This window comes from Cavia porcellus, unplaced genomic scaffold (genome assembly GCF_034190915.1).
Source record: "Cavia porcellus strain 051 isolate PalLab524CR breed Dunkin Hartley unplaced genomic scaffold, mCavPor4.1 scaffold_2, whole genome shotgun sequence".
NCBI classification, from domain to species: Eukaryota; Metazoa; Chordata; class Mammalia; order Rodentia; family Caviidae; genus Cavia; species Cavia porcellus.
Genome location: NW_026947485.1, coordinates 75,050,849 through 75,339,206, shown reverse-complemented (window position 1 = coordinate 75,339,206; position 288,358 = coordinate 75,050,849). Strand labels below are relative to the sequence as shown.

General features: G+C 44.6%; 5 protein-coding genes and 2 long non-coding RNA genes across 16 annotated transcripts; 4 read left to right on the top strand and 3 right to left on the bottom strand.

The window, feature by feature from the left end:
* Positions 1–57,984: 57,984 nt before the first annotated feature.
* Hif1an (hypoxia inducible factor 1 subunit alpha inhibitor) lies at positions 57,985–97,126 on the bottom strand. 2 transcript variants are annotated; one of them, XR_010045849.1, is made up of 10 exons: positions 96,917–97,126; positions 96,428–96,678; positions 93,914–94,062; positions 91,795–91,940; positions 90,914–91,020; positions 90,465–90,528; positions 90,114–90,224; positions 63,156–63,454; positions 62,066–62,862; positions 57,985–59,034 (listed from the first exon to the last, which is right to left on the bottom strand). XR_010045849.1 is itself a non-coding variant. In XM_005006067.3 (8 exons), exons 1-8 carry the CDS (start codon positions 97,091–97,093, stop codon positions 89,264–89,266), a joined length of 1,050 nt encoding a protein of 349 aa, XP_005006124.2. In that variant the 5' UTR covers positions 97,094–97,126; the 3' UTR covers positions 87,564–89,263. The 2 variants fall into 2 exon arrangements, 1 of the variants encoding a protein (XP_005006124.2); XM_005006067.3 differs by lacking the exons at positions 57,985–59,034; positions 62,066–62,862; positions 63,156–63,454 and adding an exon at positions 87,564–89,308.
* LOC134474920 (uncharacterized) lies at positions 63,678–68,446 on the top strand. Its single transcript, XR_010045856.1, has 4 exons — positions 63,678–64,053; positions 64,172–64,280; positions 64,834–64,941; positions 67,142–68,446. It is a non-coding gene; the product is annotated as an uncharacterized LOC134474920 (long non-coding RNA).
* A 6,031-nt stretch (positions 97,127–103,157) lies between the features above and the next one.
* Ndufb8 (NADH:ubiquinone oxidoreductase subunit B8) lies at positions 103,158–108,010 on the top strand. The gene is made up of 5 exons (XM_003475046.5): positions 103,158–103,307; positions 103,546–103,672; positions 105,157–105,256; positions 105,657–105,812; positions 107,825–108,010. Exons 1-5 carry the CDS (start codon positions 103,223–103,225, stop codon positions 107,915–107,917), a joined length of 561 nt encoding a protein of 186 aa, XP_003475094.1. The 5' UTR covers positions 103,158–103,222; the 3' UTR covers positions 107,918–108,010.
* A 183-nt stretch (positions 108,011–108,193) lies between these two features.
* On the top strand, positions 108,194–155,147 carry Sec31b (SEC31 homolog B, COPII coat complex component). 6 transcript variants are annotated; one of them, XM_063243933.1, is made up of 26 exons: positions 108,194–109,062; positions 111,895–111,981; positions 112,342–112,465; positions 117,530–117,725; positions 117,921–118,016; positions 119,029–119,169; positions 119,448–119,590; positions 120,686–120,785; positions 120,918–121,079; positions 121,597–121,728; positions 125,135–125,365; positions 127,238–127,312; positions 127,644–127,742; positions 128,233–128,332; positions 128,818–128,996; positions 129,247–129,373; positions 129,758–129,903; positions 130,599–130,772; positions 136,336–136,497; positions 150,385–150,463; positions 152,005–152,283; positions 152,606–152,664; positions 152,962–153,063; positions 153,391–153,507; positions 153,899–153,970; positions 154,131–155,147. In XM_063243933.1, exons 2-26 carry the CDS (start codon positions 111,903–111,905, stop codon positions 154,308–154,310), a joined length of 3,354 nt encoding a protein of 1,117 aa, XP_063100003.1. In that variant the 5' UTR covers positions 108,194–109,062; positions 111,895–111,902; the 3' UTR covers positions 154,311–155,147. The 6 variants fall into 6 exon arrangements, 5 of the variants coding, with proteins under 5 accessions (XP_063100003.1, XP_013013897.1, XP_063100008.1 ...); XM_013158443.3 differs by lacking the exon at positions 108,194–109,062 and adding an exon at positions 109,087–110,123; XM_063243934.1 differs by lacking the exon at positions 108,194–109,062 and adding an exon at positions 110,144–111,207.
* Positions 155,148–155,948: 801 nt separating this feature from the next.
* On the bottom strand, positions 155,949–214,711 carry Wnt8b (Wnt family member 8B). 4 transcript variants are annotated; one of them, XM_063243951.1, is made up of 8 exons: positions 214,093–214,711; positions 207,621–207,708; positions 179,644–179,717; positions 164,320–164,353; positions 160,864–161,002; positions 159,959–160,084; positions 159,179–159,321; positions 155,949–159,113 (listed from the first exon to the last, which is right to left on the bottom strand). In XM_063243951.1, the coding sequence occupies exons 3-8, from the start codon at positions 179,709–179,711 to the stop codon at positions 158,568–158,570; spliced, it is 1,056 nt and encodes a 351-aa protein (XP_063100021.1). In that variant the 5' UTR covers positions 179,712–179,717; positions 207,621–207,708; positions 214,093–214,711; the 3' UTR covers positions 155,949–158,567. The 4 variants fall into 4 exon arrangements, with proteins under 4 accessions (XP_063100021.1, XP_063100040.1, XP_063100029.1 ...); XM_063243970.1 differs by having other exon boundaries at positions 214,206–214,711; XM_063243959.1 differs by having other exon boundaries at positions 214,396–214,711.
* Positions 214,712–235,608: 20,897 nt separating this feature from the next.
* On the bottom strand, positions 235,609–249,466 carry LOC100718700 (acyl-CoA desaturase 1). The gene is made up of 6 exons (XM_003475055.5): positions 249,070–249,466; positions 248,175–248,457; positions 244,880–245,010; positions 243,317–243,522; positions 241,748–241,980; positions 235,609–239,481 (listed from the first exon to the last, which is right to left on the bottom strand). The coding sequence occupies exons 1-6, from the start codon at positions 249,091–249,093 to the stop codon at positions 239,282–239,284; spliced, it is 1,077 nt and encodes a 358-aa protein (XP_003475103.1). The 5' UTR covers positions 249,094–249,466; the 3' UTR covers positions 235,609–239,281.
* Positions 249,467–249,646: 180 nt separating this feature from the next.
* LOC106028816 (uncharacterized) lies at positions 249,647–253,794 on the top strand. The gene is made up of 2 exons (XR_001202436.3): positions 249,647–249,778; positions 253,490–253,794. It is a non-coding gene; the product is annotated as an uncharacterized LOC106028816 (long non-coding RNA).
* Positions 253,795–288,358: the final 34,564 nt, after the last annotated feature.

The following is a 288,358-nucleotide window of genomic DNA, read 5'->3' as shown; positions in this document are numbered from 1 at the left end:
GGTCATCTATTTAGAGGATAACAATATGCAGTGTAGCATCTATGGGGGTCTCCTTCTGAAGGCGATAGCCATTGTTAATTCCCTATCATCTTGTTTCAAAATTTTGCACCATTCTTATTGTTTTGTTTGGTTGAGTTTTATTCTATCTTGTTTGATTTTATAGCTGATGGCATGCGCAGCTATTTCAAAGGTAACAAGATATATTACAGTAGCCATTTTGGATTTACTATTATCTTGTTTTTGAAGTCCTGTACTGCATTCATTGGTTTGCTTTTATTGGTTCAATTCTGTTTCTGTTTTGTTTTATTTTACTGTGTCTGAAGGTATGAGTGACTATTTTGAAGGCAATAAGAGGCATTACTGAACCATTGTTGATTTCCTATTATCTTGTTTTGAAATCCTGTGTCACTGTCTTATTTTGATTGGCTTTATTCTGTTTTATTTTGATTAGTTTTATTCTCTTTAAAATAAGAAAAAATTAAAACAAAAACTTGAGTAGGAAGGGAATTGTGATAGACGATCTCAAAGCCAGGACCATGGCTGACATTTCCCAGTTGGGGTCACAGTGGGGAGAGGTGCCCCACGTCTCTGTCATTCATGGCCTCTCTGGGGTGCAGTGCTCCAGGAACATCCACGTGGCCGAATGGGGACAGACTCACAGTGGACTTGCCATGCAAGGTAGGAATTAAAACTAATTGCCTCTGAAAAAGGAAACGAGTTTTTGGCTCTGGAGGAGTTTTCATATTTTGCTTTGCAGATTTCTCTGTATTGTCACCTTTCACTTTGAGTTTATATTATGGCATAATTTAAAACTACCTGGGAAAAGCAGTCCCTCTGCTGCATGTGTGTGCTCCTGCTTACCGCCTCCTGCCCTCAATGGCCCTCTGTCTTGCTCTTGCTCTCTTCCTCCTGGGTCCATTCCAGCTGGGCCTTCCTGGGTATGAGCTGCCTGGCTGGGTCTGGGCTTCAGCTGATGGTGCTGCCTGCTGCAGCAGGGCCCCAGGACTGAGGGGAGCAGGGCAGCTCCGTCTGCTTCCCATATGGGAACATGGTCTGTCCCTGCCTGCGGGCCTCCTCCCTCCTGCCTCACATTGTCCCTTGCTGTCTCCTGCTGGCCCGAGCCCCCGCCTGCATCTTCCCTTTTCATTAGCCTCCTAGTGGTAGCCCCGGGCAAGACACAGGGGGCTGGGATGCTGTTTGCTCTTCCTGGCCGGGCCTGGCCAACTCACCCTGGACTTGTCCCAGCCTGGAGCCTCAGCCCAAGCCCTGGAGTGTGTTTGAGGATGGGCACCATGCTAGAAGAGCCTCAGTCACATGGGTGCCTCAGTGGCCCTGGCTCAACCCTCACACCCCTTGCCAAACCTCCATACTTAGAAATCTGAGCTGATGGGAATAGGCTGAGGTCTCTCCTCAGTTCTTCAGGGCTGGAGGCTGCCACTCTGGGGGCAAATTCAGGGGGGAAAGGGGTAGGTGGGAGTCCCCAGCTCTAGTAATAGAGCCTCTCTCCACGTGTTCAGGGACAGATTGGTTTGCAGGGTGCAGCATCTAGGAAAGACCAAAAGACAAACCCATGCCATTGGCTCAGTTCAGATCCTGCACCCTCATTCAAACAGCTGGATCCCTGTTGTCTGAGGGGACCTCTGTCTCTGCTCCCCACCAAGCTTCTCCTCTTCCAGAAGCTTCCCCACTGCCCTTGCCTTCTGACCGCGCTGCTGCCCTCTTGGGCCTCTGCCTCTAAGGTTGAGGGATGGAAGAGCTCGCCCCCCACCAAGGTCCCTGTGGAGAACATGGTTTGGGACCGTAACCTGATAGCCACCAGCTTGGGGATCCTCAGGGGTGGCAGCGGGAGCAGAGTGGGTCTGGCAGTCCCGATCAGGACAGAGGAAAAGCCTCTTGGCCTACACTGCACAGCCACACACACCCAGGGTATGTGCTGGTCAGTGAAGAAGACACAGAGCATGAAGTTAGGGTCCCGGCTCTCTACACTCACCCACCCACCACCCGCCGGGCTGGACATAGACTGCAGTTCTCTTTCAGCCTCAGTCTCCTTATCTGAGAAGTGGGTAGTGACAACCCCAACTCAGCTTTGGAGAAGCTCTAGGAAGAAAACACAGGTGTGTTAATGCAGGCATTGTGCAGCCTCTGGAGCTAGCAGGAATTCGTTTACCAGGATGTGGGATTTGTTTCTGGAAGTGTTTCCTACATGTTACACAGTGGCTTAGGGCTTTTAACAGGTAAGCGATTTATCCTTTGCAGCAATCCTAGGAAAGACTAGCTTACGTTATTCTTTTTCCTATTTTAAAGACAGGAAAGCTGAGATTAAATAACTTTCTCAAAATCACACAGCTAGGTCCTAGGTTCAGTTTCTGCCGTGACATGCCCTCGCCTGCCATAAACCCGTGTGAGTGGGTGCCTTGGCACCTGCGCCTGCGAACGCAGCAGAGAGGCCAGTCGGTGTCACAACTGGTAAGTGTGAGTGAAGCACGCACAGTGCAGTGATAGCAGCACAGGAATCAGCCTCAAGGAGCACCAAGCAAGGCTACCACGGGGCTCGGGCCGCACCTCAGAGATGAGTGGAGAAGAGCGGGAGCACCTGAGTGATGCCACCAGGGCCTTCTCGCTCAACTGTGAGCTGCATGGATGCATCCGTATGTTCTGTGCGGTGATCGGTATGTGGTGGTGTTTGCATATCTGTGCCTGTTTCTGTCCATCTACCCAACGCTTTGTCCATCTGCCCGCCCATCCACCCCTCTTTGTCGCTGGCAGCTGGGGTCATTGCCCTGCGACGTTTTCAGGACTGGTGCTCCGTTTCTTTCCAGGTCCTGGGATGTGCTCCCTGGAGTTCAGAGTGCCTCTGAGGGAGGAGGCCTTCCTGGAGTGTAGGCAGAGAGGCCTCCCCCCAGAGGATGGGCATTTCCTCTCACAGTGGGGCACCAAGAGGCCAGAAGAGTGCACTGTCTGTGTGTGCCGGCACTTGCCTATCCAAGTCTGGAGGAGCTGGTATCTTCAAGGTGTTTCCTGTAGGTTCCTCTTTCACATTTATTCACTTCTTCTGGAGGGGCTGCTAACTCGAGTTTAGACAGAGATCTGAACAGCTGAGCCGAGTTGCTGCTTCAAAGAGGATGAGAATGGTGGGTCAAAGAATAAAATATTGGGGAACAAAAAGGATCAAATTGGTATGACTGAGTTTCTTTTGGGTGGGTGCCAAGCTACCTGGCTGCAAGGGGTAAGTATTACCTTTTATCTTGAAGAAAAATGTGTGATGTTTAGACTGTCTCAGAACAAATAGGCCCGTGACTGATGGATAGTTTACCATTTATGTAGCTGGTTTCATGTACTTCTGACAGCTCAATCAGGATTCCAACAGTTATAAAAAATGATTTTCTTCTAGAAAGTTGCAGGAGAGAAGCAGATGCCTGTGCCCCTGCTGTGTGCCCACCAGACACCATACCTCTGGGTGAGGAAGATGTGGATGTGTATCATGGGACAAGGAGCAAGGGCCCCGAGTCCTCCAGGTGGCCTTGGGGTGCCTCACGCCCCAGCGCTGCCTTGGGAGCGTGTGGCTGGGTGAGCCCTGAAGGCTGTCTCAAAGCTATGCAAGCCCTCCCTGTCTTTAGAGCTGGGATGAGGGGACTGAACACCAGAAATGCAGGAGAGCTGGGCAGATAACCCCGTACTTGGATATTTGGGCTGTGTCTCCCCAACACCATCTTGCCTGTGATAAGCTTCTCTCAGTGGGCCAACTACCATGGAAACAAGACAAGTGTGGCCCTCCTGGCCCCCAAGTGGTGGATTAAGAAATGACAGTACCCAGCCCCAGTGGGAAGCTGGAAGGCAAGAGGCAGAATTTAGCCACTGTGAGTGTGCCGAGGGGCGTTTTGGATTTGGGGGGCACCTGCCTTAAAGGTATTTCACCACGTGAAAGTCCAGATTTGTGCCACAGACTAGTCAGAGGCTGAGATGGTGAAGCTGAGACATAAAAAGCCTCATGTGAAGGTTTTGTCCACACCGGCAGGAGGCACTTAGCTGGCACTGCCCATTTGCCTGGCACAGACCTGCCCTGGAGTCACCTCCCAGTCTCTGTGGTTCTGAGAGGACTAGGGGACCTTCCACATTAGTCCCAAGGGCCCAGGAGCTCATTACCCATAATTTGGGCTCATTACCCATAATTTGAGTGGAGTCTGGAGTCAGATTACCTGGGTTTGCATCCCTTCTCCCCCACCTTCTACCCATGTACCCTTTGGGATAACACTGAGCTTCCCTGTTCCTCAATTTATGCATTGAAAACTGAGCACATGTTACAAAGTTCTTGCTGACTTGCTGTGAGGACTCAGAAATAGCAGGACATAGTTGTGCAGCACGTTCTTGGCACATTGCAAATACTGATAGTTATTTCTAGTCCTCCTTCTTTATAACTACCATTCTGTTATTGCTGGCTGTATGCTAGCGTAGCTTAACATCTACTTATTCTAAACTGTATAAATGCAAAGCACTAGAATAGGTGCTGAGGACATATTAGTGGGAGACAATTATGATGGTACTCAACTTTTATTGATCCCCTCTCTAGCTAAAGTTCTGTTAAATACTCCACGATGTCATCATTCACAGAGGCCCTTGCCATCTGAAGCTGTCCCCATGGCATCTACATTGCCCTTGAGAAAACCCCTCTGAACCCCTGAGGGAGGGTGCTGCCCTTGTGCTGAGGGGAAGAAACGAAGACCGAGCAGGGTCAGACAGGATGAATGGGACTTACTTTTCAAGCCAGCTCTGTGGCTCTAGGCCTCTCTCTTTCCATCATAGTGTCCTGCCCCACATGGCTAAGAAGCCACACCTATCTCCTCCCAGGATGAGGGCTCCTGGGTGATGCCCTGGCCTTGAAGCACTTCTGTGGCTGGGTGCTCCAGGAAGAAGTCTAGGTGGTCTGTGTAATCGTATTTGTGAATCTTATGCCCAAGGGAGGCTGCTGGTGGCCTTGTGGTGTTGTGTGGCCAAGTCCAGACTTGGCTGGCATACAGGCAGTGTGACCTCCTGTGGTCATGTTCAGATGACCCCTGGTCTGTGTGGCTGTGAAAGGCTCAGGTCGGCATTGAGTAGTGTTGGTTTGTAGGACCCTGTCACCCTCTCCTGAAGGGAGGGAGAGCAGTGCTGAGAGGCAGATGGGTGGCCTCTGGGTAAATGCTTCAGTGGGCATCTCACAAGCCTGGGCCCTGCCTGCTGGCTGTGCGACTAGATGCTGGCTTTCGGGCCAGAAGATGGAGCAGCTTGCTGCTCAGATCCACTGAAGACGAGGACTTGTAGTGGGCACAGGCGGAGGGTGTCTTGTTGCGCAGGTTACAAATCAATTCATTACTGCTCTCACAGTTGCCTCTGATCTTCAAGGATTAGGGGTTTGATGAAGAGGATTCATTTCAAGAAATAAACCTTCTAAATTAACCACAAGATGAGAGAAATTTCTTTATTTAAAAGATGCTCAGGCCCTGCTGGTTTTGTTTCTTCTCTCTTTTTAGCACTGTATTAATATTCCCTCCTCCTCTCTACCAGCATGGTTTCTGTACCCAGGAGGCAGGACACCCTGGCCAAGTCTGTCTGCCCCATCAGTATCCACAGCCCTGGCCAGTAGTGGGGCCCATCCAGGTCCCCAGGCCCAGATAGACTTCCAGGCAGGTGGCCGTGAGCCTGTCAACAAAGCCACCACTGGCAGAGTGAGTGCTCTCCAGAGTTGGCTATTAATGTGAGCACTCGGCCCAAGATGTCAGCCGAGAGCAACAGGCCAGGGAGGGGCCCAGCCAGGTCACTTGGGGCCATCTCAGCAGAGGCAGTCTGTTCTCTACCCGGAAGCAAGCCTTTGGCCTTGGGCTCTACAAGCTACACCTTGTCTCCTGGCTGTGTGCCAATACACATCAGCTGTGTACTATTCCCTTGTCTTATAGGCAGGAAACTGAGGCTCTCTTGGATTGTACCTCTTGGAGACTTGGCAGGAAGCATGTGATGTACTTTGTTGGGCAACGTGAGGAGAGCCGAGCAGAGTATTTGCAAGGTGTGGGTAGTGACCTAGAAAAGTGCCGGAAGCCAGGCATAGTGGTACACGCCTGTAGTCCCAGCACTTGGGAAGCTGAGGCAGGAGGATCACCATGAGGCCAGCCCGGCTGCACAGTGAGTCATCCTGTGGCTAGTGACAGCAGGAAGCCATGCCCAAGCCTAGTCTAAAAGGGACAGAAGTGAATGGAGAGAAGTTACCCGGACCAAGAGACAGCTCTGTGTGGAGAAAGGTAAGCGATGCCATTGACCTGCAGAAGCCCAGGAGGGAAGAGTTCTTTGGGTTAATACCAAGGGAGCACCTCAGCGAGGTGCTTCTCGCAGGGCCCCAGCAGTGGCTGGAGACTGCCGTGAGGAGACAGACAGCCTGGGGAGAGGGGTAGACACCTGCTCATGCTGGCAGCGAAGGGTGTGCTGAGACTGAGACCTCCCCCCTGGTACCTGGTCCCCACCTGTCATGAGCGCTGCTGATGGAAGCCCAGGCTGAGGTGTAACCTAGCCTGCAGAGCACTTCCCTTCTCTGTGGCTACCTTGGAGGAACCAAATACTGGCATCTAACAGTGACAGGTGGCATGGACCTTTGGAAAGTGCCTGTGCCGTGGGACGATGAAGCTGTTTTGCTGTCAGGAGGTGGGGTCTGGCTGGAAGAGGCGCTCACCATGGGCCTGGTCCAGCAGGGTCTGTCTCCCTTCCTGATGGTTTCTTGACTCTGCTTCCTGGTTGCCACGATGTGAGCCGCTTTCCTCGGCTCAGACCCTGCCTGTGTCTTCCTGCCTTGGAACTAGCAAGCTACTGCTTGGAAATGTGAGGCAAAATAAGTCTCTCCCAGTGATGAGGAAAGGCAGCAGTACCCTGCTTCCCAAGGGGCGTGGGTGCACCAAAGCAAGAGCCTTCTGGAAACCCAAGGCTTCATCCAGGGAGAAGTCTTGAGACAAAGATCTGCCTTACACTTCCACAGACTCAGACCCAGCACAAAGCTTAAACAGTGCAGATGCCCTACTCGGGGAGGTCTCCATGCAGGCTGCTGTAACAAAGCACCTTACTGGGCTATGTATTTATTTAGAGACAAGAGCTCTCTAAGTAGTTTAGGCTGGTCTTGAGCTCACTATGTAGCCCAGGCTGGCCTCCAACTCGATGTGCTCTTTCTGCTAAAGCCTTTCAGGTGCTGGAATCCCAAGTGTGTGGCTCTGTACCAAGCTCACTGAGTAATTCACAAGCAACAGAAACCTGTTGCTTGGTTTGTTCTGGAGCTGGGAAGTCTGAGTCAGGTGCCAGTAGATGGGGTGCTTGAGGAGGGTGTGCTCTCTGTTTCTAGGGTGATGCTTTCTCACTGTCCTCACAAGTGAAAGGGACAAGATAGTTGCCTTTGACCTCTCTGAGCAGGGTGCTAAGCTCTTCCCAAATGGCCCACTTCTTACTGTAACCAGCATGAATTTTTGGGGCACTGACAGATCCCAGCAGAGGAATAGGAAACAACCATCCTTTCCTGAGCTCAGTGCTGCCTTGAGGTAAGATGAGCTGGGGAGTCCTGGGGAAACCTAGATTAGGGTCTCTTTTTTGGCTGTTCCCTCAAAAGGGAAGCTAGGCCAGAGATACTTACAGTGCAGACACACAGAGACCACACCAACATATAAAGCTGCACAGACACCTGGAGACCTGCAAGCAGGAAGACTGGCAGTCCCAGGGGAGACAGTGTGACCCAAAAAGGAGGGGCATCCTGAGCCTGGGGACTCAGGGAATCTGAGCTCCTGTGGCCTGGGAAAAATAGGAGACGGGAGTAGATAGGGCCTTTGGGGAAGAAGGTGGAATGGAGCCAGGCCGGTGAAGCCCTCCTTCTAGGTTCCATCCTGACTGGTATTGACCCACAGGCATTTTTCCAAAGCCTTGACCACAGCTGTCCTCATTTAGAGTAGGGTCTCAGCAGGGGGCCTTAACACCTGCCCTGCGTGGCTTCCTAAAGGGTTCTGAACTCCTAAACTCAGCCAAGGGTTCTGAACTCTGGCAGGTGTTCCAGCTCAGACACATACTCCCTCACCAAGAAGTCATAACCTAGGGAGGCTCCCCATCTACCCAGGCCCCCCAGCTCACTCTTCTGCAGACCGAGCAAGGAGGGAGGGGAAGAGGAGAAGGCCTTCTCGGCCTGGGCCCAGAACTGCCCAGGTGTGTGGGGGACCCTCTCACCATCTCATTAATGTGGAATTGTTTTTAGGTTAATAATCTTGTGTTAATTTTCCCTTAAAATATTGTCTTTGACCGTTAAATGCTCACACTGTTATAAAAAGAACGTAATAAATGATCTTGAAGCAAATTCTCCTGCCAAATGTCATAATTTATTTGCATAATTAGCTCTTAATTTTAATTCAATATGCAAATCCACACTTCCTTTCCCTTGCAGCCGCCTGTTTCCTGGCCAGGCAGCCATGAACTCGCTACGATGTTCTCCCTGGGGTGGGGGTGGGGGTGCCTTCTGGGACTGGAGCCCAGACCAGGGACTGGGACCCACAGACTCAACCAGACAGGCTCTGATCCACACCAGAGACGCAGGCTGCGAGATGGGCTTGCGTGGAGTCTGGTGGATGGAGGTCTCGGGTAGAGACCCCGAGGAAAGGCCACGCTCAGCACCTGAGATGCAGTCTCTGGAAGACACGCGCCACGCGTGAGCACGTGGACCGCTTCCATGATGTCACATGGCTTAGTAGAGGCAGGCAGACTGGGCATCCTTAGAGACAGCGACAGCACGGACGGTGGATGCACAGAGGCGTGGGCGAAACCGCAGACGGAGCCAGGCGCAGCCGGACCTCCTGCAGACGTGCACGGACCAGGACGTGGTGGCTCCGTCCACGCGAGCTGGGTGCACGTGGTCTCGGAGATGGGCACTCGTATAACCGTCGCAGATAGAAGCTCGGTAGCCTACTGAGAAGCCAAGGCGCTGCGTGCACACACATACGCACAAGGCGTGGAACTCGACCTGCAGATTCTTGGCGTAGGACCTGGGGCATTGTGGGCTTGCAGAAACAGCGTTCAGCTCAGTGCCAAGAGACCAGGCTCTAGAGCCAGAACCTGCTCTGCTCCTCACTTGCTACTGGGCTGTGAGAAACCATGTCATGATTAAAGGAAGTTACATTCTATTAGAATATAACTCACATGCCGTGCTAGGCACCTGAAGTGGATAAATCGATGACTTCTAGTATGTCCATAGAGTCGTACAGCCTTCACCACAGGGAAGCCTTGAGCATTTTACCCCCCCAAGCTCCCTTTAGTCTCTCCTGTTTCCCACCATCTTTCCCTTCTACCCCAGCTCTGAGCAGCTGCTGGTTTATTTTCTGTTACTTTCTGTCTTTATATGTGCACTTATTGTAGGCATCACATATATATGGCATCGTGCCATGCATGTTTTTGTGATTGACTTTTCTCACTTTACATATAGTTTTCTTCCTTTGTGGTGCCAGGGATTGAACCCTGGGCCCTGCACATGCTCAGCAAGTGCCAGGCTGAGCTGTCCCCGAAGTAATGTTTTCAGCATTCATCTCACGGTGTGGTAGGTGTCAGAACACCACTTGGCTGAGCAGCATTCCACCATGCGGCCAAGCACACTTTATTTATACCTTTGTCAGGTGATGGACACTGCAGTCTTCATTCACTTGTTTTTGTTTTTGCAGGGCTGGAAACGGGACCCAGGGCTTCCTGTGGGAAAAGTAGGTACTCTCCACCGAGGTGCACTCCTTGTCCTTTTCCTACTTTTTGACTCTCTGGAAGTACTGCTTTATATGTTTTTGTTTTTCTCAAACAGAGCCTCCATTTATAACCCAGGCCTGCCTTGAATTCAAGATCCTCCAGCTTTAGACTCCTGAGTGCTGGGATTACGAACATTTGCCACCATACCTGGCTATGATGTACATTTTTGTACTTTTTTTTGGACAGGGTCTCATTATGTAATTCCAGATGGCTTCAGCTTGCTGTGAATCCCAGGCTGGCATTGAATTCATAGTGCTTCTCCTGCCTCAGTTTCCTGAGTGCTGGGACTGCAAGTGAGAGCCATGCCTGGCCACATAGGTTTTCACTGCTCTTGATTTTGTCCCTAGCCCTGGAATCCCATCTGTCTCTCCAGACTCTGGCTTTCCTTGCTGTAGAATATGAGAGTCCCGGGGCTGGGGATTTAGCTCAGCGGTATAAGTGCCTGCCTTGAAAGCAGGCAGTCGTGAGTTCGATCCCTGGTGCCGATAAAAATGAAAAAAGCCAAAAAAAAAAAAAAAAAGAATAAGAGAGTCCCTTTCACAGGGTCCTCACAGGCTCCTTCAGCTACATTTGTTTATGGGAGTGTGTGTGGCCTCTGCCAGCAGGGACTGTAGCTCTTCTCACACAGCCAAACGCACATGCATGCACAGTTGCTAACAGGGCCACTGGATACGTGCGGTCCCCTCAACTGATCAGCCCATCAGGGACCTGGGACCAGGACCTGAAGAAGCAGATGGAGATGACTGTGATGGTGATGGGCAAGAGCATCCCACCCTGTCATGGTGAAGGGGTGAAACCTGAATGTGGGCCTTTGGGAGTCAGCCACCACGATGGAGAGAAGAGGCCAGGGGCTAGAGATGGAGGGCTCTGGACAGGACTCTGCGATCCCACTTCCCCATCCATGCCTGCCCTATCCGAGCGACTGCACCTAACCAGGGCGACTTTGTTCTCTGCCCCTGCCCCCAGGAAACCCAACCCCTCCGCGCTCTGTACCCCCAACCCCTACATGCTAAGGAGACAAAAAGGATCCTTTTCAGCAATAATTAAACCTCAAAGCCAGCAGCTCCTCCCAGGAACCTGATCGGGTCTGCCCTGGCAGAGCCCTGGGTTTGAGAGGGCAGGGAAAGGAGAGGAGGGGAAGGCAGGGATGACCAGAGGAGCAGAAACTCAGCTCATATACCCTCAAGCCTTGCGGACTTCCCAGGCATCACACCTGGGGGATATGGCCCATCACACCAGTTTGATCTTTGCTTCCCCTTCTTAGGAGAAAGGGTTGTAACACTGGGGCCTGATTAGCAAGGGTCTCTAACACACCTCTTCCTGCAAGTGTAGCACAGGGAGCGTGTGGGTTCCAGGGTGATATGGGGTGTGTGGTGTGTGGGTTCTGCGCGTGCCGTCCCCACCCCCTGCCGAAGCCCCTGCCGAAGGCTCGCTGTACGGCCTCAGTCGAGTTTCTAACCTGGAGTGATCACTTTCCTGATTTGCCACTTTAGTACTCTTGTTAATGAATTTTTAATCTTCTTAATGACATTAAACACGGAAAGTAATTAAGGAAAACAAGTTTGAAACTGCTGACTTCAACCCTTTATTCACAACTATTTAATGTAGAATTAATTTGATTTTGCCCATTATTCAAATGAACGCGCTACCTTCTCCTCGCCTGGGTTTGGCCCCACTCGCCCTCCCCCAAGTGCCCAGAGACCCCTGTTGAGATCCTCCTGTTGGCCCTGACCTGAGTGGGGGTGGTGAGAGATCTAGGGGCCGCTTCTGTGAACGACTTGCGTGTGAGCCCCAAGCTGGCCTCTGGGTGTATGGGGGGCACAGTGGCCACTGCAAGTCGGTGGAGGCAGAGGGGACCAGAAGCTAGAGGTAGACAGAGGGCCCAAAGGAGCCTGGCCACCATGGGAGGGTGCAGACCCATCCAGCCCCCTACAGGCCAGGTGTCCAGCCACAGACAGGGTCCGTAGCTCGGTGGCCTGTGAGCCTGGCTGCTGGGTGCCGCACACCTGGGTTATTCAGACCTTTAGGCATTTGTTCAGGTTTGTGGATGTTTAGCAGGAGAACATATGACTCTGCAGAGCACAGAAGACTCTGGCTTTGGGAGGCTCAGGGCTGGGGTGGCATCACACTGGTAGATCCATGATGTCTAATTGCTCTATTTTAGACCAAGAGAAGGAAGATTCTCAAACCCTGGGCCTCTGCTGTTATCCAGCTGAGGCTGCAGTGAGTGGGGCTTGGGTGCTAGAATCTGGTCCCATTCTGGGAGAAGCCAGGTCTGGTGGGAGCCCCTCTCCCTGAGCCTGGGGTGTGGTTGTGGCCTTCAGAAGGGCTCCTTCTTCTGTCTCAGGTCAGATGAAAGGGGCAGTGGGGCTCAGGGTCCTCCTCACTGGCTGGCGGGGGGTGTGCTCAGGAAAACAGTTACAGCACTATTCTCCCTGTGGTCGTGGCCCATGTGAGTGTGCCTGTGTTGAGGAGGCCACCAGGACAGGAGATGTGGAGCACACACAGCCTGGGAGGCAGCAGGGGACATGGGAAGGTTTGGCCTCCCACCCAGGCTGCCGGACTCAAGTCGTGATGCTGGCCTCCCAGCCTCCTGTGTGTTCCTCACTGCAGTGGGCAGATGGAACGTCAGGGGGCGCTGCAGGGCAGACCTGGCACAGCACCTGGCATGCATGCTGCTGGTCTTCCTGCCAGCCCTGCCCCATTGCTGCCAAGGCCCTACAAGCGAAGAGACAGGCCAAGAGAGTGCCTGAGAACCCAAGGACTTCTGGGGGCGGGGGCCTAAAGAGCATCTCAGCAACTGAATGCAGGTGTTTTGTGCTCCGGGCAAACGATTTGGGGATGAAAACACACAGTGTTGGGGCTGGAGATTTAGCTCAGCGGCATAAGCACCTGCCTTGCAAGCAGGTGGTAGTGAGTTAGATCCCTGGTACCCGATTAAAAAAAAAAAAAACGCACAGTGTGTGTGTTATTGTTGCCCCTGACTGATGTGCTTTGAAATTTTGTTGTAGTTTTTCTTCTTCTTTTTTTTCTTTCTTTTTATTCTTGAATAAAATGGATTTGAAAAAACCCCCACAAAGACCAACGAGGGTCTCAGCTAGTCTGAGGGTGGGGAGGGGACAGCTGTGGAGCTGCCAGCATGGAGAGCATCCTCTCTTACCCTGGCCAGCCCCTGGCCAGCTCTTTCTTGGCATTCCCTGAGTTATATCCCCAGAGGGGCTTGGCTTTCCCCTTCCCTTCCTCTGGCCTCCTCTCTCCAAACAGGCTCCCTCCAGCCCCTTCCCTCATCTCGGCCTGACCTACACCCCGCTTGCTGCACTCAGCTGTGACCGGCCTGAGCCGATGCGATTTGAGAGTCTCCCTCACCCCTGCCTCCCATTCCGGGGACTTTATGGGCTGAGACGCGGCTGCTGGCTTGCTCACTTTTCCCTCGCTCTCGCGCCTCTTTCCATCATTCCTCACGTCCCTGCCTCCCTCTTTCTTCCCTGCAAGGCCTGCCAGCTCTTCCCTCTATTCTTCTCTATCTCTGAGCCCATCTCTGCCTCTCTCTGCCTTTGAATTTTCTTGAAATACCATGGATTGCTTCTGTGGGTATGGCTGCCAGGGCAAACCATGGAAAGGAAAACCAGCTGAGCCCTGAGGGGTGCTGAAGGAACCCTCCCTCTAGGAGCCTGGCCAGGGGATCCAAAGGGAGACCGGAGCTCTGCCCACTTCCCCTCCTTACTGACATCCAGGGATGGCCAGGAGGGTTCTACCGAAGAGGACTGGACCAGTTTAGCACACCTAGGTCATCTCCACCCCTACGCACCACCCAGCTCACACTCATAAAAATCTCTCACAAAGACTCACACTACCACACACTCACACGACAAACTTATGCCTCACTTACATAGCTGTATACAAGCACAGACAGATGGGCACAGATGTGCACACACAAATATACACAGCCCCCCTCAGAGGTATGCATGTATGTGCGTGTGCGTGTGTGTGCGTGCACGCGCGCGCGCACACACACACACACACACACACACACACACACACAAGCAGAGATCCCACAGGCGCCCAAAAGCACAGGGCAATGATTAATGTCCCCTCAGAAAAAGAAATTATATCGAATAAATTAAACTACTGTGGCAGCAAATTGAAAAATAAGGATGTAAATGAGGTTTGAATACTTAATATAGAAGACAAGTGGGGAATGGGAAGAGATCGCTGGGTCCCCTGAGAGGGAGAGGATGGTCCCCCTGCCCCTGTCTCACTGGCTCCCGTCCAGAGACCCTAGACTGGGGTAACACCCATCGGCTTTAGGCAGTGTGGGCATGCCCTGCCAGGCTGCTACAGAGAAGGTGCCAAGCTTCCCGGCCTGAGCACCCACACTCTTCGCCCTGGGCGGCTCCAGGCACCACACTGTCCTTCTACAGGCTTGGCTCTCAGGAGCCCTCCCACACCTGCGCTGCCCTCGTGTCTCCTGCTCAGCCCCCAGCCACAGGCTCTCAGGACTCTTCCACCGCCCCCTCCCCCATGTAGGCTAAATCAGACACCCCAACACAAGACACTCTGCTCACACCCTATTCACACCCCACACACACTCATGGCTTGTCCAGACCCTCTGGCAGATGCGCACACACACATGCACATGCACACACACACGTGCGGGGTCAGGGGTCCATGGTGCCACTTCTGTGTGGCCCCCTGGACCTCCCTCTGGTTGTCACTTTTGTCTGGACACCCTCATCACCACCTCCCCTCCCCAAGCTCAGGGACCCTGGGCGCAGCCCCCACTCTAGCAGCCTGCGCCCACCCTCCTCCTCCGCGATGCCCGCTGTCGTCTCTGTTCATATATATTTAGTATTTATTTACAAGGCTGAGTTTTTCCCTGGGCGGGAAGCCAGCCGTGCACAGAAATCCTTAAGATGCTATAAAGCTGGTGAGGTATAAAATGGAAAGTGGTTAGTGCGCTGTTCAGAGATATCTCACCGGCGGCCCAGCCCGCACCCGGCCGCCCGCTGTAAATCTCCTGGAGTTTAGCGCGCTTGTTTGTGTGTGGCGGGGGGAGCAAAGGCCATGGCAGGAGGGGCCTCGCCTGACCCCGCCGCATGGGCTGTAGGCCTACCAGCGCCACTGTCCCCTGAATACCCAGGGCCACTAGGCCCAGAAGATTCCTCTTTGGGAAACAAAGTCTCCCAGATGGGTCTCTTTTGGGCTTTCCCCATCTCCAGGGTGGCCTAAACTCTCCTGCTGCACTGAGCAGCTCTCCCTCAGGGCACATGTGTGGATGCAACCTGCCAGTGCTCCCCACCCGGCAGTGATCCTCCCGCCCAGAGTCGCCTACAGACCTCTGCCACGCAGTATGCTCTCACAGGCATCATGTGTTTCCTGAGCCTCAGTTTCCCTTCCTTGACAGGATTTTAACAGTTCCTGTGTAGGTTCGAAGGGAAGAGCACCTCACCAAGTTCAGTGAATCCAGAGAATGGCTGCCCACCCATCTGCCCACCTTTGCTCACCCATGTACCAGTCAGTGGCATCAGGGCTTGCTTAGGCTGTGAGCGCTGGGCCTACTGCCCCTCTGCATCTTCGGTCTGCAGCTCTGCCACTAGGCTCTGGACTCCACTGTGGAATTTGCAGCCGGGAACAGGAGCTCAATTTAGGTGGGGCAGGGAGTCCAAATGTGGCTGTGGGCCAAGCAGCTGGTGCCTGGTTAACCCATCAGTGGCTGCTGTGGTGACTTGAGGGCTGCAGGAGGATACGAGGCCCTGTCTGCATCTGTGAGGGCAGCGCTTACCTGTGCTCTGCCCCCTGGGCCAGGGCTGGTGCTCAGGCACTCAGCAGGTGCCCTTGACGGATGAGTTAGGAAGGCTGGACTCTGCCACATTTCCTGCCCACTCCACAGAGGGGTGCCAGAGGGCCAGGGGTGATGTCAGAGGGCTCGTAGGTGTCACTGTACAGGGTGGGATGCTTAGAAGAGGCAAGTCTGTGTTGCAGGGCCAGGTCCTAGCCAGGTTTGCTGGGCAGGTTCGTCTGCTCACTCACTGTCTCACTTATGGCTGCTGAGCCTCCTGGGCAAGGGCCCCAGTGGACACAAATGGACCTTGCTTCATCCTGGCTCCAAGAAATCATAGTCTGGGGCCACTGTGTGGTGATCATAGCCACAAAAGCTGTATCAGGAAAGGCACACCCAGAGCCAGGAGGGCTGCAGAGAGGGGCAGAAAGGCTCCTAGAGAGCCCACTTGTGGAGGTGAAAGCGGGGCTGGCAGAGGGCAGCAGCTGCAGGGATGCTCAGAAGGTGGCCTCGGTCAGATTGCGTCTGGCCGAGCAGAGTGTGGACAGACATGATGCAGTGGGGACCGGAGGGTGCTGCCAGCCGGAAGGAGAGCATGCAGGCAGGGGGGGGTGCAGGTAGGCACACAGAGCAAGGAAGAGGCTGGGGAGGAGCCTCTTCACAGCTGCAAGTCCAAGTTGGCTAGCGAGTGTGAACCTGGAGGAGAGGGATGGGAAGGCTGAAGGGAGCACCAGGCAGGGCCAGATCACAGAGGGCCATGAATATCAGAGTAAGGAGTTTGTTCTTTCTTTAGTAGGCAATGGGGAGCCATTGAGGGGGTTTTGAGCAAGGGAGTGACATGATCAGAGCTGTGCTTTAGAAAATTAATCTGGCAGCAACGTGCAGAGAGAGTGGGAACAGTAGAACTTAAAGGCAGGGGCAGATGCCTCACCTGGTGCTGGGCATAAGTGCTGGCTGGCTTGAAGCAGCCCGGGAGAGCCGGGCCGGGCTCTCACAGCTGCAGTGTGCTGGTAAGGTTAGGTGGGTACAGAGATGGCAGGAGGCACCTCTGAAGTTGTTCAGTAGTTGAAGGTGAGGATGAGGGGGGAAGAGATGGAGGTGCAGAACAAGGCTACTGACAACACACTGGGTCTGGGCCATGTGCCACCAGGCAGCTTCCGAACCTGGGGTCAGGGCTGTGCTCTGCCCATGCGGCGGCTCAGGACTGGGGAAAGCATGGATGGGTAGCAGTGAGGCTGGGGGCTTTGGGGTTCCTGGGAGGCTGAGTGTAGGAAGCCAAGAGCTGACGCCTTGGCCGCACTGCCTCTTCCCTGGGATAGCCGTGCGTGGGAAGCTGTGAGACAGACAGTAGTGTGAGCCACGGGGGCTCAGTCCCAAGGATGATGGTTTCCCCAGTCTCTTGGGCTGGGCTGAGGGCTCAGAAGTCTGGGGCAGGGCACGGATTGGGAGCCAGGAGCTGGAGGAGGCAGCAGGGCAGGAAGGGGTGCTTCTGGGTGCAGGGACATCAGCACATGTAAATGTGACCTGCCCTTACTCTGTCTGGATAGGCAGGCTGCCAGGCTAACTAGGGAGGAAGTGATGGGTTCAAGAACCCAGCACACTCAGATCTCAGCTCACCTTGGGCCCCTTGAGGGGCTGTAAAGCCACGTGTGCTCTGCTCTCGGATGCAAGCTGCATGAGCTCCAGCTGTCCCTGAACATGCTGCTCCATCCTCATTGCCAGCACTGCAGGGTCCCTCTGATCTATGGCCCACAGCCTCTGTCCTCTGGTTACCCTGGTACCTAGGCTAGTGATGGCCAGGGTCCTCACTCCCAAAACCCTGGGGGCAAGAAGTGGCTGGGGATCAGGGAGCAGCGGGGATGGGACTCGGAGCCTGGCTCCTGTTTTGGAGGGGCAAGGCGCAGGAGGTGGTGTGGGCCCCCACCCTCCCGCAGGGGACTTGCAGTCCTAAATGCCCCCGCGCCTTCTCCATATTGTGGGAAAAGCTGCCACATCCATCACTGTCAGGCGCCGAGTTTGAATAAATTTGAATGCACTGAGCCGTGGGCTGCAGTTTCTATAATATCACTTTCCAGTTTGAATATTTCACTTACTTTTTTTTCAAATTTCTTTTCATCCAACAGTTTCTCCTCCTTTTCATCTACCCCACCACAGCCAAGCTCAGAATGTGGAGAAAAGATTGCACTGCGTGGAGCTGGGACAGGAAAAGGCCAGCCTTGCCCCACATGGGCACCTTTGCCCCCCACCCACGGGGACCTCATGGCCCACACTCTCTGCCCATGCAGATGGGGTGCACAGCCCACCTCTGCAGAGCCCTGCACCATGGCCCTTGCCTACTGCCTTCCATTGTGCTGTCTACCTGTCTTCTGAGCATTGATTTTGCCCAGACGCTAGTGGCTGATCACAGTTTCCCACTGGCGAGCTGCCCCTAAAGCTCCCAGCCGCCGTCCCTCTTCCTTTCCAACTCTGCTCCAGCCTGTCCCTCTGCCTCCAGCAGCTCTCCTCTCCATCCATTGGAGCAGTGTGGTGCCCATCCTGCTAGGCCTCCTGGGAAGGGCTGCTTTAAAGGAGGGAGGGAGAACTCCAGGGGACCCTGCAAGTTTCCTGGCACGAGCCCCATGTTGCTAGACCATGGCAAGTGCTACTTGCACTGCTGGCCATGGTCAGGGCAGTGGAGGGGTAGGCAGGAACAGAGGGCATCAGGAACGGGATGAGCCAACGTAGCATTTGCAATGATGTCCAAACAGAGACGGCAAGGGGAAGTTAAGAAGGGTCTAAGTCAGTCTTTCCATAGGCAGTTCTGGCCACACTGCCCTTGGCACCCCACCACACTGACGATCCTCAGAGGGCCATGGCCATCAATCCATGAGGCTCATGATGACCCTGCTGGTCTGTTAGTACCCTCTGCTGCCCGAGACACTCTGGCCAGCCAGGTGGACACCAAGAATCTCAACCATCTAGAAGGTTCTCATGATGTTGACACTGTGGCAGTCCCCTTAGGAAATGCCAGCTGTCCAGGCATCTCCTGTGAAACACAGCACCCATGCTGGGAACAGCACACACCTGATCCCAGGTGCCATGCTGCCCATGTCTGTGCATGGAAGTGGGGCAGCCGAGAGGCATGGAGGGAAGCTGGAGGCTGAATGCCTCGTAACAGTGGGCTCTTTGGAGCTGACAGTGCAGTTCCCACTGTAGGTCTGGTTCTCTGTGCTCACAGTTACAGTGGTGGGAAGGAGTAGGGACAGAGGAGGGGTGGTCACCGGGTGTCACTGGGGGTGGGCATGGAAAGAAACTGCCAGTAGGAGCCACAGTCCCCCCATCTTCCTTTTCCTTCCTTCCGCTTCTTCTCTCCTCTTCCTCCTTCCCCTTCTTTTTCCTGTTCTCCCATCCCCCTCTCCACTTCTGATACTGAGGACTAGACCCACTTGTTATTATGGAGGTAGGGTCTTGCTAAATCGCCCAGGCTGGGTTCAAACTTGTGATCTTCCTGGCTCAACCTTCCAAATGGATGTTGTTCTAGGTTTGTGCCATCATGCCTAGCATTAATATTTATTTCTAATATAACTTTGCATTTTACTATATTTGAAGGAGTTTGAGGGGGTTTAAGAAAACACACAGACACACATATACCAAAGTAGTTGAAGAAAAAGGAGAGCACTTTACCAAGCACTTCAGGCAAGAGAGAGATCAAAGACCAGGTGACCTGGTGGGAGCTTGTGTGCGTGCACGTGCACACGTGTGTGCACCCATGCGTGTGCAGTGCAGTGGAGGGGTGCATTGGCTCGAGCTGGGATTGGTGCAGATCTCAGGACTCCCGCACTGTGAGCTAGGTGGTTAGGAAGGGCTTCCTGGAGGTGGTAGAAGCAGTCGGGGCACAATTCCCAGCGGCAGCAGCAGAGCAAGCGAAGGCAGAGAGATGGTGCTGGATGCATGGCCAGTGCTGGGTGGGGTGGTTGGAATGGGAGGCATCTGGGCCAGTGACAGGTGGGGAGATGACGTGTTGGTGCACAGTGAACAAAGGCCAACTGGAAAGCCTGGGGTACTCAGGATGCAAGAGCTGGGAGGTGCCTAGCACTGGCCTGGCCTGACCCTGCTCCAACCCTGGCCTGACCCTGCTCTTCTTCACTTGAATTCAAACTCCAGCACACCTCCTCCTCCTGCAGCCACCACGAGGAGCCAAGGAGAGGCTGCAGGGGAGCGAGCAGCACCCACAGATCAAGGGAGCCCGCCTCCCAAGCCCCCAGGCCCGTGGTGGGAGGGAGTGCTGCGGAGGGAGCCTGGCACTGCACCATGACAGATGATTGACTCGAAACAATATCTAAGGCGATCAGGATAAAGTGCTGGCCATTTCAAGGCTCAGCAGAATTCAGATTCTAATTAGACTTCTCACCACATTCCAAATAAAAATGGTTCCCCTGGTATCCTCTTTGCCTATCAGGTGTCTCTCCCAGATCACTGGAACAAAACGCATAAAGAAAGTGATTAAAGCCATAACAAAGGCATAAAATTGGAATTATCGCTGCCACCACATCTGGGAGCACGGAGTGTCACCATACTGCCCCTCCTCCCAAACCCACACACACAGTGCTGTCCCACCCTGGCTCGGCTCTGAGCTGGGCACCCTGTGCTGTGACACAACAGAGCCAGAGGGAGGCAGCCAGGGAAGCCGGTGGGGCTGATCCAGCTGGGCTGACCCTTGGCAGGGGCTCAGGCTGGGTCAAGGAGGGAAGCAGTTGGCTTGAGTGTGTAGGCTTGTCCTGCTCAGGAGGGCTGAGGCTCTTGCCCTGACTGCACCACCTTCAGATGTGTAAAGTGTGCTCACATGCGTGTGCACACATGCACGAGGCTCACAGCACATGATGACTGTTGTGTGGCATCTGTCTCTGTAGGGAAACCCCACCCTTAGATGGACCAGTACCCTGTTCCTAGTCAGTGGGCCTGAGTTGGTCCCTTTTCCAGCCTACTTCCAACAGGGACACCTCTTTCTAGCGGCCACCAAGTCCCCACTGGTCCTCATAGGTCTCACTGCCAGGACACCATCCAGAGACCTCAGTCCCCAACAGCATGCTTGCACGCCCGAGGCCTGTAACAATGCCTGTGCATGTGCTGCATGCTCTGGGAACACGGCAAAGTCGCCCCATCTCAGGGTTCCCCGCTCCACAGTCTTGGCCTCCGAAGTCTCTGGCCTGCAGCATTCCTGTGTCCCCCGCAGCAGCCTGGTACCTGGGCCTGGGCCGCAGCTCTCCCTGCGTGGGGTGGGCAGACGGTGGGAGGTCCAGAGGAGGGTGAGGGAGTGGGAGCGAGGCTCTGAGCGGGGACGATATAAAATTAAAAGGTAAAAAGCAGGAACGCAAATGGAGGGTGCTTTCAGCTTTCACATTATTAATGACTCTTCAAAAAATCGGCGAGTTTTCCAATCTTCTCTGAGAAGCGCTTGAAGGAGCTCACAGATGAAACTGACCTTCAAAATGTTCTTTGGTCTTTAGTTAAGAAATTCGCTCGCCATTATGGCATCATTAGGGAAACAAGGATAAAATTACTCCATGGTTAATGACCTATAGTATCTCCCCACCAAAATTTGTTTCAGATCTAATAAAACTGTGCTTAACACACTCGGATGAGTTATGAGGACTGTTCTGCAGGGTATTAAAATGTGGAAAATAGATTTTCCGAAGCTGGGGGGACTGGACTTTTTGAATCAGATAGCAGAATGGAATTTTCTGGGCAATAAATTCTTCCATGTCTCAATTTCATCTCTCGTGTGCTCTCTCTCTCCTGCCTGCCTGCCTCTGCCTCTCTCTCCCTCCCTCCCTCTCTTTCTGTCTCTCCCTCCCTCCTGTACTGTCTTGCTCTCTCTGTCTCTTTTCCCAAAATCTTGAAGCAATACAGAAACCATTAGAATTTGAAGCCTATGAAAACTTTGAAAAAGCAGAGCGGCAAAGGCTGTCTGGGTGTGCGTGCGTGGATCTGCCCATCTTGCCAGAGTGGGGCGCGGAGATGGCTCCCCCACGGCCTCCCAGTGCCCACGCATACCCAGGGAGGGAGTGACACCCACTGTTTCTCCCTGGCTGGCCACACTGAGTTCTCGCCCATCACGGGCGCACACCTGCAGTGACTCTTGCTGGCCTGTTCCTTCCTGAGGCTTGACAAATCTCCGTGATAGGTGCCAGCCCTGAGGACTGCCCACCTCTGTGCACCCCGAACTACCAGGCATGGGGGGGGTGTCAGCTGACATCATGAGAAGGCCTGAGCTGCCTGTTGTGCACATGTGTGTATAGGAGTGTATGCTAACACTAGAGGCGGGCATACCCAGGTCCCCAACCCACAAGGCTGAAGGCCAAGCCCCAAGCCTCGGGCCCAAGCAGTGGCTTGAGGTTTTCCGGGGCTGGATGCTGCCGCGGAGAGAGGTGGCTGGCGAGGTAATGGCATTTTGCTCTCTTTAAACTTTAATCTTTCCTATTAATTCCCTGCAACTGGAGAATGTGTGAGAGTTAATGTTCCGTGAACGTGTTTCGCACTCGGCAGTCTCTTCGAGCTAATTACCTTCAGGTGCTAAATGGAGGGAAATTGCAATCCATTTGGATGTGAAAAAATTTCGCCTTCCCGTCCCCTGTGAGACATCCTTTTTCCTGAGTGCTGCAAAAAGAATGCTCTCTGGGTGGAAGTTTTTTTCCTAATGTTTTTTTTCTTCGGCCCTTTCCCCCACCCCCTTTCTCCAAGAGACCAGGTTTGTAGGATGACAGAGGCTGGAGGTGGAGGAGGTCAGGCGGGTGAGGATGGTGAGGGTCCGGTTATGGGGCAGAGCCTGGGAGGGAAGCACCTCATGTGCTGGAGAAGCCCGGCTGGGAGCCCGCCCTTCCCTTGGAGGCCCTGGAGTGGAAGTGTATTTACACGCTTAATAACACGCTTATTACCAGTGTTTCTCAGCTGCTAGGTTTTGAATACAGATATAATAGAATTTTATAAGGCACATAAAAGCTGTCCTTCTCTTGGACCCTGAACTGGGGTGGCTGGGGGCACAGAGGACAGGGAATTGAGGACAGCGAGGAGGAAGGGCCCTGGGCCGGCGGGGGGGTAGGCCTAGGTGCAGACGAAGATGGAGCAATGTCACTGTAACTTTTGCAAACCCCACTTCTTATCCTGAATGTGGGCTGCGTGCTGGTGGATGCTGGGGGTTTGTGGCGCTGTGCTTCACAGAGGACTCGGGCCTGCTCGCAGCTCTACGCCTTGGCTCTGCTGCATATGGCCGTGCTTGGGAAGGGATAGACTCTTCCCAGCGGTGGAGAGCCTGCTTCTGAAGAACATACTGGGAAAATAGGGAAGTGCTTTGGGTTTGTTTGTTTTAAAAACTTTCTACAACCTCCCTAGATCTATCATTCAGTAATGCTCAATATGTAACTGACCTCCTTTATCTATGCCTCTATTCCCTCTCCAGGGGTGGTGAGACAGATCACAGACATTGGTTAATTCATCTGCACAGTCTGCAAGCATTTCAATATGTTGTTAAAAGTTAAGAGCTTGTGCCAGCTGTGGTGGTGCACACCTCTGATCCTAGCACTTGGGAGGCTGAGGCAGGAAGACCACCCTGAGTTCCAGGCCAGCTTGGGCTACACAGTGAGTTCCAGGCCAGCCTGAACTACAGAGTGAGACTCTGCCTAAAAAAAAAAAAAATATATATATATATATATATATATATATATATATAAAAGATCCTTAACAAAAACACCATCATTTTATCTAATAAAAATTATCTATAAACTGAGTATGCTGACACAAAGCTATAATTCCAAGACTTGAGAAGCTGAGGCAGGAGGACCACTATGAGTTCAAGGCCAGCCTGAGCTACACAGTGAGCTCAGGTCCATTCTGAACTGCATAGTGAGAAGACCTTGTCTCAACAAAACAAAATGAAGCAAAATTACCAATAAATATTTGACTTATTTGTCTTTCAAAAAGCTAGCAGGATTTTGAATGTTTTTACCACAAAGAACTGATGTTTAATGGGGTATGTTTACTCTGATTGGAATATAATGCAATGTGCACATATATCAAAACATGGTATGTTACCCTGGAAATATGTACACTTTTATGTGTAAATTTTTTAAAAGAATAATGAAAAATTAAGTGTAAATATTACTTTCATCAAATCCCCATTCAGTGTTCAAATGCCCCTAAATGGAGTTCTAATCGAAGCCTACCTATTGTATGTAACTGAGGTGGGTGTTAAGTTTCTTTTATTCCATAGGCTATATACTTCCTTCTTTTTTCTCCGAGAAGGGTCTCACTATATTGGCTAGGCTGGTCTCAACTCTTGGAATCAAGGGATTCTCCTACATCGGCCTCAATCCCTTGGGCTACTGGGCCTGGCTTCCATTGTCCTGCAGTATATTGAAGAAAATGTGGCCCGTTTGTCCGGTGAATTTCCCTCAGTTTGGATTTTACCAGTTGTACCCCTGTGGCATCATTTAATACATTTCTCTGTCCCTTTGAATTGGTAGATTCCAGAGTTCATGGTATCGGGCCTGCTTTTTATTTTTTTGACAAGATTGTTTTATAAGTGGTACGAACATTCTTCTGCATCACATCAGGACTGTGTGTTCTCTCAGTGTCTTCATAATACTAGGGTTTATCAGTGGGTTTAGTTGCCATCAGCCTGGTTGATCCATTATGAAGTTCTCTGCAGCCTTTTTTTTTTACCCACTGATTTGACATTTACTACCACTGATGAAATCCATTATTTTACTGTGGGTTGCTGGATTTGTTTTAAAATTTTTTATTTTCCCCAACTTTTTATTTTGGAAAAGATTAAACCTGAGCCATAGCTCACTATCTTAATGAACATTCACACACTTGCTGCAATTCACTGATCCCCAGCCACTTCCCATACTCACTGGAGCTCTCCTGCTTTCTGAAACATTGCTTTGTTAATTGCCAACCAAATGCCATTCCACCCCGAAATACCTCAGCATTTATTTCTTTAAGGAAGCAATGTTTCCTGCATTTCAGGAAATTTAACGTTTATCTAATAGAGAGTCCATATTCAAAACCCCACCTTTCCCCAAAATAGCATCCCTCATAGCTACCATGACGCAAGTCCAAGATGTCACACTGTGTTTAGGTATTTTGTCTCATGGATTTCCTTCATCCTGGAATAGTTCCTCAGGTTTTTTTTTTCCCCCTCTTTTTGTTTTCTCTTTTACTCTCTCTCTCCTCCCTCTCTCCCTTTCTTCTTTCCCTCTCTTTCATGAATTTAGGAAGTTCTGGTGGAATATCTTCCAGTGTGAACCCATCTGGAGCTTCCTCATGATTAAATTCAAGCTAAGCATTGTGGGCAGGAATCTCCTCAGGTCAGTGATGCGTCCTACTTAGCTCGTCACAGAGGACAGGACATCAGTTTCTGCCGTTACTGGTGAAGGAGTTTGATCACTTTCAAGATGGCATCAACTAGATTCACCACTGTAGCAACACTTTTTCTTTTTTATGGGTAACATGCTTCCGGGAGAGGGGGACTTTTGACCCTGTGGACATGGGTATCTTTCATTCAGTGGTTCTAGCATCCACCAATGATCTTGTCAGGATTAGTGATAACTACAGTGATTACAAAGTGATGAATTTTATAATTCTACAAGTGTGGGAAACTTTATTAGCCGGTGCCCTTCTGCAGTAGTGTTCATCTGTAAATAGGGAGACTTCCCCACAGGAAGCCTTGCTAAGAATGATGATGAGGTGCTGATTAGGTCAGAAGAACGGTGCCCACAGAAGCAGTGACATCAAGCAGCAGCCCAGGGGCACCTGTGGCTCTCAGCGACACTTACCACAAGGCCAAGCATCCGTGTAGGCTATACAGGACCCCACCCCATGTGACCTGATGGTTTCTGGTTTCCTGGATCAGACAATATTCTCTGTGCTCATGAGAATATTACCCAAGGGAACAGGTGAATTCAGGGTACCAGGGGAATATAGGTAGCGGCAAGACCAGGCACACCAGAAGTCCACAAGGAACGTCCTCCATAGAATCAGCTGTAGCCAGTGTCCCTGAGAGCCTTGCCCCTGGTGCACCTCCAGAGTACACAAAAACTCATTCTAGTTCTTGCCTTGATGCCTCAGTTTGTTCTTTCAACACGTTTAAAATCCATGCATAGTTTACCAGGTAGTCTCGTGCTGTTAATGGTGTTCCTGGTGCCTCTGGTCTAAAAGGAGCCCATGGTGCCTGCTCAAACAGGGAAAGCCCAGGTCAGAGCCTTCCAGCTATGACCCCTGGGGGGAGCAGCAGATGACAGGCAGATTCAGGGTCTGCTCCGCGTGGGACGGGCCTGCCACTACATCGAAGCTGTCAGGCCACAGTGAACCAGTTCAGTCTGACAGTGGAAAAATCGCTAGATGACACTTTGTACCTGAGTGGCAATCCCTCCCTTAACTGATTCACATTAACAAAGCTGCAAATGGCAGAAAGTAACTGGGTTAGCTTACACACAAAAAGGCTTTGACTGAGGATATCTATGACTATCTTCCACTGCCAAGGTTGAGGACAGCAAGAGCCAAGGTGGCACTGGGCTTCTTTGAGATGCCATCAGTGCAACTCTACTTGTAAGTGTTCAGAACTCAGGCCCCACTGGTTTAAATTCTCCATCCTGAGGTCAGGAATCTGATTGGCTCACTTTTTACAAGGTATCTGTCCTTGTTTTAATCAATTGTGGCCAAATGTGGCTTGAGGAACCCATCCTTGGGGGTGGGGAAGAGTAGTTTCCAGAGGTGCTGGGTGTGCCTGGCTGGACAGACACTTCAAGAGACGCACACCACAGGAATAAGCCCACGAATGCTCCCAAGGATGAGTATACAGGGGTGCTTTGGAAGAACTGCTCTAGCTGGGCATGAAGGCACATACCTGTAATCCCAGCACTCAGGAGGCTGAAGCAGGAAGACTGCTTTGAGTTAAGAGGCCAGCTTGGGTTACATAGCAAGTTTAAGACCAGTCTGGACTATACAGTGAGACCCTGTCCCAAGAAACAAAAACAAACAAACAAGGAACAGTTGTATTATCAAGGCAACGGCCTTGGTCCTGGGGTGTGCTGGCCAGAAGTGAAGGATGAGACCAAAAAGGCCATGTTACCAACTCCCATGGGTCAACCACTGTGTACAAGGTCAGGAAGGACAATGCAGACAAGGGAATGTTCCCAGAGACCCAGTTCTGATGTCTGCAGATGTCTGGTTGGGTAGTGGCAGACACGAGTCTGGTCTGTCTTCAGAAGTAGGGACTTCTGTGGACGGTGAGCCTCATTCTGTTTCCCCCAACTTTTTTTTTCCTGACACTTGACCCACTAAAGGAGCACACAAGCTCTCTACTCTGCCCTTGTGTTCCAGGGCCCCTTCAGTCTCTCCCACCTGAGCAATGAGTTTGGGGGAAACACCACAACACAACAGCCATTCTGGGTTTTTGGTGGTGGTGGGTTGTTGTGCTTTGTTTGTTTGTTTATTTTTGATCTTCTGAGGGAAGATCTCACTATGTGGCCCAGGCTGGCCTCAGCCTCCCTAGTGCTGGGACTACAGGTGTGCACCCCCACTGAGGCCCATCCAGGGTATTTTTGACCACTACAGAGAACTGAGCGATTCTCCAGGCTGACTCTTTTTCCCCTTGCCTACTGTTGGGAAGCTCTGGTTAATAGTTTCATTTTCTCTTCCTAGATTTTATAAAATCCAAAACTAAAAGTTTGCACGCACCAGAGCCACACCACAGTCACAAAATGTGCTAAGAGGTTACAGGACCCCATCAGCACCTGTCTGGGCTCTCCGATGTGGGGCATTCTGCCCAGACAGGACAGGCAAGTCCAGTGCTGCTCTCACAGCTGGGGCAGAGGCCCGGCCTGGCCACTAGGCGGGAGCTTCTCACAGAACCTGTCCTTTCATCAGTGAGCAGCACTTCCCTGACCCTCGAATGCTTTGCTCTTACCATCTTATCAGAATGGGCAGCAGGCCAAGAGACGAAGGCCAAAGTGGGAAAGGGAATGTGAAAGTAAGTAGGATGCCTTCCATGCAGGTACCAACGCCCCAGGATGAATGTAAGCACCATGTACAGCAAACATGGGCTCACAAATAAACATTTGAACATTCGTCTGATATCAATATCGCTATCCCGATTGCCCTTTGGCTAATATTTGTCTAGCAGATCTTGTTCTATATCTGCATTTTCCTCCTTCCTGTGACTTCATGTCACAGGACATGTGACATGTGACATGACTGTGTTTTCTGCAAATCTTTGTGGTCAGCCTAGACCTGGATTTTTCAGAAATCCGACCTGAAAGTCTCCTTTGTTGGGCTGCCCTTAATGTCTGCAGGTATCGTGCTGCATGTTTCTGGATGTACTCTATCATCTCTTCTTCTATTTTCTATTTACCATGCTCAGTTTTGCTTTCCTTCTTTGCTTGTTCATTGTTCATGCTTTCTATAGCAACAATAATCTTTTATTTACTCTTTTTAAAAAACCTTTTACAAAAATTAGACACTTTAGTTCTAGAAAAACGAATCCATTTTAACTTTAAAGAAAAAACACAAGTAGTTAGTTGCCTTAGTAAGGGCTAAGATCAGCCTGTACTTTTGTTCTCCTTTTTTTTTTTTTTTTTGGGTCTTTTTCGTTTTTATCGGGTACCAGGGATCAAACTCAAGACTGCCTGCTTGCAAGGCAGGCGCTTATGCCGCTGAACTAAACCCCCAGCCCCTTTTTGTTCTCCTCTTTAACGGTAAAAGTGTCTTCGAATGTGAACAGATCCTTTCCATCTTTTTTTTTTTTTTTTGTACTGGGGATTAAACTTACAACCTTGTGCTTGCCAGGCAGACACTTATGCCACTGAGCTAAATCCTCAGCCTGATCCTTCCCATTTGTGTGGTATTTGATTAGTGTTAGAGTTTTCTGGCACAGTAGAGAAGCAGAAGGAAAGAAAAAGTGAAAGTGGCCATTTATTGAGGATGCAGAGAAGAGAGGGGCCCAAAACCCACAGGATTTAGCTTTTTTCCTGCCAATGGGACACAGAGGGACACAGGATTATACGACCTCTGACTGGAAGTGGTACATGGGGTGGGCATTGATGATGTACAAGGAACTAATTGGAATTCTTTTCATGCGTAAGCGGGAGAGAAAGTAACAATTTGGTCCAAAGGGGAAGCAGGGAGTGGCCGCCAGGGCAAGCGTTCCTGCTTTGGCCTTCTGCCATGTTAGACCATTGCCATAACTGTACAATAATTTATACTGGGGCAAGAACCTTTCAATTAGTATTTTAATTGTCCCATCCTCTTATACGCTTTCAAAATAGTCATCGTCACCATGACTATTATTATTTGAATTTATGTATATATTCACAATTTTTTTGCTTAATATTATTTCTATTGCCTGGTTTTTCCCCTTCGGGCTCAGTTTCCTTCTTGCTGAAATGCATGTGTTAGGAATTCTTTCAACAGAATCTGTAAGCTGTAAACTCTCTTTGGCTTCATTTCACTCCATGTTTTTCTTTTTCCAGTACTGTGGGATTGAACCTGGGGCCTCCCGCACCCTGAGCTCTATGCCCGACCCTTTTTAATTTACTCTGAGACAAGGTCTGGGTTAGATGCCCAGCCTGGCCTCAAACTCATCAGCATCCTGTCTCAGCCTCGCAAGAAGCTGGGGCTACAGGTGTCAGCCACCATGGGTGGCATTGGCTTTTCTATCAGTTGATAATGATCTTGGTTTAAGACCTTAGGTTCTTTTCTTGTTTTTATTTCTTATTAGTGTGTGTGTGTAGGTATGATGAGCATGTTCCTGTGAGTGACCCAGAATCCATACATAGCACACGTCAGTTCCTTCATTCCCTTTATCTCCGTCCACCTCCCCCTGTCCCTTGATTCTCTTCCCATTTGAAAAAGATGTTTCTCCACTTCCTGTTGCCTGTTGTTTATCTTACTCTTTGTTTATATTTTGGGTTTCTCATGTAAGAAAAACCACGTGATAGTTAAACTTGTGTGTCTGATTTATTTCACTTAACATCATGATCTCAAAGTATATCTATTTTCCTACAAATGACTTGTTTATCCTTGCTTATGGCAAAGTAGTAGTCCATTGTATATAAGTTTTCTTTACCCATTTTCTTCATCTATTCATTGACTGATGAACATATAGGCTACTTCCAAGATCTAGCTAATATGAATTGTTACTATAGACATGGATATGCATGTATCACTGTGATATGATATTCTAACTCCTTCAGGAAGATATTTAGAAGAGGAGTAGCTGAGTCAAATGGCATTTCTAGTTTTAGTTCTCTGAGGAATCTCCATACTATTTCTGTACTAGTTTACACTCCCACAAACAAAGTGGAAGAGCCCCCTAACCATACCACGCCTCCAAGATTTGTTGTTGTTTGATTTCTTGATGGCAGCCATTCTCTGTGGGGTGAGATGGAATCTCGTGTTTTCCTTGGCATTTCTCTAGTGGCCAGAGGTGTTGAGCATTTTTCCATGTACTTATTGGCCATTTGTACTCCTTCTGAGAAATGTGCATTTATTTCACTTGCCCATTTTTGGGGTCTTTTATTTGGAGAGGCTAACTTTTTTGAGTTCCTTATATATTCTAGATTTTAGCCCTTTCTCTGAGAAATAACTGGCACTGTTTTCCCATTGTACAGGTCGTGTGTTTACTCTATTGGTTGTTTCCTTTGTAATGCAAAAGCTTTTTAATTTGATATGATCCTCACGTGTTGATTCTCAATACTATTCCTTGTGCCATTGAGTTTTGTTCAGAAAATTCTTGCCTGTGCCTATTTTATCTGCTGATTAAATATTCTGGTTTTAACATTTATATCATTGATCCATTTTGATTTTAGTTTAGTACACAGTGAGAGACATGGGTGTAGAGTCAATCTTCTGCAGGTGCGTAGCCAGGTTTCACTGCACCATTTGTTACAGAGACTGTGGTTTATGGTTGACACGATGCGTGAACTTCAGAAGTTTAGAAGTTTAACTGAGAGACTCAGCAGAGAGCCAGGATCCTTACTTTGTGAATATCCTCATCCTGTGCAAGAGGAGGGCATAGAGATTTTGTGAGTGCTACACCTACCCAGGGCTGTGGAGGCAAGTGGCCTGTGTACAATATAAGGAAGAAAGAAAGGCTTGTTCTCCCACTTTTGTTCTGGCTGCTTTAACTGGCTGCTATCTTGAGGTGCTGCCCCTCAGCCGCGCCACCCTGCTTTGGAGCCAGCTGATTATGGACTGAAACCTCCACAGTGAACTAAATAAATCTTTCATTCCTCCATTTTGGGTGTTAGGTATTTTGTCCCAGAAATGAGAGAAAAGTACCAAGTTAGCTGTCTCTCCTCCAGTATGCGTTTTTGACGCCTTTGTTGAAGATCAAATAACCATATGTCCCTCCCGCATCCTCTATTCTGTTCCATTGATCCTCGTGTCTGTTTTTATGCCAGTACCATGCTGTTTTGCTCCTGTTAGATTTGTAATTAAACTCAATTCTGGGATGTGATGCCTACTGCTGTGCTTGGGGTTGCTTTTGCTATTCTGGGTCTTCTTTGGTTTGATATAAATTTTGGAATTCTTTTCCCTAATTTTCTTTTTTTTTTTTTTGTACCAGGAGTCAAACTTACGATCTTGTACTTGCCAGGCAGGTACTATGCTGCTGAGCTATATCTGTGGCCCCATCTTTTCCCTAATCCTGTGAGAAGTTCATTTGGTATTTTACTCAGATTGTGTAAAAATCTATATATTAAGACTTTAAGTTCTGAAGCACTTATTTCCTTCAGCTTTTTTGACTGCCACAGCTCCTTACAAGGCTGTTCCCGGCTGCTGGTCTTTTGCCGGTAGCCTTCCAGGCTTCTGTCTCTGATGGGCTCCAGTCTTAACACAAGGTGTCCAGGTTTCAGCGTATTTCTGTGTGTTCCTCTCAGATATCCAATTGTGTTTCTCACTGAGAGTTCACTTCTGTTGGGATCCATTGAAACTGGAGATTGAACACACGTGCAGGGCTATGGCATGGCCTGGCTGACCTGAGACAAAGAGACACTTCAAAGGGCAAGATAAGGTCACAGCTGAGGACACCAGGCTCCCACTTCACTGTAGCTACAAGCATTTCACTCTTGTAGTGAAATTCAGCAGGGAGGTCTTCTCATAAGATAGTTCTCCTAAATTAAACATAATTTGTTATTTGGCAAAGTCCTTGAACCACTCCCAAGGTCTATTCAGTTTCCTGCATTTTTTACTCTAACCCCTTCCTTGTTTGAAAAAAATAAATAAATGCAGGCCGCCCAGAGACATTCCTTGTCTTAGCCACCAGTCAAGAACTGCAGAGGGTTTTGATCCTCCTGGAGCCCTAAAATCACACCACTTATCTCATTTATTTAAACCTTTGCCATACACTCATTTGGGAGATTGGGGATCTGGCCAGGTCCCTGATACATTTCTACATTCAGTACTGACAATTTCTCCCTCATCTTAGCTTCACATATTTCATCTTCTGTGATTTCTAATGTTTGCCGGGCCCTTTTATCTACTCCTCATGTCTCTGAATTCCTTCATATTACCCATGACTTTAACTATGTGAGTTGTATTTTGGGTATTTTCTAATATGTCATCAAATTCACAGTTTTCATCTTTAGTAGTATTGTCAACTGTTTAACCCTTCAACACTGGATTATTTTTAACATTCTTTTCTAGAAATTCTACGTGGTTCTTTCTAAGCTCTGTGTTTTCTCTCCCATTACATCTTATTCTTACCTTTTAGATTTATTCTTTCCTTTCCTTTTTGGAGAACACTTTAAATACATTTTGTTTATTTATTTGTACTGGGAATCAAACTGAGAATCTTGCACTTGCCAGGCAGGCACTGTGGTGCTGAGCTACATCCCCAGCTAAATACATTTATTTGATCCAGTAATCTCACTATTGGGCATATACTCAAAGGAAACCAAATCAGGGTATAACAAGGCCAGGTCTGTTGGTGCACCCTGTAATTCCAGTACTTGGGGGGCTGAAGCAGGAGGATCACTGTGAATTTGAGGCCAGCCTAGGCTACACAATGAAACATTGTCTCAAAAAGAAAGGAAAATAAAAAGAAAAGAAAATCATTATAACAAAGATACATCTGCACTTCCATATTTATATTAGCAGCATTCATAATAGCTAAGATACAGAATAAACCTAAGGTATGGAGTAACCCATCAACAGATTCTTGGATAAAGAACATGCACATATACACAATTAAATACTACTCAGCCATGAAAGAGAAGGAAATCCTGTCACTGGCAACAAAATGGAAGAACCTAGAGTATGTATGGTAAGTGAAGTAGGCCAGACATGGAAGACATCCTCTCCATGTTCCATTCCCATGGGGAATCTAATGCAGTTACCTGCAGAGCAGTGGAGAGTAGAACACAGTGGCCAAGGGCTGAGGAGGGCAGAGGGAGGAGAAGCTGGTCAGTGGACACAAACTTACAGCTAGGTCAGGGGTACGGCTCAGCGGCACAGCGCCTGTGTGTCATTGATCCCCAGTACCAAGTTACGGCTAGACAAGAGGAGTGTGTCCCGGGGCTCCCTGCTCAGAGCCCAAAGAGTCAGGAGAGAAGCTTTCAATGTCCTCACTCCAAATCAGTAAGCGTAAGATGACAGACACTGTAGGCGCTCTGATTTGTCAACAATCACATCATACTTCATAAATGCCCCAATTATTATATGTCGATACAAAAATGAAAAATGAAAACACCCCAATACATATATTTTTGCAGTCTTCACGTGTATAGTTTTTTGGATTCTCCAGTATAGTATTGTTCTTTCTCTCTTTGTGGGTTTCACCATTTCTGAACTAGTTTGTCATTTTCTTTTCTTTTTCTTTCTTTCTTTTTTTTTTTTTTTTTTTTTTTTTGTCATTTTGAGGCAGGGTCTTATTATGTAGCCCAGGCTGGGGTCAAACTCCCAGTGACCTTCCTGCCTCAGCCTCCCAAGTGCTGGGATCACAGGTATCTGCCACCATGCCCAGGCTATTTTCTTGAATTGAAGTTCCTGCTCCTGGCAATGATGCAAGCCTCACTCACCAGTGACACAGGTCTTCAAGGTTGGCTCTTTTTCTGCTATCAAGCTGACAGCCTCTCCACCAAACCTGTCAGTGCGTGGAGACTTCCAGCTCCCATGTGGACAGGCAGCGCTCCATGGCCCCTAATGTCACACAGGGCTCATCCTAGTACCACTTGCTGGAGAGGCTGGGCTCCTGCTCCCACTGTGGTCACCCCCTCCATAACCCCAGCACTGTGATGGACACTGACGTCCAGGCCCAAGAGCTCCCACCGCGCACTTGGGCTTTGAGTTTCCCTCCATTCCTGGCACTTAGAGACTCACTGGTACTATTTTAGAGTGTGGTTCTCTACTTCCTGGTTTAAAATTTATCCCATGTAATTGTTATAAAATCTCTATTTCTAGAGGGTGATGTCACCCCCCAGCAGCTCAGGGTGCCTCATGGTTGAAATCTCTCACGTTTTTGTGTCTGGGATCCAGTCGCTGCCTCCTTAGATCATGAACTCCTGTGAGGACGATGTTTGTGCGTTAGATTTTTATCTCTCGAGGGCCTCGGCCAGTTCTACGCCAACTGGGTGCTTAGTAAATGCTGCAGCGATTCTTCATATTGTAACTATTTTCACTATTTCCAACCTCAGTGTTCAGGATGACAGAAAACCAGATTCTGGATCTGCTATGGGCATTTAAAGTACACAATCAGACTGCTCAGCCTTTGGCATTGCTCATCCGAATTTCATTATTCATGGACAACATCTTCAATCACCTTCAAGGACAAGTTATCATCTATTAGACCAATGTTTCTAAAAGTGCAAGTTACAATCCATTAGCATGAAATAGAACAAAATAGAACATAAAATATTAGTGTGTGGTACACACATGAGCATAGGTACTGCTTAATAAAACTGATCTCAGGTGTGTGTACATGCACAGGCACATGCGTGCATGTGTGTATGTTTACTTGGTCACTGTACAATGTGTATTTCTGGCTGTGGGTCTGGGTAAGACTGAGAGTCACTAATTAAGCTGGTTTTCTCTTAACCCCGAGCCCCCATTCAACCCACTCCCATTTCCAGCAGGCTAGTCTTTAGGATCAAAACTGACCTGCTAAGCCTGGAAAACTCACAGCCTGTCTCCTCCCAGAATTCTTAGAGCACTGTCAAGACCTAGATTGGAAGCACAGCAACCCACCAAGGACTCAGCGAGCCCACTGAGTATTACAATTCACAGAAGCTCCCTGTGCTCTGCTCCAAGCTCCTGTACTCACCCGTCACGCCCTCCTCTACTCTCTGAACGAGCTTTGGCCAACGCATAGTCTCTGGATCCCTTTGGTACAGCTCCCTAGGGTCTCGGTCTGCAAGACAGCTCCTCGCCATGGCTCTCAAGGCCACCATGTAACATCCACCTCTGGAGTCACTCCCTGCTCTTGTCATCCCAGGAAGCTGCCACTGTAGAACTCCCTCCTGTGGCCCAGAAGGAAGAAGCAACCACTGTAAAGATACCATTACTGAGGAGAACCCACGCTTGTCTTCCTCTGTGCCATCTCGAACATCTGCAGATTGTGCAGTGGTGCAACCCATTTCAGAAACAATGAACCCTACTATTAAGGGATTTGAGCCTCATTTAACTTCCATGGTCAGTGTATTCCAAGTTCCAAAGTAAAAGAAAGTCTGTCTTGGGGGCTATGGTGCATCCTTGTAATCTCAGCCACATGGAACAGAAAGGAGGATCGGAAGCTTGAACCCAACCTGGGCAACTTAGCAAGATCCTGCCTCAAAATAAAAAACTAAAAGGGCCGAGGAGGGGTTGGGGATTTAGTTCAGTGGCATAAGCGCCTGCCTTGCAAGTGTGTGGTCGTGAGTTCGATCCCTGGTACAGATAAAAAACAAAAAGACAAAAAAAAAAAAAAAAAAAAAAAAGAAAGAAAAAAAGGGGGGAGGGTATGTGGCTCCCTAGTACCGAAGGGAAAAGAAATACAAATCAGCAACCTAATACTTCTCTTTAAAAATAGAAATAGATGGCCTTTGTCAAGCTCCAGCTGTAAGTCAGATGCTTTCACTGCCATTATTTCCTTCAAGCATCACAGAAGCCCTATGAGGTGAGCATGGTTATCCCACTTTACAAGCATGGAGTGAGAGGGCCAAAGAAATTAAATAATGTGCTAGACTCACCTCCCTGATGAAAGGTCGCCGACTGGGAGCTGAGCAGACGGTTGCCCTCGCACTGACCACTGTCCTGTGCAGCCACCCGTGAGTGGCCACTCTGCTGACAGGCTCGAGGGCCCCAGGCCCAAGTCCCACAGTGCTGGTTCTTGCTCTGTGTGACTGGCCTGAGAAGCACAGTGGTCATCCTTATGTGTCCTTTGGTGAGCCGCTTAGTTCTCCGAACCTCGGGACATCCATCAGTACAAAAACTGGCCAGTCTTCCTCAGAGGAATGCTTCAGAGGAGACCAACTAACGATGAGGAAGGGTTTTGTAAAGCATGAGGGGCTGCACCAGTGAAATGGCTTATTACAGAAACCATATAATTGATTAGCTGACTGTGTCTGCATTTTCCCTGTCAGGTCGGGAATCCCTTCCTTGGCTCCTATTGCTCTTTGGATAAAACCCAAAGTGTGGGCTTGATCTGTGAGGCCAACAAGCATGATGTCACTTTTCTCATTGTATTCCAACTTTACTGAGCCCTCTGTTCCTGCCTCTGGGCCTTTGCATATGCTTTACCTCTGCCTGGACCACTTCCCACGTGCACCCACAGCCCCACTCTTCATCCACACTCTACCCGATGAGTTGTTCCTCCTGTGGCCAGCACATCAGACACTGGGGTAGTCTCAGACAACCTCACAGCTCTGTTCCAGCACCGTCTGCTTTCTGCATCCAATGATTACGGCTGTTCTGGGGTGGTGAGTGTCTTTCCAGCTCCAGCCTCTGGCAGTGCCCTGGGCACAAAGCAAAGGCTCCACAGATACCTGTTGGACGCATTCTAAAAAGTCAGTGAATGCGAACAGAAACTGCCTTACTCATATTTTAGCACCAATTAACTGTATGGCAAAAGCTTGTTATGCAGTAACCACCCTCAGACGGGCATTTTGGAGCATGAGGCTGGCTATGGTCTGACTGTATATGGTCTGACTGTATCTCCTAAGTGCATGTGCTGAAAACTTGGCACCTAAAGTGGCAGTGCTGGGGAAGACTGGGTTGCTCTCATGAATGGACTAAAGCCCCGTGGCAGGGCTTGGTTCATCTTGGCCCCTTCTCTCGCTCTTCCCTTTCTCTTTGCCCTTCCACCATAGGATGACAGCAAGAAGCCTGTTGCCACATGCCAGCCCTTGCCTTTGAACTTACCAGTCTTCGCAGTCACGAGCCAGCACACTCCTGTCCATTACAAATTACCCAGTCTGCAGTTACAGGAGCAAGACGAGGCCTGGCAAGTGTGCCGTGGTCTAAACGTGTGCCCCATTCATATATTGACTACAAATTCCTGATGGCAGTTGTAGGTGGAGCCTTGAGGAGTAATCAGGTCATGTGGCTGTGCCCTTGGGGATGGATTGGCATCCTTACAAGAAGTGGAAAGGAGACTGCTCTCCCCATTTGCCATGTGACCAGAAAGAGCAACCCTCACAACACAATTTGTTGGCACATTCACCTAGGATGCATGGCTTCACCCCTGGCAATGCATTTCTATGGTTCATGAACTACCCAGCCTAAGCCTGCTGGATATAAATAGGTGTTACATTCTAAGGATGGTGGCTATACCTGGAACCCCAGTTACTTGGGAGGCTGAGGCAGGAGGGCCAAAAGTTCAAGGATGGACTGGGTATAACTTGGTAAAACTCTGTCTTAAATTTAAAAGGCTGTGAATGTAGCTGAGTGCTGGGTTCAATCCCTATTAGCAGGAGAAGAAAAGTAATTACATGAAGAAAAGGTTTCTAGAGTCAGTCAGTTCAGAGAACAGAAGGTTAAACAAATGTAACAGATTTTAACCTTCAAAATTAAAACAAAAAACCCAGAGGAGTACTTAGAGTGATACCCAGGTCCCTGAGAGATGATACTGCAAAGCAGCCGGCCTGACATGCACAGGGCGAGAAATCAGCCTTCTTCAGGGTCAGCCTGAGATCGGCATGTGGCAGCTGCCTGGCCAGCCTGTCCTCGTGAGCAGTGATGTCACCCACTTGGAGAGCCGAGCTGGGGGTGAGGCAGCACCTTCATGCTCCCAAGGGCCAGGGGATGAGCATCCTTTTGCTCTGCCCATGGCCAGGAGGACAGAACTGTCCTACGCAGCAGATGAGACATGAGGAGAAAGCTGACTTTTGAGTCGACTTCTAAGCATTGATTAGATTACACAAACAGCATACACTGAGCACCCACAGCCCAGAAAGCACTTCAGGGCACAGAGCTTGGCTCTGAAGCTCAGTGTCTGGAGCAGAGACCAGCAGGTGAGGAGTTCGTGTCTATAGAGTTTGAAGAACTGGAAAGACACCAGATGCAGACACGAAGCTGGAGAGCTTTCTAGAAGAGACATGGAGCTCGGACCCAGATGAGAACAGCAAGGAAGGGTGTGCCGGGCAGGGGACAACTGGCAGGAAGTGGGGACTCTGCTCAGCTGGGCAGGAGACAAAGTGTTCAGGGGGCAGAGGAGAGAGCGCACCCAATCTCAGTCCCCACCGGAGTGGGGGCCCAAAAAAGTGGCTTCTGCCTTGCACTGAAGGAGCAGATGTGCTTCAGGAAGCAGGGCTTCCTGGGATATCATGAGCAGCCCAAAATAAGCCTGGGGTGGCAGGGGAACACAGCCTCTTCTAGGGCTGAGAGTCACCAGGAGGTGAGAAAGTGAGGTGCAGATAGGTGTGTGTGTGTGTGTGTGTGTGTGTGTGTGTGTGTAGAGCACATCCAGCAGGGGAGAGCTTGGCCCGGACGGTTCTTCCTCCTCAAGATACTAGGGCTCCGCTTGGCAGCTCTGAGGTGCAGATATATGGCTGCCAGAAAGGGCAGTGCAGAGGAAGTCTGGGAACAGGAACCCCTGGCTCAGCCGTGGGACCCCTGAACCCACCACACTCAGTCCACTTGAGGCTGAGGTGACCAGTGGTGGGAAGAGTTGGCCAGAGCAGCCTAGCTGCTCTGTAACTCTGCTGTTACTACACTGGTAGTGTTAGTCCAGACATTAAAAGTGTAACTTTGGCATCTACCCTTTATCTTGCAATTTTGTCTGTAAAATGGGATCATATTTTCTTTGAGGAATGATTGAGATATGTTTAGAAGCAGTTAGCAAGGTGCTTGGCACAAGAAAGCACTTGATAAGTTTTACTTACTATTTCTGATATTAAGACAGTATTTAAAATAGCCTGCATTTACCTGGCTCACTGGCAAAAGGGACAGTATCAATGCTTTGTGAACACACTGGTTTACATGCCTGGCTCATCGAATGTGCACAGTACGATGCAGTGAGGCTCTGCTCCCCTACTTGGTGGAGGTGCATGCTTACCGCGAGTCATTTGTGCTTAACTCAGCCTGTTTATACCAGCTGCACATATTATTCTTGCATAATTTAACTGAATGTTACATAAACCAGTAAAATATGAGCAAAAAGACTAATGCTGTTATTTGGAGAGATTCCATAGCAGCATGTTTCTTAGAATTTTTGTTATCAAATTACATATTGGTAGTTGGATGTGGTGGTGCACACCTGTAATCCCAGCACTCAGCAGGCTGAAGCAGGAGGATTGTTGAGAGTTCAAGATCCGTCTGAGCTCAAGGCCAGCCTGAACTGCAGAGCAAGACCCTGTCTCAAAAAGACAAAAAGACCAAAAAAAAAAAAAAAATTACATATTGGTGAGACAACTAGAAAAAAGGGAAAAACCATACAGAATTGAGGATGCTGTAGTTTTTCTTAAAGATGTCTCATTTCTCCATCTCTATTAAAGAAAGCAAAGTTGAAACCAACAGTCGAGGATTCTGTATAAGCTAATGGAGTCGTGGTAGTGGAGTGCCAACCCACAGATCCATCAGAAATGTCCCCTCCTTTTGTATTTATGATTTTAAAACTCCAGCAAGGTTCAGGTGAAGGTGAGGCCACAGTGATCATGGTCAGAGCCTGGGACAGATGGGCAGAGGCATCCCAGCACCAGCGCAGGGCTTGGGAAGGCTCCGTCCACCCAGTGAAATGTGAATACTGCACTTGTTCTCAGCTGACACAAAAAACCTTCATAGGACGGCAAACTTCACAGCCCACAAAAAACAGAGTTTAAAGGGGGAGACAGATAAGAAAGTTATTGAGGGTGGCCGGTGACATTCAGGGGCACCCAGTGCAGGTGCCAGCTTGGCTTCCTGGGCAGAGGAGCCATGCTCCTGGCCTCTCAGCTCTTTCCACACTCTCCTCTCATAGGAAGACCAGAGCCTTAGTGCGAGCTTGCCCCTCTTGTGTTTCCTTCGTTTGTTTGTTTTTATATTGTTGTGGATATCCACTTGCTCAGCACCACTTGTGGAAAAGACTGTTTTCTTCTGTTGAACTGCTTTTGTACCTCAAAGCTCAGCTGACATATTTGTGTGGCTCTACCCCTGGGCTCTGTGTGCGTCCACTGATGTGTGTGTCAGTGTGTGTCAATATCGCATAACCCTGGATGGTACAGTCACATGAACCTGGAAACTGTGTAGATCCCCCCGCCTTATTTTCCTTGTAAAAATTGTTACTATTTATTCTCACTCTTTTACCTTTAAATTTTAGAATGATCCTATTTATAGTCACATAAAAAAATCAGGCTGAGATTTTCACAAGGAATTGTGTTAGATCTGTATGTCAACTTCAGAACGACATTTCTTATATTGAGTTTTTCAGTTTGACATGATATGCAACATTTTTATTAGACTTTTCCTTATTTATTTACTTATTTTTAGATGATGTCTGGCCTTGAACTTCCAATTCTCCTGTCTGACTAGCTGGGATTCAGGCGTGTATCACCATGCCTGGCTTCTTTGATTTTTCTTCAGCATTTTGTAGTTTTCAGCATACAAGCCCTGCACATGCTTGCTGGATATATACCTGAACATTTTGAGTGACTATAAATTGTATTAATTTTAAATTTCAGCATCCATGTGTTCATTGCCTATATATAGACGCACGACTCATGCTTCTGTATGTTTGTTTATCTTTTACACTTCGACCTTGCTAAACTTACACATTATTCTACTTTTTCTAACAAGAGAATTAGAGGTTTGTTTGTTTGTTTTGTTTACTGAGGTAGAGTCTCACTGTGCAGTTTAGATCCATCCTGAACTTACATGAGTCCAGGCCGGCCTTAGATCCTGCATGGAGGCTGGGATTGCAGGTGTGCCACCAAGCCTGGGTTAATTTGAGATTTTTTTTACATAGAAAATAACATATTCTTTTTATCTGTGTGCTTTTTATTTCATTTTCTTGCCTTATGACTCTGGCTAAAACTTTTAGTTGGATTTTTTCAAACACATTTAAGTGGTTCACTGATTCTCCCTCAGTCTGTTAGCAGCTGCTTTGCGTATTGAACCAGCCTTTCACCCCTGGAATGTTCCCCAGCTCATCATGGTGTTTAGTTCTTTTTATATAATGCTGCATTTGGTTTGCTGGATTTTTGCACCTATATCTCAAGGGATATTTGTCTTAGTTTTTTTTTTTTTAATCTGTGGTACTATTTTTGTTTGATGGTGCCTGGGTAATATTAGTTCATGCAACTAATGGAGAAGCATTCTTGTCTCTTCTGTATTCTGGAAGAAATTACAGAGCATTGCTGTTCATTCTCCTTTTAACATTTGGTGAGAGTTTTGAGTAAAGCCACGTGATCCTGGAGATTTCCTTTCTGGAAGGTATTAAATTGTGAATTCAATTTTCTTTTTTAAAAATTTAATTAGTTTATGTTTCTCGTGTGTGTGTGTGTGTGTGTGTGTGTGTGTGTGTGTGTGTGTCTGAGACAGGGTCTCACTGTGCAGTTCAGGCTGACCTTGAGCTCATTTGGTAACCCAGGCTGGTCTTGAACTTGCAATAATCCTCCTGCTTCAGCCTCCCAAGTGCTGGGATTGGGGGTGTGCCACCATGTGTGGCCTTTTAAAATTTTTTTTGGTACCAACACTTGAACTCAGAACCTCGTGCTTGCCAGGTAGGCTGTTTCACTGAGCTATATCCTGGCCTAATTTTCTTAATAATTAAAGGGCTATTCAAATGATCTATTTCATGGTAATTTGGTTTTTTTCAAGGAATTTGTCCATTTCATATAAATTGTCAAATTTAAAGTTGAGAGTTTTTAAGTAGTATACTCTTATCCATTTAATGTCTGTGGGATCGTAATGATTCCTGTTTTAGTCCTGACATTAGTAATTATGCTTTCTTTTTTTGTCAGTCTTGTCAAAGGATTGTCAACTGACCTCTCAAAAAAACAAGTACTTAGCTAGGAGTGGTGGTACACACTTGTAATCCCAGCACTCAGGAGGCAGAGGCAGGAGGTTTGCTGCAAGTTTGAGGCCAGCCTGAACTGCATATGAAACTGTCTCAAAAAGACAAAGAACAAAGCAAAACAAAAACACTAGTTCTTTATTTCACTAACTTTCATGACTGTTTTTATATCCAGTTTCACTCACTTCTCATGTCTTTATTTATTTCTTTTTTTTTTTTAATTGGTACTGGGGATCGAACTCAGGACCACCTGCTTGCAAGGCAGGTGCTTATGCCACTGAGCTAAATCTCCAGCCCCTCATGTTTTTATTTCTTCCCTCTCTTGCTTTGTATTTATTTCACTATTCTTTCCCCCAAAAGCTTGAGGCAAGAGCTTAGAGTACTGGCTTGAGATTCTTTTTTCTTTTTGAATATATGAATTTAGTGCTATGAGTTTTCCTGCCACCACTGCCTAGCTGTGACCTATAAATTTTGATATGTTGTATTATTTTTATTTAGCTCAGGATATTTGAAAATTTCTTCTGTGATTTTTCTCTTTGACCTGTGATTTACAATTGTGCTGTTTCCAAGTGTTTAAAGATTTATTTTTAGCTTTTCATTATCAAGGCCATTTAAAAAAATTCCATGTGTGGTTAGATAGCACACTCCATATGACTCACTATGTAGCCTAGGCTGCTTTGAACTCACAGAGATCCTCCTGGCTCAGCCTCCTGAGTACTGGAATTCAAGCATGTGCCACTACACCCTGCCTAATGTGAGTTTAATTCTTTTAAAATGTGTTGAGCTTGTTTTGTGGATAATGGTCTATCTTGATATATGTGTTGTAGGAAATTCAAAAGAATGCATAGTCTACTATTGTTGGATGGAGTGTTCTATAAATCTTGATTAGGTCTTGTTGAATCCTGATTTTCTGTCTAATTCTCCTATCAGTTGTTGCAAGGGGGGTTTGAAGTCTTCAACTGTAATTGTGCATTCGCTTCATCATTCAGTTCTATGCAGTTTTGCTTCACATATTTTGACAGGATTGTTACGTCTTCTTGGTGGACTGACACTTTTATTATCATATCATGATCCTCTCTCTGGTAATTTTCTTCACTATGAAAGTCTGCTTTATCTGATATTGTAGACACTTGCCTTTTTGGACTTTTTTGATTAATATGTTTTCACCATACCTCTTTTTCATTCATTTATGTTTAACTTGCTTATAAGTTACACTGCTATGTTTGAAGTGAGTTTTTTGTAGATGATTCTTGGGTCCTTTTTTTTCAGTAGTGGGGATGGAACTCAGGGCAGGATTGTGGGCGTTCTACCTCCAAGCCATGTCAACCAAGTCACCAATTCTGACAAGCTCTGTCTTTTAGTTTGTGTACACATATTATTTACATTGACTGTAATTATTAATATGAAAGGGCGTAGGTCTGCAATTTTTGCTTGCTTCTTCTATCTTTTATTTTTCTTGATGTTCTGAGTGTTACTTTAACTTTTTCTAGAATGCTACTCTTATTTTTCTATAGTGTTTTGAAGGTATCTTTTTGTATAGCTTTTTTACTGTCAAGTATATACTCAGATCTCTATCTCTGTTTATCTTTCACCTTTCTACCTGCCTTCCTATATCTTTTCAGTCTATTGGCCATCATAATTTTTACAAATTCAAGTGAAATGTAGAAATTTTAGCCCTTCTGGGGCCTGGAATACACTTTAGCAGTACAGCACCTGCCTGGTGAGCAAGAGGTCCTGAGTTCAATTCCTGGCACCAAAACCAAACACAGCAAAAAAGAAATTTTATCTCCTTTGAAATCTTTTTATTCTTGACCATTTATAACTGTCCTAAATATTTCATTCACACATATCAGACAGTATTATAACTTTGGTTTGCAACAGTTAAGAATACTTTGGGATATTTAAGAGGAGAAGAGAAACCTATTGCTTTTATCCCTGGTTTTGCTCACTGTTTATTTTTCTTTCCTAGTGTTCCAAGTTTCGTTTCATTTCTTTCTTTTCTTTTCTTTCCTTTATCATTTTCTTTCTGTTTAGAAAACTTCCTTTAGCCATTTTTAGCCTAGATCTGCTGGTGACACATTTTCTTAGTTGTTCTTCATCTTGATATCCACCCCCATCTGATAAGAGTTATCACCCAACACCCATCATTTGCACACAGGTTCGCTCTGGTGTACACTCCTCTGGGGTACACTCCTCTGGTGTATACTCTGAGTGTGGACTGATGTATAACGCCGTGTACCAATGGTGACAACATTGTACGAATGCTTTTCTGCTCGCCCCTCCACCAACCCTTGAAGCCAGTCAACTTTTTATTCATCCTTTTATCCATAGGTTTGCCTTTTCTAGAATACAATATAGCAGGAATTGGATAGTATTTAGTCTTTTCAGACTGATGTTTTCACTTAGTATTACGCACTTGAGTTTCTTCCATACCTTTCCATGGCATATTAGTACATTTCTTCTTAATACTAAAAAATACCCTACCAAGACTCTGTGTGCTCCTGCTGAAGAATATCTTGGTTACTTTAGGGTTTGGGTAATTATGAATAAAGTTGTTATAAATATTTGATGCAGGATTTTTTGCATGGCTAAGTTTTCCACTCCTGTGGTAAACAGGAAGGAGTGTGATGGCTGGAATGTTTGATAATCTGTTTACTTTTGTAAGAAACTGTCAAAGTATCTTCCAAAATGGCTCTGTTCTTCACTCCTAAAAGACATTTTTGCTGGATATTCTGGATTGAAAGTTCTTTTCTTCAAGTTGCTTCCTTCTGGCTCCTGCGGTTTCTGACAAGAAGCCTGTGCCATTCGGACTTCCTCCCACCAACATGGTGTTGCTTCTCTCTCAGTGTATTTTTTTATCTTCATTGCTCGGGAATTTGACTGTGATGTTTTTGGGGTGGATTTCTTTGAGTTTACCCTCAACTTACTCAACTTCTTGGCTCTGTATATCTTTTGTGAACTTTGGGAGATTTTGGCCATTCTTTATTTTTTCAGCTCCACTCTTTTCTTTCTAAAACCCAATGACATAAATATTAGATCTTTTACTAAGGTCCCACAGCCTCTTTTAAGTGTATTTTCTCTCTATTGTCCAAAGTGGATAATTTCTCTTACTTTACCTTCCCACTTACTGATTTTTTTTTTTACACATTTTGGATTTTATTACTCTTTAGTGCTTATTACTTTTTTTGGGGGGGGGGGAGAGAATACAGTCAAATATGGCAAAACAAAGCTGTCAGTCAAAACCAAGGATAGACATAGCACATGGTGTAGAACAGAGTACAAGGTTATCAACAATGGTTATCAACGTTGTCTCTTGTTTCCTTAAAAAGAATTGTCTATCTCATTAGATATTATAAAGTTGGACAAAACAGTAGAGAACAAGACCAATAAAACTGAGGCATTGTAAACATTACAGGACTTCCAAAGGAGACAATAGTCAAACCAGAATGGGCATCTTAGTGAATCATATTGCCTTCAAAGTAGTTGCCTATACCCTCAAACTTGATACTATCATATAGAATGGAACAGAGTCTAATCAGTCAAAACAAGATCGTGGGAGTATTACAGGACTTCAAAAGAAGTTAATAGGAAATAAAAAAGAGTTACTATTTATATATCCTAATTTTTTAAATTTTTTCTTTAATTAAGACAAACATAAGAAATGACTAAATAATTTTTTTTAAAAGAATAAGGGGGAGATTGAGATAAAACAGGACATAACAATATAACAATGGAGGTCAAAGCATGACTGTTTCAGCAACCTAGTACTTCACCACCATATAACCCGACTTAATAGTAGTTACCATAGTGTCTGTCTTTTTCCTTGAAATATTTGGATAAAACTTCATATACTCTAGCTTCAAATCATTTACTGATTTTTTTCCCTCTCTACACTCTGCTTTAAGCCCCTCTGTTGAAGCAGACACTTCTGTTATTGTATTTCTTCTCTGTATCTTCTATTTCTTTGCTGAGACCACACTTTTTAACTTATTTCAGGTGTGTTGATAATTTCTGAAGCATTTTTGTGATGGATACGTTAAAATCCTTACCAGGTAAATCTAATGTCTTTGTCATCTCAGTGTTGGAGTCAGCTTGCTGGTCTTTATTCATTCAGTTTGGTATCTTCCTGGTTCTTGATATGAACAGTGATTTTCAACTGAAACTTGGACATTTTGGGTGCCACATTATGAGACTTGTGATCTTATTTGAACTTCCTTTTTGAGCTGAATCCCGACAACAGTGCTCTAGCAGGTGAAGGGGCAAGGCACCATCACACTCCTGCAGAGTGAAGCAGTTTCCCAGCTGGACTCTCCCCAGGCACTGCTGGCAGGTGTGGAGTTCTAGCTCCTCAGTAGGCTCTGATGCCACCTCACCAGCTAAAAGGGGTACTGGTGCCTGGTTGCTGCTGCCCCTGTGATCTCTAGTTGCACCATGGGGGATAGTTAAAATTCCTGACTTCGTTATGCTTCTGTTTTAGTTACTTTTCTCTCATTGCTGGGACAAAATACCCAATGCCCAAAATTAAAGGAGTAAAGGCTTATTTAGCTTACAGTTTGTGGGGGTTTCAATCCATAATAGTATCTGGCTCCAAAAGCAGGATAGCACAGCTAAGGGACAACTGTTTAATGCAGCAGAAGACAAAAGCAACAAGAGCAAAAGGAGGAGAAGAGCAGGCCTCTTTTCCTCTCTTATCATGTATGCAGGCTACCTGCCCTGGGCGGGGGGTGTAGCACTCATACCATCTCCATGCCCTCCTCCAGCACAGGTGTAGGGTGTTTACAAAGTGAGGAACTTCACCCCTTGCTGAGTCACTTAGTTAAACTTCTAAACTTCCAAGTTGACAAAATGTATTAACCATTACAATCCACTGCTTGTCAACTTGGCAGCCAGACACATTTCTTTGAACTAGTTTCCAGATACAAAGACATACTTATTTTTACCATTTCACAATTTGAACAGTATAACACAGGTTTAACAATTCTTAAAAATCACTATGAAGTCTATCAACATTATATTACGTTAGAACCAAACATTCAGTTCCAAGATCCCTAAAGACTCATGCACATCCATTTATGCAAAAGGCATTTAGTCCATTTAGTCCATCTCTAAGAGTTGCCCAAGTCTGAACAGTTTTGAGTAACAAATTCTCTATGCTACCACCATTCTGGAATATGGTGCTCTGAAGCTTTCTCCTCAGAACAAAGTCTTTCACTTTTTCAGATTTAAAGCCACAAAGGGTGGCGACTTGCTGCTTGTTATGATACCCACAGGCCCTCTTTAATATTCTCTTGTTCCTTCTCAGCAACTGAGATGTCTTCAACTCCATCTTCATAGTTCACAGCTTTACAGGGGCTTCCTTTCTGGCCAAAGTTAAATTACTCTTCTGGGCTCTCTGCTGTTGATTGTCTACATAGATCTGGGTAAAAGTCCCCAACAATAGCTTTGCTACCACTTCAACATTAGACTACCTTGGAGTTTCTTCTGTCCTGAGGAGAAACGATTGTGGAGCAGTAAGCAGCAGAGAAAGAGACATTCTGAGAGTCACTTCCCAGATGCTTGACTATAGCAATGTGAAGAAGACAAGAAGGAGAGAAGTAGACCCCCTGCACCCAGGAAGGATCTGAAGTCTGAGTTGGAGAGATAAGAAAAAAACTTCACTGAAGAAGAAGGAGGTAGCTGGCAGCACCTTCTCCCTGAAATGGGACTCACTGCACAAGAGGAGCAGTTCAAACCTGAGGACATAGGTGACTGCTGATGGCCCCGGAGGCCTCCATGGAGAGATGCAACAGTGGAAGGCAGCTGCAGACGTGAAGGACTGCACTAGTGGCAGTGAGTGCTGAGGGCTTGGTCATCCCATACCAAAGAGAGATTGGGCAGGAGCCATCTAGGAGAGGGGCCTGCTGAGCTCAGCACTCAGAGCTGCTGCCAGCTCCATCTAGTGGCTCCCAGCTGGCCTCAGCCCCATGGAAAATGTGCTGACTGCTGCAGGCAGAATGAATCTGGTCTTGGCCAAAATGTGCAGGCTCACTGAGTTCCTTCACTACCCCAGCAAAAAGCTGCTACTGGGTTGCTGGGGTAAATCTACATGGATCAGGACTTTGTTCCCACATGTTGTCTTCCAGCAACAGCAGAGCCCTGGAAGTGGACCTTCTTTCCCTCCTTTCTTATTTTTTGTTGTTGTGAAGGTTTTATTTTTGTTTTATGATTTTGTTTTTTTCCTCCTTCATTGTTTCATCTTGTTTTTGTATGAGTGAGAATGTAGTTTCTAGCCTCTTTGTGGGTGTGGTTCTGTTGTGCTCTTCTTTTTAATCTCTTCCTTCTCTTTTTCCCTCTAGTCTTCTGCACCAGTTTCCCAAAGTTAGTGTGATTCCCCTCTGTCCTCCAGTCTTACTTCTAATCGCTTCCTCTTCCTCCCTCTCTGTTTTCTCCTAACCCACTTAAAATTTTAACCTCTGAAGGCAAAATTGACATATTAAGGACTTATACACTGCATATAATTTTCTGGTTTGTTTTAGATGGTTATATAATTACAAATTGAGTTCATATGGTTAAACGTGGCAAATAAATGGTTGGCTTAGTTTATCATTTTCTAGGCTGTGTTATGACATTTGTTCTAAACATCTATTCTTCCTGGTGTTCTGAGACTGAAATTGACTAATGGTCACAGAAGATATTGTGGCACAGTGCCCAAGAACCAGGGTCTGGGCTAACAGATGGCAACTTCTCATCTCCAACAAGTTGAAGAGGTAGGAGCTTACAACAGACTCAAAACCCAAAAGCCAGCTACACCTGGAAGAAACCTCAGAGAAGTAGTCATTTCCTGGGGGTTCTAAAAACTAGTAATAAAGCAACCCACCATAGGCAATTACAAGCATCAACCCAGGAATAAACTAAAAAAAGAAAAAAGAAGAAAACATTTAAATAAGATGCAACTCCAGACACCCAGTTCACCAAAAGCAAACCCAGGGGGAATGGGACAATCTGAAAGCCACCTACCTGGCCTGCCTGAAGTAGTAGCAACAAAGCAATTGATTAAAGCTCTAGAAAAAAAATCAAATCAGGAATAATTTCTCAGATAACTGCAGAGATTTTGTCCATAAATAAAACCATGATTAGTGACTCTACAGTAGATACAGACAAAGCAAGCAAGGAGCTTAAGAAAGCCATAAATGCTCAGTATAGGAATAAAAAATGGAATCCATAAGGCAGATTCAAGCAGACATCCTGGAAAATAAAAATTCCATTGAAAGTATCTGCAGCAGATTAAGCCATTGTGAGGGAGGATCTCAGACAGAGAAGACAGCCATGAAAAGAATTATTTCTTAAAAATATTAAGGGACCATGAGAAATCAATCTAGCAGCAGCTAGATGAGGCACAGAAGACTAACTTAAGATTGATTGGAGTCAATGAAAAAGTAGGAGATAGAGTGAAGAGACAACCCACAATGTGGGAAAAACATTGGCCATCTGTTCTTCAAAGTATTATCATCGAGAACAGATAAGGAACTCAAAAAAACCAGACCTTCCAAATTTAAAGGTTCGATCCAAAAATGGGTATCTGAGATGAATACACATTTCTCAGATGAAGAAATACAAACAACAAATAAATATATGAAAAAATGTTCAACATCATTGGTCATTCAAGAGCCATGCAAATTAAAACAACACTGAGATTCCAACCCCCTCCCCCCAAGAAAGAATGGCAATAACAAATGCTGGAGAGGCTGTAGGGAGAAAGGAACCTTTCTCCACTATTGGTGGGAGTGTAGACTGGTGCAACCACTCTGGAAATCAATATGGAGATTCCTCAAAAAACTAGGAATAGAGGTCTTATTTGATCCAGCTATGCCCCTTCTGGGTATCTTCCTAGAAGAATTAAAAACATCATACCACAGCAATATATGTGCACCCATGTTTATAGCAGCACAATTTGTAATGGCCAGATCTTGGAAACAACCCAAATGCCCATTAACTGAGGAAAGGATAAAAAACCAATGTGGTCTTTTTATACAATGGAGTATTATTCAGTCATAAGTAACAATAAACTAGAAGCTTTTTAAAAAATAAACTGGAGACTTTTATAGGTAAATGGATAAAATTTGAGATCATACTCATAAGTGAAATAAACTAGATGCACATATGTAATCATTATATTGTTACCCTAGTGTGAGAAGCTGAAAGAGTAAATAAGATCCAAAATGTACAATAGATATTGTAAAAAGGGAAGGAACTGTTCAAAAGAAAAGAGATACTGAGATGGGGAAATGGAGAAAAGGAAGAGAAAAGCAAAAATGTGCGTGTGTGGGTGTGTGTGCACGTGTGCACGTGGGATAGTTAAGATATCTCTCAGTTCATTGAAAAGGAAGGTTTGTGCTAATACTGTTTGAACAATTAAATGCCAAAATCTTGTATTCTGAGTAAGTAATTTAACCTTTCCCTTATTCATTAAAAAATTATTTAATTTTTTTAAATTTTTCTTTTTTAAACCAAGGAGAAAAAAATCAAAGAAACTAGCAGGATATATTATAGTAACTTTTTTGATTTCCTATTAACTTGATTTGAAGTCCTGTAATACTCCCACTATCTTGTTTTGACTGATTAGACTCTGTTCCGCTCTGTATGATAGTATTAAGTATCAGAGTATAGGCAACTACTTTGAAGGCAATAAGATTCACATTGATGCCCATTCTGGTTTGACTATTATCCTCTTTTGAAGTTTTGTAAGGTTTACAATGTTTAGGTTTTATTGGTCTTATTCTCTACTGTTTAGTTCAACTTTATAATACCTAATGAGATAGACAATTCTTCTTAAGGAAGCAAGAGGAATTATGGTAACCATTGTTGATACCTTGAACTCTGTTTTTACATCATGTGCTATGTCTATCCTTGATTTTGACTGACAGCTTTGTTTTTATCATGTTTGATTTTATTCTCTTACAAAAAAAGTAATAAGATCTATGGGAGCAATAAAACCCAAAATGTATAAATTTTGTTGTAATAAACAGAGGGGAAAAAAAGAGATAACAATCCAAAATGTATTAACCATTGCTACCCTCCTATTATCTTGTTTTGAAATTTTATTTTTTTCTGTTTAAAAAATTAGAAAAAAAAAGAAATTTCTTCTTTCAGATTAGTCTGCTGCCCTTAGTCTCAATCTCAGGCAAAGTCTCTGGACATGAGCAATATGCAGACAAACTTCCTGCCAAGCCATAGTACACATTATCTGGAGTCCAACAACTAGTGCAGTCCTTCCCAGAAGAAACCTCCCGAGCCTGGTCTTTACTAGTTTTCTGGTCTTCTGAGCTCTGCGCAGAATTTCCCATACAGAGCAGCCTAAGGTGTTCAAGCACTACTCTTTCAAGTGACCTCTTCGAACTTTTCCAATCTTTTCCCACAAGCAATTCCCAAAGGCTCTTTGGTCAGGTACAGTCATAGCAACAACCCCACTTCTCTAGTACCAAATTCTGTCTTAGGCAGTCTCTCATTACTGAGACAAAATACCTGACACCCAAATTAAGGAAGGGAAGGTTATTTTAGCTCATCGTTTGTGGAGGTTTCAGTCCATAACTAGCAAGATGGCACCAGTTCACGGTGGCAGATGACACAAAAGCAACAAGAGCAAAAAGGGGGTGGAGAGCAAACCTCTGTGCCTCCCTTATACTGTGTGTTACCTGCACTAGGGCAGTGCAGCACTCACATCATCTCCATGCCCTCCTCTTGCCCAGGCTCAGGATGTTTACTGAGGGCCCTGGCCTCCTGTAGTGTCATTTAGTTAAGCTTCTAAACTCAAGCTGACACAATGTATCAGCCATAACAGCCTCTCCTGATGCTCCCCAGTATATGGAGGAAGGGGTGCCTTCTTATTGATAGCTCGGAGTGGATCCAGGCTTCCCACATAATCTCTGCTATTCATTGTGACTTTTTTTTTATTGATATCGGGGATCGAACTCACGACCAAGGGCTTGCAAGGCAGGCACTTATGCCACTGAGCTAAATCCCCAGCCCTAATCTGTGCTATTTATTATCTCCAGTAGAGATAAACAATCGGGCCTGACCTCCCTGTGGGAGCTGAGGTGCCTCAGTATAGCCCATGAGGACGGAAGTGTGGGCTTGCTCCCAGCTTTCCTTGGGACTAGACCGTAGCTTTGCCTGTGGTGTTTGGCTGGAGTAGTGATTGATGTCTAAAAGTTGTCTTTTTAGGCTACTCATTTCCTAAACTTTTGATTAGAACAGAAGGCTTGGGGCAGTTTAGTTTTGCTTTCTGGTCTGCACTTAGCACTTCCAGTTTACTGGCTTCTTTAGCTCTAAGTCTAGGATGTTGGGGTCAGTCACCAAGGAAACCCCGGAAACTCCTTGCCAGGTCATTTCCTGGGTTTATATTTCAGAATTTATACTTGCTTTATATGTCCAGGGGTTTTAGTTGTAATTTGTGGGAAAAGTAAAGTATGTCTACTCCATCTCTGAATGGAAACTCTTTTTTTGATCATTTTGATTCAAACATTCTGCTAATCTTCAGGACAAGCAGGCACCATGTGGCCTCTGCAGGGTGAGCAGGAATAAGCAGATCACAGGTTCCGTGCACCAGGCCCTCGTCACTCTGCAGGACACACAGCCATGCTCAGTAGTCTGCCATATGATGAGGACATGCCTTGGAATCAAGTGGAACCTATTTCTAACTCCAGCTCTGCCTCTTCCAAGCGCCATGACCCTAGGTAAGTTAGCTGAACCCTCTAAAACTAATCTCCCCCTATTTGCAAAATAGGGGAAAGATTACTGTCAGTCTCATAGACTGCTGGTGATTAAATGAAATAGTGTGTGTAAATCACTTTGTATAATGTCAACAAATAGCAAGTGCTTAGTAAATGTTAGCGGCTGTGGTTGTTCCCATAAGGCAGGTTGTGCCAAGTCTAATAATTTTCCCTTAGCCTTGTCTGCTCCAGATGGAGGCTGCCTCTTGACCCACTTTGTGCCTACAGCCTTTCTCTTTCCATGATCTACCATGGAAACCATTTTATCCCATGTCTTTTGGGAGAGGTCAAGGTGGGTGCATAAGATAAGAGGTGAAAAAATGCTGTTCTTGTTCCTCCTTTCCTTTATTTATTCATGCACCACTTCAGCAAATACCTGTTTACTGCTCACCCTGTGCTTGGCATCATGGGGGAAGCTTGCAATCTAGTGGAAGAGGCATCTACGTAATGACAAATTGGGGCAAACTCTAACTGTCAAGAAGGGTACAGTCAAAACCCTCAAAGAGGGATAAAGCACATTTAGAGAGAAGACTCAGGAAAGGATTCATGGAGGAGAGGGCACGTGAGTTGGATTTCAATACGTAGGCATGGAAAAAGGGCATGAGATGAACACAGAATACACAGGAAGGTATGACTTGTCCCTAGAAAGCAGAAAATAGTAACGTGACTGCATAAGGAACTAGAGGAGAAATTAAAAACTGTGCCAGGTGACTGAAATATGAGGTAAATGTTTAAATTTTTATTATACTAAAAGGTACATTGCCATTAATCCCCCTCAATATACCCTCCCTTTAAACACGGTTTAATCCCATTGTTCTTGCCAGTTTCTGAAGCAGTTCTGGAAGTCTACTTTCATGAGTGTCTTTAATAAGTATAATAAAAAATATGGTGAACTATTTCTCAAACTCTTTAATGAAATTGAAAGGGAAGCAATACTCCCAAATTTATTCCTGGAAGCAAGCATTACCTTGATACCAATACTAGAGAAGGACTCAACTAAGAAAGAGAATTACAGGCCAATTTCCCTAATGAACATTGATGCAAAAATCCTCAATAAGATACTGGCAAACAGACTACAACAAGTTGTCAAGAAGACTATACACCATGATCAAGTGGGATTCAACCCAGAAATTCAAGGATGGTTCAACACAAGTAAATCCATAAATGTAATTCGCCATATTAGCAGAGCCAAGGACAAAACCTTATAATCATCTCAATAAATGCAGAAAAAGCTTTTAACAAAGTCTATCACCCATTCATTATAAAACCCTACCCATAATTGGAATAGAGGGTCTTTATCTGAATCTATAAAAGCCATGTATGACAAATCAACAGCCAACTTTATACTAAATGAAAAAAAACTGTCCATTTATACTAAATGGACAAAAGCTTTCTCTCTAAAATCAAGAACAAGACAAGGATGGCCACTGTCTCCACTTTTATTTAATGTAGTCCTGGAAATCTTAGTTGAAGAAATTAGACAAGAGGAAGAAATAAAAGGAATAAAGATAGGGAAGGAAGAAGTTAAACTGTTATTATTTACAGATGACATGATACTTTACTTAGAAGACCCCAAAAACTCTACCAAAAGACTTTTAAATTTAATAAGCAAATTCATTAATGTAGCTGGTTACAAAGTCACTCAAAAATCAATAGCCTTCCTGTACATAAATAACAAACCCACTGAGAGAAAAATCAGGGAAACAATATCTTTTATAAATAGCATCCAAAAAAATTAATACCTAGGAATCAATCTAACGAAGCATGTAAAAGACCTCTACATTGAGAACTACAGTACTCTGAGAAAGGAAATTGAAGGGGATATTAGATAATGGAGAGCTATCCCATGCTCTTGAGTAGGAAAAACCAATATAGTGAAAATGGCCACACTTCCAAAGCTGTTATACAGACTCAATGCAATTCCAATCAAAATTCCAATAACATATCTCACAGAAATAGAGAAAACAATCCTAAACTATATTTGGAACCAGAATAGCAAAGGCAATCGTGGGCAACAAAGATAAGACCATGCTATCACAATCCCTGACTTGAAATTATACTGTAAAGCTACTGTGATAAAACAGCGCGGTACTGGCTAAAAACAAACAAAAACAAAAACAAAAAACAGATCCGAAGATCAATGGCACAGATTAGAAGACACAGAAACAACTTCAGATACACTAAGCCACCTGATCTTTGACAAAGGAGCCAAACACATTCACTGGAAGAAAGATACCCTCTTTAATAAATGATGCTGGAAAAACTGGCTCTGCACATACCAAAGATTAAAACTGGACCCATATCTTTCACCATGTTCTAAGCTAAAATCAGAATGGACCAAAGAGCTTAATATTAAAACAGAAACATTAAATATAGAGTACGTAAAGCTCTTTAAGACATTGGTGCAGCCAAAAACTTTACGCACAAAACCCTGATTGCACAGAAACTATCACAAAGAATCAACAATTAGGATCTCACTCTACTGAAACGCTTTTGACAGCAACAGAAACCACTAACAGAGTGAAGAGACAACCCACAACGTGGGAGAAAATGTTTGCCAGCTGTACCTCAGACAAAGGATTATTATCAAAAACATATAAAGAACTAAAAAAAAATCAGTCCTTTAAAACAGATTTAAAGACCCAATTCAAAAATGATCCTCTGAGATGAATACACATTTCTCAGATGAAGAAATATGAACAGTAATAAATACGTGAAAAAATGTTTAACATCACTGGTCATTCAAGAGATGCAAATTAAAACAACACTGAGATTCCATTTCCCCCAGAAAGAATAGTTATAATTAAGAAACCAAGCAATAACAAATTCTGGAATGGCTGTGGGGAAAAAGGAACTCTTCTCCACTGTTGCTAGGAGTGTAGACTGATGTAACCACTGTGGAAATCAATGTGGAGATTCCTCAAAAATCTGTTGACCCAGCTATTCTCCTTCTGGGTGTCTTCCCAAAAGAATTTAAAACATCATACCACAATTATGTATGTGCACCCATGTTTATAGCAGCACAATTTGTAATAGCCAGATCTTGGAAACAACCTAAATGCTCATTGACTGAGGGATAGATAAAAAAAAGAGGTGGTTGCTGGGGATTTAGCTCAGTGATATAAGCACCTGCCTGGCAAGCATGAAGTCATGAGTTCAATTCCCAGGATAAAAAAAAAAAAAAAAAAAAGAGGTGGTCTTTTTATACAATGGAGTACTATTCAGCCATCAAGGATAAACTAGAGACTTTTAGAGGTAAATGGACACAACTTGAGACCATGCTCATTAGTGAAATAAGTAAGACACACATGTGTAACATTGTATCATCTCATTAGCATGAGAAACTGAAAGAACCAAGGTATGTATATGTATATAAATATAAAAATAGTTAAGATAGTTATAGTACTCTTTCTCTGAGTTCACTGTGAGAAAGATTTGTGCTGGTGTTGTTCGTAACTGAATGCAGATGTCTTGTGCTCCGTGAATGATTTGGGGATAACAATGCACAGTGTAATACATTGTTACTCGCAGTTGACATGTTTTGAAATTTAGTTTTAGGAGTTTTTCTTCTTCTTTTTGTTTTTATCCTTGAAATAAAATGGATTTGGAAAAAAAATTCCGTGAATGCAGCTACCGTGTGCCATCCAGTGGAAAGGCAGCCTCACAAAAATCATGATGTGTCTTCATCCACCGTATCCAAAACTGCTGCAGAAAGGGCCAAGAATGATGGGATAAGTGTACTCACAGTGAGGGGAGGATTTTAAGAGGAATTAATAGCCATGTACTTTCTACTGTACTAAATTTAAAAAGTTAAGTATTTACCATATGTTTTAGTCATACTTTCTATGCTGCAACTAATATTAAGAGCTTTCAATGTCAGGTATAGCAGTCCAGATTAGAGCTATTAGCCATCAAATTACAGTAGCTTATACATGTACGATTATTTTTCCAAGTAAGATAATTTCAGAGTTTGAAAATCCAGGTTTGCCTGGCAGCTCCTCTGAGATCTAGGCTCCTTATATTCTCAGCAAGTGCTCATCTTTGTTTGCCACATAGCTCAAGATGTCCACTGGAGCTCCTGCATATAGCAGACATGGAGGAAGAAGAAAGGAAGATAGACCGTCCACCTAGTTACTACCCACTCCATGGAATGCTCCTGTTTACATCCCATTGGCCAGAACCTAGTCACATGGTCACTTGTCTGCAAGGCATGCTGAGAAAAAGAGTTTTAAAAATCCGGGCAAATTTGTCTCTAGATAAGATATGAGTTTTACTATCAAAGACAAAAGACAGAATGGCTCCAAGTAGAAAACTAGAACTCTCTGTGCTGTCAGAGAAAGGAGTTCAGACTAAGTTCAGTAGGCAGTGGGAGCCCTGGGGTGGATTCTCTAGTGGGAGGGAGACACAATCCAAGTTGTTTTGTCTGGGAGTGTGGAGCAGATTGTAGGGGGAGAGGATGAGAGCTGAGAGGCCAGTTAGGAGGTTAGAGGTAAGTTTCATCAGTTAAGGAGGAAAGAGATGAAGATATGCCAAGAGGAAGGAGAGACTGATTCCAGGAGTGCAGGGCAGCAGCTGACTGGATGTGAGGGTGTTGATGTGCTCCCTAAATTGGTGTTTCAATGGGAAATCACTGACAGCTGACTAAAGCATGTGGAATTGGACGTAGGGCCATTTTTTTTGTTGCTGTTTTTTTTTTTTATTTTTATTTTTTTTTTAAACAGAGCTCAAAAAGACTCGTGATTTTTTTTTTTTTTTCTTTTTCTCTTTTTGTGTTGGGGATCAAACTCATGACCTTGTGCTTGTGAGGCAGGCACTTAGGCCACTAAGCTAAATCTCTGGCCCCCTATAGGGCCATTTTTAGAAAAACAGAAATCAGAAGCAGAGTTTATTTGGGGCCAGGTGATGAGGATGGTTTAGAATGAGAAGTTCAGACAGAATACTGAGGTTCCTAAAGTGTACTCCCAAAGTGCACCAGCCCACCTGGGCACTTGTTAAAAATGCAGACTCATAGACCACATACCAATCCCACTGCAACAGAAATCTGTGTTTTTATAAACATAGCTGGATTTCTATATGTTAGCCTTAAATGATAGGAAATGAAAATTTACTACTTACAAGAGCATCAAAAATATTAAATATTGGAGGTTAATTTGAATAAAGATATATAAGAATCATATTCTGAAAATCATAAAATACTTCTGAGAGAAATGAAAAAGACCCAAATAACCTGAGAAACACTATGTTCATCCATTGGAAGACCCAGTTTTATTAAGATGTCAATAATCCTCAAGTTCATGTATAGATTCAGTGACTTCAATGCAATCGCAAAATTTCAGCAGGCTTGTTATTCACAGAATTTGACACAGAGGGGACAGGGATGTAGCTCAGTGGCACAAGTGCCTGCCTGGCAAGCATGAGACCGTGAGTTCAATCCACAGTACCAAAAAAAAAAGAAAAGAACTTGACACATGAGTTCTAAAATGCATATGGAAATGCTTAAGTCCTAGAATAGTCAAACAACAAACGTAGAAGGTGATTGAAAGGCTTACAGTACCTAAGTAAGACTTCAAGATATGGTACTGCAATGGGATACTGGTGTACAGACAGACAAATCAATGGAACAGAATCGAGAGTCCAAAAATAGACCTGGTATACATGGTCAGCTGACTTTTGATAAAAGGGTCAGGCAAAATCACGGGGAGGCTGATCTTTTCAGCAACCGATGTGGAAACCACTGGATAGTCACTGGATGTCCCAAAAAGAACATTAACCCTGCCCTGCCCTGACATCTTATTTTTTCAATTTAGTTATTTTTATCTTATTTTTTATATACATATACATATGCAAATACATATGTTGTTTCTTTCAGCTTCTCACACTAATGAGGCAATATGATCTTTACACATGTCCTGATACCTTTTATATGAAAATTAACTTGAAAAGGATCAGTGGCCCAACATAAGAGCTCAAACTGTTAGGTTTTTGGCATGGTTGAGAGACAAAGGGAGAGAGACAGATAAAGAGCCTTTATTGTGGGAACGGGAGGGCTGCAGAAGAGTGCAAGAATCCCTCAATATAGGGGCAGGTGGGCACAGCTTTTACAGAGTTGCACTGGGTGTGAAGGCTTGGCTGGTTGTCGAGTCTTGGAGAAGGCTTGGCACACGCGTGAAAAGGGAGCAGGAGGTTTATTTCTGGAACTAGAAGAAGAACATGGAAGTTACTTGTGGAGAGGTAAGTTGTTTCTCGGAGCCATTGCCAAGTTGGGTGGACGTCGTGTTAGACATGTCTGGCAGAACCTGTCAAAACCGCAAACTTCCATAAGAAAGCACAGGAGACAACCTTAGCAACTTGCATTTGACAAAGATTCCTTAAGTGAGACCAAATGAAACACGAACTATTTTAAAAGTCAGTAACTAGACTTAATCGAATTAAAATTATGTTGTTTTTGAAAATAAACTATAGGCAGAAAGAAATTATTTGAGAAATGTGTAGATATCCAATGAAGCACTTGTATTCTAGAATATATAAAGAACACAGGAGAATAGGAAGAAAACAGTCCAATTTTTAAACAAGAAAAGATTTGAACAGACACATAACACGAGAAGATAAAATGGATGATAAGTAACACCTAAAAAATTGTTCAACATGATTAGTCAATAAGATAGCAGAAAGTACCCCATAACGAGACACCACACTCCCACAGCAACGGCAAAGGGTAAGAAGACGGTCCCACTAGACAGATGCTGGCTAGAACACAGGGCAGTTAGAATTTCACACAGTGCTGGTGGGTATGTAAAATGGTGCAACCATTCAGAAAACAGCCTGGAAGTTTCTATAAAGTGGACCATACACTACCCTAGGACCTAGCTATCTACTCCCAAGCAAAAGAATAGCACAGTGATTTTAATAGCTTTATTTGTAATAGCCCTAAACTGGAAACAGCTCAAACGTCCATCAGCAGGTGAGTGGAGAAACTAATTGTTATATATTTGTTCAATTACTTATTACTTTAATAAAAAAGGATAAGCTATTGATATTATATATCAATATAGGTAAATTTCAAAATAACTATGCTGAGCCAGAAACAACACAGAGGACATATCATATAATCTAGCTACACAAATTCTAGAAAATGCATAGTAAGCCATACTGATAAAGACAGGGTCACAGTTACCTGGGTACTGGTTGGGTGTTGAAGAGAGGAAAGAACAGACTCTAAGCGGAACAAAGAGCTTTGCAGAGGCTGACGTCCATGGTCTCAACTGTGATATTCATGGGAGCATTTGCATCTCAGAACTCATCAAAAGGATGATTTAAGTACGTGCAACTTAGCTCACTGATATCCAATCATGCTTTAAACAACTTCTTCATCCCCACCCCAGGCCTACTGGCTGAATCAGAAACTCTGGGGGTACAGCCCAGAACTCTGTGTTTGACAAATTTTCAGGTGATTCTGATACACAGCAAAGTCTGAAAACCATGGATTTAGGCGGAAAATTCCCATCAGGTAGCTGAAATAAGGCTCTGGGATGGATTATACATTTGAGAGTCACTTGCTTGGAGGTCACAGCTTAAAGTTGTAGGAAAGTGAAATTGTAGGAAGAGGAGATTTAATGGCAAAGAACAGAAAGGAATAGGTGGGAACTTAGTGAAAATCTACTCTCGGGAGATGGGAGGAAACAGGAACAAGTGGCAGACGTAAGGTGCCAGTAGTCTGAGGCTACAGAAAGGGGTCTAACAGATACCAAAGAAGGGACTTGAAAATTCAGCGTGGCCAGGAATGATGATCGTGGTGTGGTTCTTCTATGTATGCTGTGCTTTCCAGCGTCCAGCCAGTCTTTGCGGCTGTCAGTGCAGAAGCCACACCGTGAGGGGCACACAGACACAGGCGGGCGAGCCCCAGTGGGCAGCACCCCTGGAGGAAGGAGCCCCAGTGGGCAGAGTCTTGCTTCTTCCCCCACTCATGTATGTGGTCAGCTCTCTCAAACTAAGACCCTATTCCTCTATTTTGAAAATGAGGATAAATGCTGCCCACCAACAGGGTAGAATCTTTGTGGCACATAAAATCCTGCTCCAAATGGATGACAGAGTTGTTAGTTTCTTTATGCTTTGCACCTCCACCTTGGACTCCTCATCCTACAGAAAAAGCAATTGAGGCCCCGGGAGGGTACCCTGCGAACCCAAGGTCACAGCACTGGTAAACACTCCGTGCCTGAAGGCCCACTGTTTACTCGGAACAGACAGCTGAGCGATCCAGGATGAGCCTCAGGGATGCTGCAGAATCCCGGAAGCATATGCAGAATGGGGAGAATCATGGCTTTTCCCGCTGAGCAAGGATCCAGATAGGACACAATGCATGTGTGGAGTCTGGCATTCCCACCCGGCCCTCCCATCATGCCTCTGCCAGGACACAGTGTTGCACTGCCCCTCTGATGACTTGCCAGGTTGCACCCCCAGAGACCTGATGCTCTCACCTCTGATAATTCACTCACTCTAACACGTGAGTGCTGGGCACAGAAATGGACCCAACAAAGATGCAGATTCTACCTTGAAAGAGTTTACCTTGAGAGAGGAGGCAGGGCAGAGTCAGAGTTGACACATACAAGACAGAGTGTGTCTGGAAACAGAAAAGGAGGTGCACAAACAGTGGTTGTTTGGATTGTGTTTAGTCCAGTGTGGTACTGCACACTTGTAACCCCAGCACTTGGGAGGCTGAGGCAGGAGCATTGCTACGAATTAAAGGCTAGCCCAGCCTACATAGTGAGTTCACGGCCAGCCTGAACTGCATAGTGAGACTCTCTCAAAAAGACAAAAAACAAAACAAAAAAACCATTTGTGTTTGGACTGGTCTCTGTGTGGACTCTGGCAATCTCCCTACACACATGTCCGTCAGAGATGCCAATTTTCAGCTTCCTTTTCTTTCTTCAAACTATCACAACCACCTCCCACCAACCACACTGGTAAGTGCTGTCCTCCAGTCAGCTCATTTATCGCCTCTCCAAGGCACCCAGGTGTGCTCATTGGGTCTCCCTCCAGCCTCCATCCACCCTCGGGGTCACAGTCATCCCTGTAGGCCTCTGTTTCCCCTCCCAGGGTCTCTGTAGCACTGTGTTTGCCACAGGCCCTGCCCAAAACGCTATGCTTCCTCTCCACTCCCTGGCCCAGGCCATGCACGCTTAGATTTTCTCAGATCGATCTCCGATCAGCTCCCCTCCCAGAAGTCCCACAAGAATCTCAGTGTAACCCACCCACGAGGAGCTCACCCTCTCCTGCCAGCCTGTTCCTTTTCTGGCTCAGGCCACAGACTCGAGGTAGCCAGGAACCCACCTGCTGCGTAGCCTCTCTCCTCAGGTGGGGCTGTGGCCTGTGAGCTCTACCTCTCTTCAGCCGACTTCCTCTGTAGCTGGCCCTGTTGCATCCCCTGCTACAACTGGTTGCAGTGGTCGAAGTCTTCACCAGGGCTGCCACCCTGCGACCTCCACGGCCCCACTTCACACTTCTTTGCAGCACTGTGGTGTTCCCACCTCACCAAGGGATGGGGGCACAGAGACACTGAGCAAAGTGCCCGCACCACAGCTAGAAAGTAAACGGCAGCACCAGGAGTGCCCTGAAATACAGCTTCAGCCGTGCCCTACATTGTCCTGAGACCCTCTGTGGAATCCTTGTCCCATCCATTAAAAACCCAAACCCACGCTGCCCAGTTGCTCCCAGGCTGGCCCACCCCTCCGGCAGCCTCTGTGCCTCAGGGGCCGCTCCCTCTGCCCTCTTGCCCTGCTCCTCACTGTGTCTGCCTCGAACAGCTTCCCCTGGCAGCTACCGGAATGCTCTACTAGGTGCCCTTCCACGGGACTCACCCTGATGCCTGAGGGTGTGGGCTGCAGGGCCGTGTCACAGAGGCTGTGGGGCACAGAAGTTGAGCTCTTGGCGCCAACTGGGGCAGATGCAACTAGGGGCCACTAACCCTAACTCCACTCTCTCCTTTCTGTAGGTTTTCATTCCAAAAGCTGGAGAGCACCTTCCCTAAGCATTTGGTCTTATTTTCTTTAAGACAGGGCAGGTGAGCCCTTCAGTCCTGATGGCTGCTCCCTGAAGAATCTTGAGGGTCTTCAAGAATCTTGGAATCTCTGGACAAGAATTTTGAGGCCAGTCAGGAGAACAGCAGAACAGTAACCCTCACCTTCTTCTACAGACAGAGCCAGGCCGTTCTGTACCCTGTTCACACTGACTCACCTCCCCCACCCCCCAACACACACACACACACAACAGTCCTGGAGGCAAGGAAATGGGACCCAGACAAGTAGTTCGTCTTAGGCCAACAGCTCTGAAGATGCAGAGCCAGAGCCTTGCACCCAAGCAGCCTGGCTCCCAGCACACGATGAGCTCTCAAGGAGGAAGATAAGTATTATTGGTTACTTACTATGTGCTTGTTTCTGTGCTAGTCTGCGGATGTTAAAGGTGAGTAGGATATGATTCCTGCCCCACAAAACTTGGTCATGACAAAGAGGAGGAAGGTGGAGGAGGCAGGGCAGGGGCAGGAGGCAGAGTTGGATATCCAGGTAGGTGTGGGAAGGCTGAGTGGACACATCAGGCCTGCTTGGAGAGTGTGGAACCCAGCAGGCAAGAGAGTCTAGTGGGGAGTCTTCCATGAGCCTCGAGGAGCCTGGGTCCCAACCGTGGAGCTTCTCACCTGGCCGGGTTGGTTGCCATCCAGAAGGCCTGTAGGGATGGGAGGGAATCAAGGTCATACTGGGAAGAGTTCTGAAGGCCACACTAAATCATCTTTGATCATTTGTTCAGAGCAGTGCTCCGGAAAGAACCACCGGGCAGATCACGAGGGGTGGTGATGGGCTGGGAGGCTCCCTTGCCTGCATGAACACCATGGGTCACCCTCTGCCTGCACCCCTGTGAAATCTTCCCCACTGCTCCCCTGGCACTGAAAGGCTGCTTCCCTGTGGAGTACAAGGGGCCACCCAAGAGTCATCAGCTCCTCCTGGTGCTTGGAAAGTGCCCGCTACACAGAATGAAACTCGATCATCATGCTGTAGTCCAGGGGGAAGTGGGCTGTCCTGGCACAGGAAGGGGAGGGCACAGAGAAGGCAGAGTGGGAAGAGGAGACAGCTGGACACAGAACATGTGGTGGCTGCTATGAGAGCATGCCTTCACCATGCCCAGGAGAAAGATGAGACCCAGGAAGGGTCAGGACAAAGGAACAAGCCATTGAGAAGACACCCCTGGAAAAGAGGTTTGTCCCCTGCAGCACAGGTGGTACCTGGCCCTCAGCAGGTGCAGCCATTTCTGAGTTGAGAGGCTTACAGGTGAGTCACAAAGCGGCTGAGAACTGAGATGGACACAAGAATCAAGGTTTTGGGTGGCGTACCTGGTGGCTTCCTTCCTGCTGCCACCTATTTGCCTCTGTTTCCATGCCTGCAACAGAATGGCTGGTTTTGAGTCTGCCCCCACTCTGGGAGTGAGCGGATCTGAAGGTTCTTACTTCACTGACCTAATCCCAGGTCCTCAGAAGCTTGGCAGGAAGCAAAGAGAGGTGAGTGGTCAGGAAGGGAATCCTGCACCAGGACTCAGTTGCTGCACTGGGGGCTGGGAGGCGGGGTGGGAGGTAGACAGGGTTTTCTGCCCTCCCATGGCTCCAGGCTCCACACCACCTTGCATCCAGGCTCTACTTTTTTTTTTTTTTTCTGTCATGCACAAAACCAAAAGATGCCTCAGTGTGTGTGTGTGTGTGGGGGGCAGAGTATAACAGGGTGTGGGAACACAGAGACAGGGGAGGAGGAAGAGGAGGAGAGGAGAAAGGGAGAAGGGATGCTCCCCAAACAAGAAAATTGTGTCATCAGTAGAGATACTGATCTGACAGCTGACAGGCACAGACATATAGGTGTCCAACACTGCTGATCTTCCCATTAGCTCCTCAGTTTATCTGTTTATATCTTTGTTCACTTTTGAACATTACACCCATTATTATTATACATTATACCCATTAATAATACTATTATTATTATTATCATCTATTATACCCATTTCTCTCCTTTTGATTTTTTTCAGTTTTGGATTTTTTCATTTTGTTTGTCTTGTTGAGACAGGGTCTTGCTATGCAGTTCAGGCTGGCTTTGAGCTCATTTTGTAACCCAGGCCAGTCTCCAACTTGCAATGATCCTCCTGCCTCAGCCTCCCAAGTCTTATGCTTACAGGTATGTACCACCATGCCCAGCTTTTTAATTGGTTTAAACTAGTCATATATCTACATTCCTAAGTTTGACTACAAATCTGTCTTCGTTCACCTGCCCATTTATTGTACTTATTTTTGATCTAACATTTGGCCATCCCTCCACCCATCCATCCATAATATATCTGCCTGCCTGCTAGTGATGGAGTCATCCACATTCATTTCATTCCCTCTCCGGCACATACGGCTGATTTGTGTGTTTACTGATCACTGCTTCCCTGTTCACCTGTTTCTGAAACAGGCATGTTGGTTTCCACATGAACATGCTACTCATCTGCTCCATGATGGCCCATCAACTGACTTGTTATATGATTTAATTATTTGTACCAAATTTGGTCTACCTTCCTATTGTTGGTCCTCCTGCCATTCTTTCCTTTTGTCCCTCTGTCTTTTCATCTACAGCCTACACTATGCCATTCATCCAGAAGATAAGTATTATTGGTTACTTACTATGTGCTTGTTTCTGTGCTAGTCTGCGGATGTTAAAGGTGAGTAGGATATGATTCCTGCCCCACAAAACTTGGTCATGACAAAGAGTGACAAGGAAACCAATTTTCATTGCACAGCGAGTGAAGGTTGAGGGAGTTCATGTGCAGCTGGTCCCAAGAACACTGAGGAGAATCCACATTACACTGGAGTCACTTGTAACAGGTGTCAGTGCTGGTGTGTCCAGCTGTGTCCGCCTGCCAGTCCTCCCATCAGTGCCCCCATGTTCCAATCCCATTTCCGCTGGCCTAATCCACCTATGCCCATTTGTCTGATTGCCTAGCCTTCTCACGTTGAAGAATGTGTTACAGGATCTTCATTACTGTTGCTGTTGTCAACCTATCAGTTAGGCTGTTATTGGTCATCTTCGTATGTGTACGTCTTTCTCTGTACTTTCCCTCCACTCATCCACCTCTCCATTTCTCCATTATTTGGCAAGTTTTAGTTGATTTGTCTAGCAACTCACCACAAACAACAGATGACCCTACCAAGAGGGGATTAGGCAATAGGAAAAAATGTTCCCTCATGTACACAGTATTCTGGGGTAGGGAGCCCCCAGGAGATCGGTGTGGCCAGCGGCATGGCACTCACAAACTTCTCTACTAACCTTCATATTTCAGCTTTGAACTCAGGATTCCAAAAAAGCTGCAGCATCTCAACACACTACATTTTCACTTAGCAACGCACAGAACTGAAGGAGAGAAGGGCATGTGCTTCCACGTGACCCTACTTAAGACTGAAGTAAATGTTTTCAAAGGGCTCCTAAACAGATCACTTGCCATATTTCAACACTGGAATTCTATTGTATGTCTTCTCCCCTCCACCAACAGAGTCTCACTATTAGTCCAGGCTGGCCTTTAATGCATAGCAAACCTCCTGCCTCAACCTCCCTGGATTATAGATGTAGACCACCACACCAGGCTTACAAACCCACTTTTTTTTTTTTTTTTTTTTTTTGTATTTTTACTGGTACCGGGGATCGAACTCACGACCACAGGCTTGCAAGGCAGGTGCTTATGCCAGTGACCTAAATCCCCAGCCCCACAAACCCACTCTTAAATCAGTCTGCAGCAAGGAAAATGGATTGATTAGGTTTCACCTCTGGTGTAAAGGAATGGTTCGACTTTCCCCAAAGGACTTGGGCTCCAAACACCAGGGAAGGGGGAAGAGGGAGGAGAGATAGACAGAATGGAGATGTGTTATGTACATGTACCAACCCCCCAGGATGTGCACAGTCATTATGTTTTGCAAACATGTGCTAATAAAAATAAATTTAAAAAAACACCAAGCAAAAGTGGGTTCCACTGGCAAGGAAGAAAATGGAATGGTGGTAAAGCTGCTCTGGACTCTGAGCTGTCCGTCCATCACCTCTGAGCAGTGGTCCCTCTGTCTATCGATTGGTCTGCTTGTCTGTTGGTTTATTTGTCAGTCACCTCTCAGGACCGCCCACCTGCCTGCTGATTCATGTCAGTCTGTGTGTCTATCTGCACATCCACTTACCCACATTTCTATTTGGCTTTCAGTCTAGAAATAAATCAACTTATCAGGTGGTGGGTGGTGTGCTTGGTCAGTATGTCCATCTATCCATCTCCCGTTTCTGTTCACTACGGCCCTTTCCTCACTTTCTCATCCCATGTTTAACAAATGGATGGTTTTTTGGTTTCTTTTTCCCCATACAGAATAGTCTGAAATAACCCACGAAACTCACTGCCTGACGCATGGACCACAGTGCCACAGCAGGAAGGACAGCAGGATGACAAGGTCACGGGCACTGGCACCCACCCTCAGGTGCACGATCTGACCCGCTCCCAGGTCTTGCTCCGGAGGAGGTGGGTACTCATGGGCACCACTTGCAGTGGCCAGGCCCTCCCTGCACGAGGGAGCTCATAGTGGACTCCCATCGAGATTCTCTTCATCCATCCTCCATTAATACTGCAGAGTACCCTATGCTGCAAGCCCTTTCTTTGTTCAGTGGCAGGAACACTGGGTGAACTCAGGTGCCCCTGCATGTGTCCTCACAGACACACGAACACACTCGGGCTCTTCCAGCCTTGGCAAACCTTTGTTGGGCCTAAAATATGAATGGTTCTTAAGTTAGTGCTGCTCACCCTACACACACCTATGGCTCACTGCTCTGAGTCCCCAACAGCACGGGACAGGGCAGTGACACAGGAATCTTTCTGCTCCCACATGCAGCTGTGGCTCCTTGCATGCCCTTGAGTGACCGTTTCCTGACCATGCAGTGCCCCTGTACAGACAGGGTAATATCTGGACTGCAATGACCAGAAATTCTCTCATCCTCTTTTGCGCCTCCTCTCACAACCCTCTAAGGCGCCAGAGTTACTTCTATTCTGTTTCTCACCGTGACCGTGTCTCCTTCCTTCCTCCCATCTCTGACTACCCGTGTATCCCCGGAAAGTCTCCCCGACTTCCTGCAGTGTGATTATGGATTGAGAGGGGGTTTCTGTCGCTGGTGTGTGTGTGGTGCTTGGGCTCATGTCTGGGTGTTTGCGCTGCTGTGCATCTGTGTGTGCGTCTACCGTGGGTCTCTTTATTCTCTCTCTCTGTCTCACGCACGCACTTGGCTCCCCTAATATGCTGAACGGGCCATTACACCTCTTGCATGCAGGGCTGGGGGTAGATGGGGGGACAGAGGGAGGCAGCAGGATTCTGTAAGAACATTAAATCCCAAATAAAGTAGAAAATATTTTTAAAATTACCGACTTCCCGTTTTCTCCGAAATGGAGTGAAACGAGGCTGGTCCCGAGGCGGGGGCTCCGCAGGGCCAGCCACTGGAAAGGGGCAGTGCTTTATTTTTTATTTTTGTAATAAGAGGAACTGAATTAGAAAAAACGGGGAAGGAAGAGCAGAGTCAGATTGTTAAAGGATTCAATGAGCTGTGGCCAATGTATTCGAAAGGTGCTTAAGGCAGCAGAGCCACTCACCAAACACACGCTTGCACACGCGCACAGAGTCACACAAATAGTCACACCAAGCACCACACACCACCAACACACTCACACCACCAAGACAAAGGCACTTCAGTCTCATGATGGGTCACACAAAGACATATCAGCAATCCACACACCCCTGCACGGCCAGTGCTCTGAGGTGCACGCAACTCCCTCAGGCAGCTCCAGCAACCTGAGAGACACAAAGAGGCCAGGGCAAGCAGCTCTGCACAATGAGAGCACGCATCTCGGTCCCACAGACCCATGTGGCCCACCACCGGGTCCATGCTCTTCATCACACCCGTCTCACACCTGTGTGCTCACAACAGACCTGTCACAGAGTCACACTCCCGAGCACCTGTCCCCTCAGCTCACTACCCACCAAGCCTGGCTTACCCAAAGGGACCTTTAGGCTCCCGGAGCCCCCACTGCTTCACACAGCACCCCACTTGCAGCTATTAACAATGAAATTGTGTGTGTGCTTCATCCAGCTGGTCGTTCCTGTCATTTAAACCTCACAACCGTCCTGTGCGAGCATCAGAAACTCACTTCTACCTTAGATGAGGTGACAAGGCTAACAGATAAATGTCCTGCGCAAAGTCACCTGGGAGCAGCAGGCCGAGCCAAGACCCAAGTCCCTGTTTTAGATTTCAGTTCCCACGCACAGGGCTGGCCAAGCACACACACAGAGAACATTTTCAGGAATTGATCCGGGGTTTCAGACACAGCCAGAGAAGTAACCTGCTTGTGCGCGTGCACATGTGCCCCGTGGTCCCTCTGGGTTCCGGGTTTTGCAGTTGTCCCCATTCCCACCCTGGGCCTCCTACGGCTGCAGCTGCGGAGCATCTCCGTTGTGTTCTTTCTCGGCTACCACACCCAGAAAACTCTCCTTTGGGGCCTGAGAAAGGTGAACTCTGGTTTCTCTGGGCCCAGTCCTCCCACACATTCTAACCAAGGGGACATTAAAAAGTGCTGACAGGGCAAGGGAGAGGCCACCTGCCTGCCCGCCAGCCCGGCCACTTTCATCTCTGCCGGCTCTGCCACTGTTGCCTGCCGGGCCTCCCCCCACCCCTTTATTACTCCACTCGTCTGCCAGTCCCTATTTTCCCTCTCCCCTTCAACTCCCCAACATCCTGAGCTACTAGCAGCAGCTCCACTGCCTACTCGAATCCCTCCCTACCCTCCGGGCCCTGAGAGAGCGCCCCCAACAGGCCCAGCTGCTCATGTTCCTCTGATGCACAGCAAGGGACCTGGTCTCTCTCTCCTCCACCACCCCCACCAGAAGGCAGAGGGACACATCACACCAACCTATCCTTGCTGGGTCAGGGCACACATCCACACACCAACAACCACACACTCACACAGCAAGACAGCACACATGCCCACGCAGCACTCCACTGCCACATGACCCTGTCACCTGTACCACACCACCACATGTCACAACACCAGCAAAGACATGGTCACACAAGAACACGGGGCAGTCACTCAGAGGACATGGTCTGCATATTCATGCACAGAATGGCCCAAGGCACCAGCATCATGGAGATGGACACACAGTCCCAAGCAACGTGGGTGGACCACAGTGACGATGGGAACAGTAGGGCCTGGATCAAAGTGGCACTAAATATTCAGATATTATTTATTTATCTTTGGTACTGGGAATTGAACTCAGGACCATGCACTTGCCAGGCAAGTGCTGTGCCTCTGAGCTTTATCCCTGGTCCCAATACTTTGATATTTTTAAGTAAATGAGCACGAGCAACACACTGACACATGATATGCACATTCATACACTATGATACACATATACACTCCTCACAAGTAGAACATATACTGTAGAGTGGAGACAAACTCAGCTAAGAACACCCAAGTAGCATGTGACCAAAGTCAGAAAAGCAGACAGAAGACTACAATGAATGCAAAGAACCCAGCTCAGATGAGGATGGGGACAGAATGTTACTCTTTGCTTCACACAGCACCCCACACACAGCTATTAACAATGAAACTGTGTGTGTGCTTCATCCAGCTGGTCGTTCCTGTCATTTAAACCTCACAACCGTCCTGTGCAAGCATCAGAAACTCACTTCTACCTTGGATGAGGTGACAAGGTTGACAGATAAATGTCTTGCGCAAAGTCACCTGGGAGCAGCAGGCTGAGCCAAGACCCAAGTCTCTGTTTTAGATTTCAGTTCAGAGACATCATTTTTTTTTTTAACAGATCTAATCCTGGAGTGAATCTCCAGCAATCCTTTCTCTGGCCCTGCCCTGCTCCCCCTGCCACAGGGCCTTGGCACACACTGTTGCCTCCTGGTCTTCTAGTGTACCTTTGGCTGTTGGCTCCCCAGTCCCAGTGAGGCTTAGCCCTGCCTGAGAAGGCTCCTTCTGCATGCCTTTTGTGCCCATGGCTGGCTTTGCTGCCCTTCCCCACGCCCTCCCTGAAGCCCGTGAAGGCACAGGACATCTCTTTTCTTGCCAGTCTCCCTGGCTGTCACCTCATAGTCCTGAGCATTTACTGCATACCTGACACATAGTAGGTATTTGATTGATAGCTGCTATATGAATGAATGGCAAACAAAGCATGTAAGAGAATGCTAAAGGGTGTTTTCAGTCAGGGGTTCAAAAGTGCTGGGATGGCAGAACCAGGGGGCCACAGGCAATCTTGAGCTCTGGCTCCTGCTTTGTGACCTGAAATGGGTCCCTTCGCCTCTCTGGGCTCTTTCCTGGCCTCTCAGCGAAGGGCTCGGCTCTCAGCGTGTACTCTATGGAACAGAGGGCCTCAGGAGCACTGAGGGCTGCTTGAGCAAGGCTTAGGGCTGGAAGTACAAAGTTCAGCCACAGCACTTCTGCTCTCAGCTGTGTGTCTGTGTACCATCACTGAACAGAAGGTTCAAAGCATCAAAATATCCTTCAAAACCCCTTGGCTAGGTGAACTCTGGTTTCCTTCTGGAATATCACGGTGAACGGAAGCAGGAATGGCTCTGACATTCTTATACCTGAGCATGAGCTGTTTTTTACCGCAGGGCCATCTCAGTAGATCCCCATCGGCAGGTTCAGCAGAACAGAGCAGTCAGAGCTGACCACCCCGACTGCAGCCGGTATCTTAGGAGAGGCTGTCTTAGGAGAGGCGTCTGCAACACTCCTGCCGATCCTGGACTTGTTAACAGACTCAAAGGGACCCAGGGCCTGCTGGCGAGGCAGCAGGGCAGCCCTGCCCAGGGGGACTGTGAAACACAATTCCAGGAAACACAAGCTGGGCCGAGGGTAGAGTGCAGGGGCCACACACACTGAGGACAGTGAGAGGAACAAAGGACAAGCTCTCATTCAAGTCACCCTGGGGAGCCAACCTTTATTCTCAGAGAGGGAGGCCAAGGATGGAGTCAGGGAAGGCCCCAGAGGAAGCCTGAGGAGGGAGGCTGGCCACAGGCCACTGGTGGATCTTCAAGTTCTCTGAGAAGGGAGGAAGTGGTCTCCAGCAGCATGTGTGCCTGTGTTGGGGGGGACTGAAGAGAGGTCAGAGAACAGAGCCGGCAAGGAGGGTCCTGGGAGCCTGTGTACTGAAGGAGAGACCCTCTCCCCATCAGCCCAGCATCCTTGCTCTCACACCCCTCTCCATCCTGCCTGCCCAGACTTTTCTGTGAACTCAGGCTGTACTGCTTCCAACTTTGCCCCTGCTGCTGTCACATCACTAGCTCTGGAAGCAGCCAGTTCCTAGGCCCCTTGCCCATAGCACAGGCACTGGCAACCCCAGAAGCGTTCGAGTCCCCAGTGGATCCTCTCCAGCCTCCAAGTATAGAGCTGGCCCTGTTCTGCCCAGAGTTTCTCAGCACTCCTCGTCTCCTCTGTCCCCTGAGATAAACTCATCTATAAGCAGGACCTCAGATTCCACCCCATAGGAGTGGACCTCCAAGGGGCACTAATTTAAATGTGCATTGAATACTCAACAAATGTGGATTGATGACACTCAAATCACCACTGTGGTCCTGGCTTCCAATCTACAGCACCAAGGCCACAGCAGGTATCTGCTCTCAGGGTCTCCATCAGTACCTTTGGCTCACAGCAGTCGTCTCGGGCCCCAACCCAGCCCACACCTCTCAGAATCCTCTTCCACTCATGCACTTACAGATCTGCCTGGCCTATTCTCCATTCTTTTGCCCTCACATTGGGCATCTTCCTTCAAATGTACCTCACTGTTGTCTCATCTATGCACTGCCTCCAGGGTGAGGACCTGCTTCTTCCAAAGGTCCCATATCTACCCCATCCTCTCCCTTGACTGCATGGGTGATCTTCCTGAAAGCATTACAGCAGCATCCAGAAGCCTGGGCTCTCCAGTGTGGTTCAGAGGCCAACATCAACCCAGCTCCCTTCATGGATCTGCCCTGCCATCCCCTCCAGGAAGTTTGGCTCCAACAGGTTCAGCTCTCCCTACCCCTCACAGATTCCAAGCTTACTTCAGTGCCGTAACCTACTCAAGCCACTCAAACCTGTGGGCTTGCTACTCTTCCAGAAAGAAGAGTGATTTTTGGCTGTTTCTTCTGTACATCTCAACTAGGGTACAACTGACCGTTGTCAGGATTCCTGGATCCCAACCCCTAAAAGCTCCTCCAGGCTACTATGAAGTAAAAATGTACCTGGTTTAGCACCACAGTGGATGTTCTTCTGTCACCACTCCCTGTGACCCTCTTTGGGTTACTAATGTGCCCCAGGATGTTTTTCACCGGCCTCCCAGGCCTTAAGTTTCTGGCTGATGGCTTAAGGGGTTGACAGTGACAACAGTGGCATTCCTCTGTAGGACTGTGCTAGTCACTGTTTCAAGTCCTTCTGTGCATTAATTTATGGGATGCTCATGACAACCCCAGGGGATAGTTATTTTTATAAGGAACTCAAGGGAGAACTACTGTCCTCAGGTGTTGTAGTCAGTGCTTACAAGAGAATAGATTTAATACAGGACACACAATTTATAGTATTATTTTGTAATGTTCACCCAAAGAATCAAATGCACAAAGTGCAAGAGACCTGTCCATGAACTAGTGATCCAAAGAATCCAGGTGAGGGCCTGGATCCCTCAGCATTGTCCTGCACGAGTCCAGCTAAAGACCTAGAGCCCATGGCAATGTCTTCTATGAGTCCAGCTGGAGGCCTGTAGCTCACAATAATGTGTTATACAAGACTGTATAGGATCTGCTCTGGAAAGGCCCAGAGATCAGTGGTAGAAGCTAGAAAGTCTGCACCAGCGAGATGAAGGATCTGTGCCAGCAGGTTGAGGGGTCTGCGCTGGAGCCAGGAAGTGACACCCAAAGCACCAGAGCTTCCCCGAAGAAAATTGCAGCCGTCCTCAGTGATGCTGAGGACTCGAGCTCCTCCAATGAACAGACAAGTTCGTATAGGATAACCAGTGAGACAAAATTTTCCAAAAGAATCAACTAGGACACCATCTTCCCTTCCAATTCTCTTTTTAAGCTGTTGGCAATAAACCTCAGATAGGCCATCCACACCCAGCACACTCACTCAGATCATGGGTGTTCCAAATTGACTGTTAGTTAATCTACCACTCCAGGTCACCTACCAAACAAATAGCTGGTAAAAAGGCAAAGCTCAAAGCCCGATGCAGGAGTCGAGAAAACAACTCTCAAGTAATAACCTGTACAATCTTGGCCAAATGACTCTTCTCTTTGAGCCTTAAGCTCTTCATCTGTAAAATGGTGATGGCAAAGCAGCATGCTGTCTATGAAGTCTGTTGGGAATTAGTGAGCAGAGAGTGGCGTGTGGAATAAAGTGGGTGCTCTGTTCTGTACCTCACTGCCATTGCTCCATCCAGGAGCTCGGATCAGAGGCTCGGATCTCTTCCCAGCAGCTCACCCTGACCTCAGGTCCTCAGAGCCTGTGCTGCACAGCTGCCCAAACCAGGGTCCATTCTTCCCCCAAAGGTTCCCCACTGCCCTCAGGATGGCATCGAGCCTGCTGTTAACAGTGCAGACCACAGCTGGCTGGCTCCATCCCACTCCCAGACACAAATGGCAAGTCCCAGCCTCGCCCCCCAAGGAGGCGGACATCTCCATTCTTCCTTGAACTCCCAGTCCAATCCTCCACCACAGCAATTCTTTCCCTTGCTCTGCATTCCCCCAGCCATCTCCAGATGACTTGCAGGAGTGGACCTTGACCTTGATCATTTTAGGAGACTGAAACCTGGGTCCAACCTGTCACATCTCTCTTCCTGTCTCTCTGGTTCGAACTTCTTCCAGGGCTTAGCTTTCCGATCCTTCTTCCCTTCCTCCTTCTGGAACTCAGCTCTTCCAGTGGCTCTAACAAAGCGCGGCTGCACTTCCTCCCTCCCTTTCAGCAGCTCCTACTGCTAGTTTCACTCCTTCCCTGCGACATGTTCTCTGTCGGGTGTGTTCACGGCTACCCCCAACATTCCTTCTCCGCCCAGTCCTCAAACCCCAGCTGGGCCCAGGCCCATAGTCCTACTGCAGGCAGACCCCTCTGCCTTTCTCGCTCTGACCCAGAGTGGTCCCTGCCCTCTAGCCAAGCTGGTCTTGTCACCATCCTCCAAACCTCGACTAAATCTAGGCTTCTCCAATGAATGCCAAGTTCATAGCAGGACAGCTGTACTCCCTTGTAGACCAATGTGACATCTTCGCCCACCCTGATAATGTTTTCACTTCTCACAAATTAATAATAAAATCACTAAAAAATAAACTCTACTCTGTTAAGTGGTCCTAGATGCCCCTTCTAGCTATCTTTCTCTCCCAGCTGCCTGCCAGCACAACTGCACGGCCTTTGCCTCTTCTTCACTCTGGCAGCTCCCTTTTCTCTGGGTGATGCATGCAGCGGAGCCTGAGGTGTACAGGGTTGACATTCACACAGGTGTACGCCCGCAGGACTAGGCTTGGGGATATGGCACTGGATGATGAAGTCCTTCAGCTCCAGTGTTCAAGTGTTTGAGATGTAAGGATTCTTTCCTCTGGGGAGATCTTCAAAGTTTCCTGGAGATGTCTTGAGTTAGCAGACAGCCAGGTGTTTACGAGCTACTGGCAGGAACACCCCCTTTTAGCAAGCTGAGACCCCCCAGAATGAGAGCTCAGTTATATTCTGTGTGAGGGAGGGTGAATGGGAGCAGGTCCAGGGGATGCCCTCTCCTCCAGTTCACTGGGAATCCAGGACGAACTTCTGAAAACCCCCCCCCCCATAATCTAATAGTCCTGTCCAACATACCCGCCCTCAGGTGAACCAGGAGCTTTCCTAGAAGCCCTTAAGCAGCAGCCCTCTTCTTTCTCCGTCCAAAGCAGAGGAGTCTGGTCCCAGGACTTGACACCTGACCACAGACCACAATGCACAGTTGCCCTGTGGGGCTTGGCTGAGCAGCATGTGCTCCCTTTCTGGTTCTCCTGGCTCCACTGGATACAAGAAACCCCCATCTCCAGCCTCTGAGAAAATCCTGCAGGCACCTTGACCCCTTCTACCTCTGTACCCAGCATACTCTGAGCCATGCCACTCAGCAACTCTGTAAACTCAACACTGATACTGCCACCCCCGCACCACTGTCCATACCCCATTGCCAACACCCAAACCCCACATGGCCCACAGTGCACTCCATGGCCAGGGCCCAGCATCCACCGGGAGGCTGCTGCCTTCTCACCCCCACAGTTTCCACCCTGCACCACGTTAGTCACCTGGAGAGCACGCCTGCCAGCTCTAGGCAGCTCAGGCTCATGAAGAGTACGCGCGGGGCCTATGTCAGCTTCTCAAAGGGCCGAGGATCCTGGACATCAGGCTCCCTCAGGAAACTGATCCAAAATACTTCCTAGGCCCCTCCTAGAACAAAACAATTTTCCCTATCAGCTAGCATACGCGTTTCTAGCTTGCTCTTCTTGTGATGCTTATAAATAATTCAGATTCAGTGCCCTTCACTACTAGCAACTCTATTAACTTGGCCACATTATTCTTCAGGCTTCTTGCTCCCCAGGACTCGATGGCTGGCCCTGGGTATGGAGCAGGCTTCAGGCAGTGGGTAGCACAGCAAACAGTTGTGGCCTGGCCACCCATCCAGCAGGCCCTGGCTCAGGATCCCTATGTGGAGCGAGGGCGCCACACTGTGGTCAAGTCAGGGGCAGCAGGTCCCAGGGGACAGCATGTTGGAGGTCCAGGGAATCAGGTTCCCTGCTACCTTACTGCCCCGTTTGCTCCATTTTCTCCCCACACCTATGCTGATCCTCATTCTAGGCACCCCCCATCATTTTTTGGTACAGGGGATCCATCTCATGACCTCACACTTGCCAGGCATGGGCCTCTATCCTAGACCCACTTTTACCTAATTGCTAATCACTGACATCAGAAGCCATGAGTCATGCACTCATGTCCCTGGGGAGCCACAGGAACTGGGAGAATGCAGATCCTTATATGTCTCCTAAATCCCTTAAAACGCTTCACTCCCACTGCCCTTGCCTGAGGTCAAATTATACCCTGCCCCCAATCCTTCATTCCAGAAATCTCAGTATCCTAGAAACTCTGGTACACATCTGACAGTCTTTTTACTACCATGCGGTCACCTGTCATATTATGTCATTTGTTACTAAGCCTAAAAGCAAACAAACAAAACAAAACCCCTCAGAATGGCAGAACCGTTCAGAGCAGGCAGGCTCAGCACTTCAGGCAGTGAGGCAAACGCCCCCCTTGATGTGGCCGCGCTGTCTGGGTTACCGTCACATGCAGTTTTACCAGGGTTAGCAGTCACATCACACAGCTGACTCCTATTGAGCTTGTAGTCAACTAACCCCCTAGGTCTTTCCTTCATGAACTGCTGTCAAGCCAGGCCCACCCTCCCCCACGCGGTGCTTATCATTGATTTTGTTTTAACCTAAGTGCAGGACTCTACATTTATCCTTGTTAAATTTAATCTTGTTGGTTCCAGCCCAGTGTTCTAGTCTGCTGAAATCATTCTGAATCCCGACTCTCTCATGCAAAGTATTAACTGCCCCTCCTAACTTGATCACCTGCAAACTTGATGAGCCTGCTGCCTGGTCAGTTGTCAATAGAAGTGTCAGACAGGACAGGGCCCCGGCGGAGCCTGGAAGCACCCTCCGAGACTGGGCTCATCCAGATGACCTGGACCCGCACATAGCCTCACTGGGCCTGGTTCTTCACCAAGCTTCAGAGCCATTTGGCTCACGTCTGTGCCACACTTACAGGGGTTCTGAGGGGCTCTGTCTGCTGCCATTGCTGGAAATGTTTCCTCCCTGAGGAGACATTTGTATGTCTCCATACTTGGTACCACCAATACCATACTTGTCACCCATTCAGACCTTTATTGTCACATGTCCACCCCTAACCTTATGGAACTACAGACTTCCAGGGGTGCCCCCTTCTGCAAAACTTGAGGCAGTATTTCAGATGCACCATTTTTGCTAGTCCATAAGCTACAATCTGTGGCTCCATGGAGACTTTCTGGCCTTTAGTTGTGTAGGGGCCTCTCTTCCCTTCTACCATCTGCCTCAAAGCTATGATTGGCCACTGCCTCCATCCTTGAGAACCCAAATACTTTCAAACTCTTTTCCCATGTTTCTCAAACCTTCAATAATCTGGTTTCCACCCCTCATCTCAGTAACCACTCTGCCCAGGCAGCAGGTGATGGTGGAGACAGGGGTGAAAGAGTCACATGCAGTCCAGAAACACTGGATATACACACTTTACAAAGCAAGACCTGAGGACTCCTCACAGACTAAAATTGGGCTGTGTTCCTGAGAAAGCTCACGGGAACTTAGACTTGAAGTTAGGGTCAGCCAAAGTGCATGGTCACAGAAGAGCACAAGCCTGGGGAGCGACGAGCCCAAGAATCTCGCACATTTCCACAGGGACTGGAAGATGCGTGCCAGGAGTGTGGGTGTTGAGAGCAGAGAGGACTGGGCCCGTGCTTTTTCTGAGCCCTTATCCTACGCACATGCACATGGTATCAGCCATGAGGAACCTTAGAGACCCAACTTCAGGGGTGTCTCTCCAGGTGACATGAGACATGACAGGTGTGCACCCGAAAACAGAAGAAGTGACCACTGCAATCAGCACAAAGCACCGACTGTCATGAGAAATGTGATTTCAATGCTGCCAGAGTGTCTGATTTTCTAGTGAAGTCCAAAATTTCTTTAGACGGAAAATTCTGACCTTTAACATTCCAGATTAGGTTTTTAGTTGGGGGGGAGGGGTACCACAGATTGAACTCACCACCTAGCGCTTGCCAGGCAGACGCTTACGCTGCTGAGCTAAAATCCCCAGCCCATAGATTAGTATTTTTTTAAAAAAACTTTTACTTGTTCAAGCAAACACATTTGTGGCTCTAATTTGACCAGCAGCAGTCATTCTTAACTGCTGGCAGTCAATCGCCAGGTCCTTGGAAAAGCGGGGTGACTTGGGTTAGGAGACTCTGAGCGCTTCGCTCACCATGCGAGTTTCTGTGTTCTACTGAAACAATCAGTGCTTGATTCAGCAGCACAAATACCGGAACAATCACTCGGAAAGTACTTTGGCTTTAAAGACATATTCGATTTTTTGCAAGTTACAAATCCCAAACTGTAGCTTTTCTAAGCTCTTAAATTTGGCTTACAAATCTGTTTTGCTTATAAAATGAAGTTTGATGTAATATTTGATCTATTACATTTAAATTCCTTTAAACACTTACATGGAATTTATAAGGTTAAAATATTCAATTTCTTTAAGTATTAAATTTACCTGACAAAAACAAATTTCTTATTTATGTAATTCTATCTTAATAATTTTATAAATAAATCATAAATCAGTGTAAAGATTTCAAAACTACATAAAAACTTAGCAAGATTTCAATGAAAAATTCAAGTACAAATACCCAACACTTTTTAGTTGCACTCACAAGGCAAACCTGTTTCTCAAACAAAATCTCTTCCATGTGTCAAGGACTCAGAAAACCAATTGCATAGATTCTATAAAGCAAATCTAATGTGGGTTTGATGTTCTTAAACATATCCTTTGTTCTAAGGTCTTCATAATTAAAAGATACTTATCTACCAAGAACCTTGTCTACTTCGGGTTACCTTCTCAGATGGCTGAGGTTGAAAATCAACCAGAAACACTGGTTGCACTGTTGCCTAGGCTCTAAAGGGACCCAGGAACTCTGGTCTAAAACCTTTAAAGCTTATCTCAGGGTTTCCGTTATATGCTGTGATGCTCTGTCAGCAGGTATTCTGGGTTGATATGCTCCAGCACCTAACAGCACTCTCATACAAGTCTAGAGCCCCACTTAATATATCATAACCTTGACTTGGTGGTTTATTTCCTTGGCTCCAAAAATAATTAGTTGACTTTTATGATTCCCATTTTTTCTGTTCTTTCTAATTGGACCACCATTTTTGATGTTTTAAGATGATACTGGACTGAATGCAAGATTTTTCACAACTCTGACCTGTAGTCACTGTTCATAAGGTACTATGGACAGAACTCTGGTCTTCTTGACCTCACCCTGATGCCCTGTTCTGGTCTGGCTCTTCCAGCACTCAGCACTCACCTGCTTTCTCAAAACCGATGCTCCATCTCAGCCCACCCACAACGACTAGAAGAGGAGGCTGTACTCCACATTGAGTCCTGTACTCCTCCTGTACAGGCCTGCCTCTTCTCGCGATTCTTCCCCATTCACACATTTCCTCAGGGACACTAGTGTCACTCTGGCAAAGAAGGGAAGGCTGGTACTTTTCACACTGAGACACAGACCTTCTTTTCATGCTGAGTAAACTGGATGCTTCCTATGGAGAAAGAGCTGGAAAACAGGGAACTAATATTTACTGAGCACTAATGTAATGGTTTCATACCCAACAGCCATGTGATGGGATCTGTTAAGAAACCCACACTCAGAGATCACAAACAGGAATCTGACAGACCCACTCTTAGGAATGGTAAAACCAAGGCTCAAAGCTAGTCTAGGGAACAAGAGTAAATACTTGCTGTGTAGCTGTTGTCTCTGGAGACAGGAGAAACCGATAGGAACACTGTGCAGAAGGCAGACCACCAGTCTGCCTAAAATGACAACAGCAACTAGTGATTTCTTACTCTTTTTTTTTTCTCTAAATGTATGTACTATTTCTACCTATTTTCTGTTTTGTTTAATCTTTCTTTAAATAAATAAAAAAAAAAAAAGCAAAAAACAAAACAGCAGGTTTTGCCTTCCCTAAGCAGCAAACATCCTGACCTTTGGAGGCCCACCATGTCCCTCAACCCATTGGCAGCAACGTTCCCTGGAACATACAAGGTAGTGCATGAGTTGAAAGCTCCAGCTGAGGTGAGGTATCCCCACAGAAGCAGATTCCAGGTTGAGATGGAAAGCAGGTATATGAGTGGTGTCTGAAGCCAAGTGCAAGGTCATTACATTGGCATTTACTCTATGACCTTATATGTGAACCCTCCTGAAATCCAATGGCACAATAACATCACTCATTGCAGTCAGATCTGTAGCACTGGTTCCTGTAGCTGACCTTGGTAACACTCTGGGCCTCACAGAAGCAATGACATGGCTTTCAATAGAGGACTTTGATCTGAAAGATATCCAAGGTATGCTAGGTCCAGTCCATCTACCCCTTAGTGCCACTGGGCAGGCCTTCATCAGCTGATTCAAGCTTACAGCAACATATTATGAGAGGACTCTGCATCTTATCACAAAAGGCCTATTTGGATCTGCTGTTCTCCTGCCAGCAGTCAGCCACAAGACTGGCCTCTCATGCCCGATTGTGTAGAGGGTTAATGAGTATCATAGTGGATATGTGCTTCCATTTTACAGGATGCTCAAGCTGAAGGCCAATAGCACCAGCAAAGCTTCCAGACCCAAGGTTGCCACTGCACATGAGCAAAAGACCAACAGCTCCTCTAGACTACCAAACAACCAAGGGCTAGCTTCCACATCTACAGACTAGACACAGGACAGTCTCTAGTCTCTCTAAAGATGATGGCTAGGAGGATGAGACAGTGACTGAGGACACCTATCAAATAACAAAGGAGCGAAAAGCAACTCCAGTCACAGTCTAGGGCAGGTGCCATCACTGCACAACTCCATGTGCTGCAGCATCTTGAACCCATTACTAGGCCCTCACATTGGTGAATCAGAAAAAACACAACACTGTCCAATGTTCTGATCACACAGTGGAGCTCAGAGACCCAACTGCATCATCTGGAAGCTACACCTCCACCAACCCAAGCTCAAGGCGCTCAAGTTGTTGATACACACCCTTGCAGGGCCACGATGGTTCATCCAACACAGGAGATCCACATGACATCTGTGGAGATGGTGACGAAGCTGTATGTTACTCACGCTGAGCTCACTGAGACATATATGAAACCCACAAGCGAAGAAACGACTCCTCCTGAGCAGGTGGAAGAAGTCACTGCTCATTGTATCTCAGGACACTGTGACCCAACTTTTCATGACCATAACAGGTCAGCCAGAGAAGACTATCCCCATGCTTGAGGACAGACACTGCTGTCAGGTCACTGAAACCTGAGCTGATGGCCTAACATCATCCTCATATTTCAACCAAAGCAAAGGATTTGCCCATCTTTGCCTAGCCACAAGACCACAACCAGCCCTACAGCAAACAGCATCCAACATAGAAATGCCCTGCACCCATGGAGCTGGGATGCACCCTACCAATCCACGGCAGTACCTGAACTGTCTCAGTCCCATCATGATAGCCAAGATGCATGCCAGGGAGCAGATTAACAGGGGCCAAGGCACACCACTTTGAAACTTACTCTTGCTCTCCACTCTGCTTTACGTTCTTACCTCGAAACTCCTACTAGTCAAGTACAGGCAGTGACTGTTTTGAGGAAAACGTTGCTTTAATAGTTTCTAGGAGCAGGGAAGCTTTTGGGAACTTCGGAACTTCTGTCCCCGAATTTGTCTGGAAAAGCTCTCCATGCTCCCACTCCCAGTAATACCCGACCACTGACATTTGATTCATAGTGTAGCACTTTCACGTGTATTGTCCTACCAACTCTGGAAGGGAATATTACAACCAACTTTAAAGATAAAAGCAGGCTTAATAGTGATCCAGAACTCAAAAAGGTGAGTTCCAGTCCAGCTTAAACTACAATAGTGAGACTGTCTCAAAAATCAAAACCAAAATATATGTATATACACACAGCAGGGGACTGGGGCGTAGCAAAATGACATGCCTGACCAACACAACCTGCATGGAGTACATGTGCATTCCACTTGGGTCCCCAACTGGAGTTGTTTCTACTCTGCAACTGCATTTACTCTCCAGCCTCATTTCCTGTTCTGGGGATGAGACAGTAACTGAGTCTAGGTCTAGGTCTTTCTTCCTATTCTTCAAGCACCCGATTCTGTTCTAGCAAAACCATCTCTATCCTCAGTCCTGCTCTTCATGAACTTCAGTCCCACCCCTTTTTCTTTCCATTTTGTGTCCCTCATCTGCAGTCACCTCTTCTGCTACTCCACAGTGGCTTGGGAGTCCACACAGCGTCAGAAGAGTCTTGTGGCCAGCCCTTGCATGGAGTGCAACCCTGCTTCTTGTGGGCTGTTAGCTGGCATTTGAGAAACATTCTCTGGGACCCTCCTAACAACGCTGCCGGACACACAGGTCTTCTCACAGCAAAGACACCGAGGACCTGTACATTAATTTACCTGAGGCTGCAGCGTGGTCAGCAAGTGGGGACTCAAGTCCTGGAATCACCTTCAAGCCTCCATTCTTGTCAATGCCGTCACACAAGTCCTCACGAGAAAATGGCCATGCCCACTGTAGGGATTTGCTCAAGTAACATGGTCAAAAGTGCCGGCCTGTAATTCTAGCACTCAGGAGGCTGAGGCAGGAAGGTAACCCCCAGTTCAAGGGCATCCTGAAATACACAGCAAGACCATCTCAAACAAACAAAAAAGTGCAACTCAAGTACATGGAAGCAGCCTTTTCAAGCTTAGTCTTTTGCTTGTGAGCAGCATGGCAGCTGGTGCCAATCTTGCCTCCTGCACCCTACCCATTGGGCTCACTGCACGCAGCCCAACACCTCCTTCCTGTCCCATTACCACTGACCTGCACACCATGTGCCTCTTCTGAGATCTGTCCTTGTACTCATGCAGGGGCAGGAGTTTGGGTATTTTACCATCAATGTTTCAGGTATTTTTAATATTAAAGAACTTGGAAAGAGCATCTCCTATTGATGGCAGCAATGATAGGGTGCTTTGAGAGCCCACTGAGAAGAGCTAGGAGCTGCTGGACAAGATGGGCCCCAAGACTGGACAAGGGGCCTTGGCTGGAAACCTCGATGAAGTAGACAGTGAGAGAGAGAAGCCTGAGGCCTCCAAAAGCTAAGGATGACAGCTGGTTATGACCTTACAAACATTCATTCACATAATCCTATCAAGGTAAGTAATGTTATCCCCATGCAAAAGAACTTGAATTTCAAAAAAAAGAACTTGAGTTTCAGGCAGTTTTGTCTGTTGCTCAAGGACACACAGAATGGCAGATCTAGTGTGCAAAGCCTTCTCAACCACTACCCGCTTGGCACTATATCCTATAGTCCAGAGGGAATAAACTCAGGTTAGGTATACATGAGATTTCATTAAGGAGCAAGCAGGACTGACTTCAGTGACCAAGTGAATAGATCTTAGGCAAACACAGTAGGATCCCACAATTGGCAAGAGCCAGGGCTGGGGATTTAGCTCAGCAGCATAAGTGCTTCCCTCGCAAGTGCGCAGTCATGAGTTCAATCCCCATACCAAAGGAAAAAAAAAAAGACTAGTACAGTCAAAGGCCAAAAAGTAGACACCTAAGGGCCAGAACCAGCCACCAACAAAAAAGGGTGACAGCACAGTGACTCCAGAACCTGCAGCCAAGGGAGAACGGGGCCCAAGGCATTTTCTTCACTCCAAGGCCAGTGCTGGGGGCACCAAAGGGGAACTGCACAGTCTTGGCTTGTAGTGGAGACCAAAGGAGGTGGCCAGGACGGGACAGTTCCTTCAATCAGAGGGACCCAAGGCCATTGAGAACTGCAGCTAGCCAGAACATACATCTGTCTGAAATCTGAGTGACCTGATTCATCCTCTTCCAACAGGGTTTGGTCCAGAAGTCAGAATGCCAAGGGGCTAAAAACAAGCGAGTCCAATTCATCTGCACTTCAAGATAAATGTAGTCAGCAACAAAACTGACTTTCAAAGATGTCTGTGTCTAAAGGGTCTTCTTGGGATCCATCATCTGGTCCTTTCCCTGGGATAATTCACATAACCCCTAAGAATGGAGCAATCTTTATCTTTGGACCAGGAGAAAGAGAAGCCAGAGGAGAAATGTATACTTTTTGCTTCTTCCTAACCCGAGTAAGAATTCTGTATCTTCCAGACATCAGCTCAGATCACCACCTCCTGTCTCATTTCACCTCCTGTGTCATTTCAGACACAGCCAATGTGTCCAAATACTTGCATCTATGGAGCTTCACTGAACTGCTGAGTACAACAGGCCTTGGGGAAGGGCTCCCTGGCGAACGATGACAGGAAACTTGGAAGAGCTAAAAAGGGAAGCTGGACATGTCAGAATACAAAGTGTGAGAGGACTCTCAAAGCAGTGGGGAAGAGACTAAAGGACAAGCAGCTGGAGGGCTCAAAGGGGAAGACATGCATTCAAAGCACAGGGCCACAAGCTACTCACTTCCAGATAAACTCCACTATGAGCCTCACCTGGGAAAACTGGTCAACGCCTTAGTCCTTGCTGAACTCTGCACCAGAATCTGAAGAGTGAGATACCCAGAGGTAGGAGGAGACTGCCCTATCCTCAAGAAATTCACACTCTGAGAACTACCACCACTCTCCATTCTGGAGGGAAGCTCTGATTTTAAGTAACCTTCTATAAACATGCCACAAAACTGAAGAACAAATGATGCAAGTTAATGTTGTCCTTGAAGTTTGAAGGGACAGACACAGGAGAGGAAAGACAACTCAAAGGAAGATCTAAGCTTATTGGTGGACTCAGCTTATTAGTAACCTCATCATGGGGCCACCAGGCTCGATGCTGAGTACAGTCGCCAGTGTGCCAGTGTTAGGAAAGCCTAGTGCTGCTGAGAGGCACGGAGTGGCTGTCCCTCCCTAGAGACCCAAGGTGCTCTGAGCAGCCTGGAAACAGCAAGCTGAGCTCTCCCCCAACTTCCTCCTCTCTAGTCTCTACCCTTGGTGTACCCAACCTATCAGATGGAGGGTGCCACCCTCTGCTGTGCCTCAAACTTTCCTTTCCTACCAAGCACAAGCTCCTGGGGTCTAAGACCAGGCTTCCTTCACACCACAGTGGTAGAATGCAACAAATACTTGTCAGGACTGCAGGATCCTAAGTGTTGACTATTACAGAAACATTTCCCCAAAACTGCAAACACATGTCAGAACTACCCTCATTCTTCTTTGCCCTAAGGCTTGTAAATTTGACACCACCCGTCTCTTTTTTGGCTCATGCCCAAAGACTGTTGCCATATCTACCTCAGACTGGGGACTCATCTTTGTTCAGAAGTAAAAGCTCCATCCACTAGTGAAAACACTCAGTGTATCTGGCCCAGGTGTCTCCAAGGAGCAGAAGCAATGTGTCCGTCGTCCCCTCCCCCCACCCCGCCACCAATATTGGGCCAGCCCATTGGTAAGAATCTTTTCCCCTATCTCCTAACAGATTCAGATTAATGATTGCTCATTCCTAATTGTCAAATTTCTTTTCCTTCATCCTGTGTCTAATCACCAGTGACAGAAACCATTACGCAAATGAGAGCAGACGACTTCCCCCAACTGTTCACATTGGTAAAAACCTTGTAATTTAGAGCTCTGATTTGTAGGGGAAGCTGGTCTCCCCCAGGCATCCTAGGCATCTGCTCAACTGATGCCCAGAACAGCCCCTCCTCCACCCCTGGACCGCCACCCCCCAACAAATATTTGACTTTACAAAGTAACAGTGTCTTCTGTACCTGGATGTGAAAATAGAAGCTTGCAACTTAGTTATCTCTGAACAGGCCCAAGTTCCCACCTTGTCTTGGCACATCCACCTTCCATGCTGCCAGCCAGGATATTAAGCAAGTATGCTAGCAGCAGTTTTTCCTGTCACAAGCCTCACCCTTACCCTTAGGTAAGCAAAGGAAGGAACCAACAACTCTCACCCCACGGAAGTGGCAGAATAATGAGGACTTCTGCCAGGCGTGGTGGCATACACCTGTGATCCTAGCATGACAGGCTGTGACATGGTTGCCTTGAGGCCAGCCTAGGCTACAAAATGAGTTCAATGTCAGCCTGCATTACACTGGGAGAACCTGTCTTAAAAAGGATTTAGCAATCTTAGCAACTAAAGCTTCAATTCCCTGATGTGGAAGCACCCCAGGAGGGCTACAGGACCTATTAAAGGGCACACAGTAATGCAACAGGACCTATAGCTCAGTTCTGAAACTGCTCTCAATATTTTTAACTCTTTTTTTTGGGGGGGGGGGGATGTGTACCGGGGATCAAACTCATGAACTCACACTTGCAAGTGCTTGTGCTGCTGAGCTACATCCCCAACCCCAGTATCCTTAACTCCTAACATGGCTCCCCAAGCAGAGTCCCCAGATGTCTTTAGCTGTACTAGAGGAGCTTTCACTGGAGCTGGACTTCTGTATCCTCCTGGGCTGTTCCCTGCAGATACCATCCCACGGATATGGCCCTACGAGAGGACCTGTGCTACAAGGCAGGGAGGGAAGAGAACCAACAGTTTGGTTGAGAGGAAGCAGCAGGGGATTTGCAGTCAAACAGCACTAGTCTGAACCTTGACTAACCCTAATCACTTATTCTCTGGAAGCCCATGTCTTCATCTGCTACATAGGAACATCTACCTTGCAAGTGCCTACAACTCAGGGTGGCTAGTTATTACCCAAGGACTAGGACCAATCCTGAGGTTTCCTCCTCCCTTCCTTTCCTTAGCTACAGCAACCTGGAAGGACCAACCAAGTGGCACCCAACTCCCTACTGCAGGGCACCGGCATCTTGGGAGGGCTGGGCCAGGAGTGCAGATCAGTTCCTGAGCATGAAAGTATCAGCTCCCCCCAAGGGCCACTGGGCCAAGTTCGGCCTCTATCTGCCTTACTCTCTTTGCTGTGCTTCTCTTTCCTGAAAGAGATGGAGGTACAGAGTGCACTGTAATCACGTTTCCCGGCATTGGCTGTATTTCAAAGAGCTATACTTGAGAAGGTACCATTTCTGCACAGCCACACTGCACCAGAGAACCCCAGAATGGAGTACTGAACACCCCTCCCCAAAATACACATACAGGTGCACACATGCATACACACAAATCTCAGTCCATCAGGGCACTGTAAACTGAGCTTTGGGGGTGAGAGCCACAGCTCAGATACTGGAAGTAAACCTTTGGTCAAAAAATAAAATACGGGTAGAAGTAAAATCAAAGACTTCAACTTCCTTTCCAGGGAGGAAAAGATGATGGAGGGACTGGAGGTGAGTAGATGCATGGCCACCACTGCCCACTTCCAAGGGCCTACTCTTACTGACCAGATGTGAATAATTGCCCTCTTTGTTGTGCAAAAACCATCTGCCCAGCTCTAAGCTACAGCCCCAAGACAGGTTCCCATAAGCATTAACAGAAGAGCAAGTTCTGCTTCCCTGTTTTGCCACTGCCCTGCCAGAGTGTCATATAATGCTATTGCAGATTCTAGCAGAGGTGCTGGCTATAGCCTCTACCAGAGGCAGGGCTGTATCTTTGCCCTCACCCTGAGGTGGATGAACTGTAGTGAGTTAGCTGCCTAAGCCCGATCCCATGTCATCTACTCAGTCAGGAAGCTCAACAGGAGTAGAGGATATGGCCCAGACAGGAGGGCACAGGGCCTAGAGGCTCTAGCCAGTCGGCCTCAGGCAGGTTGCACTGAGACCTGACCAACATACCATGGCTAAAATCAGAGTTAAAAAGCTATAGGCTAAGTCAGGCAGTACCTCCAGGGGTCACACTGCAGTGTAACATTGGACAAGGCAAGCAGTGGAGAACCCTGGCAAGCAGGGAGGCTGGCCAATGTGAACACACACATAAAAGTGTACACATGTACAGTGGCTCACACTCCGAGAGCCTAGAGAAGCCACAGCTAGGAGATCTCCCTTGATACCTAGACATGGGCAAGGGCTTGTACTGAAAGAGAAAAGCTGCATGTTTTCCTAATTTGGAACATATGCACAACCTTGGTTCATATGCTCCAAGGTTCCTCTCTATGTATGGCTTGAGCTTGTAGGTCCCAGATGGAACGGTATCTTCTCTTCTCCCACTGGAAAGCCATTGAGGCTCTCCAAGGCAAGCCTCTGGAACCTGGCTCTGCAGAATCTGGCAGAGGGTACACTGACCTAACGGTCAGACTTGCTGTGGCTCTGCAGCCTAACATGTAGTGGGGATCCAAGAACATCTCCTTTCTCTCAGGCTGAGGCACTGAGGCTGCAGGAGACAGGGCAAATAGCCAGAAGTGATACCCTGGCCCAGAGGGAAGGAACAAGGAACAGATAGCTATGTGTGTGCACGCACACACAACCCGAAGTTGACAATACTAACACACACAGATATGATGACAACCAGAAGCTGGGACTCCACACACTGAATGCAGGACTTGAGGGGACAGCGAGGAAAGGTGCTGGGGCTCTAGAGGCAAAGGTGAGAAGTCCCTCCGAATGGGAGTGGAGTGCAATCACCCTGCCTTGCCCCAAACACCTGGCTCCGGGGTCATGGCAAGAGTCCAGTCCATTAAGTGCAGCGTGCAATACTAGTGCTTGGAGTCTCCTGTCCTCATCAACGAAGCCGTGTGGACGGGACAGCAGTCACCTGGCAGGAGGCCTTGACCCCTGGCAGGCTAGTTGTATCGGCCCTTGATCATTGTGTTCAACAAGGGCCCCACCTGTAAAGAGACATGAGGAGCCAGTCAGAACTCCTGCTCCCTGTCCTACAATTGGACCCGATGTACCTAGACACATTCAATGTCCAGCCAAAGACGGAGACAAAGCTCTCATTCAATCTTGTGAACCCTCTAATCAATGTTCTTCCTGAAGGTCAATCCAGTATTCTGGAGCATGGCCCTTCCTTGCGGGGGTGAGGATGGTGGTTTCATCTTGTACTATCTTCCCTTTCACAATACCCTCTCTGAGCAAGCAGCAGCAAAAACATAGGCCAGTGGAGTTCGTAAGTTTTCACACACGGGTGCCTGCATGCTTCTTGATGTCCCCAAGGAATGTCGAACACTTTTACAGCCTCAACAAAAGGCCTTCTGCAATTGGGCCTGGTGCCATCTCTCAATCTCAGAGGCACCTGTGGCTACTGAGGCTCCTGAGGAGGAAGCAAGAGCATTTCAAATACACATATCTCCCATTTACCCAATGGACCAGTGATGCACCTGTGTGAAAAGCAGGTCTCAACGTGACCGAGCGCAGCCCTGGTCCAGTTGGGAGAGAGAATATAAAGAGATGCTTTACTGAACACTTCCCATTCCAAAAGAATCCCCTTGGGGATTCCCAGCTGGCACATAAGGCTCGAGGGGAATATTACTACTAGCTCGGAACAGATTATAATTGATCCGCCAGTCAAATCCAGCTCTTACCAGAAAACAAGAATTTTTAAAAACATACCCATAACCTCTGTGGAGAGAGAGGACATAGCAGACATCGAGACGAAGAAGGTAAGGAGGTGCCGCACTAGCTCTGACTTACCTCCTGTGGGTTCCCCAAGGCCTCTCCAAGCATCTTCTCAATGTTCCTCATTATGGCCACTTTCTGATGAGCTTTGAGAGGATATTCAATTCTCTTAGGAGTGGGAGCCCCCTACAAAGAAAGCAGAAGGTCAGAAAATGTTTTCAGCAGCGGTGTTCAGTGTCAGCTGACTGCTCCTAGTACCATTCTCCTTTCTAAGAAACTGATTCAATCTTCTTCTTTTTCATCTTTTCCCAAAGACCCTGGATCACTTCTAGGGATGGCCAACTACCCCAAGCCAGTCAAAATCATTCATTACATTTACCTCACCCCAGCCATAGTTTTATCAAAAAACTGAGAAAACATGTTCACCTTATACCAGAAATTCACAGTGATGGTAATCCCCCCATTCAGTAATGACTCTATATGATGCCACCTGCAAAGAAACAAACAGACCCTGGTTACTTTTCCCAGGGAGGAACAGGAAACTAAGCAGAGTATAAGAGAAGAGAGAGACAGAATAAAGACAGTATCGCTCTGCTCATCCTGCAGAACACACTGGGCTACTGGCAGCAGCGTTCAGTTGTCAAATCCCAAAGGATATGGACAGTCTCCAGGATCTCAAGGGATTTGAGGAACTGTCCTCCTCTCTTAAGAGACGGGGTTATCATCTCCCCCATGGTCAGTATGCTGACATTTGAATATTAACCTTACTGCACATATTATCGATCTTGTCTCAACTCAGAAAACACACAAATAAAGCTTTCCAGGGAATGAGAAAGTTAGCTCCCGGAGGGCCCAACCCATAGCCTCTTCCTCACCAGTACATTGGGATGTAAAGAACATCACCAGGGCCAACCACTGTTTCATAACCAACCACATTTTGGAAATTGGGAAATCTCTCGTAGTCAGGATTGTCAAAGTCCACCTAAGAGATTCAAGAAAAACAAAAAAGGTCAATCACCAGACTGTCATTAAAACAACCATGTACTATTACACCTTGATATGTTAAGTATCAAACTGGAAACATCTTTAGCTAGGCAGCAGAAAATGCAATGCATGTTTTGCTCTTAGAGAACAACGTAAGGCAGTCCAGGCTTGAGTGTTACATGAGTAAGAGTCCAAGGCTTCAGTGTGTGTGGTATCTCAAGACTACTCAATGACCTAAGGATGAGAAACCAGAACTCATCCATCTCCTAAACCTTCAGAAACTTTCCTCCCACAACAAATTCTAACCAACAGATTCCTACAAAGAGGGAGAGGATGTCTGTTGCTACTCATGCAGTCAACCAAGCCTCACTTAAATCCAGGAAATACGAGTAACATACTTTATTTACCTTTCCCTATATTAAAAAAAAAAAAAAAAACAGAATACATGACAACAAAAAGCAATGATTAAATCCAATGGAGACATATATACTCTGTTCACAAGCTTGTAAGCGAACCAACCAGAGTAACCAGAGCCCACCAGCATCAGTGACAGCCTGCTCCTGAGAAGAGCTCTATGGGCTGTTTCATGGTGACCACTTGAGGAGCCTGGAATATGTTGAGTGACTCTGGGTTTGCCTATAAAGTAACCAACCAATCTGTAATCCAAACCTCGCCTACCACCACAGGGAAGAGGAACACTGCTGCGGCTACTGCTTTCAAGGCATCCCTAGAATTTGGAGCTCCACGCCCTCTTTTGGTCACACGAACTCACCTGGCTCTGTCTGTCACATGGGTGATGGACAGGGTATGGATAGAGGCACTCAAACTGATCTGGTGGGAATAAGATGCATCGCTTATGGCCTTTTATCTGAGCAAAGAAGTTCTGTTGTTCATCATAGTGAGCAGGTGTCACATTTCCTATAGGAAAAAAGACATTTCTTTATCCAAAGTAGTGCATCTGCTGCACAGGTTCAACAGCCCTGGAGAGGAAACCCAGCATGCCTTCCCAGCTAAAGGTTTCAAGTCAAATTTTACGCAGAATCAGAGATACTGCAGTTACAACTCTTAGCAAATTAAACATTACTTGTTTTTGGAAACAAGGTCTTGCTGTGTAGTTCAGGCTGGCCTTAAACTCATTACTTAGCCTAGGACAGCCTTGAACTCACAGTGATCCTCCAGTCTCAGCCTCCTGAGTGCTGGGATTACAGACATGCACCACCACACCAGGCTTATGGGTTACATTTTTATGGGCAGTAATTATAGTAACTTTCATTGTAAAGGGTTCATGACCAATTAGCAAAGTACTGTAGACTTTCCTAAATGATGGCTGCTGTCCTTCCTGGAATCAAGGGCACACAAAACAGATTCAAGTCTCACAGGAGAAGATACTGTGTATATTTGTACTCTCCTTGACTGTGGCAACAATTCAAGGGAAGCAAGTCAGAAATGACTGAAATGACTACTACCAACAATGAACACATGATCTTCTGGAAGAGTTAGTCATTTTAAGTTGAGTGAATATGTCCTTGTGTTTTATAGTTCTCCCAGAGCCCAAGATTTTCAACCTGTGTTCCCATTTCACCGCACCTGTGAGACACAGAACTTCTCATAGCAGCATGAGACTCACTGGGGTTGCTGGCTCTCTCCAGGGAGAAGCATAAAGCACAAAGGGAGTATTATAAAATTTAAACAACCTTAACACATTATTTAAATGTTACCTTCCACAGTTCTGCCCTAAGGTATGTTCTACCTCATTTCTGTGTAACAGGCCACATCTATGCCCTCTGCACACTTCTGTAGGGCATGGAGTTTAGGAAACCTTCCCCAGTTCACTTGGGTGTGCCAAGAAAGCCACCTTCTTACGTGCTGAGTACATGGGTGCCTTCAAAAGACAGTTGTTCTTTATCTCTAGCTGAAGGATCCATCTCCCTGCTACAGGAAAAGAAAGCAATGGAGAAAGACTCAAGGAAACCAGAAGTGGCTCCTTCCTGGCGGGCCAATCAACCATGGGCTTCAAAGGACAGGTGTTAACTCCTAAGCTACACTGCTGGAAAACTTTATTAATCTACAACAAAGGATCCAAACCTGGAGAAAGGGTAACTGAAGAGACTCAGAACTCAGGAGTGAATGACAATGAACAATCACTCTCCTTCCTTGTTCAACAAAGTCTATTCACGATTTACTAAGCACCAACTGGGAGCCCGCCATGAGCTAATGCTAGAAATAAAATAAGACAATGACCCTCCCCATTAGTAATTCTCCTTCTCCTAATGGAATTAAAAAACTTTTTCTTCTTGCTCAAAAGTAGACAAACAAAACCCAGAAGATCATATTGATATATTTGCTTGTGTATACATAACATTTATTAGCAAAAAAAAATAAGCAGTAAATGCAGCCCCTTGAAAGAAGGGAACCAGGAGATTGGGAGATACAGAGGTGGAAGAGACACAGCCACATACCTATTTACACTTTTTTAATTTTGTGCCCCATAAATATATTACCCATTTAAAAAATAAGGTTGAATCTGTAAGTTTTGCCCTTTTTTTTTTTTACTGAGATGCAAATCTTCTGGATACAGACAGATCCAATGGACAGCCGGGGCATTTCAGAGGGGTCCCCAACATTTCAATATATGCCCTCACACAGCAGCTGAGAAGGGGAACAGGGAACTTTTTTTAGAGTGCATGAAACCAGTGGAACACACATTATCTCATTTCATCCTCACAGTTATCTGTGAGATATTATTGTGTCTCTTCTGCAGATGAGGAAGCTGACACTTAAAAAAACCCAGCGATTTACTCAGAGTCATGGAGCTAACTACTGATAGAGACAAAACTGGAAATCAATTTTGTATGATTCCAAGCCATGCTGCTTTCTGAAAGAGTTCTTACCTTCCATGCCAATGAGCAGCAGGTTAGAGGTTAGCTGTCCCCAGCCGCGCTTTCCCTGTTGCTTATTAATCCAGTTCCAGTTAAAACCCAAAAAGTCCATGACAATTTTCCTGCCCACGGTGTCATTGAGAGTTTGCTGTAGATACAACCTACATTCCCCAAGAAGAAAATTCCATCAATGCATGCACACAGCCCCTGACCTGTGTTCCTCATATCTGGAAATACAAACTCAAATCCACTTCAGCATCTCCCATAGAAAATAGCTATGGTCATGTAAATCTATAACCAACAAGAATTCTCACAGAACTGAGTTTTTCTTTCTTGAGACAGGGTCACAATGTGATGCCCAGGCTAGTGTTGAACTTCTACCTTGTCCTTCCAAGGAGCTGAGACCACAGTGGTACACTTCCACACCCAACTCAGAACTGAATTCTTTTTCTCCCCATTTTTGAGACAAGTCTCACTATGTAATTCAGGTTGGCCTCCTGCCCCTGGCTCCAGAGTGCTGAGAATACAGGCATGCACCACTCCATCCAGCTGAGAACTAAAGTCTTATCTCTTCTTCCCTGAACTCTATTCAACACTAAACTTTTAAAGAAGAGATTCTTATCCTTCTGGGTCATAGAATAAACCCCTTAAGAATCCAAAATACCTCTTAAAAGTGTACATACATACTGAATTTCTACACAATTTTAGTTTCCTGGAAGACTATTCACCAAAAGCCTAGAAAGGTAAATTAGCCAGATTCTCAAGGCCTAACATACCTCCTTTGGCCCTTGATAGCCACTCTCATAGACTGTAACATTGTTCACCTGCCAAAAGCTGGTCTATCCCCAGAGAACCTATTCTTTCATCCCTGCTTAAAGCCAGGCTTATTTCACTTACTTTGGCCAATGAAATACCCACTGACGTGAATTGTGTTTGAACGGTTTGTTTTCACTTTCTGTGGTGCTGGTAACTGGACCTATGTTAGGCACGTATACTACTACTGGGTCACATCCCCAGCCATTTTAATTTTTTATTTTGAGACAGAGTCTCACTAAACTGCCCAGGCTGGCCTTGAATTCGCAGGCTTTTAGTTTCAGACTCCCCAAGTACGTGGGATCACAAGTGCAGGCCGCTATGCCTACCTTTAATTTTAAGGAACAGTCCACACTCCCCATCTTTCTCCCTGCCACAACAAAAACAAAGTTGCAGATAGTAGCTACTAGAGTACAGGGTGGAACCCAAAAAGAAAAAGAGGACATGATCAGTGATGAACTTATAGTGACAGTGAGTAATAAGCCTTCATTTTTTGGGCCAATGAGTACTTGCTTGAAGCCTCATTTATCTTAACTGGTACAGGTATAGCAATCTACCTATAGCAGTCTTCGACACCAAAAGACACCTCGTTAGGTGCACGCCCCAGGACCCTAACATACCTGAGGAAGGTCACAAATTAATTAAGGGACAGGAAAACCCAGATATACTTAATTAATCCCTGCAAGAGACATCAGTAAGGGAGCAAACTTGAACAAGAGACTCAAATAGCCCTATCTTAGTCTAAGAACCCTACTTCAACAGGCTCAATGGCATTTCACTGCCCAAAATGGTAACAGTTAAGGTAATATTACTAGAAATGGTGATTAAATTGGAAACACTAGCTACTAGGAACCCTCAAGCCTCCAATGCAACAATTGGGATTCTCCCTAGACATTGGTAACATACATATTTATGTAACCGTTTTGAATCAAGAACATTCCCCAAACATGAATATGAAGTACTCAGTGAAAGAAAGTCCTCAGAGACAACATTACAGTGTGAGACTGAATGCAGTCTGGGACCTACACAAGGGCCGCCCAGGAAAAAGCATTCTCCCAAATGTACCTTGTGTTTGCTATCCCTGGTACATCACAGAACATCAGCTGTCCCACTTTCAACCTAAGCTGATCTGATCTTCTCTAGGCTTACAACATACCAGTATTCTCTAACCCAAATCACAACTATACAGCTTCTCAATCGAAACTGCCCCCACTCACCATGATACTCCAGGACAAAGGCTGTAAACTGGCAATCTTAGAGCTAGATACAGTGACAGGCATTTACTGTTTGGTTTCCTAACTCTTTTTTAAAAAAAATGCCTGAGCTGGGCAAGGTGACACACACCTGTGATCTCAGAACCTGGAAGCTGAGGTAGGAGGATACCCAAAGTTCGAGGGCGGCCTGAACTACACAGTAAGTAAGATCCTGTCTCAAACCCCTTCCCCAATGTGAAATACACAGCAGCTCACATATAAGTCAAGAGATTTTTAATTAATTCCTCATCTTGAGCTTCTTTTGGAAAATCAAAATGTCCAGTAACTATTGACTGCCATCTAAAATGGAATAAGCAGACTCAGCCCCTTAGAGAAGAACAGACAATTTCCTCAGCAGGAATTCAGAAATGCACAATACTAATCCTGCTCAACCAACTCTGCCCGAACCTTAAAAATGGATGCCCTAAATCCAATGAAAAGCCAAGGTCTTGGCACTTACCTGTCTTCCCCTCCTCGCTGCTGTATATCCTGCAGTTTCTCGACAAACTCGTGAAATTTCATTTCCTCTCTGTTGGACCTCGGCTTAAAGTTCTGGAAATTTGCCATTTTTTTCTCATCATAGTACAAGAACTTGTGAGTGCTGGCACTGTACACAGAGAAGTCTCCATTGCCAATATTCTCTTGAAGATATTCAAGGTCCCATTTCAGGGCAGGATACACAAGATTTGTGTCGGTTAGCACCACAGGCTCCTAAGCGAAAACATCAGGTGAAAAAAAAAAAAATCAAAGGACACAATCCCAAGAAACTGGGTTCTTCTCTCAGGGCTCCAACTATTTCCCAACTTCAAAACACTCTTCCCCGTCCCGCAGCGCAGAGCCCTCAGATCCCATTTCTCCTCCCCTTCCCCCACTTCCCCCTCCCCCCTCCCCCGCCCTCCGACCTCTCCCCAACCCAGTCCCTCCCCCGCCCGCACGGCCCCGCCCCCACCTCATTCTCGATGAGCTCCTCCGCCCGGGGATCGCTCTGGCTCAGACGTGGGATGGGGCGCGTCTGGAAGGTATAACTGCGCAGCTGGGACTCATCCCAGCCGGGGCCTAGCGCTTCGGCCGCCTCCCGGGGTTCTCCAGTGCTGGAGGTCGCAGCCGACGCCGCCGTCGTCGCCATCTCCGCCGCTGTGGACAGTCCCTCCGGAAGCAGGAGCCCCGCCCATTCCGGGCAAAAGCACAACGGCAACCATAGAGAGGAGCCGGAAGAGAGCGGTGCGGACACTTTCAAGTGTCGGGCCGAGGGTTGGGCGCGCCTCCTACTGGTGGCATACAGCGCTACGTCTTAGGCTACCTCCACTGGGCGGAACTGGGGCGGGACTTAAGTCCCTCCTGCTAAACCGACGTACCCTTAGTGCTCCAGGTACCCAGGCAAAGACAGGAGGCAAAGGAGGCAAGTCTAGCCAAGGGTTATACTTCTCGCCCTTGGAAGGGGAGAGAAGCAAAAGCGACTCCCCTAAGGAAGTCAAAGGAAAAGCAGTTATCACACTGATAGATGCTAAACAAAAGGAGCTTTGAAGGCCTAGGCAAAAGGTCTAAGGCAAGTTATTATTATTTTTTTGTTTTTGTATTTTTACCAGTACCAGGGATCGAACTGATGACCACACGCTTGCAAGGCAAGCACTTATGCCGCTGAGCTAAATCCCCAGCCCTGATCTAGGGCTAGTTAAATTCTTTTAAAATCAAAGGAAGAGCTGGGCGCGATGGAGCACCTATCATCTCAGCAGGCCGTGACAGGACATTAAATAAAATGTAAAATCGGGGCGGTATTCTTATTTTGTTTTATTTCGTTTTGTTTTTAGTGTCGTTTGATTTTTCTGTCTGGCACCATCTCCCCGGCTCGTATATATTCTTTCCATGATACTAGTATGGGCATTCTACACTTTCAAACAATCTTGATTATAACAGACTATTAATGCCTCTGTTGGTTATTTACACAGTTCCTATGGCTGGCTGTGAAAGGTAGAATTGTAAAATAGACCTCAAGTTTTGTACTCCATGGTGTAGATACCCTGTGTAAGTCTCTCCCCTTAAATAAGAGCAGGACTTGTGAATGTGATAGAATAGCACTCCTGCAGTTAAGAGTACATTACATCAGGGGCTGGGGATTTAGCTCAGCGGCATAAGCACCTGCCTTGGAAGCAGGCAGTCGTGAGTTCGATCCTGGTACCGATAAAAACGAAAAAGACACACACACAAAAAGAGTACATTACATCAAAAAAATGTAATTAAGATCTCAAATCAGTTAACTGAGTTAACAAGAGTAGTTCTTACTGCTTTAAGCCCTTTAAATCTCAGTGCAGACATCTGATACATAACTGGAAGATTTGAAGCCAGGACACAGGGCACATTCTGTCCTGTTTGCCTTGAAGGAGCCAACGGCCACATGGCAGGGACTGACAGGTGCTATGAGGGCTGATACAGACTCAGGTGACAGCCACCAAGCATGTAAAGAGCTTAGTCCTCCAAATGCAAGTAACCAAATTCAGACAATGACCACTGAGCACAGAAAGGCTGAGTTTCAGGTGCCAAGACAGCACCTTGATTTTAGCCTAGTAGTGTAACTGTGTAACCTGGGTCTGTGTCTCACTAAGTCAAAGCATGAAGTTGAGGATGAAAGAGGTAGACAGGAGCAGTGTTTATTAAGAAGAGCGGAGTAGCCCAAAAGTAAGTTCCTTTTCTCATTGCTAGGACAAAACACTAGGTACCACCAAGTTAAAGGAGGAAAGGTTTATTTAACTCAGTTTAAGAGGTTTCAGTTCATAGTCTTCTGGTTCCACAGTAAGCTGGTGTGGAGGAGGGGTTGCAGAGGAGAAATAGTCTAGGGCAAAGCAGGCAGGAGGCAACAAAGCAGCAGCAGCAGCAGCAGTAACAAGCCTACTTTTCCTTTCTCCCTTTATTTTCCGTCTGGGCTGTAAATCTGTTGGTTGGTGCCACCCACACCCAAGGCAGAGTTTCCACTATCCTTAATCCACATCTGTCTTAGTTACTTTTTACTTGTTGCTGAGACAAAATGCCTGAAGCCCAAGTTGGTAAAGGAAAGGTTTACTTCTTACAGTTTTTGGAGGTTTTAGTCCACACTCAGTTGGCTCCAAGGCAGGTGGGCATGGCTGGGCCACCATTCATGGCGGCTTCCAAACAGCAAACAGGAACTGGCAAAGAGCAAGACACACCTTTTTCCTGCCATTACATCACATTCTGGCTCCACCCCTATGTGGATGTAGCGCTGACACCATAAATCCAAGCACTAAACAATAAACCAATCACAAATGCACAATGCAAACTCATGAGGCCTGGGGACGCAGACATAAACCATGACAACATCCTTAATCCCACATCCACACACCCTAATCCAGCCAACTCCCACCTATGACCACATAAGGTTTTGGGGGAACAACTAGATATAAATCATAACAGTTGCCATGGGGACTCTTCATCTGGGAATTTTTAATGCCAAAAAGTAACCAGGACTGAGAGTCTGAGTCATACTAAGGTCAACCTATAGGACTAAAATAAGCTTATTTAAACTACAGATGGGCCTATGAGCAGTTGAGGCAGGTAGCAAATAGATATCTGCATGTGCCTTTGGGCCTCTATCCTACCCAAGTGGTTTATTAAAAGAATAAAATGAGAAGGAAAAATCATTTTCCAGACGTAGGAGCAAAAGTTGTTATCCATCACCTCGCTTGCTATGTTTCTGGACTTAATTGTTCACGCGGTTATGTTAATTCTTGACCTCCGGCTCCTGCTTATCTGACCAAGGCCTGGTTATCCTGACTCTGTTTTAGACCCAGTGTCTCTGTAACTGCTTGTTGTCTACCTAACTTGACTGTTTATAATAGTGGTATCCTGGCCAAGTATGGTGGTGCACACTTGTAATTCCAGGACTTGGGGGCCTGAGATAAAAGGATCACAGGGTTCAAGGCCAGACTGGGAGACATAGTGAGACCCTGTCTCAAAAATCAAAAAACAAAGAAAGAGAGAGAGAGAGAAACAAAAAAAGAAAGAAAGAAAGGATAATTGGTATTGTTTCTGCTGCTAAATTTATGGCATATTGAATTTTTAAATTTGTTATGCAGCAATAGAAACCAATACACTGGCATAACTATATAATTATGCTAAATAGTAGTTATGATATATCTGATAACAATTATCTCTATAAAAAGGATGACAATTAAGACCTGTTTTATCTGCAATGTTTGGATTTTTACAAGAATATATAAATTTGCCAGGTGTGGTGTACACACCTGTAATCCAGTACTCAGGAGGCTGAGGTAGGAGGGTTACTGTGGGTCAACATGGCTACAAAATGAGTTCAAGACTAGCTTGAAACATATAATGAAACCCTGCATCAAAAAAGAATATGTAAACTTATAATTTTGAGAATTAAAAATAAATTAGACATAAAAGACTCAAATCACTAAAATAAGGAATTGGCTGGGTGTGGTTAATCCCAGCATTCAGAAAACTGAGGTGGAATCACTGAGAGTTTGAGGCCAGCCTGGGGTACAAAGTGAGTTCGAGGGCAGCCTGATCTGCATAGCAAAATTCTGTCTCAGAAAGATAAAGCTAGACTAAACTAAAATAAAGAAGGAAGACAATATCACCAATGTTACAGAAATAAAAGGCAATATATAAGGAAATACTATAAACAATTGTATGGCAATAAATTAGAGAACCCAGATGGAATGGAGAACTTTCTAGAAAGAAACAAACTATCATAACAGATTCAAGAAGAAACAGAGAAATCTGAATAGACCTATAATAAGGTACCATCAAGAATCAAAAAACATCCAAGTTGGATGATAGATCAAGGTACATATAAATGTAATAAAAGTCTCAGATGACATTAGAAAGGGAATTTTCAGGTTCTTCCTAGTATACCCCAAATGTTCAAGTTAGAACAGATTCATTTTTACTCTTCCTAATAAAATTATGTTTTTGTTTTTATTTATTTGGTGTTTTGAGACAAGCTCTCACTATGTAATTCAGGCTGGCCTTGAACTCAGTTTGTAGTCTAGGCTGGCCTTGAACTTGCAGCAATCCTGCCTCAGCTTTCTCAGTGCTAGGATTATAGGCTCTTAAAAAGAAAAAACAAAAGGTACCTAGCATTAATTATCAAGGTAATGGAAATGCAAATGACAATGAGGTTTCAGTAGGTCCCCTAACAAATGTGTAGTGATAATCAGTGTAATAATATTGAGGTATAGGACCTACTGGGGGTTTTTGACCACAGGCCCCATCCTCATTAAGTGATCTAATGCCCACTATACGAGGGCTTGAGGCTGTTTGATCTTTTGCTTTCTCTTGATTGTGCTTTCTTTCCCTTCTTATACTGTTAGCCATGGAATTACGCAGCAAGAAGGATTTCATCAGACACAGCCCCTCAACCTTGGGTTTCCCAGCTTCTAGAACTAAAAGAACTTTTTAAAATAAATCATCCTAAGCAGATACCATTCACACCCACTATCATGACTATGATTTAAAAAAAGACGAAAAGAAATTGGAACACTCATATGCTGCTAGCAGGAACATAACTAGTTTACAAAACAATCTGAGAATTTTTCTGGAAGGTTGAAAATAGAATTACTGAATGCCCCAGCAACTGTTCTAGGTATATATCCAAAAGAATTGAAAACATAGATCCACACAGGACAATTGTATACGAATGTCTGTAGAAGCATTATTCAAAGTGCAAACAACCCAAATGTCTACTAGCTGATAAATATATAAATAAAATATTGTACATCCATATATTGAATATCACTGAGCCCTAACAAGGAAAGAGTGATATGTGGTAAAACATGAATAAACTTTGAAAAGATTAAACTAATTGAAAAACACACACACACAAGGCCATATATAAGATAACTGGAGTAGGCAAATCTACAGAGAAGGAAAGTAGATTGATGGTTGTCAGTACGTGGAAGTACAGGAAATATGCCAATTGTATGAGATTTATTTTAGGGTATAATGAAAATGTTTTAGAATTGCATAGTGGTGATGGTTGCAATATAAATAAATACACAAATAAATAAACAAGATCAACTGTTTCTTGATCCAAGATGAGATCCAGTGTACTGTTAGTGGACTGTAGATGTAATCCAATTATTTTGACATTATTCAACTAGTGATGCTCATTTATAAGAGGGAAAGTTGCTGTTCAGTAATTTTTTCCAAAATTTATGTATTGACCAGTATATATTTGTTTATACTGCTCTGATATATAGTTGAGAGTGTCTATAATAATGATTTTTGCAACTGGTGAGACGGTGTTCGACTGTGATCTCAGTATTACAATCAGTGTTAGGAGGATGAGGCAGAAGGATTGCCGTGAGTTTGAGGCCAGTCCGCTGGATGACATGGTGAGTTCAAAGCCACTTGAACTATATATTGAAACCCTGTCTAAAAAAAAAATTGCTTCAAAACAGTGAGTGATAACCCTAAAGTTTCTGGAAATTAGTGCAAATTATTCAACTCTTACTTGTGTGAAAACAAATTCATGCGCAAACATAATGTCTCCTATTCTATTAAGTTAGAGCTTGCCAATCATGGGCTGGTTTGCAAGCTGTGCATCCAAGTCCTGGTGAATCCAAGGTTTTGGGCTTTTTCTGGAGGCTGCCTCTGATAGGATTACAGCTGTTGAGTAGAGGTGACTGGGACTTGGATGCAAACGTGGACCGAAATAGGAGGCAACTCAAAGGTTGTGAATCGCGCAGAGCATCTAACGCAGGAGATGGACTAGTTTAGAGAATAGGAAAAAAAAAAAAAAAAAAGAAAGAGGAGGAGGAGAAGGAAGAAGAGAAGCAGAAGCAGAAACAGAATAAAAAGAAAACAAACAAAACCAAAAAAAACAAGCAAACTTGAGGGTTGGGTTTGAAAAATGAGTACGTTTCAGGATAGAAGACGTGTCAGTGAAGTACAGCAGAGGCAAGCAATCTGCGAGGAAAGAAATGCAAGTTTTATTAGTGTGTGCTTGGAGCCGAAGGCTCATCTGTCTACCTGAAATACTCAGTCCCTACACAACAGCCTGAACTATCAGAGTAATCACCCTGGCTTTTTCTCCTTTCTGCTGTCCTTCCTAGCCCCTGGTCTCCATTCACCTTCCAAATGGATTCCTTGATCCACTCCACCAGATGGAATCCTTAAGATTCGCCGTCCCCATTACGACTTGTGAGTAGGTTTGGCCCGGCGCAGCCGCCGTTCCAGTCCTTGCGCACGCGCAGAGTGAACTGGAAAGAAGGTGAAAATGGCGCGGCCCCAGGCAGTGGCTCTGGGCGCCCGTTGGCTTCAAAGCGTAGCTCGGCAGGTGGTGCCGCTGGGGGCACGGACAGGTCCGCGGGAAGGGACGCGGCGTCATTCTGGGAAGGAGGGGTGACTAAAATATGATGCATGGGCGGGTGGGGGATAGTAGTCCCAGCAGTGGCTGGGATCCCGGCGCGGGACTGGGAGATGAAAAGGTCGCGCGGGTCAGGCAAATTCCCAGGTGGGACTCTGCAGCTCCTGAAGCCTTAAGTTTTCCAGGCACCCAGAGAACAGGGACTGTCTGACCTGCCCTCTTCTTCGCTCCAGCCTCCCACATGACCAAGGACATGCTGCCGGGCCCCTATCCTAGGACCCCAGAGGAACGGGCGGCCGCCGCCAAGAAGTATAATATGCGTGTGGAAGACTACGAGCCTTACCCGGATGAAGGCATGGGGTGAGGCGGAGACTGTCTGCTCGCCGGCCGGGTCGCTATGAGACACATTGCTACACTGCTACATGGCAGGGGGCGGGCGGGGGGGGGGGCGGACGCTTTACTCTGACCCTTGCTGCGGAATCGCCTCAGCGTCATCGGTGTGGGTGCTTTTCTTGGTGGAGGGAGGTGGGAGTATGTGGGTGAGCAGCTGCAGCTGAGAGGACTTTAATTTTTTCCTTGGCTCAGGCTGTTTTTTCTCAAATGAGGAAGCCGAGGTTTTAATGACTCCCTCGAGGACTCCCATATAGCGGGAACCTTCCTTGGCTCTGTGCACAGCGCTGGGTTTCATTTAGACTGAGCATCTGCTGGGCTCAGGTGCTGACATCCAAACACATGACTAGGCTGGAACTGGACTCTTGTCATTAGAGTCTTATTTGTAGACGGAGTACTCTATATCTCTTTAACTTCATTCCCTTTCTGTTAGGGCTGAGGAAATCGTAACACTGTTTTAGGCAAACTAAACAACTAACTTCCATTCTCCAATTGATGTTACCTCCCCATATCTCCAGTACTGATGGTTACTTATGTGTAGTGATTACCATCACCTTTATTTTCTGTCCTAGCATCATTCTTTCAGTCTTGTTTTCAGCACTTCTTATTCTTGTTTTCCATCATTGTCTGTGACATATGTCTAGTTATCATCATTTCCTTTTTTTTTTTTAAACTATTGTGGGTAGGAGCAGCCCTGTTAACAGTCTGTTAAGATTTATGTGGATTTGTTGGGAAGAATACCCAACAAAGCAAGATGTCCCAAGAAGTGTTTGAAGCACAGAGATGTGTGCCAATTTCTGATTGAGAAATAGTTGCTATGAAAAGAATGCTTTTCTAATTTGTACCCTTTTTTTTTTCAGGTTAGCTAGATGACTTGGATTCAGACCTTAAGTTTTTGTTTTATTTTTTATCTGATGAAGGAACAGAATAATTACTAAATTTCCTTTTAGCAGAGGTATTTCAGGACTTTTTAAGTATATGACTTTTAAGTAGGTAAGACTAGGTTATAATTTTCATTATTTTTTAAAGACAGAGTCTCACTATGTACCCTAAACTGGCCTTGAACTCACAGTCTTCCTACCTCAATTTTCTAAATGCTAGGATTACAGGTGTACTCCACCACCATCGGCAGGAAAGTTTATATATTGTAATGTGTCAGAGTTTGACATGACCTTTTTTTTTTTTTTGGTACTGAGAATTGAACTCATGGCCTCTTGTTTACCAAGCAGATGCTGGGCCGCTGAGCTATGACCTCTTTCCTTGAGATGACCTTTTAATTACAATTTGGTTAGTTCTCTGATTAGTGATTAGAACTTGAGATCTTGAATTAAGAGTCACTTCCTCTGTTCTTAGGTAGAGTGGTTGTATCTATTACTTGATTCTCATCTCTGAAATGAGACTCTGCATTTTCTGACACTGCTCACAGAATTCCAGAAATTCTTTTTATTTTTCAGGTATGGTGACTACCCAAAGCTGCCTGACCGCTCACAGAGTGAAAGAGATCCATGGTATGAATGGGACCACTCAGACTTGAGGTTGAACTGGGGTGAACCGGTGAGAAAACTCATTTAACCTTCTATCTCTCCTACTTGCTATGTTATTTCTGAGACCTTCTCTAGCTGAAGTGGCACTTCTGTGTCCAAGTAATACTAAGCTTTTGTGCTCAAAGACACATGGTCCAGTAACCTAAGACTTGAAGTTCCACATTTGGCACATGGAATGGAGCTTCTGGAAATAATTAAAGTTCTTATTGTTGAAATTGTATACTTTACGATAGACCTGGCTCTAGTGAGCAGAGCCTAGATAGAGGCCAACAGCCAGCCCTGTGCTCAGACTATTACTCTTAGACTGCAGAATGCTGCTCAGCCTTGTGTCAAGCTTCAGTCATGCTGCATTGCCTGCTTGGCTTTTGTGGGAAGAGCATTTTGTGATATTTGCCTGCTTTCTGCTCCAGATTCATTGGCACCTAGATATGTTTATCCGGAATCGTGTGGACACATCTCCCACACCTGTTTCTTGGAATACCATGTGTAAACATCTCTTTGGTTTTGTGGCTTTCATGGCGTTCATGTTCTGGGTTGGGGAAATATTTCCCAGCTACCAGCCCGTGGTGAGTATCTGGAGGTAATGTACCCCAGGCACATTACTTGCTTTCCTGGGGGAATTAAATCTCGGGGATAAGGAGCCAGTCAATACCAAGCTTAGCTTTCAGGAGTTGTAGAAGATAGAGACGCTTCACCCATTGGCTTGAATAAGTATCAGAGTTCTGCTTCACCCCTACTTGGACTAATCTAAGTGAGAAGACACACTTTAGGACTAGGTGAGGAATGAGAATGTGGAAGCCAGCTAATGTTTAGAGTTGCCATTTATACTTAACTGTTATATTTTAGGGAGTGACCTTTTATGGTAGCATCAAAGAATCTAGAGCTAAAGTTTTATACTTGTTGGACATGTAAAGGGCATTGTCTGTAGGGTACTGGAAGCAATTAAGCATCTATTTTTAAGCTTAGGTATATTTTGAACAATGTAAAGGATATAGAAAGTATACTGGTATGTTAAAGAAACTTAAGAAAATTTAGATAAATGACATGCACAGCATGTGAACAGATATGTGGAAGTTAGATTTGAGTGTATGTATATGGTGTGTGTATTTCTATGTAGTAAAGGTATATGCAAAGTGGAATGAGCTGCTGTCAGAAAGTAGGGCTAATGCTAGATGCTAAAAATGGGATTTGGGTGGTGAAGCTGGATAAAAGATTTAGGGTAAGGGGGAAAAAAAGGAAAAGGAGTGATTTAGTGAAAGTGGGATAGATATATTAAATAGTTCCTAGATAACAAGCTGCATTGGTTCCTTAAGAGCTGCTAAAAATTCACATTCCTTGGCTCCACTTTTTAGAGTTCATAATTCAGTAGCTGCATGGTAGAATTTTAGGATCAGTATTTTCAACAGTCCCCCAGGTAATTCTGATGTGCATGTCAACTTGGAAGTCACTGTGTAAAAAAATATTGGGAAGTGATCTAGTTAGGTGAGGCAGTTATTATTTTTCTTTTTTGGTACTGGGGATTGAACTCAGGACCTCGTGCTTGCCAAGCAGGTGCTTGTGCTGTTGAACTAAACCCCTGGCTCCAAGGCAGTTATTATTGTACAGTTGAGGAATTTGAATGTGCAGGTACAGTGATGTGTTAATTTAATACACAGTAATGCAGCCACTGCGGTGTACCAGGTGCAGACCATGCTAGGGCTTGGTGGTACAGTGATGGCTTGGTCTGCCTTCAGTAGCAGAGAACTATTTTCGGTTTTTGAATAGAAGAGTAACATGATGAAGGTTAGGTTCTTAGGAAATGAATTTAGGAACAGTCTCCAGGACGGATTGGAATGAGAGAGACCAAAGGCAGGGAGGCTGCTGTGTTTGCAGTTGGCTGCCCAGCGCCACCTCTGCAGAGATAATGTCCTGAAGGTGGCTAGTATGTCTGTGTGCACTGACACGAGCCTTCTTGCCAAGCCGCAGGGGCTCCTTGCTGAAGAGTGCATGTATGGTTGGGGTGAGCACTAACTTCACTTCAGGAGCACAGGACACAGTGTGGCTCTTCCATTTTTCAGGTCTATAAGCATATCACCCTCTTCTCCCCGCTTGAGTTGTGTTCTTTGACAGCTGTTTGTTGGTAAAGCCGGCAGCCCCTGAAGCACATCCCAGCCCTGTCTCCTCTGTGCTTCCCCCACTGCTGCTCCTGCACGCCTCATTTGCTGGGCCACTTTAGTGGTGGAACCATTAGAGGCTGAGTGACTTAAAGGAGATTGAGTCTGTCTCGACCTCGAGAGAGAACGGGATGGATGGATGCATCATCTCATTTAGAAAGCTCTGACTCTGATTCTCTTTTCTCCCCTACCCCTGCATATCCTACTCTCCCTCACTGTGCAGGTACCTCTTCTATTATAATTTAAGCTTTTTCTCTGCCTTGGGCTGAGTAGGGGGAGAAGTGCTGTTCCAGCCCAGCTGGGGCTGACCAGGGGCTGTCACACACCCATTTCCCATGCATGATTGTTAACTCAGAGTAGGGTATTGCCAGGCTTTGGATGACAGTGTGTTGTTGTTGGTTGCTGACCTGTGTTTTTTTCCTTAGGGGCCAAAGCAGTATCCTTACAATAATCTGTACCTGGAACGAGGCGGTGATCCCACCAAGGAACCTGAGCCAGTGGTTCACTATGAGATCTGAGGTTTTTTGGACTCTTATGTCCTCGAAGGAGGATTCCTCATTCCTAGAGATTTAACCTTAATGAAATGCCCAATAAAACTTAGTGCTCTGGTATCTGTGCTTCATTTCCCCAGGAATAGTCACTGCTGTGAAATGCCTCATCACCCCTCCCTGCCTACTCTTTTCCTTTCCCACTTTTCTGTCAGTGTAAGTAGAAGGACAGGGAGTTAAGCAGAAGGAGTTGTTAACTTCACTGGGATGGGGAGGTGACAGTTTCAGTTGTGTAGCAGGTGGTAAAAATCACTCCTTTTTTCATCTGCAGAATCAAAGGACATAGTCTTCCTAACTTCTCAGGTTGGAAAGATTTATTTCCAATTTTAAAAAAACAAGTGTGACACATTCCTGTAACCCCTAGCTCTTGGAAGGCTGGGGCAGGACAGCTGCTGAGTTGAAAGCTACACAGTGAAACCCTGTCTCAGAAAATTAAAAACAAACCATTTACTTTGTCGGGGGGTGTCTTTTTGAGACAGTGTTGCACTGTACAGTTCAGGCTGGCTGGTTTTGAATTCGCAGCAATGCTCCTGCCTCAGCCACCCAAATGCTGGTATTACAGGAGTGTGCCACCACACCCAGCAAAGCTGCTTTTTTTTTTTGCCTTGAATTTGCTATAAAGCCCAGGCTGGCCTTGACCTCAGCAGTCCTCCTGAGTGTGTGTCACCATGTCCAGCAATGATCATTTAGCAAACATGTATCTAAATACATATCACACATTAGTACACCCTGGAAATACAAAATTTAACAAGATAAAATGGACAAGTAGTTACTTAGAAGAGTAGTCCAGCAGTTACTATGTGAAAATAATTAAGAGATGTGTGAAGTGAAAAAGGCTCACTTTTATTTAGTCATGTCTTACTTGAAACTGATCCTGTCTCTCTCACATTTCTGTTGGAGTACTCCATCAATGGCACTTCTGTCTCACTCCATAATTCTGCCCACTGCTTCAGGTTCAGTTTTTAACCCTGCTTGCTTTTTCTCAGGTCTCATCCACTACTATTCAAGAAAAACTCAGTAGGTGAAAAGGGTGTTCTGAGCACAGACATCCTGGGCCTGACCTCGGAACTCCCAGATCTATATGAAAAGGCACTCCAGAGGTGTGTCAGAATGAGGTGAGCCCTACCTTCAGTTAACCAGGGCTTCAGCTTTGGAGTCACATCAGACGGGATTGCCGTCTACTGTGTTCATACATTGGGTGAGACTTGGACCAAGGACTTTAGCTGCTTACAAAACGTATTTATATGGAAATAACATAAGGCCTTAACAAAAAAAAGTGTTATTTTCACATCCCCTCCCCACATCCTCAAGTTCTGGAGCTCCACCACTAGCAGCAGTATTTTTTCAGGCTCCTACCTTGCAGGCATAATGATCTTGAATTCCTTTATCAGTCACAAGAGTTTGTGCAGCTTTTATTCATAACCACACCCTTCACTCCAAGCTTTCATCTCCCGGGTTCTATTAGTCTCCTAATTTGAGTCCCTGCCTCTAGCAAGTTCTGCTGTCTTGAAGGGCTTGCATGTTGTTAGATACAAAATAGAATCATTACCTTTTCGCATCCATACTGATGATTTTCAATAACGTGCAGAATCAAATAGGTATTCTAACGACTGTTTGGACCTCTGCCTTGTTTCACTCCAGGTGTGGAAAATACCAGTGTGCCTCAGTGGGTTGGGCCCCTCGCTGCTGGCAGAAACAGCAATGGGGTGCCAAAATCCAGGGTGCTCCTGGTCCAATGCAGTTGCTTTCCACATACCTGTAGCCCTGAAGAAGGCCTGCAGTGTGGAGTCCGGGTTAGGGCCTAGCTCTGGTGCAGGTGCATTGCCCTCTGCTGTTTGCCTAGAGCTTTTTACCTTTCTAAGGAAGGAGAGTCCACTGAGAGCCCCAGTGCCAGGGCTGCCTTCTGTGCTTTAACAGCTAGATAGTGAATAAGATTAGTAGTTTCCCTTTGTAGGGGTTAGTCCGGCAGCCTGGCTCACGTGAATAAATCTACTGGTCTAGGAGCTGACTCTGTCAGGACTGTGCAAAGGTGTAGGTAAGGGAGGCCCCCGGAGTAAAAGCTGTGGTCTCACCGTCCTCGGGAGCGTTCTGTATAGACTATTCCTAATGGGACAGAAGTAGTTTGGACCTCGGCAGCCACCGTCCACAGCTCCCGGAGTCCCAGCTGGGCGCGCAGGTGGGTTCTGCTAGGTCAGGGTCTGGGCGAAGCCTTGAGGGCCCCGGGTCGCCGCTTCTTTCCACGAGCGCCGGCGTGGGATCGCCAGCTACCACCCTGAGCTCCGGGACAGTGCCCCGACTGACCGTGTGCTGAGTGCCCCCCCCCCCCCCAGCAGAGTATTTGGCCCAGTATTCTGCCCCAGACTGCAAGCATGTGACACACTCCAGGGGGGTCCTGCCGGCCTGTGGCTCGACCTGGCCGGTTGTCCTCTCAGCAGAGCAGGGGTAGAAGTAGTGCTTAATGTAGAGAACCATTGAGAGAAACACAGACCTGCAAGTCCAATGCACAGTTGCTGTGTGCCGCATCTGTTTTCGATATTGGAAGTCTCCTAAGAAACATTAAATGGCAGTGACCGGCAGGTGGCACTGGTGACTGCGTAGTGTGCAGTGATCAGAGACTGTTTCTCAAGTGTGGTACTTGAGCGCCAGCCCCAGAGCGGGCCGGTGTTATGGTAAAACAAAGCAGAGTTTACATATTAGTGCCAGAGACCAACAATGTAAATGTAAACACATATAAGTTGCTAGACAAAAAGAATTGAGGTTTTCTGAGTGAGTCACCTCTTGAAGAAGTCAGATCTTGAGCCCAGAAAGATGTAATAAAGAGCCAGTCATACAGAAAGTGAAAGGGAGAGTATTGAGAGTGTAGGAAATGTAATTTTTATAGACTTACTTTGTGGGTATATTTTAGATATACATAGTGATAACATTCAATTTAGGGAATTTGTACCTGTACATTGTACATCTTGCTGCTGCTTTTATTCCCTTTTCTTTCCCCTCCAACCCCTCTTTCAAGCTTTGTTTACATTTTTTCTTTCAATTTTTTCTTGTACTTACTATTTCCCCCACCCCCATATAATTTGCAAAAGCTGTACTGTAAGCTGAGCTCTAATTTTGTTCTGGGGTATTGAAATATTTTGTGCATTGAATGCCACAATCTGTTCTTTATTTTAGAACTTAACTCTTGCTTTAATGTAGAGAGTAAATTGGAGGATGGCATGAGTAGCAAAGAGACAACCCAGTTGGAGACTATTGCAAGAATCCGGGTGAGATGTTCTAGTACCTACACTGCTGGTGGCAATGTAGTTAAAGATAAGTAGACAAAAGGAGACAAAATTAGGAAGATTAAGTGATAAATTAGAAGAGGTTAATGACAGAGAAGGATATAACAAGGATTATTCAGGTTTATGGGCTGATTTACCAAGGTGAAAAAAGATGAAGGGAAAACAGAATAGCATGGGAAGAGATGTTGGAATAGATAATTCCAATTTAGACAGACTAACAGGAAACTTTGTTATATCCAAAAAGAACTACTTAGTTAACAAGTACATATAAGAATTTGGTGCTCAGAAAAAAGTAATAACAGTGCTCAGATGACAGATTCGTGTTAGGGTTACAAACACGGGGATTGTCTGCATATGGGCAGTATTTAAAGTCAAGGAAATGGATAGAATCACTGAGATATGATCTGGCTTGATGGTTCTCATCTTTTGGGCCTGAGGCAATCATTGCGGTTAAATATTGTTTGGGGTTTAAAGAATTAGGTCTCAGTAAATGAACAGTCCTTAGGTATCTTGTACTTGTCAGTCTTGTGTTGTCCTGAAATACCCTGCCTTGTGGTAGAGAAAGAAAAACAAGATCTCATGTCCACAGATGATTTTCTGGATCTGATCCATAGGCTTGCTAGTTTTTCAGTGGGGCTGAGAGGCATGTCAGTTTTCTGCCACCTACAGGACAGACCATGAAGCTGAAGGAACTTAAGCAGCCAGCTGTTCAAGTGTGGAGCCCAGCCAGCCAGTACCCTGTGTGTCTGGCCACAGGTATGGTGATACTAGATCTGCATAGGTTGAGGGATAACTTAGCTAAAATTCTTTATTGAGCATCAAATCATTTGGACCATAGGAAATAGTAACAGTTCACAATATAAACTAGGGGATAGTGAGTTTTAGGTATATGGGAACCATCTTGGACTATGGTTCAAATCTAGGGATCTTCTCCCTTCCTCTTTCTCTGTCACCCGTTTCCCCTCCCTTTTTCTCTCTCCCCCTCCCTCTCTTGGAGTTGCCCTTTGAGAAAGAGAGAAGTATCCTCAATTCTCTTCTCACTCTTCACTTTCTAACCCATTTATCCTGCATCTATTGTTGATCATGTGCTGTTTCTTGACTTTTTCTTGTGCCTAGGAACATCTGCCCAGCAGCTGGATGCCTCTTTTAGCACAAATGGCACATTGGAAATCTTTGAGGTTGATTTCAGGGACCCTTCTCTGGACTTGAAACACAAAGGAGTCCTTTCTGCTTCAAGCAGGTACTGTCTGGACTGTTAATGGGTGTATAGGACAGAACTTGTGGAAGGTGCTGATGAGGAATCCTGGAAATAGTGTGTACAGGAGGCAGCATGTGAGAGGAGAAGGAGCTCCACCAAATAGGAAACAAGTTAATTTTGACCTTATTTTGCAAAAGGACTTAAAAATTAACTTGCCCCACCTTTCTAGTCAATAGCAGTAACACCATCTGAGGCTGTGTGATAGAGATACCTTGCTCGAGCTGGAACCAACAAGTATTCCATCTCCCTTTGTACCTAGAGATGTTACCTCCTGCCTCCCTTCACTCTCCTCCCTGAATAAAGTGAAGCTAGTGACCTTACACTGTATCACCTTTCTGCCAACAATGAGAGTAACAAATGATCCTCTCCTCATTGCTGTTAGGCATTATTTGGGTACTCATGGAGTTCATGGCTCTGGCAGGCTGGGTACCTGTGGATTTTGGTGTGTAATAGCAATGAAAACAGGGTTGTTGATTCTCTTGTTAGCAGAAAAAGCTAGGAGATTTCATAAACCTTGGTAGTCCAGGTCCTCTGGTGTAGTGAACAGTTATGCGTATATGTCAGACACTATGCTCAGGGCCATGCACATTTTATTTATTCCTCAAAATAAGCTTAAGTGACACATACCGCTGTTTCCATTTTACGTAGGAGTGAACTGAAACTTCAGTCCAAAGCTTCCGTCTTTCCACTGCCTTTTAAAATATTTTTTAAAGATGGAATTTAGTCTGAAGCAATTATAGATATTTGCATCATTAGACAAAATATGAATATTTTATTATATATTCAATATAAACAATACACATATATTACTATATTATTTATAAAGTATCTTTCTTTCTTTCTTTTTCTCTCTTTTTTTTTTTTTGTACCAGGAGTTGACTTTGTGCTTGTGTTTTGTGGCAGCTATATCTCTGCCCTGAAGTATATTTTCTACAAATTTTCAAATTCAATATATCCCTGTTTTTCTTAGAGTCTGCTGAGTGATCCTGTTTATCCTACTTTAGAGATAACTGGTCTAGAAGGTAGCCTTCTTTCCAGCAGAGGATGGATGGACCTTTTGTGTCTTTCTTGGTGCCTCTGAGAGATTAAATTTTTAAGCAGAAGCCTTTGCTTTTCTTTTCATGATTTAACCTAATGATAAAGGTTGGTTATGGTTTGCTTGTTTTTGAGTCCATGGGTTGTTTTGTAATAGCATCCCTTATTTTGCAGTGGTTTCCATTTCTTTGAATTTTCTGTTGTGTTAAGTATACTGTTAGCTGGTAGATCTGTGGCTCTGTGTAAGTTAAGTTTTAGGTTTTCACATGTATGAAGAAGTCATAGAAAATGATTTCTAAGAACCTGCTGAGACACAAATTCAGGTTTTATATTTAGTCCTCTCTTTTTCTGTGTAGTTTCAGGTCTTTTCCTTTGTTTTTCTTTTAACCCCTTCCTACGTCTCTTCATTATTAACTATGTGTGCTTATCAAAATCATCCCCTTCCCACTGCTTGCCATTTTCCCAATCGTTATTCCATGGTGCCATTGTCTCTGTTGCTGCCATCATTATCCTTGAAACCTCTCTAGCAAAGAATTCCACCTGTACTCTCATGTTTAAAATAATTCCTGCCAAGCATGGTGAGGTGTGCTTGTAGCCTCAGTACTCGGGAAGCTGAAGTAGGAAGATGGCCATGAGTTCAAATCCAGCTTGGTCTGCAGAGTGAGTCCAAGGTTAACCTGAATTATAGTGAGTCCCTGTCTCAAAAATTGCTGGGGATTTAGCTCGGCGGCGTAAGTGCCTGCCTTGCAAGCAGGCAGTCGTGAGTTCAATCCCCATTATGGATAAAAAGAAAAAAGAAAAAAAAAAAAAACTACACATACGCACAGAGAATTTCTACCCTAAACAAACTCTTAACTCTTTTTTCTATACCTCATCCTTAAATTTCTCTGCCCCTATTTTTAGGATAAAGGTTCTCGTTTTGTGTGTGTGGTACTGGGGCTTGAACCCAGGGCCTTTCCACTGAGCTGTATGTCTTAACTCTTTTTCGAGTTGAAGTCCTAATGGGTCTCTAAATTTCCTAGGACAGACTTGAACTTTCCATCCTCCTGCATCAGTCTCCTGCAGTGCTGAGAACATAGACATGTGTCACCCAGCTTAAGTTTGAATTTTTAAAAATTATGGTTAATATAGCACAACAAAAACTGGGTACAGTGGTGCACCCAGTGGTGCAATTACATCTGTAATTCTAGCACTCTGGGAGACGGTGGTAAGAGGATTGCAAATTCAAGCCCTGTCTGAACAATTTAGCAAGACTTTCTCTCAAAAAATAATTTTTGAAAAAGGATTGGGGATATACCTCAGTGGTAGAAAACCCCTGGATTTGATCTCCCAATGCCATACACAGACACAAAAAGAAAACTGTGAAAGATTATGAAAGACCATAATGAACAGTCACATGCCCTTCACTTAGGTACATCCTTTGTCCACTTAGTTTCATGTTACTTCCCTCTTCCTGTGCCCCCAATGGTTGTCTCTCATTTTTTGTCCATTGGCAGGCCAGAAATGGTTGACACTTTTTTTTTTTTTTTTTTTTATCGGTACTGGGGATTGAACTCACGATTGTCTGCTTGCAAGGCAGGTGCTTATGCCACTGAGCTAAATCCCCAGTCCCTGGTTGACACTTTTGAGCCCATGGAGTGATAAGTCTTTCCTGGTTTTGGGTCAAAAATGGCCCTCAGAGCCTGGTGTGTTTGGGAGGTAACTGGGTCGTGGCTGATGGAGGTGGGGTTCTGGCTGGAAGAGGAGGCCCTGGGGTGTGGCCTGGCAGGGTCCTTCTGCCTTCTTGGCTCTTCCTTTGAGTCCTGCTTCCTGGCCCCACGAGTGAGCAGCTTTTACTCTGCTGTGTCATACTGCAGTGGAACCAGCTGACTGTGGACTGAAATGTGAGCCCAAATAAGCCTCTGCTCCTTAGGGTTGCAGGTGTTTGGGATTTTGTTCTAAGATCGAGAATACTGACAAAGCCTGTCTCCTTCCTTGTTTAACTCAGTTCAGTGCTCCCACTTTGTAGGTGCTTCCTGTTGCAGCTTCTGCAGTTGCCAACCTCCCCTTATGAGGCAGGTGATGAGTAACAGAATGCATTTCCTACACTTGCGTAGAAAGACAACCGTTTCATCACACCTGGCGTTCTGCAGCTCAGCCCTGTGATGTAACTGCTCCCATCTCTCACTCCTTGCTGACTCCCCCTTGAGGGCTCAGAGCACATGTCATGTGCTCTGGCTATACTGAGGTCAGCCGACCTCTCCATTCTTGTGAATGTCTTTTCTGGCTGTTTTCTCCTCTGGTTCCTGTGACCTGTTATGGGCTTCTCTCCTTACTTAGATGGCTTGTCCTCTGCTGTCACCCTGAACGAAAAGGCAACTTCTTGAGCCAGTATAGACATGTTCTTCTGCCGCATGACAGATCAGTACAACTTTCAAAAGCTGCTGTTCCCACATAGCCTTGGAGCTACCATAGCTAGCTGTCCTTCCCCTTCAGTTGCTGGCCGTCCTCTGACTGGCTTAGCTTGCAGATCCGCCAGGGTGGCTCTGCTTGAATGCCTAACAGTCAGGTTCTTGCTTGGTCACCCTGCTCAGGTTCTTTGTTGTTTCCAGTGTGTGAAAGTATCTCACTATACCTAGGGACCTTGTGACATCATGTGCTGTGAAATTTGCCTTCTCCGAAGGGATGTGGAAATACCCATAGCTAGCAGCTGTGCAATGGGAGACAGATTCCCACTGTCAGGCTTCAGGGAGCTCACACACTCCCTTCGGGGATCTGGGGTCAGTCTTTATTTTGTTTTAGTTTAATTTAATTATTTATTTTTGAGTACTGGGAATCAAACTTAGACCCTCATATTTCCCAGGCAGGCACTGAGCTAAATCCCTGGCCCCAGTATTTTTTTTTAATGCACTCTCAGAAAGCCAGCTTCCCAATTGGGGCTTTTATCATGTGTGTCTCTCCATCTCTAGGGCTGGCCCGCAGCAGCCACATGGAAGAGATATGTGGCAGGGAAGTCCCACTTATTTTTTCTCTCTTTCCAGCTTGAGAGAGAAGGGGATAGTAGTTGCTTGCCTAGGGAGCCTGCTTTTTAATCATTACAAGAGAGCGTGGGTCTTTTCAGTGGGAGGCAGTATTTTAAGATGTAAAGAGTTCAGGCTCTGAAATAAGACTGGTCTGGCCACCCAATTCACAACTCTAAAATGAGGATGAAATTAGTAGCTCTGTATGTAAAAATTTTGCATCTTCTGCGAGCTACAGCTTCCTTAGATAGCAATGGGGACAACAGTAATATCTTAGAGAGTTATTGAAATATGAAATCAGCTAGTACTTGGAAAGCACTCAGAATGAGTGTTGTTAGGAAGCAGAGGCTGTTTATTATTACCTGTTTGACTTGTGAATGTTAACTGTTTGAAGTAGTGATTAATTTGGTCTATTGGTGAGATAGAGAAAGAAAGGAGAAAGAAGGAAAAGAGGCCCTTAATAGGGGCAGAGAAGAGTTGAAGAAGGGGGGCACACACCCTCTACAGTAACAAAGGAGTGCGGGGACTTTAATCATTGCTGGTTAGGGGAGGAGTTTGCAGATGGATGGGGAAGTTACATAGGTATCAAGTTGGGCATCACTTTGGCATGCATGGGATTGGGAGGAAGGAAGTTTATCCTGGGCGAGGGAAGAAGAAGAAGGAGATCAATAAAGGTATTGTTGTTGGCTCCTTCGCCATTTTGTACCAGTGCCATAATGACTCAGCATAGTTTGTGTGGGAAAAGCCTGTCAGTGATCACAGGTCCCCTGTAACCCAGTTAAAAAACATTGAAAACAGCTTCCTGACTTCTCATATAATGCTACTGACTATTCCTTTTGGGAAGGACAGGACCAGGGAAAGGAGACCTCCCTTTCTGCCTGGGGAATTGTGACAGGCAGGTTGCAGTGTGGGTTGGGATGCTTACCTGATGGCAGAGGCTGACAAATATACCTACCCTCTGCTTGTGACATGGACCTAAGATTGTACTGATGCCAATTACCCCTCTTTGTAGGTTTCACAAGCTGACTTGGGGGAGCCTTGGCAGTGGCCTTCTGGAAAGCTCCGGGGTTATTGCAGGCGGCGGGGATAGTGGCATGCTTACTCTGTACAATGTGACTCACATCCTGTCCTCAGGAAAGGAGCCTGTGATTTCTGAGATACAGAAGCACACAGGGGCTGTGAGAGCCCTTGACTTCAATCCTTTCCAGGTACTGCATTTTAGTTGATCAGGTACAACCAGACAGCGAGCAGCAGGTCCGCAATGGAAGCACTCCCTTGTGGCCTCTGAACTTTTCCAAGCTCTGGGGGGACTTTGGATAACCCACATGCAGGCCTCTTTGCCTTCTTCCTGATGACCCCTCTCTCCAGGATAGTGTGTCTCCAAGTGCCTTTTATTCATACAGGGCAACCTCCTGGCCTCCGGGGCCAGTGATGCTGAAATCTTCATCTGGGATTTGAGTAATCTGAGTGTTCCAATGACGCTAGGATCCAAGTTACAGGTGACTGCTCTTCCCTCAACTTGGCTGTTGCTTAGGGTGTACAGCTGATTTTCCCAGACCCAGTCTTGAATTCCAGAGCGAGCCAGAGAACAAGAGATTTCAGGGTTCACTGCCAGAGGGCAATAAAATTTCACAGACTGGGGCTGGGGATTTAGCTCAGCGGCATAAGCCCCTGCCTTGCAAGCAGGCAGTCATGAGTTTGATCCCTGGTACTGATAAAAAGGAAAAAGAAAAAAAAAATTCACAGACTAACATGCTACTAGCCAGATGAGAACTGGGACAGGGAGTATGGCTGGGCTGTGTGCTGAGTATCAGTTTGCACTCCTTACTCATCCTGAGTTTCTGGGAGGAAGATAAAGGGGAGGGAAAACAAAGGACACTGAGAAACAAATTGGAGTGCTGCTATCACAGTGTGGTTATAGCCCTGGGCTCAGGGAAGACTCTTGTCCTCTGTGTGCGAAGGTCCAGGTCATCTGCATGGGTGACTTCCATGCAATCAGGGTCTGGTGTGTCTTCTGAATGTACCTTTCTGTACATTTGATGACCCCTCCCCCACTTTTTTCTTCATAGCTTTTTCTGTCTTCTGCTTAGAGTATTGTGGTAGATTAGTTATAAATTTCATAGCACCTCATTCTGAAAGTAGCATTGGTTTTTCTTTCTGTCTAACATTATCTGGGGGCCTTTGGTAGCTTATGTTTCCTTCTCTCTTTCACTTTTCTCCTTCTGTCCCTCTTTCTTTATCTAAACAAGAGGACTGTAAATCTTGACTATATGCTTTCAGGAGAACTTTAGGGTAGCAGTAAAACTCAAGCATGCCTGCCTTTCCCCAGTGTCTACACCAGGATCCTAAAGAATCTTCCTGGGAAAATCCAGCCCCACCTCCCTAAGAATGTCCTAGTGTGGGGAGCCCCAGGTGTGCTCTTGAGCTTGCTGTGAGGGTGGGGAGCAGTGGAACAGCAGATGTCACTTGGTCCATGGGATGATGAGTTGTCCTACTACCCGGTCTCTGCAGCCCTCAGAAGACATCAGGGCACTGTCTTGGAACCGGCAAGTCCAGCACATTCTGTCTTCTGCTCACCCCAGTGGCACAGCAGTTGTGTGGGATCTCAGGAAGAATGAGCCTATCATCAAAGTCAGTGACCATCGCCATAGGGTAAGGAGTAGAAGCCACAGCCCAGGCCTGGACTCTGCCTTTCTTATGCCAAGCAGTCAGAGCTGCTCTGCCCAGCCAAGGGCAGAGCATTTCCCACTGTGGAATATGTGGATTTAGCCTCTTAATAGTTTTCCTATTAAGAGTGATGGCTGTAGTCTTCCCAGTCACATGGAAGAGATACAAAATCTGCCCACAGAGTAGTCCCAGTCCAATTGGGAAGAAGTTCATAACTAAAATAATCAGGGTATGTCATCCATTGAGATCTGTTTTGTTCACAGATGCATTGCTCAGGCCTGGCCTGGCATCCAGATGTAGCCACCCAGTTAGTGCTGTGCTCAGAGGATGACTGCCTTCCTGTGATTCAGTTGTGGGATTTGCGCTTTGCTTCCTCACCTCTGCAGGTGCTAGATGGCCACAGCAGGTAGTATCTCAAAACCCACCCCATCTTGATACAAGTGACCAGCACAGAGGCAGCAAATGCCTCACTTTAGCTACCAAGCATCCTGATTTCTAGCCTACTGCAGTGAACACATGGCCAGTGCTAGCTCGAATTTGAACCAAGATGAGTTCACTGAGATGTGAAGTTATGGAGGAGAGTCTGTGATTCAACCTACTGTCAGAGAGTGAGGCTGGGGTTGTAAGAAGTACCTGAGCCCATGTATCATTCCTGTGTTAGTCAGTTTGTCATCAGTGTAACAAAATACCTGAGACAATACCTTAAAGGAGAGAAGATTTGTTTAGCTCAAGGTTTTGGAGGTGTCATTTCATGACTGATTAACATCACTGCTTTTGGGCCTGCAGTGAGGCAGCACACCATGGCAGGGACTTGTGGCAGAGCAAACTATTGATCCCATGGTCCTGGAATATGGGAGAATGAGGAAGAATCAGCGTTCCACAGTCCTCTCCAAGCATTTTCAACAATCAGAGACTTCCCAGTAGGCCCAGTTCTTAAAGGTTTCAGTGGCTCTCAGCAGTACTCTGAGGACCAAGTCTGTAACAATGGACTCAGAGTAAGCATCCCCCAGGAGGGTCCCTAGGCTCTGATCTGAAGGAAAGCTCATTGAGTGACAAGGTCACCTCCTCCAAGACCTCCTGCAGAGCAGCTTGGCTCATATGGTCCAGTGACCAGCTCTGCCTTTATAGCTGTAGCTCTTGAGGTGTTCTTTCGACAAAAGGGCCATGATGCCTTAAATCTCCTCAGGTACTTTGAGGGTTGGGTCTTCAATAAAAGTACCACAGGGATGGGTGTTTGTGTACTTTCTACAGATTGATGATCCTGCTCTAACTGGTGAAAAGCAGGCATTTCAGCAGTGACCTATGGAAGCAGAATCTGCAGTGCCCTGGAGTTCTGGGTGTGGAGCTCTTGAAAGTTACTTAATTTTTCAAAGCCTCATTTTCTTCATTTGTCATGAAATCAGACCATCCAATGGGCACTGAGATTTATCAGAGATACATAAAGCACTTTACTAGAGTGGACATTTAGCAAATATTAATTGTTCTTTCTGTTCCTTCTTAGGGGGATCTTGTCAGTGTCATGGAACCATGCTGATGCTGAGCTGTTACTCAGCAGTGCCAAGGACAACCAGATCTTGTGCTGGAACGTGGGAAGCAGTGAGGTAGGATGACTGGTTTTCAGGCCCTGTGGAATGGAAATGAGATGGCAGAGGGACCCTAACTATGTGTTTACATTGCCTTTCCTTGGGCAGGGTGTCTGGACTCTGTGGTTCCTAATGGCTGTGTTCCCTCAGGTGGTATATAAACTACCCACAGAGAGCAGCTGGTGTTTTGATGTGCAGTGGTGCCCTCAAGACCCTTCAGTGTTCTCTGCTGCCTCCTTTGATGGCTGGATCAGTTTGTACTCCGTTATGGAATGGAGCTGGGAAGTCCAGCACATGAGACAGGCTGATAAGGTTTGAATGGCTCAGTGTAAGGTGATGGAGGGAAGGGGCTGCCTGTATTTTGGGGGAGAGAGGAGGACACATGGCCTGGGAAGAAGTGTGTTGGGGGATAATGGGGCTACTAGAGCCCTAGGGTTTGGAGGGCTGGAGAAAGTCCAGGGCTCATCTTCCTGGGAGGATGTCAGTTTCTGACATGACAAGATTCTTCACCTTGATCCCTTTACTGGATGTTCGCTGAGGCATTTCAGGGACATTGAGCCTCTATGCTTAGGTCTTTGTCATAGGAGTATGGACTATTTTCTTTCCCTTTCTCCTGTGGTCCTTGTAGACTCTGAGTGGAGCAGGCTTTCTAGGAGCCTACTGCATGGGAGTCCCACCCTCATTCCCAGTGCCTCACTACCCCATCACTTATAATGTGGAAGTCTGACCTTTCTAGGTCTTGAGGATTCCTTCCAAAATGGACTTTGTAGGTGAAATTCTGGTGAAGCTGCCACTTAAGGCTAGTGATGTAGCTATCCTTTCTCCTCAGATTTCCTCTTTCAGCAAAGGCCAGCCTCTCCCACTACTGCAGGTGCCAGAGCAAGTGGCCCAAGCATCACGGATACCTCCCCTGAAAAAGCCCCCCAGATGGATTCGAAGGCCATCAGGTGTTTCTTTTGCTGTAAGCATCACGGGTGTGTGGTAGGATTGTGTGTGTGAAACTGCCATGTGCTCAGCATGAAGCTAAGTTCATAGGTGACCCATTCCACTACCTTTGTCTGAGATCAGGCCCTTCTCCATCTCTCAAACAGTTACTCTAGCTGCTCTCTCTTTCCTCCTGCCCATCCTGCACTCTACCTACTCTGCCAGGCCTATCTTCAATGACTGGTTTAGACGTCTACAAATGGAGATTTTTATCCAGTCATTCCCCTGCAACTTGGGTCCCCCATTGCTTTGTAGACTCAAGGCTGAGTGTATACAGGGTTCTGGTTACCTTTCCAGTTCTGATTGCCATCTTATTCTTATGTGTTCCCTACATTCCAGTTACACATGACTCCTTTAATTCCATGACTAGCTCCTCCACTGTCTTGCTTCTGCTTGTACCTTGCCTTCCTGATTCATTGAATCCTACTGTAGCTTTGAGGGTCTCCCACTTACATAATATCTCCTCCATGATCCTTGAGTTTAATCCTATCAAAACTAACCTTCTTCTGTAATCCACAGATTTATATTCTGGTATCTTCTGTCTATACTGTATTTCTATACATATCTGGGCCATACTATGTAATAAACTCTGTAAGGATAGGTACCATATTTTGTTTATTTTTATAGCCTTAAAATAGTGCCTCTCAAACTTTAATATGCATACACATAATGATCATAGTTGCTCTGGGGTAGCACTCAAGATTCTGACTTCCACTGAGTTCTCAGATGATACTTTTGCTGCTAGTCTGAGGCCTGAAGCCTCTAGTACAGTGGTGGCAAACCTGTGGCATATATGCTACAGCCAGCTGTTTGCTATCGCTGAAAGCTCTAAAAGGTTTGCCATCATTACTCTAGTACAATGCTTTAAATATTAGGTTTGAATTGAAAACAGATGCATAAAAGTAGAGGTTCTTATTTTTAGAGCCCACAGTTTCATTGAGATGCTAAGACTAAGAGGTTATGAGAAAAAGAGGAGGAAGGGTAGTGCAGTGAAGAACCCTGAGGTCAAGAGGCCCATTTTTTAATTGCAGCTCCATCATTTATAAGCAGGATAACCTTGAGCAAGACATGTAACCCCTCAGAACTTTGATGTTCTTTTTTTTGGGTGTTCTTATCTGTAATGGTTGATAGATTGTGTCAACTTGAGAAGTTTAGAAATATAACTAAGTAACTCAGTAGTTCTACATGCTGGGGTGTAGAGGGTATGCCCTATGGAGGCTGTTTACATTCCAGGATGGTGTAATGGTTGATTCATTGTGTCAGCTTAAGAAGTTTAGATGTTTAAATGATTCAGCGCCAGGCCAGGGTCCTCACTTTGTGTCACGGTTTATGTCAGTGGTGGCCCCAAGTCTCATGCAATTGTAGAAATCTAGAAATGCAATCATGCAAATCTAGCGTTCATGATTTGTTTGTTGTCTAGCACTTGGATTGGTGGTGTGAATGGTACACCAACCCAGGAGTGGAGCCAACATGTAGTGTAATGGCAGGAAGAAGGTGTTTCTCTCTCTTGCTGGTTCACTCCTTGTTGTTCGTGGTGATCATAAACGGCTGCCCTGCCCTGCCATCATGCCCTGGAGTAAACTAAATACAGACTAAAACCTCCAACCTATAAGAAATAAATCTTCTCTAACTTTGGGCATCCAGTATTTTGTCTCAACAATAAGAAAAAATAACTTAAGACACTTTGTAAACAACCTCAGCCTGTGCAAGAGAAACACCAAATGTTATGGTTTGTTTAAATGTCCCTCCAAAACCTCAGTCAGTCATGGAGGCTACTGAGTCCAGCATTTATGATTGGTTCATTGTCTAGTGCTGGGATTGGCAATGTGAGTGCTGTGCTGTCCAGGGGCAGGTAACTGATATACAGTGTAAGGGAGAGAAGGAGGCGTGCTTTCCCCTTTTTTGTCCTTTTTGCTTCTGTCACTTGTGGTTGCCATGAACAGTTGCCCCTCAGCCACACCACCCTGCCTTGGAGCCAGCTGAGTATGGACTGAAACCTCCAAAAAAATCTGTAAGCTACGTAAACTTTTCTTTGCTTCACTTTGAGCATCAGGTGTTTTGTCTCAACAATGAGAGAAAAGTAACCAAGACACCAGAGAAAATGTGGGTATAAAAGACCCACCCTAGGGCAGACAGCTTACATACAATATAAGGGAGAGTAGAGGCTTGCCTGTCTTCTTTGCTCTTACTGCTTTTGCTGTTCTGCTACCATGAACTGTGCCCCTCTGCCATACCACCTGACTTGGAGCCAGTTGATGATGGACTGAAACTTCTATAAACTATGAGCTAAATAAACCTTTCCTTCCTTCCTTTTGGTCATTGGTTGTTTTGTTACAGCAATGAGAGAAAAGTAACCAAGACATCTGTAAAATGGACATAGTAATATCTATTTGGCATCAGTGAATTGTCATGAGCCTCAGATGAGACAAGATGTGAGCACTTTGTAAAACTCTCATATAAATCAGAAGCTGAGGTGGTTTTTGTCAGCCTGTGCTACACACTGGAATGACCTGAAGATTTAAAAAACCCTGATGTGTACTTCCCACCCTCCCAGATGTTGTGATTTTATCATTTGGGTGTGCCTGTGGGCCTGGTGGTCTCTTGAGGTGAATGTGTTCCTGTGGCTGACAACTGCTGGAGGAAGGAGATGGTTCAGGTTTCTCCTTTGTGCCAGGAGCTTTCATAAACTTTCAGAAGGACACTGCAGGTGGGGGTGCAGGTCAAAGCACAGAGGCAAGAATGACTGGGCATTTTAGGGATGGGGAGCAGTTACATAAATGATCAGGGAGAAAGAAGTGCAGGGAAAGACAGACTTGGCTGACTTTGTGGGATTTGTGCAGTTAGGGTTTTTAGGTAGACAAGTATAAGTGCTATCCTGAAGCTTGTGAATCCATTTAAAGATCCTGAGTAGCAACTGGGTGGCACAAGCAATAGGTTAGAGGAGGGAAAGGAAAAACAAAAACCCCAGGAAACGAAGGCTGGCACACTCTTTTGGTAATCTAGGTGTGCTAACACTGGGAATGGAATAGGAGGGACCTTGAAGAGACAAGAGACATTGAACCACTGAACAGAATTTTTGCTTGACTGAAATGAGTGTAGATTGTGATAATGTTGAGGTGTTTGGGCCAAGTGCTAAGGCGAATGAAGGTACTGGCACAGGAGAGACCAGACAAGTTCTATGTGGTACGCTGGCAGGTGGTGGTTTTTGGAATGTATAAGTGAGTTTGGTATGATGCACATTCTCCAATGTCTGAGCCTATTCCATTTCTCAGCTCTTTGTATTGATTTCCTTTGGGTCACTTTCTTGTGATCCTGAGTTAATGTCAGCTTTTGACCTGAAGCTATAACCTTTACTCTTCTTCCTTTTTACTTTTTCTTGGCAGTTTGGGGGGAAGCTGGTTACCTTCGGCCTTCCCAGCACTCCTGGCCAGCATGTGCCACAGCCTTGGCCCCGCCTTGTCTTCATCAGCCAAGTCACCACAGAATCTGAATTCCTGACACGATCAGCTGAACTGCAGGAGGCCTTGGGATCAGAAAATCTCCTGAATTATTGTAAGAAGCAGAGCCAGCGAGCTTCACTGGCAAGTGAAAAGGTGCTCTGGCAGTTTCTGAAGGTAGGAAGCTTACAGGCTGACTGCTTACCTGTGTTTCCCTAAATCCCAGAACTCCAGCCATGTCAACTTCAGGACATGTATAGTCACACAGATTACAGAGGCTCTAACCCCCAGCCGCTCTTCCTTGTGTCCTCTAGACACAGAGTCTTCACCCTTGGCCAGAAGCTCAATAGATACTTGTGAACATGAGGAGAATAAGTGATATTTTCCTTCTTGCTGCTGTGGCTGATGTTCTTGCCCTTTACCAGGGCCATGGTGAATCCTTTTACAGTGTCATGCCAAAGGGTAGATAAGATGATGGGAAGGAAGAAGACAGGAAGGAAAGAAAAAGAATAGAGGAAAGGCTTAGCTGCAATGGCACATCATCATAAGAAGGCCTTGAATTTGTTTTTGGTAACCCAGAGCAAGTTGTGTGTGGGCCCAGAGTAAGGGCTACTCCACTGTAGGGGCAGAGCTGTGGTTCTAAGCTGCTTGTGACATCAGGAATGCTGTGTCAGAGCAAATGAGCAAATGAGACCTCTGCAAAAAAGAAAAGGAAGTAGCTGACTGATCAGAGGGTGGGAAGACTGTCCAGCTCTTTGGGATTATAGAGAAGAATGCAAAAATGACAGGGCCTGTCTCAGGCTCTGAGAGGGATTTGGTCTATGCTTCAGAAGTAGTAAAACTTTAGGCAGGCGTTTCTCAGAGAGAGAAAAGGATTTGAGCATGATGTAGGAAGAAGAGTAAGAAATGATGCTTTTGGCTCAAGGGAGATACATATTCCAGCAATGGTGAGATGGTCAGAAGGACAGCCTTTTCACTCTGCTGAGCAAAGCAGGTAGTCTGTAGGACAGAGGGGAACCTGAATTCAAAACCCTCTAGGAGCTGTCCGCATCATGGTTTCTGAGGCTGTGTGTGGAGGAGCATTGCTAAGGGAAGCCTTGGAGGAAGAAGTCCAGGGAGACTCTGAAAGATTATAGTTAGAGGTCGTGGTTCAGCACAGAATAAAGTGCCCAGGCCACCTCACCTAGGTTGGATGAAAGTTTCAAGATTTCTTGGTTCTCATTATTCTCACTAAGTAAGAAGCTGACTTTGTTTATTCTTGTCTGTGCAGCTTCTACTGTGCATCTTTTCAACTCACAAGACTACTGTAGGCTGTACTTGGCCCCCGTCTCCTCAGCAGTTATGGGGCGTGGTTATCAGTAGCGCAGTGTCAAGGGGTCCTTTCAGTAGTCTGCTGCATTTCAGAGTTTACTTCTTGAGCTGCCCCAATGTTAGCTAGGATGTAGGGAGATGAACGTAAGGTGCTCTGGCTTAGAATCTGGTTGTCCACAAGAGCCAGTATCTCTGTGCCAGCTCCAACAGCATAGTTTCCAGAGTCCCTGCAGAGGACACATGTCCAGTAACAAGAGTCATTACAACCAGCAAAACTCTGAGTATGACATCCACATCAGTTATTTATAGTTTACATAGTTCCAGGCCAGGTGCAGCCTAATCACAAGCAGTGTTGCTTTGAAACAGCTGACATTTTACTCCTATCTATCTCACTAGCAGTGAGACAGTCAACTGAAGCTCCAGTTTTCATATATAAAATGCAGAGGATATTTAGACTGCCCACTTCCCACCAATAAATCAAATTGAAGAAGGAGCATTGCCTCTGACTGCACTGGTGTACTATAGACCGGACCTTTGGTTTTGCACTGGGCTACATTCCCCAGCCCCTTTTTGATGTTTTATTTTAAGACAGGGTCTTACTAAATTGCCCACGGGGGACACTTTTTATAGCACCTAGCTCATATGTGAGAGTACACTGATACAGTACTCCAATGTGTTCAGGAGAGGGTCACTTACAGTCGTTTAATGGAGATGTCTCTGTATTTTCTGGTTTCTTAGGTGACTTTAGAGGAAGACTCCAGAATAAAATTTCTGAAGCTGTTAGGGTACAATAAAGATGAGCTTCAGAAGAAGGTAAGCTGCTTTTACTATCTGACATGTGGATGTGCTATAGAGAATGAGAGAATCTTCTTTTTTTTATTTTCAGTACTAGGGATTGAACTCACTACTTCACGCTTGCCAGGCAGGCACTTATGCCATTGAGCTAAATCTCTGGCTCGAGATATTCTCCTTGAAACCATCTCAGAATACCTCTTCCTGGGTCTTGTGCACATATAAACATTTTACCTCTGGGAGTTAGGCCTTTTCCTTGGAAAGTAGTTGGTGGCATGTGGAGATGGAAGAGAGCATAAGGCTTATTTGAGCTTTTTCTGGGAGAGCAGTACTCATAGGTCTCTCCCTGCAGGTGGCCAGACAGCTGAAGAGTGGCTTGGGGTCAGTGGAGAACCCTCAGCCCCAGGGAGACGCCCTCAACAACGATGGCTGCCAGGCCTTCTGTAGCCAGGTATGGTGAGAGCACAGGCAACCTGATGCAGGATAGTGCAGGCAGCCTGCCTTGCTCTCTTGGCTTACCTGTCAGTAAATACTCAGCTTCTGTAGAAGGCTTTACACCTCTCACTCTCTTGAAGCCAGAGTAGGACAGAGTCTAAACTTTTGGGCTGCTGTGACGCACCTATATGCTACACGAGGGAAATGACTGTTCAGGCAGTGGAAAGACTATGGGATTATAGAGAAGAGCTCAGAAGGAGGACACAGCTGTCCTGGGGTCCAAGAGGGACATGGGTCTGTGCTTCAGAGATAATAAAATTTGTCTAAAGTGGGACTGTGCCTACAGCATGAACTGGGGCCTTTCCCAAGTCTTTCTTGGTTACTCTTTTAGTTTTATCCACTAATAGCTGGATGGTAGAGCTGAGTTGGTGGTAGGGAAATGCTAAGCTATCTTTTTCTATTCTGGGTCATTTACTACGTAATCACATCCGTCATTCCTTATATAGGTCTCCAAACACATGGGAGAGGAAGACTCTTCATCCTCAGCCTTCTTTGATGAGCTTATTCCTCAGAACATGACTCTGTGGGAGATCCCTGTCACAGAAGGTTTGTAGGCCCTAAGTGAGAGAAATTATCTGCCTGGGAACAGTGGCCCCAGAGTTCTGGGACTTGAGACAGTCTCACTTCTTCTGCCTGTCTGCCTCTCCACCATTTCCAATAGTGTGGGATCTATACTAGTTAAAGCTCTCTTTTGCTTATGATTTTCCTCAGTGGGTCCTTTCTTGGAAGGCTTTTTACCAGGGTATTTTTTCCTATCCTGTGTCTCCATGTGACCCTACCTCTACTGAGCAAGCACATACTATATCCATGATATCACTACAAGTTTTCGCCCTTATCTTGAGTCCTGCCTTCAGAGAGTTACTGCTCAACCTGATTACCCCTGGGACATCCCTCTGTGTTTTATTGCTAAGGAATGAAACTTGAAGGTAAGGAGCCAGGAAGGCTGAGTTATATAAGATATAGAGGGGCTGCAGGGACAGGAAGCAAGAATCTGAGGTAAGCTAATGTAGAGAGGCTGCCTCTGCCCACAGACACAGATGGAATCCTGAGCCAGGCCCTGCTGCTGGGGGAACTGGGTCCTGCTGTGGAGCTATGTCTGAAGGAAGAGCGCTTTGCTGATGCTGTCATTCTGGCTCAGGCTGGGGGCACAGATCTGCTGAAGCGGACACAGGAGTGCTACTTTGCCAAGAGAAGAACCAAGCTCTCCTCGGTAACTGCCCATTTTGCAGAGGAGTGGGGAGAGGATTACTTGGACCTTGGTAGGCCCAGCCACCCTTGGGACTGATATTAATCTGCCGTCTCCCTCTTTTTACTCTTAACCACCCTCCCTCCCTGCTGGCCCTACTCAGTGGTCTAAGAAGGGGTCTACTTATGAGCAACTTTCTTAGCACATCCCTGTGACTCCTGCTACATTATTAAATAGATAGCTGAGGTTCACTTTCCCTCTTGGCTCATTACAGCTTCTCTCCTGTGTTGTACAGAAGAAGTGGAAGGAACTGGTGTATACATGCAGCCTAAAGAACTGGAGAGAGGCACTGGCCTTGCTCCTGACATACTCAGAGCCGGAGAAATTTGCTGAGCTTTGTGGTAGGTATGACCTAGACTCTGCAATGGAGTGATGTGACTCTAGCATGGAGTCATGGACACTCGAGGTGGAAGCAAAGGGCAGCCTGAGCTTTGGGAGGCCAGGCCTTGCTGTGAGGGCTAGGATCAGCTCACCTGGGAAAAGAGGATTACAATGTGTGCATCTGCTCTCAGAAGGGATTGTGTATTGCTGTGTTTACTTTTCTGCATCACATCTTGGTGAAGGAGCTTTGTCCTTCATTGTAGAGCAGGATTAGCCTCAGTGTGTTTTAAAGTCATTATGATTACTTATCCCATAGTTCATGGTCCTCCACCTGTTTCCAAACAAGGAAAGGAGGAGCAGCTTAAGAAAGCTGTGCCATTAATGAAGTCTGCATCTCTCTACAGGCATGCTGGGAACTCGCATGGAACAGGAGGGCGGCAGGGCACTAATTTCTGAAGCCAGACTCTGTTATGTGTGCTCAGGGAACGTGGAGCAGCTGGTAGAGAGCTGGGCAAGATGCCACCAGGCCTCATCCCCTTTGGCTTTGCAGGTACCTCTTCTGTAGGTAGGTCTGGCTCCTCCATAGCAGGCTCTTGGGAGAGATTAGTGGTACAGGTGTGCAGAGATATCAGAGGTGAGTCTTCTGCCAACGTGTCAGGCAGGAACAGAGGATCCTCAGCATTTGGAATCTTTTCCTAAGAGTAAAATACTGCCTCTTCCCTCAGCAAAGACTGAGCAGCAGGTGTTTGGCTACTAACTGTTGTCAATTTTTTCCATTTCAGGTTTAGTTATATAAGTTTATTCTATATTTGGATAGTTGTGTGCCTACCTTTTATATTAGTTTCTAAGAAAAGTTCTATGGATCTAAGCTGTAATTAGTGCTCTGGGGGTGACCAGAGAAGGTCAAGGTCACAGACTTATAAGGAAACAAAAGTCACACATGAAACAATATAAGAGAGTCTGTGGCTGCTACTGTACCAACAGAAAAGTTAGAGAAAGCAAAAAGAAGAGATAGAGATCTGTAAGAATCTACGATCCAGTGGGTCCATTCACACCCAGTATTAGCCACATAGGAGGTGAGGCTGCTCAGCTCTTCTGTGTCCTGCTCGTATATCATCACCTACTGCTTTTTCCAGGTGCCCTCTTCTCTGCCAGTAGTAGGTAGTAGTACTAGTGAACTTCCTGGTCTTAGGAGCAAGATGTGCTTTGAAGAGTCTGACTACCCTCATATTGTCATCTTTATAGGACCTGATGGAGAAGGTTATGGTCTTGAACAGGAGCTTGGTGCTACTGCAGGGTTCTGGCAGGGTGATCCCAGGCCCTATCACAACCAACAAGCTCACCCAGTATGCCAACTTCCTGGCTTCCCAGGGCAAGCTGGCCACCGCCATGAGCTTCCTACCCAGTGACTGTGACCAGGTGAGTGGGGCTGTTCGAGAGAGCAAACTGTTTCATTCAGTCATTAATGCTGACCATGAGGCCCATGTTTCAGTTACTGTGTTGATGCTGCGGCTCCTAGAATAAGGAAGGTGTTGTTCTTCAAACAGCTCACAATCTATTGAGGGCGATCAAGTATTAAGCACTGGGGGGGACTTTTGGGAAGATGATCAAGTGGTAAGTAACAGAGAAAGAGTCTCCCTGAGAGTTGCTGTCTAAACACTGGAATATAGCAATGTGAGGAAGACAAGAAGCAGGGAAGTGGCCCCTAGACACAGGAAGGATCTGAAGCAGGAATTGAAGCCCACGGGGAGAGTGAAGAGAGAAATTTCAGTGATGAATAAGGCAGGGGAGAGAGAGAGAGAGAGAGAGAGAGAGAGAGAGAGAGAGAGAGAGAGAGAGAAAGAAACTTAAAACAAGACTCAACCCCAAACATTCAGTTCACTGCAGGCAAATCTGGGAGCTAGTGAAGTCAGACATTCCAAAAGACACCTACCTAGCTCTCTGAAGTAGGAACAACAAAACAATTGAATGAGGCATTACAAAAAATGGAGTCAGTAATAATTTCTTGGATAACTGCAGAGATTTCCACAATGAAAACCATGTTTAGTGACTCTAGAGCAGATACAGATAAAAAAATTAGAGCTTAAGAAAATAATAGAAGCCATGAATGCCCAACATAGGAAAGAAATGGAATCCATAAGACAGAAGATTATGGCCGAATAAAAATTCCATTGAAAGTATCCATAGCAGAATGAGCCATTATGAGGCCAGAATCTCAAATATAGAAGTCAGGCTTGTGGTGACTGATCATGGATGCAAGGATTTCTTAAAAATAGCAAGGGAGCATAGAAATCAATCCAGCAGCTGCTAGATGATGCAAAGAAGAATAACATCAAATTGATTGGAGTAAATGAAAAAGAAGATAGCACAAATGATAACAAAATTGTTCACAAACATGTTGGCAGGAAACCTCCCTGGTAGGGAAAAAATTTGAAATACAGTTCAGTGAGGCCTATAGAAATCCAATTAGTCATGATAACAAAAGTCTACAGCCAGGCATATTGTAAAAATTCCAGAAATTCAATCCAAGAATAGAATATTAGAAGTTTTTAGGGAAAAGCCTATAAAGGAAAGCCCATCAGAATCACAACTGACTTTTCAGCACAAACCCTCAAGTCAAGGAGAGCTTGGAGTGAAGTATTTCAAGCTCTAAAAGGAAACAACCCCCAACCTGGATTAACATACCCCACAAACTACCTTTGGAAATTAATGGAGAATTAAGCTACTTCCATGAAGAACAACTGTGGAAATATATGACCACCAAACCAGCACTCCAAAAAAGTTTCAAAGGACATTCAAAAAGGGATAATAAGGACTACAGTTTCATGAACCCCTACAGAAGGAATCCACCAGGCAAGGCAAACAATTAAACAGATTGGGGAAAAAAGGAAGGAAAAAGAAAAAATGGGGAAAAAGGGAGTCAACAAAAGGAAAATAACATGACAAGGCTAAGTCAGTGCATATCAGTTATAACTATCAACATTAATGGTCTCAATTCACCAATTAAAAGACACAGACTGGCAGAATAGGTAAAGAAACCAGATCCAACAGTGTGTTCCATACAAGAAACACATTTAACTAAAAAAGTCTCGACTGTAAGTCAAAGAATGGAAAACAATACTCTTATATGATAAGAACCCGGAAAAAGCAGGAATACCTATTCTATTTGCAGACAAAATGAAGTTAAAGCCAAAACTGAGTAAGAGAGAAAAGAAGGTCACTAAATACTTGTAAAGGGAACAATCCAAGAGGAAGAGAGAATAGTCATAAATATCTGTATACCAAATGCCAGCATACCCAACTATATAAAGCAAATATTGCAGATGTGAAAAATCACAATTGTGATTAATACAATTATAAAAGGGGACTGCAATACCCCACTGTAATGAATAGACAGATCAACTAGACAAAAAATCCATAATAAAGTATTAAAACTGAACCAAACTTTTAAACAAATGAACTTAACAGATATCTACAGAGTATTCTACCCCACAACATCTTCTCAGCTGCACATGAGATAGAAAAATCTAAAAAATTTACCAACAAAGAAAAACCCAGACCCTGACAGATTCACTGCTGAATTCTACAACAAATTTAGAGAGCTAATACCACTACTTTTTAAACTCTTCAGCAAAATTGAAAGGGAGGCAACACTCCTAAATTCATTCTTGGAAGCAAAAGTTGCCCTGAAACCAAAATCAGAGAAAGACCTAGCTAAGAAGGAGAATTGCAGGCCAATTTTCTTAATGAACATAGATGCAAAAATGCTCAAGAAGATAATGATAAGCAGAATATAGCAAATTGTTAAGATACAACATGACCAAGTGGGATTCATCCCGGGATGCAAGGATGGTTCAACATTCATAATGAATGTAATACACCATAATAACAGAGCCAAGGGCAAAAATCATGATCATCTCAATAGATGTAGAAAAAGCTTTTGACAAAGTCCAGCACCCATTCACAGTAAAAACCATATGGAAAATTGGAATAGATGCTCTTTATCTCAATCTGATAAAGGCCATCTATGAGAAACCAACAGCCAGCATTATACTAAATGCACAAAAATTGTAAACTTTCTCTGTAAAATTGGGAACAAGACAAGGATGTCCATTGTATCCACTCTTTTTCAACATAGTCCTGGAAATTTTTAGCCAGAGCAGTTAGACAAGAGAAAGAAAAGGAATAAAGATAGGAACAGAAGAAGTTATCTACTTGCAGATGACATTGTATATATATAACCCCAAAAACTCCACTAAAAGACTGCTCAATTTGTTTTTTCTTTTTGAGACAGTTTTACTATGTAGTTCAGGCTGGCCTCGCACTCACTTTGTAGCCCAGGTTGGTCTCAAACTTGCAGCAGTCCTCCTGCCTCAGCTTCCGAATGCTTAGTCTGATAGATTTAATAAGTAAATTCAGCAGCATAGCTGGATACAAAATCAACACTCAAAAAACAATAATTTTTTTAAATGAATAACAAACTCAGAGAGAAATTAGGGAAATAACAATTTTCCATTAGTGTCCAAAAAAAGAAGTACCAAGGAATTAATCTAACAAAGAATATAAAAGACCCCTATATTGAAAATTATAATACTCTGAAATAGGAGATTAAAGAGAATATCAGGAAATGGAAAGACATCCCTTGCTCTTGGGTAGGAAGAACCAATATAGTGAAAATGGTTCTATTTCCAAAACTGTTCTACAGATTTAACATAATTCTGATCAAAATTCCAGCAGCACACCTCACAGAATTACAGAAAGTAATCCTTAAATTCATTTGCAACCAAAGGAAACCAGAATAGAAAGGCAATTCTGGGTAACAAGCATACTGCAGAGGACATCATAATCTCTGGTTTGAAATTATATTGTAAAGCTACTGTGATAAAAATAGTGTGGTACTGACCAAAAAACACCAGAGGATTAATGAAACAGATTGGAAGATGCAAGAACAACTCCAGAAAAACTAAGCTATTTTGTCTTTGACAAAGGTGCCAGACACATTCACTGGAAGAAAGATAGCCTCTTTAATAAATGGTGCTGGAAAAACTGGCTCTTCATAGGCTGAAGATTAAAATTGGACCGATACTTTTCAACATGCACTAAACTAAAGTTGAAATGGGTCAAAGATCTAAATGTTAAAACAGAAACATGAAATCTGCTGGAAGATAGAATTGAAAAAACTCTTGAAAACATTTGTGGAGGCAAAGACTTTCTGACTACAACTCCAATTGCACAGGGACTATCACAGTATCAAGTGGAATCTCATCTTTTTAAAAAGTTTTTGCATATCAGGAGAAACCACCATGAGAGTGAAGAGACAACCCACTATATGGGAAGAAGTGTTTGCCATCTGTTCCTCAGACAAGATTACTATCAAGAACACATAAAGAACTAAAAAAAGAATCAGACCTCCCAAATTTAGAGATCCAGTCTGAAAATGGGCATCTGAGATGAATACACACTCCTCACATGAAGAAATACAAACAGTAAACAAATGCATGAATAAATGCTAAATATCACTGGTTATTCAAGAGATACAAATTAAAACAACACTGAGACCCCAGAAAGAACAGCTATTATCAAGAAATCAACCCATAACAAATGCTGGTGGGGCTGAGTGGTGGAAAAAGGAAACCTTCTCCACTGCTGCTGGAGGTGTAGATTGGTACAGTCACTGTGGAAATCAGTGTCTCAAAATGTAGGGTTGGAGGCGCCATTTGACCCAGCTATTCCCTTTTTGGGTATCTTGCCAGAAGAATTTAAAACCATACCACAGTGATATATGGGCATGCATGTTTATAGCAGCACAATTTGTAATAGAAAAATCTTGGAAACAACCCAAATTCCCATGAACAAAGGAATGGATTTAAAAGATACAGCTTTTTTTTTTAATACAATAGAGTATTATTTAGCCATAATGAAGGATAAGCTGCAGACTTTTATAGGTAAATGGATGCAACTCAAGATCATACTCATAAATGAAATAAATCAGACTCATGCATAAGCCTTGGATTGTCTCCCTAGTGTGAGAAGCCGAAAGAGTAAATAAATGTGTATGAGTTTTGGAAATAATGTCATGTTAGCCTTCTAAAGATTTTCTTCCTTTTCAGAATTATTTTAATGATTACATGTCTTAAATTTTTAAAGAAAATTGTTATCTTCAAATGTTTCACCTTAAAATGTTTCTTGAAATTTTTAGTTATTCTGTAATGTTTTCTAGCTTTCTGTTATAGGTCTTGTAAATTTTGCAATGAGGTTTATCATTATTTTGTATTTTAATACTCTTGTAACTGATGTGTTTTGTTTTTATTACCATGAAGTAGAAGTATAGTTGCTTTTTCTTTTTGAGACAGTGTCTCATTATGCAGTTCAGCCTGGCCTAGAGCTCATTTTGTTGGCTGGTCTCCAGCTTGTAAGGATCCTCCTGCCTTAGCCTCCTGAGTGCTGGGATTACAGGCATGCACCACCATACCTGTAAACATTTATTGAAAGAATAACAACAACAAAATAAAACACTACAGGACTCTGGGGAAGGAGCTGATTTTGCCTGGAGAAGTCAAGGATGGTTTTCCTGTGGTTAAAACAGTTAAGCTGGATCTTTAAAAAGAAATGGCTACCTAGCCTATGTAAGACATTCCAGATAGAAAGCCAAGAGGGAGATATGAAAGGCAGAGACTTGGGAACTTTTGAGTCATTTGAAGTACAGAGGTCATTAGAAGTTTGACTGCTGGCCAGACTTTGTGGCACATGCCTGTGTCCTCAGCACTTCGGAGGCTGAGACAGGAGGATGGCTGTGAGTTCAAGGCCAGCCAAGACTACAAAGTGAGTACCAGACCTGAACTGCACAGCAAGACCCTGTCTCACCAATAAATAAATAAATAAATAAATAAATAAACAGAAAAAGAAACTTTGACCGCTGAAAGTCTTGAGATGTTTTCTTGTTTTAATTTAACATAGCACTTCTTTATTACAACTCTTACAGCCACCAGTTCAACAGCTGAGAGATCGCCTTTTTCATGCCCAAGGTTCTGCCATCACTGGCCAGCCATGCCCCCCGTTTCCTTTCCCCCGGGTTGTTGTGGGAGCTGCCTCTTGCTCTACAGACATGTCTCATTACACACCGAGGTCCCAGTCTTCTCACCAGGTAAGGTCTTGTTTGTTAATTCATTTGTTTATTCACTCAGAAACAGTTATGTGGCAAGCACTTGGGCTATTAATTTGTAGCAAACAAATAAAAGTATTAATATGAAAATGATGAAAAAGTGAAAATTCATGACTTTCTACAGCATCAATTCAGTTATTTTTTTTCTTTTTTAAAAATTTTATTTAAGAGAAAAAAAGCAAAACAGAAAAAGGGTAGAAATAATACAGAATCTCAAAAAAAGTAAGAAATCACTAGTTAATAGATTACATATTGTCATCTTAGAAATAGTTGTTCAAGTTAAAAAATTAAAACATACAAAGTGGACATTCAAACAGTGAGACTGCAAACAGTTCTGTTCAACAATCCAACCAAAACTTAGTAATATGGTTATTATTGATCCTACACACTTACACATACATGCAGGGCTGGGGATTTAGCTCAGTGGCATAAGTGCTTGGCTTGTAGGTGCATGGTCATGAGTTTGAGCCCTGGTACAAAAAAAAAAACCCCAAAAACATGCAGTTATATCCTTTAGAGCACTTTCTTTTCTTTTCTTTTATAAAAGCAATTATACATTTTGGGTTTTATTACTCCTACAGTTCTTATTACTTTTTACACTAAAGACACAATGTGATATTTATAAATATGATTCTTATTTATTTCACTTAGGAGGATAGTCTCAAGTTGCCTCCATTTACCTATGAAGTCCTTAAGATCATCCTTTTTTATAGCTAAGTAATATTCCATTGTATAAAAATACCGTATCTTTTTCAGCCACTTTGTGGTTGATGGGCATCTTGGTTGTTTCCAAGATTTAGCTACTACAAATTGTGCTGCTATGAACACAGGTGCACATATATCACTGTGATATGACCTTTTCAGTTTTTCTGGGAAAATACAGAGGAGGGCAATAGCTAGATTGAATGGAACTTCCAACCCTAGTCTTTCGAGAAACCTCCATATTGATTTCCATAGTGGCTGCACCAGTCTACACTCCCACAAACAGTGGAGCAGTGTTCCTCCCCCCCCCCAACAGCCTCGCCAACATTTGCTATCATTTGATTTCTTGATGGCAGCTATACTTTCCGGAGTGAGATGAAATCTCTGCTGTTTTAATTTGCATTGCTCGAATGACCAATGATGGTGAACATCTCTTCATGTATTTATTTTCCATTTATTTATCTTCATCTGAAAAATGTGCATTCATCTCAGATGCCCATTTTTGGAGAGGGTCTTTGAATTTGGGGGGCTTGATGTTTTTCAATTCTTTGTTCTCGAATATAAGTCCTTTGTCTGAGGGGCTGCTAGCTAAAATTCTTTCCCATTCTATGGGTTTTCTTTTCACTGTGTTGGCGATTTCTTTTGAAGTGCAAAAATTTTTCAGTAATGTGAGATCCCAGTTGTTGATTCTTTGAAGTGTTTCCCATGCAATTTGTGTTTTGTTCATGAATTCCCTGCCTACCCCTATGTCTCCAAGATTTCTACCTACGTTGTCTTTCAATAGATTTAGTGTTTCTATTTTAATGTTTAGGTCTTCGATCCATTTAGACTTTAGTTTTGTGCATGGTGATAGGCATGTATCTAGTTTTAGTCTTCGGCATGTGGAGAGCCAATTTTTCCAACACCATTTATTAAAGAGGCTATCCTTCCAGTGAACATGTTTAGCCCCTTTGTCAAATATCAGGTGGCTGAGTGTCTTTGTAGTTGTGCTTGCATCTTCTAATCTGTTCCATTGATCCTCAGGTCTATTTCTTTGCCAGTATCATGCTGATTTTATCACTATGGCTTTGTAGTATAGTTTCAAGTCAAATTGAGATGCCTCCTGCCTTGCTTTTGTTGCCCAGAGTTGCCTTTGCTATTCTAGGTTTTTTCTATTTCCAAATGAATTTTAGGAATGTTTTCTCTAGATCTGTGAGGTATGTTACTGGTATTTTGACTGGGATTGCATTAAATCTGTATAACAGTTTTGGGAATATGGCCATTTTCACAATGTTGGTTCTTCCTAGCCAAGAGCAAGGAATATCCTTCCATTTTCTAATATCCTCTTCAATCTCCTTTTTAGCATAGCATGATTTTCAATATATAGGTCTTTTACATTCTTAGTTAGGTTGATAATTTTTTCAGATGGTATTGTAAAGGGCAATATTTCCATAATTTCTCTCTTGGTGAGTTTTTGTTTGTGTACAGGAATGCTATTGATTTTTGAGCATTGACTCTGTATCCAGCTACACTGCTGAATTTGTTTATTACCTCTTGTAGTCTTTTAATGGAGTTTTTGGGTCTTCATGTTATCTGCAAATAGTGATAATTTAACTTCTTCCTTTCCTATCTTTATTCCTTTTATTTCCCTCTCTTGTCTGGTTGCCGTGGCTAGTATTTCCAGAACTATATTGAATAGGAGTGGTGATAGTGGACATCCTTGTCTTGTTCCTGAGTTTAAAGTGAAAGCTTTCAGTTTTTGTCCATTTAGTATAATGTTAGCTGTTGGCTTGTCATAGATGGCCTTTATAAGATTGAGGCAGACACTGTGTATTCCGAGTTTCTGAAAGGTTTTTTATCATGAACATGTGTTGGACTTTATTGAAAGCTTTTTCTGCATCTGTTGAAATGACCATGTGGTTTTTGTTTTTGGCTCTGTTGATGTGGTGTATTACATTTATTGATTTGCACATATTAAACCTCCCTGTATTCCTGGAATGAATTCCACTTGGTCGTGATGTATAATCTTCTTGATTATTTGCTGCATTCTATTTGCCAGAATTTTATTGAGAATCTTTGCATCAATGTTCATTAGTGAGATTGGCCCAAAGTTCTTCTTTTTGTTTGGGTCTTTCTCTGGCGTTGGTATGAGAGTAATACTTCCCTCCTCCAGGAATGATTTAGGGAAGATTGCTTCCTTTTAAATTTCATTGAAGAGTATAAGGAGTATTGGCATCAGATCTTCTCTAAATTTCTTGTAGAATTCAGCTGTGAATCCATCAGGACCTGGGCTTTTCTTTTTTGGTAAATTTTTAATTACATTTTCAATTTCAATAGCTGATATTGGGTTATTCAAAATTGCTATATCTTCTTGTATTGCTTGTATCTCTTGAGCTTATGTTTCTAGAAATCTATGCATATCTTCTGTGTTTTCCACTCTATGTGAGTAGAGATTTTCAAAGTAGGTATTCATGATCTTTTGAATTTCCATGGGATGTGTAGTAATTTCCTCTTTTTCAGTCCTTATTGCGTGAATTTGGATTTCTTTCTTTCTTTTTCTTGAAAAGGTTAGCTAGAGCTTTGTCAATTTTGTTTATTCTCTCAAAAAAAACAAATTTTTGATTCATTAATTCTTCGTATTTTTTTTTTTTAGTTTCAATTGCATTGATTTCTGTTCTTCACAATTTTCTCTCTCCTATGAGCTTTAGGTTTAACTTGCTCTTCTTTTTCTAGAAGCTTGAGATGAAGCATTAGGTTGTTTATTTGTGCTCATTCTGTTTTCTTGATATGACAATTTATTGCTATATATTCCCTTTTAAGACTGCTTTCATTGCATCCCACAGATTACAGTATGTTGTTTCCGCATTTTCATTGAATTGTAGGCATTGCTTTATTTCTTCTTTAATTTCATCTGTAGCCCACTGGGTAGTTCAGAAGGTTGTTATTTAATTTCTATGTATTTACGCAGGTTTTGCAATTTCTTTTGCCATTAATTTACAATTTTAGTGTGTTATGGTCAGATATTACGCATGGGATAATTTCATTACCTTTGCATTTACTTAAGAATGTTTTATGGGATAATATGTGGTCTGTTTTGGAGAATGTCCCATGTACAGCTGAGAAGAATGTATATGCTGATGTGATTGGATGGAACACTCTGTAAACATCTACTAAATCCAATTGCTCACAGGTATGATTCAGTTCTATTATTTCTTAGCTGACTTTTTGTCTAGTTGATCTATCTCTTTGTGACAATGGGGTGTTAAGGTCCCCTGTTATAATTGTGTTCTTGTGTATTTGACTTTTCATGTCCATTAGTATTTGTCTTATATAATTGGGTGCTCCCTGCCTTGCAAGCGTTCAGTCATGAGTTCAATTGCCGGTACCGATTAAAAAAAATAGTTGGGTGCTCCTGTATTTGGTGCATATATATGTATAATTGTTAGTTCTTCCTCTTGAATTTCTTCACTAATGAGTATGTAGTGACCTTCTTTATATCTTTTAATCATTTTAAGTTTGAAGTTCACATTGTCTGCAAACAAAATAGCTACCCCTGCTTTTTTCTGGGTTCCTGTTGCATGGAATACTGTTTTCCATCCTTTGACCTTTAATCTATGAGTTTACTTTTGGGTCAGATGTGTTTCTTGTATACAGCATATTGTGGGATCATGTTTCTTGATCCATTCTGTCAACCTATTTCTTTTGATAAGTGAATTGAGCCCATTTACATTTATGTATATAACTGATATGTATTGGCTCGACTTTGCCATGTTATATTCTATTTGTTTGCTTTCAGCTTTTTCCCCTTTGTTTAATTGCTTATCTTACCTGGGGCTTTCTTTCTGTTGTTGTTCTGGAGATTGTGATCATTTTTATCTCTATCTAGTATGTCTTTCAATACTCTGTCTAGGGTTGGTTTGGTGGACATGAATTTCTTCAGTTGTTCTTTGTCTTGGAAGTATCTTGTTTCTCCATTAAATTTGAATGAAAGTTTTTCTGGGCACATCAGTCTGGGTTGAAAGTTGTTTCCTTTCAGGGCTTGACATACCTCACTCCAAGCTTGTCTTGACTTGAGTGTTTGTGCTGGAAAAGTCTGCTGTGATTCTAATGAGCTTTCTTTGATAGGTGAGTTGTATCTTTTCTCTAACAGCTTTTAGTATTCTGTTTTTATGTTTTATGTCTGGGATCTTAATTATTATATGTCTGGGTGTAGATTTATGTTGGTTGTGATTGTTTGGCATTCTATATGCCTCACTTATCTGCATATAAGATTTTTCCCCCATGTTTGGGAAATTTGCTGCCATTACTTCTGTGAATATTTTAGTTATGTAATTTGCATTGACTCCTTCATCTTCACTGATGCCTAGTAGTCTTATATTGTTTTTCTTGGCATCATCTTGAAACTGCTGGATTGTCATTTCATGCTGCTTTATTTTTAAAAGTTCTATCCTTTCATGATTGCTAATTGTGATCCTGTCCTCAATGTCCGAAATCCTATGCTCAGCTTCATTTAAATGGTTTTGCCAGCTTTCAATAGAATTTTTTGTTTCTTGGATGTCTCTTTGAGTTTGTTTCATGAATTCTGCTTGTTTTCTATATTGCTTACTCAAGGTTTCAATCAGTTTCCCATACTCCTGTACTTTTTTTTAAAAATTTCTTCTTTAGCTACACTGAGCAGCTCCTTTACTAAGGTTGTTATTTCTGTCTTTACATGAGAATTATTTCTAATTTGATTTCCTCTATAGCCTCATAGTTTTTTTTTAAATTTTACTTGCTATCTTTTTAGAGATTTCCAGTGTGTTACTTTTTAAGTCCTCTATTTCAATGTCTCCTGTACTTGCTTCTGGTGGACTAGATGTTTGAGATTGCATTTTGCTTTTCCGTTTTGCCATTGCTTGCTATCAACATTGGTAGACTCATCAACCTGGATTGTGTACCATGGTGACTCATTACTTCTGTCTAACAGTTGTGCCTCAATATCTGATTTGATTTCATATAGTTATGGTCTAACCAAAAGAGGAAGACTCACCACCTTTTGAACTGTAGCTTCTCCTAAAGAGTTTATGACAGGTGTCCTCAGCAGCAGGCAGGATGAACTCTACTTAAACTTCAGCAATGCTATTAGCTGCTAATAATTATGCTCTCAGTGTAGACACATTTGATAAAGTGGCCTTCAATAATTGCTTCTGTTCTTGGTGTTCATAGTTTTTTAGAAACTCCAAAGGGTTATCTTTTAATGCAAGGTGCTTGATGTCTGTGTGGTGAAGTAGTTCTGAAGGTTTCATGGCTTCATTGGATAGCTGTCACTATATGTTACACAAAGTAGGCTTGGAAAATGTGGATCACCTGTTGCAGTGGACCTATAACTTTAAGTAGGACTTCTGTTTTTTAATCTAAATGCAGCTTTCAGCCAGGTGTAATGGCACATGCCTATAATCTCAGCACTGGGGAGGCAAAGGCAGGAGGATTGCTGTGAGTTAAGGAAAACCTGGGCTATAAAGTGAGTTCAAGGGCAGCCTGAACTCCATAGTGAGACCCTGTCTCAAAAGATAAAAAACAAACAAACAACTAAATGCACTTTCTTTTTGTTGGCGTCTTAGTCTTTTGTCTCCTCATGGGGTCTGCCTTTGTTTTCAAAGAAGCTATTCAGTGATGTTTGTTTTTTGCAAGAGCTCATGGGTTGTCATAAACTGTGGCTGAGACTAGTGCATAGTGGAAGAAAGAGGCACAGATCAAAGTAGTAAATAAGATCATGGTTGGAGAACATAATGGCGGATAGATAACAGCAGCTATGGAGGCTCTCTGAGATACCCAGCTTAGAATCCAGGAATGGTACGGTATGAGGAGACCTAAGCAAGGGGAGGTATACCCTGCCAACCCAGGAATGAACTAAGCTGAGAGAAACCAACTGGAAATGCAATCCTGGTTCTGTAACCGGAACAGATAAAATCTCAGCACAGAAGCTGGAACCTGCACCTCTGGAAATCCTGATTTGAATTTCCTGCCGCCACTGCTGTGTCCCAATCGGCATAGCAGGGAGAGAGAGGGGAAAACTCTGAGAGCAGGAATCGGCGAACGGAACTGAGAGCCAGACTGGTGGGGAGCCCTGCATCGACCTGAGGTGAGTGAGAGGAATGGGGACCCTTCCATATACTAGGAGTCTCCAAAAGAGGACATTCTGGGACTGGGCAGACTAGCCGGAATAGGATGCTACAGTGACTTTAGTCGCATATTCCCCTCTCAAGCGGGATTGGTGCAGAGTATTTGGCCTGGGTGATGCCACTGACTAAGACCCAGTAGGCTAGCCCAAACCAGGTCCCAGCACCTGGCGGTACACCCTAGCAGTGGAGCCTTCACTAGGTTGACCTGGAGGGGCAGGCCCAGCAGAGGCTGCCCAGGTCTGTGTCTCCCTAGTACACTGCAGTGGGTGGGAACACCTAGCCAGCGGATTCAAACAAACTGTAACCGACAACGAAAAAAACTGGGCCTCCTATATACGCTTGCATGGAAGGAACAAAAAGTATGGGAAGAGGGAGCAACAAGAAAGGGTCCTCAGTCCCCAATCCTGAGAACACTGATCCAGGAAAGGTAAATGCAAAGGAAAATGAGGACAGAAAACATGCAATATCAGACACGGCACCAATAGACATACAGCGATATCTCTGGAGCCTCATAGACGAGTTCAAAAATGAAGTATTTAATGAAATAAAGCAAGATATAAGTAGAATAGTTAGATAAATGCTAAGGACCACCCAAGAAAAAACAGATGGTGGAATGGAAGAACAGAAAAAAGGGAGAGAATTGTTTGATAGAGAAAATAGAGAAAACGTAGAATATGTGAAGTAGGTTCAAAGAGATTACCAGGAAACTAAAAATTCTATTGAAAGCTGGCATAACAGCTTGAAAGAAACTAAGGATAGATTATCTGAACTGGAGGACAGATTTGTAAGGTGGGAGCATGAAATGAAAAACTTCTTAAAAATAACAAGAAAACAAACAGCAATAATTCAAAGGCTAGAAGATGATAAGAGGATCTATAACTTAAGAATTAAGAACATAAAAGAAGAAGTAGGGACACAAACAAATGAACTACAAAAGCTATTCACAGAAATAATCCAAGAGAATTTCCCTAATTTAGCAAAAGATGTATGAGGCATACAGGACCCCAGCCACCTACAACCCAAACAGAACCACACCAAGGCATATAATACTCAAAATTCCAGAAATCCAATATAAGGACAGAATATTAAAAGCCGTCAGAGACAAGAAACAGATCACTTACAAGGGAACACCCATCAGAATTACAGCAGATTTCTTGGCACAAACCATCAAATCACGAAGAGCATGGGGGGAAATAATTCAAGCTTTGAAAGATAATAACCTCCAGCCAAGATTGGTATATCCTGCACAACTGTCCCTAGAAATTGATGGAAAAACAAGGGGCTTCCAGGATAAAGAGAAACTAGAGGAATTTGCAACCACCAATTCAACTCTACAGAGAATACTGCAGGATATTCTAAAAAAGAAAAATAGCAAGATTCCAGAAACAGTGGCAGAGAGGCCACAATGAATGGAGCAGAAAGCGAAATGAAGAAGACAAACTGACAACTAATGACAGAAAAAGAGCTCAACAGAAATGAGGCAGAGAAGGTTGTATGATAGGAACAGCTATTTTGGAGAAAACAAGACATCATAATAGCTAGTGCTGATATCATTTTGTTTTGAAGTCTCATCAAGGTGTTTTTCTTCTGTGTCCAAAGGTCTTAACATGTTGTATCTTATTGGATTTTATTGTATGTGATAATATAAGCAAAAACTTTTATAGACAAGGAGATTATACAGAAACCATTGTTCATTTTCTGTTAATTGATTCTAAATACCCTGTAATACTGTCATTCTCTTGAATGGTTTTACATTATCTTGATATGTTTGATGCTAGAGTATACGAAGTTATACTCAAAGATTTCAAGGAAAGAGACACTATGGTAACTACTTTTATGTCAGGATATCTTGTGGTGAAACACTATTTTGCTTAAATGGTTATGTTTTGACCTGCGCTGTTTTGTTGTTATGCCCTCTTTTATCTCAATCTCCTTTTTTATTATTTACTTTTTTATCTTTTTAATTAAAGGAAAAATAAATAAAAAATAGCAGGATATATTATAGTAACCCACTTTGATTTCCTATTAACTTGATTTGAAATACTGTATTGCTCTCACCATCTTGTTTTGACTGATTTTCCTCTGTTTTATTATGCTTGACAGTACCGAGTTCGAAAGTATAGGCAACAACTATTAAGACAATAAGATTCATTATGACGCCCATTCTGGTTGACTATTATCTTCTTTTGAAGTCCTCTAGTGTCTCCAATGTTTTGGTTTTATTGGTCTTATTCTTTACTGTTTTGTTCAATTTTATTATAACTGATGATATAGGCAATTCTTTTTAAGATAGCAAGAGGCAGTATGGTAACCATTGTTGATCACCTTGTATTTTGTTTTACATTATGTATTATGTCCATCCTTTTGATTTGACTGACTCTGTTCTGCTGTGTCACATTTGGTTTTACTCTCTTCAAAAAAAAAAAAGTAATAAGAACAATGGGAGTAATAAAACCCAAAATGTGTAATTGTCATTGTACAAAAGAGAGGAAAAGAAAGTGCTCTAAAGGATATAACTGCATGTATATTTAAGTGTATAAGATAGATAATCATATTACTGAGTTTTGTTGGATCATTGAACAGAAGTATTTGTAGTCTTACTGTTTGAAAGTCCACTTTATGTGCTTTAATTTTGTAACTTGAACAACGATTTCTAAGATGACAATATGTAATCTGTTAACTAGTGATTTCCTACTGTTTATTTTTTCTGAAATTCTGTATAACTTGTACCCTTTTTCTGTTTTTTTTTTCTTTTTCTCCTTAAAAAAAAAAAAGATCATGGCAGGCCACATGCAGAGTAAAATAAGTGTCAGATTCTGACTTAAAGCTGTACAATTGGCTACGTCAGGTCACTTGTGACTATAAAGCCTGCCACCAGATCAGCTTGTCACTTGCTACTCACTGATAAAAGTTGTGTGTGTGTGTGTGTGTGTGTGTGTGTGTGTGTGTGTGTTTTAACACAGCATCTCAGTATGTAGTTCAGGGTGGCTTTGAACTCACTATGTATCCGAGACTGCCCTCCAATTCATGATGATCCTCTTGCCTGAACTTGAGTGCTAGGATTACAGGTCTGTGTCACTGTGCCTGGCTACTGGTGGGGTTTTGATATGAGTTTGTGCAAGCCATTGATTTGTTATGGTCTCTGTTCAAACCAATCTGCTCCTGTTAATCTGCATTTTCAGCTACTCCCCGAAGCTGGCATCATTGCCTCAGCTCCACCTCAGGCATTAGATCCCCGGTACCGATAAAAATGAAAAAGACAAAAAAAAAAAAAAAAAAAAAAAAAAAAAAAAAAGATTCTCATGAGGAGCTTGAAATCCAGATTTGTCACATGTGCAGCTCCTAGCAGGATGCATCTCCCAGGAGAATCTAATGTCACCACTGATCTCCAGGAGGCAGAGCTCAGGTGAGAATGATGGGTAGGGAGCACCTGTAAATATAGATGAGGCTTTGCTCACTTTTGCCCTCTGCTAACCTTGTGCTGTGCAGCCTGGTTCCTAGCAGACCTGGAGACAATTTCTATAATGACTGGAGACCCCTACTATAATCCATAGATTGAGACATGACCAGTTTTTCATGTATTCATTTGTGTGTCTAGAATCATGTAGTTTTGTCATACCTGTAGTCTTATGTAACCCCATCACAGCAAAAATACCAACACAGGACTCTCTTTTATACCTAAAAGAAATTTTTTTTTTTTTTTTGGTACCAGCAGTTGAACTCACAACCTCACACTTGCCTGGCAGGCACTGTGCGGCTAAGCTATATCCCTCACCTTCTTCAGCTTTATAATTATCTCAGTAGTGTCCCATAAATGGAATTATGAATATATAACCTTTCAGATTAGCTTTTCTCACTTAGCATTCAATCTTTCAGCCTGAACCATTTGCATGTTCCACTAGTTTTTTTTCATTATTGAGTCTGGGTTATGCATTTAGCAAAGCTTTTTTTATTTTTGTCATTCACCCTTAGAAGAGCATTTGAGTAGTTCCTAGTTTTGGGCTCTTATGAATAATGCTGCTTTGAGCATTTGAGTACAATTTCTTAAGGGAAAAAAAGTCACCACTTCACTGGGATAAATGCCTAGGAGTAAATATGAGAATACAATTGCTGAGTTATATTACAGGTTCACTTTTAGTTTTGAAAGTAACAGCCGGCTGAACTATTTTCCAGTGTGGCTGCACCATTTTACATTTCAGTTCTCCCACATGCTCATCAGCATTTGTTATCACTGGTTATCACCTTAGCTTTTCTCTTTTTATCTTTTTGGTACTGCGGATCGAACTCACAACCTTGCATTTGCCAGGCAGGTGCTTTTGCCGCTGAGCTAAATCCCCAGCCCTTCACTTTAGCTATTCTGATACATGTATGATAGCTCAGTGAGATTTTAATTTTAATTTCTCTAATGGCTAACATTGTGGAACATTTTTTCATGTTTTTGCTGTCTATACTTTTGTATCTTCTTCTGTGAAAAGACTGTAATGTCTTTTACCCAATTTCTAGTTGGATTTTTTGTGTTTTTTAGTGTTGAGTTTTGAGAATTCTTTATATTTTCTAGATACAAGTCTTTTGTGTGATTTCGAGATATTTTATCCCAGATGGTAATTTGTGTTGCCCTTTTTTTTTTCTTTTTGGGGTTTTGAGACAAGATTTCACTATGCAATTCAAGCTGGCCTTGAACTTAAGATGTACCCCAGGTGATCCTCCTGCCTCAGCATCCCAAGTGTTGTGATTACCATACCTGGCTTGTCTTTTCATATTTTTACCAAAGGAAAAGGTTTTTTAATTTTGTGAGATTTGGTTTATAAAATTTCTCACATATGGTGCTTTAGATATCAAGTCTTTGCTTAGTCCCACGTCTTCTAAGTTTTCTCCTATATTCCTTATAGAAATTTTATAATTTTGTGCTTTACATATTAAGGACATGTTTCATTTTGTAGTTATTTTTTGACATAAGTTTAGGTCTAGGGTTTTTCCCCTCATTGTTTTCAACTTGAAATCAAGTATTACACCTTTTGTTTTGGTTTCTATTGTTCATAGTCAGTGAATGGAAATGCAGTTGATTTTCCTGTGTTGGTCATGTATCCTGTAACTTTCTTTAACTCACTAGTTCTAGGAGTGTAGATTCTTTGCAATTTTCTATGCAGGCACCTTCTCATAGAGGGAAAACTGGGGACTGTTTCTTTCTTTCTTTCCAAATTGTATGCCTTCCATTTCTTTCTTGCCTTACTGTAGTGATTAGGACTTCCAGCATTAGGTTAAATAATCACCTCACTTCCAGTCGCAGAGAGAAAACATTCAGTGCTTCACCACTGAGTGTGCTCCTAGGTGTAGGTTTTTGGTGGATGCTCTCTGCGAGGCTGAGGGACGCTGCTACAGCAGAAGCACTGCTGACCGGAGGGATGACAAAGAGCAGGAGCAGCCGAGTGCAAGAGTCGGCAGCCACAGGCTCCGTGTTGGTGCTTGCTGAAGCCCAGGGGATGGGCCTCCTGCAGCAGAGTGGACAAGCAAGAAAGAGTCTCCCTCCTGACAGCGTTTGGTGCAGGGTGTCCTCCATTACCCTGCCGTCACCCCTGTTCCATGGGGAATTAGGGTCCCTACACGTGCGTTATGGGAGAAATGTTCACACATAGCACCTGCTGAACTGGTTCATGAGTGAGTGTTGTATTTTGTCAGGTTTTTTTTCTGCGTATTTTGTGTAGTTATATGATTTTTCTTATTCAGTTTGTTGATATGATATATATATATATATATATATATATATATATATATACACACACACACACATATACATATATAGATTTTTTTGAGATAGCATCTTGCTATGCAGCTCAGGCTGGCCTTGAATTCATGGCAATCCTCCAGCTTCAGCCTCCTGAGTGCTGGAATTATAGGTGTATGCTATCATGCCTCATTCACTGATTTTAAATATATTAGATCAGCCTTATATAATCCGGAATAAATCCAACCTGGTTGTCGAATATATTTTATATGCATTGTTGGATTTGTTTTGCTAAAATTTTATTAAGGAATTTTGTATCTAAGTTTATGAGAGTATTGATTTGTAGTGTTTTGCTGTTTTTGGCTTTTTTTTTTTTTTTTTGATGGTGTTAGGAATCAAACATAGGGCCTTTTGCTAGGCAAGCACTCTACAATGAGTTAAATCCCCATTCCAAAGCTCTTAATTTTTTGAAAAACAAAGTCTGTGTTGTCCAGGCTATCATCAAATCCACTATCCTTCCACTTTAGCCTCCTAAGTTTCTGTTATTGCATAGTGTCTGGTTTTGGTATCAGTAATACCTGTAGTGGCTTCATAAAATGAGTTAGGACATGTCCTGGAAAAGATTGTATCAACTTTGTATTAATTCTTTGAATATGAAACCAGCAAGGCCAAAGATGCTTTCTGGGGGAGGGGTAAATTTTTAAATTACAAATTCAATTTCTTTAATAATTATAGGACAACTCAGCTTATCTTTCATTTTGGCTGAGTTGTGGTGGTATGTTTTTCCTGAGGAGTTGGTTCATTTCTTCTGAGTTGTCAAGTTTATGAATTGAATGTAATCTGAATATTTCTTTATCATCCTTTTAATGACTTCTGGATCTGTTGTAAGATTCCCTATTTCATCTTTGTATCTTTTATCTTTCCATTTTTTCTTCTTCCCTTTGATACTGAGAGCGGAGCTGTAACCCCAGCCCTTTCTCTTTCTTTCTTTCTTTCTTTCTTTCTTCCTTTCTTTCTTTCTTTCTTTCTTTCTTTCTTTCTTTCTTTCTAGAAAGGATTGTGCTACATTGACTGGGCTGGCCTTGCATTTGGAACCCTCTTGCCTCAGCCAGAGTAGCTGCAAGCATAGGTGTGTACCACCATGTCTGGCTGGATCTTTCTATCTTTATCAGTCTGAATGGTGATACACTGATTTTACTGATTTTTTCTAAAGAACTATTTTCTGTTTCACTAATTTTTTATGCTGTTTTTTGATTTCAGTTCCTTTCTTCTCTTTCTAAGTGATGACTTTTTTTCTCTTCACAGATTCTAGCTCCATTTCTAAGACCATGGGCCATACCTCAGTCATCCCTGATGCCCTCGGCACCCTACCAGACTGTTGGTGGTACGGCGGGCCCTAGGGCAAGGCCTAGTGAATGGCTTTCTGTGTGCTTTAAGTCATTTCTAGATTACTGACCATGCCTAAAACAATAAATGCTGTATTAGTTGTTATCCTGAATTGTTTGAGGAAAATGACAAGAAAAGCATATTTGGTCAGCACAATTTTTTTCTGCTTATTTTCCATGCTTGGTTCAATCTATGGATATGGAATCCAGGCATAAAAGTTATTAAGGTAAAAATCTCAAGAAGGCTATCGTTGACCCCCCAAGTCACCATAGACTGCTGAAAGCACAGAAGTCAGAGGTTTAAGGAAGACTTGTCTTCCTCTCATCTAGTAGCTTGAAAGGTTGAGGGCTGAAAGTTCAATGGTAGTGCACTTGCCTGCCATGTTTGAGGCCCTGGGTTCCGTTTCTAGCAATGTGCGTGTACACACACACACATGCACAAACGCACACAAGCACTCACAACTGACATAAAAATGTGTTTTAGCCAGGTGTTGTGGCTCACACCTATAATCCCAGCACTTGGGAAGCTGAGGCAGGAGGATCATTGCGAGTTTGAGACCAGCCTAGGCTACAAAGTGAGCTCAAGGCCAGCCTGAACTGCATAGAGAGACCCCGTCTCAAAAAGATAAAAACAAAAAAAATTTTAGAAGGTGTTTCCTAAGAGTGCTTGGAGCTCTGGCTCCTCCACCTGTGCTGCTCATACCAAAGAGAACTTAGGGTTTTGATGTTTGTTTTTTCATTTTTGGGTTTTGTTTTTTAATTAAAAATAAAAGAAAAAAATGTTTGAGAGAAGTTGAGGTCTGGATTCCTAATACTATTTTGCACTAAATTTCTAATACTGTTTCCTAGGTAAAAGCCTTCGTGCTTTCTGGCAATACACCAACATAAGTATATCATTTCAATCCTATAGTATTATCTTGAGGGGTCAAATAATATATGTAGTTAAAAGTGCTTATTAAATTGTAGATCTCCATATACATGTGTTAATTATTATTATCAGTTTTAGTGTTTTGTTTTTGTTTTCTCTCTCTCTCTTTTTTTTTTAAGTGGGAGGTTTCAAGATAGGGGGTCTTTCTATGTACTTCAGACTGGCTTTGAACTCATAATTCTCCCGTCTCAGCCTCCTGAATGCCAGGGTTTTAGGTGTCTGGCTTGAAGTTTTTGTTTGTTTCTTCATTTGTTTTGAGATAGGGTCTTGGCTGTGTAGTTCAGACTGGCCTTGAACTCACTATGCAGCTCAGGCTGCCCTTGAACTCAGAGTAATCCTCCCACCTCAGCCTCTAGATGCTGGGAGTAACAAGCATGCACTACTGTGCCTGGCTTGACTTTTTTTTTTTTTTTTTTTTTTTTTTGAGGCTGGATCTTGCTGTGGTGCCTAGGTTGTCCTTGATCTCAGGCTCAAGGGGCTGGTTCTACACGCATGTGTCACCATGTCACCATATTTGGCTTCTTTTGTTATTGCTGACCTATTCCTCCTGTGCCCTGAATATCTCCCAAATTGAAATTTGGTGGCAAATGACCTGTTTGTGTTCTGCTTTAGCTTTATCTCAGCTGCAACTGTCAGGAGGGCAAAGGCCTCAAGTTTCAAAGCCTGTGGGGTTTCCTAGAACATGGTCACTTCCTGGTCCCCCTCTACCAGTGACACCCCCAGACGTGATTCTGCCTGGCTCTGCCTTTCTGTCTGATACACCGCGACTGCTCCCTCTGGCTCCTGTACTCCCAGCCCCTCCTGCTGGCTCCCCATTGCTGCACCCTCCTGGAAGGCCAGGGTCTCTGTGTTCTGCTGCCCTCCGACATGCTGGTGTCCCGCCTCCCCCAGGTCAGTCTCCCTGTCCTGCTTCCCTGTGTGGGTCATTCTCTCCCTTTCCTTTCCTCTCCTGCACCATCCAGGGAGTCCTCCTTCTCAAGCCAGGGACCTGGGGGCCTGTGGTCTGGAGAATGCTGCTGGACCTGTGGGGTCTCTGCTAAGTCTCCAAACCACAACTTTCCAGTGTTCCTGACCATACCCCTAAAAATCCTTATTCTTTATTATTTTTCTTTTTTATTGGTACCGGGGATCGAACTCACAACCGCCTGCTTGTAAGGCAGGTGCTTATGCCATTAAGCTAATTCCCCAGCCCCCCTTATTCTTTATTTTACAGAACCTCAGGATTCCTGGAAAGATTCCTCAGCCCCCAGGGGACGCTTTCAGAGTAAAAAGGTCAGTGCGTGTTTCTTCACACATCTACCAGTGATCCACTTTCTGGTTCCATACAGAATTCATCTCCCCCTTTTCTTTCTTTTTTTTTTTTTGTCTTTTTTCTTTTTATCGGTACCAGGGATCGAACTCACGACTGCCTGCTTGCAAGGCAGGCGCTTATGCCGCTGAGCTAAATCCCCAGCCCCCATCTCCCCCTTTTCTGTTCTTGGGGTGACCTCCCTCTTGTCACAGTTGTCCAAAACCAGGACCTTTGCAGTCTCTCAGCCTAGTCTCCTGTATTTTTCATTCTCTCTTCAGCTGCCAGATACATTTATGCCTCCTGCACCAATCACTGCTCCAGTTAGGAACTTCAGCCCTGAGCCACCCCACTTCCTTCCAGCACAGCTCCCCATCTCCAGTGTGAGTCACACCCCCTGTCCCCGAGCTCCAAGGAACTCAGCTTGCAAGTGACAGTGACAGTGTGTTTCTCTTCCTGGGGAAAAATTTTGGCCCTCCTTAGGTGTGGCAGAGAGGGGATCCCGGAGCTGGGCCTTATTCTTTAAAGTAGATTCATCTCTGAGATGAAGGCATCATTACTGCAGAGAAGGAGAAGGGCTCTGATGCCAGCTCTGCCCTGCGCGGGTGGGAACATGATGGCCTGAGTTACTGGGGACTGGGCCTCAGGGAAGCCTGAGAATGACAGCTTGGCTACCTGTCTTTTCTCCCTGTCCCTCCCTGCAATAACAGCCTCAGCACCTGCCTCCTACAAGGATGGAAAGGAAGGAGCTGCCTCCAGAGCATCAGTCCTTGAAAGCCAGCTTCAAGGCACTTCTTCAGCGCTGCTCCCTGTCTGCAGCTGATTTGGTAAGCATGGACCTTCTGCAGTGCCCTCCTCACACCTTCAGATGACTCTGGGGTGCCTTGAGATAGACCAGTCCTCTCCCTGTTCCTGGAGATGCTGACTGAAGCTCATCCTCTGTGGTGTCCGTAGAGAGTAGGGAGGCAGCTGGAGTGGGTTCTGAGTTCTGAGTCCTGCATAACAGGAGCCAACAGCATGGAGACCTATGGGTAGTGGGGGGCACAGGAAGAAGTGTTGGTCTGCAGGATGAACTGAATGCTGCTGTTCCTTTGCTTAGGAGCCAGTACCTCCCTGGGTTTCCTCTCCTGTTTGTGAAAGGAGGGAGGCAGCATTGAGCCTTGCTGGCTTTCAACCCCTGCATAGGGGCTGGGTCAGGATCTGTTTCTCTCTCTGCAGAAGACCAAAAGGAAGCTGGATGAGGCGGCCCAGCGCCTGGAAGGTCTCTACCAGAAGCTACGTGAGGGGACGGTATGTCCTGAGTGTGCCTGCCCTGTCCTCTCCCTCTCCACTGTGGCCTTCTCCTGTCCACAGGCACAATTGTGCACCAGCCTTGAGTGCTGTCTTGTGCACCCCATACTGCCAGGGTGGGGCTGGGCAGCTCACTACCCTGGGCTCGGTTCCTCTACAGCTCTCGCCGCATGTTGTGGCGGGGCTCCACGAAGTTGCCCGGTGTGTGGATGTGGGAAGTTTCGCGCAGAGCCTGGAGGTCCACGCCCAGGTGGTGGGCTGCAGCAGCTTCAGCGAAGTATCCAGCTTCATGCCCATCCTGAAAGCTGTCCTCACCATCGCGCATAAACTACAAGGCTGAGCCAGGCAACCTCGTGCCAGAGGCCACCTCTGCTTCCTCCAGATGGAGTTTATTTCCCAGCTCCTTCCCCTGTGGCCCAACTTGTGGGGTTGTAGGGCCAGTGCCAGCCAACTGAGGGCCTGCTTTCCACCCTCTTGTGCCTGGGACCTAGGTAGGGTCCATCCAAGGAGGCCTGGTCCCTGTCCTGGGACAGGGCGGAGAGCCAGGCCTTACTTTCCTTGTTCCCCCACCCCAAGCATACTCCATTCAAGTGGCTCTGAGTCTTTGCTTCCAAATCTACCTCTGCTGTGACCCATCTCACAGGTCTTGTTTTTCCCTTCCAGGATTTATGAGTCTAACCTTACCTTCACCCTGCCTCTGACCTTATATTTTTAGACCTATATTCTTCTGTAGCCCTGAGGGCTGCTAGAGTTGGTGCTTTTCACCCTATGAACAAGCCTTGATGTAAGGGATTGGAGTTGGGCAGAACCAGAGGAAACTCTGGTCCCTTTTAAATGGAACTTCTCATGCACCAGTATTACGAAAGGGGTCTAGGGGAGAGGACAGCTGAAAGGGGAGAACTGCCTTTTGCTAGGAGCTGTTAGTTTAGAAGATGGCAGCAGAGGGACGCCAGCCTCCTGGGAAGGGCGCTTGACTCCCAAGGCCTGGGCTGATGGTTCTGTGGTGAAAAGCCCCACCAGACAGGTGCCACGTTTGACGGCTGACTTTCAGCACTGCTTCTCATGGATTGGGCCTTCTTCCCCCTTGCCTGCCACACTCAGGACTGCTTTCTCTGTGAGCTCTCTGTTTGAGGCACCCATGTATTTAACAGTACAATAAATCTGCTGTGGTTTGGTCTGTTTGTCGTCTCCCACTGGCGGCCTCCTCTAGGGCTGATTTTGTCAATACCTGGCTTTCAGAGTCTCTGTTTCTGCTCCCCACACCCAGTAAGTTGGGGTGGAGGGGAAGGGCTGGGGAGAGATAAAAGGTCAGTAGCGTTGAAATAGGGAACTTTTTCAGTCCACTGCTGGACTTGCCTGCCGCGATGCCATGGGTGCATGCTTGGGTATGTGTCCCTGTGTCCACCTGTGCCTGATGTTAGCTTCAGAGTTTTCTCCATACCACTTCAGGGCTGAGCTGCACAAAAGCACTGGGTGTGACGCCAGGGGGTACCGGGCCTAATCCTGTTGTGGATCCCATCATGTCTGCAGGCTGGATGCCTGTGTTTGGGAGGGAAGGATTGTTAGGCAGTATTTGTTTGTAAAGCCACTTGCTCTTCAGATAATACTTGCACTAACTTCTATTGATGAAGCAGTGTGAGCCCCTGCAAAGTCCTTTCCCAAAGTGTCTTTGAAGCCAAGAGCCCATTGAAGGGAAGAAAGGCTGGGAGAGGGGATTAGTTTGTTCAGCAGCTGTGAATTTCAGTGGGAGGTTGATGAACTCTGAGGTCTTTGTTTAAATTAAAGGGTGGGGGAGAAAAAAGCCGCTGCTGGAGCTAGAGCTCCGCTTGGGGCCCTGAACTAACACAAGGAGAAGTCTGAGCTGCAGGGAGCTGCTTGCTAACTGGGAAGACTTTTCCCAAACACTTTCCGAAGTGGTGTTGTGAGAAGAGAAGGGGCGGAGCGGCGGATTAACATGTGAAATGAAGTTTTCATTGACTCCAGCAGGGGTAGAAGGCTGTTTTAATGGCGTTTTGTTCCCCTATTTTCTTTCCTTGAGCTCTTTAGAGATATTGTTTTGCTAAGACAGGCTTTCTTTTCCCTTCTTTCCAGTCTGAGGATTGGCTCTATGGGAGCCAACATAAATATTTCTCCTCCAGGAATGTGGGTTAATTAAAAGGAAATGAATGAGTGGAAGCATCCAATCCAGACCCACAATAGGCAAGTGCCCTAGCTTGCCCTCCCCTCACCACCAGCAGCACCACCAGCGTGCTGAGGCCGACCTGTCTGTCTTTGCCCTGACCACGCAAAGGCCAGTTAAGGTGGGGGTTCTTTTCACAAGAATGAGCTCCACCCGCATGCAGGCTCACAGGCCGGGGAGGGAGGAGACAGTGCTCTGCCTACCTTAGCCCGTGTTCTTGTCACTTCTCAGAACCTCCCTCTGCTTCCGCCCCAAAGCAGAGACAGATGGGCTCCCAGAGACACCTGGGAGGAGGGTGGGGCCAGGTCCCTTGCTGAGTCTAAACCTGTGAGACACTTGATATGATGGCCAGATTTCCAAGGTCTCTTCCCACAGTTCTGGGGTTGGCCATGTTACTGAAGGGGGACACAGCTATGTGTGAGAAAGGACCCACAGTGCAAGGGACACAGCTGTGTGAGAGAAAGGACCCACAGTGCAAGGGACAGGTGTGTTTTTCCCTGGGTCTTCACTCAGTGTGCCTGAGCAGACAATGAATAAAGCGGGGTGCACTACAGTTCTAAGGTAGTTCTGTGACTTCTTCTTTGTGGGGCTCAGCTGGGTCTGGCATTCATCCTCCGTGGGGGTACAGTGAGAGTTTTCCGGCAGCATGACAGATCTAGAGTGCTGACCTGGAAATGTGGAGCGTAAGTCCACTTTTATGCAAAGATTCAGTTTTGCTTGCCACAGTGCACTTTTATATTTTCTAGCCTCCTTACCACATTTTCTTCATGCACACTATCAAGTTAACCCTGGCAGATGGGACAGCTTGGTGAAGCTGCAGCTTGATCAGGGAAGAAGTGGCTTAAGAGGCCCAGTAAGAGCTGAAGGAATGAAGAAAGACCTTCTGCTAATAAAGCTGGAAACAGCACTGAGGGAGCCTGAGGAGAAGGGCACCCGTGGTAAGGAGGGGAGCCTCTCTGAGCAAGTGTTGGCAGGACCAGAATTTGTGGAGGTTGGGAGCCGGGGGCCTGAGGTCTGGCTTGAGCACTGGCTCAGTGTGGGAGCCCTTCTCATCCTGGTCGGCCCCCAGAGCATGGCTTTTGTGGCCTCTGCACTTTCTCCTACCCTGGGAGAAGAGAGCACAGGCCAGATCTGTACAAGAGCTGCCTGGAGGCCAGGATGGCTGGCTTCTTGGCAGGGGAGCAGGCAGGAAGGGGCTTGGGATGCAGGATGTGATGCTCTCTTCCCTGGAGCCCTGCTCCATAAACAGGTCTCTGCTGAACTGCCTCCTTCTGAGAAAGGAACTGGAAGACTCTAGCTCCTGAATGAGAGGGAATCTATCAAGGGATGATGATGTGCACGGTTCACTACTCCTTGGCAGATCAGCCTCAGTCAAGTCAGGCTAACTGGCATAGGCCATCAGGGAAGTAGGCATCCTGCCATCCTGCCGAGGAGAAGGGAGGAGAGAGCCTAGAGGTTGTACCTTTCACCCTATCCTACTCCCCTGTCCTGTATAGTAAGTTCAGTACCTGTGGTGGGAGGGTGGCACATACCAGTGACTTCAGTAAATGACAAGGTGCATCAGCTTAAGGGCAGGAAGTTTCCTTGATGAAGGAAAGTGTCCAGTGCCTACTGAGAACCAGCTTGTCCCTCATGCGGCCTGCCTTCATTGGTGCAAACCAGGGTCCAAAAGGGAACTCAGGTTTATTTATCTCTATGTTGGCTCCATTGGGGAAGGAAAAAAGGTAGATTGGTTGCTAGGGGGAAGCAGGCCTGGAGCAGGGAATGCTGATTTGGAAGGGTAGGAAATGCCTGGTCCCCTGACCTTACAAGTCTCTGGACCGCTTGGTTGGGTGATTCAGGCAGTCACTGCCCACTGGGGAAGTCTCTCAGGGAAGGGGGCCCAGGAGCAGGGCTTGGAGCCAGCTCCACACCCAGGTCCGTTTCCTCATGGTTTTTGTGTAGGAGTGAAGGAGGGAAAGTTAGGCATTCCTGTGGAGTCTGGCAGCAGCTGGGACTCAGCAGCAAGGGTTCTGGCTCTGGAGGAGCAGAGGCAGTGAGTGCGCAGGCTTGGGGCAGACGGCAGGCAAGGAGCAATGCCATGGCTGCACCAGTGCCTGCGAGTCCCAGAAGGGTGCCCTCCTCTCCGCGGGCTTGACAGGTGAGCTCAGGCGGAGGACATTAGGGAGGTCGTGGCCCAAGGAAGATCAGTGTACCACGGTTATCTTAGCACAGTTCTCGGACCTGCTTGTGGGCTGTAAGGACGCAGCAGACTCAGCCCAGGGAAGAGGGCGCATAGGAATTGGGGAGCCCCCTGGCAAGTGGCACTTTCCCTCAGGATCTCGGGGCTTAGTGCAGGTCCCCATCCCGCGGTTCCCCTGTTACTGGAATCTTTAACGGACCCAGAACAAAAGGGGAAAGGAGGCAGGCAAGAGACCTTCAGGGCTTCGGCCCCTGCCTGGGCGCCGCGCTTCCCCGCGGCCGCTCCGCGCGGCTGCAGAAGAACTTTGTGACCCGGCGGCGGCACTGCTCGCAGCGGACTGCGCAGCACCAGTGGAACTTGCAGTTGCAGCTAGTCACCGTCTCGGCGCGGCGCTCCTCCACCCCCAGCCCACAGTCCCCGCACAGCCGGCGGCAGCTGCGGCGCTCCCAACGACCCAGCGCGCGGCCACGCCGCAGGCACTCGCGGCCCTCCGTGCCCAGCAGGCCAAGCGTCTTGTTTTCCAGGCAGTAGTCGGGGGAGTCTTCCAGGTGCACCAGCTCGCGCGTGGAGATGGCGCGGAAGGTGTCGGCGATGGCGCCCCTCCCCGCCGCGCTGTTGCCCGCACCCTGCAGCAGGTCCACTTTGAGTGCCGCGTGGTATTTCTCTTTCAGGTGCGCGCCCACCTCGCGGAACTCAGGCAGCTGCAGCCAGCAGGTCTGCGTGGTGCAGCTGCCAGACACGCCGTGGCACTTGCACGTGCGCTTCATGGTGCCCTTGACCGCCTGAGGAGAGAGTGGAGTGAGCAGGGGGCGTGGGCAATGAGCCCCGGGAGGATGGCGCAGCTCACCTTTCGGCCTGCCTCGTTGTTGTGCAGGTTCATGGCGGCGCGCGCATCCTGCCCGGTCTCCAGCGCGTCCACGAACTGTTTGGAAATTGCCTCTCCGAAGCCCACGTTGTCGCTGCAGCCTCCCCACAGCCAGCCTTGGCCCCCTAAAAAAGTGGAAACGTGGCTCAGCCGAGCCCCGGCTGGGGCGCTGATCCCGGCAGGAGCAGGTGGGCCGGGGAGGCCCAAGATGGGGTGGCCCTGCGTGTGTGTGTGTGTGGGGGGGGGGGTAGTTCCTCTCAATCCTGGAGATCCTTGGCTCAGCAGGCAGGCGGGGAGGAGGCTGAAAACTGAGTTGGTGGCCTGGGGCCGCAGCCTGCTGGGAGGTGTGGGTGGGAGGCAGAGGTGCAGGGAACTCCCCAGTGGGGGAGGGCAGATGAGGGCGGGCTATGGGCGCGTTGTTCCTGGAGCTATCGTCGGGTGTTACTGTGTTGAGAGAAACCACTCAGTGGGAGAAAAGGGCCTTTCCCACGCTATAGTTAGTCTGGGTTTTCAGTGTAGGATTTAGGCTCAAACTGGTTCACTCAGCACGATTTTCATCATGGGACGGTGTGGCTGTGTACCCCAGGCTGACCTTGAACTCTCCACCTTCTGCCCAGCCTCCTGTGTCCTGGGATCACAAAAGTGCCCCACACTACCTCGCTGTTAGAAGAGACAGCTTTACCCCAGCCACTTCCCACCGGGCTTGTCCCCTTTGAAGTGAGTTTACCTGGCTGGATTACTTCTCCCAACAGCGCCACTCACCCAGTTGCCCGTTCCGGGAGTCATCACAGCCACAGTTGTCAAAGTCTCCGAGGCTGCAGTTCCTTGTCAGAGTGTACATGACACCAGCAGAGCTGATGGCGTGTACAAACGCGGTCTCTCGGTTAGCTGGCAGGAGCCAAAGAGCCGGTGGGTTAGGGAGGCCTCACATCCCAAAGAAACTCGAGCTGATTTCAGTGCCTTTCCCAGCTCCATCCCTGGTCCTTGCCCTCTTCCAGGCTCTGTTCCATCCCTGGCTTCAGCTCTATACTTCTTCCCTCTCTTTTCTGGTCGTACATTTTATGACTAGGTGGCCATATTGTGGTTGACACACATAATTATAAAGGACTTAGTTGGGAAAGAACCTGGGGGGAGAGGGATGGAGAGGAATGTGAAGGCTGAGTTGCAAAGAACTCATCTTCATCCCTCCTGGGACACCAGTCTAGGAAGCACACTCAGTTGATATGTGAAGAACCTGTGCTGGGCAGCTCTTTCATTGGCTGGCATGACCCCTGTTTATCATCTCTATAAAAATCTGGTTTCCTGGCCCAAATTCCTGCGGGCCTAGCAAAGCTGCTGAAAGAAGGGACTAAAAGATATGAGTAATTATGACCTGATCTGCCTTCTGAGGTTACTTTTGTTGTTGGGAAACTTCAGCTGATTGGCAGCCAGGGATGGAATGGGATTGAAGGTGAGACAGGTCCATTTGTTGAGCAGTAAGTGTGTCGGGGTAGAAAGAAAACCACTCTACAGGTGGGAAAGTGGAGGTTAAAAAAGACCTGAGAGGAGGGAGATGTCCTGAGAGAAGAAGGGAGGTGAAGGAGAGGTGCAGGGGAGGAAAGGTGCCATCTCCAGGGCTCCAGCCTGGGCTCAGGACACCTGCTGAGTTTGACCAATGCTGTCCTTACCACTGCGAAGTCCCCCATGGCTGGACAGCTGCAGAGCTCTCTCAGGGCAGTTCCAGCGGTCCCAGGCAAACTGATATTTGCACTCTTCGATTCCACTTTGGGCACCAGCTGCCACACTGCTGGAGTAAATCAGGTAAGCCTGCGAGGATCAAGATTTAGGCTGAGGGGCTGGAGATTTAGCTCAGCGGCATAAGCGCCTGTCTTGCAAGCAGGCAGTTGTGAGTTTGATCCCCGGTACCAATAAAAAGGAAAAAGACAAAAAAAAATTAAAAAAAAAGATTCAGGCTGAACTTAGGAGGTATTTGCCCCATACTTTTTGTCTATCCCTCCCAAATAGTGATGGAGTAGGCACTTTAAATATGATAACTCATTTAACACTACAAATAACCTTGTAAAGTAGGGCCCATTTTATGGATTAGGAAACCGAGGCATAGAGAGCAGAAAAGTAAACTAACTTGTTCAAGTTCCATAGCTAGCAAGTGGCAGAACTAGGAAAGAAGCTTTTATTGGTCTCCAACTCCCACTAGCCTTTATTGGTTATATAAACCGCCTCTCCAAAATGAGTCACAGTTATGTAACTCATGGATTTTTTTTTTTAAAGCTATTCATATCCCATTGTTGTGTTAGAAAATAACATCTTGAGCTTGGCATGATGGCACATACCTGTAATTCTAGCTACCCAGCAGGCTGAAGCAAAAGGATCAAGAGTTTGAGGCTAGCCTGGGGAACTTAGTAAGATCTTGTCTTAAAGGAACCAAAAATATACACTGGAGAAAACAGTTTCTTTAACAAATGGTGCTGGGAAAACTGGATATTCACTGGTAGCAAACTAAAACTAAATCCCTAACTCACTCTGTATAAAAATCAATTCAAAATTAATCAAATACCTGGGTATTAAGACGTAAAACTTGGAAACTGCTACAAGAAAACATATGGGAAACTCTTAAAGCCATAGGCATAGGCAAAGACTCGCTGACCAAGACTCCAGAAACCCAGGAATTAATAGAAGAATCAACAGAGAAGACAACACTAAGTTGAATTCAATTCCCAGTACAAAAAGAAAATACTAGACCACGTTAAAAAGTTTCTGTACAGCAAGGAAAACAACCAACAGAGTGAAGAGAGCCCACAGAGTGGCAGGCAATCTTTACCAGCTACAGTTGTACCTCAATTCATGAACTAAATTCTTTCTGTGATTCTGGTCTTGAATCTAATTGGTCACAAACTGAATAAGATTTCCTCAGAAGGTTCAACATCACCCGATGAGTTCCTACACAGAAGCAAAATTTTGCTGACCACTTCTGTTCATGAACTGAATTGTTTGCAAACAGAAACATTTGAGAACTGAGGAACCACTGTATCTGGAATATATAAAAAAACTCAAGAAACTTACACACACACACAAAATCAAATAACCAAATCAACAAATGGGAAAATTAATTGAATAGATGGTTTTCAAAAGAAATATAGATAGCCAATAAGTATATGAAAAATGCTTAATATCTTTAGCCATTAGAGAAGTGCCAATTGTCTTAGTCATTTTTCTCATTGCTGTTACAAAATACACAACCCTTACAATTTAAAGGAGCAGAGGTTTCAGTTGATAACTGGCAAGTGCACTATGGGTTGGTATGGCATAGGGGCACAGCAGAGGGGAGCTGCTCATCTCATTGCAGCTGGGAAGCAGAGAGAATGAAGGGAGGAGTGGGAGAAAGAGAAAAACCCTTCAGCTCACACCTGCCTCTTCTGCCCAGATCTCACCTCCCAACAGCAAGTTGGCTACGGCACGCCCATAAGCCATTTACCTGTTCTACCTATGAGTATATGAGACTTGGGAAGCATCTAGATATGAATCACAGCACAAGTCAAAACTGTATTGAGATTCTATCTCACCCAAATCAGAATATCTATCATCAAGAATACAAAAAATGATAAATGCTGGTGAAGGTGTGTGTTAGAGAGCAGGAGCCCTCGTACACTGCTGCTGGGAATGTAAATTAGTACAGCTACTGTGGAAGGCAGTATGGAGGTTCCTCAAAAAACTGAAAACAGTTTTATCGCCTCCTGAAGCAGTATAAGTCAGCATACCATAGGGATATTTAAATGCTCATGTTTATGGTGGCACAGTTCACAATAGCCAAAACATGGAAGCAGCCTAGATGCCTGTGATGGCTTGTATCTGGATGTCCCTCTAAAGCTCGTGGTGTCAAAAGGTGGGGCTTTTGGAGATTCCTTGGTCTAGGGTGGGTGACGTTGGGGTTAAGGGTATGTGATTATTAATGAGGCTACTGGCTGGTTTGGCATAGTTTTGGGTGTAGAGAATGGGCAGGCCGACCCTGGATGTGGATGATACCACCCAAGTGGGCAGCTTGGAATAAGAGGAACAGAAAGAAACAGCAAGAGCTGCTGCTGCTTCTACTGCTAATGTTGCTGCTTGCTGCCTTCTGCCTGTACTGCCATGCCAGGAACCGTTTCTCCTCTGCAGTGCCCCTCCGCCATGCCACCTGCCTTGGAGCCAACCACTTATGGACTGAAACCTCTACCAACTGTGAGCTAAATAAAAGTTTTCTCCTTTAACCTTGGTGTAGGGTATTCTGTCTCAGCAACAAGGAAAGGAACTGAGGCAATGCCCATCAGCAGATGAGCAGATAAAATGTGGTGGAAAGTTATTTAGCCACAAAGAGAAACAAAATTCTGTCATTTATAAGAAAATGGATGGCTCTGGAGATTATCATGTTAATCTATGTTACCTGAATGTGAGCCAGACACAGAAAGGCAAATGTTGCTTGTTTTCCCTAATATGTGGAATCTAAGAAATATAACAAGAAAGTAGAAAGAAGCAGGAGGATAGAAGAGGGAGGGAAGACAAGAGATACAGAGTGTAAGGGCAGGTAATGAGGGATGGATATGAGCAAAATAGGTCACACACATTGAACACCCCCGAAAGTGTGAAACCAGGGGAAGGAGGAGATTGGGGGCGATGGTAGGAGAGGTAAGATAGGCTGGCGATGTAGTTCAGCTGTAGGCATTGGCCCCGCGTGCATGAGGTCCGGGTTTAATACCCAGTACTGAAAAGTAAATGAATAAATAATAAGTAAAAGAGGAAATGTTCTGAATATGGAAATGCCCGTTTCTGCAGAACTCATGTAGTACAATTTCAGCATTTGCAGTGGATAGAATTTGTGACTGTAGCCTGATACCCACACAAGCCTGCTGACATTTCTGGAAGTTCCAACCAGAAGTTCAGAATTGTCGCTCCTGAGTACTTTTTAGGGCTCTGACGTTAATTTGCTGAGTGGCTTTGGGTATATCCTAACTCTCCTTGTGCTTCAGTTTTTCTGTCTGTAATATGTAGCACAATGTAATAAAAGATGTAGATATAATGAAAAGAAATTGGCATATATTTTAGTCATCAAGCTTATTGAAATCCGTATTAATCAAATAACTTTGTCTTACCTTTGGACCGGTCATCAGGAAATTGTTCACTGACCTAGGAGAGAAAACAACCAGCATATAACAGAGAGACATCACCTCATTTCTGCTTCCAGGAAGAATGATTACTTTAGCAAGTATACTTCGTAGGAAGAAAGAGAAACTAATTGTACTTTTTTTCAGTGCTGGGATTTGTACCTGGGGCCTTGCACATACTAGGCAAGTACTACTAAGCTATCCACAGCCCTGGAAACTAGTTTTATCAAGGCATCATTATGTATAATCTTCTAAAGATAACTCAGTTAATGGGAAATAATGTTTGATTATTATCTTGCCATGGAATAGGGAGATAGCATAAACTTGTGACTCTGTAGTGGCCACGCTACGCTAGCATTTGCATATTGATCTTACTTCCTTACTATTGTGAGCATTATTATTGCTTTTATAAGTAGGGAAGCAGAGACTCAATAAAAAGCAGAAAAGTTGCTTGAGTGGGATTTGAATCTGGGTTCATCTGATTCCATGGGACTTTAGAGGGATAGTTCTTTAGTAATAAAAAGATAAATAGAATATCTGTCTAGGGTTGAATCAATGAAATTCCAAAAATAAAAAATTTGATTCTGACAAATGGCTTGGTTTTGTGTTTTAAAAGTAAAAGTGTGCCAGCGATATAGCTCAGCAGCACAATGACTCCTCTTGCAAGTGTGAGGTCCTGAGTTTTACTCCCAGTACCACAAAAACCAGCAACAATACAGTAAAAGTGATTGGGCATCGTGGCATATGCCTATAATTATACTAAGGAGGCTTGAGGCCAGAGGGTCATTGCAAGTTCAAGAGCAGCCTTAACTACATAGAAAAACCCTGTCTTAACACACACACACACACACACACACACACACACACAGAGAAACTAAAAATGGATCTTCCCTAATCAGCAGTTCACTTGGGTATTTATCACAAAGAAATGAAGACTTATTTTCACTCAGGAATTTGTATTCCCATGGATACCTTATTCTTAAGAATTCCAAATTGGAAATGACCCAAAGATCATAAACATGTGGCACGAGCTGGGCATGGTGACTCACACCTGTTACCCCAGCATTCTAGGAGGGTGTAGTGGGAGGTTCAAGCACCACTTGGGCAGCTTAGTGGTTCAGCAAGACCCTGTCTCAAAATAAGAGGGTTGGGATGTAACTTAGTGTAAGGCCCTGAGTTCAAACACCATAAAAAACAAATAAAAAAAAAAAGACAACAATGTGGCATTTCCATACCATGAGATACCACTCAGCAATAGAATGGAGCGAACTATTGATCAAAGCAACAGCTTGGATGAACCTCAAAGAAATTAGATGGAGTGATGAAAGTTAATCTCAAAGAGAAAAATACTGCATGGTTCTATTTATGTAACAATAGTGAAATAATGTATAGTAATTATAGAGCTAAGAAAAAAATGAGTGGTTGCCAGTGATTCAAGGTTGAGGGATGGCTAGGCCAGGTGGCAAGCACCTGTAATCCCAACACTCAGGAGGCTGAAGCAGGAGAATTGCCATGAGTTCAAGGCCAACCTGGGTGACAAAGGGAGATTCTGTCTCAACAGCCCCCACCCCCAAAGTAACATAAGTGAGTCTTGGGGGTAATGATATGATTAAATGTCTTAACTATGTTAATGGTTACACAGAACAACACGTGGCAAAACTGCATTGAGCAGTATACACACTACATGTATCTGTAAGTATAGGTAAGCATGGTGAACTCTGTATGATACCGTGTGGTATGTACACTGTGCAGTAACTCTAAGTTGTTCCACTTGTGCGTGGAACGTCTCTACATTTCTTTGCAACTTTTGAAAGTCTATAATTACATAAAAATAAGAGGCTTGTGTATGACTTACAGTGCTAGAGATCTGGAGACTGACTTCTGAAGAGTGTGGAATGAATCATAACCTTTATTCCCATTATAGAGTGAGAAACATGTGGGAATCACTGACTACTGTCCCCTGAGCGCTGGGTGCCCTGCAGTCTGGAGGGCTGAGAAGAGAGTATGCATCAGTGGGAAGGTGGTGGGAAATGATGGAGAATGTGGAGTCTCACGAGGGCGTGGTGACTCCCTTCGTATAAGAGACACGCATGGCACCTAAGAAAGACGTGGACAATATCTGAACAGCAATACTAACAAACTGGGCTCTGTCATATGAAAAGGTGAAAAGGTTTTGATGAGAAAACCCATAGAAGATCATAAAAGACTCAGGAGAAGGGGCACCTACTTTACAGCTTGGCAGGCAAAGTGGTTGGTGGTACCAGCAAAGGACAAATACAGATTCATGATGATTTAAATGAATTCACAATTGCCAATGCCATTACATTTGGAGATCCATTTCTCTTTTGTTTTTCTCCTTGCTACCCTTCACCGCCCGCCGTGCCACTTTTTTTTTTTTTTTTTTCCAGGGCCTTTAAGCTACATTGGCAGTCTTTTTTTTTTTTTTTTTTTCAATTTTTAGTTTTGAGACAAGTTCTCATTAAGTTGCTAAGTTGCCCATGCTGGACTTGAACTTGTGATTCTCCTGCCTCAGCCTCCCACAGTGCTGGATTACAGCTGTGGGCCACCACCCTCAACTGGAGATACATTTCTGATCTTTAAAGACTGTGGATTGGGAAGAGGAACCTGAGTTTGCCCTGACTCTAGGGCAATCTTTGTGTTAGGAATCACTTTCAAAGGTTTTGGACGTTACCAAGTCAGAAGGAAGTGAGTTCACGTTCCACAGGACAGATGTTGTTGGGAAGAAAGCAGACAAGGACATAAAGCGAATGACAAAGAACATTGCCGCAGCCGAGGTAAAGCTTCTTGGCGTGAGTAGATTCTATGTTAGGATGACAAGGAGTGGAGGCAGTGATTCTGAAGACCCTCTTTTCCTGGGGGACTGTAAAATACATACAGATTTGTGTAATATATTGGTCTGCCCCAAGACATTAATGCAGCAGATTAAGTTTGGCACCTGTGGTGGGAAAAGATGACAGTCCCATGGAGTGACCTGCAGACATCCTGGCCCATGTGACAGGCTGTGTCCCCAGAACCCTGCATTAGGAAGAGCCCGGGGAGTACCGGCGGGGAGGTCTTGTTCTGGATTAATGAGACAGTGGCGTGAAGTAACAGTGCAGAAGGCACAGGCACTGCACTGCAGAGGATGCGGTGAGAACAGGCAGGAGTCAGAACCTTAGCATGGGCGTCACATGGGGCAGGTGTGGGACAAAGGAAGGGTGCCATCAAGTGTGAAAGGCATAAAATTTATTTAATAAAATTACAGCTTCTCTACAAACAGAATGTGTTACAACCATGTTTTAAAGATGTGATACCAAAAGCCTAAGTGACAAAAGAAAATACAGATAAATTGGATATCATCCCAACTAAAAACTTGCATGTTTCAAAAGCTACCTTTAAGAGCTGATGTGGTGGTGCATCCCTATGATCCCCAGCACTGGGGAGGCTGAGGCTGGAGGATCATTGCAAGTTCAAGGTCAGCCTGGTCTACATAGTGAGTTTAGGCAGCCTACATTACAAAGTGAAACCCTATCTCAAAAACCAAACGAAACCAAACGAAACAAACATCATCAAGAAAGGGATGAAACTCACAGAATGGGAGAAGAGCTAGGCGTGCTAAGCACATGCCTGAAATCCAGGCATGGGGGGCTGCAGCAGGAGAACTGTGTTTGAGTGCAGCCTTAATAAGACGGTCTCAAGAAGTGAAAAGAGGGTTGAGATGTAGCACCACGTGGAGTCCTGGGTTCAATCCTAGTACGGGGGCTGGAATATATCTTAGGGGTGTAGTACTAATTTAGCATGGTTTAATCCCCAGCCACGCAAAAAACAAAACAAAACAGAGAAGAGGAAAAAGAGGAGATAGTGGGATAAAATATTTTCAAAGTATATGTCTGGTAGAGAATATCAGGAATATAGAGTTCTTAAGAAAAACAAAACAACTCTGTTAAAAAATGGAAGAAGAACATGAACCATTTTCTCTACAGAAGATATACAAGTGCCAATAAGCACATGAAAAGATGCTCAGTATCCTTCGCCATCAGAGAGACACAACAAGAATCTGCACTCATTAGGATCACTAACAAAGCTCAGGCAGCGAGTGTTGAGGAGGAGGTGCAGAAATCTTGGTGGGTATACACTGCTGTGAGCAAAAACTTTTGAAGACTGTCTGGGGATTCTCCAAAAGGTTACATAAAGAATCACCACATAACCCAGCAGTTCTTCTCCAGGTATACATATACGCATTAAAAGTACATGCCAGCAAAAGCTTGTATGTTAGTGTTCACAGCAGCCTATGTACAATAGCCCAAAGCAAAGCAACTGAAATGTCTCTCAGTTGAATGAGTAAATGAAATGTGGCTTATCTGTAATGGAATATTATTTGGTCATAAAAATAAAGTACTGACATATTCTACAACATGGGTGAACCTTGAAAAATTATTCTAGCCAGATGCAAAAGATCATTCGTAAATTGATCCTATCTATGTGAAATGGCTGGGAAAGGCAACTGCCTTTCCCCAGAAACAGAAGTCAGTAGGTAACTGTCAGAGGAGGAAAAGGAGACTGACTCAGTGGATAAAGGCTTTTTCTTGGAGAGATGGAATCAATTGTGATGAGGGGTGCATACATCTGTGAATTTACTCAACGTTGTGTAAAGGGATGAATTTCATGGTATGTGCGAGGCACTGTATTTCAGTAGAACCACTATTTTAAAATTTTTAAACAGCACAGAAACCACAGCTAGAACTTCTTGAAACATCACAGCAAATTTTCCCTGCCTCGTGCTAAGGTTTCCCTTTACTACTGTGTGTTGGGCTACAATTACAGGTTGCCACAGCCATATTTCTTTGCCCTCTTGCACTGCCTTAAACATAGGAAGTTCTCTAGACAAATAGGTTGAATTACAATGTTTCAGGGTAGGGGGAGTGAATCATCAGACCCAAACGAAAATTCTAAAAGATTAATGACTGAATAAAAAATTTTAGGCAGCTGGGTGCACGCCTGTAATCCCAGCACCCAGAAGGCCGAGGCAGGGGGATTGATGTGAGTTTGGGCTACATAGTGAGTTCAGGCCAGGCTGAACTGTATAGCGAGACCTTGTCTCAAAAAAAAAAAAAAATAACAACAAACAAACAAACAACCTGAGGGGCTGTTGCAAGTCTGGGGAAGGCAGGGCTCCTGCTGCCATTTTAATGAGCGAGCAGATGTCTCTGTTGCCTTCGCAGATGCTCACACTGCGAGGCAGCACTGCGCATGTGCACAGGGGGGTTAGCACGGCAATTAAACCCTTAGCAAAGTCAGTCTGACCCTTAACGCTATGCATAACTGTCGTGCTTCCTAGTGTTTGGACACGAATGATCTGTAATTTATATAAGTAACTGTACTTGGGTTAGCTTTTATATTGCCAAGTAAATTTGTTTGTTTGTTCTTTGAGACAGGGTCTCACTATCCAGTTCAGGCTGGCCTTGAACTCATGTAAAGCCTCCTGCCTCAGCCTCCTTTGTGCTGGGATTATAGGCATATGCCACCATGATGCCTGGCTAATATTTTTAAAAAATTTTTGTCAAGTATTTCATAATTATATCTTCTGCTTTTGTTAGTCTTATAACAGATATGCATGATTGATGTTTTATAAAATATAATGAATGTCATATAATAATAGCCAAACCTATGGAGTTCATCAGAGATTTGCCAAAGTATTTTACCTATACCATGCTTTCAAATTGTCAAAACACTCAGTATGGTAGATAACACGCTTCACAGTCACTGTTTATTTTAGGTGTTTCCAAGTGTGAAGTTCCATGTTGTCACAGCACCTACTGGAGGCAGAAGCAACTCTGTCTCCATCTGCGGCTGCAGAACCTGACTTGCCCTGCATGGCCAGGCTGGGCGCCCTGGCAGGCGCTGTACAGCAGCAGTGGGATCGCGCCTCGCATAGCAGCTGCGCCTTTCTGCAGCCCACGTTTCCTTGCCTGGCTTCCGCCTGCTGATCTGGGACCCTTGACTCCTGAAACCCCGCAAGGCACCCTCTGAGGGCCTGGGGAGAAAGCCAGCGACTGTCCTTACTCCCCGGGTTCTGGAGAGGGGCATTCTCAGGGCTTTGTGTGAAGGTCAGGGCGCAGGGTGCAGCTGTGGAGGAGAAGAGGCACCACTGCTGTGCTTCTCAGTCAGCGGCTCTGAGCCTAACAGGATTCTGAGAAAGTAAATCTCAAAACCTTAAGCAGGGAGCGTGTCTTCCAAGCCTATTTTCCTTTTCCACAAGGTGATCCAAAGTGTCGCGTGTACAGAACATCTTTGGGCCTGTTCCCCATGCACAGGAAGTGGGGAGTGGGAAAGGCTGTCTTGTGGTCTCAGACCTGTGTGTCCAGGGCTCGGCCCTTGGGGTTACTTCCCCGGCACACAGTGCACTGTGGCCTTGGCCGTTGTCAGCTCACCTGTGCAGGGCCTTTGCCTGCTGTGGGGGAGAAGCAGTAGTAGAGGACTCCCCGAATGCACGGATCATCTCTCAGCCGTTATTATCTAATCCTCGCATTTCATGGATTCCAGTCACCCGATAAACAGGATAATTTTCAAAAAGACTCTGAAACTCTGGTCCTGCCATTGCCCCTGGGAACCTGAAGAGGTGGCCTTGGTGACAACTTCCCCCCCAGATCTGTCTCTGGCCTTTCTGTGAACCTTAGGGGGGGGGCGGGGAGGAGAAGCCACTGCTGCACCCTTCCTTTCCCGCAGGCTTCCAGCGGGGCTGTCTGCCCTCCAGCCCGTGTCCTCTAATCTCCACTCACAGCGCTTCCCTGGGCAACTGCTCATTCGCACACCTGCCACCGTGCCAGAAGTGGGTCTGAACTTACTCTGGTACTGCAGTTGTCTCCGGAAGCTTCTAGTGTCACCCGTGGGCCTAAGCTAATTTACATTCAACGGGTTGGGAGGGCAGTGGCCAGCGTCCTGTACTTCACTGAGTGTGCTTCCACTGCTCAGCTGTACTCCCCGCCCCGGCCGCTGGCTGACCCCACTTGGACCCAGTGGATCCGGCCTGAAGCTGTGGTGGTCTCCACACCAGAGCCCTCCCGCCTTTACCCCGCTTCCCCCTGCTTTTCTGCTCTTCTTCCCTGGCGAGGCTCTGCGGCTGGAGTTTGATTTTCCCTGCGCCACGGCAGCTCCTCAAGCGCCTGTGGCTCCCATGTGCTGCGCCTGTCTTGTGGGTGCTGCTGCTTCCTGATTCCTAACTCCACAGTTACCCACGTCACCACATGGAGCTTTTCCCAGGGAACTGGGGCAGCAGGGGAGGGATGCTGGGTTCACCCAAGCACAGATGCTGCTGCTTCTCTTTTAGCTCCTGGGAAGGCTCCAAGTTAACTTTTGTTTGCATGTTTTGGCCCCTCCCCCCACAACGTTCAATATTCAGAGATATACACATTACTAATGCAAGCCTCCCTCACTGATGCCATTGAAAAGTTGACATTATTTTACTGCCTTAAGGAATCCCCAGAGAATTGCAATTTCCATTCTCTCTTGAGTATATCTAATTGTGGACAGGGTTTGAGCTGTCAACGAGTTAATTCAACAGTGTCTCCCTTTTTGGACTGATTCTCCAGATTGTGGTGCACAGGAGGTGGTTTAGGTCACATTGATTTGTGGCCAATAGGTGAGCAGCTGCGGCAGGCACATGTGGGTCACCTTGGTATGGACGATAGGCGCCAGACCAGGCACGCCAGCCGTGATGCTGTGTTCACACTCACTTTCCCCTTGCCCACAGCACAATCAGGCCCTGGACCAGGCACACAAGCAGAAGCTCCGCGAACACCATCCCTGTCTGCACTGCACCATAGCAATGGGCTGAGCTTGAGCACTGGGCTCCCTCTTCTCTCCCTACGTGTGCTGCCTCCCAGGGGGCTGCTTGGTCTCCTAAAGCAGCAAGCTCGCTGAGACCTTCCTTGCGAGTTTCCAGATTTGCACAGATGTGTTTCAGTTCAGAGGTTGATGCAGCTTAGATCTGAGTTAAGCCCCTTTCTCTCTGCCCACCCATGCTTTTTAAAAGCAAAGGTTTTAGTACTAATCTCCAGAATTTGATGTTTTTCTTGAAATACCTAGGCCTTTGCTCCTGGTACCCTGTTTCCTTTTGTTCTGCATTTCCTTGCTTTCCCTACAAGTCTTTGAGTGATACTTAATGGCTTCTTCCTAATCTGTCAACATCTACACAAATCTCAGGGTCCTGAGGCATCCTTTGGCGTCCCTTTGGAGAAACCCTCAGGTTGGTGTGATGAGCGGCAGCACTGGGGACAGGAGTGGTGAGAGTGTGGGCTATGGGTTTTTCCTGGAGATGGACACAGGGGACTCCAGGGAGGCAGGAGAATAAGCCCAGGACAGCCCACAGTGTAAACAGCAACTTTCTCTCACAATCCATCTGAGCCCATAGAGCTCCTCAGAGCCCTAACCATGCCTGGCCTACAGAGCCTGGAGCCAGACCTGTGAGATTTCAGGTACTTCTGTCCTCCAGGACTGCAGGAGCACATGCATGCTCACAGCTGTGTGCGTGCGCGCACACACACACACACACACACACACACACACACACACAAATTACACAGTTGGAGGGTCTCATGGAATGGATAACTGTGAAGCCGAATCCTGGGTTCCCAAAAGTTTTCTTCACTGCCCTTCCCTGTGATTCCCAAGGTGTTTAAACTGGGAGCAACCCACAGTACATTGAGAAAGAGTTTTCATTAAAGGCAAAATTTCTGTTAATGGCCACATGTAGTGGTGCTGGGCTGTACTCCCAGCCCTTGGGAGGCTGAGCGGGGAGAATTGCCGAGAGTTTGAAACCAGCTTAGGCTCTGTAGTAAGTTCAAGATTAGTCTGAACTACATGGTGACACTGACTCAAAACAAGTAAAAAAAAAAAAAAAAAAAAAAAAAAAAAAAAAAAAAAACGACGACATCAACAACACAAAAATCCCAACAGCAATGGGCCAGGGATATGGCTCTGTGGCTAAGGCAGTTACCTAGCAAGTACAATCCTAAGTTTGATTCCTGATACAAAAAATAAAAGATTTTTACTGTGAGTGAACATCGTGATTGATTGTGATCCATTGTAAATTACAAATAATTGAAATTAGGCCCCCCCTCCCGACAGGGTCTCACTATGTAGCCCAGGCTGGCCTTGAACTTGCAGCAATCCTCCTGCCTCAGCTTTCCGAATGCTGGGATTAAGGTGTGTGCCCTCATGCCCAACAGGCCTTTTCTTGTGTATCTGGGCAAAGGGAGCAGGACACAGAAGGTGCAGACATGTAAAATCTTGCAGGAAAGAGAAGTCAGCATTCAGATTTCCAAAGACAATTCGTGCCTACATGGCAAAATGTCTAGGAGAACAGGTATCAGCAAAGATTTTCTGGAGTGCCAGGAAGCTCAGCCTCCAAGAGTGTAGAATTAGGACGGGAAAGCAGTTAGTGTGGACCCCAGAGGAAACAGAGGAGAGAATGGAGACAGTGATGGAGACTGACCTGGAAGGCTTTTCCAAAACGCATGTAAAGGGAGGCGGAGCCATGTGAGGCTCTGGGTCATGGTCCCCTGTGTAGCACACTGATTCAAACTCTCTCTTCCAAGGGAATCCCCCCCCCCCGCACATAATTCAGGCGTAATTAATGCCTTATGTATGTGAACTTTCTATATAATAATGAAGTACACTAATATATGAAAAAATCTTGTAAATCAGTTAGCTAAAAAAGAAAAGCTTATGAGGTATGTCCATTTTATAACAGTCTTTACCTTAACAGTCTATTAAAGTCCCACCTCATCTCAGAGCCAGCCTTTACCAACCATTGACAGAGACTCAGAAATACCCCTGGGACCACCATGCAACACAGATCTCTGCAGAGTCCTTTCGGGCAGATCTTTCCCAAGTGAGTGGTCCATTTTCCAGGGATAGCCTTTTCTTCTGAAAGGGATGTGGTATCTGTATTTCAGAATATTTCCAGAACTATGGGATGTCTTTCCTTGCCCTTATTTCCTTCATTCTTTGTGTATTATACCAACTCTACTGAGAAACACTGAGCTACAGAAAGGCATTTCAGCACTTAGCATTTAAATGAAGGCGCTAGCTGAGAACAAACTGCTTCACTCCCTGTCAGGGCGGTGAGGTCCCTCAGTGAAAGCTGCTAAGGAGCAGTGCAAGCTTCTGCGAAGCCTGGCTTCAAGGACCTGGCTCCCACAGTCTCTATGGAGGCAGGGAATTTCATTTCCTCAGATCCTGTATTGTCGACTTTTGAGAATACATGTTCCCCATTGCACTGATGGTTGAATACCGGTTTATTTCTGTATCAGGAGTGGGGTGTGCAGGGCAACCCTAAGAATTATCTTGTAAAGCATCTGGGGCAGTTCAAGGTCGACAAAATCAGCAGGCTTTGACCTTTTCATAGCATTCTCAGTACCTATTGGAACAAATGGGATAGTAAAAATTTCTGTCTTCATCCTTTCCATCCAACAGTTTCTGTCACCTTTGCTAACCAACTACTGCTGAAGCAGAAAGAAACTCAAACCTGTAATCCAATAACTCACCTTCCTAGGCTAATTTGTAATCTGATTCCCCACCTCCACCCCAGGGGCAATCATCTCTGTGGTGCATTTCCCAAGATTCATCCTACTTCCTCATCCCAGATCTCGCAGACAGCAAGGAGAGTCCTCTTCTCCCTTGTCTTTCTGTTCTCAGCCTCGGGAGTGTTTGGATGACTTAAACTAAGAGAACAATACAGTACATTTGAAAACACTGAACCATGATTTGTCACGATTGATAATGGCTGAAGCCAAGCTAAGGGGGTTCACTATAGAACTGTTTGCTCTGTCTTTGTAAAAAAAAAAAATGATGTTTTTCATAATGCAAGACTTAAAACCAAACAAAACAACCCCAAAACATGAATCTGGGCTCCATGGCCACCTTGGATGAAGGGAAGTGCCTGTCAAGCTCTGGGGGTGGGGGGCTGTTCCTTCCCCTGATCTCCATGTGAAATGGAACCTTCCCAGGTGGACAGGATGGGCCTGAAGAGCCCGGGTGCAGGAAAGGAACTGAGGTTTGTGACAGCAAAGGGAAGCCACAGTTACCAATGGCAGGGAAACGCCTCCTTATGCAGGTGGTTTACATGTGGCCTGCAGAAGAGAAGAATTTTATTCATGGAATTGGATAGAAAGACTGAGCAATCAACCCTCTTATGGAGTCCCATTGGGACCCTGTGACATCGCCTCATTATGTGCTGGCACCAGAGGACCGTGGAATTGGGGACATGACTTATGTAGAAGGATGTCTTGGTCTGGTCAGATAGTGGTGAGTTTAAGTGAGTCCCTGTGTCTGGTTTTTTGTTGGCCCAGTAAAAGCTCTCACCTAAGAAGCATCCGCAGAAGTGATACTGTCAATAGTGAGGATTACAGTACAGACTGAGAAAAGCAAACAGCAGAAGTCTGGCTCCTAATGAGACTGCAGAATGTCCTCAGAGTGGACAGAGAGCCTACGGGGTCTAGGTGTATTTCAGATGAGAGGCAAGGGGTGGCACTGTTGATGGGAACCAAGCTGGGAGTTTTTCTCCCAATTGCTCACCCAGGAAAGGACCTGATCCTCTGCTTAGGAAGAAAAGTCTCTTTTCAGAAAAATTGGATTTGTCCTAAGTAAAACTGTCTTGATCTCACTCTCTAAGTCATATGAATTCTCTTTGACTTTTTCGATAGAAATAGAAATGAGTCCTTTGAGCCTCATATAAATGAATTTTATTTTAAACCCATGGAAGAATAGTATTACCGGATACAGAGCTGACTTTAAACCAATGTCCAGCTGGGAAAAAGAAAAGAGTAATCTCCATGGAAGAGGAAGTATTTGGATCAAAACTCCTTTGCTTCTGCTCCCTTTTCCAGTGCTGTTTCTCTCTGTGGAGCATCGCAAATTGGAGATACCGCTGTATGTCATAGTATCTCTCTCTCTCTCTCTCTCTCTCTCTCTCTCTCTCTCTCACACACACACACACACACACACACACACACACACACACACAGAGAGAGAGAGAGAGGATGTGCCTCAGAGCATCACTTACACAACAGTTTCATAGGCAAAGCTGAACTGGTTTTGTTAATTAGTCTTTATGTCTCCCAGGATGGGAGGAACAGAGACCAGGGTCAGAGCTGCCCTGGTCCGGCCCTGAGTCCTGGCTGCCTGGCTGCAGGCCACTGCTTCTCTTGTTCCTCTCAGGCCCACTCTTGCCTTTCATTTCCAGGCTCGCCTCGGTTCTAACGGACCCAGGATGTCATTAGATGAGTCATCTTTTACATTGGTCTACTGTTCTCCAAATTCCAAAGTAACCTCTCACATCTTTTCCCCCTAATTTTAGAGACCACAGCCTCTTTGAGAAGGAGAATTCTTTACTAAAGGGGCGAATTTAGTGGACTATCACTTGCTTGAACTTACTCTTTTAATATCTGCAGTAAACATTTACATGAAAAAACTTATGAATTTGATAATTTTAAATGAATTCACATTTTGCCACTCACCACACGCATCTGAAAAGAGTAGCAGGTATATATGGAGAGCAATAGTTTTATCTACAAGTAGTACTTGGAGGGAACATGGATGTAAAGACCTGCCTAGGATGACTGACCCCCGTGCTGGGGCACAGCAGTGAGCATTTGTTTAGCGTGCAGAAGATTCTGGGTGCTTCTCTGGCACTGCAATCAACACAGCCAAAAACTCCTTCACTAATCAAGTCTCTAGCATGTTCTTATCAGATAAAATTTCAATATCTGTAGACAGATTACTCAACCTAAATACTGACAGCCAAACCAGTGAGGATTTTCAAACATTGCCTTAAAAATCCAAACATTTCAGACAAATTTTTGCTCTACTGCAGAAGAGAAACTGACCCTGTTTGAAACCCTTGATACACTCTTTGGAAAGAAAAGAGGGAACAAGAATGAGGCATAGATTACCTCCACATCCTATTACGTCTCTCTGACTTGGAGACAGAGACAGAGACAGAGACAGAGAGAGAGAGACAGACAGATAGAGACAGGCAGAGACAGAAACAGAGAGAGAGAGAGCAAGAGAGAGAGCTGGGTAAGATCTCTAGCATTGTAAGACACCATTTCAAGTAAAATGGGCTCAGTGTTCCAGGAAAAACATCACATACAGCCCTGTCCACTCCAGACCAGTATGTGTATTGCAAGTGAAAATCACGTGGGTCATCTCTGACCACATTCTAACCGTTACCATCTTCTTGGCTGTTTCATGGATCCCCCATCCTATTTTTTTAGGAGCCATAAAGATTAAGAAAAACAAAGGAAAGATTTTTTTCAAGTTACAAAGGATAATCCTCAGAAGTATCCTACCATTAAGAAACTGTGGCAAATTCTTCTATCAATTGTAATAATAATAAATCTTGCACTGAATCGCTCAGTGAACCACATATTGTGGGTGAATGTCATCATTATCCACTCCCTTTAAAGCTCAGGGATTGCTATTGCTGGACTCTTTTAGGCAGCAATTTCAGGCAGGCCTACGCTGAACAGCCCAGCAGAAACCATGGTTCTCTATGGTTAAAGGCTTTTGAGGTCCTCACATAAAAGGTTGATAATGAAGTATTAAGAGCAACATCTTAAAGTCTGTAGTTGGTCAAACTTTCTGCAGACACAAAGAGATGACCTTATGCAAAACCTTGATTGTTTCATTATAAGAATAACCAAGACTTAGTGTTAAATTTGAAACTCACATTTCAGTTGCTACCAAGAAATAATCTTGTGCAAAGTACAAATGTTTAATTCAAATTGAGACTTACAAGAAAAAGCAATTAAAATCTAATTGCATTACACAGGAAATTTGCACATTTTCTGCTCCAACTCAGGCAAGGCAAGAGGGAGTTCTGAGACCTCGTCTCTAAATTAGAGCTTCTTTCACATCTTTTTCTTTTTTCTTTTTGAATCCAGACACTTGAATTTGGACAGACAAGCAGCCCGGCCACCTTTCAGGGTGGCTGTGTCAGGACGGGAATGAAGTGAACGTGACCCCTCCAGCAGGGAAGGGAACGCACGGGAAAGGTATTTTGTAGAGCAATTCTTCACACTGCCCTGGTGACTGGGGAAGGAATCTCGTGTTTCCCTTTTGCTGATACTGAGTCAGCTGAAGAATACCGTGAGCATCAGTAGAAATGCTCTGAAATTGCCTGTCCCTTTTGTCTTTTTGTTCTCATGAGGGTGAGAGAAGAGAGCTTTTTTCAAGGTTGAAATATTCAATTAGAATGACTCTTAAACATTTATCAGTTATTTTATGCTTCTGGAAATGTTGCAAATTATTGCATTTTCTTACAGTTGGCTTACCAAGTTGACATTATTCTGCAATCAACCCTCTAATAAAGATGGTTAAGATAAGAATATGCCCTCAGTACCACTGGAAGCTTATTTCAGCAAAAGAATTTTTCTGCTAGCTTCCTGGACATTTTACGAAGCACTTGTATTTGCATGTTGCTTAGGTGGATGGTCCAAGTGAGAACTGATGTGAAAGGCTGAACTTGTATGTGAACTGGAAGGGAAACTCCAAACACTCCAGAAACATGCCTCTCACATGTCGTGCTTCTGGTTGTTATTGTGTGCCTGCTCATTAATTGCGACGTGTATGTAGATAGTGTATGTAGTTTCTAAGAGCTAACTGAGGAAGGAAAGAGTACCTATGGCTTAAGCAATGGTTCATAGTTTGCAAAAACACTTTCATATCTTCACACTGTCTCATTGTCTGAGGACTTTAAAACAGTTTTAAATAAATTAAATACATTTATAAAGGTTTAGATTTTTAAAATGTTTTATTTCACGCATGTTTGTTTGCCCAATACCAATTTGGTAGTTCAAATATATTTTCACTGTCTAGGAAGTGACAACATAAACAGTTACTTAAAGTATTCTGAAGAAATTGGAATTAAGTTGGAAAGTGAAAATCACATTTTGTCTCCAGCATTTACCTTGAGCACATACTAAAATTATTTTAAAGCACTTCCTCTTGTCCACAATGCTGATATCAGGATTTGGTACACGGGTTTCCTATCCATTTCTCCAAAAATCACTTGGAATATTATAATTCATAAAAGGACCCTCTCATCTTCTAATCTACGCCTTTCATTGGCAAGAGTCCTAAAAATTTACTGAAACCAGCCATTGACTTAGGAGGAGCCTGTTCCATAGGATGGTTTTTCGTGGGAGAAATCTCAAGGCCTCCTCATTTCTGGAAATGAAAATGAGTTTGTCCCATGAATAATATACCCTGACCTCTTCCCAGGCCCAGGTAGCAGTCCGGGTTACTCACCAGGGGTGGCTGAGTTGGAAGACACAGGTGAAAAGAAAGATGCACACGGAAGGCTTCATAAGAAACATAATCTTCTGAGAAACAGAAAAAAAAAAAAAACTCCTGAGAAATTGGGAGACAGAAGATGGGAAGTATTCTCCTCAGTGGCAGGGGGATGGAATTCTCCTTCAGCCCGACTTCCTTGGTGTGTAAGTGATCCCAAACAGAGTTAAGGGGAGGTGAAATGGAGCTGCCAAACGTCCAAAAAAGAGATTATCTACTTAATTAAAGTTTTTTCGCCCCAAGTCCTTCAGCCAATCAGAACTCAAGTGCCAGAGAAAGATTGAGTCGATCAAAAGAACACTCCAGGATCCTCCCAGACAAATGCAGAAGGGGACGAGGAGACAGAGGACAAAGAAGGTGGGGGGGACATAACAAATCCCTTCCACATAATCACTGCCTGCAGTCTCTCTTTCCTCTCTCTCCTCTCCACCCACCACATCACAACCCCCCCCCCCATACACACAAACAGAAAGAGCCTGGTACCCAAAGAGGGAATTGTGCTTTCTTGATCATTCTTTGTGGTGCTTTGAGACTGAATTTGCATTCAGGATAGCTTTGCTTGGAAAAGATACCAGGTCGAGGTGAAGCTGAGGCCCTGTGATTTGAGAACAAGGGCAGGTATATATGGTCTAAATTGGGAAGAATGTTAGGAAACTTTAAGAAGCCTGATGGTTTCTTCCTTTCAACTTTTCCTTCAATCAATTATTTACTGAAGATGTGTGACATTCTCAGTCTCATACCAGGTGTTGTGGAAAATATTACAAACCAAAACATGATTTCTTCCTTAAGGGTGCTTGTCGTCTAGTAAGGAGGTGATGAAAGGATGTAGTTTAATAAACTATTACATTGATTCAAATGGCACATATATCATTCAGGTTTATTTAGGGAAAATGTTCTGGAGAAAGTGGCACTTGGGTTTCAAATAAGGGGTGACATTTCAAAAGTCAGAATATAATGCTCTCAGAATCCCACTCACTCGAACACCCACCATGGAAACAGGAGGGCACCTGAGGCCACTTCTCACACTTATGTGTCCCTTCCACTGACCTGGGAGGAAAGGTCATGCTGCCACCGTGTGGGTGCTCCTCTGAGGGCACAGAACTTACTTCTATGTGTCTGCATCTTTTATTTTAATTCCTAATGGCTCCCCAGGTTTGATCTCTTCGTGTTGCTCCAGAATCCTCTCTGGCCATATCTGCTCTGCCAGCCCAAGCCAGAACGTAGTGGTTAAACTGTTTCTTTGTCTCGGTTACTCAGCCAGGTGGGGCAGGGGCTGTGCCCTCAGCATTTTAACTGGGTGACTTTGCTGTCCAGTTGGAGTCCTCCAGACCACTTCCTTCCTGGGCTTCCTGGCCTTGTCATAAGAAGGGTTCAGTCAGCTGTGAGCCTGTGATTAAGGGTTCTGGGTCTGCAGCCTCTGCCTGCTGAATGGCGGGCACAGATGGAGCCCAGCCTCAAAGCTGAGTCTTTGGAAGGGAAGGTGTTTCAGAAAGTTTCTCAACACTTACTTGACCAGAGAATTCCTGGGAGATGGAGGAAGCTGTAGGAGGTTGGGCAGATTGGGACAATGTTTGTGTGAAAAGAAAGAGCTGGTTAAAATATACCAATTAAAATTAAAAAATAAAATGAGTTCCTTGGAGTAATATCCCATTCTCCTAGAATTTATTCCACAGAGTAAAAATTAATATTTTTATTGTTTTATCCAAAATTAATAAATCTCATTATAAAATCTTTAACATGCCAAGAATATACTGAGAGCACTCTTTCTCCCCTGAGCAACTGATAAATTTCAAGTTTTTAATATGTATAGATAAATATGTGTATAAACATGTTTATAGAAATGAGGTTAAATAGATTATATTTTGCAAATACTTTTATTCACTTAATAATATAGTTATATGTAGCTTTCTATATTAGGGCCTAAAAATCAATCTCCTCTTTCTGTCTCTTTCTTTGTCTCTCTCTTTCTCTGTCTCTGTTAAAGACTGGGATAGTGGGGCTGGGGATTTAGCTCAGTGGCATAAGCGCCTGCCTTGCAAGCAGGCAATCATGAGTTCAATCCCTGGTACTGATAAAAATGAAAAAGACCAAAAAAAAAAAAAAAAAAAAAAAAAAAAAAGAAGACTGGGATAGTATAAACTTTCAGGTATGCAAGTAATTTTAATATTTTGTTAAACATTTAGGCTGTGTTCAGCTTAATGAAGGAACTGAAAATCTTTTAGGTTTTTCAATTTTGATTTAATTATTGCCATTTCAATCACTTTGATACTGGAGAATAAATAATAGAAACAAGTGTCCATTTCATTGGGTTAGGTACAAAGGTTAGAAGTAGAACCACAGTTCTACTGTATTTTGTTTTCAATTTTATAACCCTTTAATTTCCTCTCATCATCTCCAAATCCTATGTTTGGAATTTCATGGTGCCTTCAAATTAGCAGTTCTACCTAACAATAAACTACCTTTGAATCATTCCTCCAAGAATGAGCCATAGTACACTATTCAATCACTTTTACAAGTGTAGATCTTCAAAAATAAGATATTCTTAGACCTTCTGGGATTTTATACCAACAACTTATGTGTGGAAACACTTTGCAACCAAATTTCTTAATTTTTTTCTATCCTAGTGGTCTTAGCATTTCTTAGTTCTTTTCTTCATTGCTGAGACAAAATAGCTGGCACCCTCTATTTACAGTTTACAGTTTGTAGAAGTTTTAGTCTATAACCGGCTGGCTCCAGTGCAGGATTGGTATGGCAGAGGGGCATTTCAGAGGAGAAACAGTTCATGGTGGGCAGAAGTGGCCACAGCTCTTTCTATCCCTTAAATATTATCCAGGCTACTTAGGGTGGGTAGCACTCATTCTTTTCATCCTAGCACCTTTGATCCTAGCACTGCATCATGAATCAATTCTGATGTCACTCACTCTAGACTCAGCCTGATCTGAAAAAGCTCTAGCTATGACTGTATGAGAATTTGGGGGGCATCTAAACACAAGCTGTAACACTAGTTTATCGTCCTTTTTTGTATATTTTGTTTTATTTTTTGAGACATGGTGTTACTATGCATCCTGGCCTGGCCTTCAGCTCAACGTGATCCTGCTGTCTCAGTCTTAGTTTATTTTCTGAAGGTGTTTACTTGGTAATGTTATTTTAGATCTCAAAGTGTGGAAATTAAGGCACAGAGAAGAAAAGCAATATTTCTAGAAATGGAATTCTTTTAAATTATTATTAATGCCCTGATATTACATTGCTTAATCTTGAAGAGTTTGATAGTGTTTTTGTTGTGCTTTTCTTAAGGAATATAGAAATGTTAATTTGTCTGTATATTTAATTACTGAAAACTAAATGCTTTGTGATGCATCTACTCTGTGTAAGATGCTGAATTATGCGGCTGGGATGCAGCTTAGGGCACTGTGCAAGCCTAGTAATGCAAGGCTGTATGTTCAGTCCTCAGCACCACAAAAACAAACAGAACAAAACCAAGAAGATCTGAAGCACCAGTGAAGGCTGCCACCACATTCATGGTCTCCTGGAAGGACAGACAGAAGGAGGCTCAGAAGTGACAGGGGGGAGATGCGTGGAGCCTGTGACAGCGTGGAAGCAGCCGGAATGGAGAGAAGCCGAGAAGCTTCCAGGGAAGTGCCAAGATTTGGTTGAGTTTAAAGAGAAGAACTTAAATACGAGTTCATCAGCAGTGATGGAAAAGAAAGGGGCTCCACAGTCAGGGCACAGCAGAATTACTCCTGCCTATGAAGATGTGGTGTGCTTTTGGAGAACCATAACCAGGCCACAGTGGCTGCTCTGTGGCACTGAGTGTGCAAGAAGCTGGGAAAGTTACACAGGGTGGAGGCATGAAGACCGCGCTGAGGAGTTGGATTTTGTCACCATGAGTTAAACTGGAAACAAGTGTGCGACATAACACTGTAGACTAGAGGCTGTACTTTGCTGTACTTTGGCAGTGATGAAAAGATGGCTTACATGAGCGTGAGACCAGAGGCAGAGGCAACTTAGTCCAGTTGCAGAGATCTGGGTGAAGGAAGATGCAGGCTGAATGAGGGCAGTGGCCAAAGATTAGCTTGGCATTTCAGACTCTAAGTGTTCAAGACTGACTTGTTAGTATGTACTTGTTCTCCAGAATTTAAAAAAAAAAATTGGTACTAAAGTCAACCCAAGGATGATTGATATCTAGATACAAGCATATTTTTGTTTGTCCTGAGACAGGGTCTTGTCACGTAGTTTAGAATAGCCTTGAACTCACTAAGCTGGCCTTGAACTTGCAGCAGTCTTCTGGTGTCAGCCTCCTGAGTGCCTGGATTATAGGCTGTGACACCATGCTTAGGTATACAAGCAGGAGTTAAATTTAATCAGGCATCCAAAAACACACTTTAAGCAAAACAAATAGAAATATGTTCAACATATATGTTAAAAATAAGTGTCTTTAATTACACAAAGTTACTATTATAAACCAGTAGGATGAAGAAAAATCCAATTTAAAAATGTATAATTATTAAGAAAAAAAGAGGATAATTCCAGCTTGGACTACAGAGCAAGACACTGTCTCAGAAACAAAACAACACAAAACAGTTCCGACAGGTTGGCACTATGTACCCATAATCCCAGCTATTTGGATCCCAGCTACTGGGGAGGCTGAGATGGGAGAGTCACTTGATTCTGGGACTTGGAAACCTGCCTGGGCAACATACTGAGACCCTACCTCAGATTTTAAAAATAGGGAATTTGTCAAGTGTGGTGGCAAACCCCAGGACTTGGGGGTGAAGAGAGGAGGTAGCCAAGAGTTCAACGCCAGCCTGGGCTACATAATGAGACCCTGTCTCAAAAAATCACAACAGCCCCCCAAAATGGCCAATTCTTAGGAATGGGATCTTCGAAAGGCAAAACTACAAATATTCAAAAATGGAAGATTTTTAATTGTGTTACTTTTTTGTTTGTTTTTGGTCCAGAAATGAACTCAGAACCTTGCACTTTCCAGGCACATGCTACACTACTGAGCTGTGTCCCCAGGCCAGGTTTTCCAACCTGTGACAGAAAGGAAATTTTAGGGTGAACATGGTGATATGTGCTTGTAATCCCAGAACTCTGGGATACCGAAGCAGAAAGATTGTAAGTTTGAGCCCAATCTGGGCAAGTTAGTGACTTAGTGAGATCTTGTCTCAAAAAAAGAGTGGGGCTGTAGCTCAGTGTGCAAGCTCTGACATTAATTCCCAGCACGTGCAAACAGCACTCACACCCACCACAGATCAAAACTATGAGACATTGTTTTCACTTATCAAATTGAATTTTTTTCAAAAAGAAGAGGAAGAAGAAGAAGAAGAAGAAGAAGAAGAAGAAGAAGAAGAAGAAGAAGAAGAAGAAGAAGAAGAAGAGGAAGAAGAAGAAGAAGAAGAAGAAGAAGAGGAAGAAGAAAAAGACAAAATTTCAAAACAAGTCAACTGGGGCAACAATGGTACAAACATCGCATATTGTTTTCCCCAAATCATTCACCCAGAGCACAAGACATCTATATTCAGTTTTCCAAATGATACTGGCACAAATCTTTTTCTTCAGTGAACTCAAGGAAATTACTAGTATAAATATCTTAACTATTTTATATATGTGTGTATATATGTACACATGTTGTTTCTTTCAGCTTCTCACAATGAGACAATATGTTTACACATGTGTCTTATTTATTTCACTAATGAGTATGATCTCAAGTTGCGTCCATTTACCTATATAAGTGTCCAGTTTATCCTTCTTCGTGGCTGAATAGTACTCCTTTGCAGAAAAATATCACATCTTTTTTATCCATTCCTAAGTTAATGGGCATTTAGGTTGTTTCCAAGACATACCTATTACAAATTGTGCAGCTATAAAGATGGGTGCACATATATAGCTGTGGTATGATGTTTTTAATTCTTTTGGGAAGATACCTAGAAGGGGAATAGCTGGGTTGAATGGGACCTCCAATCCTAGTTTTTTTGAGGAATCTCCACATTGATTTCCATAGTGGTTGCTTCAGTCTGAATTCCTACCAACAGCAGAGAAGGGTTCCTTTTTCCCCACAGCCACTCGAGCATTTGTTATGGGTTGATTTCTTGATACTGGCCATTCTTTCTGGGGTGAGGTGGAATCTCAGTGTTGTTTTAATTTGCATCTCTCAAATGACCAGTGATGTTGAACATTTTTCACATATTTATTTGCTGTTCATATTTCTTCATCTGAGAAGTGTGTATTCATCTCAGATGCCCATTTTTGGATAGGGTCTTTAAATCTGGGAGGACTGATTTTTTTGAGTTCTTTATATGTTCTCGATAGTAATCCTTTGAGGAACAACTGCCAAACATTTTCCCCCACATTGTACGTTGTCTCTTCACTTTGTCGGTGGCTTCTCTTGCTGTGCAAAAACTTTTCAGTACAGTGAGATCCCAGTTGTTAATTCTTTGTGATACTTCCTGTGCAATCAGGGTTTTGTCCATAGTCTTTGCCTACATTAATGTCTTCAAGAGTTTTACTTATTCTATCTTCCAGCAGATTTAATGTTTATGTTTTAATATTAAGCTCTTTGATCCATTCTGATTTTAGCTTAGTACATGGTGAAAGATATGGGTCCAATTTAATCTTTGACATCTGCAGAGCCAGTTTTTCCAGCATCATTTATTAAAGAGGCTATCTTTCTTCTGAATGTGTTTGGCTCCTTTGTCAACATAAGGTGGCTTAGTGGGTCTGGAGTTTTTTTCTGCACCTTCTAATCTGTTCCATTGATCTTTGGATCTGTTTTTCCCCTAGTACCATACTGTTTTTTTTTTTATCATAGTAGCTTTATAGTATAATTTCAAGTCAGGATTGTGATGCTCCTGTCTTGTCTTTGTTGCCATTGCCTTTAGTATTCTAGGTCTCTTCTGCTTTCAAATGAATTTTAAGATTATTTTCTCTAATTATGAGATATGCTATTAGAATTTTGACTGGAATTATACTGAATCTGTATAACAGCTTGGAAGTATGGCCATTTTCACTATATTGGTTCTTCCTACCCAAGAGCACAGGATATCTCTCCATTTCCTTATGTCCTCTTCAATCTTTTTCTACTATAGTTTGCAATGTAGAAGTCTTTCACATGCTTTGTTAGGTTTGTTCCTAGATATTTCAAATTTTGGATTCTATTGTAAAAGGTATTGTGTCTCTGATTTTTCTCTTAGTGAGTTTGTTATTTGTGTACAGGAAGGCTATTGATTTTTGAGTGCTGACTTTGTAACCAGCTACATTACTGAATTTGCTTATTAAATCTAGAAGTGTTTTGGTGGTGTTTTGGGGGTCTTCAAAGTAGAGGATCACGTCATCTGCAAATAACAATAGTTTTAACTTCTTCCTTTCCTATCCTTATTCTTTTTAGTCCTCTCTCTTCTCTAATTGCTCCAGCTAAAGTTTCCAGGACTATATTGAATAAGAGTAGGACCTTGTTGTCCCCCCCCTCCTTGTACTGTTCCTGATTTTAGAGAGAAAGCTTTCACCTTTTGTCCATTTAGTATGATGTTGGCTGTTCATTTGTCTTAGATGGCTTTTATTAGATTGAGATAAAGATGATCTATTCCAATTATCTGTAGGGTTTTTATCATGAATAGGTGCTGGACTCTGTCAAAAGCTTTTTTTGCATCTATTAAGATGATCAGATGATTTTTGTCCTTGGCCCTGTTAATATGGTACGTTACATTTATGGATTTTTGTATGTTGAACCCATCCTTGCATTCCTGGAATGAATCTCACTTGATCATAGTGTACAATCTTCTTGATTTGTTGCAGTCTCTTTGCCAATATCTTATTGAGGATTTTTGCATCAATGTTCATTAGGGAGATTGGCCTGTAATTCTATTTCTTAGTTGGGTCCTTCTCTGGTTTTAGTATCAGGGTAATGCTTGCTCCCAGGAATGAATTTGGGAATACTGCTTTCCTTTCAATTTCATTAAAGAGTTTGAGAAGTAGTGGTGTTAGTTCTTCTCTAAATTTCTCATAGAATTCAGTAGTAAAACTGTCAGGGCCTGGGCTTTTCTTTGTTGACAGATTTTGAATTAAATCTTCAATTTCATTTATTGATATTATTGATATTGGGTTATATTTTAAAATTTAAAATTTAAAAATAAAATTTTTAAAATTATTATATCTTGATCAAACTTTGGTAATTCACATGTATCTAGGAATCGTCTATTTTTTCTGTTTTCCATTTTATTAGAACATAAGTTTTCCAAGTTCATATAGATGATTTTCTGATCTGCAGGGTCCATTGTGATTTCACTCTTTTTATTCCTAATAGCATGGATTTGAGTCTTTTCTTTCCTTACTTTGATAAGATTGGATTAGGGTTTGTCAATTTTACTCAATCTTTTTTTATTTTTAAAAAAAGATTAAGATAAAAGAGGACATAACAACACAGGTCAGAACAGAACAATTTAAGCAACATTGTGTTTCACCACAAGACAACCTGACATTACAGTAGCTACCCTAGTGTCTCTTTCCTTGAAATAATTGAGAATACCTTCATATACTATACTATCAAACATAACAAGACAGTGTAAAACTATTCAAGAGAATAACAGGGTATTCAGAACCAACTAACAGAAAATGAACAATGGTTACTATATTATCTCCTTGTCCATAAAAAATTTTGTTTATACTATCACATATAATAAAAATCTAATAAGATACAACATGACAAAACTGATGGAGACAGAGCAAAAGCTTGGTGGGGCTTCAAAACAAAATGATATTAGATCAGCACTAGCTATTATAATGTCTTGTTTTCTTCAAAATAGCTGTTCATACCATCACAGACAATAAAATCAAACAACCCAGAATAAAACCATTCCAGCTAATGAATGAAAACATTATAAGGCTTCAAAGCAATATAATGGGGAATCATGATTACCACATACTTTTTTTTTTTTGTATTTTTACCAGTACCAGGGATTGAACTCATGACCACACGCTTGCAAGGCAGGCGCTTATGCCGCTGAGCTAAATCCCCAGTCCCAATTACCACACACTTTTATGTATTATTACCATTTCTTACACTAGGGAAACTATTCGGTATTCATACATGTGAGTTTGATTTATTTCGCTTACGAGTATTGTCTCAAGCTGCGTCCATTTATTTATAAATATTTCAATGCAATCATTCTTTATAGCTGAGTAGTACTCTATTGTATAAAATACCACAACTTTTTTATCCATTACTCAGTTGATGGACACTTTGGTTGTTTCCAAGATCTGGCTATTACAAGTTGTGTTGCTATAAACATTAGTGCACATATATCACTGCGGTATGCTGTTTTCAGTTCTGGGAATATGCCTGGAAGTGGAATAGCTGGAACAAATGGGACTTCCAATCCCAGCATTTTGAGAAATCTCCAGACTGACCTCCACAATGGTTGCACCAGTCTACATACCCCCAACAGTCAGGAGAGTTCTTTTTTTCCCACAGCCTCTCCAGAATTTGTTGTTGGTAGTTTTCTTTATCCTGGCCATTCTTTCTGGAGTGAGATGGAATCTCAGTGTGGTTTTAATTTGCATTTATCTAATGAAAGCCATTTTTTTTTTTTTTTGGTACCGGAGATTGAACTCAGGACCTTACACTTGCCAGGCAGGTGCTTATGCCACTGAGCTAAATTCCCAACTTGTTTTACTCAATCTTTCAAAGAACCAACTCTTTGATTCATTGTATTTTTTAAATCTCCAGTGTGTTTGCTCCAATCTTTATGGTTTCCTCCCTCATACAAGCTTTTGGTTTAGCTCTTCTTTTTCTAGATTCTTGAAGTTTGACATTAAGTTGTTTATATGCACTTACTCTGTTTTCCTGATATGGGTATTTACTGCTATAAATTTCCCTCTTTATACTGATTTCATTGTGTCCCTCAAGTTCTGGTATGTTGTATTGTCATTATCAACTGTAAAACGTGTCTAATGTCTTCTTTAATTTCATCTGTGACCCATTGGTTGTTCAGTAGTCTGCTATTTAATTTCTATGTGTTCATGAAGTTCTTGTGGTTTCCTTTGGCATGGATTTCCAATGGTTATAACTGTGTTCTGATAGTATACATGGGATATTTTCATTTCCTTTGCATTTGCTTATGCATGTTCTATGAGCCAGTATATGGTCATGTCCCATGTGCAGCTGAGAAGAATGTAGTCTAATGTTGTGGGGTGGAGCACTCTATAGACATTTACCAAATCCATTTATTCAAAAGTTTGGTTGTGTTCTAATATTTCATTGTGGATTTTTTGTCTAGTTGATATGTCTTTTTGTGACAGCGTGATATTGAGGTCTTCCAATACAATTGTATTCGGGCTCATCTGATTTTTTATGTCTGTTAATAATTTTTATATTATTGGGTACACTGGTATTTGTTGCATATATATTTATGACTGTTATCTCTTCCTCTTGGATTGTTCCCTTTATGAGCATGTAGCAACCTTCTTTATCTCTCCTAATTAATCTTGGCTTGAAATTCACTTTCTCTGCATATAGAATATGCACCCCTGCTTTTTCCTGTATTCCTTTTGCATAGAGTCAAGGTTCCATTCTTTGACTTTCAGTCTATGAATCTCTTTTTGAATTAAATGTGTTTCTTGTATGCTCCATATTCTTGGATCTTGCTTCTTGGTCCATTCTGCCAGTCTGTTACTTTTGACTGGTGAATTGAGACCATTAATATTGATGTTTATGACAACTACACTGACTTATCCTTGTCTTGTTATTTTCCACTGTTGTTGTTTCACCTCCCTTTTTTCCCCTTCCTCTAATTATTTGCCTTTCTGGGTGGATTCTTTCTGTTGGGGCTCATGGAGCTGTAGTCCTTTTTATCTCTCTCTAGAATGTCCTTCAGAACATTTTGGAGTGTGGGTTTTGTGGTCATAAATTTCCTCAGATGTTCCTTGTCATGGGTATATCTTATTTCTCAATCAATTTTGAAAGATATTTTTGCAAAGTACATCAATCTGGGTTGAAAGTTGTTTTGTTTTAGAACTTGGAGTACTTCACTCCAAGCTCTCCTTGACTTGAGAGTTTGAGCTGAGAAGTCGGCTGTAATTCTGATGGGTTTTCCCTTATGGGTGATTTCTCTATAAGCTTTTAGGATTCTATCATTGTTTTAAATTTCTAGAATCTTGACTATGATATGGCTCAATATATTTTGTTTGATCATTGCTAATTGGAGTTCTATATGCCTCACTTACTTGTATGTCAAATTGTTTTTCTCTAACAGGAAAGTTTTCTATCATGATGTCTGTGAACATGTTTTTAATGTCATTGTGGTATCTCCTGCTTGTTCTTTGACTCCAATTAATCTTAAATTATTCTTCTTTGTCTCATCTAGCAGTTTCTGGATTGATTTCTCATGGTCCCTTGTTATTTTTGAGACATCTTTCTTTGCTTGGTTGCTAATTGCAAGCCTGTCTTCAATATTTGAGATCCTGTCCTCATATTGGCCTAATCTGCTCAAATACTTTCAGTGGAGCTTTTATTCTCCTCAATATCTGCTTGAATCTGCTTTGTGGACTCCATGTGTTTCCTATGCTGATCTTCCATAATTTTCTTAAGCTGATCTTTTTTTTCCCTGTCTTTTCTATGTCTGCTCTAATGTCGCTAAGCATGGTGTGTATTTTGGTAATCTCTGCAGTTATCTGAGAGATTATTTCTGATTTCATTTTTCCTAGAGCCTCATTTCATTGCTTTGTTGTTAGCACTTCAGAGAGATCTGGTAGGGGGCTTTCAGATTGTCTCACCTCATTGACCCTCGCACTTGCCTTTGGCGAACTGGATGTCTGGGGTTGCATTTTGCTCAAGTGTCTTCTCATTTTACTTTCTCTCTTTTTTTTAGTTTAATTCCTGGGGTGATGCTTGTAGGTTGCCTATGGTGGCTGGCTTTATTGGTAGTATTTTGGAACCTTAGGTGATGATAATGTCTCTGAGGTACCTTCCAGGTGTAGCTCGTTTTGGGGTTGAGTGTTTTGGAAGATCTTCTTCATTTTGTTACAGATGAGAAGTCATTGCTTGTTTTGCCTAGTCCCTGGTTCTTTGACACTGTGCCATGGTATTTTCTGTGACCCTTAGTTAATCTCAGTCATGGAATACAAAGACCAACAGCTGTTTAGAACAATTATGTCAATTTTGGCTTAGCGCTACCAATAGCATCAAACACAGCCTAAAAAACAACAAACTGAACTATCCCTTAATTTGCAACTTTTAACTATATGAACTAGAGAGCAGGGTGTGGTGGCTCAGACCTGTAATCCTAGCACTCAGGAGGCTGAGGAAGGAGGATGGCTGCAAGTACAAGACCAGCCTGTGCTACAAAGTGAGCTCAAGGCCAGCCTGAACTGCATAGAGAGACCTTGTCTCAAAAAGACAACAAAACAAACAAACAAAACCCCCTCAACATGAGCTAGATTTGTGATTATATAACAAAATGTAATACAAACCAGATAATTATGCAATATATAAGTCTGTGATGTGTCAATTTTGCCCTCAAAGGTAAAAGTTAGAATGGATTAAGGAGAAAATAGAGAAATACAAAAACAGAAGAGATTAGAAGTAAGGTTGGAGGACAAAGCAGAATCATACCAATTTGGGGAAACTAGTGCAGAAGACTGAAAGAAAAGAAAAATGGAAGAGATAAAAGGAAGAATAAAACACAGCTACACCTACAAAGAGGTTAGGAATCACTTTCACATTCATAAAAACAATGAAGGAGAAAGAGAAAAAAAGAAAAGAAAAACAAACACTCTACTTCCAGGATTCTCTCTGGGTTCACTAGTAGACAACCTGTGGAGACAGAGTTCCTAATTGTGTCAGTGTATCCCAGAAAGCCATAAGTTGCTTTATGGCAGAGTAGTAGATAACCTCCGCAGGCCTGCCCTGAGGCCAGACTCACTGGGCTCACCACAGTCCAAGCAATTTCCATGGATCTGCACCTGGATGAGAGTTTCTAGTGGAAGGTGGCATCAGTTCTGGGTTCTGGGCTTATTTGGCCCAGCTCCAACACAGCTCCTGGTTAATCGATCTCTCCCCATGGGAGGACTAAGTCCTCTGCACTCACACCAGCCAGTAAGGTCCTCCACATCTGCTGCTCCCCTCCACTGCTATGTCTCTCTGCAGAGGCCTCTGGAGTCACCAACCATCCCTGTGACCATGACCATCCCCAGGTTCGAACAGCTCCTCTTGCACAGAGTCCTGTCTCAGGGCAAAGGCGCTGCCAGCTGGCACCTTCTTCTTCATTGAAGTTTTTCTTTTTTATTTCTGGGCTTCAATTCACACTTCATATTCTTCTTGGGTCCAAGGGGCCCACTTCCCTCCTTCTTGTCTTCCTCACAATGCTATGATTCAGTGTCTGGACGGTGACTCTCAGAAAGTCTCTTTTCTCTGCTGCTTACTGCTCCATCTTCCCCAAAGTCCTAAATTTTGTCATCTATTAAACTCTTGCAGTCACAGGAAAAAGGCAAGAGAAAAAAGTCAAGTTAAAATTTGTTTTTTTGGTGTTGAGGATCGAACTCATGACATCACACTTGGCAGGCAGGCGCTTATGCCACTGAGCTAAATCCCCAACCCCAGTCAAGTTAAAATTTAAAAATTGTGGAAAAACTTTAAAAATGAAATCCAATATTGACAAAAGTGGCCATTTTATATATAGAAGTGTGGTAGAAGTGTGAATTAATACACTTCTTTCGAGATGAATTGGTGACACAAGTTTTAAGACTTTTAGCATATTATATATTTTGACCAGTAATTCCACCTTTAGGAATAATATTTATCAAAATGTATATATAAGATCACTCATTGAATTATAAATAACAGCTCTAGTAGAGCAGATTTAGTGTCTCTCAAGCCCACATTGCCCCCCTCTTAAGGGGTGACTTTTCTGTAGTATGAGACCTTCAGCACTGATGTTGAACTGTGGACCCCACCTCAGAACAAAGGCTGTGATAAATTGTTCCTCAGCGAGCTGGGCCAGTCAGGGCAAAGTGGAGTAGCAGAGAGGGTGTCTCTGCCACTATCAGCTTGCTGTGATTCCTTCTACTCCATGTATGCTTTTGCTAATGAGAAGACTACCCAGAGCAGAAAAGAAGTACAAGATGGAAGAACACTTTCTTAAATAGAAAGAAAGGAGTGAAAAACTTATGAAAACCAAAAGGGTTTATGGTATTGGGTGGATAGCATTAAAACTGAGCATAAGTTTTAGTTCAATCAAAGCAATGCTGGAAATCAATAATGAACAGCGTTACTGTGACAATGATCTTTCATGGTCAATGACCTTGACTCAAAATCCTCTTTCAAGGAAAGTACAGGAAGGAACTAATCAGTAGCTGAGGGCTCCTGGTTAATTCATTCCCTTTTACTTCCATGACCAAATCCCCAAGAAAAGCAACTTAAAGAAGGAAAGGTTTGTTTTGGCTCATGTTTCAGAGGTTCCAGACCATGGGCTGTGGGCAAGGAGACCATGGGAGCAGCTGAGCCAGTGTGTGGCCCAGAGGAAGCAGAGAAGAGCAAGAGCCAGAGAAGGGTGAGGCCAAGGTGTGGCCCTAGGCCATCTCACGACCCACTCCCTCCCCCTGGGCCCCATGTGTGGTTTCATCAGATTTCAAGGATGCCATCAGTTTATGACCTCATCAGTGGCTTAACCCGCTGGATGAAGCTTGAGCCCTCATGACCCAGTCACTTTCACAAAAGTTCACCTGCTGGCATGAGATGTGGGGCATGTTTCCAATTCAAACCATAACATGTTCTGTTTCCATGGCTCTCAAGGATGCTGAGATTGGAAGAAATATGTCAAGACTGAGAAAGGAAAATTAATCTAAAAAATTCATTTGTGGTGGTATGTTTGCTTCCTAAGCCTGCTATGGCAAAGTACCACAACCTGGAAGGCCTAAGTCCAAAATTAAGAGGCAAGTGGGACTGGTTCCTCTTCCTCTTTGGGGCTCGGGGAGGAAGCTGTCCTAGTGCCTTGCCTGGCCATCTGTTTGTTGGCAAGCTCTGTCATTACTTGGCTTACAGCGCCCTTCCATGCTCCACCTCTGCATCATCAGGCCTTGTCCTCTATACGCCTGTGAGCCCATCTTTTTCCTTCTTATAAAGACATCCATCATGTTGGATATTCTGACAGATTGCATCAAGTTTTTGATATTTCTATTTCTTGATTCTTTTTTTTGTTGCATTGCTGAAACTTGAATATAACAGTAATTGTAGTAGATCTCCTAACCTAATTCTATTATAGTGGAAATTCTTCTATTATTTTAGCATTACACAAGATGTTTGTTGTGAATTAGTATCTTTTATGAGGATGACAAAATTTTTAAATATTTTCTGAGGTTTTAGTATCATTAAATATTTTGGGGTATTAATTGAGATGATAATGTCTTTATCTTTTAATATGACAATTTCCCAAATTATATTAATATATTTCCTAATTTAATGCCACTTATGGATTCCTGGGAGAACCTTTCTTGGTTGGGGTTATTACTTATTTCTGGATTAACTTACTAACATATTATCTGAGATATTTTATTTCATTTCTGTAGTAATATGCTAGTTTTTTAAGTGAACATCTATTCTAAGCCCTGAAATACTTTATAATTCTGAAATTATCTCCAGAATTCATAAGAAATCCCATAACACTGAGTCAGATGTCATTGTTATGAAGAATGTGAAGCTTTTGTTACCTTTTCCACTTTTTCTGTAAATATTAGTTTCTTTGGGTTTTCTACTTGAAAACTTAAGAAATTTAAAGCACTATAAAATATTTTATCATTCAAAACTAATATGTAACGAATATTTTTAAAATCCATTTTATTCATATGTAAAAAGTGTTAAGCCCCCCACCTCCCGAAAAAACAAGCCCCGTGATGTTGTCTGTTGTCAAGAAGGCGGGGGCAAGACGACTGTAAAAGAGCACTTTAAGTTGGTACCCAGCGGCACAGAGCAGATGGAGTTTGCAAAGCTGTGCAGCTGAGTCAGAATTTTGACAGATTTTTATAGCACATTAACCGAGTGACGTGACAGAGCAGGAATTAGGAAGGCCTTTGTTTCCCTTTGCTTGAGGTCAGAGACATTTCGCAGTTGGTGGTTAGCCCTTTTTTTTTCTTAAGTTACAGTCCTTGGTCTGCTAATTCCAGGAACATTTGTTTCTCACAAGGTGAACAAAGGTTGACACAGCAAACAGGTTACTAAGGTGTTGATGCATACAGAACAGTATGGTGAGACCTCAGTTAATTTATAACTAATTTATAACAATGTGGTCGGTGCTCCAGATACATGATTACTAGGGCAATAAGCATAGAGCATAACAAAAAGAAAGGAAGAAGAAAGAAAAAGAAGAAAAGACTACAACAAAATTTTAAAGTACGTCAATCAGGGTAACAATGGTACATAAATGCACATTGTCTCTCTAAATTGTAACATATATTTTTATATATAACATATATTTTAACCTGTTAGGTTTCTTTGGCAAGGTGGAAAAACTGAGGCATAAAAGGAAAAAGGCCTTTATTGTGGGCATGAGAGGGCTGCAGAAGAGCATAAGATCCCTCTGAGACAGACAAAAGAGCCAGCATCAGTATTGGAGGGACAGCTGCTGTTTGCAGCCCACTGCCATATTGGGCAGGCACCACATTGGGCCTGACAGAGCTTCGTATGGCCGGAATCCATCATTCCCAACTTCATCAAATCTAAACATTTTGCTTAATTTTAAAAATTGATATAACTTTATAAATTGATATAAAATATACTGACGCATTCTCCAGCCCAACTCTGCCCCTGTCGTCCTCTCCCCAGGTGCTCACGGCCGAATGTGGTTCTCACAGTCTTGTGCATGTGTCACATGCCATTTGTATATGTCTTTATAACCAGTGGGTAGCACTGAGTAACTGGAAATGTTTTCTAAATGTTTTCTAAATTTATACAACTGTAATTATATGTTGTGTAGCTCTGTACCTTACTTATTTTTCCTTTGATATTTATTTGTGTAGACACATGAAAGTGAGCTCAACAGTCCTTTTATGAATGTAGTATATTTATATAGGTTTTCTTTTCCCCAAATAGTCTTGTCTCTTGGAACTTACAACAGAGTTTCTGTGGAATTCATAATTAGAAATGGAACTGTTGATCAAAAAATGTCTTAACTTTAGTAGTTCTATAATGGAAATTTTATAGCAAGAAAATTTAAAAGTAAATCAGTAAACTGTTATTGTATTGAGACAAGTTGTACTCACCCTGCCTGTCACATAATTAGACTGCTAAACCTAGTCAGCCTTGTCTGCCTGTGTCTGGTTGCTTTTTGTCAATAGTCTAGTTCTAATAGACTAGCCTGCCCTAGTCTAGCTATAAGAACTATATTTCCCCACCTAAGAATTAGCCTGTTTTTCTAATATGCTTCAAGATCTTTCTACCTGGAACAAGGACACACTTAACTCTACTTGTCCTACTCAGCACCTCCTTTTCCAGAAGTTCCCTGCCTCGTAATAAACAATTCCCTTTAGTTAATTCTGCCTGACAATGTATGACTTAATTCATGTAACCAATTATAAGATAACCTGCCATCAAGTTTTATACTTCCTGCTTACAATATATATAAGTTTCTGTTTCACTCAGTTGAGGCTGGTGATTTGGAATTGGTTCCCACCAGCCCACCTACATAAAAGACCACTGCCTTCCAAATGTTTGGGTGCCAAGTGTGTTCCTTTTGGTACAGGACTGGGTTTCTGCAACAGTTTCAGCCATGTCTTTCCCCAGTGTTCACACAAATTTATATTCCCACAAGATGTATGGGTGCCCTGGTTTTTCCACATCTTTATGTTTAAGTTTTTTCAACCTGATGAGTGTGAAGATGTCCATGTAAGAGAAAGGCAGAGGGAGAGCTGAGCACAGAGGGAGAAGCACTGTGACATAGGAAGCAGAGAGAAGCAGGCAGGTACTACACATTGGCTTTGAAGATGACAGCAGGGCATGAGCTAGGATGTGCAGCTCCAGAATCTGTATGAGGCAAGGGAAGAGACTCCCCTAAAGCTCCAAGGGCATGTGGCCCCACTGCCACTCTAACCTTGGTTTGCGAAACTGATCTGAGACTTGCCCCTCTGGGATTGTGAGACAGAAACATGTGTGGTTTCAGGCCACCATACTTGTGGTAATTTGTTACAAAAGCCATGGGAACCAAAATGGTGCCCACTGCAACTGTTGAGCTATATAGCCCCAGATCCGGGTGGTGCATCATGATAAGGCTTACCATGTGTTTAGGAATTGGTTGTGATTCCAATCTCAGGACTGGAAAATTTAAATCTCTTGACATTTCAAATGAAAAGTTATTTAAAAACTTTATGATAGAGGGCCATATGCCCTGGTTATTGTCAAAAATATTTTGCAGAGGCTTGTGGAAAATGGCAAGCAGTAAACAGCAACAATTCAACCTCTCCAAGATTTGGAGTTCAGATATTGGAAAATAAAAATATTTTGTTGACATGCTCCTAATGGCATTATTGGTGCTGACTACTTCATAGAACTTTTTTTTTGGTACCAGGGATTGAACTCACAACCTCATGCTTGCCAGGTAGGTGCTTCTGCTGCTGAGCATCCCTGGTGACATGCTTCCATTAGAAAAAGGAAATACGAGTCTTGAAACCCTGATGGAAAACATTGTAAAAGATGTGTTTATTGTATTAGGGTTATTCCTATGTACTTCATATTTACTGGAGGTGAAAATGCCTTTTCCGGGCTGGAGGTTTAGCTCAGCGGCATAAGCGCCTGCTTTGTAAAGCAGGCAGTCGTGAGTTTGATCCCCGGTACCGATAAAAAGGAAAAAGACCAAAAAAAAAAAAAAGAAAATGCCTTTTCCTTTTGGGCAGTGCCACCCAGTGACTCATGTCTGCTATGTAAATGCTTTACCACTGAGCTGTATTCCTAAGCCCAAAAGCATTTTATAAAAATTGTACTTTCTAATTGATTGTTGATAGCACAATTAATTTTTTAATGTTGGATTTATATCTAGAAATATCATCCATCTTAACTTAATGGCATTTTTATATTGTTGCATATTATTAGAAGATATTGATTGTCTTTTCCTGTTGGTGTTTTTCATGTTTTCTTGTGTCAGCTAAGACTGCTGGTTCAATGTAGAACATAAGTGGTGATAATAGTAACTTTTATTCATGAAATTAGAGGGAATGATTTTAGCATGTTACCATGCAATAAGATATCTGATATAGAATTTACAATATCTAGTCTCCAAAGCCAGGTAATGCAATCCGGAAATCCCAGAGTGTAGGAGGCTGAGGTAAGGGAATTGCTGTGAGTTTGAGACCATCCTGGGATACACAATGAGTTCAAGGACAAACCAAAATATGTAATCATATCTTATCTCCTCCTGTCCTTCCCTCCAAAAGAATAACTCATCTCCAAATAACTCCAGATTATCTTGGCCTAATGATACTCAAACACCAAATCTGGTGTGCTGTAAGAACTGGGGAGAAAGTCCAAATTGTTTCTGTCTTTTCTGTCTTGTGACCACCTTTCAAACTTTGCTGTAGCTTCTAATTTTTTCCTGTCAGTTCCTTCCTGATTCCTGGTGACCTGCTTTCTCTTTCATTCTTCCACAAGTTATTTTCGGGTATCTGCATTCTAGAATTTGTAGAGACTGAATTTTGCTACACTGCTCTACCATCATATTTCCCCCTCTCAGCTCTTTTTTGGGAGTCAGGGGTGCAGGATGTTTGCCTAAAATGTGTGAGGCCTTGCGTTTGATCTCCTACACTAAAATGCACAGAGGCAACCCCATAGAATTCTTATCAACTAGAATAATTTTTTCTCTTCTTGTACTGTATCTAGACCCCGGGGCCATCTACATGCTAGGCGGGAGTTCCACTGAGCTACATCTACAGCCCGATTTTTCCTAGTAAGCCAAATTTGGTTTTGTTAACCCTCGCTGTTGTATGATGTTTTTCAGCTAATAAATTGTAAGATTGAGAACGTTGTGTGGTGGATATAACATTGTAGGAGAAGCATTATTTTCTGATTTTTTTTCTTTTGAGACAAGGTCTTGCTATGTAGCTCAGGCTGGTCTTGAACTGGCAATCCTCCTGCTGCAGCCTATTGAATGCTGGGATGATTGTCTTATTTTCTGATTTAGCTCATTATTTCCTTACTTTTAGTTAGTTCTTTTGTTTTTATTCTAAGTTCCTTTCTAACATGTTAAATTGCACAGCATCCTATTTTAGCTCATGGGTTACTTTCTCTCTTCCATCTCCTCTTCTCAGTCTTCCCCTTCCTTGTCCTCTTTTATCCCTTCCTCTTCCCCTCTTCCTACAACTGTTTTCCAACTTTTGTCACACCTGCTGAATGTCAGCTGTAAGTCTAATAACCATTCCTTTGAAAGTACCGACTTCCTGTCTTACTGATTTCAAGACGTTCTGTTTGCCTTGAGTGTTCCACAGTCCCATTAGTGGCATAATGGGACTGTGGGTTTATTTTTACTTCACTTCTTGTGATTTGTTAGATCTCCTGAATCTGTGGTTTTGGTTTTTAAAAAATTCGTTCTAGAAAATTTTCAGCCATTTTGTTTTTCAAATAACTGCATTTTCCATACCCCTTTACCCCTCTTCTTCTGGAACTGTGATTGGACTTGTGCCATTACTTCCTCACTCTGCTCTCCTTTTCTTCTTTTTCATAATCGTCTGTTTGTATTTTGAGTAATTCCTTTACATCGACATACTAGTTCACTGGGTCTCTTTTTCCTGGCATTTGCAGTTGAACATTTTTATTGAGCTTTAAATTTCAAATCATATATATATATACTTTTTGGGGGGGTACTGGGAATCAAACTCATGACCTCACATCTGCCAGGTTATGCCACTGATCTAAATCTCCAGCCCTCAACTAGTACATTTTTTACTTCAATGGTTTTATATATTTATTTTAAAAACTTTGCTGTAATTTTACAGATTTTTAAGCATATTAAGATATTTATTTTGAATCCTGCACTAGATAATTCAAGTATCTAAACTCTTTTTAATCAGTTTCTCATTTTTTATTTCTAGCTCATACTTGCACTGCTTTATTTTGTAGCTTTCTTTTTTTTCTTGCTTTCTTTCTTTCTCTTTTCTTTCTCTTCTTTCTTTCTTTCTTTCTCTTTCTTTCTTTCTTTCTCTCTTTCTTTCTTTCTCTCTCTCTTTCTTTCTTTCTTTCTTTCTTTCTTTCTTTCTTTCTTTCTTTCTTTCTTTTTCTTTTTCTTGGCTTTTGGAGAGAAGTTCTCTCTATGTAAACCAGACTGGCATCAAACTAATGATCCCCCTGCCTTAACCTGGGGGCTAGAGTGCAGATGTGTACCACCACACCTGTTTTGTTTTGTGAATTTTTAATGTGAGCTTGTATTTCTTGGAGCTCTTTTTTAGAAATTCTTTGAGGCTTAGTTAAAAGTAGTATCTCCATTAAAGAATTTATTTTGTTTTTGCCAGGCAGCTGTTAGCAGTTTCAACTTAACAGACATTTAACAGCCACCATTGGGGAGGTCTCTCACTGATAACCAGCTCAGGTCCAGGAGGCAACTGGAAGCCTCTCCCCATGGCGCATTCTAGGGGCCATCAGGGAGCCAGTGCAGACTGGGAAAAGCAGCATCCAGCCTTACGCCACTGCACCCAATGGCTAACATTTGATACCTGTAGCCGGCACTGACTGGCCAGGTAAACCAAATGGTCATGCTTCCGAGAAATTGTAGCCAGTGTGGGAAGTGCCTGGGACCCATTACCTGCTTGTCCAGAAGTACCCAGGAATACATCAAGATGAAGAAACAAAAGGCAGTTTCTGGCCTCCAGCCCAAGCAGTACTGGTCCAGGGAATGTAAACATGGAACAGACTGGGAGTTACACACCTGACGTTTCTGAAGTGATGGCAACTGAAGAAACAACATCATGGAGGCTGTAAAAGAAATTAGAACAGATAAACTATCTCAGATGAAAGAAGAAATGAAAAACATAATAAAAGAATTGCTAAGCACTTCTAAAGAAGACATAGATTAAAAAATAGAGTAGCATAGGAAGATGAGGAAAACCTTGAATGAATAATATAAAAAAGATTTAGAATACATGAAACAGATTCAAAGAGATTTCAGGAAATTAAAAACTCCATTGAAAGCTGGCAAAACTGCTTAGAGGAAACTGACGGTAGAATTTTAAACCTTTAAGACAGGTTTGCAACTTGTGATCACAAAAGGAACGATCTCTTACAAATAACAAGGAATCAGGAAATAAAAATTCTATGGCTGCAAGACTATGCAAAGAAAAGTAATTTAAAAATAATAGGTGTTGGGCTGGGGATTTAACTCAATGGCATAAGCGCCTTCCTGGCAAGTGCAAGGTCGTGAGTTTGATCCCTGGTACAAAAAAAAAATAGGTATCAGTATAATCACAAGTAATATTAAAAGCCTATTTAGAGAAGGAATAGCAGAAAACTTCCCAAGTATGGGAAAAAGATTTGATAAGATAAGTAAGGCATGTAGAACTCCAGTTAGCCATAACCAAAATAAATTTACACTCAGACATATAATCAAGATCCCAGATATTCAACACAAGAACAGAATATTAAAAGCTGTTAGAGAAAAAAATAGGTCGCCTATAAAGGAAAACCCATCAGAATCACTGCAGACTTCTCAGCACAAACCATCAAGTCAAGAAGAATCCGAGCTGAACTATTTTAAGTCCTGAAAGAAAACAACTTCCAACCCAGATTTATGTACCCTGAAAAACTATCTTCCAAAATTAATGGAGAAACAAGATACTTCCACAACAAAGAACAACTGCGGGAATTCATGACTGCCAATCAACCCCACAAAGAATACTGAAGAACACTCTAGAGAGAGATAAAAATGACCATGGTCCAGGAATAGCAGCGAGGGGGTTACCACGCTGAGTAGACAACTGAGTGGAGGGGAAAAGTAAGGAGTCAATGGCAGGAAAGATGCATGTCAGAGATAAGCCAATGAATGGCCATAACCATAAATGAAATGATCTCAATTCACCAATAAAAAGAAACATAGGCAGCGTGGCCCAGAAGACAGGATCCATGTACATGTTTTATACAAGAAACATTTAACACAAAAGTAAGTTCATAGACTGAAAGTCAAAAAGTGGGGAACCAGAAAAAAGTAGGGGCCACTTGCCCATCAACTGCAGAATGGATAAGAAAGACATGGCGTTTTTATACAATGGAAGGCTACCCAGCTATAAAGAAAGATAACCTCGAGGCTCTTGTAGGTTAATGGATACAACTTGAGATCATGCTTGTGGATGAAATGGTTCAGTCACATGGGTGAACATTGTGTTGTCTCCCTTATGAAAAACTAAAGGAGTTAGTGGGATACAAAATGCATAATAGATATTGTGAAAGTGAAAGGGGAATGTGAATGTCTAAAGAGGGAAGACAGTGGCCATTGTTAATTTATTATTGTCTTTTGAAACCCATATTGTTTTCATTGTTCTGTTTAGTTTGGTTTTATTCTGTTTTGTTTGATTTTATTATATTTGATGGCATGGACAGCTATTTCACAGATAACAAAATATATTATGGTAGTCATTATTGATTTCCTGTTGTCTTGTTTTGAAGCACTGTATTACTTTCATTGATTTTATTCTGTTCTGTTTTGTTTGATTCTATTATGCCTGATGATATGAGCAGTTATTTTGAAGATAAGAGGCATTATGGTAGCCATTATTAATTTCCTTTTATCTTGTTTTGAAGTCCTGTACCAAGTTCACTATTTTGTTTTGACTCTATTCTGTTTTATTTCATTTGGTTTTATTCTCTTGAAAATAAAAAAGAGACACTTAACAAAGCAGAATGCAGCAAATCTTCAAAAAGATTATACACCATGACCAAGTAGGGTTCATCCTAGGATTGTAAGAATGGCTCAGCATACATAAATCAACGGATGTAACACATCACATTAACCAAACCAAAGACAAAAATCACATGATCACTTCAATAGATACCAAAAAAGCATTTGACAAAGTTTGACACTCATTCATGATAAAAACCCTGCAGAAAATTGGAATAGTTATTACCCCAATTTGATAAAAGCCTTCTATGACAAACAAATAGCTAACATTGCTAAATGGTGAAAAACTGAAAACTTTCACTCTAAAATCAGGAACAAGAAAAGGATGTCCATTATCACCACTCTTATTCGATGTAGTTCTGGAAACATTAACCAGAGCAATTAGATAAGAGAAAGAAATAAAAGGAATAAAGATGGGAAAGGAAGAGGTTAAATTGTCATTATTTGCAGATGATATGATACTCTATAGCAAACCCCAAAAGCTCCACCAAAAGACTTGTAAACTTAATAACCAAATTCAGCAGTATAGCTGGATATGAAGTCAACACTTAAAAATCAATAGCATTCCTGTACAAAATCAACAAACTCACATAGAGGGAAATTAGAGAAACCACACCCTTACAATAGCATCTAAAAAACTGAAATACTTAGGAATCAGTCTAACAAAGTAAAAGATGTAAACACTGAAAATTTCAGTAACCTGAAAAAAGAGCTTGAAGTGAATAGCTGAAAATGGAAGGGTATCCCTTGCTCATGAATAGGAAGAACCAACATATGTATAACAGTTTTGGGCCTTACTCCCAAAACTGTTATACATATTTAATGCAATTTTATTCAAAATATCATTATCATACCTCATAAAACTATAGAAAACACTCCTAAAATTCATTTGGAACTAGAAGAGGCCTAGAATAATAGCAAAAGTAGTTCTGGGCACCAAAAACAAGTCAGGAAGCATCACAATCTCTGACCTGAGATTATACTACAAAGTTACTGTGATCAAATCAGCATGGTACTGGCAAAACAAAACAAAAAACAAACAGACCTAAAAATCGTGGAACAGAATAGAAGATGCAGACACAACCCCAAACATATTTAGCCACCTGATCTTTGATAAAGGAGTCAAACATGTTCACCTGAAGGAAGTTAGCCTCTTTTTTTTTTTTTGTCTTTTTCATTTTCATTGGTACCGGGTATTGAACTCACAACTGCCTGCTTGCAAGGCAGGTGCTTATGCCGCTGAGCTAAATCCCCAGCCCCGGAAGTTAGCCTCTTTAATAAATGGTTCTGGAAAAACTGGCTTTCCACATGCTGAAGACTAAAAGTAGACCCATATCTATCATCATGCACTAAACTAAAGTAAAAATGGTGTAAAAAGTAATGGATCAAAGATCTAAATATTAAAACAGAAACACTAAATTTACTGAAAAAGAAAATAGCTAGAAATCTTGAAGATGTAGATATAGGTAGAGACTTCATGACCAAAACCCAGACCACACAGGAAATATTACAAAAAATCAACAAATGGAATATTACCTAATTAAAAATCTTTTCACAGCAAGAGAAACCATCAAGAGAGTGAAGAGACAACTCACTACATGGGAATAAATGTTTGCCATCTGTTCCCCAGACAGGATTACTATCAAGAACATATAAAGAACTAACAAAACCCTCAGACCTCCCAAATTTAGAGATTCAACCCAAAAATGGACATCTGGGATCAATACATACTTCCCAGGTGAGTAAATATAAACAGCAAATAAATACATGAAAAAATGTTCAGTATCACTGGTTATTCAAGAGATGCAAATTAAAACAACACTCAGTTTCCATCCTACCCCAGAAAGAATGGCTATCATCAAGAAATCAACCAATAACAAATACTGGTGGGGTGGTGAGGAAAAAGGAGCCTTTCTGCACTGCTGGTGGGAGCACAGACTGGTGCAACCACTGGAAATCAGTGTAGAGATTCCTCACAAACTAGGATTAGAGGTCTTATTCAGCCCTTTGTGGGTATCTTCCCAGAAGAACTAAAAACATCATACCACAGCAATATATGTGCACCCATGTTCATAGCAGCACAATTAGCAAGTAATAGAAAAATCTTAGCACCATAATTTGTAATAGCTAAATCTTGGAAATAACCAAAATGCCCATCAATTGCAGAGTGGATGAAAAAGATGTGATATTAAAAAAAAAGAAAGAGAGAGGAAAAGAAAGTGCTCTAAAGGATATAACTGCATGTATATTTAAGTGTGTAAGATAGATAACCATATTACTGAGTTTTTGTTGGATTATTGAACAGTCTCATTGTTTGAATGTCCACTTTGTATGCTTTAATTTTGTAACTTGAACAACTATTTCTAAGAAGACAATATGTAATTTATTAACTAGTGATTTCTTACTGTTTTTTGAAATTCTGTATTACTTGTACTCTTTTTGTTTTTTTCTCTTTATTTTAAAAAAGATGTGACATTTTTGTACAATAGAATATTACTCAGATATAAAAAAGATGATCTTGAGGCTTTCAAGAATCATATTTATAAATATCATTGCATCTCTAGTGTAAAAAGTAATAAAACTGTCGAGTAATAAAGCCTAAAATGTGTAATTGCTACTGTAAAAAAAGAGAGGACAAGAAAGTGCTCTAAAGGATAACAATATGCAGTGTATTAATTATTTTTGCTGTCCTACTAGCCTGTTTTGAAACTGTTTTATTGTTGTTTTTATTTTTTTAATTAAAAAAGAGACAACAATAAAACACATTTTTGACTTCAGATTTAATGGCCAACCTAAATAGGTAAATTTATACTGCATTGGAAACCATTTCCATTTTTATAGTTTCAGACAGAGAAATTTTCTTTCAATGCAAAAAGGGGGATTGATTTTTACTTTTAATTTACTTTTATATTGGGGGTACAATCTTTCAGTAGTCCCAGTCTTATGAAGGAAGGAGATTTTGTTTTTGTTTTTGCTTTTTAAATTATATTTTCCACTGTCAGAAGACCCCAGCCTTTGTATCCTTTCTCAGTAATCCATTAAATTCTGAAAAACAAAATTTGCATTTGTCAAAGTTTAGGAAATGTCTTTGGGGCAAAAGCTGGTTGATAGTCAACTTACTTTTTTTAGGTGAATGCTTTTGCTTATTTATTTATTGGGCCTCAGACTGTTCCTTATTATCTTGTTAGCTTACTGAATTTAATAAAGATGTTTGTAAAGATTTTACCCAGCATTTAAAGGTGTTTTCAGTAAGCTGGTTGCTTAGGGTATTAGTCTGCCATGCTACTAGAAGTGGAAATTCTAGACTGAGATTATTAATTGTATTATGAAATTTTTGTTCTACATACTTATGTGTTTGTTATTTCTTATTTTTAAAATAATTTTTTTTTTGGTACCAGGGATTGAACTCATGACCTAGCACTTGGCAGGCTGGCACTTATGCCACTGAGCTAAATCCCCAGCCCAATAATTTTATTTTTAAAGGAGTTTTAAAGAAAAAAACTGCAAGCCAGGAGTGGCAGTGGCAATGTAATCCCAGCACTCTGGGAGGCTGAGGCAGGAAAACTGCAAATTTGGGTGACTCTGGGTAAATTACTGACTTAGCGAAATGTCTCAAAATTTAGTTTAAGATAGGGCTGGGTGGTGGAGATATAGCTCAGTGGCACAAGTATCTGTCTGGCAAGTGTAAGGTCATGAGTTCGATTCCTCACACCAAAAAAAAAAAAAAAAAAAAAAAAAAAAAGAGAGGGCTGCAGGCTGCTGATGTAGCTCAGTCCATAGGACCGGTGTTCAATTATCAGTACCAAAGAGAGAAAAAAAGATATTATACAGAGTTACATACTCTGCATTCATTTTCCCCAATATTATCAAGTTATGTTAATGAAATACATTTGTTAAATAATCAATAATGATACATTTTTATTAAATAAAGCTCACAGGTTACTCATGTGTTTTAATCGAAATGTCCCTTTTCTGATTTAGGGTCCCAACCAAAATACCATGTTGTATTTACTTGTGATATCTCCTTCTGGTCCTCTTGATTCTGAGAGTTTCTCACACTTGCCTTGTTTTTGAGAGTCTTACCTGTTTGAGAAGTACTGGTCAAGTATTCTTGATCTTCAACTAGGATTTGTCTAATGTTTTACTTCTGATTAGCCTCGAGTTCCTGGTTCTGGGGAAGAACACCACAGATGTTAAGTTCCACTCTATCCTATCCTATTAAGAGTGTATATTATCAATATTATAATCATTGATGCAGACTTTGTTTTTTGAGACAGAGTCTCACTACATAATTCAGGCTGGCCTTGAATTCACTATATACCCCAAGCTGGCCTTGAGCTCATGATGATCCTCCTGCTTTAGTCTCCTGAGTGCTGGGATACAGGTGTGCACCACTCCTGGTGATGCACTTTGACCAACTGGCTGAGGTCCCATTCTCAGAAGTATTGTGTTCAAATATAAAGGTCCTCTTCATCCTCCCTCTGCTGCCTGTGGCTGGCACCTGAGGAGTGGGGAGTTGTCTGCCTTCAGGAGAAGGAAGAGCTCATAAACCATTTGGAATTCTACATGCGAGAATTTTCTCTTCTCCATTTATTTATTCAGTCTCTTATTTACCTCAGTACGAACTCACAGATATTTACTTTATATATATGATTATGATTCGTTATTGCTTTCTTTATTGTTCAAGTTTTTCAAGATTTAGCCCTGAGCAACTCTGCTGATTGGCTTGTGTGTCTCTTTTACATACCTCTACCCTTGTAGACTCTTGTTTTCTTCCTTATTCTGATTTGTTTATTTCAGCACAGTTTACTTTCTGGTGCTACAAGATGATCCAGGTTTATCTTACATATTTCCTGACCCACTTCTAAAACTGGCCATTTCTTCCAGTAGTATTGGTTCATCTCACTGCAGAATGGGATTAAAAACCAAGACCTGGCACTATGTGTGGCCAGTGTTTTAAGATGTCTTTGCCCCCAGGCCTCCTCAGTGCTAAGAGCAAGGAAACACATACGATTAGCTAAAATGCATATCCTTACACCTGTGCGTATTTTTTGGCCTGTGCATTTTTATAAATATGGCCATGTGTGTCTATGTCCACACTGCTTTTTATGTATTTTAACTTACTTAGTTTATGGATTTCTCAGAAATAGGTTAACACATCTATTAATGATCATGTACTTTTAAATTTCTCCTTATATTTCTTTTTCCTTGATAAACTCTGAAGCTATGAGTTAAATGTACGGAATTTTGAAATGGTCATCACTTTAGAATGATTTGAACTTTTATTAATGTGAAATGTTCTTCTTTGTCACATGTAAAGTTTTAGCCTCAAAATCCATATCCACTTAACACATTTAAATATAGTACATTTGACCTTCTTTCCATAGTTATCATATGTGTGACCAAGAAATATATTTAGTCTTCAATGCCAGTTTTTGGTACACAAATTTTGCACTCCTTGGACTCTTATAACAGCAATGTTTTTGATTCACATGTGAGTTTATATGAATGAAGTTACTAAGGATGGGGTACCAAATACCTTTGGGATGGAGCAGTCACCCAGAAGAGAACAGATGACTGAGAGCTGGTCTCTGCGAGTGGGCCACACAGGAAATTCTGCACAAACCCTTGAGCACTAAGACTCGAGGAGCTTTTGGGTTCCCAAACACATGGGGGTGCTACAGGTGCAGCCAGGGAGGGCGGAGGAGCTCTGCCTGCCTCTGGACCTTGCCTTGTGCCTACTGCTTTCATTTGGCTGTTCCTGAGCTGTGGCCTTAAGAATAAACCAGCAAATGTGCGTGAAGTGTGTACTGAATTCTCTGAGCCACTCCTGCTGGGTTACCAAAGCCCTGGAGAAGGTCCTGGGCATGCTTGGGTCACAGCTGGTGAGTTAGAAATACCAGAGGCCTGGGATTGGAACTGGCACCTGAAGTCAGCATAGGAGTTAGCTGACACTGATTCCAGTTAAATGTGTCAGGACTGAATTAAATTATAAGACATCTCTAACGGTTTTAGAGAGTCAGAGAACTATGTGGTATGAAAAACCCCATATATCTGATGTCAGAAGTGTTGTGTGAAAGTGTACAGAAAAGAGGTTTCCCAGAATTTCTTGGTTTTTTCTTTTTTTAAGAATTTGCCTAGGGATGAATCTTGTAAATTGTCTATGGCTGTCAATTAGTTTCTGTATTAGCCCACCACAGAGGCTTTGACTCAGTCATGTTTTTTCTGATGTCTCCACCTAGTTGATTTCACATTCTCCACTTGCTTGCGTTCTTTTATCGCCTTCATCATCCTCATCACTTCTATCAGATGCTGACTCCACAGTTTGTATCTAGTTGTTAGGAATTATAGATCTTAATTCTTCAATGGCTAATTTTAAATTTTCTTTTTTGAGACAGAATATCACTATGTAGATCAGGCTGGTGTTAACCTTGTTATGTAGCCCAGGCTGGCTTAGAATTCATGGTGATCCTCTTGCCTTAGCTTCCAGAGTGCTGACTACAGGCCTGTGCCACCATGTCCAGTTTCTTAAATTTTAAGTGCCATGTCTAATTTGTTTATCAACTCCCAAAACTAACCTCTGTTTGCTTTTTCTGAAAAAGATTATGAGCCTTAGAGTGCTTTTATTTCCATCCCCACTTTAACCATCTCCACATGACTATCTTTTTATCTTTGCAAATCTGTTTCCTAAGATCTTGTTTCCTTATCACTTAAAGATTTTATAAGTATGAATGTTCATAATGTTAGGCAAGTACTGTACTGTGAATTACAGAGTTACATTCACATTTTGTCTTGCTCTTACTCACTAAGATAAAACGTTTACTTCTCTCTGTCCCTGTTACCATTAAACTCGAGAAAATTGGTGAACTCATTTCAGGACTTGACAGTTTCTTTTTGCTCAACTGGACTTCTGTGTATCTCTGGCTACGTACTGCAGCTGATATCTGCGTATGCATTTTACAGCATACACACAAGGATTAAGAGTACCCGCTGCACCAAGGATTCTTGTGACCTGCTGCACCCCATGTTAGCACCCCAAGAGTGCTCCTGGCTCCGGACTGCCTTTTCTAACCACACTGTAAGGTAGACTGAGTTCTATCATAGCCCGGGAAAGTGCCTGGAAAGATCCTCAGTCCTGTGTACTCTTCCCCTCTGCCCTCTGAAAAGATACATACCCCAAACTCACACTTATTTCTAACAACCTCCCCCAAAGTTGGACAATTATTAGTCCAACACTAGAGGGCCACTGGACTTCCCTGTGACTGCTGTGGGCAGAGGGGCCAAACTGTTGAGAAGCTTTTCTGAGGTCCACAGGTTTGGTTTTGTTTCTGGAGAGTTATTCCTATGTAACCTAGAGTGGCTTTGAACTCACAATCTTCGCTTTCACCTCCCAAAGTGCTGGGATTACAGCACCTCCGCATCCAGCTTTCTTCATCTTTCAAACTTCCTCCACATTTGAACCCAGAGACTTTTTGAGATGATTCAAGCATTTTTAAAAGACCACTAGGAAAGTACATGTGCTACCCATAGAAAAGAGATTAATAAAAAGCTGAGGTGACATAAAAACTGCTCTTTTTAAGGGAGGCACTTGTAAGTGCAGTTTTTCTTACATGATCATTATTTTGAGGGAGAATATTTGGGTGAATGTTGGACTTCACAAATGAAGCTCAAGACAAAGAGCTCTGACAAGGAGCAGAAGAGGAAAGCAATGTTCTGAATCCCGAGAGGCAGCAACTGTGTCAAGAGGGTCCAGTGAAGACTGAAAGGCTCCACAGAGGACCAGGCTGTGAGGACAGACCTTGCTGACAGGTAAAAATGACTGGGACTGGGCTTCATTGTCAGAAAAGTGACACCTTTTTTCTCCAGAGATGTCTTGGGAGGATAGGCTGCTCTCTTTCCAGGCTGCTTGAACGTGGTTCAGTCATCTGCTCTCTGCAGAGCTCAGCTTATGAGGTACTAGACACTGTCTCTGCACCAGGGGCAGGACTGTGTGGTCACCCAGGCTCGTTATCCTAGCACTCAGATGGCTGAGGCAGGCGGATCACTGTGAATTCGAGGCCAACCTGGGGCCTGGTGAGTCTGAACTATACAGCAAGACTGTTTCTCAAAAAAATAAAAGTAAAAATAAAAAAAGTGTAGCCAAGTGGATATTGTGCTATCCCGTTATACAATAAACCCGAGTGAATAAATTCATAAAGAGAAAAGCTTTGCTCTGGTTTGTACTTTCAGAAGTTTCTGTCTGTGATTGATCAGCCCTCTTGCTCTGGGCTGAGATGAGGCAGCACACGATGGCAGGAGTGTGTAGAAAACCAAAGTCCATCATTTCGCTGCAGGGAACAAAAGGAGAGCGAGTAAGAAGCATGAGTCCCCTACTCCCCTTTGAGCTTAGCTCTCCATCAGAGCTTATCGACCTAAAATGGTCCCAACTCCTAAAAGTTCTGTCACTACTCAGTAGCATCAACTTGGGGACCAAGTCAGGCCTTTGGAAGATTTAAGGTCCCCGCTGTCACAGACGCGGGCATGGCTCTGGACAGACTGAAATGGTACAGGTCATTTGGAATATGTGTGCCGAGTTTCAGAGGCGCCCAAGGCTTCCAAAGTGGTTACAGCATTTCATATCTTACAATGTGTCCTTTACCAACATGCCAAGAGGCCCACCTCGCGGCTTTTTTTTCCACTTAGGGGATGCCTCTCCAGGCTGGTACAATCCAAGAGCTTCTGCTACTGACCACAGTCCTGAGTGGGCAATCCTCCAACAAGGGTGCAAGTGCTCCCAGTGCCTGAAATAGCTCGAGCACAGGCCCACAACAGGTGCGCGTTGCGTTCGTGCGCAGGCCTTGGGTGGCACAAAGCCTGCTCGGTGTGCAGTGAAGGTGAACCAACACTCTGGCCTTGGGTTTCCTAGCGCTGCACTTTTGTTTCCCCAGCTGAGTTCGGGGTGGCCTGAATCACACTGAGCAAGCCCTTTGCCTTCTCTGGGCTCAATGGCAAGTTTTATTTGTCCAGAAAATTGTTTCAAGTGCATTTAAATCGCATTTCATGCAGGGAAAGGAGATGGGCGGCACGCAGCTCCTGGCTGTTCAGTAAATCCTATCCTTTGTTCCTGTCCTCTGCCTCTTGCATGTTGTCTGCGCAGCCCTGAAGGCTGTGGAGTGAGTATCCCGGGAACAAGTTGCTGAGGAGACCATGCTCCCCCAAGTTCGGACAAGGAAACGCTAAGGTGAGGCTCCCTGGGCGTGTCATCTCGTGAAGTAGCTCAGAACGTCACGGAAAGGTTCAGAGAGGCCAGGAAGATGCCGGCTGTCTCACAGCTAATGAGCTGTGCATAAAGATCACTGAACCTTTTGCCTATTTTTACTTAATTGTAGCAGAGATGATTCATTAGATGGTTATAAGATATTTGCTGTCCTTTGTGATAATTAACACTCACTGTCACATGGGGACCTTGCATGTCCTTACACCCCATGGAACCCAGGGAAATAGAGAATTTTATTCAAGAGCAAATGATTAAAAGCTGACTAAAATCACTATTCCAGTAGCTTAAGGTGTGCAGGTAGGACCAAAGCAAGGCTCTGCTCCTGCTGCATGGCCCAGCGGAGTTCGAGGGGGCAGACAACAAAAATAAATTTTCAACAAACAAGTTTTAACAAATATTTTGAAACAAAACGCGTTTAGAATGATTCAGATACAACTAGCCAAAATGAGGGAAAATTTCAGTCCCAACAAAGTGTCTGACTTTAGTCAAGTAGCTGCATGGAGAGCAGGTACAGAAGGCTCTTGCTTATACTTGTCACTGATCTAGAAAGGGTCAAGGAAAGCAGTTGAGGAAATTATCTCACCCAAAGTTATTCCAAAAAGTCTTCTTAAGGAAAGATCCATGAAATAAGAGTGTGCTTTCAGTTACACAGAGCATGATATATACCCTAATAAAATCACCTCTTTCAGAGTCACAGGTAACTAAAAACGGTTCTAGAGAGCTGCCAAGCAGCAAAAGCAATTTTACTCCTGAGCAAACTACAATTCCTCAAACACACCATCAGTAACTCCACACTCTTAAAATGTCTAATCCCAACTTTTTTCCTAACAAACAGATTGAGAACCTTGAATTCTACATTGGCTCACAAAGAAGCCTCAGAACACAGTTAAGCCCCAGCTGGCTTACATAATTCTGGAAGGTACGGAAACCCCCTAGATCCATCTATTTTTTTTTTTTTTTTTTTGTCTTTTTCCTTTTTATCGGTACCAGGGATCGAACTCACGACTGCGTTCTTGCAAGGCAGGCCCTTATGCCACTGAGCGAAATCCCCAGCCCCTTGAATCTATCTAGAACAAAGGCGATGAAAGCAAATAAACCAAACCAAACCAAAACAAATGCTTAGAAACTCTTTATACCTGTGAACCTCTTCTCACACCAATCACTGCCACCCAAAATGACCAGCAACCAGTACATGTGGCCAAAAAGGGCCAAGTCGCCTTGCCTCACCACGGCACTGATGACCTACTCCTCACAGGACCCAAATGACCCACAGTGGGTCCAAAAAGTGAAGGTCCTTACCTCACCCAAATGTCACCAATAAACAACCAAAGAAAAAAGTTCAAATTGTGGAGTGGGGCCCAGGCATGCACTTTTCAGGGGGAGGCCGTGGGGCCTGTGGCGGGAAGGCGGACCTGCAGGTCCCCCGTGGGTGCAGGCAGCCGATGAGAGTCCGGCGTGCAGGTTCCTGGGGCGCGACCAGCGCTCAGCAGGGCGCCTCAGCCCTCCCTCCAGCTTCCAAGGACCAAGCCTGGTCCCCGAGCTTGCGGGACAGCGTCCCCGGCAAACAGCACCTCCCCTCGGCGCCCTCTGTGAGTAACACACCAGCGGTCCGCTGAGAGCGCTTCCAGAGGCGACCCAGCCCGACCCATCCCGTACAGACGAGTTCTGGGGATGCGATCCGGGCACTGGTGAGCCTTTTAGAAGCTCCCTGCGGATCTGCCATCCGTCAGTTTCGCAGCCGCATCGGGGCAGCCGTCCCACACAGAGGGCCAGGCTCCGGGAAGCACTCGGGGGACAGCCGGGCGAAGGAGGCAGAGAGCGTCCGCGGGCCCGCCCTCGCTCTCCTCCGCCCGCACCCGCGCGCCCCTCCCTTCACGTCCCCGCGTCTGCTCCCCTGCGCGGGGCCAGGGGCGCTCCTCCTGCAGCGCCGCGCGACGGAGGGCGGCGGAACTGCGCCCGGGACGCGGCCGGCGCGGCTCGGCCTGCAGGGGGCAGCACGTGCCCGGCTCGCCGCGTGGCGGTCGCGGCCCCGCGCTGGAGCTGGGCCTCCCGGGAGAACACGAAGGCGTCGCGCTGAATTCCGGGCGGCTTTGCGACCAATGATCGCTCGAACTCGGCGCACCGCGGGCTGCGCGGCCACTCACGCAAGGCCATGGCTCCGCCTCCGGACGGCCACAGGAAAAGTTCTGCCGCGAGCCCACACGCCGGCCGGCGGTGTGGCCCCGGGTGCCCCCGGGCCTGTTCCGCCCGCGGACACGCAGCCATGCGCCGCAGAGTGCGGACTGGCCGGGACGCAGCTCTCATGGCGCGTGATGTGGTTGATTCTCAGCTGCTCTGTCTCTTTTCGTCTGCCTGGCTCTTCCTTTGTGCAGTACCCATCCATGCACACACACCAAGGACGCCCACCCGCACGCGCGCACACACACACACACACACTGCAAGCACATGCGCGCGCACACCCACCCACCAAAAACAAGCGCGTGCACACACAGACACCAAGGACAAGGGCACACACCAGCCCCACCAAGGACAAGCGTGCACACCACCGCTCCAGGACACGCTCGCTAACACCCAGATGGTTCTGATCCTCATAACCCTTAGATGAGGCTTTCGCTGTCATGTTTAGTCATCCAGTTGAATTCATACAGCTAAAATGATGGGTTATTTGTGTATCTAAATCCGTCCGTCTAGCATGCTGCTTTCTCTGTGTTTTTAGTATTAATTCACTTTTGACTGACACAAAGCTAGATTTTTGACATACAAAACGATGTATGAGTCATGGAGTGGTACGGGAATAATTAGTGAATCCATTACATTGAATTTGTATCATGTTTGCCATACATGATGTTTACATTCGTCTTAGGAAGTAAGCATGTATACTTAATATATCTTGATTCTTTTTATTCCCTTTCCCTCTCTCATTCTCCTCCCTCCCTCTGTAGGTCCTCTCAACCACCACAATATCTTTTTTCTTTTTCTTTTTGTCGGCCTATGTTTGGGACACATAATGGTGAATTCATTGTGTACATTGTTAGGTTTGAGAAGAAGGAGGATGGGAGAAGGAAGGGAAAGAGGAGGGAAAGAGGGGAAGAGGTCCGTGGAAGGAGTGGAGTGGACTGCCGTGAAAGTAGTGGGCCGCAGTGGCTGCAAAGATAAAAAATATAAAATATAAGTAACCTTTATTTTGGGAATGCGGGGAGAGACCCCCCCCCGGCCCCCGGGGCGCAGCATCTCCACCCCGGGGCCAGTGGTCTCTCTCTGGAACACACTCTCCCTTTCTCCTTCTTCTTCTTCTCTTCACGTGGAGTGAGGCCCATAAGTAGCCTCTGTCTGGGGTGGACCCCAAGGGGCATTAGGGATGCACAGGTACTTCATTGGCACACATTTGGCGCCAGAAACAGGTTCTTAGGGATGGGGGTATAGGGTTACAGGCAAATCTATGGGGGCGGGGGAGGCAGGAGCCCCCTAACTTGGCTGAGGCTTTTCCTGGTTACAGTGTCTGGTCTGGGCCAGCAACTCTTTCATACATGTACATGACACACATCTTATAATTTTTTATGTCTACTTTCTCTCTCTCCTTTCCCATCTCTTGGTCCCCTCCTATTTGCAAAAGATCTAGTTCCCTGTTCCTTCCATCAGGCTTTGGTTCTGCTGTTTGACTTTGTTAACTTTGGGAGTCTAGTGTTTGAGTGTTGAAAAGCCTGTCTTCTAAGTACTATGGGACACACAGTAAGTTACAACACCTGAAATTGCTCCTCCTAGCCAACTCTAACATTATAGGCATCAATAGGTCCCTGTGGTGGTTGATACATTGTGTCAACTTGCCAAGTTTAGAAGTTTAACTGAGAGACTCAGCAGGAAGCTAGATTCCTTACTCTGTAAATATACCCACAGTGTGCAAGAGGAGGGCATTGAGATTTTGTGAGTGCTACCCTCAGCGTGGTGATGGGGTGGTAAGGTGTTCTGTACAACATGAGGGAAGAAAAGAAGGCTGCTCCTCTCCCTGTCTTTCTGGCTGCTTTTTTCTGACAGCAGTTGGGCTCTGGAGAACTCCACCAACACAAGACCAGTGTCTCACGTGCCAGCGCCACCTATGTTTTCAGTTAGAATGGCAGTTATTAAACTATAAAAACACAGTTACCACAGTCAAATGACCCAATGAAACAGATAGGTTAAGGCTCAGCTGACAAAGTTTTCTTTTTGATACAAATCCTACAGAATAAATAACCACGTGATTCTTTAAACAAGGTGAACAAAGCCATCAAAACAAAAGAGCACAGGAAATCCCCCCATACTTCACCCTGTGCTTCTTATCAGAATGGCCTTTGACTGTCAAACTCTGTGAGTCTGCTTAAACTTTTGGTGAAGTCCTTTGCTATTAAGAAATGCTTCAGAAACAAATCCAAGAAGTAATACATTGCAAAAGGCCTTCCCTGAGAGAGCAGTTAAACATTTAATCCTGTCATCATCCCTGTGAACCTGTGTGGGTGTGTGTGGACCAAGTGGTGGTTTCAGCCATACAGCCTCAGAAGGGACACCTGTTGGCTGCCACTCTTCCATTCTGGAACATGTGGTGTCTCCAGAAAACACTGCCGCCGGTCAGCACTAAGTTCTGTGAGGTCTGTGGTCCTGGCTAATTTGCATCTGCATTACAGGGCTTGAAACAAACTTAAGAGAAAGGAAATTAATAGGTATTTGCTGTTCGAATGAATTTCTGGAATTCATCAAAGGCCATCTGCTAGATTTTAATGTAGATGGAAACATGATTTGAAGGAGCTTAGGTGTCAGCAAAACTTACTGGCTAGAAAGAGATGAGTAAAGAAGAAGGGGAATGAAGATTTTCATTTTTGGAGCTCGTCTTGATATTTTTGAGCTTATCTGTAAAGTCCTTAATCCTCATTATCACAAAGGGCCACAGGGAACAGGATTCTGAGAAAGAACTGACTCACAAACATCTTTGCAGGCACTAGAGATAGGGAAGGACAGCTTTCCAATCTTGTCTTTGCTATCTCTGTCCTAGTCTTTCCTTTTTTGTTGATTTTGTCTGACTTCTGAACTGACACAACTGTTGGAAGAAACCTCCCTGTGCCACAGAGCTACTGCTTTCTGGGTAGGATCAGCCTTTCTTGGTTATTTAGCGCAGATGTCTACTCAGAGCAGGTTAACCTCTCCTGTGCTAGGAGTTGTGTGGCTGGGCTGAGGACAGGTAGCAAGAGTGATCCGAGACAGGGTCAGCACACAGGCGGGGGCCATTCTGGTCCCTGCAGTCTGGATAGCTACTGTTTCAGGCACAAGAGGAGCTGAGAGCTCACTGCCAGGCAGTCAGGGGCGAGGCAGGCCTGATGGCAGGACTGCAGAATGCAGGGCCACATGGGTCCGTTTGCCACCTCAGAGCTCTGGATGCTGAGGGCCTGTTTCTGTATGTTGAAGGCATACAAAAACATGTTTCATGCTGGCTTCACCTGACCACATAATCTTAGAAAAGTTGAGAGCAAGAACTGCATTTTCCAGAGACAATCTCCTCAGCATTGGGCTGAGTATGTAACCTGTGTGGGAAATGGTAGGGCGGGTTCCTGTTTACCACAGCACCCTTAGGCAGGGTAGCATCCCCTGGATTCGAACTGTGGACACCAAGGCAGACATCTCCCACGATAGTGGTTTCATTAGTGGGACAAGAAATGTGACACACCAAATCCTAGCCCTAAGCCAACACAGTCAACTGTGAAGTTTAGATAGACAGCTGACAGATTCTGTTGAGACTGGTAAATATCTCTGCCCTCTGCACCATTGCAGAGGAGAGGCTGAGATGGCAGAAACGTACTGGAGTTTCTCAACAGGGCTTTATTTTGACTCTTTCAGCAAGGACTTAACCAGCTCAGTCCATGCAAGGAGCCACTCCATTGGTCAGCAAAGTCCTGATGGTCACCCTTGATCCTCTGAAGCCCAGGATCAGGCCACCTAGGGCAAGATGACACAATAGCTCTTGCCTCCAGACCCTCACACCAGCCCATGCATGCCCTGAGCCTGCGAGTTGTCTCATCCTGAAGGGCTCAGATAAGGTCACATTTCCCCTTCTCTTTGTAAAGAATTCAGCTACTGGGGCTGGTGTAGCTCAGTGGAAGACTGCATCCTTAGCATTCATGTCTGGAGTTCAGGCCTTGGGATCTAACAATATAACAAGAAAATGGTCAACTTTATTGGCTGCTCTCTGAATGAAGTCCACAGTTGCCTAATCAGCGAATATAGGAAGTCCTCACATGTTTTAACCAATTTCTCTCCACTCTTGCCTGGATTCAGCCTGCCTTTGGCCCACCATGCAGCATGACTCAGTCCTTTTCCTCCCCTGTCTGCATCTGGGAAGTGCTGGGCCCAATGGACTGGGCCATGAACTGTCACAGGGAACCTGCAGGAGGGCCTAGCTTGGGACTGGGATCCTGCACCAGGCTCCAAGGAACCAGATTGAAAATCAAATCGGAGTCGAACGTGTTAAACTTTCTCATCACACAAAAGTGCAGCTCTCTGCCAGGTTAGAGAGGGGAGCCAAATTATCCAAGTAGACCAGTTTCTGTTATCACACACAACAAGGCAGCCATGAGACCTTAGTCTGTGTATGAGAAACTTAACCAGAGGTATCTTCATGTTAAGCAAGCATCCATTTGCTATGCTCTGTCAGAGGTTTACCAAGAAGGGAACTTGGAGTCCACTGGCCAAAATTTTGCTTTTTCCCTTCAGAGTTTCCTAGACTTTGCCTGTTTATCAAACCAGTCTTCATGCCCAGGCCACAGCAATGTGCATTCGTTTGCTGAAGGGAGTGGTGCCTGATTGTAGAAGAAAAAACGACGTCAATTCAGACCTCCCACTTGCTTGTCATTTTTTTTCTGCTATGTCCGAAGCACTCTTCTCCTAACCTTCTGACTCCATCACCGTCTGGTGCCTCCCTGACTGCACCAGGCCTTCCCTGCGAGGCTGGCGACTGCTCAGGGCCATTCATTTTCCCGTGCTACAGAGTCCTGCACAAGGCATGAGGCCACAGCGGATCCCACACCTCCTCCATGGCTCCGGTGGCCTCACTGTGCTTAAATGTCAGGTATTGACAAGATCGTAGTTGTTTATGATCAAATATCATCTAACCCCAAAGTGCCTTCTAATCACCGTCAGGAGCTGCACTGCGTTGCTGTGAGGCAGACAAGTCAGTCAACAGTTGCATGAGGAGTGGGGCCACAGTTCTGCCAAGTGCTGCCCAAGGCGATGCGAGGCTGGGCCCTGGGCTCTCCCTCCTTCCTGCACTGCATCCCACCCTTCAGGTCCAGCTCCTCTTCTGAGAGTCCTCTCCTGTCCTGTGCACTGCCACCTCTCCACTCCACAGTGACCTTTGGAAAATGCGAATCTGCATGTCACCTCCCTCTGAAACCCCTCCATGGGGTTTACTGTGCCTGGGTCTCTCCTCGCCCCTGGAAACTGGCCTCTCCCAGCTTAGTCTTCCCTTCAACTCCCTCTCCACCTTACCAGGATGGCCCCACATTCCCGCAGTTGGAGTGTGAAAACGTTCCTGTCTCTATCCACAGCCCTCTGCCACACCCTGTTCGCTTCCCCAGTTGCTGTTTTCTTCAAGCATCAGGAAATTTAACCCCCATACCTTCTGCAGGTCTCCTGGAGCTGCTTTCAGGACAATCGCCCCGTGTGCACCCACGTTCCTGAGGACAGAGCCCTATCTGTCTGTGTCACTGCCATCTCCCCTGCAGTGCATGACCCAGGCGGCTTTTCAGTAGGCATTTGTTCAGGGAACTTGTCAGATAAATCATAGCCAAGAGCCCTGTGAAGGAGCTTCTTGAAGGACTGATGTCTTTATGGCAATAAATGAGCATCATATTCCACTGTCACTTCTCCTTGTCTGTTTCTTCCACAGAGGGGCCGTGACTCATCACCGACATTTCAGAATGTGAGGGGGGCAGGATGGAAGCACAGGAGATCATCGGGGAGTCTTTTGTCCAGTGAGAGTGTGGAACCTCGAGGTAAGTGCCAGTCACACCGTGTGGGCATGGCCTCTGCCTCCCATTGCTCTCCTGCCACAAGTAGCCAAGCAAAAGGGGCCACAGGGTGAACCCTGTGAAGCTTTCATCCAACCCAGCAAATCATTTGCCAGCTGACCTTAGAGAAAAGTTTCTCAGTTTCTCCATGTTCAGGTAATGTCACAGTGTGAGCTTATCTCACCAACAGGATAACAGTAATGACAAGCTGGTGATACTGACTATTCTCTGTAATTTTCAGACACAAAGTATTTTCTGAGGTGAATTAAGAGTAATTGAGATATTGGTACATGCCTGTAATTCCTGCACTTGGGAGGCTGATGCAGGAGGGTTGCCGTGAGCTCGAGGCCAGCCTGAACTATGAACTGAGACCTTGTCTCAGAAACCTAGAGGTAAAAAAAGGTTTACATTACTCCCATATTCTCTGAAATGAAAGTACACCATATTAGCCTTTCACTTCCTTTCCTCTACCTTTGTCACTTCCCTCTGCTTCCTCTGTGCCTTCCTGAGCAATTTTGACCCACATGAGATTAGGAAGACAGAGTAGGCCTCTCCTTTGCGTTAGCTGGAGTGTGGCAGAGCTTCCCGAGTGGGGAGCTGCAGTCTGACCAGAGCGGTGCTGTCAGCTCAGGCTGCCTGACACAGGGTGCTGGAGAGGAAGGGGAGATAAGGCACCCATGTTGAGATTGGTGCCGAGAGGAGTGTCCCACCCTGAGTGCAGTGAGGGCTGTGATATGGGGAAGAACGTGGTATTCACTACATCAAGGTATCTCTCTCTGGAAGGTGCTAAAGGCAAGGCCTGGTAGCCAGCTCATCCCACATCAGCACACTCTGTTGAGGATCTCTGAGGGGTCTGAGGATTCCAATCATGCCAAGCCTTCAAGGGGAAGAAGGCTTGAGTGTCTAAGTAGCTGCAAGGAAAGGAAAGGTACATTTCTTCTATCATTGTAGTATTCGGCTTTGTAGACTCAGGCCGGGCCTTCCTCACTTCTCTGGCAGGGCACTGGGAGCCAGAGCACAGGCCTGTTGAACATCCCCTGGGAAGCTGGCTTCTACTTAATTACTCTCAAAACAGAAAGCAGGAAAGAGCGGGTTTTATGGCTGCTCCTTCAGTGTTACAAATGAGTGGTAAACACATCATAAGCCAAGTTGGCACAGGGAAAATTCAGCTGTAAGGAGAGTGCGCAGGTGCCAAGCATTTGCTTTACAGCCAAGTGTCAGCTGCAGTGATCCCCAACATAGCCACCCTGGCCCCAGTGGCCCAAGTTTCACTCTGGGTGTGCCAGTGTGCAGGGTTGAGTTCAGGGTCCAGGTCAGGGTGGTCCGTGCAGAGGGACCCGCTCCTGCTCATCTGTGTCTCCAGGTGGGTTTTTGCTCTGCAGAGACCGAGCTGTGGTGTGCAGGGTGCTAAAAATTGCTATTCCCGGACTGCCCAAAATTGTATTGCTGGAAAGGTGAATTTGAAACCACCTTGCTTCTCTTTCTTTTTCCTTTCCTTCTTTCCTTTTCTCCTTTCTTCACTCCTTCTGCCTTGACTGACAGGGTACATAGATGGCTATTGTCAGGGAAAGAAACTTAGTCCTCTTGGAAAGCAGGCCAGCTGCTTAAGGTGGACAGTGGGCTCCCGTGTGCACCCAGAGCCCAAGACCCCTTCCTGCCTCCCCTGCCTAAATGGCCCCAGGCCCAGCTTCCCAGGGGACCAGACCTGCCTCAGACCCGGCCTCTTGAACTCAGGGGCTGTCTGCATGAGCCAGCAGAGATGGAAAAGTACAGAGCTTCAGGGCAGGGAGCATGTTTTATTCATGAGACCAGCATGAAAGCAGGGCACTGTGACGAGACAAGTGTGGGTCACAGAGGGCATCTGATCCCATGCACACATGAAGTTCTCCACTAGTGCTTCACAGAATTCACCCAAAAAATGTGGCAGCACCTGATGCTTACTTCACAGGGAAGGGACAGCTCTGTGGAAAGTCTCTTGGGTCTGTCCTTGGAAAAAGAACCCTTCTAGGTCTAAGCCTCTGGAGTTTCATAAGGCCCGGGAGTCCAGGATGAGCAATGGGCCCAGGAACCAAGAGCCAGGAGCAGCTGTACCCTCTGTCCCCGGAAGGACCCCCACACAGCTCTGCATGGCCCAGGTGGCACTGGAAGCCTAACTCACTTTGGGATAGTATTCACTGTGGTCACATGGATTACAAACATGGGATTTTGAAACAGGCTTTCCTTTGTTTGTTGAACATAAGAATAGAAAATATGCTTTTCCCTTACATCCAAAGAAGCCTGCTCGATCCTTTTTCTTTCACTGAAGCACTCATCTCAGTACCAGGCAAGGGCGGGGCTGTTTCGGGGAGTGGAGGAGGAAACTCTGTGGGTCCCTGAAGCCAGCAGTCCTTGATCTGAGCCCTCTATGATCCCTATGCAGGACTCCTGAGGCACCTGGCCCCCTGACAGTGGCAGGACAGGCTGGGGTGTAGAGAGCTGAGCTGGCCACAGGCGTCTCCCCAGGCAGAAAGGCAGCGCCCACAGAACAGGCAGCCACGTTCTGCAACCTTTGCCCGGCTCTGCCCACCAGACCCTGGCCTTTCTGAGCCTCAGTCCCCGCTCTGGACAGTACTTGCCAGGCTTCTCATCCCAGAGACCGCCTAGGAACCTCTGTCTGCTCAACTGTGGCCCTGCGGGGGGAGCAGAAAATCCAGCTTCATAGCTAGAGCCCCACATGGGGCCCCTGCACGTCTCTTCGTGCTCCTCAAGGCAGCTAGGCCTTTGCCCAGAAGAAGAACGTTTCTGTGAAATCTTTCCAAAATGGGAACACCCCGCAGCCTTTCTGTGAAGGTCTTCAGGAAGATCACCAATCCTTCCTTTCTTACTCCAAGTCCTCAGCCTGCATGCATATGCATTCCCTTGGGAAGGGACCAAAGCATCCTCTCTGGGATGTGCCTGTCCACGCCCTCCCTCCTTAATGAGACTGACTCCCAGGGGATGGCCAGCACCCTAGAGTGTCTTTGCTGCTGGCTCTACCCTGGCCAACCTCCACCTGGGTTGGAACAAGCAGTGCTGCAGAAGCAACCTGCAGAGCTTTCCACCCAGACTCTGTGACTTCATGCCTCACCTTTACAGGCAGTGCCATCGAGCAGCTGTGCCTAGGAAGCTACGCAAGGACAAAGCCTACCCCACACAGGCCTGCCGTTCAGTGTCACCCCTCCCAGAAGGCTGGAGCCCAGTACATGCCTCGATCCCCACAGACCGATGCCTAGTGTGGGAGAGGGCCAGGCACGCAGTAGGCCTCCTCTCTCCAGGCCTGTGTGTCAGGCAGCTGGGCTTTGTGGGGCTCAGCTGGCAGCTCCCTTCCTAGGGCACCACACTATCCAAGGTGCTCCTGCAGACAGGAACCATGGCCGCCCTTTGGCAAGTCTTAGGTAAGAAAACTGACTTCAGCTCCCCGAGTCTAAATGGTCATTGATAAGCCCACTGTAGGTGTTAAAAGGCTCAAAATGGGCAGCATTCAATGGTCCCCATCAGGGAGACTCATTCTATGGAGCCCTATGGGTCATGGACCTCCTCCACCTCCATACCCACTCTCTTCTCTACCCTTACAGCCGAAGCATGAAGATGCGCACTGCTTTTCACTGTGCTGACGGCCACAGGCTCTTCCATCCACTGGGCATGGGCGTTCTGAAACACAGCGACCCATTTACTGCAGAGCAGGACGTGGGCATGGATGTGTGCTCATCATGCCAGCACTTGGGAGGCGGAGGCAGGAGGACCACAGCGAATTTGAGGTCAGCCTGAACTGCACAGAGAAACCCTGTCTCAAAAACTAGAAGAAGATAATGAACAAAATGGAAATGGAGAAGAGGAAGGAGAAGGGGGAGGAAGGAACAGGAACAGGAGGAGGAGAACAGGAGAGGGAGGAGAAGAGGATGAGGAAGAAGAAGAAGAAGAGGAAGAAGAAGAGCAGGAAGAGGAGGAGGAAGACAAGTAGATCTGAGATCTTACCGATCAGCCAGATCACTCAATGTTGCACCAAAGGCATAGTGAATAGGGAAGGCAACTTTAAGACGGAACTATGGTGTGTTTTAAGTCTTTCTGTTAATCTGGTAATAACTAACAGCACCCCTAGTTAGCAATTTTAAAAGGTTTGAGGAGTCCAGTGTGTGGAAGAAGAGGTGATGAGGTCGCCCCTTAGGCTTTAATCTTAGTTTCAGCAGCACTCACTGTGTGCATGCTGTGTCTCAGCCATGTGGGAGATGTGAACACGTCCAGGGGGCTCAATACACAGATGGAGAGATGATATGGTCAGATAGATAGATGATAGATGATAGATGATAGACAGATGAGAGATTGCATACAGACGATTAGCACAGCACTGTCTCCAGGCATGAGCAGGACAGTGTGTGGGCAGCTGCCATTGGGCTGAGCATGAACTGAAGCAGGAGAGGCCATAGTGCTCTCAGCAGAGGAAAGTGCAGAGAGGAGGCCCAGGGCCTCTTCTCTGAAGTCTCCCTCCCGCTGTGCTCCCTCTCTTCCTACCTCCCTGCAATGGACTCTTGCTGCTCCTGTCTCCTGGGGCTCTGTGATCTGACTGCCATGTTCTATTGCTGGTGCTGATGTTTCAGTCTGACTCTTTGGGCGGGCAGTTCCTCTGGGGAAAGAGCTCTGCTGGCTCGAGTTTTCCTAATGTTCAGCAGGATTCTGCATGAGTGCGCATTTTCTAGAAATCTTGAGGGAGAAGGGAAATCAAGTACCAAGGTACACTAACACACACACAGTCACACAGACACAGAACAGCACACACACACACAGCAGGGCACATTCACTCATACACACACAATTGCCATTGTAAATTGAACACCATTTCAGTACAGTATGGAAAGAGGGAAAAAAAAATCTCAACTGTTCCGCTTGGGTTGTTCTGATGTGTTATTTGTTTTTTATTTTTTGAGACAGGATTTCACTATGTAGTTCAGGCTGGCCTTAAATTCACTTCGTAGCCCAGCCTGGCCTGGAACTCACATCAATTCTCCTGCCTCATCTTCCCAAGTGCTAGGATTACAAGAGTGTGCCACCACGCCGGGCTTTGGTATGTGATTTTTGATGTAGTGTGTGCATCTGAAATGTTTCTTAAAAAGCTTTTAAAAGTTAGCTAGATCGATGTTGTAGTAGGGCTAAAATTTTATGTTAGGGAGAGTAGGTGCTATTTGGTAGTTTGTGAAAAAATTTTTGTAGGCTTTCTAGCAGGTAAGAGATAACATGATTTGTGTGCTTTGGGTTAGAGTTAGGGTTATGGTTATAGTTATGGTTAGGGTTAGGGTTATGCTCACGGGTGGGCAGTTCCCCCGGGGAAGGAGCTCTGCTGGCTCACCTTTTTTTTTACTAATACTGAACTGGGTTTGAACAGGGGTATCTACCAGCAAATACTCTGTGGATCAGGAAATCTTTCATGGAACATGTTGAAGAATCAGTGAGTATGACACTTTGCCTAAATGCAGGATTCACAAATGAGCTGCATAGTGGTAGATGCCTTTCATTCCACCTACTGGGGAGCCTGATGTAAAAGGATCAGATTCCAGGATAGCCTGGGTAATTGAGCAGGACTCTTTCTGGAAAGACTTTCAAAGGTGCCTGCAGCTATAGCTCCATGGTGGAGTGTCCTGGGTTTGATGTGCTATCCTATAAATAAGAGAGCTGGGGGAGGGACAGAGGAGGACACAGAGACAGACAAACAGACAGAAAAGAGTGAAATCTATGAAAGTAAGTCAGTAGGTAAGTCATTGGTAGAATCAAGTATTGGTAAAAAGTGGAGCAGTATAACTTTATGCATTGCTGATGAGACAACAAATTGCAGTAATCATGCTGGGGAAAAATTCATCAACATTATATTGTGTCCTCCAAACTTTCCTTGTTTGTTAGGCATGGTGGCGCACACCTATAATCCAGCACTCAGGAGGCTAAAATAAAGAAATCTTGCAAATTGAAGACCAGCCTGGGCTACAAAGTGAGCTCAAGATCAGCCTAAACTGCATGGCAAGACTCTGCCTCAAAGAGACCAAAAAAAAAAAAAAAAAAAAAAAACCCACAGTTCCTTGTTTTGTTTTTATTTTTGTTTTTGAGACACGGTCTAGCTATGCAATTCAGGTTGAACTCACTTTAAAGCTCAGGCTGGCCTCAAACTCATAGCAGTTCTCCTACTGTCAGCCTCCCTTATACTGGGATAGAGACGTGCACCACCACGCCCAGCAAAAAGTCCAATTCTTGAGAAACTTATACATGTATACAAGACAACAGACATTCAATATTCATATTAAATAGTTTGAAACTGACTTAATGTTCATTCACTGGAGAGTGGAATGAATGGCCATACACACCTTTGTCAACGTGAAAAATATTACAAATGTAATGAGTGAAGAAAACCCAAAGCACCCAGAAAATTCCTGTTACATTTTTATGTACAGAGTCAGTGCTGTAAACTACCACTATGTCTTATTTATGTATCTATTTATTCCTTAAATTTTGCATAGAACGTTTTAAAGTTACATCTCATTGTATCAGGGATAAAATACCATGCCAAGGAATTTAGATATTGTTTAGTAGTTAACCAAATTCTTGTAGACTCAGGAGCAGGTTAAAAAAATATGATCACAAGATGTGCTTTAAGTCAGATAAGATAGTGCTACATAAGATACCAGGCAAAAACACAAAGGTATAAACTCTGCATCACTAGATGTGTGATGCCCTCCTTTTCCCCTTACTTTTCTGACCACTCTTTTAAATTTTTTAATGCCTATTACCTTCTTTTGCAGTAAGGTTACTCTTATTTCTAGAATTTCTGCTGGTTGTAGTAGCACATGTCTGTAATTCCAGCACTTGGAAGGCTGAGACAGGACTGCCATGAGTTCAAGGCAAGCCCTGAACTACCTAGTAAGACCCTGTCTCAACCAAAAAATAAGCAAACAATTTGTCTTTTTAATCGACTGCTACTCTGTTTTTCTGTTACCTCTTGGCATTTGTCTTCTATTACATCTGTTCTCATAAAATCCCTTTATTGCTCACTGTCCAATTTTCCTAGTTTTGGTTCCTGACCCTTTTTTTTTTTATTATTATTATTCTTTATTTTGGAACACCTAATTCTAAGCCTTTAATTTTTCCTAAAGTTACATCCTCTATGAAGCCTTGTCTTTTTGTTTTTGTTTTTGATTTTTGAGAGGGTCTCACTATGTAGTTCAGGCTGGCCTTGAACGCACTGTGTAGCCTAGACATAATTTGCTTCAGAATATTCCTCACCAAGGAAATGCTAGAGGTTGAAGTCAAAACCAGCCTGTCCAGCTCCAAAGCCTGCACATTTAATCTTGCCTCCCCAGCCTTGTTATCTGTGGGCATTAAGAATACTTCAATGTGGAGGTGGGGCCAGACTGTTCCACTGATCTGGATTTGAAGCTATGCTTTCTCTCAAAAGGAGAGTTTGTTTTTGTTCTCTCAAATTTCTCTGATTGGTTGGCTGGGAAGTTCTTGTTTAAGGGCAAGGCCCATGTCTTTCTTACTTGTCTGCATTTCTCATGTCAGGCACCACAGCAAACCCACTGGAAATACAAGTGTGGACTGCATAAATCAATTCAATGCATTATGTAAACATACAGTTGTGATTCTGTTCTTCAGAAATTCTATTTGGCAGAAACCACTTAAACTTTACCATTATTATAAATATTTACAAATACAGAAAATAGCCCACATATAATCCCAGTACACTACTACAATCCGTTTTTGGATGCTGAGGCAGGAGGATCCCTGTGAGTACAAGGGCAGCCTGAGTTACACAGTGACACCTGTATCAAAGCAAACAAAAATCAAATGAACAAAAACCCAAATAGAGAAAGTATATTTCTTAAGTACCTGGTGCATTTTGTAAAACCTCATATGCAAATTTAATCCTTTCCTGCACTGTTACATTATAAAACTCAGCCCTATATAGCTGGAACTAACGACAACTTTCGCTTTTTAAATCGACCCAACAGTTTGAGGATTTGCAGTTGTAACTACCACCTCAATCAAAATATAGAACAAGTCCCTCGTCCTTAAAATTCTCTCATGCCTTTTTGCAGTCATGTATGTAATTTTTAAAAATGTCATAATTGTGTACATACTACTTTGTAACCCAAATGCTTCTCTTAAAAGGTACTGTGCATTTTTAGGCAATTAGTAAATTTCCATGTCAGTAGGGAATTTTTTTTTTTTTATCTTTTTCCTTTTTATCGATACCAGGGATTGAACTCATGACTGCCTGCTTGCAAGGCAGGCGCTTATGCCGCTGAGCTAAATCCCCAGCCCCTCAGTGGGGAATTTTTTTGTTAGGAGATGAGATTTGGAGCCAGGCCTTCCACATCCTAAGCATATGTTCTACTATGGAGTTATAGCACGAGTCTTGCAACATATTTTAACAGCTGTGTAGTCGTCCCTCAAATGGCTGTTCCAATTTATTTTACCAAAGCAAGGAGAGGGGAAGTGGAGCATACAAACAAAAAGGCAAAATTTAACCCAAGTCCTTTTTCGTGTAAGAGTATTTACACCTTCCAGCTCTCTCATTTTCAATTGCATTATCCTAGCTTTTACTTCTATTTTTTGTCACAGTGTCCTCTTCCTATTAGGTTACTACTTCCCAGCATCGTGTCATTGATAATATTTTTGTTGTTGTTGCTCCCTGCTGCTTTGTTTTTAAGAGAGGGCCCACCCTGCGAGGTTCAGCCTGGTCTTGACCTAACCCTGGCTGGTTTCGGATTCCCAGCTGCGGCCTCCAGAGCTAGGATTATAGGCGGCATGTCTCTTGAAACTCTTCTCATCCGCAGCGGAGAAGAGCAGGTGCCTTCTTTACCTTCCCGATAGCTCCCCTCCTCCAGCTCTCGTATTAGACCGACGGCGGATTCTACACCAAAGCTGAGCCGCCCCTACCACTGCGACCTTGGCCATGGGGCCTCGCGAGGCGCCCATCGCGCGGGCGGCGCGAAACCCCGCCTGAACATGCGGCTGGGCTCCTGGCATGGGCCCTCCACTCCGTTGGAACCTTCCCGAAACAGGCGCGTTTTGGTCTCCCAAATACGTCGGACAGCTCCTCGCAGCGAGGAACGCCGCCCGCTCGCCCGCGCCCCGACAGGCTGCTCCGCGGCCTCGGGTGTCAGTCTCTCGGACCCCAGTCTGCGCAGCCGGACAGGCTGGGGCGCGGGGTTCCGAGTCTCCTCTTGCAGGACAGCAAGGCCCGGCTCAGCGGCGCCCGGCGGCCGGCAAAGAGCAGCAGGCTTGAGGTGCCGCCCCCAAGGCGCGGTGGATGGAAGCCGGGCGCAGGGCCAGGGATGCAGAGGCGACGCCGTCTGATTGGTGCGGACGCCGGCAGACACGTGAGGCGGCCGCTGATTGGCTGCGCTAGGTCAGGCCCTGTGGGGTGAGTGAACGTAAATAACCCCGAAGCTGGTCTATGACCGGTAGTAACCCCGCGCGGGGCGGGGCGGGGCGAAACGCGCTGTTGTGGCGAGGCCAGCTGCCACCTCCCAACGCCTCCGCTCGCGGCTCGGGTCAGTGGGGCCTTGGGCGGCGGCCGGGGCGGCGTTTGAGGTGGCATGATGACTGCGGCGGGCACTTCCCTCCCGTCCACCTCTGCGCCGCCGTTCGCGGAGAAGACAGGCATGACCCCTGGGCCCGAGCTCAGCGCCTGCCCCCCACCCCCGAGAGCACCCCACTCAGCCCGGGGCTCGGTGTCCCGGCGGGCGTTCTGGATGGAGTGACGACGGAGGGGATGCGCGCACCTCAAAGGACGACGCCCTATAGGGGTACCATTCGGTCGCTGTGGGAAGCAACTGCAGAGACACCGGGCGGGGTTCCCCGCAGACCTGCCAGCCCCGCGTCGCCCCCTGTCGCCCCCTGCGAGTGGAGAGGGCTCAGGGTCTGCGCGGACTACGCCCTGGGCCCTAGGCGGAACGACGCAGACGCTCAGGGGACACGAACTGATAAGCCAACTGTGTGCACGTACAGAGTGGAGCGTTAGTCAACATCAAAAAGGAATGCAGTGCGAGGGTGCTGGGGCGCTCAGCAGAGAGGCAGAGGCAGACACAGGTCTCGCGGGGCGCCTTTCTGCGATAGCACTTCCGCCTGCCCCCGCGTGGCTTCCGGCTGGCCCCGCGAGTGAAGGCCGGAGGGTCCCTGCGGGAGAGGCACGGGGCTTTCTGCGGAGTGCTGAGTGTTTGGAGGGTTGCACAATATTTTGAATGTACTCAGTGCTACAGAATTATTTACTTTAAAATAGTCATTTTGTGTGTGAATTTCCTTTCAGATGAAATGTGTGTGTTGATGAAAGGAACAGTCTACCAGGGATTTTTCTTGCTGTGCAGAACATTGTTAAGAAAAGAATGAGAAGCCTGAGCCTTCTGTCCACTTTCCTGCTTCCCTTCAGTGTTGGGCCTGGTTGGCAAGGTATTGGAAAGCCTGGCCCTGGCCCAGCCCTAGGTATTCTGCAGCTGCCCCTGATCACAGGGAGCCCTGTATTCGGCCGCGCCTACCCTGCCCTCCTGCAAGCCTGAAGGGCACAGCAGGCCTGGCAGGATCATGGGGGAAGGGAGACCTGAGGCTCATGACTGGAGGGTTCTGCTCCAGCACCCTAGGAGTATCAGCTCCTCAGCTGCTTAGCTCCTTACAGTGATGAGAGCCCCCAGAATTTGCTCTAAAGTCGGTGTTGAGTCAGCACTTAACTGCAGATACAGAAAGTTAACTATAGGTCACAGAATAGCGCTTTCCCTCTCTGTGACACTTCCCATGGTTTGTAGCAGACACAGGATCTAAAAGGTGCGAGATCTTTTCATCATTCCATGGAATACTGACTGTTCAGGTGCTGGGAGACAGTTACAATAAAGAGAGATGTCCTTGAAGGAGCTACCACTTTACAGAAGGCTGAAGTAGGACTGGAAAAGCAGACAGGAAATGTCAGATCTTTTGTGGCAAAGACGTGATCTTACAACTCAGGTGCATTTGAATGGTGAATCATGAGATGGTATGGGTTGAACTCAGAACAAAGAAAGCTGTTGTTTGTGCACAAGTTCAGCTCCCTGCCTTTGTTAGCCAGGCCACAGGCCACTCTGAGGTAAGACAGAAAAAATAAAAAGTAGGTAGAAAGGAGACAAGCAAATGGAAAGTTTAAGAGTGTACTTTTAAGAAAAAAAAAAAAAAAAAAAAAAACCTGTACCTTCAAGACAAGCGGCCCCCCACCCTTCTGGAGGTTCCTCTAGCTTGTGACCCTGGCCCCATCCTTTCATCCTTAGAATAGTGTTAAATTGCTAAAAGTCCTTTCACCATAGCATATAAATCCTGGGTACTGGGCCTGTCTTTCTCACCTGTGAACTGTGCCTGCAGCTTGCCTTTCCTCCACCCCAGGAAGCAGCTGCACTGGGTCCTCATGTCTAACTTCAGACTGTGGTAGACTGCAGCTGCAGGGTAACCCAACAGAGGGTGAGAATACACATCCTAGATCTCCTAGCTTGAAGCTTAAATGTGGCTTGTTCAGCTTGCGAAGTTCTCATTTTTCTGAGCATTTGCACTCCAAGGGATTGCGTCCAAATACACCCTTCTCCCGTCTGTATTTTATGGTCACATCCTGAAAATTATTTTTCCAGGACAAGACTCAGTGAATCTGCAAATTTAATTTAAGAGTGGGATAGGTACTTTATTTCAGCCTTGGTGACCTCGCAGACTCAACCCAGTAATAAGCACCAGGCTTCACTTCTGAGTATAACTGGATGTCAGCCGCAGGCACTTGGGTAGAAAGAAGAGACATTTAGGTCCCTTTTTGTCCTGTGCTCCAGACCCAGAAGGGTCAGGACATAAGGCCTCCATTCTGGAGCCAGACCACAAGATGCTCATTACCTCACTGTTTTCTCCAAGTGAACCAACATGTCAGTCAAACTTGGGCAATAAGAGTGTGTGCTTCTGACACACTGTCCTGCAGTAATGCAAGGCCTGCCTAGAGACAGGCTGCTACTTCTGTACTGTTTGTCCACCAGTTTAGTGGGCTGAGAACTTGAATTTCTCATCTGAAGGAAGTTGGATTTATATCTGTGCAATGACCTAAACTTCTTTTATTAATGTAGCACACAGTATCTGGATTCCTTCCCATGACTGTAATTCGGTATATAAAGATTATCATCTTAGACTCTAATTATAGGAGCTACCTTTTGCCATGTGTCCCTATGGAAATTTGAGGCTAGAGAATATATCACTGTATAATTAAGAGAACATAAAGGGCTTCCTTTAATTGGGTACTTTCTTCACTGCTCCCTTAATGTACTTGAATATGTTTGAGTTTAATATATTTAAATCTTTTTTTTTTTTGGTACTGGGGATCAAACTCGTGACCTTGTGCTTGCCAGGCAGGTACTTGTGCCACTGAGCTAAACCCCCAGTCCCCATATATTTGAATCTGTAACCTTTTGCTACAACTACTGGTAAAAATGAAATACATGAAGTTTTTTTCTCATATAATTTTTTAGAGATACACAATATATACCTCAAAATTACTCTTCATTGTATAATTCAGCTATTTTAGTACATTTTTAATTTATGTAAGCAATGGCATAGTCTAGCTTTTGAATAGTTTTCATGCCACATAGCTTAGGCATTTTAGCAGTGGTTTCCTATTTTCTCCCTATACAACCTGGCAAGTATCAATTTGCTTTCTGGCTCTGCATTTGCCTATTTTGGACGTTTTGTTGTTTTTGTTTTTGTGAGACAGGGTCTCAATATGTACTCTAAGCTGGCCGTGAACCCGCCTGCCTCAGTCTCCCAAGGGCTGGGATTGCAGGCAATTCATCACCACGCCTGGCTTATTTTGGACATTCAATAAAAATGAAATCATGCAGTATATATTTTTTGTCTAATGTTTTCAAGGCCTACCCATGTGATATCATGCAGCAGTATTTCATTTTTTATGGCTGAATAGTATTTTCAATGAACATACAACATTCTGCTTAGTAATTCATCCATTGATACACACATAGATTGTTTCCACCTTTTAGCTCTTATATAATACAACTATGAACACTCATATCCACATTTTTTTGTGGACATGTATTTCATTTGGGTATATTCTTACAAGTAGATTGCTGGTCACATGATATTATCCCTCTACATCTTTAACCTTTTGTCAAACATGTATAAAGCAGCTATGCCAGTTTGCATCTCCACCAGCATATAAGAAGCTTCTCTATGTCTTCACCAATGGTTATGGTCCTTATAGGTGAAGTGATGTCTGTATAATTTTTTGGGCCAGGGTATAGGAATTGAACTCAGGACCTCACACTTGTCAGGCAGGTGCTGTGTCACTGAGCTAAACACCCACCCCAATATTTGTATGATTTTGATTGGGGTCCCAGGGTGGCTAATGAGGTATACCAACTATGCACTTTTAGGCATATCTGTATCTTCTTTGCAAAAATACTTTCCTAATTTATAATTAGGTTCTTTTTATTGTTATGTGTTCCTTTCTTTTATTTATTTATATATGTATGTACATAAGTACGCATTTGTTTGTTGACACAGCCTCTCACTATGTAGGCCAAGCTGGCCTCAAACTCATGGCTGTCCTCCTGCCTTGGCCTCTTGATAATTGGGTTAAAACATGTGTGCCACCATGCCTGGCTAAGTGATCCTTTAATATTTTCTTCCAGTCTGTGATTTTTCCTTTTCACTTTCTGAATAGCATCTTTGGGAGTATAAAAGTTCTTTTGAAGTCCCAGCTATTTGTGTTTCTTTTGTTGTTTATGTTTTGTATCTAAGAAGTCCTTACCTCACTGTTGATGGAGATTTCTCCCTATGTTTTCACTGAAGGGTTTTATGGCATTAACTACTTCATTTTAGATTAATATTTGTATACAGTATGAGGTAGCAGACCAGCATTCCTTTGCATGTAGATATCCAGTTGTCCAACAACCTTTATTGGAAAAACTGTTCTTTCCTTACTGAATTGTCAAGTTACTTGTCAAAAATCAATTAACCCTGGATATATGAGTTAACATCTATATACTCAATTCTATTCCATTTATCAATATCTATTATTTATTGACCCTTTACATAACTTTGTCTTTTTGGTTTTTGGGTTTTGTTTTGGTTTTTTGAGCCAAGGTCTCACTATGAATTCCGAATTGCTCTTTGACTCACTATGAAGCCCAGGTTGACCTCCGCCTCCCAGGGGCTGAGATTACAGGCATGTGCCATCATATCCAGTGAACTGTTAAGTAATTTTAAAATCAGAAACATAAAGAAAGAAATCAAAAAGTGAAAAACCTTCAATTTTCTTGTTTTCTTTTTTTAGGCAGGGTCTTATAATATAGGTCAAGCTGGTTTTAAACTTACTATATAGTCCGGGCTGGCCTCAAACTTACAACAGTTCATCCTCCTGCCTCAGCTCCAAGAGTACTGGGATTACAGACCTGAGTCACTATGCCCAGCTCTCCCTATAAATTTTTATTTGGAGACCATGTGACGTGACAAGTGAGGAAACCTGGCATTTAGCAAGCTGACAAGCCAAGATGCCCGCTGGTGGGACTGTGTTTGATTTAACATCAGCAGACTCTGCCCTTGCTTTCCTGCTGCCTCATTTAACCGAAAGTTACCCTAGGGCGGGCAGGGCAGGTTACTAAGAAAAGACTCAACCCTTGCAGCTTCTAGATTTTACTCTTAAAGGTACTGGACATATCTACAGTGATGGACCATAGACAGTCCCCAGGAAACTATATCACAGCCAAAAAGCTTCCAGACAGTGCAGTCAGATTCACTTCACTTTTATTATGAACAAACATGATCTCAGATCAGTACAGCTAGCTTTGGAATTGCTGTTAATGAAAGTCATTTCAAAATTTATTCTCAGGTTACAAATAACTATTTCACATAAAAAGGGAAAAAAAATCACACCCAGGCAAGGAAAAAGTATACTACCTTATGTTTTCATGGCAATAAGTGTGCTTTCTCAAATGTCTTTGTTGTATACCACTTCACCAATGGAAGTACTGAATCCCTTGAAAGAACCATGTAGACTAATGATGGTATCCAAAACATAAAGACAAGTCACATTCATGGCAGACACTACTATAAAGGTCTGCATGACTTGACAGTTCCTCGGCTGAGGATGCCAAAATGCTTGATAGACGCTTAGTCACACCCCAGAATTGCTGTTTGAGGTAGGTCAGTATGATTACCCCATTGTAACAGAAGGAAAAGTGAGGCACATTGCAGTTAAGTGATTTGCCTAGTACAGTGGTTTGTGTCCCTCATGTGTGCGAGTTAGAAAGTTCACCCCCAGTGCAACAGTTTTTGAAAGGTAGGACATTTAAGAGGCGAGTCGTCAGAAGGGTTTCAAAGAGATTAATGACCTTTTCTCAGAAGTATGTTTGTTATAAAACAGAGGGTTAGATAGAAGTGAGTAGCTCTGTGGTAGGAAAGGCCTGCTTTAGCTACCAGTATAACATGATCACACTGCTTGGTGTGCCTTTCACAGTGACCCATGTGAGTTACACTTACAGAGAATACACTTAGGATACTTGCGAGCTAAGGAGAAAACTTTCCATTTTAACCACCATTATTTCATAAATCACACATTCAGATCACTTCCAGCCCTCATCACTGTTGTGCTCTTAGTAAAAAGAGCCCTGAAGTTTCCAAAATGAAACCCAGAAAAGAATCCTGCTCATCACTGTACTGATAATTCTCTGTGCAGTCTCCTGCTGCAGGCTCCAAGGTGGTGAAGAACTCCCCAGACGGAGTGAGGCCAGGCTTACAGGCTTCAGTGGGATTAGAAAACAGGTAAGGCACTGGGTAGGTTGACAGTACATCAACATGATACGGTCTGTTAGAAATTCACTCTCAAGATCAGTTTCTAATTAATGTACCATTTGAATTGAGCTTTAGAGTCTCACTGAAGTGTTCCTCACTGAATAGACACATCCCTACCTACATGCCCAAATATATATATGCTAAGGCTCTCGTTCTGTGATCTCCATCTCCAGCCTTTATGTAGGGACATAGCTTGGATCGTGGAACAGGATTAGAAAAGAAAGTTGATTTTATTGTCTTTATATTATAAAGCAGGCATCTGATGATCTTTATAATTAAATCCACCTAACAGGCAATGGGCAAAGCACATAGGTCAACAGATCTAACTTACAGCGAACTTCCATGAGACGCTTTTCTCTTTTAATGAACAAGTACAAGGCTCCCCTAGTGCAGGCTGGTGACTGTAGCCTCTATTCAGTGGACATGGGAACTGCCCCCTCCCACCCCTGGGGTCAACAGTAGACAAAACATTTGGTACTAGGCAGGCACTGCTAATCCTACAGAGCAGAGCCGGGCTCCCACATTGACATCTGCAGTACAGAAACAGGATAGGTCTCAGGTCTTCAAAACAGATAATGCTCAGCCAAGTCCAAGGCATCTCAGCTCCAGTGTCTCAAAGACCAGTAGCACAGCCTGGCCGCAGAGACTGGGGTTTCATTTCAGTGGGAGGCACCTGGGAACTTGCCCTTGCAGTTGCTTTCTACAACCATTACACTGATAAGTGATAACTGCTGCTCAAATGAAGGAGCGTTGCTGAGCATATAGGAAACTAAGAATCCTGTTTTGACCCATGGAAAATATAAGTGCCAAAGCCAATTCACTGGCCTTGTTCCATCAGAGAGCCTCTCCAAGTCACTGACATTTCTGCAAGTTGTGCAGAATCTCTTTTGGAGTCACGGGGGTTTGCGGGGGAAAGGCTGGGTATAGTGAAACTGCAGGGAAATGGAGCAGCTCACAGAAAAGTGGCAGCCACCTTCATCAGCAAGTCTTGTAAGCCCAGAGCCTGTGAGCATCATGTCTGGAGAAAAAGGGGCTGCCTGAAATGGCACAGAAGGAAGCAAAGGTCAGAGAAAGAGACAATCGGGGAACCAAGAATCAGGGCAGTTAATGATTTTTACCCTCCTCCCAGGCAGTCACATATATAGGCTGATGGTCCCAGGGCAAGGAATGAGTGAAAGGGTGGATTGCCTTAGAGAAACGACTAATTTGTATCCAATCTGTAGCAAATGGGACTAGTAAGTAGAGGTATCACTGAACTTGATCCATTAGAATACATACTAACTTAGTTCTGAATTATTCTCAGAGCCCTTTGTAAAGTTATCTAAGGAGCTTCTGGAGAGGCTGCTCCTGTCTTCTCTCCAGTGATGGGAGGAAGGACAAGCAGCTAATTCCTTTTCTCTAAGTTTCCTTAGCTTTTCTTTCAGAAGGAAATGTTAATTACTTTCATGTTCCCAGGAAAGACTATATGTCTAAATATTTTTGTTTGACTCAATTCCACCTGCTAAAATCCTCCCATTTCTGGACGTGTAGAAATGTCATAGAAATCCTATTGCTGGGAGGGAACAACAAATATCCTGAAAACGGAGAGCAGAAATATCAAAGGAGTTAGATGAGCAGCTCATGGAACGCTCAAAACTCTGAGCTGTCATATCTACCCATTCGGGTCACACCTAACCTGAAGACTTCTAGGAAGAACTCTTCTTATTACTAGAAAATGCTTCTCAGCAGAGGCTGCTTCTACAAAATAAATGCTTCATCTTTATCTTTAATCACAGACTTGCTACTGTGCTCTACCCAACTGTGCTCACCCAACTCCTGGCAGAGTCGGAGAGAAAGGCAGTGCCCTGTATGGAGGGCTCCCTGTGTTTGCTAGCCAGGCAGCTGAACCCCATCACCTCTTCCCACTTCCCATCTCTATCCTATACATATGCATGAACCATATCCCACGGCTAGCTGTTTCCTGATGATCTACCTGCTTTACAAGTTGTGTGCCAGACATTTTTCCATTCCATCAAGTAATGCCCGGCTTGAAGATAGTTAGCAGAGGGACATTCCAGAAAGTCTCATCTCTAGCTTGAGCCACCTACCTTGAAGCTCAAGTCAGATCAAACAGTTACATGGAGAAAAAGCATCACCTTTAGAGCTTTAGAAAAGCTGTCTACACTTTACAAGGTGGGTACAGATTGGTGACTGACCAGCGATTTGCCTGGGAGGCTATAAGAAGAGAAAAGGTGACAGAAACAGTGCAAAGTACAATACAAAGAAGACAGAAGAGAGAATCTATTTAACATAATAAGAGCATAGTTGTTGGCTTTGAGTTCTCTTTTTAAAGAATGTTCCAATTTATTATTTATTTTTAAAAATCGACACAAAATTGCATGTATTTTTCATGTACAACAGGTTTGTACATATATCGTGATATGGTTAAATCTGGCTAATTAAAATATCTACTACCTTAAAAAGTTATCAAAACTTTCCCATCTTAAAGAATACTGTATTGGAACAGGTTAATATCATCTTTAGCATCCTGGTAGCATTTTTCAGTAGTTAATTAACACATTAAGCCTCTGACAGCCTGGCTTTTGGAAAAGAAACTCAGATGACCCAATTCAACCACTCTTGTAGCTTCCATCTCCAGTTCTTTTAATCCTGGCCAAGATGGTGGCCTTGGACACTTTCTTCCGGTCATAAACCAGACCAAGGGCAGCCATGCAATCGATGAAGAATGTGGTAAAGTTGATGTGCCAGCGATACTCACTGGCAGAGTAGTCATAGGGGAAGGAATGGTGATAGTTGTGGAAGCCCTCGCCTGAAACAAAGCAAGGAGAGAAGTTATGGAGCTCATTGCTCTCTTCCTCATCTTGGCAGACCTATTTTCTGGCATGGTACCTCAAACCTCAGAGAAAACAGCTGTTAGTGAATGAACTGATGAACCCATTGTCTTCAGTTCTGAAGCAAATATCCTCAGAGGCATATTCACCCCTGACTGTGTAGGGGCCTTGGTGAGAGGATGTTTCTCTCAGAAGATAGTACAGGAAAAGAATTTTATAGTGGGAAATAACAGAGCTTCAATTTTAAGAGAACACTGGACCAAGACTCCACAGGCTCTTGTACATGTGTTGGGGCAGAGAGAGCAGAGTCCAAAGGAGGAATTCCTTTCTCCTACCAGGGTGGGAGGTTTTGGGAGAATGGGCCTCAGCTGGCAAAACCAGAGGGAAGGAGGCCCATAGAGGGGCTGGGTTGACTTAGTCACTGCTGGCTCACAGTGAGTTCTTCTGGCTTCTAAGTCTCTAAACTTTGACCCTAAAATGGGGGAGGTGTTAATAATACTTAAAGAGATTCCCAGAGAGTCTGAGAACTCTGGTATGAATGCTTCATAGTGCTGCAGAGAAAAATTTTCTGTCATTGGTTAAGTGTTTGCCAACTATTGGCACATCTTTCTGACTTGATTCCAATACTAACAATACTGACTTATCAGAACAGATTAAAAAGCAACTAATGAAGTTGTTGGACACTTTGTAGATAACATCATCCAAGACAGGGTAGTAATGCTATCACTAACAAGCAAGGGAAGGAAGTCTCACTTGAGCACAATCTCACCAAGGGCTTTGAATAGCTCACCCTGCATATGGGTTGCTCACAGTATGAGCTCTGTGCAATCATGCCAAGGCCAAGGAGCCAACAGAGCAGGGCTGGCTTCCACATGACCTCTCAGAGGCAGGCTCTGGGGAGAGGAGGGTCACAGGTGGCAAGAGACAGCCCAAGGAAGGCTGAGGGGACAGTGAGCTGTGTCAGAGAAGATGAGCATGGGACTCTGAGGGAGAAAATTCAAGAAGCAAAGAGAACTATAGAAGAAAAAGGGCAAGGTAAAAGGAAAGAGTAGGTTTGTAGAAGTCAGTGACAAAGTGAGAGGCTGGTGGCTATTCTGAACTGATGGTCACAGAGGATACAAGTAGGAAATATCACCAAAGTTCAATCAATAACACAGGAGACATCTCAGTCTGGATCACCCCACATCTATGCAAACCTCAGATTTGTACAGTGTTGGTCATTTATTTCAAAGATGGGTCAAAATACAAACATGCACAATGGAAGAAGGTGCCTGGAAAGATGAAGGGGATGTTTAAAACACAAATAAAGATAGCAAGGATGAGAGTATAAAGGAAAATACTAATGAGAACAAGCACTGTGAGATGTGTACGTACATCTGGGAGCAGTACGGTTGGCAGGGCGTTACAGGATGAATAGCTCCGATGGCTGAGAAGAGGCCCTGGCCCTATACAGTAAGATGACTTTACTGTCAAAGCCTGCATTCATCTGGCAAGAAGACAGGGGTTGGGGTGGGGAACAGATGATAGAACTCTGTTTTCTTTGATATAGCAATTGGGACTTGAATTATAGAAAGCGGTCTTAGGAATAGTCAACATCAGATCCTAGAATACTACCTCTGAGGAAACCATGCATTATCATAAGACTCCCAAAGTGATGTTAGGGAAAGGAGAGTTCCTAGCAGACTACAGGAAAAGACAAAAAAATAAAGGATAAGCAATGGGGGAATGGCAGCAAGAAGTGTGCTGATGTGTTTCCTAGTGGCATCACAGACAATAAGGTACAGCTCGTAATAAAACATGGTACATCTGGCTACAATGGGGACATGAAAATACTATAAATGTTCATGCTTGAAGATTGCTGAACTAAATAATTTACGTAACTTCCTATATTTTACATGACACATTTAAATATGCAACACTGCATTTACAGGCTGCCTACTTGACCATATTTTTCTAGTTATGCATCTCTGGCCCCAAGTAAGACTACAAACCTGCTTGGAGATAACCAGTAGCATGCTGTTTCACAACTTTAAAAATCAAAAGTAGTATTATTTTCACCCTTTCCATTTTACAGAAGAGTGGCTGCCTAACTCTCCTCAGGACTTCTCTACATATTGATGCCCTTAGTGAAAAACTAGGCTACAGGCCAGCCCTAAAAACAGGTCTTTCTGATGCTATGGCTCCCAGTCAAATACCGTGGTCACCAGACACCAGACGTAGTCTCGCTGTGGACAGCTGACTTACCCACAGCTCCCAGTGACACCAGGATGTTCTCTCGAGACTCGATGTTCTTATCGTAAGGGCGATATCCAAAGAGGTGGGCAGCACTGTTTACCAGCCAGGTGGCATTGAGCACTACGGCATAGCGCAGGAAGGTGGAGACAAACACGCTGTGTAGAAAAGTTTCACCCCAGCAATACCAGGGGACTAGCGTGGGCAGGATGAAACACATCAATAGGAGACCGGGCTTGTAGTACCTACATAGGAAGAATCAGCAGAATCTGTGGAGGGAGGACACTTACACTTCTCTGAGGGCTCCTTCCCACTAGCCTGGGCTGTCTTTTCTCCACCAAAAAGAGCACAGAAAACTAACATGAAGAAACCAACATGAAGACGGGGTGGAAAAGCTTTCGGACATAGCATTCTTTACGTTTCACAGAGGCAGCAATGTGAACATGTTTAGTGACTTTTCTAGGGTCACTCCACTGGGAAACAATGGAAGAGTGATAGGAATACCTGTCCTCTGACTTGAAATACATTCTCCTTCTTCACAAGAGTATAAACCCAGGTTGGTCAAATCAGAGTCACCAGCCCAGTTCTGCTGCCTAAACTGCTGCTCCCCTCCTTGGAGAGTGTGGGAAGTGTTCTGCCTGTTCCCTTTGCCCTACCTTTCCCTTAGAGGCAGAGTATGCCACATCCCTTTAGGCCTCAGTCCCTCCACAGGTCCCAGCCCATTCACCACCCTCACAGAGCTGACCACTGACACTGCAAGGGAACCAGTGGCCCGCATCTCTCCTGCATTTGACGCCGATGCCACTGCTACTGCCTGCGTCCAGCTTCTTCCCTTGCTGCCTCTGCTTCCTCAGCCTGGCATGTCCCTACCTTCTACCACATGTCCGCAGCACCATCCCTGTCCTGAGAGCAGCCTGTGTGCAGCACATTTTCATGCAGGAGAAACCCACAGTGCTTCTGTCACAACTGAACCAAATCCTGATCTGCACACAGGACTCTCTGTGATGGCCTAAGTTTGCAGTCTTTTCCCTGTCAAGGCCCTTATTTTGGCAGACGGGCCTAGCTCCTGGATCGTGATAGCTCATTCTGTTCTTCCTTTTGCACTGTCCCTGCCCACATACATGTAAATGTCTCTAGCCTGTGGATTCTGATGCTATTTTTTTCATAAATCTTTTCCCCGAGTTGCCCATGGAGATCCTTCTCCACGGAACCCCTCAGGATACAGAGAGCATTCTGGATTGTGGTTATTTGGGCCTGGGCTTATCATTCCACTTGTAATTGGCTACAGATGACTTGCAGGGAAGGACTCAACTATATTCACTTTTGTGTCCATCACTATTCTAAGACAGTGAGCATTTGTCGTGTTAGTTGATTTCATTAAGGTAACTCAGAGAAAGGGGCAGAACAATAAATTAAGGGTGAGAGCCTGTAAGTTATTAAAAACTGGGGTTTTATATGATTTTAAACATGCAAACCCAATACATTCCTCAGCTTTTATTTTACAAGTCCTGAGGAAAAAGGTTGGGTCCCCAGCCTGGGTGCCCAAGGCTACAGTCCCCATGCCATCCTGCCTTCACTCACCTTCTCTGGAACATCACCAGTTTCTCAGCCTTTAGATCAGACATGTCCAGCAAACCGCCCTTCTCTTTAACAGCTGGGTGTTTGCGCACAAGCAGCCAGCCCACGTGAGAGAAGAAAAAGCCACGCCTGGAATTGTGAGGGTCCGCGTGCGTTTCTGAGAACTTGTGGTGGGCACGATGGTCTCGGGCCCATTCATACACATCATTCTGGAGGGCAGGGAAGGAGAACAGAGGCCTGAAGAGACATGTCTTCCAGGGAGGACACATGCCAGGAGACTGCATGGGCTCACTGCATTGGCCCAGCCTTGCAGCATCCCCAAGAGTCTGGCTCCAGAGGGGGCACAAAGGAGATGCCTGACTCTGCATGCCTGCTTGAAAGTTTACAGGAAAAGCACCTTATAGCCCACATCCACGGGAACAGCACTGCTGCATTCTCAAGGCTGTGTGTGGGGAAAATGGAGGTGAATCCAGCACTCAGCTGCATTAGGAAAGAACCCTCTGGAATGTGGGACAGGTCCTCACGGGGCCCCTGCTCTCTGGGCATAGGGAGAGTGAGGCAGGCACGGAAGGTCCAACGGGACCGTCCCGATGCCCTCCTGAGTTCACCCAACCCCATAACAAGGCTATGGGTAGGTAATTCACAAGGACTTCGGGGCTTATTTGGGATTTTTTCCTCCATTCAAAAATGTTCCAATATCTCTTTCTTTCCGTGTCTCACAAGAACACCATCGTCAGCCTCCAATTTAAAGTTGCTTAGGAAGAGGTGAGTATGTAAAGGTGGTATGCTCTGGGAACCCAGTCCAAAGGGGCTGATTTGGCTTCCTGTTTTCCCCTTGCAGCAAGCTAAGCTTTGAGCCAGGAGCTGTCTTTTGTCCACCGCTAGACCCTGCAGCTGTGACAGTGTCCTCCTGAACCCCTTCAACCGTCTCTCACAAATTTGTAGTTTGAATCAAGCCTAGTGCTTGGCTTAGCCAAAGTGGCAACCCAGACAGCACAACACTAGTGTCACAACTTCTCAGTGACTCAGTTTTCTCATCTCTCAAATGGAAATAACACTGGGACTTATTTCCCAAAATGGCATGAATGTTTGAAGAATCAGCCTACAGCAAGTGCTTAGCACAGAACCTGGCACATGGCTGGTGCAGCAGAGGTGTTTGTTTGCTGTTCGTACCTGTGATACATCACCTTCTATGCTCCTGTGTGTGTATATGGTCCTAGGAGTTCTTGTGATGTGAGTTCGGTGCCCACTTTCTGTTCAGGAAAACTAACTCAGCACCTGGCTTTATGACTTGGCCCTTACACTGAGGACAGCAGCTATGCTGTGCTAACAAATGCACATCGGGGTAAAAATAAATCTGTACCTCAGATATGGCCCATTCCCTGCACATCTGCCATCCCAGTGACTCTAAAGCTCCCAAGGATTGATGGAGCACAGCGCTGAGGTGACCACAGTAGATGAGAAAAGATATGGCCACTCTATCAGGACTCCTCTCTGAGTACTGATCCCCTCTCCTGTGCCATGAATAGGGTGGGGCAGGACAGCTCAGCAGTGCCAGCTTCTTACTTGGAAGGCCATGGTGTTGGCAATGATCAGGAAGACCCTCAGAGGCAGGCGCGCTTTGTAAGTTCGGTGACTCCATAGGCGATGGGCTCCTGCGGTGATTCCCAGGGCACTGATGACATAGTACAGGTATGCTGCCAGGACAAGACGTGGGAGTCAGCAATACACAAAGCCCACCTGGGTGAACAACCTGAGGATATGCTTCTCATGTCACAGTCTTCTTCATGCTTTGGCTGAAGATGCCCTTTCCCCTGAACCCAAGCTGTTGGCATTCAAAACAACAACAAAAAATAAACCCAGAAAAACCCCCATCACCTCTCAGCTTCTCTACCTGCAAATGGAGAAAAGCTCAGAAATGCCAGTAATGAAGGAGGCAGAAAGGGGTTGAGGGAATAAGGCTTTCACCACCGAGCCACTTATCAGTCTGCAGAGGCACTGGCCCAGGGCCTTTCTCCTTTGACTGTCATTAAGGTGCTCAGGGCCCAAATTACTCTGGCAGAGTTTAGAAAGCAATGAGCAAAGGCATTCTGAAAATGACAGCTCAAGAAATCTGGGCACTGACCAAGTGGAGGAGCCCTGTGTGGGGGAAGACACTAGGGACACAATGCTGAGGTGATTTATTAGCTGGTTAAAGCATGTTGGTATCGCAGCAAGCAGCGTGGCTGGACAGGGAACACAGTGCTGACAGCCATGTTTCCATTGGCTGAAGCATCACCAAGGATGCTTATATTCTCGGATGCACTACACACCTTGCATGGGTTAGGGGCTCATAATACTACACATCCCAGTCAAGGAAACAGATGATGTGTGTAATTGGTATCACAGAATAAAACTAAAAAACCTAGGTTTTCTGCAACCATCCAGCTCGTGCTGCAGACCTACCACACCCTACACAGCCTCTGCCCAGTTCCCAGGCCTCTCCTTTGCCTCATCCCTCTGCCAGCCAACTGCCCAGCACCAGTCCTAGACAACTCTGGGACACTGTCTTGCCTCACTACCCTGCAGGTCTGCAGTCAAGAGGTACCCTGCCCTTTCTAACAGGAAAGGCATGCAGGGTATACCCACCCCTTCCTCTGATTGGTCACCAGAGGCAGGGGGTGAGGCCCTACTGGAAACTGTTAATAATAATGTGTCATTCCTTGGGGGCAGCTGAAAACAATAGATCCTCAGTGGCCACAGAATTTAGTTGTGATCAGACACACCACACATTGTGACAAACTGTTCTGTGTTCTCTGGACAGAGATAAGTTTTCAAACAGCCTCCTCTCTCCCTCTTCCCTTCTGTACCTGGTTCTGTCCCTCCTACAGGATCCCCAGGAAAGTTCCAGTGCCCACATCCGTCCAGGGCAAGTTGTGGCACAATTCCTCTGACTGGGCTCAAGGGCGCAGGTGATTGACAGAACCTGGCCGTCCATTGACTGACAAGCCATGAGCAGCCTTGATCTTTAGCATCTGGCTGCACCTGTTCTTGAAAAACTGCCAGGGGCCAGAGCCCTGGAATCTCCAGGAAAAGGCTTTGGGCTAGGCAGGAAGCTGGGCTACACAGTGAGTTTAAGACCATCCTGAACTATGCAGCGAATCCCTATCTCAAACAAAACAAAACAAACAAACAAACAAAAAAAAAGGGTGGGGGGAGGCTTTGGGTGAAGCAAAAGCACTCAAGGGCCAAGGACACACAACCATTGATTTCATGCTGCACTGGCTCTGTAAGTACCTGGACCCCACACTGACAGGGGAATAGGGACACTGGGAAAAGAATCCAGGCACACTGGTTCCATTCTAACCCACACTGCTGGTTCTGTCCAGAAGACTTGGGTCAGGTAGACACATCCTCCCTTTGCCTCAGGAAAGAACTGTTAAAGCACCACATCACAGCTTTTCCCTGTGGAGAAGACAGGGGTCTCCCCACAACACCATCAGTTCAGGGAGGGGCATCACTTCATCCCTGTCCCAAAGGCTCCTGTAGAGTCTACAAAACATCAAACTCCCAGAGAGCTGAGAAGGAGAAACGCTGAGATAACACAGTTACCTGAGGAATAACCCTTCTGATTCTACAGAAGGTAGTGACATCCTCACTTGGGACACTTAAAATGGGGTTTCTGAGAAAAAGGGGCTTCCTGCTTCTAGGAAATTTCCCAGCCCAGAGCTCCAGGGGCCAGACCTTGCTATCTACAACACCTAAAATGCCCAAGAGACAACAAACCCCGTGCCACCCACTTTTACAGAAGTACCCTGCAGCACTCATGTAAAAGACTTCCAGGCATGTTCTGCTGGGTGTCCTGCTCAGGGACCTCAAAGAGCTGGGAGGGGCCTGGGCCTGGAGAGTTCTCCACCCCCTCTCCCCAGCCTGTAGCTCACAGGTGTGGCTCCTAGATGCCAGCACCACACCTGGGATCCCGGCCAGAGCTGCACCATGGGCAGGTCAGGACAAGGTAGGGACCATCTGCCTCACTAACAGAACTGCTCAAGGCTCTCTTCTCCAGCCTGGCTGCCCCTGTCTAAGAGGGTGTGTGTGGATGGAGAGGACAGGTGACAGAAGTGCTGGGGCCTTGGCAAGGCTGCAACCTCAAGAGAAAGGGGCTGGAGCCAGCAGCTAGGGAGCTGACAGGAGACACTGCCAGTTTCACTCTGAGACCTGACTGTGCTGTACTGTGGAGACCTGCCGGCAGTGGCAGAGCAACACATCTGTGCAATTGGGTCATACAGGGGCTGTTATCATCTCCCTCTGTGACAAACTGGCCAGGCCCAAATAGTGTACAGTTGTGAGACAGGGTCTGCTATGTAGTTCAGGCTGGTCTCGACCTCTAGACAATCTTCCTGCCTCAGCCTCCTGAATGCTGGGATTGTAGGAATGCACTACCATGCCCATCATCAGATAGTGTAGTTTTGTGTTCTTTTCAATGATCTCCTTTTCTGGGCAGTTTCCTCTCACACTGTCCCCTGACTGGTTCCACATAGAGTCTGTGAAGCCCACACTCTAGCACCAAGTGCCCCTCTTGCATATGCCACAGGAAAGGCTTTGGTTCTCTTCGGCAGACACCTGGGACAGGCAGCCCTGCCAGCAGTTCAGTCAGCAGAGCTTTTCCAAGCACAGCTGCTTCTTTACCTCAAAGGCCCTTCGCAGGGCCTGGGACTCATTCCTCAGCACTCCTGCTAAGGGTCCCCTAAGCCAGACACGCCTGTACCCTTACCCCACCGGACTGTATTCTCAGGCCACCCTAAAGACATGGCTGGGAACCCCACCTATCAATAGCAGCCAGAACTCTGGGTACTGGCTGGGGAACAGGGCACCTGCTTACCCCACAGGATCGTGTAGAACTTGCAGGTGGGAAGCAGGGTGATTCCATACAGGGCTCCCATGTGCAGCAGCGCCATCAGGATAATGTTTCTCCAGACATACTCCAGTTTGGGCAGGGGACCTTCTTCGTCCTGGTAGCTGGGGTCGTGTATGTCATCTTTTATTTCAGGGCGGATTTCTGCTCCAATGTACTGGGGAGCCTTCTCCAACTTCTGCACTCCATTCTGCAGGCCTCCAGAGGCAGGGGCTGTAATGGTGGTGGTGGTGGTGTAGGAGCCTGACATCTGGAAGGAGAAGAGTTGGGAGAGGGTGAACAAGTGTGGGGAAGGTAGGGAGTCAGCTGGGTGCTGCTACTGGGAGAGGGGTGCTAAGGCACAGTCCTGCCCAGGACAGAAGTTACCTAGGAGTGGGGTGCACCCTGAGAAGGAATGTTGCAGGCACTGTGCAGAGATTAGGAGTGAAACCTTAAGGTGAAGAGGCAGAGAGTGAAGCTGAAAGTCTTGAGCCTTAGCAAGGCACAAAGGAAATCTAGTGTACATAAAGGTCCAGGCACGACCGCATTTTTTTGTACTTTCAACCTTAAGAGTTGGGCGTGGCAGTACATGTCTGTAATCTCAGCAGCAGAAGAATCGCCATAAGTTCGAGGCCAACCTGGGATACACAGTGAGTTCAAGGCCAGCCAGGACTACACGACAGACCCTCAAAACAACAAAACTCAAAAAGTAAGGGTTGGGGAATCAGCCTTTCCAGTTACAATCCATACCATACCGCGGCAGGCCGTACAGCTCCGAAGATGTCCAAATGCTCGCCAGTGCTTCCCGACTCGCCCCCATGCGAGTCAGCAGAAGCACCATCTAGCCTGCTACCGCTCGGCGGCTCGGTCCCGGGGAGCTCACCTCCTGCAGCATGTGGGCTGGCATCTCAGCTCTCGGTTGCTAGGCTGGCCTCCCCCGGCTGAGGCTGCGGAAAGTGGTACCTAGGGGCTGAGGGTGGACTTCGGTTCCAGAGGCCGCTTCTGCGAGGCGATCCGGTGGAGCCGTGCGCCGAGCTGCTGCGCCTTGCACGCGGCCGGGCCCGAGTCTGCCCCGCCTGTGTGCGGGCCTTCGGGTCGGGGATTTAAAGGGCAGCGCTGGCGACAGCAAATCCGAATTTCCTTAGACCTCCTTTATCGGCTGCCAAGGAGGGCAAAGTGTGCAGAACTGGCCGGCTCGGGCACCCTGCGTGCAATGAGGGGGAGAGATGGCACCTCGAGCTCAGGAGCGCGCCGACCGTAGCAGAGCCGGGATGCTGCGGCCTCAACACCCGCGCCTCGGCCCCTGCCTCCGGGGAAATGCTAATGACTCGGGAAAGCTGCTGCTTGCCATTGGCCGAGGGGAATTTGGTGCCACCTCGTTCCGCCGCTGCCATTGGTTCCGAGCAATCTGCTGTTTCTTCTGCCGCGGCTCCTCGCTCCCCTCCCCTCTTTTCTTGTCTACTTCCAAACCCCGCGGTCCGCGGCGGCCCCGGTTCGCGGCCTGTGGCGCTTGGAGGTCCCTGCGCGGGAGCGGTCGGCTGGGCAGGGGCCCGAGAGCAAACCGGCCCTCCATTCGCGCCTAAGGCGCAAGGGTGAGCAGGGGCGAGACTTCACAGGGAACCGAGCAAAGGAGCGCTGCATCGGGGATTCCCATCCCAGACACGTGGGAGGGAGGCCGCCCTCCCCTGGAAGGCGGCGGAAGCAGGGGCTCGGGCACAGCAACCTACGACGCGGCCCCGCCCACCGGCCTGGGGCGCCCGAACCCGCCTCGCGCCCACGGACGACGTGAGCGCCTGCACGCGCGCACCGCTCCACGCTCTGCCGCCGCGGGCCCTTGGGGCGCGACACTGCCCAGAGGGAAGAAAAAGGATAGGTAGCTGGCACTGCCGAAGACTTTGAAAATAGTGCTGGAAAGGGTGGGAAGAGCAAACTTTTTTTTTTCCTTTTTGCGCTAGTGGGGCTTGAACCCAGGATCTTCACAGGGAGCGGCATCCCTATCCCCTCTTTATTCTGAGGCAGAGTTTTGCTCACTTAAATTGCTCAAACTTGTTATCCTCCTGCTTTGGCTGCGATTACAGGCGGGTGCCACTACAATCAGCTGAGACAAAAAAATTTTTTTTCTTTTTTTGAGACATAGTTTCGCTATTAGGCCAGGCTGGCCTTGAACTCGCTGGTTATCAGTGCTGGGATTACAGGCATGCACCACCACACCCAGCGAGTTGAGATAAACCTTTACTGCTAGGATAAACATTCACAAGCATATTCACCACTTCATATATATAATATTGTAAAATATACAATATTTTATTACATTAATAAAACAATATAAATGATCAATAATGGCAGATTATGATACAGCTATATCATATTCTATTGGATATATTTATTGCACATATACATGTAAGTTTCTATGCTATTACCATAATGTCCCAACACCAAAAATAAGTAGTGTAACAGATTGAAAAGTGGCGGTGGACGCTTTCAAGGCATGAGGAAGTCCCGGATTCCAGCTGGAGCACTTTGGGGAAAAAGTATATTGCATCTCTAATTATATTGGAATATGTTTGTACTGTGTTGCTGTTTACATATAAGGGTGAAGAAATACCCTTATGTGATCTCAACAGGGTGAAACCATATTATGGAAGAGAGGGAAAATATTAAGCTGAGATCCTGCTGCTGAAATTTATAGACACCGGGTAACCGCTGGCAATTTAATTTATTTTGTGAATTTTAATTGCTTTGTCTACAAAATGGGGGTAATGTTTGTTTTGGCAGATAATTGCAAATGTTTAATAGTTCAAAAAGATGATCAGTAGGTGAGCTGCCCTTGGTTTTACTGTGAATGCGCTCTTCCAGCCTGAATTTCCCTATCTTACCAGTCTAACTTCTGTCTTCCTCGAGATTACATTCTCACTGACTCCGATGCTTGATCTCGTCACGGGTTCAAGCGGCAGTAACTCCTACGGATTTCTTTCTTTCTTTCTTTTTTTTAATCGGTACCGTGAGTCAAACTCAAGACCACGCGCTTGCAAGGCAGGCGCTTATGCCGCTGAGCTAAATCCTCAACCCCAACTCCTACCGATTTCTAAACATGCTCTGTCCTCACAAATTTTTCTTCTGCTGCACTTTCCCTTTCAAAATGTGCCCAGTGACTCGACTCTTATATGCATACCTAAAAGTGTGAAAGCAGGTGTGCACACAAACTTGAATATAAAATTCATAGTGCTTATTTATAACAGCAAAAGTGTAAATGTACTATGCAAACATCCATGACTGATGGATAAATAAGAAGTGACATAGCCACAAAGTGGAGTATTATTTAGCAACAAAAAAGAATGGAAGCTGGAAATGGCACTACCAGTCCAGGAATGTGAGATAGGAGGATCACAAGGTCCAGTTCCATTTGGGAAATGTGATGTTTCAAAATTAAAAACAGGTGAAGGCTCTGTGTTCAATCTCCAGCACCACCAAAAAAAAAAAAAAAAAAAAAAAAAAAAAAAGTACTGGTAGTCCTACAACAGAAGTGAATCTTGAAAATAGAATTCCAAGTGAAAAAATCAAATTGCAAAGGACCACATATTACATAGTTCTATCTATGTGAAATATCCATAGTAGGAAGTTTTATGGAGGCAGAAGCAGATTGTTTCTGCCCAGAGGTGGAAGAGAAGAGGGAAGAGGGAGGGAACATCTAAGGCACACAGGACTGGTGTGGAGATTTTAAAATTGACTTTAGTGACTACCTAGGAGTATGCCACCAGCCGTTAAGTTATGTGATTTAAAAGAGTGAATTGTGTAGTATAAAACATGTGTCTCAGAAATCCTTCTATCCTTGGTGCTGTGAGCCACTGCAGATCCTGAGATGGTCATCTTGCCTAATTAAACATGCATACTAAGGCATGTGGTTATGTAAGCAGCCTCACAAACCTGTCTATCCATGCAGTGCATGGCATGGTGGTACTGGAACAGGAGATCAGAGCTGCAGAAATCATTCTCACAACTGTAGGCCTATCATCAGACTTTCCTGTGACATTGGGTGACTTGGGGAGGGAAGAAGGGAAGCCAGCACCTGCTCATGTCCTAGCAGGGCCCCAGCCAGTTACCTGCCGGCTCTGGCCTGTCCTGGCCTTCAAGCTGAGTCCTAGGTAGCAGGAACCCAGAAAGATGGTGCAAGTGGACTCCCTCTCCTGGCCCATGCTAGACCCCAGGCTAATCTGCCCTCCTGCAGCCTGTCTGGGCATCAATGGCTTTCAGAGGAGAGGGGGAAAAATAAACCATGGGACCTCTGCTGCTGTGAACATGGATTCACTCATTCAGCACATGGGATTTTTTGTTTGTTTGTTTGTTGTTTTTGAGACAGTCTCACTACATAGTAGAGGTTGGTCTTGAACTAACTATATAGCCCACGCTCAAACTCATGGTGATCCTCCCACCTCAGCCTCCCAAGTACTGACATTACAGGTATGCACTGCCATGCCAGCCTTCAGCACGTTTATGGAACACTTCACAGTCCCAGGCTCAGGGTCAGAGCTGAAGTCACGGGAGCTTCTCTTGGGCAGTTTACACCATAGAGGAGATCTCTATGTCTCCAACTGCCAGAACTCAGTATGGCACCTTAGACTCTGGAGGGAAGGCAGAGAGGCCAGACTGAGCAGGGAGAAGCAGGAAAACTACCTGGTGAAGATGATGATATGAAATCCCAAGGACCACTGAGGTCAAGTGTGGAGAAAAGCAGGTGACCCTTTAGAGGCTCACTTAAGGGTGACTCTGTCTAGGGTGATGCTTCACCAGTGAGGACCCTTGTCCCTGACTCCATTGTTCTTGAACCCCAAGCAAGAGGGTGGGCACTGTGGGTCTCCTGCTGGGTGACTCTGATCCAGAAGAGACTAAGTGCTCACCTCCCCCTCCACCCCAGCCTCCTCTAGGTGGCCAGACATGTGTGCCTTTGCACACAGAGTGCATTCCAGTTCCTCTCCCTGTTGTACACAGAACCAAAGTGTGCAGGTGTGCATGTGTATAAGCACACACGTGTGTGCGCACAGCCTTGTTTTCAGGCACATGATGTGAACGAGAGTGTAGCTTCTACTGGGCCATTTTGGCATCTGGTAACTACTCTGCAGATCAGAGTGCATGACCAGGACAGCTAGTGTCTCAGGGCCTGGCTGTGAGTCAGGATGGCAGCCTAAACAGGTGGGACCTGAGGACAAAGCTTTCATGATAGTCCCAAGGCTGGAGATTTCCACTGTGACCTGACCTAGCAAGACAGCTCTTTATAGACCTCAGTCTCTCTCTCTCTCTCTTCTCAGGAGTCCTGCTAGAACCTTTCCCCAGCCTGGAGAGCCAGCTGCACCAAGTGCTTCACTGAGGATGGACACAGCGAAGACAGGCAGATCCAGGCCCACTGCCATAAATGACAGCAAATAAACTGAAAGTCCTTCTTGTTCTGACTCAAATTCTGGGCCAAAGTAAGGACAGAGGGGACTCACCCACTTCTGCCTTTATGGTCACAGAGAGGCCAAGAGCACCCAGAGGAAGGTCCCAGCTGTCCTGCAGAGTTCTGAAGCACTGCCTCTCTGCCCTCCATGGGTGCAAGAAACAAGTCCCAATCATTCTCGCCGCCTCAGTCCGAATTCTTGCTCCTCTCCACTCTCTTCCCTCTCTAGCTGCTTCCCTACAAGGCATCCATCTAGATTCAGCTGCCAAAGGAACACCAGCCACCATCCCCCTCTCCCCAACCTTCCCTTTGCCCTAAAGTAACCTTGCTCATACTGATGTCACCCTTGCTTTGCACTGACAAGGCACTGAGCCAGCTGCAGCAAGGCTACATAGTCCAGAGGGCAGCTGGCCATGCCCACGCCTTGCTGCCCCTGAGCATTTTCCCGCCAGGGGCCTGTATTGCCCTCATCCCATCCCAGGTGCCAAGCTATCCACCCGGGAACTGAGTGTTGACAGAGCCTGTGCTATGCTCATCAGAAAGTCAATGCTCCACTCTGTGTGCAGAACACAGCCCAAGCTCTGCTGCCCCTCTGGGAGCACACACATTTCTAAGAGAAATGGGACAAAGCACAATAGCAAAGAACACAGGCCAGCATCTGACGGGCGCAGACTGGTAATATTAGATGGGATGGGAATTCAGGAAGGGAGAGGAGCCCTTCTTAATAAGGGAGTGCCTAGTGTTGGGCAGAACAACAGAATAGCTTGAGCAGAGCAACATAGCAGTAGTTTTTAAATTCTACTTATGTAGACTATGCTCAATGCGCTGCCAATCTAGTGATATTTATCTCCCTCACACCCTCCTTTCCAAGGCTCAGCAAAGGTTGCCAGGGTGGGGCCTAATGGGAACATACCAGAACCTGCCACCTGCTAAGTGTGAGCAGGAACTGCCCATATCTTGCCCGGTAAGTAGCTCTTTCCAACCACAGAAGAAACATGCTAAGCAGGGAGATGGAGGCACACTCACCCAGCTTTACTTCTGCCAGTCCCACCACCGCCCATCCCTGCCCGGAGCTCCACTCTTGGCTGGTGGTAACTGTGGTCCTGGCTGCAGACTAAGTGCTGTTTGGAAGGCCTACCAGGCATCTTTTTTTCACTCTGATGCTCAGCTCCACCTTCTTTCTGGTCTCTCCTGGCCCAAGAGGGCAAATGGAAAAATCCTACACTGGTCCTCAGCTTTGCCTCTGGCATCCAAGGTGTAAGTGAGTGCAATCCCAATGGGTTTTTGGGCCTTTCTCTGCTATTCCCCTATCAGGGGTTCTCTGGGTTTGTAATGCTGTCTCACTGGGGAATATGCCCATGGAGGCCTTGGTTTCTCCACATCCTACTTTCTTCTCCAGAAAGCTAACAGAATCCATCCCCTTTCACCGAGGGGCCAGCTAGGTGCAGGAATTCAAGTTCAGAGCCTTCAGCCCCACCTCAGTTCTTCCAGCCTCAAGAGCCTTGCAGGTACTCCAAAGGGACCAGAAATCTGTCATTGCTCAGGATGTGCCACATCCAGTATCCCTGCCTCTCTGACATCCTGGTCACCAAGCTTCTACTTTCCACTAGTAGCTGCCAGCATCCTCTTCCTGACTCACAAGAGCCACCCAGCCCTGGCAAAGCAGAAGCCACAACCTAACTGATGAACCAGGTGCCAGAAAGGGCCTCTGAGAAGCAGGGCCCTCGGAAGGCAGTGGTGCTTCATAGTCCTGCCAGGTGAGGGGCACTTGGCCTGTGGATAGGGTAGAAGCCAACAGCCAGTTCAGATCTTACATGAGAAGGAGGCAGAGGCAGAGAGATGGAAGAGCTAGTGCTTGCCTGATTCATCCAGCAGAGGAGGAACACAGTCCTGTCCAGGGGAGGGCAGAGTTCATGTTCTTGTCACTGGGGAGATTGGGAGAAAGCACAGGACGGAGACTGGAGGGGGAAGCAGACAGGGCTCTTGGCAAAGACTTCTGAAGGCTGAGGTTACCCCTTTCTCTAAAGGAAGCCTGAGGTCACATCGAGGCTCCATCCCCAGACATCTACACAGGGAATGTCATTGGCTAAAAGCAGCCACCTGAAGTTGCACCTCCCACCCAAAGCAGCCCAGCCAATAATGGAGGTTGACACACTGGTTCTTTGAAGAACATGAGACCCTCCAAAAGCCATGGGTCATGGCACTCCAAAAGTCTTAGCAATCCTCCCTTAAGCTTCAGTGGTTCACTCCCACCTCTCCTTGTTCACTCAGGGTCAGGTGCAGATCCTGGCTGACATCCCCACTCATGTCCTCAAACCACTGTTCCCCTTCCTGAAACCCTAGCACACTTGTCTGGCCTTGGTATCTATCCTAGAAGACCCAGCTTCCCACACCAGACTACTTATGAGGCTTCTACCTTGATGGAACCCGTGCCGTAGGGCCTGCTGGAAGGGCCGGATGTGAGTTACAGAGTTACCAAGAGCAGAGGAGTAAATCCAGGACGGGGCTGGGGTGCCAGACTGTGCCTAGATTGGATAGCCCCTGAGCTCACAGCCCTCCACACTGGCAATTCCGCTTTCCCGCCGCTGATAAGAGGGGTCCTCCACCTCTATGGGGATGATGCGAGGGTCCTGCTGCCACCTTGTGGTCGTGGCAGGCACAGCATCTACGTGGCTTGCCATGCTGTGAGATTGGGCTGGAGAGGGCAGATGTGAGGATTTTTTTCTGATGTTTGTGGTTCTAGTTCTCCCTCAGACATAGTAGGAATGCTGACCTCAAAACTTAACACTCAGAATTTCTTTGCTTAAAACCAGCACCACAGCTACACACAGGTTTGATAAATCCTGCATGAAATGCCATGACTGCTGCCCTGGCAGAGTGCTAGTGTGGTGAACGCAGCTAGCTGCGAAGTTTTCTGAGTCTGGGGCTTTTAGACATAATATTTTTGGGTGAATATGAAAGTACTCATAATCACTAGAAAAAAAGAGATGGAAAAGCATCTGTAATAGTCTGTTGTTTAAATTCCTTTTCTTCTATGCGTGTACATAAGTATAACATATGCATAAAGTGGATTCTGTTACATTATAGGTATCAGTGCCAGAAATTTCCATGCCACAGCAATGAGTGTTTTTTCATTAAACATTTAAACATTTAAAATAGTGTTAATTTCTATGCAATCACTCACAGAGTGAATGTATCAAACTTGTGTCATTCTTGGTTTAACAGCAACAACCCATGTCCCAGTGACAGTGCCAACAGAACCCTGCCTGAAGACATTTACTTTACCATGAGCCACAAGCAGCCAGCAAAACAACAGATGTTATAGGAAGATAATTGAATTAAATATGCTTGTGCTTTGGCGAATATAGTTTTGTAAAGCTTTATATATTCTAGAATTTAATCTTGAAGTAGTGTTTAAGATCACTGGGACAGGGATTACCATTAACATTTTGCAGATGGGTAGAACAGCTTCAAAAGCAACTTGTCCTGAACCGTGTATCACTAGTAAGTCACCAAGCCAACAGTTGAATTAAACCTATGAGTTTAATTCAACTTCGAAGTCCTGACTCTGAGGTTTCACTGAAATGATGAGGAGGCAGCATAAGCCTCAGGTCCCTCCTGACATGGTCTGTCTTTTTCAACAGGAAAAACTAACAGCCTGAGATTGGAAGCCAAGCATAGCCACACAGCCCTCTTTTCTGCACTCTTGGATGAGGCAGGGACAGATAGCAGGTCCCAGCCCCACCCATGGAACTTTCAGACTTAATGACAAAGTAAAAATATAAATAATGGGCTGGGAATTGGACCTCAGTGTGAAAGCCATGGGTTTGAGTCTCAGTACTGAGGGGGAGAAAAGAAGCCCGTCAAGGCGAGAGGATGTGTAGAAGTACTGGACACAAAATTATCAGGGAGACTCCACAATTACCATAGTGTTTACTTCCAGGGGAAGTTTAAACGTCATTGAAATGCTGAGGACATTCAAACCATTTGTATAATCTTTCTCCTGGGGACATATGGGCTGATCACACATGAAGCGAGCGCTCAACATGGAACAGAAAAACAGCAGGCTGCATCCTAGCCCAGTAGGTGACCAATTTGGCCTGGCCTTGAGCTCTTGGGATGTAGAGACTTGTCACATGTTGAACCTCCCAAGCCCACTGAAAGCCCTACTGACCACACACTGCCCCCCAAAATCAGAATTACCCAAAGGGAAACCATCTCCTGTGACTCTTCTGCCCACACTGTTGGCTTTCTGGTCCTCACGTCTGCCCTGAGGTCCAGTTTTGCAAGTTCAGTGCCCTTGTACAATTGTTCAAAGGTCTTATGGGTAAAAGACAATAGCTCTGCTTTCCTTCTGAGCTGCTTAAACACAGGCAATCAACACTGGTACAGTTTTTCACTCCCCCTCAGAAAGGCAAGCGTCTCAGAGTACACCCCACTGGTACAGAGGAGAGACAGGCACTTGGCCACCCAGGAAGATTCCCAAAAGTCTCCAGCTCCAGACGCCCAGGAGTTTACCCTTTTCTAGTGGCTGACACAAGGATGGGACTCCAACTTTTCCAAACTCGATTTATAGGCCATGGTACACTGATTTATCGTGAGGCTCAGCTGAGCTGGAGGTAGTCTGGAAGCAGGAACTCCTTATAGGGGCACTCTAGACTGGACAACTCTACCAGATTGATGCTTTGCTGAAATTGAAGGTGGGCTTCAGTTTGTACAGCTACAGAGTAGTCCTAGGTGGGAAGAGGACAGCCCCTTGCAGCCAGCTGAGATGCAGGACTGCAAGGTGTCTCTCAGCATCAGTGAGGCCATAGCTCTTGCCCACAGGTGACTGGGACAGGTAACCAAAGGCTGGAGCTTGGCACAGGCATGAATGTGCTTGGGGGCCCATACGAGGAGTTTAGTCAGAGACTGAATGTCATGGTTTGTATCTAGATGTCCCCCAAAGCCTCATACACTCTTGGGAGGGCAGGCTTTTCATAGGTGGCTACAGCTAGAGTTTATTAATTCACGGTCTGATGCTGGGATTAGGTTGTGAGAGTTACCCTCACCCTAGGGCAGTTAGCCTGCATGCTCTATAAGGAACAGAAAGGGTCTTATTTCTCCCTTGTTGCTTTGCTCTCTTTCACCAGGGAAACCTCTACAAATTGTGAGCTAAATAAACTATCTCCCTCTAACTTTGGGTGTTGGGTATTTTGTTTCAGCAATGAGAAAATTAAGACACTGAGGTATAAAGAAAGCAGACCAATCTTAATATCTCTCATATTCTTGTTCCACACTCAGGCTTACAATTCCCAGCCCTCTGTTGAGCAGGGCCATAGGAAAACCTGGGCAGCTCAGCTGAGTCTAGGTCTCCTCATGCTATTGGTGTCATTCTACCCAGCAGGACACAATCTTTCCCTAACCCAAGCCCTTGAGCCCCCAGTCTCAGGGAATATCTTTCCATGGGTGCGTACCACTCATAGCCACGATGGCAAACCTCAGGGTTCCAGCGAGCTGCACTGGCAACTGTTCTGCTCACATCAGGGTCAGAGACAGGGGCTCTTCCTGCCATTGTCTTTTGTAAGGACTGGGCTGGGGTGACTGAGGGAGCCACCCTTGACTACTCACCTGATGTTAGTTGGAGGGGCCTGAAGGACCTTGAGACACCATTGGCTGGGCCTGGAGAGGAGGCAGCTGTGTTTGGTGTCCATTCCTGGCATTGGTCCCCACCCTATTCAAGACAAGCTTTTTAGGATACAAAATACTTTAGAAAGTGGGCATGAAGGTTTGGCAGCGGACATGTGTAGGGAGCCGTTGAAGCTGGAAGTTGATCACACATGTAGAGGCCAACTGGAAAACAAAGAGTGTCTGGGGCAAACCACATGAAGAAGCTGCTCCAGGCCACAAAAATACCAAGCCCCTAGACAATCCCAGCAATGGGTTTCTAGGCAAAGGGATACCACATAACATTAAGTTCCTAAAAGGTATAAATAAATGTCCCTGCAGTGAGGGCTCAGTTCCTTTCCTCCCATCTGGAGAGTAAGGAATCCACCTGACCCCAGCTTTGTCTCTTCTTTATTTTCTCATCCTCTTGTGTTCCTTCACCCCGGGAAGGACAGTGAGAGGAAGGAGAAATAAAGATAGGAGATAGTATACAGAAAGCTGAGGTTAGGTGGAGCGCTCTCTCCAGATGGAAAGAAACTGCTCAACCATCACAGTGCATTTATTTGTACATTTGTCATGTGACACATCTTTGCTTACCTAGCTCACCTCTCATGTACTGTATTCTAAGGGCTGGAGCACCTGTTCATCTGGGATGCTCCATGCCCTCAGGGTATTTCTCAGGTACTTTGGGCTCTCAGTTTCACATGTGTGAATGATCATTAGCTCAACCACTCCCAGTATCTCCCCCTTTTCGTTTTTTGTGGTTGTAATCAATGAGTATTTAGGTGAAGTTGGAGGAGTTATATTTGAAAGGCTCTGTAGACAACTGTCTTCCTTATACTTCCTTATACTTTTCTGCCAGATGTTTAAGGCCAAATCAAAGTAAGACCTGCATTAATTACAGTTGATTTCTTGCTATCTATCAAAGTCAAGTCTCCTCAGGAATTACCTGGGAACCATGCACAGTACCTCTTAGTACTTCTGTTAGTGTCAGCCATCTGGATGAATCACAGCCATTGTTTAGTCAAGTTGCTTTCTGTGAAAGCTTTGGAGAATTTTTTCTCTTGGTGACTCGTCTCAGGCACACCACTGATCACTGTCCTCTGTGGTCCCACAATCTCCTTCATCTAAAGACCAGAGACTTACCAAGTTATAGAATGTCACAGAAGAGGTTCTCTTATAGCCTAGGTCCTCACTGGCCTTGAATGCTGGGCCAAAACACTGGCTCTCCTGTTAGGATGTCTATTCTTCTAGTCTTTGGTCTCCAAACTTCAGTTATTGAACAGCCAGAAGAGACTAATGACATTACATTGTATAAAGATCAACGAACTTATTATTATACAAAAAGAACCATTATTTGCTACCAACTATGGATATTTTAGCATTCAAATCCCCGCAGAATGTTAACAGACAGCAGTTATACATTTTACACAGAAAATTAGACATCAAAAGCCATATATAATGTTGTGACCTGACTATCATGGTGATATTTTTGTAATGCACTTAGATTTCTATTTTGACATAAAACAGCTTTTTCAGTCAGTCATCTCTAACAAGTACATAAGAAGCTTTTGCTTAACTTGTTGACCTTTAATGGGACTTCACTGAAGAAATTTGTGACCTTGTCTGGACTGCTCAATGTAGAGGCATCTCTTAGTATGTAGGCACATACACATATTCATCACATAGGTTTTCATTAAAGGCAGATGCCTGAATCTGAAAGAAAAGTCTATCACCATAAACACTCCTTGTTTCGCACTTCAGAAGACCCACACATCTGCAAGCATGAATACATTCAATGCCTACAATATCAATAATCATAATCAATTATCATAGCCATTTGAAAACCTTTGTACCAGAGCATCTTTAAATCAAAAACCTTATTTTCTGGAAAACTGAAACCTTTGATGAATGAGTAATGCAAACATATTATAATCATATATTTTAATAATATTTATTGGAGTGTCTCCCATGAGGTTCTGAAGATCACTGGGATGTCCTATTAATGAACAAAGGACTGACAAAATGGCTGCAGCCATAAATTCTTGACACAAACCTAGACTATTTGTCTGCCATTTCTTGAAGTAGGTATCACCATTGGAAATGGCACATAGGAGCTTGATGATTAATAGAGAGTAAACTAAAGGCAAAACACTCTTTATCTTGAGGATAGAGTGGAATACTAAAAATGCAGTCTTTTAAATCAATCATCATGAGGGAAAACGTAAAGGGATAGCTGCTACAGGACTGGGCAATCCTGGTTGAAATGCGCCCAGAGGTTCCATGGTATGATTAGCAACATGCAAATCCTGTAAAAATCTCTACTTTCCTGACTCCTTTTTATTATGCAAATTAGAGTATTGCAAGGGCTACTGGAGGATTCTAGATGCTCCACCAACATCTGTTCATTAACCAGTGTGTGAGCTGCTGTAAGCTTCTCTTGAGTGAAGGCCCACACTGATCAACCCAAACAGGATCCTCAGACTCCAAGTTATCTTGGATGCCATCCATGGGGTAGGAGAACAGATCAAGACCCCTCTTGAAAATGTGAGGATGAATATTCTGTGCTAAAATGGCCTTTTTAAGCATCGATTGGATGGGATTTTCTTCTTTCCTGATTATACTTATCAAGCCCTTGAGGGAGAAGAAAGCCTTACTATAACATCTGATGAGTCATCATGGAGTTTTGCTTAACCAAAAATGCCCCATATCCTGTAGTATGTCATAACTCCAAGACTGACTGGTATATAAGGAGGACACAAGGTGAGGAATATTCAGAATGGCTTTTTGCATTCCTCCAGCTGAGCAACTGAGCACTTCTATTAGGGTGAGAAACACTGCTCACACTCTATTGATCTGTAGTTGCCACATCCAGAGGCCATGCTGTAGGTCAGTGGTGTTGGGCAATAACTGAAACATCTGTTCCTGTGTATATAAGTCCTTTAAATATTTTCCCTTTAATAATCAATTCCATCTCAGGACAATTTTGTTTAATCTGTTGAACCCAATCATATCAGAAGATTCCAGTTTTTGTCAGAAGAAGAAAGACTAATTGAGCAATGTGAGAGTCCGATGTGACTTGAACAGTGTTTCTAATACATCGAACCATTACCTTGATTTCCCCTGTATAGTCAGCACTGCTGGCACCAGGCAACACCTGGAGACCTTTAAAAGTGTGATTGCTGCAGCCTAGCAGGAGAGTTCCATGAGGCCAAGGTCCACAAGAATAATTCAAGGTCCTATTTTAAGAGTTATTATGAATTTGGAGGAGGGACTGAGGTTTAAGGCTAAGCTGTTTTTGTCTCACCAGAGATCAGAAATGTGCTTTGCACTGGAGGGTAGGGCCGGGGGAAACTAGGGAAAGTGCCCCACTGTTCTGCGGGGCCCAGACAAGCCCTGCTGGAAGTCTCCTGGAATGGGTTGGCCTTCCACAGCACTTTTGGATCTGCACTCATTTGCACAATGATACTCTTGTAAAGACACCAGGTTTTGTTAGAGGAACAATAATGGCTGTGCTGCCCTCACAGATGCAGCAGAGCAATTTCAGGCAAAATGTCCCTGGAATCCATAGCTGGAACAAGTGACTCTGTTCCCTCCCCTTTCTCTATCCTGCTGGCGAACAACAGAGCTACAGCCAAGGCACCTCCTGCATGCGTGAGGGGCCAATGTGCACACAAACTTGAATCATTTCAGCCAATAACCCGCTTTCTGTGAACTTTAAAAACCTCCTTACACCATTTATTTGCATTTTCAAACGTCAACTGCTGAACAATCACTTTACTAGCCTCTGTGTTTATTATAATTCTCTCACTAGCCTGTGATAAGCATGCTGCCAAATCTTGAAAAGTTTCACCGGGACCCTGACAAATGGAAGTCATATCCAGAGATGTCTCATCCTTTGAAGGAATTTCCCTCCAAGCCCTGTGACAGCTATTTTAACCTGCTCATATGCTTGCAATTCAAAAGTAAGTTGATTATCTGCAGTGGCAAAGGCACTCTGTATGATTAACAAGTCTTTTGTAATGGCTGTGTTGTGGGCAGCATTGTGTGTGGCCTAATCTGTGCACAATTGGAAAAAATTTCCTTCCCACAATAAATAATCCCCTTAATTTAAACATATTTTAGTTATTCTTTTCCAATCATCTGAGGCCATAATCTCTTGTCCTAGGAGCTCTATTAAACCTCAGATAAAAAGAGCCATAGTACCATAGGTAGTGGCAGCTTGTTTTAATTTCTTTATGGTCTTAAAGGGTACCACCTCTTGAAGATGCACAACTTGTTCTGGATTATTGGTGATTCAAAGTTCAGTAACAGAGATGTGTTAAAAATCCTCCAATGGCTCTCCTTCCCATCTGGCTTCTTTTAATGCCATTTGCAAGGGAGATAGAGAAAACAGCTCTACTCCCTGAGAGGAGAAACTTTCAACCTGCATCGCAGCAAACCTTTTCTGAAAAGGCAGAAATCTTTGCTCATGGATCAGCTAAATTTATCAGGAATTGTAAAATAGAATTTGCAACAAAATACTCTTCCAGTGAGGAAAGTTATTGCCCCCACACACACCGCACCTACTACCACCACTCCTTTCCTGTCTACTTGCAAAGTCGGAGGATTTAAGCTTTATTGGGGGGGTCTACTGTTCTGCTATCATTTTTCTGTTTAGGACTTGGTTTTTAAAGTAGTTCTCTGAGCCAAATTTTTTGTGATCATTTCAACAAGCTTACGACCATTAAAATACTCCTTAATACAAATCCACAAAAGGGAAGTAAGCACAGGAATCAAGAATACAACAAACACTTCCATATATATCTGTGGTTCTTGAGAATCTGTTTGCCCCATGTTTTACACCTGATGATATCAATATCAATACATCTCTGTAATCAATACTGATGTTATCATACACCTCTCCCCCTTCAGTGTGCACAATGAGAAGTGTCCCCTCACCTACTATTTCTTCTTACCCCACTCCCTGTTTGGAGGCCAATTTGCCACATCCAGCACAGCTCTCTAAGTTCCTAGGGGGAAGGATGGCAAGAGGATGGAGAAATAAGGAGAAAATTTAGGTTAAAGACATGACTGAGACTTATACGGCCAAAGAAGACTTGAAGACTTCCTGACCCTGACCCTGATTTGACCTTCTGTGATGGCAGTTTCCTCATGGAAAATGGGGCAAGCAAGGAAGGGTATGCAGTAGTGACCCTACATCAGATCCTTGAAAGTTCCTCACCTGCCCTTGGGACTGCTGCCCAGCTAGCAGAACTTATAGTTCTGACCAGATCTTTACAACTCACTGAAGGACAGAAAGTTAATATTTATACTGATGAGGATTATATAGTTAACCTCCACTACAGGATACCTTAGTAGAAAGACCTCCTTATGTTAGAGCTAGAGAAATCACACTATTCTCATTGGTCTGACTATACTAAATACATGGAATGGACACTTCTTGAATAGCATATGCACACCATAACTTTACAGGTTGAAGAATAGTTTCCAACAGACTGACTTAATCACCCTGGAATTGGATGGGAAGCCCCAGTGGCATGCACTGTTTCTGTGGAACCATTTTGTGGCCCTGGATATCCCTGGATGGAACTTGTGTAGTTATAAGGCAGGAGTGTCAAAAGTACTGATACACCTGTAAACTTACCCCATCTTCAACGCTGACAGTCTAGAAGTATGTTTTGCAGGTATAATCATCATTTGACTTCCGTCTTTATACCTTCCCTAGGTTTAGAGGATGTCACACAATTCATTGAGGCCTTGCTTATATTCAGCAGGCCTTAAATGATCCCTCAACTTCTTTCTCACTCCTAAATGAAGAAGTAAAATTTATGAGGCAAGCCATCCTTCAAAATCAGATGGCATTAGATATCCTAACAACAGCCAAAGGGCATATTTGTACAGCTTCAAAATCTGAATGGTGTGTAACATTTCAGTTCTTGTGCTACCTCAAAGGCTGTTCAAGATAATAAATGACAGTTCAATGCCATGTCGGATCCCGAAATTCCGTGGACTTCCTCCTTACCCTCTTTGTGGGTGCTATTACTTGCTCTTCCTGTTGGAAACATTTGTTGGTTGTATTCAGAATAATCTTTCAGAATATTATTATTTGGCCTATGCACACTCTACTGTTTCGTTGAACTTCTCAAGACTTCTCCAGACTTCAAGCTATATGCCTACCCAAGACAAGAATGCCTGGAATCTATTGAGGGCCTTTAGACAGACCTTTTGTGGAGTATCTCTGACTGTGGATCTTAACTAACCCCTTCAGCTTACAAGACCAGTCTTTGCCCCTCACTCCTCATGGCAGTTAAGTGTACTTCTTCAAAGGAGGGATATTGTGGACAGCTAAGTGAGGTAGAAATATTCTAGGCAGTCAGACAGGGCTGAGCCCTCCCTCAAGGGAGTCAATACAGAAGATGACAGTGTGTCACAACTGTGGCTGGAGTCATATTTGAAGAAGATTAAAGTCACAGTGTCCAGATTTACAACCTTCCTAAGGGATAAGTGGTAATTTGAGGTCATTGCTATCACCTTTTTGAGATTTCCTGTACAAATAAACTATCATCTCATTGGGGTGGGTTAGTACTAAGACTAGGACTAGGAGTAGAATGACTAAGACTATGACCGTAGATTATCAACTAAGGTTAATGATGTTCAGTAGCTCTGTGACCTTCTTGCCATTGGATCAACATTACCTAAGCGACTATACTTGCAACCTTATTGGGTGCTCATAGTTTTGTCCCACGTGGTACCTACCTCATGATTTTGCTCTATAAAACTTTCTTTGAAAAGTGGGCTCATTGGCAACTATTGGGTCCTGACCTAAATCTCTGATCTTCCAAATGAGTCTACGGCAGAGGTTAAATAAAAAGAGACAAATTGTATGATTTTTTAGGGCTCTAGGAGGGTTAAAACCCTTTAGTTGAGCTTGTGACTCCGAGAGCTATAACAAAGTTTTCTGGATTAGCCCATTTTTATTAGGACCAAGACAAAAGGTGGGGAAACTGAGGAAAGCACAGGAAATGAGCAGGACCTCAGAGGGTCACTTCAAAGACTTCCCCAAGTAGTAGGTTAAGCCAATTTAGGAGAACTATCTTATCTTTAAGATAACATTTATATTAGGGTTGAGACTGCAGGAGTGAGATGCCTGCAGCTGCAGTCTCTATTTACTAATTACTGTTGGAGCCAGGGTGTCTTCAACTGTGGCCTTATCTTGCCCTTTGAGGTATCTCTGGCTTCACAGCCACTATGGGGCTCAGCCAGCACTAGTGATTCACAGAGGTTCACTTACTGTGAATCAGCTCCCAGTGCCAGGCAAGGGGCTGAGGCCTAGGACACACTCACAGATAAACATAGAAAGCCAATTAGTAAAATTTAAATTCTGCTCAGAGCTGCTTTGTGGTGGTCTCCAACAGGCAACCCATTCAGGACCTCTCCTGTATCTCAGGAGTTATTCCTACTCCCCATTTCTTTTTCCCAATAAGTTTTTTTACTCTTGACTTCTGTTGTTCCTTAGAGTTCATTGTTTGACTTCAGAGAACACGAACTTAGTGTATTGGTTGGAAGTTACATTTATTTCCCTATGTCTTTTGGAGATCCTATATCAAAAATACCAGCAGCATTTCTCATAGAACTGAAGAAAACAATACTAACAATACTAACATTAATATGGTATCGGAAAAGATGCAATAGCAAAAGCTAACCCTGATGATATCATGTGTACTGTGCTCATGGTTCTGCAAATACCGAAGAATGAAGTCATGAGCCAAGATAAAAGTTAGGAGAATCTTTGGGGGAATAAGGAGGAGAATAGCTCCTGGGTTTTCAGAAGAGGTCCCACATGGGATGGCTGCATCCCCCACCTCAATCAGAGCTAATTATAGATAAAAGGGCCACTAGTGGCTGAAAGAGTTGCTGGCCCGGACCGGACACTTTAACCAGGAAAAGCGGCAGCCAAGTTACGGGACTCCTGCCTCCCCCGCCCCCTATATATTTAACTGTAACCCTATACCCCCATCCCTAGAAACCTGTTTCTGGCGCTAAACGTTTGCCAATGAAATACCTGTGCATCTCTAATGGCCTTAGGGCACTGCCCTAAGCTTAGGCTACTTATATTCCCCCACACCACGTGTCCGGGAGAGAGATCGCCAGATTCCAGCGGCCAGTGAGCCAGTCTCCTCTCCCCGTGTTCCCAGAATAACCACGGCCCCAGGTGCAGTGGGTATGCTGCGCCCCCGGGCCGGGGGAGGGGGTGGGGGGGTGGGGGGCGGGGGGGGGGTGTCTCTCCCCGCATTCCCGAAATAAAGCCACCGCCGCCCACTACTTTCACGGGCGTCCACTCCACTCCTTCCATGGACCTCTTCCTCTCCCGGCTCCTCTCCCCTCTCCCCTCTTCTCTCAGACCTAACAGTGGCCACCTACCACTGGTGGATTTAAAATGACTAATTGAAATTCAGGTTTTTAACTCAGCTATTCAACACATATAGTTTGCAGGAAACTAGGAAATTAGGCTTTTAGAAAAAAACTGGTTAGATTGTATTATAATTTCTTCAAAATTCAGAAAAATAGCTCCTTTTAGTAGGTGATAGACTGTATTCCATGCTGTCTGAGGAAGTTCAATGCATTTAAAATCTTCAAAACTCAGGAGCTTCACAAGGAATGGGATGCATCCCATATTGCCTGAGGAAACCCATTCTTGTTTTAATTTTTTTATTTTAAAGAGAATAAAACCAAGCAAAACAAAGCAACAAGGCTAATCACAGCAAATCAGTGTAAGTGACATACAGGACCTCAAAACAATAGGAAATCAACAATGGCTACATAATGCTTTCTGCTGTCTTCAAAATAGCTACAGATATCTTCAGATGTAGTAAAACTCAAACAAAACAGAACAAAATAGAACCAATAAAAACAAAAAAATGAATGCAATAAAACACTTCAAAGCAAGATAATAGTATATCCAATATGGCTGCCATAATATATCTTAATATCTTTGAAATAGCTGCCCATGCCATCAGATACAATAAAATCAAACAAAACAAAAGAGAACAAAATCCAATCAATAAAACAATGAAAATGATACAGGACTTCAAAACAAGACAATAGGAAATCAACAAGGGATACTACCTTCAGAAGGAGATCTCTCATAGATGGTATACTGCATACTGCCACTCTCTGCATAAATAATCAGACCACCAGCTTTAGACATGCAAAGTCAGTGAAACACTAAACACTACAAGCATTAAACTGTATTCCATCTTAAATAGCCATCATCACAGTCTGTGTTTCTTGAGATCAGCCGGTCACTTATAGCACGAAGGGTGTGTTGGCTCTTCTTGTTCCTCAGCCTGTGTGCCAGAAGGGCCTGGCATCTGGCTCTCTGTGCAGTGGCCCACATATGGTGCCAATTCTCAGGGAGGGCTTGCTTCTTGGTTACTCCTTATTCTCTCTTCTCCAGCAGTCTGCAAATGGTTCTGACTTTCAGGAAAAGGCTAGCATCTGCCTGTCCCCTCAGTGGCCCACTCATGGTGTCTATTTGCAGGGAGGGCTTGCTTCTTGGTGACTTCCTGTTCTCTTCAGGAAACTCATTCTGATCCAAAGTCCTACTTCACTGTCTATTCTAAATTTTTATCAATACAGTTGGCCCTATTTCAGGCGCTGCCACTAACCAACTTATTCATAAGCTACCTATATAAACTATTTCCTACACTGAGTAACAAAAACAAAGTATGTGGCATTACAATCCCAGACCTGAGGTTATATTACAAAGCTACTGTGATAAAAGCAACACAGTACTGGCACAAAGCAAGCATGAAGATTAGTGAAGCAGAGCGGAGGATGCAGAAACAACTCCAAGCACATTCAACTTATTTGATCATTGTGAAAGGGGTGAAAAACACACACTAGAGGGAAGATAGCATCTTTAATAAATGGTGCTAGGAAAACTGGCTGTGCGTATGCAGAAGATTGACTCTAGGCCCATATTTCTCATCATGTACTAAACTAAAATCAAAATGGATCAAAGAACTAAATGTTAAACCAGAAACACTTAACTCATTAGAAGATGAAATACTATTGGTAAAACTCTTGAAGTCACAGGTGTAGGCAATGACTCTCTGAGCAGAACCCCAATTGCACAGGAAATAGTACTGAGAACCAACAAATGGGTTTTGGGGTGCTGGAATTTCCTTCTGAAGGTAACTTCTAGGTTTTTTTTGTCTTGCGCAAAGAATTGGTCAAGACAAAGGCAAATGGTAGTAAATTTTTATAAAAGTAGGAAAAGAGGCTCTGCAGAGCAAGTTTGGACCAAGAAAAAGTAAGAAAAGAAGTGTACCCTGCAGCATGAGGAGGTGTGCACACAAGAGCGAACACAGTGTCAAAAACTCAATGTGGGCCACCCTTTTTGTATCACCCACTCCTTGGGCTGAAGTAGGGGCTTGCTGTCCTGTTGAAAACCTGCTGAGTGCTAGTGAGAAGTCTGAGTGCAGGGCTTTGGGGACCTCCTGTGCCTGTTCCAGATATTGTTTTGCCTTCTTTCCCAGCCAGTTTTAGCCACCCCACTACCTTCCCATCTCAATGGGATCATAACAAATTAAAAAGATTCCATATAACAAAAGAAACAACCGACAGAGCATTAAAAAAAATACCCTACAGAGAGTGTAGGATAGAGTATCAGACAGTATCACCAAGATGGGTCTGAGAAGTTCCCACAAACTGAAATAAGGAAATGAACAGGCACATGAAAGAAAAAGTACCAGTAAATACAGGAAGAAATTCTCACCTCTGGTAGCAGATTTGCTGACTCTCATCACAGAAAAACAATTCTTAGGATGTGTTAATAAGAAGCATGAAAAGGCATTATCAGAGTTTAGGATGGATCTAACAGTGAAGTGTAGGCCCACAGTGAAATATGAGATGCATTCTGATCCAGTATTTTCAAGATGAATGATCTAGGATGTGAATTCTTATTGTCTGTCAGGTTTCCCATCAGCCAAGATATGTCAGAATGCAAGTGATCTACATGTGTTTGAACTTCCTATATGCCACCTACCAATACTGCTACTTCCTGGAGGGTGGAGGAAGGACTAGAGCCCAATTTATAGATTACTGTGCCTTTAAGACTATTAGGAATTCATTTTTGTTTGAGGGGGGTTGTTTGTTTGGTTTCATTTTTTGTTCTCTTTTGTTTTCGTTTTTTGTTTGTTTTGAGACAGGGTCTCACTGTATAATTCAAGCAGAACTTGAACTCCTATGTAGCCCAGAGTAGTCTCAAACTCACAGTGATTCTCCTGCCTCAGTCTGCCTAGTGCTGGGATAACAGGCATGCACCACTGTGCCCAAATAGCTTTAGGTGTGAGTTTTTTGGGAGGATAAATGTAGAGAGGCCACACCGACTCCATTTTGTCCCGGACACATCTGGTCCACAATGTTATAGGAAAAAGTGCAGGCCTTGAAACATCACCCCCACCCTAACATAAAAACATGAGGTCCTGTAAGGACAAGAAGCAAACAAATTATATAATCTGAGCATGTGTGTGGGAAGCAACTCCAGTGACTCTCTTTGAATCCAAAACAATTACTGTGACTTTGAATATTTGGAGACTCATTTCCTTATACTGATATGTAAAAGGGTGGCTAGGGTATTTCCTTCTCTTCAGTTAACTTTGAGCATGGCAAACAAGGCTAGCCCAGGTGCTAATGTGCAGCCATGACAGATGTGAGAGACAACTCCAGTGACTCCCTGTGAATGCAAAACAATTGCTGTGACTTTGATTACTTGGAGACTCACTTCCTTATACTGATATGTGAAAGGCTGGTTAGGGTATTTCCTTCTCTCTTCAATTGGCTCTAAGCATTGCAAATAAGGCTAGCCAAAGTGCAAAGTCTAACCATCAGACAGTCCTGTTTCCTCCCATGGTGCTCCACATTACAGGATAGAGCTGGTGAGATGTAGGGCAATTTGCTCCGGGAATGTCAACTGGGTATGAGCCTCAAGATTAGAGGCTACAACTCCCCAGGGCACAAGAGTTTGCATATCACAAATCAAAGCAGTGGCCCCCAAAACAATTCCACTGTTACCTTAATCAGGTTATGTAAATTGATCCTTCTGCATGTCTTTATCTCTGCAAATTGCAGAGATGCCATCCTTGCACCTGGCCAGCCAGCTCAAGTTACTCAGTAATCCCTGAAATCCTGACTATCACTCATCCCTGAGCAACACCCCCCCCCCCTTTCTTCACAAGAGAATATATGCTGTGAGAGGCCTAGGATCAAGGCTTTTGTCCAAATGTCCTCATGGGAAATGGACTTGGGTCCACTTAGCTGCCCTTAACTTGGAATATGTCTTGGTGTCTTTAACTCGATGTGGGTTGCATTAGTGGTGGCAGATTGAAATTGACCGTAGGATTCCAATAACATCTCATTGGGATTACAAATATAACTTTTTGGATTGTGAGGAAAGCTAGAAAGAAGATTACAATACTTGGGTGGCTAAACTCGATATTTGGGTTTACAATACATGTGCAATTTGAGGGTTTTTTTGTTCTTTATCTCAATAAAAGCTACTTGCTTAGGCTGGCCGGGTGGCAGCCACTTTGCTTACTCTGAGTGTGTGTGACCCTTTATTTTCCCTTTGGTTGCAGAACCCCCACAGGAAAGGCATGAGTAACTTTTGTGTCTTGAAGTTGTACCAAAGTATAATTGTAAAATCTTGAATTCCTTGTGTTCTATTTGCCTATTTTTTTATTTTTTTAACCTGCCTCAAGAGGACTAATATTTAGAATATATAAAGAACTAAAAAAATTAGATACTCACTTAAAATAAAAAACACAATCAAACATAGACAAATGAAATGAATAGACATTTCTCAGAAGAGTAAATGATCAATAAATACGTGAAAAAGTCCTTAACATCACTAGCCATTAGAGAAAGGCAAATTAAAACAAGACTGGAATTTCATCTAACCTAAGAAAGAATGACTATCATCAAGAAATCAAATAGTAATACATGCTGGTGAGGCTGCAGTGTGGGGTGGAAAGGGAAGGAATAATTCTACATCATCAGTGGGAATGTAAAGTAGTACAAGCAATATGAAAATCAGTGTAGACTGACTAAGACCCAGTAGGCTAGCCCAAACCACGTCCCAGCGCCTGGAGGTGCACCCTAGCAGTGAAGCCTTCAGTAGGTTAACCTGGAGGGGCGGGCCCAGCAGAGCCTGCTCAGGTCTGTGTCTCCCTAGTACACTGCAGTGGGCAGGAACACCTAGCCGGTGCAATTCAAACAAATTGTAACCGAAAAAGAGAGAAAAATTGGGCCTCCTACATTCACTTGTATGGAAGGAACAAAAAGTATGGGAAGAGGAAGCAACAAGAAAGAGTCCTCAGTCCCCAATCCTGAGAACACAGATCCAGGAAAGGGAAACGCAAAGGAAGACAGAAAACATGCAATATCAGACACAGCACCAATAGACGTAAAGCGATATCTCCAGAGCCTCATAGACGAGTTTAAAAATGAAGTATTTAATGAAATAAAGCAAGATATAAGTAGAATAGTTAGAGAAATGCTAAGCACTGCCCAAGAAAAAACAGATGGTGGAATGGAAGAACAGAATAAAAGGGGAGAATTGTTTGATAGAGAAAATAGAGAAAATATAGAATACATGAAGCAGGTTCAAAGAGATTACCAGGAAACTAAAAATTCTATTGAAAGCTGGCATAACAGTTTGAAAGAAATTAAGGATAGATTATCTGAATTGGAGGGCAGATTTGTAATATGGGAGCATGAAATGAAAAATTTCTTAAAAATAACAAGAAAACAAACAGCAATAATACAAAGGCTAGAAGATGATAGAGGATCTATAACTTAAGAATTAAGAACATAAAAGAAGAAATAGGAAGACAAACAAATGGACTACAATAGCTATTCACAGAAATAATCCAAGAGAATTTCCCTAATTTAGCAAAAGGTAAAGATACTCAGAAGTATGAGGCATACAGGACCCCAGCCACCTACAACCCAAACAGAACTACATCCAGGCATATAATAATCAAAATTCCAGAAATCCAATATAAGAACAGAATACTAAAAGCCGTCAGAGACAAGAAACAGATCACTTACAAGGGAACACCCATCAGAATTACAGCAGACTTCTCAGCACAAACCATCAAATCACAAAGAGCGTGAGGGGAAATAATTCAAGCTTTGAAAGATAACAACCTCGGGGCTGGGGATTTAGCTCAGCAGCATAAGCTCCTGCCTTGCAAGCAGGCAGTCGTGAGTTCGGTCCCTGGTACCGATAAAAAGGAAAAAGACAAAAAAAGAAAGAAAGATAACAACCTCCAACCAAGATTGATATATCCTGCACAAGTATCCCTAGAAATTGATGGAAAAACAAGGTGCTTCCAGGATAAAGAGGAACTAGGGGAATTTGCAACCACCAATTCAACTCTACAGAGAATACTGCAGGATATTCTAAAAAAGGAAAACACTAAGACTTCAGAAACAGTGGCAGAGAGGCCACAATGAATGGAGCAGAAAGCGAAATGAAGATGACAAACTGACAACAAATGACAGAAAAAGAGCTCAACAGAAATGAGGCAGAGAAGATCGGATGGTAGGAACAGCTATTTTGGAGAAAACAAGACATCATAATAGGTAGTGCTGATTTAGTATCATCTTACTTTGAGGTCCCATCAAGCTTTTGTTCTTCTGTCTCCATCGGTCTTAACAGGTTGTATCTTATTGGATTTTATTATATGTGATAATATAAGCAAAAACTTTTATAGACAAGAAGATTATACAGAAACCATTGTTCACTTTCTGATAGTTGGTTCTAAATACCCTGTAATACTGTCATTCTCTTGAATGGTTTTACATTGTCTTGATATGTTTGGTGCTACAGTATATGAAGTTATACTCAAAGATTTCAAGGAAAGAGACACTATGGTAACTACATTTTTGTCAGGATATCTTGTGGTGAAACACTATTTTGCTAAATGGTTATGCTTTGACCTGTACTGTTTTGTTGTTATGCCCTCTTTTATCTCAGTCTCCTTTTTTTTAATTATTTACTTTTTTATTTGTATCTTTTTAATTAAGGGAAAAAATATCAGGATACATTATAGTAACCCTCTTTGATTTCCTATCAATTTGATATCAAACCCTGTATTGCCCCCACCGACTTGTTTGTTTATTTTTTTTTATTATGGAGAAAATGAAAAAAAAAAAAACAGAAATAGGGTACAAGTTATACAGAATTTCAGAAAAAATAAACAATAGGAAATCATTAGTTAATAGATTACATATTGTTATCTTAGAAATAGTTGTTCAAGTTATAAAATTAAAGCATATAAAGTGGACTGTCAAACAGTGAGACTGCAAACAGTTTTGTTCAATGATCCAACATAACTCAGTAATACGGTTATCTATCTTATACACTTAAATATATATGCAGTTATATTCTTTAAAGCACTTTCTTTTCCTTTCTTTTGCACAGTGACAATTACACATTTTGGGTTTTATTACTCCCACAGTTCTTATTACTTTTTTTTGAAGAGAGTAAAACCAAATGTGACATAACAGAACAGAATCAGTCAAATCAGAAGGATGAACATAACAGATAATGTAAAAACAAAATACTAGGTGATCAACAATGGTTACCGTACTGCCTCTTGCTATCTTAAAAAGAATTGTCTACATCATCACTTATAATAAAATTGAACAAAACAGTAAATAAAACCAAAACATTGGAGACATTACAGGACTTTAAAAGAAGAAAATAGTCAACCAGAATGGGCGTCATAATGAATCTTATTGTCTTCACAGTTGTTGCCTATACTTTCCAACTTGGTACTATCAAGCAAAGCAGAATAGAGGAAAATCAGTCAAAGCAAGGTGGTGAGGGCTATACAGGGTTTCAAATCAAGTTAATAGGAAATCAAAGTGGGTTACTATAATGTATCCTGCTATTTTTTTATTTTTCCCTTAATTTAAAAGAAAAATTAAAAAGTAAATAATTTTTAAAAAAGAGCTTGAGATAAAAGAGAGCGTTAACAACAAAACAGCACAGGTCAAAGCATAACTATTTAAGCAAAATAGTGTTTCACCACAAGACATCCCGACATAAAAGTAGTTAACATAAATGTCTCTTTCCTTGAAATCTTTGAGTATAACTTTGTATACAGTAGCACCATCTTGTTTTGACTGATTTTCCCCTATTCTGCTTTGCTTGATAGTCTCAAGTTCGAAAGTAGAGGCAAAACTGTAAAGAAAATAAGATTCATTATGACGCCCATTCTGGTTGACTATTTTCTTCTTTTAAAGTCCTGTAATGTCTCTAATGTTTTGGTTTTATTCTTTATGGTTTTGTTCAATTTTATTATAACTGATGATATAGGCAATTCTTTTTAAGATAGCAAGAGGCAACAATGGTAACCATTGTTGATCACCTAGTATTTTGTTTTTACATTATCTATTATGTCCATCCTTTTGATTTGACTATGTTCTGGTATGTCACATTTGGTTTTATTCTCTTCAAAAAAAAGTAATAAGAACTGTGGGAGTAATAAACCCCAAATGTGTAATTGTCATTGTGGAAAAGAAAGTGCTCTATAGAATATAACTGCATATATATTTAAGTGTGTAAGATAGATAACCATATTACTGAGCTTTGTTGGATCATTGAACAAAACTGTTTCCAGTCTCACTGTTTAAAAGTCCACTTTATGTGCTTTAATTTTGTAACTTGAACAACTATTTCTAAGATAACAATATGTAATCTATTAACTAGTGCTTTCCTACTGTTTATTTTTTCTGAAAATCTGTATAACTTGTACCCTTTTTGTTTTTTTTTTCTTTTTCTCCTTAAATAAAAAAAAAAGAAAAAAGAAAATCAGTGTAGAGATTTCACAAAAGTCTAACATCTAAAAATTCCATTTGACCCAGTTATTCCCCTTTTGGTTATCTTTCTGAAACAGTGAAAGACATATTACAACAATACAAATCCATGTTTTATAGCAGCCTAATTCAAAGTAGATAAATGTTAGAAGTGGTCCACACATCCTTCAACAGATGAATAGATTACAAAACGTAGTATTTACACACAATGATGCACTACTCTGCCCTAAAAAGGATTGACTTGAGTCGTTTGCAGGATGGGTACACCTTAAGGATATAATGTTAAGTGAAATAAATCAGACAGAAAGCATAACTACTTCATGGTTTCTCTTACGTGAGAATCCTAAGCATAAATACAGAGCAAAATACAAAATCAATAACATGGAGGTAAGGAAATAGATCTTTCTCAAATGAGAAGGGGATCAAGAGATGGGATGGCTTGGGATGGAGAGGGTGTGCAAAGGGAAAGAAGTTTTATGTGCATGCACCAACTCCTCACAAGGATGTGAGCATTCTCTGCTGCCAACACGGACTCATACAGAAAAATGACTTTGAAATAAAAGAAAAGAAGCCAATCTGAGAAGGCTACACAGTGAACAGTTGATTGAAAATTTGTGAGTGATGTTCTGAGAAAGGCTAAACAATAGAGACAGGAAAAGTCCCAGTGGTCATGTCACCAAGAGAAAACCTGGTGGGCGCCTGGATTAACCTGTGCTTGATTGACCTGGGCACTAATTCTGTGTGTGTGTGTGTGTGTGTGTGTGTGTGTGTGTGTGTGTGTATTGATGGCAATGTTTCACATTTATTAAAGTTAGAGAAAAAACATAGGTCTAGGGGGAATAAATGGGCTCTGTAGAGCAAGCTTGAGCCAAGTAAAAGTAGAAAAAAGTAAAAATGAAAATATACCTTCTAGGCCAACCTACAGGTGGTGGCGTACACTTGTAATCTCAGCACTTAGTAGACCAAGGCAGAAGATCACCTTGAGTTTGAGGTCAGCCTGGGCTACATAGTGAGTTCAAGGCCACCCTGATTATACAAAATACACCTCCAAAAATAATACACCTCCAGTACAGGAGGGGCTATGATGAAGAGACGGCAGTGGGGCACACACTTGGGGCGACCACACCAGCAGTGCTTCGTGGCCCTCCCGGGAACTTCTCTGTGTATAGCACCCCTGCCATGTATGTTTTGCTGAGTGTAGTGCCCTTGGTCACTTCTCAGGGGGCTTCAGGCCACCTTCACAAAAAACTCTTTTCTCATGAGGGCCTGCACGTGTCTGGGGGGGGAGCAGCACTGGCCATCTACTGTCGCCTTGTGTCTGTCCCCTTTGTTTCCTTAGCATTTGAGTTAGATTCTACTCAGCTCTGCGTGTAAGAATGTGGGCCATTTAAGAAACATTTTATTGAGAGCCGTAACACAGGATTAGTAACTCTTTCCCACTTCAAAGCTAAGGACAGCTGCCAAGACTTGAGACACCAAATTGTGAAAGGAGCAAGTGGAGGTGACACCCAGTTCCCAGAAGACTTCTGCCTGGGCTGGGAACGGGGAAGAAGGTTGCTCCCATCTTCAGCCAGTCTTGGCCAATATCACACCCCGTCCTGCTACTGCTTAGTGCCCCCGACTCAAGAGACTGATTTCTGAGCAGATCCCCTCTTCTCCACTCTCTGGCCACTGAATACAACTCCCTTCTCCCCATCATTCTCCTGCTGCATGAGGTTTCTTTGTGGGTCTAATAACAGTTGTAGGAGTTTTGCGGGGAGGATGGGATGAGTAAGTGAAGTGCAGGATTTTCAAGGGTGAAATTCTTCCGTATGACAGATTAACAACAGGTGCATGGCATTGTGATTCGTCTGCATCCACAGTCTCCACAATGCCAAGAGCAAATGTACTCTGAGTGAAAAAGATGGAAAATTTAGGTTCACTGTGTGACAAATGTATCTTTTCCATGTGGGGTTTTGGTGGTAGGGAACGTTTTGGTGCCTCGGTGAGTATAGAGAAAGTATGGAAAATTTGTACATTTCATTAATTTTGTGGTAAGCAAAAACTGCTTTTTAAAATATTAGGTCTAATTTAAAATAATTCAAAAGCAAGGTTGGGCATGGCAGCACACATCTGTAATCCCAACACTCAGGAGGACCACATGAATTCTAGGCCAGCATGGGCTGCATAATGAGTTCAAAGCCAGCCTGAACTACAAAGTAAGACTCTACCTCAAAAAACCTTTTAAAAAGTGACATAAAAGCACTAAGAGGGCAAGGGATTTAGCTTAGCAACATGAGCATTTGCCTGGTATAAGTGATGAGGCCATGAGTTTAATCCCTGGTACCAAAAAAAACAAACAAGCAAACAAAAACAGCATGAAGAATGTTTTGGTATATAATTCATTGTCACAGAAAAGATTTCAATCTTATCGGTCCTTATCTACATATCCATATATAAACCTATTTTTAAAAATTTTTGTGAGGAGAAAAAAGAAAAAGGGTACAAGTTATACAGAATTTCAGAAAAAATAAACAATAGGAAATCACTAGTTAATTACATATTGTCATCTTAGAAATAGTTGTTCAAGTTACAAAACTAAAGCATAAAGAGGGGACTTTCAAACAGTGAGACTGGAAAAAGTTTTGTTCAATGATCCAACAAAATTCAGTAATATGGTTATCTATCTTATACACTTAAATATATATGCAGTTATATTCTTTAGAGCACTTTCTTTTCCTTTCCTTTGTACAATGACAATTACACATTTTGGGTTTTATTACTCCAGCAGTTCTTATTACTTTTTTTCTTTGAAGAAAGTAAAACCAAATGTGACATAACAGGACAGAGTCAGTCAAATCAAAAGGATGGACATAATACATAATGTAAAAACAAAATACAAGGTGATCAACAATGGTTTCCATACTCCCTCTTGCTATCTTAAAAAGAATTGCCAATATCATCAGTTATAATAAAATTGAACAAAACAGTAAAGAATAAGACCAATAAAACCAAAACATTGGAGACATTAGAGGATTTCAAAAGAAGATAATAGTCAACCAGAATGGGCGTCATAATGAATCTTATTGTCTTAATAGTTGTTGCCTATACTTTCGAACTTGGTACTATCAAGCATAATAAAATAGAGGAAAATCAGTCAAAACAAGATGGTGAGAGCAATACAGGGTTTCAAATCAAGTTAATAGGAAATCAAAGTGGGTTACTATAATATATCCTGCTATTTTTAATTTATTTTTCCCTTAATTAAAAGGGTAAAAATGAAAAAGTAGATAATAAAAAGGAGATTGAGATTTAAAAAAAGAGGGCATAACAACAAAACAGCACAGGTCAAAACATAGCCATTTAAGCAAAATAGTGTTTCACCACAAGACAATCTCGACATAAAAGTAGTTACCATAGTGTCTCTTCCCTTAAAATCTTTGGGTATAACTTTATATATTGTAGCATCAAACATATCAAAACAATGTAAAACCATTCAAGAGAATGACAGTATTACAGGGTATTTAGAATCAACTAACAGAAAACGAACAATGGTTTCTGTATAATCTCCTTGTCTATAAATTTTTTGTTTATATTATCACATATAATAAAATCCAATAAGATACAACAGGTTAAAACTGATGGAGACAGAAGAACAAAAGCTTGATGGGACTTCAAAACAAGAGGATATTAAATCAGCACTACCTATTAAGATGTCATTTTCTCCAAAATAGCTGTTCCTACCATCCAACCTTCTCTGCCTCATTTCTGTTGAGCTCTTTTTCTGTCATTAGTTGTCAGTTTGTCTTCTTCATTTCACTTTCTGCTCCATTCATTGTGGCCTCTCTGCCACTGTTTCTGGAATCTTGCTATTTTTCATTTTTAGAATATCCTGCACTATTCTCTGTAGAGTCGAATTGGTGGTTGCAAATTCCCCTAGTTCCTCTTTATCCTGGAAGCACCTTGTTTTTCCATCAGTTTCTAGGGACAGTTGTGCAGGATATATCAATCTTGGCTGGAGGTTATTATCTTTCAAAGCTTGAATTATTTCCCCCCACACTCTTCGTGATTTGATGGTTTGTGCTGAGAAGCCTGCTGTAATTTTGATAGGTGTTCCCTTGTAAATGATCTGTTTCTTGTCTCTGACAGCTTTTAATATTCTGTTCTTATATTGGATTTCTGGAATTTTGATTATTATATGCATGGGTGTAGTTCTGTTTGGGTTGTAGGTGGCTGGGGTCCTGTATGCCTCATACATCTGAGTATCTTTACCTTTTGCTAAATTAAGGAAATTCTTTTGGATTATTTCTGTGAATAGCTTTTGTAGTTCATTTGTTTGTGTCCCTACTTCTTCTTTTATGTTCTTAATTCTTAAGTTATAGATCCTCTTATCGTCTTCTAGCCTTTGAATTATTGCTGTTTGTTTTCTTGTTATTTTTAAGAAATCTGCCCTCCAGTTCAGATAATCTGTCCTTAATTTCTTTCAAGCTGTTATGCCAGCTTTCAATAGAGTTTTTAGTTTCCTGGCAATCTCTTTGAACCTGCTTCACGTATTCTATGTTTTCTCTATTTTCTCTATCAAACAATTCTCCCCTTTTTTTCTGTTCTTCCATTCCACCATCTGTTTTTTCTTGGGCGGTGCTTAGCATTTCTCTAACTATTCTACTTATATCTTGCTTTATTTCATTAAATACTTCATTTTTAAACTCGTCTATGAGGCTCCGGAGATACCGCTTTATGTCTATTGGTGCTGTGTCTGAGATTGCATGTTTTCTGTATTCATTCTCTTTTGTATTTACCTTTCCTGGATCATTGTTCTCAGGATTGGGGACTGAGGACCCTTTCTTGTTGCTCCCTTTCCCCATACTTTTTGTTCTTCCATACAAGTGTATGTAGGAGGCCCAGTTTTTTTTTCTCTTTGTCTGTTACAGTTTGTTTGAATTGCACCGGCTAAGTGTTCCCGCCCACTGCAGTGTACTAGGGAGACACAGATCTGGGCAGCCTCTGCTGGGCCTGTCCCTCCAGATCAACCTAGTGAAGACTTCACTGCTAGGGTGCACCACCAGGCGCAGAGAGCTGATTTGGGCTAGCCTACTGGATCTTAGTCCACGACGTCACCAGGCCAAGCGCTCCCCACCAATCCCACTTGAGAGGCGAGTATGTGACTAAAGTCACTGCAGGTCCCTGTTCCAGCTAGTCTGCCCATTCCCAGAATGTCCTCTGTTGGAGCCTACTAGTCTATGACAGGATCCCCATTTCTCTCACTCACTACAGGTCGATGCAGGGCTCCCTGCCAGTCCTGCTCTCAACACTGTTTGGTTCGCCGATTCCCACTCTCAGAGCTTTCGTGCATCTCTCTCCCTGCCTTGATGATTGCAGTAGTGGCAGCAGGAAATTCAAATCGTGGCTTCCAGTGGTGCAGACTCCAGCTTCTGCACTGAGATTTTATCTGTTCCTGTTATAGCATCAGGATTGCATTTCCAGTTGGTTTCTCTCAGCTTAGTTTGTTCCTGGGTCGGCAGGGTACATCTCCCCTCGCTTAGGACTCCTCACACGGCACCACTCTTGGATTCTAAGCTGGTAATCTCAGAGAGCCTCCATGACTGCTGTTATTTATCTGCCATGTTCTCCTGCAAGTTATAAACCTATTTTAATTAGTTGTATTATACTGAACACTTTTATGAGCAATTGCATCATTAACAAGTCCTTAAATTTCTAAGTTTATGTATTTTTAACAATTGCAATTATACTATAATTAACTAAAATATTTATTGCAATATTTGTCTATGTATACCTATTTTTACACTTTTAACACTTTGGGGAGAATTTCCAAGAAGAGAGATCACTAGGCCAAAAGACAAGAATAGTTACTTAGTACCTGCTATGTGCTCCTCCCTCTCCCTCTGAGGATTTTTTTTTTTTTTTTTTTTTGAGATAGGATGTCACTATACAGTCCAAGCTGGTCTTGAATTTTTGGTGATCCTCCTGCCTTAGCCTCCCAAGTGCTAGGATTACAGGCATGCACCACCATACCCCACTATATGTATTTATCATGCCACTAGTACTGTAACATCACATTAATTTTATCATAACTTCATAAAAATTGGATATTCTCCTTAAAATTTTTAGTACTAATTAGGTATACAATGGTACATTTTGCTTTCATTCTCTTGGCTTTGGTTTTTTCTCATGTTTTAGTTTATAGTGCATATCTATATTGTGTAAATTGTAAGCTTTCAGAGGGACGGGGCAGGGAAAAGGTGAGAATTTTCAGGGAAATGGGACCCTTAGGGCCTTGGTGGTGAACCTCCTTGTAGGGCTCCCACTTCCCACATCCAGTTTCCTGGAAATGGAAGGAAGGTCCTGTGACGTGGGGTTCACTTCATAGCAATCTGGTCTGTGACAGGCGTCAGTGACCTGTCACCATTGGTCACACTGACCTTGTTTGTTCTCCCTTATGCTTTATTCTAGGAACTTGCTGGGGCCAGAAATCAGGGCTATCTGGAGCTCCTCTAGTTGGAACAGAGCTCTCTTCCTCACAGGATTGATGTGTGGATTGAGGGGACCATCAATCACCCATGCAGTCCTTGAAACCTTAGGAGGAGCTTCGCACTTGCGCCCTCATGGCATCCTGGCGGCTGTCCTATATGGGATACATACGGAAAATGTCATTCTGGTCATCATACAGAGTCCAGGAATTGTCCATCACTGGGAGTTGTTCTGATGGGTGGATCCAGTCCTGCCCCTGCTGGTTGGCATGGAAAGTCCTGGAGGACCCGCCACAGTCCTACTCCTCCATGCCACCACACCATCTGAGGAGCAGCACTCCAGGCCTTTGTCTTCTTGGAGGGATGGCTATTGCCTTTTGTTGAAAGTCTTTCTGTAGAAACAATGGCCATTTGTTTTAGGGGATATTATTGTTATCTGAAAGACAGGAGAAACTGACCAGAACAGGACTGGGTGTGGGTAGCAAGGAGGTAGGGAGGAGAGCAGAGACCTTCCACTTTTGGTGACTCATGTCTACTCATTAATCAGTATCAATTGGGTGCTGTTTGAAGTGTGTGTGTGTGTGTGTGTGTGTGTGTGTGTGTGTGTGTGTGTTATTTGCTCTGGTTTTGTTTTTTGAGACAAGGTCTTGCTATGTAGTCCAGGCTGAAACTGAACTCATTATGGAACCCAGAGTGGCCTCAAACTCATGATGTTCCTCCTGCCTCAGCCTCCCAAGTGCTGGGATTATGGGTGTGCACCACCAGAACCATGTAATTTGATGCTGGTTGTCCATCCCTGGCTATAAACAAATGCCTCCCTGTCTTCATTCTACTTTTTCCCAGCAGTTTCAAGGTTCCTCCCGAGTTTGGTGGAATGTTGTATTGTCAGGAGAAGGTGTGTTGCCCATGTAGCTTCTAGGACCCTACTGGCCTTCTGTCCCATCCTAAGCTCATCTTTGATGACAGGGTGTTTGTGGAACAGCTATCCCTCTTTGGGTAGGCCAGCTGACACCTGAGGCAGCTGCCAGGGTGACTGCATGACAGCCTCCAACTTCACCACAGTACCACCTGCCTGCTAAATGACAAGCCCTCTCCCTGGCATGTGTCAGTTACCAACTGTCACAGCAAAGGTTAAGAAGAACTACAGAAGGAATGAAAAGACATGATGCCCAAAGTTCCAGAGAGTCTGCCCATGGTTAAGGTGGAGACGTTGATGTTCTTTTTTTCTTTTCCTTTCTTTTCTTTTCTTCTCTTTCTTTTCTTTTCTTTTTTTCTTTCTTGGCCAAGAACAACAGTTTCCTTCACCACTCAAATGTTTCTTGGACTTGTTTCTTGGTTTTTGAGATTCCAAAGGGAAAGGACCCAGTTTGGGGTGAAAAATGGTAAAAGATAAGAGAACTTGGTAATTAAAAAGAAGTTGTCCTTTGTGACTGAGCATTTTTAAAATTGGCAAGGATACAAGCAGAGTGTCAGCAGTCCAGGCACCACCCGCAGGAGCCACTGTGAGGCTGCTGTGACAGCAGGGAGTAACTGGACATAAACAGCCAGGGCTTGGAGGCCGTGGAGTGGCCGGATGGAGAGCACAGGGCCTGGACAAGGTGCTGCCAGAAGCTGGCAGGGTTTCTTCGGCTAAATGCACCAATGTACTCAAATCTGCCTGAAGCTCGATTCCTGCTCCAGAGAGGACATTGTCTGTCTTTGCAAGGTTAGTGGGAAACGCGGTGCCTGTAATAGGCTTTGGTGACCATCAGTTGCTATTCCACATCAAGGTACAAATCACGAAAGTGCTGAGCATTGCCTCGAACTCTGGATTGTTGTAGATGAAATCAAGCTGTAGCCTTGTGGTGTAGCTGCCTGAGAAAGTGGGGGCTCCTCCCAGCCTTTGCCCTGCCCCTCACCACTGACTGACCCTGAGTAAACCAGAGAAGCTCCAAACTTCATGATTCACAGGGAGTATTTTTCACGGGTGAAGGGCAATCATCACGCAGGTCTGGCGGGCTGTAGACAGGCTCCTCTGTGGAAAGGTCTTGAACACCATACTAAACTGCTAGCGGTGGCAGTACGGGGTTTTACCTTAAGGCTTCACCTCACAACTGGGCAGACACTCAGAAGGCACAAGGCAATAGTTCTCAAAGCATTCTCTGAGGGGCCCAGGGCTAACTGCAATCTTTAGGGAAGGTGTGAGGTCCCTCTTTACTCAGTAATGCAGTATCTGTGAAGGCCACAGCTCCTTTATCTACTTCACCTAAAGCACAGATTACAACATATTAAATGCAGAAGCAGATAAGAGACTTTGGCAGTCTCCTAAGATACTCACTAAGGGCTACAAACACGTAACGCAGCGCTACATCTCTCAGGACCCTGGCTTGTTTTGTTTTAGTGTACATTTTTTAATAAAAATGTTGTTTGCATTTATCTGTGTTGGCTTTGCAATTATTTTTTAGTTAATTAATAAAATTTTAAAAAATTTCCTAAGTTTTTATTTCTAATCATGCAATAATGATTGAGAGAACCCAAATAAATAAAAACTTCAGAGTTCTCAAAATTTTCAGGAGTTATAAAGATGCCATGAGAACAAAACATTTGAGAATCCGTGGCACAGAGACCGGGTTTAAGCTGTTCAAATGAAATGATTTAGTAGTATGGAGGGAAAGAGCGCAGGAGACAATCACTGTCAGCAGACAGGCTTTGAGGGGCCCACACAGAGGAGAGGAGGGAAGCTCAGCTCCCTGCCAAGTAGGTGTTTGACTGTTGTCACAGAAAAGAATTTCAGAACATGTCACCAAGAGGCATACTCAGACTGTGTCAGGCGGAGTACGAGCAGCAACTCTCACGATTGCAAATAGAATAGTGAGGGCAAAGGTCCTACCGTCTGAGGCTGGAGATACAGATCTGGTTTGGGAGGTTTCCTTCACAATGCACGAGCTAGGATGTTTTGCCTAAAAAGTTCTTTGAATCAACTGCATCTGTTTCTCCATTTTAAATCGGGCTGCTGCCCTTTATCTTCTCAACTGAGTTGACTGATGAATCTACAGCACTGGTGAGAGTTGTGGATGTGATGGGGCTCCAAGCAAAAAAACCAAAAAAAAAAAAAAAAAAAAAAAACCCCAACCAAATAAAAAAAACAATACTAGGGAGCATAAAGCATGCCAAGCAAAGATATAGAGCATTGCTATGCACAGCCTTGGGTAATTGCATCCTGAAGTTGCAATTTTCTTAAAAGTGCAATTTTAAAATGACTTTCCTTATCTTCTTTCTACCTACCCTTATTTCATCTATTCGACCCTCAGGATTTGATGCGGGATATTCACACTCACTTACTCAGGCATTTACAAAGTCTCACTGTGTGCCAGGCCCTCGGTCTAAAGTGCAGGGCTTTGAAATCAGTGAGGCCCATCTTCTGCCTTAGAGGAGCACAAGAGGCCAAGTGTGGACAGTGATGTGATGTGTGCTCGGCACCACAACAGTGGATGCTCTAGGACCGCGGGGAGATGAGGTGGTGACGTGGGGATCCTGGCAGGTATCAGAGCACAGTGCCCACTTGGGTTTGGGAAGGCCCAGGGTCATTACCAGGGAGGCCCAGACTCAGGTCATTTGTTTGTTTGAACATTGTGGGATCTCAGCCCAGAGGAGCCAGGGTTTGGAGGAAGAAGGATTGGCCAACCAAGGCTACAGGCAGTAAATATGTAAGAGTTCCAAAGGGCAAGTAAGAGGGAGAAATACTGGACAGTGCTTCTCTTTAGTGTATTATAAAATAATTTTTTAAAACTTGTTTTCTTGGAGATTGTGTCTTGCTGTGTAGCTCAGACAGGGATCCAACTGCCTTAGCCTCCTGAGTATTGGGATTACAGACATGCAACCACCAGGCAAAAAACTCTATTTTTTAGAGGGAGGGTACCAGAAATTAAACTCAGAACCTCACACTTGCCAGGAGCTAAATTCCAAAAACTTTATTTTTAGATAAGTTTCAGTCTTTATTAAGATTGCACCTAATACATCCTCCAGCTTTTGAAAAGTCAAAAAATACAGAGAATTACCATCCAAGTAATCAGTGTTACAGTCTGGTATGTACCCTCTTAGCCATGCTCTAAACGCACATTATTCTGTGTTTTATATGTGAAACTTTGGTGCACGGAACAGAAGCATGAGTTTGGGAGACAGATGGCTTTTGGAGGCAGTAGAAGCAGTGTGGAGTCTCCTGCAACATTAACAGCTGACAGGCAATAGAGTAAGAGCAGGACGTCAGGGCCACTCTATGGAATATAAATAACATTTTAGATAGTTTCAGGACTGCCAGAAGTCAGGCCCAGATCCGGAACCTCCCTGAGGAGTTGGGGGGACACTTGTAGGCCCTGGCCTGCTCTGCTAGCTCTCTCCTTCTAGGGCTCCTTCTCCCCCAGGTCCTGGCCACTCACTCACTCCCCACCCTCAGCTCTTTACGCCTTCATCCTGTCTTCCTGTTACTGACACAGCCTGAGGACTTCATGAGGTCTTTTAGGGGCTTTGCTGGGAACTCCAGGAAACATTTTCCATGTCTACTTCTTGAACCCCATGGAAAGCTTAACAAAGAGCTCCAGGAAGTTCATGTTCCTCAAAGTGGTATGGCCAGTTTGTTTATTTTAAAATCAATCAATGTATCAGTTACTGAGATATGGTTCCCTCCACAAGGACCATTTGAGAACTCCTGGTGTGTTCTCAGTGAGTATGTTCTGCAGGGAAGGAGGAGAAGTGACTCTCCTGAAAGATCAAAGATATCTTCATGTACTCTTCCTGGACTGTCTTTCTTTTCCAACACAGAACTTTATGATCCAATCAAGATGAGGCTTCCCGCCTCCCTGTGGGTCAGCAGAGTCCTGTTGGCCAGGGAGAAGCAGCAAGGAAGCTGTGTAACCTCCCACCCCTCTCACCCATAAGCACCTGGATGCCACACAGGCTGAGATGATAATAACTGAAGCAGGGAAGCAGCCTGACATTTATGATTCTGATTGAATTTGCAGGCCGAGGGCAGGTAGTCTGTGTAACTATGCAGAGGATAACAGTACGTAATATAGTAACAATTGTGGATATCCTATTGTCCTATTACTGTTTTGTTTTGTTTCATTATACTGTTCTATTTTACTCCCTTAAAAAAAAAAAAGATGAGGCTGCCCACCAGACCTAGAACTTTTGACAAACACATGGTGTTGTCATGTATAGATTAGCCTAGAATCATCACAGAGCCTTTGTGACCCATGTAGAGCTTGGACTGCACAGTTATAGGTTAAGTCCAGGGCTTTTACATAGTGAAGTCATCCATTGCCAGCTCTATTAATGAAGGCATCTCTTCTTTGTCATTATGAAAATAATGCATACTATTGTGGCACCTTAATTGGTATGATCCCTAAATATGTGGTGGCTACCTCTTTTCCTAACCTTTTGGGTCTGCACTTTCTAGGACACTGGCGTTAACAGACCTTTAACATCAAAGACTCTTCTTCCAATGCTTCACCAGTTTCTAGTGTTAAACACATTTTTATTCAAATCTATACAGGAAACATACAGTCTTTGGGTCTTGGCTCTATATGACTCTCCATGGCTTAATTTTTTCAAGATGATCAGTTTCTGAGACATCCTGGGAAAAATACTTCAAGGAACACAGTGGGGAGCAAGCTCAAGTCTTTCTCTGTAACCCTCTATGGGAGCACATGGACAAGCAGTAGCCAGAGAACTCTTGCCTTCACAGAGGTCTCTTA

Coding starts and splice junctions, on each gene's coding strand:
- Hif1an (XM_005006067.3), bottom strand. CDS start 97,093: ATGGCGACGACGGCGGCGTCGGCTGCGACCTCCAGCACTGGAGAACCC. Junction 96,679..96,916: donor AGGAGCTCATCGAGAATGAG/GTGGGGGCGGGG, acceptor GTTTTCGCTTAG/GAGCCTGTGGTGCTAACCGA. Junction 90,225..90,464: donor CTGTGAATTTCTGGTATAAG/GTGAACATGTTT, acceptor CTTTCTTTGTAG/GGGGCTCCCACTCCTAAGAG.
- Ndufb8 (XM_003475046.5), top strand. CDS start 103,223: ATGGCGCGGCCCCAGGCAGTGGCTCTGGGCGCCCGTTGGCTTCAAAGC. Junction 103,308..103,545: donor GCCGCTGGGGGCACGGACAG/GTCCGCGGGAAG, acceptor TCTTCGCTCCAG/CCTCCCACATGACCAAGGAC. Junction 105,257..105,656: donor GGTTGAACTGGGGTGAACCG/GTGAGAAAACTC, acceptor TTTCTGCTCCAG/ATTCATTGGCACCTAGATAT.
- Sec31b (XM_063243933.1), top strand. CDS start 111,903: ATGAAGCTGAAGGAACTTAAGCAGCCAGCTGTTCAAGTGTGGAGCCCA. Junction 118,017..119,028: donor CGCTAGGATCCAAGTTACAG/GTGACTGCTCTT, acceptor CGGTCTCTGCAG/CCCTCAGAAGACATCAGGGC. Junction 125,366..127,237: donor TGCTCTGGCAGTTTCTGAAG/GTAGGAAGCTTA, acceptor CTGGTTTCTTAG/GTGACTTTAGAGGAAGACTC.
- Wnt8b (XM_063243951.1), bottom strand. CDS start 179,711: ATGTTTCTTATGAAGCCTTCCGTGTGCATCTTTCTTTTCACCTGTGTC. Junction 159,322..159,958: donor CTCCCGGAACGGGCAACTGG/GTGAGTGGCGCT, acceptor CCACTTTTTTAG/GGGGCCAAGGCTGGCTGTGG. Junction 159,114..159,178: donor ACAACGAGGCAGGCCGAAAG/GTGAGCTGCGCC, acceptor CTCTCTCCTCAG/GCGGTCAAGGGCACCATGAA.
- LOC100718700 (XM_003475055.5), bottom strand. CDS start 249,093: ATGCCAGCCCACATGCTGCAGGAG. Junction 248,458..249,069: donor CAGCCCACATGCTGCAGGAG/GTGAGCTCCCCG, acceptor TTCTCCTTCCAG/ATGTCAGGCTCCTACACCAC. Junction 239,482..241,747: donor GGTGTCACTGGGAGCTGTGG/GTAAGTCAGCTG, acceptor GCTTTGTTTCAG/GCGAGGGCTTCCACAACTAT.